Genomic DNA, 288,358 nt, shown 5'->3' with positions numbered 1-288,358 from the left:
GAATCAAGCAGTACAAAATGAAATCTCAACCCAGAGAATTTTTTCATGGGAATGGCTATATATGTGGGCTGTCTCTGAACTCAGAAGGGCTGCTAACATGCATAAACAGAAATACTACATACTCCAGTTTGAAGAATGGAGGAAAAAAACTTCCTTAATTTTTGATTGCCCACTAAATGCATGTCTCTGTGAGGCCCAGAACTCTTGGAATTCTGCTGTGAGAGGCCTGTTCCTCTTTACCAGTCAGTCAATGTCGTATTTGTCAAGTTTCTTTTATCACTTGTCTTGTAGGCAAAATTAGCAAAACTACAGTTTCTCCTCTACAGTTCACCCTCTGCAAAACCATTAAATGTTGCATCTTGAGGCATGAAAAACTAGATTGGCCCTTAAAAGCTAATCTTTTAGGAGTCAAAGGCTAAATAAATAAATAATGATTTTCATAGGGAAACCACCCATACAGAACCAGGGAATATTTGTCTAAATAAACTCTACATAGCACTAAGACGCAATTATTTCTCAGACAGTTGTTGCAACCTTGTGTAGTAGGCACCAAAGTCCAAACACAGCTTGACATCAATTTTTGCATCAGGATGCTCTTATATTTTCTCCAAGTGCTTCTTTTGGGCAAGAAAAGCTTTCCACCTTTTTTCTTCCCTTGCTGCAACTTTGTCTGGCAGAACCTTAGCAGCCCAGAAATTCAGGTTTAGTCCCACCACTTGAACAGTTGTAGAATGACAATAACCACTTATGACCAATTTTTCTTTACCAAGCAAATCACCAAATCAACACCAGCACAGTGAAGTCCACCAATGGAAAATCCAGGTCTGGAACATCACATTGCCTGAAAGCATCATTGATCTACAAGGTAAAGCTGAGTGAATTGGGTTTGTTTAGCCTGGAAAAGAGACAGGGTGACCTAATTTGGGGTTACCTAATTGCAATCTTCCAGTACCCAAAGAGAGCCTACAAGAAAAATGGAAAGGAACTTTTTACAAGAGCGTGTATTGACAGGACAAGGGGAAATGAAGACAATGTAAAAGAGAGTAGGTTTAGATTAGATATTATGAAAAAATTCTTTGCTGTGAGTGTAGTGAGGCATTGGAACAGGTTGTCCAGAGAAGTTGTGGATGCCCCATCTCTGGAGGTGTTCAAGTCCAGGTTGGATGGAGCTCTGAGCAACTTGGTCTAGTGAAAAGTGTCCCCGCCCATGACAGGAAAGGGGGGTATGTGTATGTGAAACTAAGTGATCTTTAAAGTCTCTTTCCACTCAAGCCATTCTACAATTTTATGATCTGTCCACTATAGGCACAATAACACCATCTAACAATTCAACAGATTTCTCAAAATCCAAACAGTAGTTTACAACAATGAGGTAATTCACGTGGTAATTCACGTGGCTTCAGGTGAAAAGGTCTCCAAGGCCTTTCAGAAACTCTGTGTACTTCTTTATCTTTTTTTCCCTTGGCCTCATTGCATCATGCTTTACAACTGCTCATCAGGTATTGGCTAACTGGGATTATTATGACGAGAATATGACATCGCCAGCATTTTAATACATTGCTCCACCATATCTTTCTCAGATATTTTCTGCTCCCAACAGACTGATCCAGCTGTTTTCAGGTGATATTATTCTGGACTTTTTGTTCATTGTGACAACTTTGGGAGACATGCACAACCCCTCCCCTTCATGCATCCCCTTTGTACATGTATGTCTGCATTGAGTGGCTTGTTCCACAGTTCTTCCCAGTCACAGCCCACACACACTGGCCCATATCTGGCTTGGCTTACTCTCTATCAGGCCAGAGATCTCACAATCTCCATTGCACAATTTCTTCCTACAAGCTCTTTTTACACCAGGTTGGTAATCATATACTCCTCAGTCTCTTCTATAGTACTCTACATTTCATTTGAAACACTGTTCTCCCTAAAATGCCTGTGGAATTACTGTCAGGAGTTTTCATGACCTGTGTTCCTTGACTGATGGTAATTTTTTTTTGCTCAAATGCCTTCACTCTTTTACTAGAGCTGGGCAGATGAGCAGATCTGCAGCTAGACTCACCAGGGTAGGAGCCTGCAGTTCTTTGGAGCAGTTCTGACAGTGGCATCTGCCAGACCATACTGACCCCTGCAAACCAGGGCAGGAGACAGGCACACAGGGCTGCTGCTCAAGCATGTTCCCATTCACAGCAGAAGTGCCAGGCTAAGGCAGGAGACAGCTACTTCTCAATAAAGACCTCTCCAGAGGCACTTTCTATAAAGTACAGAGTTGCTCAGTTCAGGGGAGAAATTCCCACCATTTAATTCACAGGGCCTAACATCAAAGTTTCCTCAGGTGCTTGTGTTTCCTGTCATCATTGTATTACAAAAGACCTCCTTCATAAATGAATGTAGCATTATAAAGGGCACAGACAAATGTCAAAATAGAAACACATGAAGAATTAAAAGCCATAGGATGCAAATGGTTCAACATACCCAAAATTCACATTTCTGGCCAAAAAAGCCCTGCCAACTTACTACCAAAATCGCTTTTCAACATGCTTGATTCTTAGCACTGGAAATCAGAATAGAGTGACATGAAAGCAACTAACTAACTTTTTAAAGAACATCTTAAGAAGAACCTCACTGGCACCATGTTTGGTATAATTTCCAGAGGAAACAGCAGGGCCACCAGCACATTTTTATAAGTGATGGCTGTGCCACTGTCTATGGGTGGGACAGGTAATTGTATCAGGTGCAGGAAGTCTAGAAAATATCCCATGATACATGTTTGCATCCAGATCTCCAAGTGGCTGCTGAGAAGCTAGGAATAACTACTCTGAGGAAGAACATGGGAAAGGGTAAGAGCTCAAATTGAACAAGGAAGTATAAAACACGAATTAACTGAGGGTATCTACCATGGCACTGCACTGCTGGGGTCAGGACATCGCAAACTTCAAACTCCATCCTAAACAGGTTATTGCAGACAGCCACAGCTTTGTCTTACTTCCATTCTGTCATGGATTAAGGTACCTGTTTCCAACAGGAGCTCGAGGTTTTGATTTGACACAATTTCTACTGCTCTAGAATCAGTTCCTGTATCACTCTACAAAAGTATCATTGGTAATAGATCCTGTATGCTAAAATATATGACTGGCAGCCCTGATAACCTTCATTTTAGCTTTGGTCTTCTTAAATGCCATCCTCAACCACCTCCATTTACTTGCCAATGCCCAAAATGTGGTAAGGTCAGTGTTTTCTGCATCCACTTGCCAGTACCCTCAATACTCAGTGTCACAGATGGCTGCTTTTCATTTCTGCCATTGGTTCCCAGTCACACACACTTTGTAGTGAGTTCCAAAGTGCTCAGCTTTTCAAAATTACAACTCATCTGTCTTCCCATGATGACCATATGCTAATTGCCTGCGTAGACTTTACAACTGGCAATGTTACCTTCCTTCCTCCCTCCTCCCAGTTTCTCTATATCTCACAGTTTTTCCTCCTTATACAGCAATTATTCTGTGGAGCAAGCATTATAGCAGCTTAATTCTTTAATCTTTTTCCAGGTGCCTAGAAGAAAACTCAGACTTTCAAAAACATTTCGATAATCTTTCAGAAGTTTTGCTGTAGGGATACCACAATATATGTCTGCTCAGACTAGATTTTTTAGAGATCTTTGTGCCTGCTATATGAATTACTTGTCTGTCCCACACTGCATGTTACAAGTGTTATGAATTTAGTAGCATGTAGATGAGTAGCAACACCACTACTAACTGCACCTCCCCTTGGTGTCTGCCGTGAGTTTTTCATTGGCAAATACTAACTAATATTTGCAGCACTTGATTGCATTTTCACATTCTTCCCTTTAACAGTGCAACGACATCACTGATAACGTCCCCAGCGCACGACAGTTTCCAGTCTGCATGCAGCTGCCCTGTGCTGCTGTTACATTCAGGTTTACAGCCATTCCACATTGTTATTGTAGAGTTGGTACAGTACCTTGTATAGACTTTTTTTCTTCCTATTTTTATCTACATATGCTTACAAAACTTTCCAATAGCAATAGCAACTGCTACAATCAATGCAGGTGGCACTGTACTTAGAGCATTTTTCACTACAGTAAAATTACTTCTCTCCAGAACTTCCTTTTCATTTGTTTATCTTTTCCTGCTTTGTGTGTTTGTTCCTGAAAAAAAACTTCGCTTATATTTATTCTTTTTCTCTCTCTGTTTACACAGAGTTTGATGTGAGCTACCTCACTCTCTTGGAACACAAGCTGTCGTGTTCGTCAGGCTTATTCATAGCTCTCTGTGCAGTCCTGTTCATAATTACCTCATTTCTGTCCTCATACCTGAAGCACAGTTTGACTTTTGAGATTTGATGTTCACGCAAATCTTCTGGTTTGCACCAATAGTATCAATAAAGCACTTCCCAGAAATGGCTGACGAGAGCCTTTTGTAGGTGATGCTTTCTGAATTTCCTTAATTTGAAGATGTTTCTGGAGTGCACCTGGAATTTCACACAGGCTCCTTCAAGCTTTCACTCCCTGGTCCTTCTGGAATCCATAGCAGGTACTGTGCATCAGTGGTTCAACAGGATCTGACCCTCTCTTTCTTTTTCCAGCATACTCAGAGCAATGTCAAAGCCTTCTTGGCTCGTATTGTTGGCATTTGGGTTCTTTGCTTGTGTGTATTATAAAGATCCCTAAGTGTCTGGTTTCACGTATTCATAGGAGGCCACTTGTTTCTGACACCAAGTTTGACACTTAACCATGAAGAGATATGAGAGGCTGTCCAGCATTTATTACTTCCTCTGCATGAACTGTCTAGAGTCATCAACCTTTTCCTGAAAGCAATGTTCTCTGTTTCTGGACATTGCCCTACATGCAGTGGACCCAGCTACCCCCGCAGTTCTCCAAACACCAAAGTACTTACCCTAGCACACTTGAGAGGTTAGAGAAATCACTTCAGTGCTGTAACTGGGAAATATTGACATTAGAAATTCAAAACTTCTGCTTTGACAAGTCTCATAGTGTAGTCTCTTACATAACAACACATATAGGAGTACCAAAGATACGGCAGAGCGGAAGAGAGCACAGCAGACAAAATTTAAATGGGTCTTTTTGTAGTAATACAGGATGTGTCTACTCTGCTTTGGATAGCCTGACAGCTTAATGTGTGAAGTCATGCTGTGAAATGCTGTTTTATTTCCTGCATACCTGAACCTGGACCATGTGTGAGGGACAGCTGTGCATGTGTATCCTGAGCTTGGTCTAGAAAGTTCAAAAACATCATCATGGAGCTTCCCTGACAACCACAGCATGTATTCTTATATTCCTGTTCCAATTAATCTAACGGCAGATCTTGTTCATATGCCTTGAGCAGATAAAGTAAAACCATTTGAGTAAAAAATTGCCATAAGCCACAAGAGACTATGTTGCAAGACTTATTGATAGCACCCCCAAAATTTACAAGAGCTGCAAACATACCAGGTCACATATAAGCTCAATGTTACTTTTACCTGTGTTAGTAGAAGAAACAGACAAAAAGGAAGAGACATGCAAATTTCAAAGTCTTTGCTATCTGATAAGGCCTGTCAGAACGAAAACCAGGAGGTACTGCCAGAATTAAATTATTTCCTCAGGACAAATCCTGCATTTGGAATCAAGCAACACAGGCTGAACAGATAAAGCCCATTTGTATAACATAATAATGGACAGGCATATATTTCACTAAAATAGTAAATACATACACTCTCTACAAACACAGGGCAAAACCACAGACATGGCAGACAACACTACATCCTTTCTGCTGAGACTTGAACAGCAAGACACAAAGGAAAAGCTAAAAAGCAACTGACTGATAGATATGCATAAACTTTCTGAAAACCCTATGCCTCTGAAAAAAAATTCAAAAAACAGTCAAAGCTGTCTGCCCTCTCACAAAAAGGGATTACACTTGCCTCAACATGAAACTACCTTCAAAGACTACTCAAGAATTTCTAAAATACCAAGGCATGAAATTAAAAAGAAAACAAAAAAACACAACCAAAACCCAAACGAGAAAAAGGAGGTTTTTTCCAGGTAAATGAGGGCTAGTCAAAACAAACAACTCAAGCACAGTGTGTGTCGCATATGTGATGAGACAAATTTTAAGGGACAACCATCAGTAATATGTAAACAGCCTGAATTCACTAATTACATGGAATTTTCCTATCTTGGTGGATACAAAAGGGCTGCTGCAATAGACATCTCTACAGGAGGGCTTTATGAACAAATGGGGCTGCACATAGGAATTCTGAGTGCTCTCGTTTCACAAAACGCCTGACAAATACAGGAGCCTTCCCAGGTGAGCTGTGTCCCTTCAGGAGGGTGGGGCAGTAACCAGGACCCACGACCCTCCCAAAGGGCTCTCCCAGGCCATCTCCATCACTGAACGAACCAGGTGGGAGGCCTTGCTGCCTGACCAGCTCCACGCTGCACTCTGCTTTGGGACAATCACATATGCTGCAAATTCTGCTGCTGTTTTGCTATACAAGAGGGGTCTTGCTTCCAGTAAGCAATGATGTGAAACAGGCAGGATTCACCCTGCTATTTACACTTCATCTCTCCAGAAGCATCTGAACTCAATAGCCCAGAGTTCCCCTTGCTCTGCAGTGAGAGTTTAAGGAATATATTATTTTCAACTCATGAAATGATATGTCCTCTCCTGTGATAGGTGAAGAAGATCTCGTTTTTAAAGACACAGAGGTGTTGCTTTTCCCAGCAACTTTTTCCTTCCTGTTGGAGGAAATAGTACAGCAGGGGAAAGGAGAAGTATTTACAGATATTTATTTCAGAAACCCCTACAAATTCACAGTGTTCAAGGTCTCTTTTCATAAGCTTACTGCAAACACTCATAACAATTTAGTTCCATCTTCCAGAAGGTTCACAAACATGGATAATACTGAGGTTCTTGTGCAAACATATATCCATTCATGAAAATATGCTAAAAAATTGGCATAACAATTTGCATTGAAAGCATTTGCAGAGGCAATGTTAAAGTTTCTTGTGGCTTGGGAATTCCCAAGGCAGGTATCAAAAAAATGAAGAGGAAAAAAAAAGTAGTAAAAAAATTACAGCTCATTGTAAGCAATCAACAGAGGTAAAACAAATAACAAATATTCAAATAACGTACAAGTACTCTCCAGACTCAGCTATGCTCCCTCTAACCATTCACTGAGTAAGATGAAAAGCTGGTTAAAATAAAAAAAAAAAAGTTTGCATAATACTGGTAAACAGAAAGGATATATCTGCCAAATACATTTTTGCTGCAGTTAGTTCACTTTTCTTCACCAGATTCTTCATTGTTCTGCCTACAAGAACATCTGCTTATTCTTTCATGCTCAGCTCCTCACTGGACTCATTGTTCCAGGTAAATGAAGACAAGGGTGGGCTAACAGGGTGGGATCAGCCAATACAGGATGGGAGCATCATGCAGCCCTCAGCACTTCACACCAGTGTTTGAGTATTCTGTTTCTGACTCTTTGGAAAGTGTCACCTTAACACTATGCTTCCAACAGCAAAAGGACGGACAGGAGAGATCCTTGCTGCCTACCCAAACCTTGGTAGACCTCCTGGCAGACCAGGAACATTTCCCCCTCTGTGCTGGGGAGAACAGCCATGGAGAGAAGAGAGCAGCTGGCTTTGCAAACATCACAGCCCTGCATGGTGTGTCCCTTTCTGCACTGCAGGTCCTCTCCTGCTCCCACAGACCTGGGGGCTGGGCACGATTTCATTCAGGGCGTCTCTGAGCAGGTCACTCACCATCAGCACCACCATACAGGCTGCTGACTGGCACAGACAAGGGAACAGCAAAGCTTGATATGGGAGAGGGAGGAGGAGAGGACAGCTGGAAATGTTTTCACACAGGTCTACCACTGAAGCCACCACACTGTACAACCTCATCCTGCAGGGCTGTAGCAGCTCAGGATCCTGAAGAAAGCATCCTTTGTTGCCAAGATGTGCTTCTCTCTAGTAGGGACAGGGAATTCCTATTTCTTGGGAACAAGGGTAAGCAGCTCTCTAAAACCTGTTGCTTGTGTATGACCTGCTGTCCATTGTAGCTTCTGATAAAAGCACTCACCTCTATCAACCATCCAAAAGTCAGGGCCTAAAACATTTCTAGTTTAACTTGAAATCAGGGATATTTTTCTTTAAAACTTATCAAAAACCCAACTAATAGCTCTGTGTTTCTCTTTACCTTTAGATTAAACCAAAAGCCAGCTACATCTGTTTAACCTCAGGCTTTGCTGGACTGACATGCCTGAGCAGACCTCAACACTGCCAGGGCTGCACATGCTGAGGTAACAGGAGAAGAGCAGAAAGCTGTAGCCTGTTGCTAAGATCAGGCAGCTTCCAAGTCCTAACCATGACCACAACAGACATCCCATTTAAAGGAGGAGCACAAATGAAAGAGGGAGCAGCTGAGTTTATGCTGGATTCTTCACCAGCACTGCTAGAAGCAAGGAGAAGAAAGAGGCTGGAGAAGGGTTGAAGGCAATGGGGACACAGGGAAAACTGGAGAAATTTGGTTTTGTTCTTTTGCTGGCAAAAAACTTACAATATATACATCTACAATGACTTATGCTGCTAATTGCCCATTGAGATAAAATAGGTTTCAAATACTAAGAATCTAAAATGTCAGTGAACAAAATCAATTTGCTCATAATCCTTACAGACAGTTAATGTCCTCTTCCTTAAGAATCTAACATCAATAAAAATAATGGGATTAGGATGGAGTTGTGTGTATTGCAGGAGTGGAAGCAGGACACGTACACAGAGAAAAACATCTGGTTTTCAAAACTTCTGGATTCTGCCTACACAGGCACCAGGGTCAGTCCAAAGGCAGTCAAAACTGATAGCAAAATTAAAGACAGAGTTGTGTTGAAACAGCACCAAGAGGAACTGTTTTAGCAAAAAATATAGGTGCAAGAGGAAAGGGGTTCAGCTCAAGGAGCCCCTCGCCCCATAGAATTGAAGAACAATTGAAGAAAACACACAGTTTGTGTTGGGGTCAACTGAAATTAAATATTCTTCTCCTACTCATCTAAAACTATGTAAATATTTAAGCCAGATGGGACACCATTTCTCTCTTTTTTTAGCTCTACAGCCAGTCAGCCCTGCAGACGTGCATACGTGCACCCCTCCATCCTGAGTTACTAATTATCCAGTGTAAGGCTCTCCTAGATACCTGAAAAAGATGAAATTGGTGCTGTTTGCCTAAGCCTGGCACTTCTCAGAGCTTACCAGCTTTCCCTCTTCCCTTCATCTTCTAACTGTACTTAATTCTAGCAGGTATAAAAACATTTACATCTAGAGGGGGAGCAAAAGTCGAAGTTCATTATACAAACTGAAGCAGCCGCATCTGTCCCCAGCCAGCGCCGCCCATCCAGCTGTAGGGGAAGGAAGGAACCCGGGCGATCCGGAATGGCTCACGGCAGGTTGTGCACAGGCTGCGAACACCTCCAGGGTGCCAGGTGCCCCGGGCCAGCAGCTGCGGCCGCAGCCCTCGGCACACACATGCCCGGCGCCCTGCCAGCGGCTCCCCACGCTCCGCGGGCATCGCCAGCGCCCCTGGATTCACGCTGAGGATGATTCACTACCGAAGCCAAAAGCATCGCACAATTAAACAAGCAAGCTCATTTAGCTCATCATTAAAATGCATGCTTGTGAAAGAGGGCTGGGGCAAGGAGGAGCGCTAACCTGAGCGCTCGGCCAGCACTGCTGAATGGCCTGGCTCCTGCTGCCCTGATTCCTGCAGCCTGCCTCCTTCTCGGCCTTCCTTCGGCTCCCGGCAAGGTGCCCACGCTGCTCCTCAAACTGCGCTGTTGGCAACCTCGCTACACCCGGCACAGAACACACCGCGTCTGGAAAGGGTTAAGGAGGCAGCTGAAATCATCTCTATTAAAATACCAATCATCTCTATGCAGCTTTAGGTCACAGCTACAGTGGGAAAATCACTCGATTTTTACTAGTCTGGGCTTTGTGAGCAGCAAAATTTGCATATGTATTATACCTTTTATCAAATTGTATTCAGTAAGTTTTCAAAAAGGAGTATGTATACTTTCATTGTTTTAAATACTCTTTTAGACAGCCTGAATGTTTCTAACCAGCATTAACTAAACATGCCAACCGCCATATTTTAAAATTCTGTTTTCATGGTCTAGATGTGACCTGCAGAACAGGTCTTTAATACAGTTTGTGATGATGGGTAAGCCTGGGCTGGGGTCATAGCTGCCTTAGACAAAAGATATTTTCAGAAACTCAGGGAATATATGTTCACCCACCTTGAAGCCATTTGTTACTGCAGAGGAGGTCAGTCTCTGCACTTGGGTTTTGCCTCTCCCTTCTAACAATGCTTTAGTTACAAAGGTGGCTCAGCAGGTTCCTCTAATATCATAACTCATTCCTACTACCTACCCAATTTTCAGCGAGCTTTTCATATGCTAAATGACAGCAAATCAGATATAATCATCCTGCTAATGTATTCCCCTCATCTTCTACACAAGAGGCATCATCATAGAACATCGTCCTAGTGAAGAGCAGGAATGCTGGGCTCAGCAGACTCTGCTATCAGATCTTCTTTTCTGCTTTTCTTTCTAAAAGGCATGTTTTGTTTCCCTCCCAGAGCGCTCAGGAACATGGACTTCTGTGGATTTTTTCATGCTTATTTCTAAGGGTACTTTGAGGTCAGGTCAGCAGCACTGCTGGCACAGGAATCATGTCCACACAGTCTCCACACTGCAGCAATAAAGACCTGTGTTTGTCTCCAGGTAGCTGCTGAACCCGTGTCTCTTAGCGAGCACTGAGTCATGCAGGCAAAGGGCTTACCCTGCAACTTCTGCAGTAGTTCCCCAGGTTTCCCTCCCACACCTACACCAGAGATTTTCACCCTTCCTGCCAGGACAGCTCTGCTGCTGCTGGAATAACAGCTGATCTGCCATAGTTCACATCCCAAAACATGACAGCAAACCATTACTGGCAAAGGTGCAGCGTCACAGTCCTCACCACAAGCTAAGCTGTCCCCATTTCTCCAACTAACTCCTCCATGACGTACTGCTTCTTCCAGGGGAGTGGTTCCAGAGGGTTACTATGGCTAAAACCTTCTTCCTGGCTTAGGAGATACAAATCACAGCTGCAAAACATTGTACCTAAGTTCTTTTAACTAAGGAGCTAAGATACAAATCTCTTTTGAGTTAGGTCACTCCATGCTCTCTATGTGCCATCTAAATAATATAGCATCATCTGAATTCTCAGTCTTTGCTTATCCCAGGCAGTTAGCCAAAATAGTTTCCATTAACAATTACAGAAAAAATTATGACAGTCTGTTCTTTTATTGATGCAATAATGTTTCCGTAAAATAATAATTTCAAAGTCTTACTGTTTCTGAACAACGACCTGGGAGATAGTTACTCTGCAGAGCTTCAAGCCTGAGCTAATATTTAGCACTTAAACCTTTTTCTAGTTTTTACTTCCTTTAACACCATTTAAACAGACTTCAACAGTTATGTCTACCTGGCAATTACTGTTTCTCGATGGTTCAGTTTCCCCAAGCAAAATCCCACAGAGTTTTAAGCTCTGCCACCCACCCAGGTCCTCCTTAGTTGCTCATAGCTGTATCTTAAAGGATAAGTGGCTGGGTTTTGTCAGAGTAGAAGCCAGCCTATAAAAACATGCTGCTTTTCAGCCTGCTTTCCTACTTGGGCCTTCAAGGCCCACTTTGCCCTGGCAGTAAGGAGGCACAGTGGTTTCTAGCAGAGCTCCAGCGTCATCACCCCTGAATGGTCAGAAATTACAAGGTGAGCTCCACAGGACCACGAATTTACAGTGTAGTGAATGCCAGCAACACAGGCAGATGCTAGCTTCTTTCAAACTTTGAGGAGTCCAGACACTAAGCAAGGAAGTGAGTTTGCCATTCTACACCATGGAAAAGGGGCAGTGGCCACTTGGGATCCTCCTCTACACTCTCGGCTTTCAAATGGCAAGAAAGATCAAGAAAATCACAAGGGAAGGGAAGCTGGGGTTCTTCCTGCTGAAACCCAGTGACGGATTTTGCTGACCACCACACAGGATTGAGGTGTCACCAAAATGCCCCCCTCCAGTCTGTTCAGGTACATCCAGTGCTGCATACCCCAGAGATCCTGCCACCCAAACCCCTGGTTCAGGATCAGGTACTGCTGCAGGTACCACTGTCAAGATTTTCTCTACTCTCTTTCTAGACTTTTCACTTCAAGTTACTCTTACTCAACTACCCTCTTGTTATAACGGACTTGAAAACCTAATTTTTTTCCTTTATGGGAAAAAACAGCATTTCTAAAAAAAAAAAAAAAAAAAAAGACAGAAGACAGAATTCAAACACTGCTAATTAACAAATCCATTATTAAAAAGAGCAAAAGCTAAACAGAAATTGAAATTCCCAGCTAATCGACATTTCAAAACGGCCTGAATAATATCAAAGACAAAATTGCAGTAATTTCAAACCTTCAAAGGTAGACCATAATGTTATGGAAGTGGTTTTCAATCGCTCCTTCTAAATAAGGTTTATTTGAAATTAACACCTTTTGCAAAGGGCTGAATGAATCAGCACTTCCCGTTGGAAAAAACCTTCCACCCAAAGATTTTCAGCTCGTTCTACAGCTTTCACTGAACTTGACTTTCCTGCCTTTCCTGCACCATGTTTATTTTAGTATTATTACATCATATTTTGTCTCATTCTTGAAGTTCTCTTTTCTGTTTCTTCCCAGCTTGACAGGGTCAATATTTAAATTAGGTTTAGCAAATATAACAGCAAAGGGCTACTAGAAGTAGCAGACAGCAAGGCACAGGGCTCAACACATTCCCCAGTTACATGGGTGTAAATCCCATAAGAAGAGAGGAATGACTACAACTATCCTACTTAAATCATTCACCTTCTGCTGCTAACCAAACGCACAGTTTCATTACTTTCCTAAAAACTCCTCCCTCTGAATTTATTTTATATATGGCTCACAGAAATTGACTAGTTCTCTATATTGCAATAAGAACCAGATGGAATTTCATTTGATATCATATAGTCATTGAACAAATTTAAACATGTGCAGACTGAAGCACTATATTATGCTAGAGGAAGGAGAAGAAAGGAAAAGCAAAGCAGAAAGGGATAAAAGAGGAGAGATTGTAATCTAGAAAAAGAAGCAGCTCTTGTGTATGACAGGCCAGTACCTTCTTCATATAATTATGGATGTTCTTATTCATCTGCTCCCATACAAATGAGCTTCTCTTTCTTTACAGTATCCTGCTAAAGCCTTGAGGTTTGTTCATTCCTTGTGGCAATAAGATCTCCAGCTTAGTTACATGTCATAACTTGGAATCAACACTAGTCAGCTCTGCCAAGTTCTGTTAGGCCAGAAGTATCAGCCATAGGGAATATGCAGGGGAGAAGGATGATCACAGAGACCACTGTCTTCATACTTAGGCAGAAAAGTGAAATTCTATGGCAGGCAGAATATAGTTCTTGCCCCTATAATAATTACACTGCGAGATTTTGGATGTAATATGTAAAACACGCAAGTGGCAATGTGATCTCTATCTTACAGAGGCTGTGATTTCACAAGGTGCTTTCCAGAGTCCCACTAAAACCAGCAGTTCTTCATAACCCACCAGAGGCTCACACTGGGCAGTGCACACCAGCAGCACAGAGGTCTTCAGCCACAACATGTGCTCCTGGTGAAATCCTGCAGCTGGCCATATTGTGGTCAATACACTCCAACACATACTAATAATCTAAAGAAATAAATATGTGTAAAAAATTGCAGGTAACACTAGAAAGTGACAAAACATGATAAGCAGTAACAGACTGATCAATCTAGGATCTATAAGGTAAGTCCTATGAGGAGCAGCTGAGGGAATTTAACCTGGAGAAGAGGAGGCTCAGGGGAGACCTTATTGCCCTCTATAACTGCCTGAAAGGAGTTTGTGGGGGTCAGCCTCTTCTGCCAGACAGCCAGCAACAGGATAAGAGGACAGTCTCAAGCTGCAGCAGGGAAGATTCAGGTTGGACATCAGGAGGCATGGAGGTCATACATATAGATCTGTAATTTGGCAAAAAACAACAGTGTCTGGAAGCTGAAACAAAAATAATGTTCAGATCAAAAAGGGGCAACAAGCTTTAGACAAGAAAAAAAAGTATCCATAGAGCAGCTTAGCTTGGAGTGTGATAGCCCTCCATCACCTGAGCTCCCGTACCAGTCCAATGTCTTCATGACATTGAAGGCACAATTATTCACAGCCAATTCCTTTTGGCCTGCATAATACAGCAACTCATAGCAGGAGGTGCTTGCAGCCCACGATAACTCCATTAATAATCCTAGTGCTAAAAGTTCCAAGCAGCAATTAAACACGGGATCAGGACAAGCACCCCTAGTGGCGTCCTACTACTATTACTACTATATTTGATATTTCAGTAAAAAAGAAACCCAAGATCAAACAAGGAAAAACAACAACAACAACAACAACACAAAAACCAACCAACAAACAAACAAACCCCCAAACAAGCCCTGCAACCAGCATTTTCCAAAAGAACAAAAGAAAAAAAAAAAAAAAAAAAAAAAAAAAAAAAAAAAGAAAAGAAAAAGCAGATGAGTAATAAAACATGGTCAGAATAGCCTTCCAAAAGTCTGATTTGATAAAATCACAATTTCTTGTTAAAATTCAACTAATAGTAGGGAAAGCCTCATTGGAAGAGGTATTTAAAACTTAATTGAGGAAACTTAAGAAATGTCATTTAAAATCCCGCTGTATGACCTTTCTTCCTTCTTATTCCTATACTATTGCCTGCAACATGAGGACAGAATAGCTGAATTCGTTCATGCCTCTGTGTTTGGAAGGAATCCTGCTGTGACTCCAGTTCATCTATTGATTGAAATACCATTCCTGTTCTAAGTCAAAATATGACATGTTTGGCACTGAAACACCTTGACACTGTCTCAAACATAGAAAACAACTTACAATTTAAAACCTAGGGAAAATGATGGCAGGAGAGGAGCTCTCAAAAAGGTTTCAACTGCAGAGCAGGAACTAATTTCAAGGTGTCAGTTTTGGGATTCTTCACAAAACTGATATTATAGGGCTGACTGGCTCAACAGGACAGATGCAGTTGGTGTTTTGCAGGGGGGGCTAGATGGTTTGATTTTGGGGGGGTTTTAGGGGTAAAAAAAACTCTGCTCATTGCAGAGAAAAATAATATAATTGCCTGCATGACTGGGCTTGAAGAAATATTTGATCCAGTAATGGCTAGCTTATCCCCACTTAGAAAGATAGTTCAGATTCTTCCTCCCACAGAAAAGTCATCTGTGCCCATCCTTTTAGGTTCTATATCTGTGAATCAACAAGAGAAACAGTGCCTGGTCAAAAGAGTCCTTTCTTATCTTGCATTTTGTGCCCTAATCAAAGACCTTTTGTTGAAATAATGTTGGGTGAACTGGCAGACTCAGAAAATTCAGACACATCTCTTGTGTATGCCCAGGAATGCAAAGCTGGTTACTGTCCGACCATAACCACAACCACATAAACACAACTTTCCATTTGAGGGTATGCATGTGCGCAGCTCTCCCTTTTACCTTACTGTGCATGTTGGCAAGATGCTGGGGAGATCTAACTGCAGATAAATGCACCAGTCTCACTATTACAAAGGGCCTTGCTGCAATGTAATAGCAAGGATTCCATGGAGGCAGGAACTGAGAAAAACTAGGACTGGGAGGAGAGAAAAAAAAAAAATCCAGATATGCATGAGCAAGGAGAAAATAAAGAGAGAGATGGGTCATCCTCATAAGCATTTATTTTTATGGTGTACACCCCAGACTTACTGAAGAACATGAAATAAGTACAGTTTCTTTCATCTATACTATCCCAGAAAATGGCTCCCATAGTATCTGGATTGCCACAGAGCGGGCAAGAACCTGAGACCTCTGTGCTACACACGTTGTGTCTAATTACACACCAAAATGGAGTGGGTGACAGCAAACACAGCTTTTCTCGAAACCTCCTAGAATATCAAAACATAGACATTTTGTTATTTATGGCTATGTAAGGGGACTTTTTCTCTGTATGTCTGCATGCACGCCTTCCCTTAAATCTCTTACAGACATGTTTATAGAAGGAAGGATAAATATTTTTCCATAGCTTCATGGAAAATTACTATGAGAAACCTTGGAGTAACACAGCTGTGGGGTCCCTCATTACCTCAGCACTAGCAGAGCCTTCTACACACTGAAATTTCATTGTGCTTAGCTGGGCATGGGCCTGCAGTTGTATGCCCAGCCTTTCCAAAACACCTCATCAAAAGGATCAATGGTTTTCAGTCTCATTAGTATTTTAGAGGGACAAAATTGCTTTCTGACCTAGACTGCATACTGTTTCCCAAACCTATATATGATTTTATAACCAGGGAAAAGCAATCAGGGAGATGCCATCTCTCAGGTAACACTCAGAGACTTTGTACATCCTCGCTATTTTCAGAAACTTAACATCCTAGAAGTTCACCTCTCAGTGCTCCATGCTCTGGGTTCAGGCAGATATTTTTGTCTTACACTTTGTCCCCAGCTGTAAAAATAACACCTTCTTCCTCAGAGGTGGCTGCATTTTTGCAACACATTAAAAAGTTGTTTGGTGCTTCTCAGTAAATCCACTAAAGGTGTTAGGGATTCTGTGCAAAGAAGGGGCCTTTATAGAAATAATTTTTTTAAATCCTATAAACAAAGCTGTGCAGTAGAAAAAAAAAAAAACCACACAGAAACTGAAAAGTTTTCACTGTCTCTTATTCCTCAGATGAGGCTGAGCAAGGCTGGCACGAAGCTGACGGGCAAGCAGTAAAATAAGGAAATGAGAAAAAATAAAACAAAATCAGGATCAAAAAAATATTTATTATTAAGGGCTTGCTGCCTACGGAACAGTTGCTAACACAGATAAAAACACCGTTCACACTAAAACACACTTGAGCCACTGTTCCTTCATACTGTCCCTGTCAGTGCACACAACCAAACAGCTGACTGAATAATTAGGAGGATACTGAGGTTTACAGACTAAAAATTTTATAGTGTGAATATTTTCATTCTGTATAAATATTGGTTTAAACGGAAAACCGGAAGCTTGAATATACAAGACAGGATTTTAGGAGTGAATAAGACCTTGATATCTACCTGTAGCCTTCTTTAACATCTTTGTATGTGTTCACTGACACATCAGCCTCACTCTCTGAAGCACTGCAACTCTGACTTCAGTAATGTTCCAGTTCTGAGCTGCCCTATGGACCTGCTGAGTTGGAGATGGATGATAAAAAATTGAAAACAGTTTTGCCCCACAGATTTCAAATTAATTAGAGATCTGAAGAAACTGAACTCCTTTGTGTGCTGTCAACATGCCTGAGGGATGGGATGCCATCCAGAGGGACAAGGACAAGCAGTGGAAATGTCATCAGGTTTAATAAGGCCAAGAGCAAAGTGCTGCACCTGGACTGGGGAAACCTCCCTGTATGAATTAATGCTGGGGAATGAACAGATTGAGAGCAGCCCAGCTGAGAAGGACTTGGTGGTGCCAGTGGAGGAGAGTCTGGACATGAGCTGGAAATCTCACATCCCAGAGAGCCAAACATGTCCTGGGCTGCATCCAAAGCAGCGTGGGCAGCAGGGCCAGGGAGGGAATTCTGCCCCTCTGCTCTGCTGAGACCCCTCCTGGAGCACTGCATCCAGCTCTGGGGGCTCAGCACAGGAGAGACACGGACCTGTTGGAGGGAGTCCAGGAAAGGACCACAAAGATGATCAGAGGCACGGAACAGCTCTCCTTATGAGAACAGGCTGAGAGAGTCAGGGTTGTTCCACCTGCAGAAGACAAGGCTCTGGGGTAACCTCATTGCATCCTTCCAGTACATAAAGGTGGCTTAGAAAAATGATAGGAACTTTTTACCAGGCCTGTTGCAACAGGCCATGGGTTAATGCTCTTAAACCACAAAAGGATAGACTCAGACTAGAATTCTTTTACACTGAGGGTTGTGAAACGGTGAAATGTTGCCCAGAGAGGTGGCACATGCCCCATTCCTGGAAACATTCACAATCAGGCCAGACAGGGCTTTGAGAAACTCAGTCTAATTGAGGTCCCTGTTCATTGCAGGGAGGTTGGACTAGGTGAGCTTTCCAAACCAACCATTCTATGAATCATCCTCCTGCTGGGTCACTACCTAGAATTCCTATGAACTCTACTTAAGTCAGAGGGAAGAAGTTGGTGACACTGTATAAACTGATATATTTTTTCTTTGGGACTTTCAAGACAGTCAATTTCAAAAGCCTCTTAGTGAAAAAGAAGCTTGCAATTACTCCCTTTATTCCTTCCCTTTTAGCTTCTTAATAGTGAGACAGGACAAAATAATAAATTAAAAATATAAATACGTTAAAATCTGTATCATTTTTTATTCAATCATTAAAAGTTTTCCAAAAAAGTAACCATACTTTTTCAAAACACATGCATTCTAGTTTTAAAAAAGATAATTTCTAAAAACATCTTCTTTTCTGACCAAAATTAATGGCAAGGAAAGGACACTGAACTGGCCACTTGCCCTTCTGCTCACCATCCAAATTGTAAAATATTTGTGAAAAAAACATCCTGGCCCTAAATGGCCCAATCCATTAAGTTAACAAGCTTCTTCTGACTTTACTGGAGCTTGGACTAGCTCCTACATGAGAAAAGGAAACAAATTAGGCACACAGATGGTCGGACACATCTCTCCAAGCTCAGCCAAGTCCAGTGATTTGTTTTACCCATCCAAAAGCAACACACTTGATACGTCACCCCAAACGTAGCTGTGCCAGCTGCTGCCTTTCCAGCCTTCCCACCCATAACCTCAGGAGGCCATCCCTGCACCTCCTGTCCATTCCCTGGCACCAAACCCTCCAATACCATAGCCCTCCCTGCTCTCACATACTCCCACAGGAGCTCTGCAAACTTTTTCATCCTCTTCTCAGCCCCATGGAGGGCAACTCCCTCAGCACACTTCCCGCTGCAAAGGCCATGTGCCGGGGGACAGGAAAAGCCTCTGGCTCTGCTCGGAGAGAAGCCATGGCCTTACCTTACATGCCGAGGCCATGGCGGTGCAGGCCCTGGTCTTCCCCCTTGGTTTTTCTGCCTCTGACCCACATCAGAGGTGCACCAGACAGGGCTGAAGCGAGGCCACCAGACCTGGGCACCAAGTGTACACATGTCACCAGCAAAGCAGCCCTTGGCTGCAGCTCTGAGTCACTGCTTCCTCGGCCTCCTCCTCCTCCTCCTGGCCTGCAGCAGCCAGCGACTCTGAACCTGCTGCTGAATTTTCTCAGCTCTTGCTGCTCTAAGCCTGGGTTACAGTGTTTCATGCTGTCCTTCTCTCTTTTCCCTTCCTTCATGCACAAATAGCAGGCAGCATTAAAATGATAAGATTGTCAGAGGAAAAAAAAAAATAAAGAAAAAAATGTTTCCCCTAGAGCCTCCCATTTCAGGCCTGTAATTGAGAAAAGCAAATACATATTATATTACTTTGATTGGTATTGAGTGAAACAAGCTCTCATCTTCTCTTTCATCTAAGTCTTTTCATGAAAGACTGAAGATAAGCTGTTCTCTGCCTGCAGAATAGGTTGGGGCAGGTTTTCCTCTATGCAACTACTCAGTACACACCTTAATAGAAGGTCAAATAATACAGCAAAGAAGAGAAAAAAAAAAAAATGCTGTCACTACTCATCTTTGCAGCAGAGCTGTGCTGAGTGCTGCTGAGTCTTTTTCCTAACAGCCCTGAGAGGGCAAGAGATGGAAATCCTGCCCCTTGCCCTGGCAGAGCCTGGGTTAGGGATGCTCTCTTGTCACAGGCTTTGGGTTGCCTCGAGCACTCTGATGATCTGGAGCTATAGCTACGGTAACTAAGCAAGTGTTTAAGGCCTGCACTCTGCTAACAAGCTCATTGCTGTAATTTATTACCAGCACAGTCCTATTATAGGCATCAATGGCAGAAGCTGTTGCTTGTTTGAGGCCCTGGTGTTCTCTGTGAAGTGACAGGACTGCAGAAAGGGGAAAAAAAAAAAAAAAAAAAAAAAAAAAAAAAAAAAAAAAAAGGAAAAAGAAACAAACCAAACACTGCACATCTTCCCTTTTCTGTGTGTGCTGATATATATTCACATGCCAAACACTCATGAACCAGCATTTAAAACATTTAAAACCCACTTTCTGGTTCCCTTCCTTTCCCCTCTCAGCAGAGCTGGAAAACCAAGTATGCATTTGTGCCTGTCCTGCTCCCAAGTCTGGCAGTCCAGCCCAAACCCATCTCCTCCAGACACAGGAGGCCTGCTATGCAAACCGAGCATTAAACTTTGATATGTTTATGGGGACCTCTCTGACCATTTGGCTGCTCCTTTTATTGCTCTCTGCGTATGCAAAGGCAAGGCCAGCCTCCTCCAGCGAAAACACCAGGAACGTCTGAGCATTGTAGGGCAAAAGGAATTATTTAAACAAACAGCTGAAAATTCAAGGAATGGCTCTCCATTTTGCTGACCTGAGGGATCTGAAGTGGCTTAAAATTACTGATGGGGATTTATTTACTGGCAAAAATAGCCATCTGAACTCAAAATCTTCACCAGCTCTTTTCTTTTAATATTTGAAAGTCTTATTTTACTAACCAAACAAAACTACTCTATTGATTTAGTTGCACTAGTCAAAAAGCACAGATTTTTTTTTTTTCTTTTTTTTTTTTTTTGCCTGACAGGGTATTTTTTTTTCTTCCTCTCTGTGGCTACAAAAATATGGAAAATAAGAAAAAGAAATACAGCAAAAAAAATTATAAAAGTGTTATATAAAAATAAGGGATAATTAGAAGGCTTTAATTTGTGCACAGAGGTAGATTTCTTCCTGGCATTGCAAATGTGCTGCTCAGTCTAAGCTCTGTGGTATTCAGAGAAGGGGAAAGTGCTGAGCATGTCACAGCCCTTGCTGTTTAATTAGGCTGTGGTTGCCACCGCATCTGAGCTTGGTCCAACAGCCACTGTTGACTAAAGGGAGAGCCCTTCCTCCTCGCCAATCCTACCACCTCTGCACAGGCTGCCCAGCTTACCAGCCTCCCAGAGCCAGCTCAGCTCACTAAACCTGGAGGAGGCAGGGGGGAACCACAAAGAAAGAAAGAGAAAAAAACCAAAAAAAAATGTAACTTAGCCCCTAAAAAATAATTTTTTTTTTTTGCTCATCATGTTAACCAAACCAACCGGTACTATTCCCACTGCAAGGAGGAAAGACCACAGCTTCAGGGTGGAGGGAAGAGGAGGGACATCCCTTTCAGTGGTGAAAAGCCACTGGAGTGACACAGCTGTGCCACTACTGAGAAACCCTCTGGCACAATCCCCTGACAAAGTGCCTGAGCCACAGCTGCTCACCCAAGCAGTTGAGATGTATGAACTCATCCTATCCCACCTCCACCTAAACCAGTCTGAAATCTTCAGTGGAAAAGCAGCAAGAAACAGCTGGGACAGCAACTTCTTCTACTCCCCCATGACCTTTCTCGACATACTCTTTTCCTCAAGCACACCAAAGGATCCGTGTCAAGCTTGCAAAATCCATCACTTCAGAGGCATGCTAGACTGCAGGGACGCGCTGTGGTGTACCATTTCTGTGCAACTTACAGGTATTTAAAGAAAGTCTTCAGAGGAAACAGGGAAAAAAATAAACCACAGTTGGCCCTACCACTGTTTGCCAGAGGAAGAGGTTATGGTTGTGTGGTGTACCCGTTGCACAGGGCCAAGCAGCAGCGCAGGAAGAGCAAGTGAAGCTCACAACTCAAGGCAGGCTTGCCAAGGGGAGCCCTGATGTGGGAGATCCAGGGCAATCATTGGCAAGAAGCCCTGAGTCAGAAACACCACCAGCAGCACCTTCTCGAGGCAGAACTTCTCTTGCTTTCCATGGGGTGGGTGAAACATCAGCCTCAGACTTGGATGAAATGAAAAAGCTGCCAGCAACATGTCCATCAGTGAGGAAAAAAAAGATTTTTTTTCCTTAATGTTAAAAAAAAATGAGGTTTGGTCTCAAAGTGAACTTCAGGATCACTGCCAAGCCCCGTGCCTCTGGTACCATTGAACAAACAGCACCTGACACCCCAGTTTGCAGCTGCCATATGCCAGCAGCCCTGGTTGATGCTGGCACACCCCATAACAAGCAAGGGCAGAGGGGATTTTTCACGTGCCATTGGACTTGGTGTAATAAAGCAGACCCTGAAGATACCAGACTACATCTTTTGCTCCACAAGTTGCCCTGGAGTTCATCTTTTCTGCTAATGCATACCCATCTATAGTTTCTTTGATAGATAAAATAAAGAAGTGGTGAAGACCACAGAGAAACAGGAAATGCAAGGTCAGAGACTTCAGTCCTCTTCTCCTGGCCTGTGTGCCCAGCCTGGAGCCTATTTGAAAGGAGAGAAGATATTACTACATCCTTCCTTCCCAGTTAAACCATTGTGCCTTGCATAAGTCAACATTCACTAGGCCAGGGAAAGGGAGCAAGAACGAGATACACTGTCACCCCCCTTGGCTAAGATATGCAGGGAGAAGGGTTGCTGTCCCCTTCCCAAGCAATCCTGCAGCAGGATCCTTCCTGGACCAGAAGTGGCACTCAGAATCTTTCCCCATTGAAATCAGATTAGATGAGAAATTGAGACAAATCCTGAAAGCACTGAACGCTCTCCTAGAGAGGGCATTGCCCTCCTCGCTCCAGTGTGTTCTAAAAGCAGCAGCCACCAAAGCACTGCAGTCACAGCTGTGACACACTGCACACAGAGCTGTCACACACTGCAGTCAGGGCCACCCACCACAGGGCCAGGGCAGCACACATGTGCCAGGCACCCAGCTGCCACCACACTGAGACCAAGGAACATCTGGGCACAAACACATGTGGCAGAACAGAGCTCCACGTGCCTGGGGATCCAAAGAGCTTAGGCATCAGGCAAGCAGAAGTTTCCATAATTACAGCTAATATTTCCCATCCAGAGCTTTTTCTGCCTCTGACCCAGTCTCCCTAGGGCTTTCTCACCAGCAATTTTTCCCCAGGTATTTTTTGCAAATCCAGGAAAGATATTGTGTTATCTCTCAGCAAAACATAACAAATACTAATATCCTAGCAGCTGGCCCTGGGACATAATCTATGGGACTCTGGTTGCTTATGGCCCAGTTTACAGTCAGCTTCCCAGAAACATTTGCATGGTTGGGTAGAGTTGAATACAGCAATTAATCTTCAGTTCCAAGTAATCAGAAACATTTAGTCAGAGGCAAACTTATTGAAGGACAAAAGAGGCTCCAGGACTGTCAGCAAAACAGGATAAATTTCTGAAATATCATGTATTTAATATACTCCATCATGACTTAATTAAATATATAAAACAAGAAAAAAGCATACTCATTATCAGGGAAAAAAAAAAAAAAAAAAAAAAAAAAAAAAAAAAAAACAAAACCTTGTTTAATTGAGCCCAATACTCCAGAGCACAGGAGGACTTTCTTGACTGTTGTTATCTGGTTAGAAAATATTTTCCCAACTATAGCTTATTTCCCATTTCACTGCAGCCATTTGCATTCTAAATAGCATTTCTGGATTTCAGAATGGAAAATGAGTGACAACTGATCAAGATTAAAGTCTAAATCAATTAAAATCTGCCTCTCAGTTTCCCAGGAATATGTGAATTGAGAATTAAATTTCCAAAGACCGGTCCTCTCTGACAGCTAAAAGCAGCCATTTGCCAGGCTGTCTTTGGAACATCAGCAACACCACCACGATCAAACATTTGGGGAGGAAATTGGCTCTTCTATAAAGGGTTTGGCCAGGACACAGAGAGCCTCAGCTTTGCAAACAACTAATCTCCTCCTCTTTATGATACCAGCAAGGTGCAAAACAGATACTGAGAAGTTCACAGCTCCTCGAAGTGTGATGGTTCCAACACCTCCCAGATCTGATGCTAACACTATATGCATCTATTACCAGATTTTCAACTCTGCACTACTAACACAGAAGTCATAAGAGTAAGACAGAGGGGAAACATCACATTTTCTGGAGCTCTTTGGGCAGCAGGCCCTGTCATGCTGTTGCAGAAATACACCATACTGAATAACTTCACCACAGCATGGTGAGAATTGCATTTTCTTGTGGAGTGTATAAGTCAAATGTCTCCTATCAGAGTAGCAATTAGGAAAATTTTATACTGGTTTAAGGGTAGTATTAAGGCTGTGGCTGGCACAATAGAGAAAACATGAGGTTTGGAAGTACAGCTGTTGAAATTATCCCCTAAAAGACACAAAAGGATTTCTATCTGCCACTAAATGTGTAGCTCTCACACAAAGCTACACCAATTTATACCAACAAAGAATATATACCAGTGTCTCCAAATCTGTCCAGATTAGCAAGATACACCATTTTCCAAAAGCAATTAAACGATATTACCATAAAAGTGAGAGAATTCTCTACAGTGCAACCAGCAACTTTCCTAAAAATTACAAGATTGCATGCTTTCCCATTTCTTCCTTTGCAAAGTAAAAATATCACTTGACATTTTTGCTGTGACACAACATCTTCAGATTTTTTTTTTACTGCACCTCCATTCTGTCTCTTTACCGTCTTTTTCTTGGAAAGGATGAGTCTTGTGCTTAGACAAGCCCAAGGATAGATTGCCATTAACTACAGTGAAATTTAGGCCAACCTAGATCACCCACTAGCCTCTTGGCAGTCCTCAGACCTTGTACCAAAGCCACACAAACTAGAGAAAACTGTAGATGTCTGAGGTAAGTATGAAGACAGGTTACATGGACACTGTCTACAGCCACGTGCAAATTTAAGCAATGGTGATACTCAGGTCTCAAAAGCCATATAAAAGCTTTAAGATTTACAGCCATGATAGTTAATGTCCTACACATCACGAGTTATATTCCTTAATTTCACTATGGCCTGGCCTTGTCATTCTGCTGGACTTCCCTGGATGGAGTGGTCACTGGCAATGCTGTTAATCTGAGAGGTGCAACAACCATCTCTTGTTCAGGGGCAGTGCAAAAACAGCATTGACACTACTTTATGAGACAGATAACCAAAACTACAGCAGTCACCACCTAAAACAGAGGCCATAGACAGGGCTGGAACACGAGCAGAGCTGTGCTGAGTGTCTGAGGGTGTCTCTGGAGGGTTTGAGAGCTATTTCTTGGAGCTGCATGTGTGTAAGAGATAAGCAGCAAAAAAATACCACAAGAGTACAGAAAGAAGGCAGCAAGGACACATCAGATACAGCTGGAGAGGCACGTGACTGGGAATACCAAGATGGGACCAACATTTCCACTAAAAGGTGGGCAGGAACTATGAGGAAAGTCACTTTCCCTGAACACAGTGGGATTCACACAGCTGAAGGAAAAAAAATTAAGTAATGCCCCACAAAAAATATCAGACCTAAAGATACTTGACTAAGTCATCAACAAACACAACCCTCAAAAGTCTCAAATGCTAGTTTAAACAAAAAGTGTGACAACTTTTTTTTACTATCTCTCCCCCACCACCACTTGAAATCAGCTTTTTTACTCCAGTAATCATGAGCCTTCTTTGATAAAGAGTAGAGTCCAAGCTGGCTAGGACAGTTGGGTTAGGTTTTGGTTGGCTGGCAGCTGCACAGCTGTCTTTATTCTCCAGACTCCTGAAAAGCACATCCAAAAGTATGTATTTGTCCACCACCACAGACACAGGCCAGCCAGGCACTCACAGGTCTGGGTACCACTGTCTAATTCCACTGCAGACCAAGTCAGAAGAAACCTTCTTCACAGAAAGATACTGTTAATGAGATTGCTTCGTGTAAGTCAGTGCCTGCAAAGAAACAGGAGCCAAGGCACCACAAATAGAACCATCATCCATTCCACTCAAGTCTTTGCATAGGCACTGGGGCAATGATGACAGGCCAGAGAGAGTTGCCAGAATCAGGGCAAAGCAGCTTTTGCCAGAAACTGAGGTTCCCATGAGCAGTAGTGCCTTTCAGCAACACCAGCATAACAACGTGCAAATTCAGGGCAGCTTCCTCCTCACGAGGACACAGAGAAAGCGAGAAGCCACAAGCAGGACCCAGGCTTACTCAGAGCCCCAGATGGCCTCTGCTGTGTCCTTTGCCTATGTCTGCACCCCTGTGAGCTGTTTTAACCCCTTTCCCTTATCCTCTTCACATCCTGTTGCTCTGGTTCCCATTTTACAAAATTAAAAACTTAACTTTACTATTTGGGCCCCTCACCACAGATGAAAACTATAGTCTGACTTCCTTCCAAGATACAATCTCCCCTTTTCTGTCAAGGGGGACACTGCCTGGAGCAGCAAGACAAGTTACCCCTGAGAAGGAGAAACAATTGTCCTGCTGGACTGCAATATCAACAATGAACTTCAGTAACTCCAGGGTTAAAGTTGGTTACAAAGCAAAGCTTAGGTCAGCAGACTCTTAAACATATTTATTAAGCATGTGTTTAAGCTATCAGCTAAAATAGGGACAGAGGTGCCATGGTGTCATTGAAAGAAGCTACTTTTTTTTCCCCTCTCTTTTTGGCCTTTGGAAAAAGCATAGTCATAGCTACATCGCTTATGTTGCACAATAATTGAAATTTTCACAGAGAATTCCAAAGCAAATTGTTAGCAGACTGTACTGCCACAAGCTTGTCAGCATTTCTATTTTCTTTTTTTTTTCTATTTTTTTTTGTTTTTTTGTTTTTTTGGGGTTTTTTGTTTGTTCAATTGTTGTTGTTGTTGTTTAAATTTGTATTCCATCATCATTTTGTTTCATAATTTGTGTGTCAGCAACTCTGGTCATCTTGTGACCCTCTGATTTGAGAAAATCATAAAAAGAAGCTATTTCTAAAGCAAACAGGATTTTCCCCCCTTCACTATTCCAGGAAACAAATTCTTCCCAAAAGCCATCATTAAGGAAACGTCAAAAAGAGTTCAGATTTTTATGAGTGAAGCAAATAAGCTGGTACAGTATTAAAAACAATCTGGAATTCAGCTTATGAAGTTCTAGATCTTTTGGTATAAAAGAATCCACTGACTGATAGTGTTTCCTTCTCATGAAAATGAATTGTGCTCAAAGTATTTCAAACAGCTTTTGAGTAGATTTTCAGTTAAAGGTATGAAAGTAAGTAGTGCTTGACTTTGCTCCTCCACCTGCCATCTGTAATCATCTTAAGAAAAAGACATCTACTTTTGGGTGACAACTTTGGTTCTTGTCCGTTCAAATTGGAAAGAGTCTCCACCCTTTGGGCTGTACTGACTCTTCACATAAGCAAACAAGACATGGTAATTTTGCTCTCTGTGGATCAATGCCCAAGTGAGGTCTCCTAAGGAAAATCTGGAGGCAGAATGAGAGCCAGCAGGGGGAGTATCATAATAGCTCCCCTGTGGGAACATTTCTTGCAGAAGAATCCAGAGACTTCAGTTGGTCTCAGGACCCTATTGTGTTAAGAAATATACATGCCTACAGTAAGCACGCTTACATTGTTTTACTACATTTTCCATGCAGGCAATGGATTTTTTGCAAAGGTCATTGGGTCCACGCCAGTCACCACTGGGAATATAAATTGTGTGCTCTTCACATTGAATTGCAGAGAGGGGGTGGGTTGGAGAAGTGAGAGACAGATTTGCAGCTTTCTTCTTTTTCTTATTTAAAATTATTATGGCTATTTCTCTTTATAACACCAGTATTTCTGGTTCTTCTTTAATGCTTGACATCCAGTAGTCTCCAAATATATTAAAAAGAAAAGTGCTACTGTCCTAGAAAAGATCTAAGCCCAGAAAAGCAAACTGATGTTTGTGCACCCCAGGTCACCAAATGTGTACCAGGAGGAAGAACAACTACTTCAAGAACAAATGTTTGATATGCCTTCAAACATCTGAAAACAGCTTTTGCCCTCCAGCAAAGCCAAGGATGCCCATAGGAAGAAATCCAGGCCTTCAGCACAGAGAATGTGACTTCAGTAGAGCAGCCATTTCATAAGGGAGGGAACAACAGTTTATGCTCATCTGCCACCTCAGTAATAAGCTTTCTTTCCACTGGGTCCACCTATTTTTTCAGTTTCATCTGCCCTCACAGGTTTACAGGCACTAACTCCCATTTGATTTCCCACCCATTGGGGAAGTTAATGGCTTCAGCTCTGAGACCAAGTGACCAACTGGGAGAAACTTGTCTCTGAGAAGCACTGCCGTGAAGGAGCCTGGCCTGCAATGGGATGCAGAATGGCAATTCCACTGCCTATTCAACAAGCTGAAAGCCCAGCTCTTACACATCCATCAAAGTCCATTTTAATTGGGAGCCTAAAGCTATTTTACTCATCAGTAATGAAGGAGCAATTAAGTTCACAGCCAAAAATGAATTAATGAGATATTGCAAACAAGTTAATTAACTCCTTCATGGGTATTCAGATAGAAACCACACAAAAAACCCCAGAGAGTGCGCTAATTACTTCAGGGGTCTGACTAAAATGGAACAAAAAAATAGATAACCACAACATTTGGAGCAAAGGCTAGAAGTCTGTCATTAAGTCATCTTCTCTCACATACAGAAAGCATAGGAAGCTGTGTATGACACTGCACACATGGAAATGCCAACATCCCCATGTACAACTCATCAAGAACAGCGTCAAATTCGGTAACACTGAAACTGAACCTGTTTGCTCCATTTACCTTGGCAAATGCTCTGAGGGGCACCCTCCTTACCCTAAGGAGAAGAGTTTGGCAAAAGAGTTGGTCTGTTTAAATACCCTTTAAGGGAAAGTAGAGGTTTAGCAAGGATGGCTTGAAAAAGACAGCATGAGGTATGTGACGTTGAGCAGTGCCCGGCCAAGGCTGACTTATGTGGCACAGCTTGAGGAAGAACAAGAGGGTCTCTGTATATGTTTAGGAGGTTAAACTGTCACCCTTGACAATTTGCATTAACTGTTCAATATTTCATTGCCACAAGCTCAGGACTCCATAAAACTGTTGGGCCAAATTTGCTCATCCCTGTGTTTTGGTCATTTATGGCCACACAAAGGATGGATAAAATTCTACCAGTACAGGCAGAGAAAAGTTTTACTGAGGCTTTTTTGCCCTGGTACAAACACTATACTTGAAATTTAGAGAAGCAGAAAAACAAGCCCTTTCCACGTGGTGGCAAAACACAGCTGCTTTTAAAATCTCAAAACTTGGGCTATTTTTAAGGAAAAACTGAAAGTTCCCAGGGCTCACAGTGAAGTGTCAGTCTGCAGAATTCAGTAACCAATCCAGGAAACCCATCTAGTTTCAAAGAGGGTATTGTAAACAAAGAGCAAGCCCACAGAACAATATCATTCTTGATCCCCATTTAAGTAGCAGGAACACAGAAAAGCCTCAGAAGTGGAGACATCTGTATTTATGTAGAGTGCTTTCCCTGTCTCTTTGTACTCCATTAAATTGCAAATGGCAAAATGGAATTTCTTTTTTGAGTAGATTAGCCCTTGCATCTTAAACCACCCCAAACACAACAATGGCCCTACTAAAACAGGAGAAGGACACTTTCTGAAATCTGCAGAAGCATTACAATATTTGTTTACAGTTAATATTATGGTATTTCAGCCTGGCCTCAGAGCAGCTCACAGCAGCCACTACTGGCTTTATTGGAGTTTAAGTTAGAGAGGAATGAGACCAGAATTAGGCCATTATACATGACAGCTTGTCTGGAACCTCACCTCAAGTCTTTTTCTTTATTTGGATTCAGTCTGCAGCAACACTTCTCATTCGTACACATGCACACAGACTTTTTATTTTTTCCTGTTAAGGCAAGCTAGGGCTAGAGGCTATCACACAAAGCCAGGTATAACAAACAACAGGACAATGAGTTATTGACAAGATTGGGAGGGGGAAAAAAATGTTTTCTTTTTTCTCTCTACATGTGCCAGGCTACCAAGCCTATAAGAGAATATTTTGCAAGAAACAAAGCTTGGGATTCATCTTGTCAAAATGATGGCTAAGTCTTCTATCTGCCTGTCAGCACAAGTATTATCCATAGATTGACAGAAAGCATTTGCTAACTAACTCAGTTTTAGTACAGCAAAAATATTTATTGCATGCAACGTGCTTTTCTACAGGAAATACGTTAATGCTTATTGTGGTCACTAAACCAATCTGCCTAACATTAAGTAGGTTGTGCTCAGGGACAAAGACATGATTTTTAATGCTGCAAATCACCTTCATTCCCAGATCAAAATTATTCTGCTTGCATGTATTTATTTTCCCTTCTAGTGTATTTTGGCTGATTTCAAAGGGAGGTTCATGAACTCACCAGCACACCCAAAGCTTATATGTGTTTCACATACTGGATTGTGACCCCACTGTTTGCATGTGTGTACTACTGCTATAACTTTGCACTGTCTCAGTGAGTAGTTTGCTGCCGTTTGCACTGGGGAAGATAAGCCAGAGCATAATCTATGGACCCTGTAGGTCTTGAGGCTGTTGAAATGCATGTGTTATCTCTTAGGGAAGAAAAAAAAAACCACCCCAAAAACACAGGGCTCCAAACTGATCTTCAGTTGTATCAAAACAATGAAATAGAGGCAAAATAATTATTGACTCGTCTTTTTACTCTTCTCAACATCCCATTCAGTGCTGCAAGAGAAAAAAAGTGAGCCTTTCTGGCCCAGAAAAACGGTGCATGACTATTTTTTTATTTGTTTATGAAGCTGCAAGTCCAATTAATGGTAGCAGGACATTAGGGGTAGCAGGACCTTTCTTCTTAGAATCAGGACAGAGGAGTAGGAAGTCTTAGCTTTTGCTGAGAGAAATAGTCACATGGTTTACATGCGCACCTCTTGAGGAGGTGCAGTTATAAAAATATAGAATCACAGTCATGCTAAATAAATACAGCTTAGTGGAAAACCTAGTGGAAGTACTAGATTCAAGGACACCTGGACTTTACTCCAGTTTGGTCATTGAGTTTAGCAGGACGAAGTGACTGCCTCTTTGTCTGCTCCCCTCCCCCGCCCCCTAGTAAATAAATTATAGTCATAACTTGTTATAAATAGCATTTGTGCTGCAGAAATATTACACTGACCTGCAAGCCTACTGTCAGGTCTGACTAACATCTGAAGCACACACTGAGCAGGGCAAAGTACTGCTGCTAACAGTCGTAAACTGTTGGGGTTTGAGCTGTACTGATATGGCAGTGCTTTGGTCTCAGTTTTATATTTTACAGCCACACTCTTCTGCTCTTATCAAAATGTGGTATATAACTGCCAACCCTGAGGAGTTCCTGTGCATGAGCTCCTGCCAAGCTCGTGCCACATTCCCCACACAGCATCACCTCCTGAGCTCTTGCCCTGCACGTAGTAGATGGTGTTGATTCTGACAAAGAAAGCACTAAGGATTATTTTTAAAAGGCTGCAAAAACACTTGCTTTCCTGGTATTTCCTTTGGGCTGAACAGCACTCACTTCCACTCCCTGAGAGCAGCAAAGATATTCTTTTGAAATTAGTTCCTCCTACTTCTCTGACTAATAAATACATGTGTTTTCAGATAACTCCGGTTTTCTTATGGAATAATCTAAAACCTACATGGGAAGTATAAAGTGTGCTTATCAGTGGTCAGGGAAAATAGGTCTGCTTTTCTCTTGAAGTGCAGTATTTCAATATTAACACAACATGGACACCCAAAAAGATCTAATCCTAGTCTATTCCAGATAGCAGACTGTCCCAGCATAAGGGCAAAGAAGAAAGAAAAAAAAGACGACTTAAAAAAAATTAGTAACAGATCAAAGCCCAAGGAGACTAGCTCCTTTTTCTTTTCCAAAGTGTTTTCTTTTCTCTCTCCAGACCACATAATTCTGGATTTTTCCCTGCTGTGGGAAAAAAAAAGTTTTAAACAAAGTAGGCATTCCAATGGTTTAACATTAAACATACTCTTAATTTGCATTGCTATACATGCTGATCTTGGGCCATGAGATTAAGGACCTGTACCTAGTATTTCAATTCTTTTTAGGGACAAGCTATTGGAGACGGAGGAAAAAATACATTGGCACCACAGTTATGTCAAAACTTTGTTAACCTGGCTTATTCAACATTTTCTTCTCCTGCCTTGACTAACTCTATCTGCTGTCAAAAGCACCACATTTCAGCACCATCCAAAAGAGATCTGCTCCTTTTCACAGCACAGGACCTTTGGTTCTGACATCTCCTAGGAGTATTTTTCACGTTGCAGCAGAGACCTGCGAATCAACGCTGCCTCTCTGCATTCCCTCAGCTGTCTCTTGCTTATAGCAGCTTAAGCAAGATGAATCTCCCTCTGCCTCCCCTACAGTAATGGTTTATTTACATTGCCAGTCTGACACAATTTAGACTGGATTAAGCCTCTGTGCAACCACATCTCAAACTGACTTACACCCCTGTGGTGCTCCCACTCCCTGGCACACTCCTGACCATACGTAAAGCTGTGCCAAGCACCCTTGCTACCAGAAAATTAATTAGCAAAATGAATTAAATAAATAAATAAGTAGAAAGCAGCTGGCTTTCTTCTGGCTTAGAGAGCTACATCAGCTCCACACACGGTGCTGGGGCAAGAGCAGGGTGGGAAGGAGTGACTGGGGAGGAGCCAGCCCCAGTTAGATCAGCTCCAGCAGAGATGGCTCCCTATCCTGAGGTTATTTTGAAAATGGGGCTACGGCTTTAAGTGCCATTGTCAGGAGTGGCCAGGGGCACAGACACAAACCAGGTGCTTCTAGTTTAATGAATTACAGGCCAGATCATCCATTCAGGCAGAGTCTGCCCGTGCTCTTTGCCCACAGCAAGTACAAGGCAACTTGAGCTATCCTCACCTCCAGGGCTCAGGCTTAACCTTGAGGCCCCCGTGGCACGGGTTTAACCCTTCAGCTCCTCTAGCTTAACCGAGGGCACCTCCCGCTTGCTAAGGGCATGCAGAGACCAGCTGACCCGGGGTCCTGTCACACGGCTGCACAATGCACCTCAGAATTCCTATTTAGAGAACGGCAATTATTCAGTGTTCTCAGAGAGGACTGGCACCCATCCCTTGAAGCCTCCTGAGCAGGGCTGGACAGCACAGACACTGCTCTGCTACAGCAGGAGCAGCTCTGCAAGTGAGGCACGTGCCCACACACAAAGCTGTACTTACTTTTCAAAGCTGAATTCAATATTAAATACAGAAATTTACTTAGGGTTGTCCTCTTAAACACACACACACACACAGACAAATCCTACTTTTGAGCCCTTCCAAGGGATTCTCCATGAAAACTGATAAAAACACAATCTAAATGTTCCCAAACAAACCATTATAAACAGGAGTTGAACTGATTTAACCATTGAAAGCAGCAGTAGGAAAAGTAGCAGAGAAATAACAGGCTTCACTTGTCATTGTAGAACAAGTCTCTCTGCAGTTTATTAAGCTAAAACTGAAATACCCGTTTTTTCCAAAACTATTTTGTGATCTCACTGAAGAAACAGACCGTTGCAGTTCAGTATGGCACTAGAAAAAAAGACATTTAATTTTCACGTGCTCTATCAGATTATCACAATTAATTCACTTCTAGAAAGGAAAGGAAAAAATTCTTCAGATTATACAAGTTGGTACAGTGCACCACCCTGTAATTTTAAAGACTTTTAAGAAATCCATCCATGCTTGAGATCAAGGTGTCAGAGCTGCCGTCTTCAACAGTCCCCTCACTGTGGTTTGCAGCAAGGAAAAAAATAAATCTTAAACAAAACAAAAATAACCCATATAGCAGCTAACAGATGGGGAGAAGAGAAAGAGGAGGAGCAATATGGAAAGAAAAAGAAAAGAAAAAAAAAAAGAAAAACATAACCCAGAGAGCATTACATCAGTTCTCCTCCCAGTTTTATTTAAACCACACGTGCCATCACTCACAGCTCTGTGGTTACTGGAAAATATGACTGTAACTTCCATGGTGTGGGTGTGTGGGTTGTATTGAAAAAAATAAATTAAAAAAAAAAGATCCTTTCTTTGACACAGCTGACTTTGGCTACCAATGGAAGGAAAATGGGTGGCATATTTGTACAGAACCCTTGTGTTTTGGCAGGGAAGATAAATGCCACGAGCCACCTAGCTGCATTTTGTTCTTTAGCAGAGGCATGCACACCATTTCACTTCAGCACAGAGAATACCACAGAAAGAGCACAGCACCAAGCACAGCAGAGAATGTTTCCACTCCTATGCAAACAATAATTGCATTAGATTATCAGTGAAAAAAGCCTTTATGAAATAAATTATTTAGGTCAACATTTGCTTAAGCTTTGACTGCCCATGGAGCAAGGACTGGCAGGGTAAAACATTAATCCTGAAACCAAAATACCACTTGAGCAAAGATGAGTCAGCAAACACCCCTCAGATTGTTATGTCACAGGTAAGTTGCTTAAAATAAACGCCAAAAACTAATGGTGAATTTAAGATTCTAGCAAAGCCTAGGTGGTACCCCTCTTCATGGACTTGATTTTTGAGTGTGCACATACGAGAGGAACAAAGACATAAGATGAAAGACATCTAGATGACTTTCTGTGCTTATCAATAGCTCATGGTGCAACTAATCACCATGTCAGTTGAAGTCTGACTTCAGAGACAAGTATTTTCAGAAGGGCTCAGGCTGACCATACAAAGTCATTAGCCAGATGCTTTGAGAAGGGCTCCAAAATATTCTTGAGACTTTAAAAAAAAAAAAAAAAAAAAAAAAAAAAAGGCAAACAATAAAACCCCACAAACAAACAAACACCTGTGATTTTCTCCTGTTTGTCTTGCAGAGGTTTAGGGCTTACATTTTCAACTTCTCCAGAGTCAGTGTTTTTAATCAAGAGGTGAATTTTTTTCAGGCTTCCATCATTAGAAAAGCATCAGATAGCAAGAAAAAGGCAGCCCTGGGACTCCCCTGAATCCAGCTGCAAGCAAGCACAAACTATCGCTGCTCTTGTAGTTCCCAGGGGCTTTCTATGTCAGGAGTTCAAACCCAGTTCTGACACACGGATGAAGTCATATCCCCTAACAGCAGCATTTCTTGCCTCTACTTGCAACAGGCTGAATCACAGTGGTCCATGGAGAATTCCACACTTGCATTTCCAACACCAGGACTGGATGACACACAGGGGAGAAGGACAGGCAGTAGCTGGCTGCTGCAGAGGTGTGCTAGGGTGGACTTTTCCCAGACGATGCTCTCTTCTGGAGGGCCATGTGAACGTGCTGAGATGTCCACATGCATCTATAGGATGGATGGGGGACCAGGTCTCACTTGGCTTTCTTCCAGGAATGACCCTCCATCTCTGCACCTGTGTTTTGTTCTTTTTTTTTTTTTTTTTTTTTTTTTCTTTTTTTTTTTTTTCTTTTTTTTCTTTTCCAGGCCACAAATTAGGTGATGTAAACACGCAGCAAGAGCTGTAGCCTATGATTATCATTTTTCCTCAGTGAATGGGTAGCAATGATGTCTAATTAAAAGAACAGCTATGAGGAGCAAGGCACAGTGAAGTCACCCCTCAACCTCATTAATGCTCTGCACTCTCAAAAACTAATGAAGAGATCACCCTAAAGTGACCTTGGCAAAAGGTGCCTCAAGACAAGTCAGCATTCGTGGTGGTGGAAGCCAGGTGCAGGTGCTGTCTTCATCTACAACTGCTTGCAAACTGCCCATCTACACCAGCAGCAGTAAAAACATTTAACTACACTTGAATTATGAGTGAAGTTGTCCTGGCAACAAATTTCATACGTGAAAAAATGCTGGTGCAGGAAAGTCTCATGTGGTTTTAATTTTGTATAGATCTAGGATGCCAGTCTCTTTCACACAACTCTACTGCTGCTTCTTTTATTATTATCCAAGGACATCAGACAAAAACAGGCAAGAGACCTATGCATAGGGGGGTTTTAAATGCTTGCAACAACCCCCAAAACTTTGGAAATTACTTACTTACACATTAATGGCAGATCCCACACAGCTTTTTAGCTGTGTATTTTCTGAAATGTTATCATATTTACAGATACAAGGCAAGAAGACCCATTAATTACAACTGAAGACAATCGCAGTGAATTTTAAAACAAATAAAGAAAGATAAAATTCCAAGACACAAGGGGGTTTTTCTATTTGTTTCCTTTTTTTTTTTTTAAGACTTGCCAAAAAAAAAAAAAAAAAAAAAAGGCTTGTTCACTTGAGGCGCTCACCACTGGACACTAAACTATTGATGAGCGTCAAGAGGGCAATTATCTCTAAAATAAAGACTTTTGTATCTCATGGGTCCCACGTTCTAAATTCAGCCTGAGAAGCAGGAGGAAAAAACGGTTCAGACATCAACAGTGAATTGGCCAAAGGTCCCTGTGTTACAGATATACCACTGTTACATTTTACATGGCATTAGGAAGCGTGGCAGTCATTTGACCCACCGAACAGCAAGCACTTTTGATGCAAAGCCTAATTGTCACTTATACTTTGTCACGCCATTTAGTTTCAATGATTTTCTGAACTCTTCAAGGAACTATGCTAATGCTCCAGTTTTACTTGTGTCAGTATCAATGAGGTTCTCATTAAAATCAAACTCCCAAAATTGTTTTGATGCTGCTTTCCTTGACAACATCTGCTCAGTTTCCCCTGTTGTTTCCTTGACTATGGGAAATAAGAGGAAAAAAAATCTTGACCAAAATACCATGACTATATTTTATCTGCAAGAGACATTAAGCAGTGGTGGGAATTGAGGTTTGAAGTGCTCTCTTCAAGAGCACAAGTCTTCAATGAGGATGAAAAAAATGGTATTCCATAGAGTCCTACTCTAAACTAGATTTCCTCCATGTTGATTGCAAGAAAGGGTAACAGTTTACAAATCATGTCCTTATTCACTCTGTTTAAGGGACCCAGAATATTTACCTTTTAATTCTGTTCCCTATTTTCCCCAAGCACTTTTAGGAAATGGAAAACTGACCTCATAAACCACTGCCAAATTGCAATAGAGGTTAACATGGACGGAATGAACTGCTGAGGATGGGAGGAACATCTCATCCAGTCAGTGCAGCACACACACAGCAGTCCCAGGGACAGACACACAGCCCACTGGGATGCATAACAGTTTGGGCATTTCCAGCTAAATCCACTAGCAAACGTGAATCAAGCTTCCAAGAAAGGGTGACTGGAAATAAGGGTTTAGGTATAGTTGGCTTTTCCTGTAATGACATTCACCACCATTTATAGGTTTCTTCAATGTTTTAACACTGCCTCAAGCTGTGCAAATTTAAGAATGGGACCAAATTTCTCTACATCTCCTAAGATAAATCAAAATTCATTATTTTTACAGTACCTGATTAATATAACTAAAAATTAAGTCACTCCAACAGGAAGGCTTGCACAGAATCACTGCAAGTTTTCCTCATTGTAACACCTGTCAACTCCAGCTTGGAGATGGAGACACTAAGAAATTTCATGAATTAGGTGTTCAGTCTTATGTGACAAACATGGAAGTATTTGCTAAATAAAAAAAGACAAACTAAAAACAAACAAACCCCCACACAATTTTAAGCACAGTTCAATCACTCATGGTTTTGGTTTGAAGTCACTTTGTCTAAATGTGAAACAATACCAGCTTTGGAACAGCACCTTATTCTGTATTTGACAGATTTTAAATATGCAACAAAAGGGAGTCTAAAGAGTACTCTTTAATAAGTCAAGCAGAAAGTTTGGCTTAAATGGTAAAATTACCTAAAAATAATTTTCAAGTCAGTAAATAATGTTCTTTGAAAATGAAAGTTTAACTTCCAATGCCTTTTGTTAAAATCTGCACACATAAGTGTTACCTGGCAGATGTTCTGGTTTTCAGTGACCTTCTCCAAGCCAGTATCCAGCCTGATATATCAGCCAGTCTTCTTTTTTTAAAAAGGGCCTGAAGCTGAAGGTACTTCTCTATTCAAGTCCCAGCTTCTGCATTTTTGTTAATACTCTCAGTTCTCATTTAAATATATAGGCAACATTAATATGCTAATCTATTTAAGATTTCCAGATAAACCCTAGAAAATTCCAAAGGTGCAAACAGGCCAACGACACCCCCATGTAAAACTACCAGGCTTTTCAATGCAACTTCCTGATTTCCAAATGGATGAAATTAGCAACTGCAACAGCCAGAAGTCAACCCTAACCCTAAACCTGGTGATAGCACCACACCAAACACTCGTGAGTCACAAGTCATTACTGCTCCTGTGCAGTAATGTCACAGGAGCCTTGCACTGTCTGAGAGATAACAAGGACAGTGTGCAGGGAGAGGGCTACCCATCACATGGGTGGTGGCCAAGAGCAGAAATGCTTGTCCTACCTGGGCTCACTCAGCAGTGCAGAACAGCCTCCAGACTCACAGCAGTGAGTGTTGTGGGAATAACCAGGTAGGAGAAGCATTCCAGGGAGCTGCCCATGTCCCATTATGCTGTTCTGCTGGAGTGTGGATTACACCAGAGGAAGAGTCCCTCCTATTGAACGTGAACAGACTGTTAATGCTGTTAAAACATCAGCATTTTGCTACTTTACATATGTAGAATCCCAGCTGAAATCATTCTGGCCTCAGCTAGCCTTAGGGGTGAACCTTTTTGGAAAAACAGACTGGTATTGAAATACAAAGGGAGGTGAATAAAAAGGGAACGAAGGGAGTCTGCATGTCACTCAGGCACACAAAAAGTTCACACGCTTTACAGACAGTATGACCTATAATTAAGGTCATTCAAGGCTTGGCATCATAAAATCCTAGCAATTAACAACTTTGCTAAATTCTTATTGTTTAAGCAGAAGTGATCCAAACCAGGCATCGCCTTGGGTTGATATTTCTGTTTTCAGGAGAAAACTTTAACTCTGACAGCTTAGTGCTGAAAATGTGATTTAAAAAATTAGTAGTCTCTTTCCTCAGCCTATCATAATCCCTATAGCCTTTTTCTTCAAGTAGTACTAAACATCTACAGATTCTGGAGTCAAGAGAATAAACCTGCCTTTGCCTCTTCTCTGGTAGTTCAATCAACTAAAGAAAACAGGACACACTAACTTCCCAGAAACCAAACTGAACAATCCTGCACAGTCATTAAAAGCATATCCTGAGTTCCTGAGCAAATAATTCAATATTGTGATGCACTTTGCAGAACTGCTGAACACTCCCAGTAACAACTGATGTCCAGGTAAGGGGCTTTGACAGTACCCTAGGCTTACTAAACACTGACAGCACTGCAGTCCACACATTGGATCTGCTCAAGTAATACAAGTCATCCTTCTCTTGGCTTTGCCCACTTTAGTGTCCTTTCCAAGCAGGCTATCATGGCCCCTTGCCACATCTCATCATGGCAGACAGGAGGCTGAGATGCACAATAGCCTTCCTGAGGTAAAGTTCTGTCCTGTATGTGTTGGCATGGCCAGTCCTAGCAAATAGGTAGCACAGATCTAAAACAGCAAAAGCATTGCTGCAGGGGTTCCCTGAGGACAGGGAAAGAGCAGGCAGGCCAGTCACCCAATTCAGAGGTGTACAACACCCACCTGCTCACATCATCTCTACATGAGATTATCAGCCCTGTTACGGAAATGAAGCAAAGAACAATACTTTGCTTTTACCCCTCCAATTCAGTCAACTCTACCTGCCCTGGCAGGATTCACCACCTCCCTGTCACCCAACCCAGCTGCTTGGTTGCAGAGAGGGAAGAAAGGGGAACATGTTCCCCTTCCACCATCACAGGTCACAGATTAGCATCTTTGTTCAAACTGCTGGGAGCAGCTAAAATTTGGCCACCTGCCACCTTTGTGACACCTCTCCTCGAGGGCAGCAAGCCAGGGCAGAGGAGCAGCTCAGACTGCCAGCAGCAGTCCTGGTGGTGCCCTTTCCTCTCTAGGCAGCAACTCTGTACCTGCCTGGGGCAGTGGAAAAACCTTGCCCTGGGCCTGCAGACATGCACTTGAGCAAGGTGATATACCACAGTGGTGACATAAATTGTTTTAGCTGCTCTGAGCAAAAGTGTAAACTTTTGCAATGGCCTCTAGTGACAAGGAGATTATTTGCTATGAAACCAATGGCAGCCAGGAGCAACTACAAAACGTGGCCATCCTACTCCCTAAGAAAGGAAATGTGCCACCACATCTGCATATATATTCCATATATAGAAAGGTTATGGACACAGCTCCTTAGTATATATCGCTCCCTGGCATTTTTTGATTCTTTTTTCTCAGTGCCATCATGCTGATTAGATAATATGTATCATAGGAAAATAAATAATGGACAGAACAACAAGGCCTTTGAAAATGCTGTCAGGATTAATTGCTTCATAATTTTTTATTTTTTTAAATGCATAAGATGCAATTTTGCCTAATTTGGAAACATATCAAGGATGGGTCAGGCATTAAGTCAGCACTTGCTCCCTCTGCAGTGGCTGAGCTTAGCCCAAAGCTCACCTTTGATACCAGGGCTGCTCACTATAGAGCTGGTAGGCAGAAGATGGTAGGGAAGCTGAAGGTTCCAAGTTTCCAGCAGAGTTCCTGGAAAGTCAGGGAACCTCATTAATTTTGAGCAAGTTTTCCACCTCTAAGACCAGGGTGGGGGTGAGGTTTTAATTTAAATTATATTTTGATAGTATTTATTTAATATGTTTTTATATTAACATAATTATGCACATATATACATAATATAAGAGAAATTTTCTTATTGAAGTTACAGAGAGTAATTTCTACATTATTAAGATGCAGTTTCTTCTCTTTGGTGATCCTAGAAGTAATTTTTTTTTTTTTTACTTTTTAAAAATTGAACTCACCTTCCCCCCAAAGCACTGTGGACACTAGCCAGAAGCTGCAACCTCTCTAGCCTACACAAATATGTCTAAAAAGTATTTGTATCTGCTCCTTTATACCTGATTTAAAGTTAATAATAACTCTGCACAAACAGACTGACATAAAGGGCAGTGAAGGTGCATATTTTAGACTCTGGAGATATTTCCCTCCCATTTGCAATGCTGCCTGCAAGATCTCATACTGCTACAACATCCTCTCCTCCAAACTTACTCAACTGCCTTTACTAAGAGCCATACATTTCTGCTCCAGTACAAAGCCGCACCCTTTAACTTAATTGATTTACAAAATAGGGGAGTACTAACTCTCTAACTTGCAACACTTCTTGAGACACTGTCACACTCCTCCATCTCACTGTCCATCTTTGGTTTACTGTGACCATTTCTGACTCACAGAAGTAAACAACTCCTAAATCTATACAGCAATATGTTTATCACCAATTCCATATACACACATCATCCTTTCATCAAGCTCACAAAACCCTCTTCCTTGACAGAAGCCAGTCACCATTCCCAGAGAGCTCTACTCCACTCATCCATCAGCAGGAGTGTGGTATCTACCAGGAATGGATGAACATTCACAGATAAACACAGCAGGAACATGGCCTGGGAGCATCTGCCTTCAAGTCTCACTCACTGCAGGACTTCCCAAATGCTGATGGAGTCAGGGGTTTTAAACACTTGGTGAATCAGCTACAGCTAATTCACAAACCATATAGAATTGTGTCCTTGACTGGATATGTATTGGTGCAGAGGCAAATGCAGCTTATGAAAACTGCTCCTGTACTCTGGAAGGGGGAAAAACAGAAGAAACCCAAGCCCAGCCCCCTGGTTGAAGGTAATGTTCTCACAGGAAGGAAAGCACCTTCTGCAAAGAGGACTATGCACTTGTATGAGCAGTATCATTCTCAGTCAAGACAGGAATGGGAGTTGGCCCAGTAAGCACTGTGCCACCTAAATACTCATACCCACAGCACCGCTGCAGACTGGCACAACTGAAATCCAAATGCACTGTTATGTACACAGCCCATGCCAAAACATCAAGGTGTCCCAGCTCAAGTAAGCTGTAAAAACACCCCCACTTCATTATTTGTCTGAAAACAGCAGCCTGACCATTGAAAGGAAGAAGGCAAGGTCATATGCTCAGAGCTTTCCAGCTGCATCACACGTGCACAGGAGCCCCCCCAGGATGGGAACATGAAGGCAAGATTTGCCTCCACCCCTCTGAGGGCCTGAATGTGCACCCCAGCAGGCAGCCCTGCAGCAGGGAGTAGGGCCTGGGGCAAGGGAAGCTGCAGCATGCAGCTGTGTACAGACAGGTGCTCAGAATACGTGGGGCAGAAATATTCCACAAATGTAGGTTTGCTTTGCAGCTTCCACTGGTGGTGAGACACTGGTGATAGGAAGGATGTATAAGACTGTCTTATGGCCTTCAGGAGGAGACAGAGAAGAAACCCTTGGGGGGAAATTAAAAATATAATCTGTACCCAGATAAAAATCTATTCTACCAACACGTTCAAAACCTTTCATACAAATTGCTTTCCAATGGATAATAATAATAGATAAGGCAGCACAGAAAGGAGTTTTAGGCACATAAAATGCAAATGCCTTGTCTATGAAATAGACATAGGAAGCCCTATCTTCCACTTGTTTGCATATTTTGAGACTTACAGTGGGGGAAAGCTGTATAAATGTACTCTTTTGCATACTTTGGCTGATTTAATTACCATCTTACTACTACATGAAATACACATGTTAGCAAACCACATCTGATTACCAGGGAACATAGACCTTCCTACTGGTTCAATTTTCTAAGGATTTCTTATTGATAACTGACTTGGAAAAGACCTCAGTGAGGTTTCTCATGCCTGGGGAACTGCTTTTGCCAGTATCCCGCACCCCTTCCCTGTATCCCTCTATCCAAACCACCATGTGAATTACTGATTTCAAAAACTACACCCAGGCACTGGCCCAAGCACTAGTGACATAGGTGACACAGGGCCCTTCCTAATCAGGAGTCAGCCTTCCCCAGCAGGACCTGCACATCCAGAGACGCCAGAAGACCTCAAGGCAGAGCCAGGAACTGCAAAACCAGTGGGAAAAACCAGCTCCACTCATGGTCCCTGCCCTGCTCCAATAGGCACTGCAATCTTAATGAGAACTTGGCACCAAAAGTTTACTCTGTTCCAAAACTGTGTCATCTGTTGGTGACATGGTGCTGCCACCTGCACTGGGACCCACTCCCCCTGGAGCAGAGGGCAGGGGCTTGCAAGGGACAGCTCTGTGCTGCACCACCAGCAGCACAAAGGAGACACACTCTATCCAGGAGGGACAGGAGCCCTGCTCCTGCTGAAGGGACAATCTATCCCACACTTTTCTGGGCTGTTTTGTGATCCTGGATACATCTCAGGTAGTGCTGCAGCCAATAGTCTTCCCAATCCAAGCCTAAGTCTTCCCTTCCCCTTCAGTCCCGCAGGAGACCTGTTCCCACTGTGGTCTATTCCCAACATGACTACTGCCATTCCAAAACACTATTTTCCATTTCCAGAAAGCTTCAGGGTGACCAAGACCTCACTTCAACAAAGCCAGTCAAGAGTGCCTTTTTCCTCTCTGTACAATGCCTCTTGGAGCACCAGTCCAGAACAGAGGTGCCAGCATCCCACAGGAAGGCAAGCAAACAACTGGGACTGAGCAAGGAAAAATCTATCAGACACAGACCCTTCCAGGAGCCAGGCAGGAAGACAGAGTGAAAAAGGAGAGGAGAGAAGTGTTTGTCACCTGGCTGTGCCAAGCTCAATAAAAAACAATAAGAGGGGGGGAAAAAAGGTTTGAATTGCCCTGGGACTTAGTAAACAAGCAGTCGAGTCTGGGAGTTAATGCCAACACAACAGCTGGCCTTCAGAAGGCATTTACTAATATAGCAACTTGTAATTAACACAAGGTCATCTCTAAAACTTACTAGGCCAATTTGCTGTTAAATAGCTTCCTCCAGGGGCTGTGTCCCTGTTGGAGTAGGAGCTGCTTCATTGTGTCTGTGAAGACAGACAGCTTGGACAAGAGCCGTGCTTCCCTGGGGACACAGGGTCACCATACGGGGCTCTCTGTGCTCCCCACATCAATTCATGCCCAGGGCCCCCTCTCCCCTCACTGCCCCACAGACCAAAGCAGCCTTCTGTTCCCTTGCAGACCAACGGGCTACAACACCCACAGCATCCAAGCCCACCAGAGGTCTCTGTCAAGGTTGACAGCAATGAGCAAACACTTGTAGAATACAATTGTGCAACAGCCTCTGGGCTGGTTCCACCAGCATGCATTTTCCCAGGCATCACAGCCATATAGAGAATCATGGAATCACAGAACTGTTTAGGTTGGAAAAGACCTTGAAGATCACAGAGTCCAACAGTTAACTCAGCACTTCCAAGTCCACCACTAAACCTTGTCCCTCAGCACCACATCCAAACATATTTTAAATACCTCCAGGGATGGTGACTCAACCGCTTCCATGGGCAGCTTGTTTCAGTCTTCGACAACCTGAAGAATTTTTCCAGAATGTCACATCTAAACCTTCACTGGTTCAACTTGAGATCATTTCCTCTCATCCTATCACTTCGTTCTCAGGAGCAGAGACCAACTCCCACCTCACCACACCTTCCTTTCAGGTAGTTGAAGGGAGCAATAAGATCTCCCCTGAACTTCCTTATCTCCAGGCTAAACAACCCCAGCTTCCTCAGCTGCTCCTTATAAGACCTGTGCTTTAGACCCCATGTGTTCCTGCTCCTGACAACATTAGCAGGTTGTCATAAAGTATTCCTCACACAGTTGAGCACTGCAAGGTGCTTCCCATTGTGAATCAAGAGCTTCCCAAACAATTTCAACTATGAGTCACTTTATCCTGGAAACCTTCCTCTGGGATGAAGTCCATGTAAGTGGAAGTGTCAAGCAGCTGATGGAGAGGAGCATTTCATTTTTTCAGGCAGCAGTTTTTCTGCTTCCTTCAAATACACAAATTTTTTGTACCTAATTTTATGCAGAGGCCTGGCATGGCATGTCTATACTACCACTCCCCACACTTGTCTCTGCTCTTCCTTTGCTTGGGAGAACATGTCTCACTCCTCATATCCTGGCTGCTTGCCTAAACCTTTTCAACTTCACCCCTGGTTTCAACATGCAGACTAGAACGTCCAGTTTGTCACTTATTTTCGTGGATTCAGAAGAACCCTCTTGTGAAAACCAGTCCTTTTTGTGCCCCAAGGACAGAGGCAGCTTGTGCTGCTAAGTGCCTTTTGTCTTTCACTATCCTTCCTCCACAATTGCTTGAAGAGGTGTCCAGCACTCACTGCCTTTGTGAGAAAGCAATTACAAAGGCCACTGCTAGTACCAGGAGGTGGACAGATGCTGAGATCCTTGGTTGTCATTCCCCACGCTGCATCAGTTCCCACAGGTGATTTCTAGATGACTTCTGCTCCTGCTGGAAGGCATGGCAGGATCAGTGCCCGCTGCTCAGCCTGTCCTGACAGCAGGATGGCAAGAGAGAGGAGGCAGGAGGAGAGACAGGGCACCTGGGGAGGTTTCAGCTCACCATTTGGGAGGAACTCCTACCTCCAGACACCTACTTGGACTTTTACAATAGAAGGGAGCACATAAAAACAGCTATAAAGCTAAGCAAATCCAAGACTGGAAATATCAGAGGAGAGGAGATCCAGAGTCCATCCATTAGTGCCATATGCCAGCAGTAATTGGCCTAGTAATCTTCTCAGCCTTGCCTCATCATCTCCCAGTAAACCACATATCAAGGTACAGGTTCATTACTGCTGTACAGGAGTAATGCACAGGAGAACAAATAACAGATGATTTCATATCACTTAAACACCAGCTTCTGTCTTGTTTGACTCCTTTCCCTGTGCTTCACACAGAAGCATTCAAAAAAGGAACAGGGTTAGTAGCTCAAAAGATAAAGTTTTCAAAAGTCTTTTATGCTAAAATAATTACATATAAATCAGGGTAGGCATGAGGAACTAGACTACTCAAGACCAAACCCTGCCTTGTACCTTTTCTCAAGTAAGTCACAAGATTTGCAAAGGCCTTTGACTCCAGGGCAGCAGAGTATTTTCCAGTTTTGCAACATACTGCACTTCAGGGGTAAATAAGCTCCTTTCCAGTTGTCAATTCAACATGTAAAACACCTCACGGAGATTTTGCTAAGCAGCTCTTTATAGGGCAAGAAAATAAATGATTCTTTTTATCCTGTCTGAAAACTTCATATTCTTGAAACTCTTACAAGTCTGGGAAGGTGGAACTCATTCGTAAATAAAGTCCTGGGAAACACACGTGGCCACAGCTTGGCAGGACCCCAGCCCTGAATGAGGCCTTTCATTTCCAACATGTTTGGTAACTTGGGTTAAAGAGCAAATGGTGGGTTTGATAGAATATTTCAAACACAGAGCAACTAGAGTGCTACAGTCACCTTTGCTTAAAAAAAATCGTATAATAATAAATAATAACTGACTTTTCAAGGCATTCCTCACCATATCCTCCTAAAATAAGCAGAGCTGCTACAAAAACACTAGGAGCAGTGGTGTCATTTAGCTGGGCCAAGTGCAAGGTTGAAAACAAGTGCAGAAAAAAGAAGGAGCTTTGCAACAGATTAAGCAGAACAGAATTCACACAAAGCCACAAGTAGAAAGGTTTATTCATTTGCTGATTTCTCTCTGTAAATTACCATATATCATTGCTGCTAGGACAAAACTGATGTGCCTATTCACGAGTTGCACCAAAACCACACTGGTTCGTAGATTTATGACCTTTATAATGACTCCCCCTGTACATTTAAAGATAAATCAGGCTACTCCTGGATGCTTGGCTAGAAGAATTCAGTTGTAGCATTGTTGTCTGTATTTGGAAAAAAATTGTAAGAAATACAGAAGGTAATAAAATACTTTAGGCTGCAAATAAAGCTCCCTGATCTGATGTTGTAAATGTGCTGATGATAAATCCACAGAAGGAACTGCCAGGTCCTGGAGGGTTTGGGGTGTAACACACAGCAAAAACCACTCATCCCCCCAAGAGCCAAATGTCCAATAAAGGATTTGCAGATGGGAACTGGGGTGATTCCATCCTTCATGCTCCCTCTTGGAGCATCATTTGAAGATCAGAACATCACTAATTTGATTGTAGTTCAAAATGAAATCTGAATTTAAAGAGTCTGGAAGTGACTTCCAGACTCCCACACACACTAAGAGCTGCAAGTCAAGTGGCTTGCCCTGCAACCTGGACAGAAAGAAACAGTAATTCCTGAAAATTATAAGCACAAGCTGCAGCATGAAGCTGATAAACATATCAGCATCAAGTTAATGGATGGTCTGGAGATTCTGTTCTTCAGATGATCATGGTGTATGCTCCTCTATATAGAATATTTTTATCCTAGCTTCAACTGTATTTACATATTTTTAAAATATATATTATTATTTAAAGGTATATTCCAAGTCAGCTGTTTGAACCACCATATATCTAAGTAAAGCCTAAACAGGAACTAAAGGGGAAAAAAATTTAACTTTTTCTGGCTAATTTCAAATTATCTCAGGTAATTTTTCCCAGAATGTCAAAGCTAGAGAAGACTATTAATAAATTTAGCACCAATATCCTGTCACAACTGTTTATTCTGGCCAGATAAAACCACATTTAGTGGAAAAAACATTGATTTCCTTTCAGCATCATAGCCTGGAACAGCAAAAGCTTTGTTTATAAAAGCCCAAATAGCTTTTTCTCTCCAACCTGCCCAGTTGGCTTACATATAACAACTCTTGCTGTAGGGGACAGAATGACCATTTACAGTCTGAATTGCAGACCATCCAATTTCTGCAACTGAATTACACCCCAAAATGCTTGATATGTACTGGATAAAGATTATCAAGGCTTCAGCCTTTCCTCCTTCTAACGTGAACTCTCTAGATTACTGACTTTAAAAAAAAAATAAATTACTGTGTTTATGGGAAGATGCTTTCATGAGATACCCCAGATAAACATTTTGTTGTTGCTCAAAAGGCAATCTATATACAAGAGAGCCACTGGAGTTGGGGCAAGACCAGCTGCCAGGCATCTGGCAGGTTTGTCAGCATTGGCACACACGCTGGATATCTGGCAGTTAGCTTTTGCATCTGTTAGTTTCAGCCACAGCCATAGCTACATCAAAAGCCACAAAGGCATGTCCTGGTTATTTTTCATGGTGTCTGCATTGATCTAACACATTCTAGGTTCACTGCCCAGGTTTTTTGTTGTTGTTGCTGTCTTTTGGGTTTGGCTTCCTCCTGCCAAAAAAGAAAATGTGAAAGAAGAGGGCAAGTGCTGGGTGCTAACTGGAAGAAATCCACTGTTAGTAAACCAGGGCTTTGCATACAGATACATATATATAAATATATATGTTTGTGAAGGTACTCTAGACAGTATGACTAGAATGACTGCCTCTCAGAGGCCGTGCTCTACACCATGGTGCCCTTTCCACAGTGCCCACCAAAAAAAATTATTCACATTAAGGAAAAAAAAAAAAAGGAACCATTTCTTTCAACCTAATTCCACATTGTTTAGCTTGTAGCATTTTAACTGATTTTGGGCAACATTACCCTCTATTGGTGTTTAATTAATCTGTAGGCTTAATGCTGTGATGAACACTGCTGGCTAGCCTAGGGCCACTAGTGCTCTTCCCTAAATACCAAAAAGGCAAACACTTCACTAAAAAACAGGAAACCACATTTTAGCAAATCTAAAGTCAGGTTTCAGGAGTATCTTGAGGGCAGTATAAGGCCATCCTGATCCTGAATGCAGTGTCTGACCCTGCCCAGCTGCTCACCCCGTGATGAGACCAGCACAAACAGCCAGGAGGCCACACAGCAGACCAGAATTGGGAAGCTAATCTCAGCAAAGTGTTTGTGCTATATTTGCTAAACTGGTTTAATTCGGATCAGTTTCCCAAGCTGCCTTCCAGGTATGCCTGAGCCAGGTGTGCCTGTGCTTTGGGGCTGTGTTTTGGGTGGGGGCTGCATCTCTGGTGCTGTTGCACTCCCAGAACAGAACCAGCCGAGGTGGTGAGGGGCACACTGAGCCCTGTGGGGTTGCAGAGGTGCCAGGGACTCTGGCCCTGCCAGCACCTCCCCACCAGCACTTAGAGTGAGCTTTGAACAGTGCAGTGCCCCCACTTGTGTCTCAGTCCAACAGGAAGGCAGTGCCAGAACTCAAGTCACGCCGGCTGCACCCTCAGCAGCTGATGGCTGTGTGCTTTCACCAGTGCAAAGCCCAAGTTCTCCTCTTGTCTGGTGTCTGTGCTTGAGCACACACAGACCAAACAGTCCTCATACTGCAAATGGTGTCAGTGTGAGCACACCAGGCAAATCATGTAGGTTGTGAATTACCTGAGGCCAAATTTACCTTCGTGCCAAGCAATGCCAGCTCCTGCACACAGAAGAGACCACTGACATATCTGGAGAGAAGGTGGCCCTTTACCTATTTCAGGTGTTTGAAACACATGCTTTTTTTTAACCTTTCCAATTAAAGGCTGCTTTCAAAAAATACAGACCTTGCTGCTAAGGATACTGCCTGAGCCTGTACTAGTGAGGTTCTGGGGATTTTGATATCGCTACCAATTATATCCTTCCCACTCATGAATTCAGCAACGTTCTACATTTCCCAGAGACAGTTACCTATAGTGGCTGTCTAAGGCAATTTGATTAGCATGACAATGCATTGCTTCTCATCACTATACTGCAAGGAAGTATTTACAGTCAAAATCTATGCAGAGAGAAGTGAAGTTGATTTTCTTTGCTGTTGGATCACTAAAGAACTCATCAGATTTAACACTTGCAAAGAATTTGAAAAACTTATCGAATGAGAAAAACAGAAGTATACTAAACCTGGTAATGTGACAGGATGAACATAGGTAGGGAAAAACAAACAGCCAAACAAGACCTATGCAGGTTTGGGGAGTGCTGTCTGTTTGGTTTTGGTGGTTTTTTGTTTGTTTTGGGGGGGGGGGGGGAGGGGTTGGTGTGGTGTGGGTTTTTTTTATTTGTACTGCACAGTAAGTGAAGAGATCCAGAAGTAGAGCAGATACTCTATACATTTCTCACCTGTCCCATCTTTTTTTAGCATAGTTCATGCAGTGCCCTAGTCAGTGATCTCTGAGCCACTTCACTCCTGGCACCCTTGGCAGGACGTGAGGGAAACTACTTTTCTACCTTTGCCCTTGGCAATCTGAGACTCTTCATCTGTTGATATCTCACCTATTTCTCCCTCTTTATAAGCATCTTCCCAAGAGTTTGGATAATGGTGCTGCTCCCTCCAACAGCCTCGACCCCACTAACAGGCCTGAGCACAGAGGGATGGGGTTTGCCTCATCCTGGTGGTTCTGCCATTCATCTTGCCAGTCCTTTGTAAGCCTAGGAATGGGGTGAAAAAAACCCCAAGCCTTAAGTTATACAACAGATAGCATTCAGGGATGGCTGTTTATACTAGCTAGAGCTCTAGAGCTGCAGGGGAATGAGTCTCAGGCAAGAAAAACAAGGCTTTTAACACTAAGCCACAGTAAGATCACATTCAACAGCTCAGGTTTCAAAACCTGCTCCAGCAAAACTGTGTGCACAGGCACTCGCTGCAGGTGTCCCAGCATTTAACACTTAAAGTGGTGCCACTGCTATCACCTCAAAAACAACCACCACATTCGTCCTGCCCTCAAGCCTGTGGGGGATTTCTCAAGATACATCTCCAAAATCTTGGGCACGCCCTCGGAGTCCACTGAGGGAAGCCCACACAGCACCAGTTTTCAAGAGACTGTGCTTTCAGTGTCACGGGCAGGCATACACAAGCAACGGCAAACAATGAAGGTAGCTGGGACAAAGTTGATTTACATTTTGCCACTTTTCATCTGTCTCTTCAGTGGCCTATAGTTAATCGAACTAACACCCCTTCTCTCTGTGTCACAGGCGCAAGAAAGAAGTAGGCACTGTACATCCTTCCTGCTATTCTCTTGCAAATGGAGCCACAGCAGAATTCAAAAGTAGTGCACAGAGGCCAAGTGAATTATGCATTTGGCTCCTCTCAAAAGCCAAGGAAAACTCAAATGCCAGATTTTCTTAAAAGCGAAGCATCCTGTCAGCAAAATGACACTGACTGTCTGTATTTGGGGCAGTGGGCTTTTTCTTTCAAAAATAGCATCCATTCATCTGTTGTTGTGGGTTTTTTTAATTAGAAAAACTGATAAATACAAAACCAACGAGGGAAAACAAATACAAAAACAACAAAGACACATTTATCTGCTGAAGGGAAGTGGCAAAGAGCAGCTGTCCTTTAATGATCACCAGGCACATGAAATTAATCCACATCTTTATTACAAATTTAAACCAACAAAATAAATTAAAACTCAAATCAGACCAGGAACCCAGGTGGGGAAGAAATAAGCGAAGCTCAGTTTACTCCCAGCCTGGCCAGTCATCTCTACAAAAATAAGTACCTTTGTCTGCTGCCACCACAATTATTCTCTCATCACCCTCGCTGAAGATGAGATAGGAAAGCCACGGCCCCGTCAGAACAACGGCTGCTTTGCACCAGCCCAGGAGATGAATAGCTCCAATTATTCACAGGAGCTACAGATACATGTGGCCTAGAAGTTTAATTTTTAAATTTCCATGAAATGCATGCTTTTAAATATAGCATAAGGAACAATAGTGCATTGACTAGTCCTTCCCTCAAGTCCGTCTTTTCCATTAGTGGGATCCAATCTGGCACTAGCAAAATTCCCACTGAGTCCAGGGAGATTTGCATGAGGGAATATTGCATTGTTCAGCTACTCATCCCCCCCTGCTAGATTCTACATGCTGAGGAGGCACCTAAGTCCAAAGCAAAGGAGTGGCTGCTGGGATTAAAGGGAAGAAGAGGACAGCCTCCTCCTTTCTCCCACTTGTGAAAAAATTCCAAGATTCATGCAAATAGATGGTTTTGGTCTTTGCAAATAAAAATAGTAAGGTCATTTGTTTCTATAAAAAGCCCTTTAGAATGTGCCAGACAAAAGTGTCAGTTTTATAAATCAATGATTTTAATACACTTTAAAAAAACCTGAACAAGAACAACTCAAAACAACCAAACAGTAGATAACTCCTAAAAGTGTTTTGGTTTTTTTTTTTTTTCTTTTTGTTCTCCTAGAACTTTATAATCAATCTCAGAAATTTGTATTTCACTACAAAAACTTTGACTTTTCTTGTAGTACAAATGGCAGTTGTAGCTTCCCTCTCCCCCTTTTTTTTTTTTTTTTTTTTTTTGCATGAGGACACTTCAAGGCAGCCAGGTGCATTTGCATATGTAGAGTGAATGAAGCAATGAGAGGCAGCATTTAGTATCATGTGGATCATAAGCCATTCTGATGATCTCGTCATTTTCCTTGAAATGAAAATATCCACTGCCCTCTACACACACTTTTTGTGGAGCAGTACCCCCAGCTCCTAAGCAGAATCAGAACCTCATGTTCAGCGCAGTAGAAGAACAAAAGAATAAAAACCAACAATTAGAAGCTAATCCATAGTGGTTCTGGAGGGGCTTCGATCTAAATTAAGTCAGAAGATAACACCATTGCTCCATTTTACAAAAGTGAGGCTGAAAAAGAGAGAGATTAAGGGGTTTTATACACTAAAGCATTTCACAGTTTTGCTTTCTTCTCTGCTTCGTTTAGCCTGTTTATTTAGATTTCAGCTCATCAAAACAGGATTATCTCTCATTTGTGTTTATACCCTGTCTAACACAAAGCAGCCATTAATAACTACATCAGAATTGCTTTTCAGGCAGCAAGAGCTACAGGTGATTAATAAGGATGCGACTCCAGGCATGTCTCTGGCAATACCCTGTTTTCTTTTCTGGGTTACAGAGATTAGCACTTCGAGTCATGATTCACTGACATTTATGTAAACAACCTGCACAGGGAGGGAAGAGAAGCGCTACAGGCCTGCTCCTGGAGCTGGGAGGGCTCACAACCTGACAGGAGAGAAAAGAAAGGAATAGCTCAGAGGAAGTCTCTCTTTCCAGGAGAAGAATGTGCACACCAAGCCTTGCTTCTAGACCTCTTCATCAGAGATATTAGAAAAGGAAAGACAAGAAGAGCAGACAGAGAGCTAATACAGAGTTAGTAAGTGTGAATTAGCAAAGAAACAGAGAAGAGTACTGATACTCCATTTTTTTACAACACATATTGTCATCAGCAGGGGCTTTTACCTCCTGTCTTTTACCAGGCTGTTACCCTTATTACACATGACCTACACAAAACACCAGAACGTATACACTTAGTGTCACTTGACCTGCCCTGATGTGTTTGGGGACATTTGCACAGGGTTGACAGATAAGCCCTGAGAGCTGCAGAAGACCCAGCTGTAAACCAGCTCTTCCAGGTTTGTCCTTACCCCACAACAGATAAGAGACATTACACTTACAAAGCTGCCTCCCATCCCCACAGAGTATCCGGGCTTTGGCTGTGCAGCACGGGCCAAGGTCTCAGGCAGTGAGCTCACAGAAAATAAAAAGCCACCTGCCAGGATGGTCCATCCAGCCTTGGCCCTGCCCACGCTGTAAGATCCCCAAGGACAGGAGCCTGTACTGAGCAGGGACACCCTTCTGCCAGCCTGGACCCCGCTCAGGGGCCATACAGCCCACACCACAGCCTCCACTGTCAGCCCCACAACAATCCAAAAGCCTTTGCTTCACTCAAAATGCACAGAAAGGACTCTCAGAATGAGGAGAATTCTTTCTGCAGTGCTCTTGGGGTGCAAAGAAAGCTGTACAAAACAGATATTATTAATCAGATTTAAATGAGTAACTATTCAGGGCACAGAAACATGCATTACACTCTGTTAAGTATCTGGACTTAAAACACTGTAGCATCATCCCTGCTCAAATTCCCAGTCTTTCCACACAGAAAGCTTCAAAAGGAGTAGATATATATATAAGCATTGAAAATATAGACAAAGGGAATATTTTAAAGAATGATATTTCTTATTTACAACCCAGAGTTCATTTACTTTAAAATCAGGACTTGGGGCAGATACTTCAGTATGAGCACAGCCCTGAGGAATGCTGAAATCAGCCATCAATAACTCTTTTCACAAGACAAGCCTCCCAAGGGCAGAGGGATAATACCAAGCTGGGTGGTAGTTTTTAAGCAGCTGGACACAAATTGGGACTTGTCAGTTGTTGTTCCCAGGCACTGCATGTCAAATTGGAATAACCTGTTATGCTCTTGCTAATTTTTTTCCATGAGTGCAGAATGCAGAAGAGGCACCTGTTGACTCCTGAGTAAGTTTCCCCATGATGAACAGTTCTTAATCAATCATCGCTCAACAAGAGATTTCAAAATAATAGTTTCTTCTCATCTTCCCCATGGTGAGAGACATTCAGTGCACACAGCAACCAAGCTGACATCTGAGCTCTGCTGAGGAAGTTTCTTGATCGACTGGATTTGGATTCTTGCTGCCATTCCAGGAAGCAGCACAGGAGCACACTGCACAGGGCACTGACAGTGGAAACATCCATGGCACATCTCAGCTCCCAGCAGTGCTGGGCCTGAGGGGGGGCAGGATTTGAGCCAGGTCTGTGGCAGCTCGTGACCTGCAGCACAGAGGACAGGAAAGAAGATGGAATGGCAGTGGGAAGCTGTGAGGGCCACCAGAGTGGTCTGTGAGGAATGCTGTGCTCCATGTTGTGGGACAGGGCACTGCAGCCAACAGCCCGACTCATCTCTGCTGACTCGGGGATGCCTTTGACTTAAACCTTTCTGCAGCTAAAAGCTCCCAACGACACATGAGGACAAGAAGACAACTGGAGCTCCACAGTCAACCCTTTCCAGGCCTTGGGCCCCAGGTAAATTGAGGATGCTTTGTTCAGTGCAATTTACTCCTTTGAGTGATGGGCTCCCACTCCAGGCTTGGCTTGGTCCAGCTGCTATTTCCCTGCCTAATGCTCTACTTCCACGAGATAAAGGCACAGCAATCTACTCCAGTATTTAAAAATTAATTTACACTCCTTTGAAACCATAGCTGGAGAGACTCTTGGAAGACTCAGAGGAATAGTTTTGCTGCAGGAACGACCCACAGACGGAAACTGCCCAGCAAGATGGAGAACGTGGACAGCCAGACACTGATGGATATGTGCTGATCAATCTCTTAGCACGAGCAAATACTTCTATTATTTGTGTAGGTGCAATCTATGCCCCTTTGACCCTCTAAGTAAAGCTCTGTCAGACAAACACGGAGCTGAAATGAGATTAGGCTAAACAGCCCCTTTGGGTTTAGCAAACAGGAGGAGAACAGCCACTCCCTTTCTTAATCCACCAAAATCCCACATATAAAATATAAGCTCCAATTAACAAAAAGTCAAGGAAGACAAAATATTATTTGAAAGTTTTAAAAGGCCCAATCACTGAATGCAGCTCACAGTTTGAGTACAATTGTTCTGGGTGGTCTGCAAAGCACTGAGCTGGCTGTGCAGAAAAGAGTATTTTAAGAACAAACCAGTGGGGTACCAGAGTGTAGAAAAGATGAATTCATGTTAGAAAAACACTTTGTGAAGTCACACACAGAATACAAATGTTGAAAAAATAAATAATAGCTTCCCTTACCTATTTATTTTTATTTCTTATGCCAAGGCCGTAATTTCTTTTTATGTATTTTGAGGATAAATATTAAGATTAATAGATCATCAACATTACGAAGGCTCAGTCTCTGGGACACAAGGTCATTGGGAAGCTGAGGCCTACAGTCACTGAACACAGTGGTAATAAAAGCAGAAACCTCAACAACTCACTTTCATTTTAGACACAAACAAAATAGTTTTGCATCCCAAATGCGCAAAACAGTTTGATCCCTGCCCTAGAGACCCCAGAAGTTTTAAAGACTTTTGCCAAGACTTTGTGGACTGGGCTTTCTTTCTGCATTAGTGAGTGCATATGTAGACCAAGTTCATAAAGTCGAGTGAAAAACAACCAAAGAAAAAAAAATCTGCCTAGAGAGATTTTTCTACATCCTTGTTGTTGCAGCACAGTCATCACAACTCTAGACAAGGCTTTTTCTCCAAAAAACTACCCCCCATGCCTTTTCCTTTCACTCCCCAGAGCTGTGGCACAGCCCCCAGCAGCAGCAGTGGCTACTCCAGCCTGGAAATGCAGCGCTCACATTCAAGGGCTGTACAAGTGGATACACAGGATACAGAAGGGTGATTTTCCATGGCAGACATGTCCCTTTGGTCTGTAGCTTTCAAAATGCTTTGCAAAGCAGGTGTGCATTGGGCCACCTGAACTGAGGGGAAATAAACACAAAGAAGGACAAGTCTGTGCAAGGTGACCAAAAAAAATAAATATTTAGGAGCCTAGAGTCAGAGTACATGGTATTAAACACTACCATGCTCTTCAGTAGACAGAGAGTATAAATTCTAAGAATTTGATTTTGCCAGAACTGGCATTAGAAATACTGAGGCAGTAAATTCAAATGTGAGCTATCAGTTCCCCCCTCTCACATCAAACCACATCCACTGCTTTTCAAAACAATGACCACTTCCAACAGAGCAGCCTGGGCAATGTCCCTCATGGCTACAGACCAAAGGAAACTCCTGGGGCAATTCTCCTGAGAGATGCACCTGCTATGCCAAACTCCCAATTTACATCCACAAGAGTCCAAAGTCCCCTACATACACTAATTGTCCCTGGAAGCAGTAACAGTTTCACAGGAAGGTAAGGTTGGAAGGGAGAACTGGAGATCCTTAAGTCCCTCCCCTAGCAGATCCCCAGAAAAAAAGGGAAGATTTTTCCTTCAGGTCAGCAGAACAAAGCCCTGTACACACCACAAGTCACCCAGTTCAAAATGAGACACTGGCACAGAGGCTGCAGATGTGATTGAGTCAGAAAACTGGGCTCCCTCTGGAACAGCAAGTTCCCAAGAGCTGCAAGGAAGAGGCAGGCATGATGGTCTCCAGTTAGCTTCTGAGATCTGAATATTCTAATTAAGGACCCCTTTCCCAAAACATATGCCAGCTGAAGAACCTCTTATTAGTACTGGCATCAATAATAACATCTCTACATCCTCCATAACCAAGTAAATAATCATTGACAAACCACTCAGCACTTACAACCACCAAGTGTTGTGTATACAGGAGACACTAAGGACTCAGGAGCCAGGGATGAGTCAATTTGGGTGGATGGAAAGGGAGGGAAAGAGGCAAAACAGTGCAATATCTTCTTGAATCAACCTTGTTTTCAGTACAGCACTTCAGACCCATAGGTGAATATTTTAACATCACATCCATCTAGAAACTGCTGCATAAGAGGCACTACAATGTCACTTCACCCTGATAATGACAAAGGGGTGATTGAATATTAACCATGCCAACCAGCACGGCTTCTCCAAACACAAACACACCTGAATCTAAGCCTACAGCCAGTCACTCATTCCTTTCAATAGAGGTCAGTGAAAAGATAGGGATATAGTCTACCTGGTGTCTAAAAGGAAAACAAACTAAACAAAAACAACCAAATCCTGCTGTTGAAACTGTCCCAGTATAAAGCAATACATGAAGCAGCCTTCTTCTCAAAAGGGCCTTTATAAGTACAGAGTAGATTTCAGCTTCCCACGCTGATGGAAGAAAAAAAAAAAAAGTCAGGACTGAACCACTCAGAATGTGCCAACCTGAATCAGAACAGCAGAACAGAAAATTGATTCCTTGAGGTTTGCACAATGCAGCACCCAGCATTCTAGATGAAGTAATTAGTAGATCAGGAAATGCATCATTTTGGGGCACAGCATATACATAAATTGAACTAGACTAGAAATAAATTACGTTAAGAATGGCAAAGCTGCCACTCTAAACAACATTTAGATAAATGGATATAATGCTACAGAGCAGAGTCAGGTGCCTGGTGATTCCCAAATTATTAATATGCCTTCTCTTCTGTAGGAAAACACGGGATATATATGGCAAGCACACTCTTTTCAGTCATGGAAAGTTTGTTTTGGAACTGCAGAGTCTCTTTCCTACTTCTTCACAAACAATAAAAGTTCACCTTCAGCAGTACCTCAGCATCTGCTGGAAGTTCTGCCAGCAGAACAGTGAGAAGTGTCCAGCACTTGTTTTTATCTGGATGATGACTCCAAGGAGGGCACAGTCACAACTGTCACTTTCATAAACCTGTCATACATCGTGCATATGACTCACCAGCCGCACACACCAGGTGATAAAAGTTCATCAGGCAGCAAAGGGAAAATACTCTCTTAAACCCCCACAGGCCTCCCTGCCGACTTACAACAAACTTTTCAGGAGGCAGAGCTGATGCCATGCACACAAAGTGATAAGAGCTCATCAGGCAGCAAAAGGAAAATGCTCTGTTAAAACCACCCCCCCACACACACACCCAACTTTACATCCAACTTTTGAGGAAGCAGATCTGATATCACAAAACAGCCACAATTAACTGACTTGTGTGAGTCATATCAAACAGCACCATGAGCAGCCAGGTGATTTATCCTCACACAAGAAATTTTACCTCTATGGGTATCATGACTAGCCAAGGTGTTTGCCCATACTGATGCCAAAAGGGTAGCAGGATGCTCATGCTGATATTATTAAAAGCACACACATTCTTTATTTACACTAAATAACTATGCAGCTATATTTAAATATAGAAACTATAAATAAGACACATATGCACACGTAAATCTATACAGCCACACAAACCACACACCAGCCCAGCTAACACACAAGCACCTCTTTCATTTCTACAATCACAAGATCAATAAACAGCTTTGCACAGGGTGTAGCTCATTCACCACCAAAATCTGCTGTTCCTGCACCTAACGCCAGGCTGCATGTTTTCCACAAGGGAATGTGTAAAAAGACCAGAAAGTAAGGTTAATGCTAAGAATAACATGCTGAGGAAGCTGATAATTTTTAAATGGGAGGCCAGACCAATAACCCCATGAACTGTGGCAACTGCACTCAGTTTTTAAGCAATCAGATCTAAGTCTGGCCTGGGAAAGTTCAGTCAGTGCATGAAGACAGACAGCAAATTATTGTCACTGCACTGAGGCATATCTTTCGTCAAATAAAGTGGGGGGAAAAAAGCTTCTGCCTTGGTCCTTCAGATATCAGAAGATAATTTTTAACTGAAGCAGAACATACACAACAGAGATACAAGGCATCCAACTATGCGGCTGTCCAATAGCCACAAACCAGCTAGAAATGGTTAAAGCAATTTTGCTGGAAGGCAGAAGGACTTACAATGCTCTGTGGAGACCACTTTTTTTTGGAAATATGAAGGTCACAGTTTGCTGTATGACAGATTGGAAGTGACCAGTGAAGTTGCTGAACATCCAGCTAAAGACACAATTAAACTATTCCCACACCTTTGCCCCCAGATCAGGGTTGGCAGGACAACAATAATTGACATGAACAGAGCAAATGGGCATGTGGTAATGAAGGAAACTGGCCAGCACAGGACACCTTTAGGTTGTGGGGCTTTCTTTTGACTGATGGAAAACCATTCTGGACCGGCAGGAAGCCATGAGAAGCAGCACCCAGGGGCTGTACTACCCATTGCAGGATGTACTGCAGATGAGAGAGGGGGTGATGCACATCTCTCCACACTGCTCTGGTGCCACCAGTTTGACCCAAGCCCTGCAGAATGGGGTATTTCTTCCCAGGCCCACCAAAAGGACTTACAGCTTCCTGAGTGACCATCAGCACAGCCACAAATGGGGCAACAGCTGCCTAGGGCTGGTGTTTTCCCCACAGGTGTCAGTATCTAAACACAGGCAGTGTCACTGGAATGCTACTAAACACTGGAGTGAGCGAGGAAGATAATTCAGCAAATGAGTTTGCCCGTTCAAGGGAATTGATTACTTTTAATTAAACATTACCCTTTCCCTCCACCTCCTATTCAGAAAGGGAGATTCTCCAAACAGCCCAGTGACACTGGAGAGAAAGAGGAGCTCCAACAAGCATGGAGAAATAATGAGCTCAACCAAGAGAGCAGGATCTAGTGTGAACCATTCCACACAGGCAGTAAGTGCATACATCCTGAGCCAGGATGGGCAGCACAGGCAGCAGTCAGCCACAGGCAAGGAGAGCTGAGTCATAGAGCAGCTTTGCCTTACAAGTTGACACTTTACTCAGCTCTTCCTACTTGTTTCGATTTGGTTAAACAACAATACAAACAAACAAAAACCCACAAGGATCAAATTATTCCAGGATTTCCAGAATCTTCCAGATCCCAAACCACCACAGTTCATTTAGGCCACGCCCATCTATGGGTACATGGCACACTAGAAATTAAATTTATTTAAAAGTCAACAAGTTCTGGGAGAGGGGGTGTGTGCATTTGAAGACAACAGAGACACCAAAAGCTAAACCTGAAAGGTTTGGGCTCTCTCAGGGCAGGGTTTGAGTCCCTGTCAGAGCTCCCACACAAGTGCCAGCAGTGTGCCTGGGGCTTCAACACAGCTCCAAGCTCACCCTTAAAAAGGGCTCACTCTTTGAAAGCCGGTTTTCTCTCATTTCACTGAAGCAATTATATTTATCAGATATCATGATATTTACCAACTAAATTAGGATTACTCTTCCTTTTCTTGGCCCTCTCCAAATACCAGCTGCATACCTCTCATCCTGAGTAAATGCAGAGAGAGTCCTTTACAAGAGGGCTTCAGGCTGAAGGAAAAAACTTCCTTGTAAACTCAAATCCACCACTACAGCACAGCTGGTCACTGTGAATTCTTCCACACCGGAATTCAAATACAAATTCAAAAAGTCAGAAGTACAGCTGACATTACAAAACACTGATGGTGGGTTAAGAGAGCTCCATGAACAAGGGCACCAGCACTCTCCTAAATTCCCCTACTCATCCCAATTAGTACAATGAATGCTTCAGAAAATCAAGACTTCCATTCCTCAAAATTCACAAATTCCCTAGAAAAGAATTTCTAAGAAATCACGTACTTACATATTTTGTTGAGTCATGGCACAACAGCTCCCGGGGCTCATAGACACAATTACAGAGCAGGTTTCAGAACAACCTGACCTTCCTCTCACCCAAGCCTCCCCAGGACAGCTGGGTCTCTGCAAGTCATTTTGAAGCACAAGTATTTCTACTTGGACTTAATCAGGCTCATTAAGAGAACTGAGAACAAATTAATTCAATGAGATTGGGTTCTGTTGGAACATCTTAGTCCCTGAGAATTGTCCATTTCATTAAATGATGGACCATTTGCATCATAAAAGCTAACTATACTAAGAAGCTGTGGAATGTTGAATGCTTAAATTTTTTTTAATGTTGGCTGCAGTATGAGAGGAAGGGGAAGTTGCATACAATAGTATTTACAATTTTTTTTTTTTTTTTTTGCTTTTCTCCCTGCAGCCAAGGCAGTGGCTGCAGTTTCTAACTCACAAGATGCTGTCCTTTGCTTTCATAATGCTGGCACAATTATGACATATTTTCCTATGTTACAGTAATCCCAACTGGCTGATTTTCACCCTCCCTTTTTTCCTTTCCTACAACTCGTTCTGGAGGTACAGAAATTGCATTTCCTGTAATTTCAAGAAAACTTTTCCAAAGCAGTTAGCATTTGCTTTTCCATCTGGATAGCACTATCTGCTTGATCTCCTTGAATTCCACACAGCTTTAAGAATTACTCTTTCCAATAAGCTTTCAGAGCTAAAAGGTGACAACATTCCATGTTACAAAGTGCTTTTGGAAGTGTTCAAAGAGAAGTTGGGTGGGGCTCTGAGCAACCTGGTCTAGTGGAAGCTGTCCCCGCCCCTGGCAGGGAGGTAGAACTACATGATCTTTAAGGACCCTTTCAATCCAAACTAGCCTGTAATTCTATAATTCCATACAATGTTTCTGTGTTCTGAAAGGTTTTGGTAATACGTATTTAAAGAAAGAATTCTGTAAATCTCATCTAAACTACCCATCTCTACAGCTATTAACAGTGAAACCATTTCTTAATGATCACATTTTATTGGTTCCTACCAACATAAGAGCATCAAACTACAAGGGACTGCTCCCTAAATCAGAATTTTAATATCCCCTAATACACCTTTATACCACTGTACAGTCATTATATATACCAATGTCTATGGTACTCCAGTTGCCTCTTTGAGAGCTGGTATTTTCCCGTGATTTGAATGAACCCCTTTCCAAATCTCTCATCATTATTCTTGCAACAATGGGTTGTGCTCACCAGTCAGGCTGCATTTCTGTCATTGCTTTAAGAATAAGGATTTCTTCCACCAAGTCCTACTAACTCCTCAGGTGCTGAACTTCTGGGACATACTTGTTTCAGTCATAAGAAACCAATTCACAGTTGTCCCTGACTGTGTGCTCATATCTACTGTGGCATGGGAAATCAGAGAGAAACTTTTTAATGAGCTGCTGTCACCTTCTTCTGTAGAGCTGGAGATTTCAGGTGAATCGTCCCTTTCACTTTTTCTGATTGTTCATTAGTGAAAGTCAAAGAGCTGTGCTATTGGAGATATTCACTGTGCTTTGTTCAGTCATCATAAAGCATCTGCTGCAAAGGAGACAGCCCTTAAATGGCAGCCTTACATTTTGGCTTGCCTCATATTTGTAGGTGGAGATAGACCCCCTAAAAAGAGACGTTTATTACTTGCTTTGCAATGCTCTTGTCGTGAACAGTTTACTCACAACTTTTGTGCTATGAATTCTAAATTCCATCTTGAATTTTATTTGAAGATGCAGGTTACCATAAGAAATATTTCGAGTAAAGGGGAGAGGTCATGGCTTGGTATTTACATTGACCAAATCTGTGTACCATTTTCCAAGGACTCAGCTTTTCCAAGCTTCTGGGCTTCTCCTTCCTCAACATAATTTCCTTTCAGCACATGCCCAAATGCTGAACAGCAAAACTGAAGAAAAATGTTGAGGTTCAGCTCTAGAAAGCTCAACACAGCTCACTGCACGAGGCTCTGCCTCTCCCTGTGCTGTGGATATGATTCGATAAATCCTGGGATTTCAAGTGCATGTGAAGAAACAGCCCCACAGAACATAACTTAGGCTGTGGTTTCACAGGCATTTCAAGTCAATCTGAAGTTGCCCTGATGGTGGAAACAGAGTTCTGAGCCTCACGTAACTCACACACTCCTGCCCGCCATCCTGCTCTTGTTCCACAGCCATAAGGCGATGGGATGAGTCCAGATCAGAGCACTAATCTAGCAGAAAACAAATTCCTGTCTTTTTAGAGTTAGTGCTCATTTGGATTGGCAAATCACTGCATTCCTCATCTAATCTGACCTTTAGAAAAAGTATTTGTTAACTCTGAATTCATCTCCTAAGATTTATATTGTGCTGTTCAGCACTCTTAACACAGCAGCAGAGCCAGGACTCTGGCTGGAACCCTCCCTGTCTGTGCTGCTCTGTCACTGCTGCCACAGAGCCAAGTGCCAAGGAGCAATTTGCCCTCATCCAGGAGCAGGCACAGGACAGGCACAAACTGACCCAGGGCTCTGCTGCCCAGGAAGGAGATATCTGGGCGTTCCCTTTGGCAGATGCCCACCCTTCCCACCACACTGCTGGGCAGCAGCAAGGCCTCAGCCCAGCTCATGGACACTCCCAGGGCAGGCAGCTGGTGAGGCAAGAGTCCTCTTCCTCCTTCCCCATGCTCCCTCTGCCATGGGAAGAGTAAACCACTGCCCAAAGGCATCAGCAGGAGCACAGACTCTACCAAGAAAATGAAGCCAAATTTTAGATTTTGAGGGTATTTAAGAGGTTCAGAACTGTACCTGTATGCCCCAGCCAGGCAGAGCTCTGAGATCACTGCAGGAGCCAGAGACACCTCCCATTCCCACCAGCAAAGGCAGAATTTTAAAGCAATGAAAAATTAAGGTGAAAAATGTTAATCCACAGAAGACTCCGAATGTTCCCACATACATATGAACACAAGAAAGCCTTAATAATGACAAAAGCCAGTTGTTTGTGCTCCTCTAGAATTGAGGCAGTGGTTTTCACAATGCTGTTCAGCTCCCTCTGCATACAGTACAGGGGATCCTTTCCCAACATTTAGGTGCAGTTGAAGGCTAATCAAGATCTCATAAGTTACCAGGCCTCTTACTGTTATTGAATTTCCTTCCATTTCTTATCTTGAGTAGCTATTACGATTGCAGGTATTCAAGTGAACGTCATTCAGGAAAGATAAGGTAATAATCCATTGATATAGGACCCTCCTATTTAGATTTCAGCATATCCAGCTCCCTGTTTATGTTATTAACCATGGTAGAAAAAAGGGGGTTTGAATTACCCTGTATTTCCTTCTCAGATGGTGTACAGAATAGAAATTACTCGGCAGATGTCATCTATCCCTCTTCAGCAACAGAGGGATACCCAACATTTGTCAGGGTAATTTTCCCTGGTTTCCTCAGGAATGCAAATTTTGCAGGGTTCACCCCAAAATGCCTCCATTAACAAATCCATTACTGCCCTTTGAAAGGAGAGATGAAACAAATCATATGCATTTGACTAAGCTTTGAAACAAAAAAATTCTTTTTAGAGACAAGACCCTCTAGACCTTAAGGGATTAATCTCATTTAAATTTATTTTAGTCAAGGAATTAGACCTATAAACCAAATGCTCTTTAGTACATATGCTGCCAAACTTACACAACCTGCTAAATCTATGCCAGGTGATAACAAGTGTTTCCTTTAACACTGAGAACTTCTCAGAAGATGCTGTGCTTTGCCACACAACCATTACTTGATTGCCAGTAAACCAAACTGTTCAGGGATACAGTCATGTTAATTAAACTCTATGTTGAAATGAGCCTTCCCTTAAATGTTGGTGTGTGTTCAAGTGGCACAAGAAGTGCTCAAGGTTCGTGTGAGTGATTTATAATCACCAGTATAAAAAAGCAGTTCTAACATGGGCACACCAGGAATTTCCCAAAGAACCGGGAGGAAACAATGTTGCTTCAAACAAAGCAAATCTACTCAGGAAGGATAAGCCAACCTAGCAGCTTGCTGGGGAGACACATTGTCCCTCATCCCATCACTCCTGCCTCTCTCCAGGACGTGGGGCTCTTCCTCCTCTTCCCTTGCACCAGCTCTGAAAATCATCAGACTCCTGACTGACCCACTTCAACTCTACTCCAAGACAAAACACCAATTTTTTTTTCTGCCTGGTTAATAAAATGCATCAACACCCGGGCAAATGTGGCAAGCACCAGAGCTGGCTGGGGGCAAGGGGACCTTCTGGTGGCAGTGGACAGAGCAGCAACCCTGGGCTATATGGTGTGAGCAGGATCCCGGAGCAACTTGCGCTGGCTCAGAGAATGGGTCAGAAAGGACCAGGGAGGAACAGAGTGGAGAAACTGCTACATCACCTTGAGTAAGCAACTTTCATCCCAACTCTTCACTTACTTCTTCAGCAGATGAGCACTCAGGTCCCCGGCTGTGGTCATTCAGGATATTCCTGCCCCTCTCTGGACTGATACCAACCAGATGCACAGTTGGCAAAAGGGAGGAGGTAACTGTATTTCAGATGCAATCAAGTGAGAAGCCCTGAATCTTCACCTTAAAACTCTGAGGATCTGAGTTTGAGCTGAAGGGTCAGACAATTAGACTTCAGTTTCCAGAGTTAATGTGCTGCCAAGGTCTGTAGGCTCAGCAGGCAGAGCACCACTGAATTATTGATGACAGAGCACCACTTCAAATAATTCTCATGCTCAAGGTCAGCAAGAAAAGACAGACCACACAATTAAAAATATATAGTGGAAGTTGTTTAGCTTTAATGCTATAGTAGCAAAAGGGAAAAAAAAAAAAAAAAAAAAAAAAAAAAAAAAAAAAAAAAAAAAAAAAAAAAAGCATGTTTTGGTCATAAACATAACTAAAATCTCAGGCCTTCTTTGAAAACAAGGTTGTCAAATGCATCCTTTCTTTGAAAATATCAAGGGTGCACACCTACTGATGGGATGGGGTGGGGGCAGTAAATGGAAGGAGGGCAATAACTTCTTTTTCCAAGTAATGTAGAGTTGCACTGGGCATTTAAATGATGCTCTGGAAAAGGGCTCACCCCCCATCTGTGTATTTAGTCCCTGGTTTGCTGCATTCTGATTCAGCAGTACAGCAGAGAGGAGCCAGTGGCCTGTCAGGTCCACCTGTGGTCACCAGCTCCTCCTGTGGTCACCAGCTGCTCCCGTAGCCCCTGTCCTTGTCCATGAGTGACACAGACGATGCTGCAGCTCCAGGCTCTGCACCTGAAATGAAGGGAACCCTGGGCATACAACAGAATCAGCCCATGCTTGAACCAGGATGCCAGCAGTGAGGAGCAGCACCCCTCTGCTCCACGGCACTCCACTGGGAGTGTGTTTGGTGGTGTTCCCTCCACTGAACAGGAGTCACAGCACACCACATCACCTGACACAAGCTGAGAAAAGCTGAGAAAAGCCAAGCAAATAAAAAACCTGAGAAAAGCCAAGCAAATAAAAAGGCCCCAAGAAGCTGAGAGGATTAGGCAGTAGAACTCAAAACTACTAATTCAATACATTTGCAAATCCCTTAATGATCATACCAAACCATTTGAAATCAATCCCTATTTCGAGACCTATACCATTACATCCGTTTCTACCAATTTAAGACTTTGATACAATTTCTTTCAGAGTGTAAACGAAAACAAGCATGCAAGCCTCAGTCCTAACCAATGACTATGGAAAGTCCCCATTTTCCAGATCTTTAAAGTCATTTTAGGTGTTCCAGCTACTAAAAGATACATCACAACTCTGATGGGCAATAGCAGAAACTTTCTTAACCTTAATAGAGTTTCTTCTTACCACAAAACTCTTGGGGGAAAAAAAAAAACAGTTTATTTTTTACACAGTATTTATCGATTTATTGCAATGTATCAGAAAGTTCTGAATGGCCTGACCAGGTTTACAGGCTTTGCTGAATTTTGAAACGAAAGCAAGAGAACATTTGCTTAAGTCAACAACATAAGTCACCAGTTTAAAGGTTAACACTTGATTGTGCAGCACAAGAAACAGACGCTTTATCTTCCCCGTTCAAGGACTCCCGGGTTTCTGACGAGCGGAACATTAACACTGCAAGGGGCCAGGTTGCAGCACACTTTGGAGATACAAACAGAGCAGGGTGCAGCACAGAGGCCTCAGTGTCACTTGGGCAGAGAGCAGCTCCGGCCCAGCTGTCCCCACACACTGGCATGCCAGCAGCCAGCTGGGAGACACCGCTGGGCCATCACCCATCCTGTCCTGGCAGCAACTTTTTAACACACAGAACGCTGGCATTGACACCAGCACGGTTGTCATTCATGTGGGGCAGCTGCTGCAAAGCTTCCAGAGCTCCTCTTCCAGCCAGGAGACACAAAAGCCAAGCCCAGCACCATTACCAAGATCCCGTTCAACCAACAGAAAACCAGAGGGAAGATGGAAGTGCTGCACTGATGCGAGTACAGCTGCCCCAGAGAAGGGAAATACAGAAATAAATAAGGTCCTTATCTACTGCGGCAAGAAAAAGGCAGGCTCAGGGGAATGGGTGGGTGAGTGAGGGAAGCAAAAAAACTGTACCTAGCAAAGAAAGAAAATCTGAAATTAAGTTAGGCATACACCCCTAATTAATGCAGTTTTAGTGTGAAAATTAATCTCAAAATCCCAAAAGTAAGTTAAGACATCAGCTTAGACACCGGTCAAACCAACAGCCACTCTCTGCTGCTCCAAAACACTGGCATGGGTCTGCTCCTTGCAGCCAAAGCATCTGTACCAGGGATGCCTGGGGAAGGATGCATCAGAGCTCAGTGCCACTGTGTGTGCAGACAGTGGCAAAAAGAAGTTTCATCAGAAATTAGTCTGGGAATCAAAGGGAACAATTCTGAGCCAAAATGTCAGACTGGATCCATTAAAAAAAAAAAAAAAAAAAAAAAAAAAGCGATTGCTGTAGCTGGGCTGTGTTGTCATACATTGCTTATGTTTGTTTTAATTTTAAACCAAAGTGTCAGTCCAAGGTTTGTTACACAAACATATGGCACCGGTATTACATTCTATCTTGTATTTATAGAAAGTGCTGTGGCAGCCTAGGCAGCACAGAGATGCCATAATGTTAACAACATTTATTAGTAGTATGACAAAAGAACAAAAAATAAGCTGGTAGAAATCGTGACTTACAAGTTTAAGGGACTGACTGGAACAGGGTGCCAAACTGTGGAGATATTAGCTAAAATTCTTCCAGTATTAATATTCACACAGTCCCCAGGCTGCCAAGTATTTAGTTATATAAATACAGCCTCGAAAATGTAATTTGTTTAAAACCCAAGCCCTGAAAACTGATTAGCACATTTAATGCTAGCCCGATTAACACAGTTATGCCCTCAGCTGGGTGATGGGAGCATTGAGGCAGAAGTCCGCATTCCTGTGAGTGAAGAGGAACAAAGCTTTTGGGACAAAGGGTAAACCTTAATTATGCCTTTTTATTACCCAAACTGCCATTTCCTCCTTACCCCAAACAAGGCAGGAAGGCTAATGGCACATTCACATAGCCCCATAAGCGATGTGATTGATAAATGCCACTACGAGATTTTTTTCCACTCCAGCTGTTACACTATAAACAGCAGAGGTTTGATTCTCCAACCTCTAAAAAAAAAAAAAAAAAAAAAAAAAAAAAAAAGGAATAAAAGGCGGAAAAAAAAAAAAAAAAAAGAAGAAGAAAAAGAAAAAAGCAAAGCAGGATACAGAACAGCGCTGACATTCCCGAACCTTCTGGAAGAGTTTATTAACTTTGGCCACCGACCAGCGAGGGCTGCAGGAGTGGCCTGGAGTGGCAGTGTAAACTGGTTAATCTGTAGCTAGACATATCTGTGATTGGGGGGTGGTGGTGTGCAGCAAGAAAATACTCCTGCCTGGCAGCCAGGGCTCCAGCACTTGGAAGGGTTACTGGGGTTGTCGGTTTCTTTTTGTTTGTTTTTTTTTTCCAAAAAATTTTATTGGGAGAACTACAAAACATTTACAGTACAAAGTTTACAGTCTCACATAATCTGTAGTGAACTGACTCCCGAAAAATATATTACAACTCAAGTTGACTTATCCTTTAGTTACATTCAAAACATACTTCTGTTAAAGTAGTCCAAAAGAGTACATAGTGCTCAATCTGTACCTATGTACAAACAAAACTAAGCTACTGCTCATTCATCCACCGTCCAGGAAACTTTTGGAAAACTCCCAACTTTCTACATTAGGAAAAAAAAATAATTACAGGTTTTGGAATTCAATAAACAAGATATGTTCCTGTATTATAGAAAGTTTCAGATCCAAAGATGGCCTCTGTTCTTACAAAATAGAGTGGCGAAATTTTGCTGTACTTAAAACCCATCCCTACATTCAAATTATCTCAAGCTTTAGGAAAAATACTTATTTGGTTGAGAGATATTTAAGGCAAGCATGGACCCTCAAGAAGGCACTGTGAGACATAATACTGGGACCCCCAATTATTGCTACATACTTTGAGACTATATCACAGTGTGATTCGTGGAGTTAGGCAACAAAAACACTTTTTGGTTATTTTTAACAAGTCTGAATTAGATTTGCCACTTTGAAGTCTGATTGCTAAGTGAGTCTTTTTTTTTTTTTCTCTCCTTTTTCAACTCGGACGGGCTACAACCATTTACATTCTAAAAAAAAAAAACCCATAGAAATTCCGCAAACTACCTCCACAGCATCGAGACCGATTTCTATAAAGAAACCATGCAATCTTTCAGATTTACGTAAACAAAGAAAGAAATTAATGAAATAAATATTACATACCATCTCTTAAATTAAGAATTTTACTCATTTACAATAAAATAACCAAGTGAAGTTACAAAAAGGCATATATTACTGTGAAAAGAACACACTCCACATTTTGCCGATTAATAATGAAAATCATAATTTAAACATAATAAAAGAATATATATCTATTGCTTTTCATCATACCCGATAAATACAGTATGAACAAATTACCAATGTATACTTTTCACAAGATAATAAATAAGTTAAATAGTTTCATATTGAGTTGTGTGCAGTGACTCATTCATGCAATCAACTCAAACAGCTAAAAAAAAAATTTAAAAAAAAATCAGCAGTTATTCTCCAACAATTACAAACTAACCTCAGTTGAGTGCTTCCAAATAAAGCAACAACAAAAAATTGTTCTAAGCCAAACATCCACTAAGTGGTGGCAATGGAACCAATATTAAACTTTGGAATGAAGGTTTTAGCATTTGTTATAATAATAATATATAGATATATATAAAAAAGAAGGTTGTTATCAAGGCATATTCTTGGCAGGATGTTGGATTTTTCTTTTTTTCTTTTTTCCTAAAAAAAAAAAGCTTATAGGTTTAGTATGTTCTGTGTTTTTATTTGAACTGGATTGAAAGACAAACTAGTTTGTAACTTTTTTTCTGTGTGTCTGCAGGATTGGAGGAGCTGGGCTGGTGAACCGGCGCTCCCCGGATTGTTTGTTGCTTTCTGGTGCTGTCTTTTCTAACGCTGTTTTTTGTTTTTTGTTTTTTTTTTTTAACACAGATGGAATGGCTGCTGCTGGTGCGTATCATAACTTGTCTCCAAAGAGCGACAACAACAACAAAAAAACCCCGAAACAAAAATCCCCTTCTTCCAAGGTCTCTCTATAAAAATAGGTTTGTTCAGTTCGTGTCATTTGCCCTTCTGCAAAATGCTTTTGTTTCTCGTTTTGTTCAGCTCTCGGTGTATAGATAGATAGATATATATATAAAAAAAAAAAAAAAACAAAACCAAAAATAGAGAGGAAGGAGAGGTTTCGCTTTCTTCGCTCGGTAACTTACTTGCAGGGCCGCCGCGGGGCCCCCCGGCCGCCGCCCCGTCCCGCCCTCAGTCGTCGGAGATGGAGAGGCGGCTGAAGATGGGCAGGCGGCGGCCCGAGTCCAGGCTGGGCGACTCGGAGCCGCTGAGGGAGCCGGAGCTGAGGGAGCCGCTCAGGTAACTCTCCCGGTCGGAGAGCGAGTCCGGCGGGCTGGGCGGCGCGTCGAAGACGGGCGACTCGGAGAGGCGGCGGAGGGGCTGGAAGCTGAAGGGCGGCGAGGCGGGGGGCGGCGGGCAGGCCCCGCCGGGCGGCGGCGGCGGCTGCTGCTGGCAGCGGTAATAGGCGGCGGCGGCCGCGGCCGCGGCGGCGGCGGCGGCGAAGTTCTGGGTGTGCAGGGCGAGGGGGGCGATGAGGCTGCCCAGCTCCTGCCCCGAGAAGGCGAACGCGTTGTTGGCGCAGGGCGGCGAGAGCAGCTCCTCGCAGTAGGAGGCGGAGGCGGGCGGCGGCGGCGTGCGCGAACCGCCGGGGCTCTCCAGCAGGGCGGCGTCCAGGCGGCCCCCGGGCGGCGGCGGCGGCGGGGCGGTGCCGTGCGGGTGCGGGGGGTGATGGTGGTGGTGGTGGGCGGAGAAGCCGGAGAAGCTCAGGCTGTGGTGCAGCTTGGGCCGCTCGCCGCCGCCGCCGCGCGGGTGCCCGAAGCCGCCGCCGCCGCCCAGAGGGTGGTCGCGGGGGGCGAAGGCGCGGAGGTCGCCGGTGCTGCCGGCGGGGTGCGGCGCCGCGTGGTGCGGGTGGTGGTGCGGCCCGGCCGCGGCGGCGGGCGGGGGGGCGGCCGTGCCCCCGCCGGGCGCCGGGCGGCGCTCGTCGGCGTTGTGGATGAAGTGGCAGCGCGGGCCGTAGGGGCAGAAGCCGATGGTGTGGAAGGTGCGGCAGAGCTCGGTCTTGTACTTGGGGTGGCGGGTGAGGCTGCGCAGCTCGTGGAAGCCGTGGGCGAACTGGCACTTCTCGCCGTACTTGCAGGCGCCGCTCTCCTCGAAGGGGCGGCACAGCTCCGTCTTGTAGCGCGTGGAGTTGATGGGGGCCCCGCCGCCGCCGCCGGAGCCGCTCCCCTTGCCGGCCGCCTGCTGCTGCTGCTGAAGCTGCTGCATGAGGTGCTGGCTACGCTCGCCGTTCTCGCTGAAGGAGCGGTCCCGGAACTTGTTCTCCTTGTTGAGCAGGGCCGTGGGGCTGCTGCTGCCGCCGCCTCCGCCGGAGCCCGTCTCCTTCAGATTGCCGAACGAGGAGGAGGAGGAGGACGACGAGGAGGAGGAGGATGTGGAAGAAGAGCTGGAGCCGGTAGGGCTGGGGAACTTAGAGCCGCCGGCCAGCGCCGTCAGGTTGCTGGTCGAGTGCCGCCGCAGGAAGCCCGGCGCGAAGCTGGAGCTGGGAGGGGTCACCGGGGTCCCCACGGCTTTCTTGTCCAGCATGCTGCTGAGGTTGGTCAGGGACTTCTCCGTCTGCCGGGGCGGGGAGAGGGGAGGGGGTAGGGGAGACAGCGAGAGAGAGAAAGGGTGTTGCGGGTGACCGCCTGCCCACGGCCACGGCTCCCCACGCAGCACCGCCGCGGGAGTCGAGGTGGGGGTCGCGCCGCCCGACCGCCCCGCGAAGCGGGTCTGCCGGCAGCGCCGGCGGGGCAGGACAGCGCCGGGGAGAAGCCCCCGCGCCAGCTCTGCTGCATCTGCAACTTTTTTTAGAAGTTCCTCCTGGCAGCGCAACACGCGGGCAGGGGCTGCAGGGCGGCCCGGCTCCCCCGCGACTGCAGGACCAGCCCGCCCCGAACGCGGCCGCCGGGAGACCACGGGGCGGCATTCCGGGGCTCCAGCCTTGCGTCAGCCGCTGTCCCCGGCCGGCTGTCACACCGTGACCCGCCCGCAGAGCCCGGGCCTCCCGCCCCGCCGCGCCGCCCCGGAGCGTCGCTCCGCACACGGCGGCAGCGGCGGACCGCGTCCCGCCCGGCTAAACGCGCTCTTCCCTACCTTGCACAAGAAGTCAATGTCGTAGAAGGCAGATAAAAGTGTCGTCGACATTTCTAGATCCTGTAATGGTCGGATATACAGGAAGGACCGAAAGATCCCGCTCTCCTCGGAGGGTTTGGAAAAGCCACGACTAGTTAGGAGAGGGCCGTCTGCTTGAGATCCGAAACGGTCCCGACTCCTTCCCGGCGGGACGGCGGGTGCCGGGCCGAGGCGGCGACGGCGGCTGCACAGCAGCGAGCGAACTGCGGGAACTCGGCGGCTCCCCGCGCCGCTCCCATATAAACGGGCCGCCGACGGCCGCGGGGGCGGTGCCCCGGTCCGCCCCGCCCCGCGCCGCCCGCCGGGCCCGCCCCGCTCGAGCCCGCCAGCCGGGCCGCCCCGAGCCTTCCAGAGGGCGCTGGCAGCGGCGGCGGGGCGGCTTGGTGGCGAGCGTCCGTGCTGCAGCGAGTCCCCGGTCCCGCCGAGGGCGAGACGAAGTGGGGGGAGCGGGGAGCCAGCCCGGGCAGCGCTCACGGCCCCTTCGAAGCGCCCCTTTGGCACCCGAAGCCCCCGCGTTTCCGCTGCCCGCGCACGGCGGCCGTGTCCCCGGCCGGGTGGCGGCTGCCGGCCGAGCGGAAGATGCGCGGGGGCCACGGCAGCGCCGGGGACACTTCTACTCTCCGCCCCGCCGAAAATAAACTTTTGCCACGTAATTACTTGAAACAAAGGTCGGGACCGCGCTGCCCCGCTGCGGCTGGCGGGACGGGGCCGAGCACGGGTTGCGCGCCCCGCCGCTTATTCCCTCTTTTCTGGGACCTCGGGTTTGGCGCTTGTTTTCTAAAGTTTGGGAGAGATTGCGGCTAGGCGCACAGGTGAGATGGCATTATTCTCGCAGTGGCCTGGCTAGTAAACGACCCCCACCTAACCCTGTTCTGCGCCTCCCTCCCGCGCCCCGCACCCCCTCCCACGTTTCTCTTCCACGCTCGGCCCCTTTCCTCTTTATCCCCGCCAAGGTCCTGTGACCCATGGAGTCCCCCCGCCCCGGGTGCCCCCCACCGCCGGACGGCGGGCGAAGGCAGGGGCCGGTCCGTGCGGCGGGGCTCCCTCCCGGGACGGAGCCGGCCGCCGGCCAAGGCGGGCCGGGAGCCGCCGTGCAAAACACCCCCGCCCCCCGCGCCGATAAGGCCGCGCAAACACGACGTGAGAACGGCGGCGGTGGCTCCTCTGCACCCCCTCCCGCGTTTGCTCGGCCCCGGGACAAATGGGAAGGAGAACAGAGACGTGTAAAGTTTTATGGCCGCTAAAGCCAGCAGAGGCGTTTGATCCTCTTTAGCTTCCGAGCCGGGATGGCAGTCCCGCGCACTCCAAGGGAGCAAACCCGACCACGTCAGCAGGAGCGCGGCGCTGTGCAAACACATTTGCGAAGGGAATAGACCTCGGGCTGGGGGCGGGGGTGTCACCACAGCCCCTCACGCCGGGGTTCGCACTCGTCCCGCGCTGCCCAGCGGCTCACGGGCCCCTCTGCTGCCTGTCCCCTGGCCCTGCACACCTCCCACGCCGCTGCGGCACGGAGGCTGCAGGCGGGACCCAGCCCGGACCGCCGCCGCCCGTGAGCCGTCACCCGCGGCCGGACGAGCCCGGAAACAGGGATCGAAATCTCCGGGGACAGACGAGGAGCTGGGCGGCGGAAAGCCCGAACCTCGCTCCCTGCCGCGTCCCGGCAGTCCCCTGGGGCCCGTCCCCCGCTCGGCGAGAGCTACTGGCCTCGGCCGGGCAGGCTCCTGGCCCCGTTCCCGGCCCCGTTCCCGGCCCCTCCCCGAGGCCCGGGCGGCTGGCGGGGACGTGCCGCCCCCCAGCGGCCGCCGGCTCCTCCGCCGTGCCGGGACACGTCCCACGTTCCTGCTCCTTCCCCTCCTCCCAGCTCCCGTCCCGGCGACAGGCGCTGCCCCGCACACGGGGAGCCGCCGGAGCGCGGGGCTGCAGCCGCAGCGCGCATCGCTTCCCATAACCTTCTCCGGGGCCGGTCGGAGTAGCCTCCGCACTGACCCGAGTTCAAACTTTTTCTCCTCCCACACAACTCTGCGATGGAGACATCACCTCGGAGCTGATCCTGCCCGCCAGCCAACCGAGGGAACAGTTTACTGTGACAATCACGCACGGATCAATGTGTCAACGCCATTGGGAGGAATACTTTGATAAAGTGACTTTGATCAAACACACGGCCGATAAGTGCCCTGGCATCAGGTTTTGCTCTCTCCTGCAATCGCTGCTCCGGGTCTAAAGGTTCTTCATTGAGTAGTTACACAGTAACCCGTCATCAGCACCGTGTGGTGAAATGTATGTGCACTGATATAATTCTTATTTGCTCTCTTATAAACTCAAGCGGAATGACAGAGGTTCCAGTTGCATCTTAAAACCACAATAAGGAAGACCGAGTTTTCGAGCTGTTTGGTAACTGATTAACCGAGTTTTCAAGGCTTCACCAAGTTTTACCGTCACCGTGGGTCTATTTCTGTGCTGTCAGCCGTCTGCATTTATCGATTTGCCAGTATCAAATACATATGCATACGCGTTTTAAATTCTACCCAATTAAAAAGAAGCCACTGTTACTAGATAGCCTTACGCTACCCACTGACATAACCAAGGTCTCAGAACTTTAGTGATTTTGATACGTACAAAGTGGTGGGGTTTTTTTTTTTCGCCTTCTACTACAGAAGCTGTTGCCGGTACTAGCTCAGAAATGATAGAAAGATGTGGCAAAACCAGCAGCTGTTAATTAATTGTACAGGTTTTGACTACTTTCTTAAGAGTGGCTTCCAGACACAATCTGGGCTATTTTTTCCCCAGGAGCTCAAACCAAAAGCATACAAATTAATTTTTATCCTAACTCATAGCATGGCTCGTTAAGTTGGATAGCGGGCATTCTGTGAAACATCATTTCAGATTCCAACACTTCTCTTTTGCCTATTGAAGCCTCAAGTTTCACCATAAATTACTTCTTATATAAATAACCCTGGAAACTTAGAGCAAATACTCAACTTTTATTCCTAAGTTCTCTTTGTTGGGGTTTTTTTTAAGTCGGGACTTTGTGCAGCGCTCAGATGTCCACTGGATCCAACTCGGCAGCTTAGCTCTATTTACTGCACTCTACTTAACGAGAGAGCCGCGATCGGCTATGGGGCACCCAGCAGCGCGAGCAGCGCCGGCCTCAGCCTTACCCTGCCCCTGCTGAGCCCGATCCCGGCCCTCCGGGAGCCCGGTCCCGGCCCTCCGGGAGCCCGGTCCTGTCCCGGCCGATGCCGGTCCCGGCCCTCCGGGAGCCCGATCCCGGCCCTCCGGGAGCCCGATCCCAGCCCTTCGGGAGCGGCGGTGCTGTTGCGCCACCTGGCGGCCGCGCGGCGCACGGGCCTGGCCGCTTGTGGCGGGCCCAGCGCTCTCGGCCATTACCGGGGCCTCACCGAGATTTAGGGCTAAACTGCGCTCAGACACCGCCAGGTGAAGAGGCTGAAAACAACCTGGCGTTCATCGGACGTGTTCTTCTTCCAAGAACACCGAAATCACGGCGTACAGGGCCGCACATCCGTCTTGTGGCGGGCACAGCCACAAGTCCAGTCGCAGCCCTTGGCTAGGGGAAGGTAACACAACCTTTCGGCATCAGTATTTATTTTTGATGTCTCATTTTCATATTCCAGTTCACAGGAAAAAAAACATTCAATGCACAACAAGCTTTTTTGTGTTTTAGACACAGCAAGACCCTGGAGCACCCAGCATAGTCGCTACAGGTGTCCTGGCTGGTGAGAGCATCTCCCAAAAGCGAGGGCTGCAGCCCAGAAACACCCCTGGTACCCTTCCTGGCCTCACACTCCCCAGCAGGAGCTCACCTTCCAGGCCTGCTTTCAGAGCAAGGTGCTTAAAGAAAAGATGAAACTGTTTCATTTGCAATGAACAGCTGCTTCGTTTTGAACACAGCAAGTCTTTCTTTTAAAGCCATGTTATGAAAGTAGGTATTTGATTTAAAGGAGAAAAGAGGCATGCAGAAATCTAACTGATGCTGTTTCCATGTGCAAAACAAGGTTACTACCAAAGTGAAAATCCTTGTCTTCCTCCAGAAGAAAATGCAGTAAAATTTAAAATGTACTCTAAAAACTGCCATAAACAAAGAAGTCACAGGAGGGGTTTCTATTACATTTAAATATTATTTTAAAAGAGCATATTAATTTAATAATTAACATGCACATCTTGAAAGGGGAGAAAAAATCCACAACTTTTTCTTGGTATTAATATACCGGAGGTAAAAATGTGGGACAAAACAACAGAACTACAGGTGGCCTGCACCTGGATGAATGGAAAATATTAGGTCTAGCTGCTTTATTTCCTACAGTAGCTGTAATAAACAATGCTCACCTGAATGAAATTAACAAATGCACTTAAAAGGAAAAGTCTCCCACTGCACGTCCCATAAAAAAATCAATGGACAATTAATCAATAAAAAAAAATAGTTCTAGCTTGAATACTGAAGGTACTGCAGGTTTCCTGAAGTCATCACAGCAATCCCTGATTCCTTGAACATTGCTAGAATTCAGTCTCCCTGCCCATCCAGTAATGCGTGCAGATCCCTGAGGATGAAGTTTTGGTAATTTACTTCTCCAGATTTTCATTTTTGCAAGTGTCATCAGGCTTCAGCAGATTTAATATTTTAAGACAGACTGATATTCTCTCCTTCTGAATAACCAATCTTGTGAATTCTGGAGTTCTAGAAAACTCTGGAACCGGAGGTAGAGCTCCAAGAAGGTGTTCAATATGCTGGGCTTGGTCCAGTGCTGTTCTTGATAGATGATTAAGTTCCTCATGATCTGGTAAGGTGAGATGAGTCACTGATATAAAATGTAAAAGGTGCTTACTAAGTTGTCTCACATGAGTCAGCTTCTCTGCCCAAAAATTCACTTCCCCTTTATCAAAGAGGGAATCATCTTCTTCCTTAACAAAAAGAAAACCAACAGTGATTAGAAAATGACTTGTGGTTTGATAACAATAAGGAAATCAAAAAAGATATGAAAAAGGATATATATAGAAATGATGACAACAGAGGCTGTCATACAACAGTTTTTTATATTCAAAAACCAAGGTAAACATTCATATGCCTTTTTTTAAAGGTTTGGGAAAACACAGTAAAGAGGTTCCTACTTCACCAAAGAAATTTTACTTTCAAAGATCAGGCAGTTATGGCACAAGTCTTGGGAAATTGTGGAAGTAAATAGTAGCCCTAATCCTTAACATGTGCTTGCCTTCCCCTGTGAAACAGTATTATATTTCACAAAGACCTCTGAAGCAGTATGGTGATTTGCTATACTTTTGACTGGATTAAATGAAAATTGTGTCAGTCAGTGAAACATCAGAAATGCACACCTTAACTACAGGCTTAAGAAAAGATTCATGAAGTATTTCATAGGTCATATTAATTGCCAACAAACTTCTCAAAGATGTAGCTGCTCCTGCTCCTTCCAGTTTACCTTCCAGCATTATTTTGACCTTTACATTCTTTTCAAGACAAAAAGCACACAGTGTATTATATAGAACATAGTATATTATACAGAACACAGTATTGTACAGTAATAGCTTTTACAGAACTAGTGTGGCAAAGTTCATCTTTACAGGAACAATCCTGAACTCACTGACTGATGTAAGCAAGGCTGTTTCGTGTATTGTGCAAACCCAGTCACATGGATGATGGCATAAAGTCACCAAATATTTAAATGCCATCTCTGGGAAAGCCAGCACTGGTAGAACACTGGCCTTGAATGTCCAGATGTGCCTGGCACCCCCAACAGCAGTTTAAATTCAAGAGAAGCCATCATCTTCAATAATACTGAATGGAATTACATTACAGCCTCAAAATGTTTCAGTCAACAATGCCTTGTGAAATACGTCTTGAATTATTTCAATGTTTGCTTGTTGATCTCTTTAATTTTATGCTGGTATTACCAGGAAACAGACATAAAACTCTCTTCATTCTAAATAATATCCATGTGAATTTTTTAAAAGACTGTAAATCAGTTACCAATTATCAGGTTTCATCAGATGAGACATCTGTTCTATTCGTACCACAAGACCACAGAACTATAGTGCTTTTAACGTGCTATAGCAATTGCTTGTTAAAATTACCAGGGCAGAAGTCTCCCCATCTCTTTGCAGGTCACTGTCTCCCAGAAGCCATTCCAGCAGGACTGGGACACCAGCATGGATCTCCCCCCACTGCTGGAGCAGCTCACACACTATGCCAAAGGCTAAATCCAGGGCCATTGGAGCATTCACTATCCTAAATGCAAACTCTGTTGAGAGAAAATACGTGTAAGAATATAAAGCAAGACCACAAACATTTTCAAATAAAATCAGCACAAAAATGATTTCTTGAAAACAGATGCCGAACTTGCACAAACATGTGCAGAAGGATAAATTATACTGCTAATAAATTAGATGGACGTTTACTTCTGTTCCACTTGGGGCCTTCTCTCAATTCCAGAGTAATACATGAAGCAACTGAAAATGCTGATGCTTAATTTTTTTTTCTCCTGCCCATGTAGTGACATTTATTAATCTGGGTTTAAATATACAGATATGTCTGTTAGAAACATCTCCAGACAGTCCTGTCACTATTACATGGTGACTATTTTTGCCAAACAGCTATGCCTTAGATCTCATGTAACGTTATCACTGGAACTCAAAACCTACAACACATGATACGTTTTTAAAGGGCTGGGATATAAAATGAGTAATTATTTGGTGTATAATCTCTTTATATATAATCAGATATACATACACACACACACACACACACATGTAAGAGAGATCAGGCACGAAGACAGGCTTAGAAAAGATGTTTGAGAGGGAAAGGCAGACACTGTTTATGACCCCATCACAGAGCTATATTTATACAGGTTTTGGCATTATGCCAGAGCTGTACACAAAACTATCATCCACACCACATTTCTTCCCTGAACTTCCTCACTGCTGTCATTTGGGGAGATGCTGATTTAACTCTCTGGGTCCCAGAGCTGCCTTTGATAACAGAGTATATAAAAATGCCACAAGTCTTGTGTGTCCACAGGTAGGAGTTTCTTCCCTTGTAACTTTAATGCAGTCTTTTTTTTTTTTTTTTTTTTTTTTTTTTTTTTTTTTTTTTTTTTTAAGGGGTGAGAGGAGAGGACTGGAAGAGGAGAGCTAGTGGACAAGCCTCTTTAAAATCCCTATTATTGTAAAAGGATTTTAGTAAAATTAATCCATGTCCATAGTCACCAGCAAATTGAAAAATGTTCACTGAATGGTCTAAGTAGTGATACCTAAGGACATGCCATTCTTGAAGGCTGTAATTTAGGAGCAGACAACACAGCAGTCAAGAGTTATTTGGTAAAAATCCACACAGATAGGGAAGGCACACCTTACTTTTAGTGTGTGACTGTATTTTAGCATTTCTCCTGAAAGAAAACAACCATCTACATGGAAGAGGCACAGCAGTGCAGCCGAGATTTCTCCCTCACAACCCACATTCAGAGCTGGTGCAGGGACCCCTGTGCTGTAACCCCTCCCAAGGCCTCAGGCCAGCTGCAGGTTTTCTGGGGTATGTTGGCACAGCAGAGAAATTCATACTAGAACACCAGTATTAGGCAAATACACATGCCAAGGAGTAAGGAAACATCTAAGGGCATAACACACCAATGGAAAAATGAGTACATGCATTTTACAGACCAGGCAATGTACCGAGGACAATGGGGAGAACAAATTAGTATTTGAGATGATGAGGACAAAGGACCATAATAAGGAAGGGAGTGAAGGAGAAAGAACAGATGGTCCCTTCTTTATCTTGGAGTTAGATGAGGGTAAATGGAAATCTCCTTGAACAAGTAACAGGAAGGCAGGCAGTCAATCTCTTCATGACACTAATAATGTTACATATGCAGTTTGTCTCTGCTAGACACTAAAATCAAATGTTCAGATCTATTTTCTTCAGGTCAGGAATTATCACATTATCAGGACACCCCTGAGCTTTTTCCATGAAGGAGCGTTTGAGAAGTGGTCTAGTGCAACATTTCCATCCCTTCCCTTTTTTTTTAGGTATTGGGGTTTTAAGGTATTGTTTTTGTTGACATTCATTTCCAGGAATTTGTTGGTGTTTTTCATTTGGTTTCTTTCTGGTGTAGGGTGCATGTTTGTTTGCTTTTGTTTGTTTTGTTTAAAACAAAAACCCTTGCTTTCCCTGTTGCTGTGCCCCACTTGGTATCAGTCTGATACTCTTAACTAATGGACACAATGGTTGTCTTCTTTGTTTTGGTTTGCTTAGGCTCAGGTAGCCAACTGTTTCATTCAAGTGCCATAGGGACCTCAGAAATACTGGCAACCTCCAGAGAATGAAGTACAGAGATTAAAATGGAGTGTGGTGTTCTCAGCCTGAAACTAACACCCTGGTTATGAATGCTTATAAAATTAATTATTTTAAACTCAGCTCTTTTGAATTCTGATGATATTTTTGAGTTTTATAACGATTCCTGAATGCCTACAGTTGTAAGTAGTTATATAAGGCCTCTTCCTTATTTCACTTCATTTGTAGCTGAATATTTAGCAAATTAGGTGATGCTGGGAGCTAAAAACCAAACATGTGACTTCCCACTGCTGAATCAGCTGTTGCTTTAGAGGGCCAACTGTAGATAGCACTGCCAGTTCTGGGGCCTTTTTAACATTTTGTATCCTCAAGTATAAATACATACGGTAATGCTCTCTTTGTGAATGAGAACACTGAACTGCTGAGAAATGCATCAAGAAATACACTGTGGTATCATGTGACCATGCTGAAAACTACCAAGAGGTAGCAAAACAAGTAATGCTGAGGTTCTGCTGAGACTGAACTTGCTTGCTAGCAGTTTCCCAACAGAGTGACACAGAAGAAAAGGCAGTTTTGTGGTCACAGAGTACAGCAGCCTTGTAGAGAATCCTACAAGTTGCAACAAAGGAAATAGCAGGTCTTTTTGTGTTTTGTTTTGGTTTTTTTTTTTTTTTTTTTCTTCAAACTAAAAAAGAGAAAAAAATACAGGGAAAATATGCAATGGATGTGTAGCACCCAGAAAAAAACATGATCACACTGACCACCTTTCTGTGAACTGTGGATGTCATTTAACTTATCAACAAAACACGTGTGCCAGTTCTGGTGTTGAGACCAGAGAAAAACAAAGCCACATCACTTTGATAACACTAAAACTTAGTGTTTTAAAGCCTGGGTAAGAGCCTGCCTACCTTGCAAGGGCTTTGTGTTAGAGAAGTTAGCACAGCAGCATCTTGGTGTTCACTTCAAGTGTTCACAGAGACTCAACAGCATACCAAGGTCTGGCAGATGAAGAATTTTCACTTCCATCCCACTACTGCTCATTCCACCCCACTACTGCTGATATCAGGAATGGCTCCATGATTTCTGAAATGCTCCCTCAGCTGCTGTTACTTACAGAACACCTGTTAATAACTGATTTTGATACCAGTATACACAAATTTGATGCTAGAACAGTTCAGAATTAGATTTGTGGACTGTCAATACCACAAGGATAAAGTAGAGATATAGCATATATTCAAAAGAAGTACAATAACCCTCCTAAGCTTGGAGTGCTGAAGTAATGCAAATGAGTAACAGCAAACAAAGTTACATAGGTACCCATGATTTAATAGGTAAAAAACATTTTCACAGGGGGAAAATGTTCTATTGCTTTGATGACTCCCAGCTCTAAAAGTAACCACCAAGGATGCTGTAAGCATGCACAGAATCTTTGGAGATACCCATAAAAGATATGTCTTCTCAAAAGAAATGTACAGTCTTCACTGTTTACAAGAAGTGCTCCTTACATCACCCTCTGCCTGCAAAGGCAGGGCTGATTTTCAAGGAGCCACATGTTACACATGATGCTGTGTTCGTGACTCATGCTATCTGTGACTTCAGAGAGTGCTCTGAGTAAGACACAAATTCACCAGGGGCAAAAAGGGCAGGTGGCTCCCCTTTCACCACAGCTCCCCAGGCCCCCTGGTGCTTACCTGGGAGCCAGCTCACTCTGCTGATCACCTGGTAAATGAAGGCTCAGAAGAGCACAAAAGGCATTTGGCAGGCAGCTCTGGCGTGTGGGCTCTTCTGCTTGGCTGGCAAGCTGAGCTGGTTACCCTGCAGTCAGGATTGGTGTAGCTGGGGGCCGGGGAAGGGAAGATCACAGGACAGCAGGAGAAAGGAAAGAAGCCAAAGGGAGAGCGAGACCTCCCCGTTCAGCAAGCTGTTAGCCCAGGTCATCATCCCAAATGTCCCCATCAGAGCCTTGCAAACAAAATGCTGAGATTATTTAAATGACTGAGTGTTAACAGCCTTTCCTAATGTAACTATTTAAAGTAACTGAATAAAAAAAAAAATTCAAATAGCCAGGGCTCCCAGCTGATTACTGCCAGAGGAACTAAACCTGCAAAAACCAAACCTGAAGATGTAGCTAGTTCTATAAACTGAAAATACAGCAGAGCTCCTTCCACAGCAGTTCTACAGACTATCAAATTTGTGTTAAAAAAAGGATTTTTTTAGATTTTAAAATGTGCATATGTTCCAACATGCAAAAACATCACAAGCAAGATAAGCATCTTACTAAATAAGCCACTACAGGGATTGAAATACCGAAAAAAATCTCTATGACTTAAAACAAGTAGTTACAAGCAGAATAGTTAATACTACTCATCAAAATGAAAAATAAAGATAAGAATCAGGTACTACATACTTTTTTCATTTTGAGGAATTGAGTTTTCATAAAGGGAAAGGGGTTAAGTACTCCAGTGTCTTAGTCTTTGTGAATCCGCCCACATAAAAATTAGACCTCCCACATACACATTCATATAGTCCAAAAGCTTTGATCATGCCAGATGTAAATATTTCTTCTAGTAGCCTATTACGTGTCCTCCAACTATACAATTGTTCTCTGTTAAAGCCGTGGTGATATTATGGGGAACTGAAAGGATGCATTAAGAGCATATACAAGGATTTTAAGGACAACCATGTTAAAATATAGGCAAAGGAGAAAAGCAGAACATATTCCTCTCCTAACAAAACATTTTGTAATTTTTACACTGCAAATTGTTAACTGTTCATTCTAGATCAAAGAGCAATGCAATTTTTGTAAACATATACTGTGTTCAGAACAAACAGAAAGAGAAGTGAATCTGCAATGAAGCTTCGTGTAATAGCTCTAAGAGAAAATCTCGTGAAGAACAGTGTACCAACAGTAGTGATGTTTTCAAGGAAAACATATAGGGTAAGTTCTCCAGCTGAAACTACAGAAAATATTTTAGGTAGACCATTACCATATGAACTGGTAAAATATTTTTACTTTCATGCACAAAGGGCTGCCCATCAAGTTATAAATATTAATACATCACTATCAGTATGGTACATCATAACACCCTGGTAAAAAGAGGTCATATTCTTTCTTCAGAGGCAAGCATGGACAATAAAAGCAACAAAGATCACTGAATGATTGCTTAGCAAAACTGGAGATTTATCTCATGTTTTCTGAGACATCACTGTAAAAGATGATGAGTATCAAGCAAGATATCAGGTTCTCATCCAAATGATGGCAGATTCAGCATCACAGTCACTAATACCTGTAATATAAGATCTGCGAATGGAAAATTTCACCTAATCACTAATCACTTCTTTGTTGTATATTGTCCTCCTTTTGGTGTTCAGCAATAATCAAGGTTGTTCTATTCTCAGCATATGAAATATAAGAGAGTGGAGTGAGGCAGTGCTGCAGATAATATTTTTTACTTAAAATGCTATGTTTATGTATGCCTAGACTTCATAAAATTTAAAAAAGCCTTCAAATTTAAAAAAGAAAAGGTTCCACTGGCCCAACTCAAGAGTTAAAAGAGCTGGTAAATAAAGTGAGGCTAAAAAATGCACTTCCTGTGTTGAAATAGATTCTACTTTAAGGTAGGCAGGAATTGTGCAACTCCACAGCAAGACAATGTAGGGCAGAATAAAAGAAAGTAGAGGGGTGCTCACACCCACCCAGTCTCCACAGTAATGTTAGAATGTTATCACCCTACTGGACACTAGGATTAAAGAAGACAACTAAGAAGCAAAACAAAAGAAAAAAAAATCCAAAAAATAAACCAACCAACCAACCAGGAAAAAAAAAAAAAAAGGAAAGAAATGCAGAAATGGTAACTGTTGCATCTGGATGGTTGGCAGATGGCTCTTGCAATTGGACTGTGTCAATTTAAGTTACAAACATCAAACTTTCCACTTTTTAAAATGACCATTTATGTAAAAATCTAATATATAAGCAGATTCCTTTTCACAGCGTTTCATAAAATCAAAGGCAATTAGATCATTTCTATCCTCTCGAGAAATCCCATTCCCTAGATGACGTACAACTGCTTCATATGTTTTCCATTTCCCTGCCTGAGTCTGGTTTATAGCCGTGCTTTTTCAGGATGGCTTTAAAAAGAGGCCCTTCCTGACATCACGCAACACAATGTCAAAACACAACACCATTACAAAACAAACTAATCAAAACTAATTTCTTAATAGTTGCAGTCTCTGAGTCGAGCAGCGGTGATGCTGCTCTCGGCTTTGACTTTGATTATAAACAGATCTGAGTTAGTAACATGCCTGATTAGCATGGAAACTTACAGGTCAGGACTGGACAGAAAACTAAAGTCTCTTCTTGAGCAAAAGAGCACACACATATTCATCATCTTTTCAAGCCTCTTTCTTGGAATGTGAACCAAACAGTATTTTTCAGCTCAGCAACTATGTTATTTTTCTTTTTTAAATATACATATACATAAAATGTTCCCATGTCAGCCATGCTCCTGTACATGAAGGGTTTTACTACAAAACAACCATAGCTCACAGGTCTGTCAGAGGAAATGAGCATTTGGACTTTACCTCTTACATTACCACTTTTGCAGAGCACCTCGTACCCCACTCCAAGCCATGTTCTATTTTAAACAGCAAAAAAGACAGTATCCTCTGCCTAAACCCACAGAACTCATGCTTTTCCTTTTTATAAGGTAAAAATATTCAGCTAATTTTTAAAACACTGCCAATGAAAACATATGGATTTTTTAACTTAAATTATGTATTGGAAAAAAATGAAGGTAAATACAGTTTCAAAACTAGTACCAATGGCTAGAATTAAATTTATTACTGAAGACTCTTGTTACTGGCATGTACCAAGTATATAGAAGTTTTTGCTTAGCACTGATGAAGGTTACTGAATGTGAATCGGGTGTATGTTACAGCTCTGCTGTAGGAACACAGAAGACACATTTACTTCTGTATCATAGATGGAATTTTAGTGTGACATCTGGGGAATGATGGTAAGAGGGTTATTATTTAAAGGATAAAGGAATAAGGAAAAAATGGGTAATGAGTACAAAAAAAATCTTCTCCCTGCAATACCTGTAAATCCATATAATTTGAAAAAAAAAAAAGAAAAAAAAAAAAGAGAAAAAAACTATTTTAAAAGTAATAGAAAGGCAAACTTTCCTTTTATTGTTATGGAGCCACAGCCATGACCATCACAGCCTGCATGAGGAGCCTATCAAGATCTGTAAGCTGCTGTCCTGTTTACTTACTCACAATTAAAATGCTGATAAGAAAAAACACATTTAATAGATTATTCACATGAACACTCTGTTTAACATTTACCACTTCCAGACTCCAGCACTGAGTGCATAAAGTAATTTTTCATGTATTCTTTCTTAATTTTTCAAGCATGACCTTTACATAACAGTGCCAGTGAGTAATTAATAGAGCTAAATGAAGCACTGTCAGTAAATAATCAGTAGCCAGTCTTTGATGCATGAGCTGATTCTAATTCAGTCCATTCACTTTCAGCTTTAATTAGTGGCATTGTATTCTAGAAAGCAAACAGTTCCTTCATCCATGTGATGATCTAACATTGTATAAGTGGGCTGACAACAACTTGTAAGATGTTGACATAATTTTGGGAATACAAAGTAAAAAAATCACAGCGCTTACACATTTTCTATATAATACAATTCTTCAAAAAGAAGTAATATAAAGTTCCCCCTGCAAAAGCCACTGATTTTAACAGGTTCCAGAGTTCCAGACACACCAGTAAATCTTTCTAAGACAATTTTAAGTCTCAATGCAAAAGTTCTCTCCCCTTCTTCTTTAGTTAGGCCAATTCATGTGAATTATTAAGTATATCTTGGTGAATTTTTTGCAAGACACAAGAACAAGCATAAAAATGCTATTTATTTCAACATAAGTACTGATACAACACTAAACTTTCTTGATGCTATAACCCTCATTCTAGATGCAAGCGTGACCCAGCAGATGACAACTGCTAAGGAAACTGCACTTTTGAATTACTGGAATTTAGAGTAGTCTAAAATGAAAATGAAAAATGTTCTGATTTTCAAGGCCTCTTAGGTTACAGTGTGTTTTCATCTTGTTTTACACTTTCTCCTAAATGTTAGTTTACATTGGTATTTCTCATCCTTCTTCCAGCAGTTCTCTCTAAAGAGTGGAACAAGGCAGAGTTACAGACTCCTGCAAACTGGCTATTGGGCACATCTGGGTAGAGAAGACACTTGCTAACTTACTGCAACACATCTGATTCAAGTGTATGTGTGACTTACTGAAGGAAGGTATTTTTGAGCAGAGTAACAAAAACCCAACTCAGAAACCTCCATAACTCAGTCTTTGCATCACTTCTGATACCTTTTATAAAATGCTATGGAGGGGACACTGTTTTTAGGATGGTTTATATTTAATTTTCATCTTTGTTTCATATCACTTGTTAAAAGAGGGTGACTTTCAAAAAGAAGTGGCCATAAAATTGCTCTTACAGAAAGTGCCATAAATCTTTTGTGTAATAATTTATGTCAAAAATGTTCATAATACATCTAAGCTCCTTTACTGGCCAATTTTCTAAATCCATTTCCTCACCACGTAAGAGAATACACTTGAAGAGTAAAACCCCACAGAAACCATTCGCTGTATGAATCCCTGATGAAAAAAAAAAGCCCAGCTACCCTTACATGAAAAGCTTCCAGTACAGTCCAGATTGCCTATTCTTATTCAGATGTCATCTAAGGGATGAAATGTGTGTAAAGAACAGCTCACATTATTTTTATCTTGTTGCTGACATATGGACACACAGATATACAATGCTAGGAAAATACAGCTAAATTTGCAAACGCTCTGTGAGGTGAGAAGCTCCCAGACCACAAAACATTCACACTGCAAATGCTAAGTACAAATAACCAAGAGAATTTTCTTGCTTTTTTTCTGTCAAAAGATCAAAACGCCTTCCAATGCCTACTTGCAAATTGCTTTCGATGCAGTACAGTGGGATCTGTTGTAAGTTTTCTGACATTCCAACAAAAAAAAATCATTCTATTCAGGACTATTGAGCTGCAGTCGTACAGACAGGCAGGTGCTGTTTATCCTATTCAACAACTCAGTGATTACAGGTCACTAAGGAGCAGTGATCTAAGGAGAACTTAGGGGTAGTTCCCCTGCAGATGTGTGACAGGTAAACAGCCCCAAGTCTCAATCCTGGATAGAAAATATTTATCTCCAAAGATTTTTTCAAGAGCATTTTCACTCCATGAGAGAACCACTGGCTCTTTTCAATGGGAAGATGATGCACCAGTGATTTTACTTGAGAGCAAATTGGTTTTTGCCCTTTCTTTCAGAAATACTCTAAAATGAGATTATACACACATATTCCTCACCCTAGTAAGTTTTGATTGACATGAAAGACCTGCTGATCCTAACCACCCTATTGTGACTGAGGCATTTCTAGAATTGGGACACTCTATTTCTTCCCAACATGATGTTCACATAAAAGAAATCCTAAGGAGTGGTTCATACCCTTTTTCCTTCACACAGTTCTTGCCACCTAGGTGACTCCAGGATTTTGCACCTTCAGTGACCCAGGACATTTCCATTTACACGGGCAGGTCTACGCCTCTCTGGAAGTCACCTGACTTACTTGTATCTCTCTGAGTGAAATACCTCAGGCTCTGGCACTTCCCTACAGCTGTAGTCTAAATGTGTTAACAGCTGGCTCAAGATTTGCTAGGAAACTTCTAGCTGTCATCAGGGCATCCTCTAGCAGGCTCCAAGGGACTTACATAGTGTATCTCCATCCCAGATATCAGTGGGGTGGCTCCCTGCAACTTCATCTGCATCTTCAGCAGACATGGCATTCCAGAGGCCTTGGCATGCTCAGGTGGATCAGTGAATTGTAACATGGTTTGTATGAATTACTTCAAGGCCTTGGTCCAAGTAAATTTATGTAAGGAGCAGGAGCTGCTTAGTTTTGCATAAAGTCTAAATATATACACAAACTCTTTGACTGATAAATAGTATTCAATCAGTAACCAGAGTTCTTCAATAGAAAATCCAACATAGATACCAATATATTTGTCCAATACAGATTTTGCATTTGTCTTTTCTATTTCATTCTAAGTTCTTTGAGGAATTGGTTTGTGCCTCTTCAACTGAGAAGGAACTAAGTGCTGAGTGCTCTCCTAGTGTGCTGAATGGAAGTGCTCCCTGCACAAGACAAAAATTAAATACATTTGTGTCTCACCTAGTAATGCAGGCATGAACTGTGCAACAGCAGGGACTTCCCCATCACAGGGAAGAAATCTCTCTTTCTGTTTTGTACACATTTAATACATGGCTTTGAACCTTTCTTATTCAAAATATTCCAAAATATTCTAAATAGGCATGGAAGACAGAATGGCTAAGTAACCTGGGGCTCTCAGTCATTCATCGTGATATGGAGTGCTTCATAGATCATTTATAACGATGTGCACGGAAATAAGGAATGGCACTATCTATTCTGCAGGAAGAGCAGACAGTCATGAAGATTAAAAAAATCTTGACTGGTTTTAGATGTCTGATCTAAGACATTATGACTTGTTTCACTGACAAGTCAGCACCCCATAATGCTTTAATATTCAAAATGCACTTCCCTCTGGCTTCAGTTGTGTGTGCTCTGAACTCCTGCAAATCACTGCCTGCAAGGTATCCAGCTAAGCATCCAGCGTGGTGACCTCCTTTCCAAACTCTGCTTGGAATGACTTGCTTACCTGCACAAAAGAGCTCTCTGGGAGAGGCAGGGAGAGAATGCAAAATCACAAGGGCAAAACTAAATAGCTTTGGCATGTCCCTTCTTGTGATCCTGGTCTTACTCTCCTTATCACATTCAACTTGCAGCTGAGGTAGTAGTGCTGTTCGAGATGACAGTTTCCTACACTGTGTATTCCTGATTCACCACCAGAGCAAATTGCACTGTCAACTGAATTGTAAAAGAACTTATATTAAAAAACCCAGGCAGTGAAGTGATAGTGCAACTTTATCCTTGCTTCTTCATACATGCAGCATTACAAGATTGAACTGAAGTGGAATTTCCTGACATTTGGATACCTAACCTTGCAATCTTCTGAATATTCTTGATTCTACACACCAGCCTAGAAAATAATTTAGTTTGTGTATATGTATAAGTAGTAAGAACTACTTCACCCTGAAATCATTTTATCCCTAGGCTCTTCCTACACCCACTGTATTTGAACTCCACGGTCTGTGCTGACCTTGCTTTAGGGAAGCATGAGGTCACTGACTCCAAACTATCAAATAATCTGTATCTTGGTATATAACCTTAAAGACTATTGCCCACCTCAGTATGATCTTGCCTCATTAAACTGATCTACCCAACACAAGCTGCCTTCACAAAATGCTCACGGCTGCAAGGGACCTCTGGAGATCATCTAGTCCAACCCCCAAGGAGTTTGGTTTAGGGGTTAGAAATCAGTATTGTGAACATCTTTTCTAGAAAGCCCTTCATTAACAGTTTATGTAATCCTATTGCTATTAAGCTTCAGAGAACATGGCAAATGCCTGTTTTCCTGATGTTTCTCAGAGGCGGTGGTGACGGAATATGGTATGTTAGCATGCTCTTGCAAAATGGCAATTGACTGGAATATTTACGTTTGGAGAATTTGAGTTAAAAAAGAAAAATATTCTTTTCAGTTTTTGGTTGTGCTTCTTAATGCACGTTAAGAAGACAGCGAGCTTTCAGTAAGCATGAGAAAATGCAAAAAATGTAAAAAATCTTTCTTTAGCTGTTTATAGTAAAAGTAGGTTAAATACAGCCCCTAAGTGTAACAATCTATAGTGTTGAAGGTCTACTATTACAATATATGGATTCTGGAATTAAGGAAGGTTAGTTTTATTTGAGTAGGAACTTCTAAGTACAGCAAGGAGCAGTCTAAAAGTGTAACTGCGGTCTTCAACACAAACATGAAATCAGCCTCTGTGTGTCTGCCCATGAGGGAAAGTAAAAGGGTAATTAACACAGTACATGAAAAAATGAATGGGTTTTATTAGTTCTGGTAACAAGATATTGTAAGTCTAAGCTTCACTGTGATCAAGCCAAGTGTATAAGTTAATCAAGACCTTCACTGAAGTATTTCTGTTAACACTTTCATCTTACCAGTGGGAATTATTTATAAAACTGTTTTCCACTGGCAGCATGACAAGGTGATCATTAACACAGCACAGACCATGTGAAGGAACAAAATTAAAAACATGCAAAAGTGGCATTACACTGGTACTGTAAGCAGCTGCCATAAATAATTCTGCTCCTCAAGGTGATTTCAATGGTCTTGCTCTAAATCTCATAAATCAAAAGCCCTTTATAAAATGTCTAGTTCTCAAAATTTCTAGGTTTCCCAAGGATGTTTAACTTTGCTTTCTCAAGCATGAGAAATCAATTTGTTCAACCAAGCCAGTTCCGAGTTCTCCTTGTAAGTGCTCATTTGGAACTGATTATAGGGGAAAAAAAGAGACATAGAGTTTTACACATCTCAGGTTTTGAAGTAAGAACCCATTGTGTCCCACAACTGCTTCCCCTCCACCTGCCCTCCACCAACACACCAGGAATTAAAGTAACCAAATCAGTGGGAAGGCTGTGGCAGAGGAAATCAGTAATATAATAAAACCTACTTTCATTCTAAGGTGCTGCTTTGACTCTGCCACAGGTAGGAATTATCTTGGTCATTACAAAATTTGAGTGCTGACTTATGTGGAAACAAGGTGGTGATTTAGGTTAGTTTGCAAAGGTATTTATATCCTCTACCTCACTCCCACCCACAAACAGACAAATCAAATTCTGTGTGCAAAAATCTGTTTGCAGGAATTGATCATCTCATTCTTGGTGAAATACCTCTTGGATCTGACAGGCATTCCAGCTCAGCCTTTACAAAGAACTCCATGTGTGTATGGATGCACCTGCCCAGAGGTCTCCCAAGTCCTTCCCTTCAGAACTTCTAGCATGCAGTACTCAACTGCACTGTGTGCAAAGTTAATGTGCAGGATACCAAAAATATCAGAGATGCTGGTCCATATCCATTTAGACTCCTGCAACTTAAGCAATCTGAGGAGGACTGGGGTGGTCGCAGGCTGTGGATAACCAAAGCCTTTTTGTGCACAGTCCCAGTTAGAACAGCACCCAATTTGTTCCAGCCTTCACCTCTGCCAGGTAACAAAGGATCAAGAAGTTACCACCAACTTCCATATCCCAGTTTCTAATTATGTCTAGCCCCTAGCTGGATGCTCTGAGAAAGTGAGTTCCATTTAAAATGAAAGTATTTTCTTTTAATTTGTACTCAACTCCCCTGAATTCCTCCAGTAGTCTTCTTTCCTTTATTTCCTTTTCTCAATTCCTAACGAATGAACAATTCGTCTTGAAATTACTAGTTCTATTCTGTTCTATTGTTGCTTGGCTACTTTTCAATATAATCTAGCTTTAAAAATTACTTTTTAGTAGTACCTGTCCCCTAGATCAAATTACTCAGGTAGCCATTGCTTTTTCAAAAATAAACTGCTTGGGACATCTTTATCCTTTCAGAGTAACAGTGAAACAGAAGCAACTGTATTAATAACTGCAGCAACTGGTCAGCAAAATAACACAATTTGTGTCCAGATTTCATTTTTAAATAAATGACAGGCTACAGCCTTGTCAGTGCAAGTTTCATTTCAGTACTTTTAACAAATAAAATTGGAGTCAATTTATTCAAATATAACATTTGAACCTTGGTGTAACAAGAGCTGAATACAGTAGCAAAATGCCATAGAGACTACAGGGCAGCTGTTGCACACTTCATGTATCACAGAACTTTAATTACTTCTCTAAATAAATCTGTTAAAATGATATTTCACAAGTCTAGATATTATTTAAGAGCTTAACATTTTTCTTGCTTATTAGCATGCCTACAATTAGCAATGTAGAATGCCTGCTACAAAAAGCAAACAAGAAACCAAACCAGGAAACCCCCACATCTCTTCCTGACCTAGCTGTAAAAACTAGCCAGTGTAGGGTGAACAGTAAAATTTCTTTTCCCCTGGAATTCCCTGACAATCTGTCACACTCATGTGGAGCAGAATACACTTGCTCCAAAGCACTGAGTCTTCTGCATTTCCAGCTTGTTTAAAAAAAGCACAAAATAGCTCTATTCAGAAGAATATGATGAGTCCTTCAGTTTTTGCTTACTTCTGCAAAGGCTGATTGCACACAGTTTACTGGCCTCATTTGCAAAATTACTTTTTCAATGAAGATAACTAAGACTGATGGTTACTTCAGGAGTAAAAATCAAAGCAACGTTTTAAAAACTAAAATACCACAGATCTCTCTCAGAAATAAAGTGAAATGCTTTCAAAGCAGAAGATGATCATCGATGGTGCTATTTTGCTTATTTCAAAAGGGCACACATTTGTTAAGCTAACAGGAACAACACTTTTTCCCTTGAATCAGAAAACCTGGCTTCATAAGCTTAGGAAGAAAAAACTGCAAGAGTGCATGTATTCACTTTGGCTTCAAGTCAACGCTTCTTCATTAATATTTTACTCACACACAGACTCACAAGTTTAGGAGGTAAAGCTGTGGATAACAAACAGCCTTACTCTACACTGCCATCAGAAATGAAAAAAAAGGCAGTCAGCAAATTCATTGATGGGTCCCTGAGCCCAAAAGTAATCACCCAAAAGTTTTCTGAACAAAAATATTTAAGCCATATTTTCAGCCAACTCTTCCTCTGTATCTAAAGAAAATACTTAAACATTCCTCAAGAGTCGCCAGTAAACCAGGAAACAATCTTACTACAAATGCAATTTTAAGACCTAATTACTTTCTAATCAGATCTTTCAAAAGCTTTCATAACAATAGCAGATATTTTAAGGATGCAAAAAGTAGAATGTCACACATAACAGAAATACTATTACAAATACACAAAATAAATCTATTAGCATAAAAAATATGATGCAACCAGGCTACAGGGCAAATCTGCTCCTGAAACAATCCTGAATTTTTTTTAGCAGAAAGACCAGATGAATTCATTTACACTCCTAGACCTCAATTCTTTCATCCTTGCAACTGACCTGTAATTGTTACCTTCTTAGAATTACTACAGAAGATGTAAAAAAGCCCCAAATTACAGCTTCTAGCCACAGTAAGTGTTTCATAATCTCTACCATGTGTCATTTTGCTCTCTGGAAGAAACTTCTTAAATATGAGGTCATCATAGTCATCAAGCAGTCACCAAACAGCACAGGTATTTGCCACTTATTTAGTTTGCCAAGACTTAAATGGTCATTGTTACACAGCTGTCTCTCCACATAAATCCTTCTCCACATAGGTTCATGGGAAGTATTTACCATTAAATAGGAAAGGATAAACGATGCATCCAGAGCCAGGGTCCCTTAAGCAGACTGTTCAACACTGAACATTATAAGGACAATGTTGTCTTTTTTTCTGTTTGAACCCTACTACTTATGATCCTACAATTAGAGACAGCTTAAGGGTGTCTACTATCAGTGATGTTCCCTTCCATGGTTTACACTACTCTCTAGTAACATGTGGCACACACCACCCTGCAGAGTGTTCTGGTCATTCTGGGCAGCACCCGCTGCCTCCTTTGCCAGCGCCCACGTCAGAGCATTCCCAGAATACACACACACAGCTGTGTGACCTTCCCCCTGTCCTCAACAGGCCTTATCTAATGGAACTGAAGAGATGTCATCACCTAACAGTGTCTCAACACAAAGTCCTACACCGTGTTTGAATAGAACACTGCAAACTGCTGCCACTGCTTTACACCTCTTCATGAGGCCCTGAGACGTATTGCTTATAACAGGGTATCACATAGATTCCATACACAAGGTTTTGAAAATAAATTTAAAATTGTAGAAAATCATTCTGCAACAGAAGCAGCTCTGCCTTCCTGTGATTTTTTTCTACTTTTGACTCTATTGCATCTTTTTCATATTCTCTTCTGCCTGGATGGGTCTTGTCTATGTCTATTCTGCCTTCTACTGTTTAAAAGCCATTTGGATAAATGCCTCCCATTTAAATTCTAACATTCAGCTCAAAAGGCTCCTCTTTCATAGCAGGCTTAGAAATTCTGTTTAGTGAGCTGCACATCTAGTTACCAGAATGCAGTTATCAAGAATACTCACAAAGCGGAAGAAATCCTTGAGCTGCTTCCAGAAAAAGATTTCATTAACCTTCTTTCCAATTGTCCCCAGTACAGGGAACATAAACATATTTTGGCTAATATGATTAGCAGTTCTCCATTAGTTACCCAGACAACACTCTGAGAACTTCTGGACTGTGCCCAAGCACCCGTGGCATATCACAAGATCTGTCTGGGAGATTTTTCTGACCAAGAGATGCCAAAATTATAAGCAATTCTCAAGGCAGCTTGAAAATCATGGAAGGCAATAAGTGCATTTTATGCACTTATGATCTTTCCAAACCACTGTTTTTACCTACCCATGGCATTAGCAAGGACCTGAAATTCATCCATTTGAGGGAAGCTGTTAACTTTCCACACCAGAGCAGCTGTATCACAGCAAGTCACGTGTCTAGAATGAAGCGTTCAGTTTTCTGTGTGCAGCTGTAGCCACCCACCCACAGCACTACCTACCAACCACTCCACTGTCAGGCTGGCTAGTGGAAGAGCTCCAGGCTGCAGTGTCAGCAAGCTCTTTCTACAGCCAGGTTCTGACTTCATGCCTTTTGTAACGCCTTCATCAAACCTCTAAAAAGAGGAAAATCAAACGTCAGAACAGAGAAGAAAATGCACAAGTTTGACTTAAGTCAAGCAAAGGAAATCTTATCACAGATCATCTTGCCAGTTAATGCATCTTTAAACCAGTTTGCATGCATGCAATTCCCTAGTTTGTGTTTGGGCAATTACCACTTACTCCTCAAAGCCAGGCAGCTGCCAGAACTGGTTCTAAGACCCACAACTAAAGGAGGTGTCTGGGCCCTCAGAGTCCTATTAGCCTAACCTGAACATCAGGGCAAGTCACCTAGTGCATGAGAAAAGTAGAACCCTACACACTGATCTCTGTCCAGGATCACAGTAACCTGACATTTGTTTAATTCACCACGGTCTTCCCACTTGCCTCACTGGAATGCTACACCAGCATGGAAGTAGAGCAAAAGGTGGTTAACATGTCCCCTGGTTTGGCAAGAAGATGAACACATCAATCACATGAAAAGGAGAGTTCTGAACAGTTTGCTGGCATCTCTGCTTTATATTTCATCAAGAGAGACACAGCAACTTCAAACATGCACATTGCACACAGCAGTAGGGCACAGCTTCTAACCTCCAGTTATTTTCCCACTTCCAATCCTACAGCACAGACTTAGCACTTGGAAGTAAACTGGTCTGGGGAGAGGGTCAAGCATGACTTGACATGCTCATGAACTAAAGCTTTAAGAAATCTATTTAATGCATTTACCAACAATGACAAACAGGAGGAAGAAATGCTCCTTTTGCTATGGACAAAGTTGGCACATCCTTCAATGAACAGTCTGAAAACAGTTTCAAATGCCAACAAGCAAATGAGGCAATGAATATAGTAAAATATCTTTCTTTAATGTTTCCCATGCAATAGGTTGCAATTCTGCAACTAAACACCACCAATGTCAAAGGTATTTTTAAGATTTAAACACTACCAAGGTCCATTTAGCATTTGAGGTTTGCCCAGCATGTACTCATAGCTGTTTCACTAGCAACTGGAGTAGATGAAATCTGAGCCATTTGTCCTGAAATGTTTCATGGACTAGTTGTAAAGGACATTTGGGGTACAAGTTTTGGGATCATGCCAGTCACCCATGATTTGCTGATATCACCTGTGGTGTTCATGATGACTGCCAGACCATTGTTCTGCATTAACATCACACAGACTGTGTTATCTCTTATCTCTCGCTCAAGTGATTTACTAGATCTTCTTAGGGCACATATGTATGAAACCTTTTGCACAGCTTTAGGTTCACCAAGGAAGATTTTTAGAGGACAAGAACAAGAAATATAAATTCAAGCAGGATTTTTTCTCCCCTTGTTTCTTTCAAATGTTAATATAGTGAGTCTGATTGTTCCTTAACTTCCCCTACCTCTGCTAAGGCTTATTTACACCATCAATGTTCCAAAAAAAAAAAAAAAAAAAAACACAACAAACCCACACATAAACCTTTTTCCACACACAATCATGACAGCCACATCTACTCTAGGTTCATGAAGAAGTTTGGCTTGAATTTGCCTTGACTTTTACACTAATGATGTGTGAAAAAGAAAACTGAGGTGCAAGAAACAAGCAGCTTTGCCCTTCTCCATGCTGAGGTGACAGCGTGGCTCACAGAGAGAGGTTCTACCGAGTCAGATGGTTAGGTTTAAAGTCTTTCTAAGTCTAGAAGAGACACCTTGAAAATCTTTTAGTGCTTCAATCTAATTAAATTATTTTTTTTTCTTTCCCCACCCCACCCCAAGCAGCACATTTTAACTTGTCCCTTTACGTGTGTTTATACTTACTGGCCAATAAACAAAGTGAAAGTTGCTGAAATGTTCCTACATGCCTGGAAAAAGTAGGATAAACCTGAAATAATGTGGGCCACTGAAACAGTCAGCACCTAGCAGTGCAGACTTCCATAAGAATCTTAACTCAATCTGCTCTGTAGTGCCATCCCCGTCCTAACAGGATGGTGGAAAGTCAGTTCAGAGGGTGGAGTCAGCTCCTTTAAACCAGCCAGCTAATAAATTCTTTTTCTTCTTGCTGGTGAATCAAAAAAACCAGGACACTTGTCCTTTTTCACTGCTTGTTTTCCCCAAAGATAAAAAGTAGAATCTATCAAGAAGGGAACAACCAGCAAGAGAAGAGAACTTTGCATTGCCTTTTGCTCAGAACTTCTGGCACAGCAGTATCAGCTATTGTTTATTTCTTAAGCATGTGAAATGAAACCAAAGGACCAGAGTTAATATATCTGATTAAATTTTAGCCAGTGGACTAAAACTGACTACATCATGCTCAGAATTACTGAAAAACTTTGGGATGTAACAATAACAACATTAGACTGGTTTTCAAAGATGCTCTCACTGCAGCCAGTGATGGTGGTGCTCAGAGTGGGCCATTTACCTGCCTGGGCTGCACGACCTCTGCTGCAGCCACACAGCTGAGCCCAGGAGCTAACTTGCTCATCCCTCTACAAAACTGCTAGTTCACAACAGAAGTTGCAAAAACTTCCTGAAGTCCTCAATTATATTCCAGAAGAGTATTCAGGCAGCTAAATCATTCAGGCACTTTCAAAAGATTTCTTCAAGTTTGCAAATCTAATTGCTCATCTAAGCTTAATTCAGCTCAATTTTAAAAATCAGCTAAATTGGTGCTAATGCTGATGACACTAAAAATGCTCTTAAACTCATTTAAGGTTAATTTGGTAATTTACCAACATAAAGGTTAAGCTGACTAAAGGTGTTTTTTTTAATATAGAATTTCATAGAAATTGATTGGCTTGGCTATAATGGTAGAAAAATAGTTTACTCAAACTTCTCTAATACTGACAAGTTCATAACTTTACTTCATGCAATTCTTCTCAAGATTAAGAAAAAAGCCATAGAGGAAAATGACACCAATAAATACAGTTTTTGTTCTAGCACAATTACTTGAATTTTTCAGGATATTTAGCAAAGCAATCACCAGTAGGGAAAAAACATTCTTGTTTCCCCAATTTAAATCATCTTTTTGTAAGGAGTAACCCTCTTGTATAAAAAAATGCTACCATGAACAGGTCTAGACTTTACACAGCCATGGGTCACTAATTTAATTAGATTTCAAAGCAGCTATTCTACCTTTACACTGAATACAATACTTCCTGTACCCTCCCTCACACTAAAAGGAATAAAACAATCCCCCGAAGGTTTACACCTCAATGCATGAGGAAACAACAACAAAGTGTACACACAATACTTCGAGTTACAGATGGGGTTTATATTGTTCCAGTTATTAGGAAAACCTTAACTACCTAAGTTGGTATTTTTAGCAAGGAAAACAGAAGCTTTTCTCCCTTCTGGTGAGACAGGATTCTGTTCGACCTGCTTTGCTCAGAAAATAACTGCCATCATCCAATCTCAGTAACTTCCCCTACTAAAAAGGAGCTTTTGCACATACTAAAAACATAAAACAAGTTTCTTTATATGAATAAAATAAATTTTAGACATGAACTTTACTGGTAACAGAAGTCCTTGCCTTCTATAAGAAAATAGTAGGGCTTGTAGGGTTTTGCTTGGGGGTAAATAGTAGGGTAGAGTGAGGATAGGAGCCCTGTGGTGTATCAGCATTTGATCTCTTGACCTTTTCTCCTTCCAAATGAAACTGGGGGCTGCAACTTCCACAGGGCTCTTGTATCACACGTTAGCATACATTTCTGACTCCACAAGCTTACTGCTTTCGCAATTGAGTGATCCAAAGCTGCATGGATTAGTTACCTGAGGAAACTGGGGGTTTTACCCTCACCAAAACCACGAGGGAACAACAAGAAACCAAGTTCATATTCCTCCTCCAGGAGCTCATGTAGCATTTCAAAGAATTGCACGAGATAGGAGCTGTTACAGGAAGCGAAAGCACACTATGATAGACAGATCATTTGCCTCCAGTTTCACCATCTATACATGACATGAAAATACCTCTTATTTGACACTACCATCTGCTACACATTTGTGCTGTTATTCAGCAACATACATGTAAAGGAAAACCATGCTACAACAACTCTATCAACAGTCTATGTATGTAACTTTGTTACTGTTAACAACAGTCCAATTTCACCTTGCTCTGCTGAACAAGATGCTAATTTAGCCTTAGTCTAACTGTAACACACAAGTACAAAACCTTTCCTACTCTTCCACATGAAAACAAGATGCCAGCTGGTATCACACGGGAAGGGCAGGGGCAGTTGCCAGGCCAGAATCACAGATTCTTCTGGATCTCAATATAAATGAAGCACTTATGGCATTGCCTCCCTAAGCTGACCATAAATGCAGTTCTTCTGCAGGCAGCTGTAGGCTGCTCCGACATTACATGCTGTGTAGACAGTGAGAAAAGAGGATTTTGTGAGGAATGGATATGAAGATGCTAGGGCCAAGATTTCTGACAAGTCCAGTGCTTGTATTTTGTGAACAGCATTCCTGCTCTCTGTATGGCAAATTACCAGCAGTAAAAGGTGGAACACACCATAACCTATTCATACAGTGTTTCTGGAAATATAATGGCTACTAGGACACAACACTTTCGATGCACAAATGAAGCTGAAATTGTAATTGTCTCTTTACTCTCTCATGTTAGCTAGTGGTAATTGTAGTGATATAAAAGTGAAACAATTACAGAATGTATGGAAACAGGTTTCTAAACATCCATTCCTCTTTCTGATCTCACAATAAAACTACTGGGCCACAATACTAATTTATCATCAGATAATGGAAATGAAAAGTCAGTTAATTTACAATATCCAGTAATGTGTTATAAAGTAAGAATTTTAAAAGAGAGTTGTTTCACAGCTTCTATGAATTTCACTCTATGGGTTCAGTTATTTTCAAGTCAGTGCTGTAATGAAAAATCAGACTTTCATGGTATGAAAACTTGAAAAAAAATAAGCAGATACTTGAATGTAATTTAAAAATTCCCATGATAGAGAGGTCTGGTGATCCATGGAATGTCTAAACCACAGACCCAAACATATTGCATACTTTCTCATGCATAGAAGATGAAAAGCGGTAAATGAAAGTAAATAAACAGCATACAAAGGTGAGCTTATTTTAATCTGGTTATAAATAAAAACCACAAGGGAAAAATTTCTCCTCTAAAAGCTACATAGCAAATCCCAAAAAGTGAAAAGAGTTTAGCTGGGAAAAAAGATCACAAGAAGGAACAACAATGATGAAAAATGGACATGAAACTGAACTATCTCTTTTCAAATGCAGCATTCCTTTCTAGTCACACAAGACAGACACTCGTTTCATTGCAAGAAGTTTAAATAAAAAACCAGGAAGGCACAGCTAAGTGTAACTAAGGGGCTAACAGAAGTTTAGGGAGTGAGGTCCTTATCCTAATTAGGAACACAGCAAATAAAAAGCAATCATTATGTTATTTTCTCCATTATGGTCACTTCAGCTTTACAAAGAAGTAAGCTATAAGATCAAGTGCTGAGGTGACTTCAGCATTAATTAGGAGACAGAGGACAGAGTTCTCATCTAGTTAAAGGAAAATATCCCTTGGCACCAGGATACAACAGGGAAGAAGAGCAAAGATACAAGACGTCAGAGAGACAACCCAGCACTGTATTATTCCCAAAGGAAGTATCATCTTGAGACATTTGAGGATGTCCCCAAAGGCCAGCGCTGGGGACCTGAGGCACATGCACACAGAGCTCCTTGACACTCAAGGGAGCTGTAGCTGGGACTAGAGAAACCGTCAGAGCTGCGATGCCAGAGCTGGAAATCAGAGCTGTAGGATTTAACAGGAAGATGAAAGCTGTCCATGCCATATCTCTCCTTTTACCTTCTTCTACCCTGTAGCTCTGTGCCTGAACAGTGCCAGCTCAAAACCATACTTGCCACATGAGCAGATTCCTGGCTACTTCTATCTACAATAGCAGCAATCATAATTTTACTGCCTTTTTTTCCCCCCAAACCACAGAGCTGCTTTCTCTCCAGCCTACCAGAAGTTCACATGGAGAGGGCTGACTAATTTGAACTGACTGCAGACAAGTTGGTACAGGCATTACTGAGGATCTACAGGCATAGATCAGGGACCACCAGACAGAAATCAGCTTGGTAGTAAATTCTAATTTATTCACAACACATGGAAGAATGTGTCAGCAAAGACTCTCAAAGTGAAGCACATTAATTAGTTAAGCCTACTCAAGTTTTGTGGCTATTTTAAAATTAACAAGGGTGAGTAAATTAGAACAAGCAGACAAAAAGGCCCACATCCTCAAAAGCACATTGTGGGTTTGCTGTGAATTGTCTTTGTTGATCTGGATCTAAATGGATTTCAAGGTCTAATAATGAATCAATGAGTTGAATACTGCTTCCTAGATTCCTATCTCTCTGTGATTAGCCTCTTACAACAACGTGGGATTCAAGGAGTGTCCTGCATTGCATTGTATTAGACCAGAGCTGGCATTAAAGGACTTTCAAACTGAAATTTTGTGAATGTTGACTCATCACAGCATGAACCATAAAGCTGAGTCCTGCTGTTGTCTTTTTCACATATCCCTGTAACCATATGCAAATTAAACCAAGAACAGTAAAAGCAAAATAAAAAAGCACAGTGGGCATCAAATTTGCTGTAATATTTTATGGCACATATTTGTAGGGGATGGATAAAGCACTTTACAGTTAGCAAGAAATTTGTGATGAGCAGAGAAATAATTTTGCCTCTCAAACATTCAATAATATTTAAAAGTAATGTTAACATACCTGTTCCTTCATTGCTCTTTTTTTCTGACTGTGCCACTTGTATCACTTCAGCAGCAGCATCCCTTACTACCAAGTCTTCATTCTGCAGCAGCAGAATCACACATTTCCACAGACCAAGGGTATCAGACAGTCCTATATTTATTTGTGGAGAAAAATTAGAGTTCTATTTCTTATATGCATTCAAAGAAGTTAGAGAGCTCTGTTTCCACACCTAAACGCAACACATGAAAAGCATTGGCAAACCACTGGGAAAAAAACTGGCAATACAATCAAAGTATTTTCAGCATCTGTAAACCTTATCTAGGTGGCAGACAGCTTGGCTTAAACAGTGGGCAACAGATAAGAGAATGAGCCTCTCTGTCAATTTTAGTCATGAGTGCTCTCAATTTTCTACAATTTCTAAGAGTGCAGAATTCCTGTTTGGCAACATCAAAAATTCTGTGGCTGGAGATTGACCAACATCATCTGATCACAGATTTGCTGTTGCAATCTGCCTGGAGCAGAGGCTGCCAAACCAAGCCTTCCTCAGATACTGCCAGTAGCGCTAGACCCAAATGCCATTCCCTGCCAGAAAGAGCAAACCATTCACCTCTCAGGGATCTACTCATCACCTCCTTCTCCCCACATCCACCTGTCCCCACCACTCACCAGCATGCCCTGCCAGCCTTACACCCACTCTCTGTTGGAAACAAGTTTAATCCATGGGGTGATTGCACGTACACAGCTAAGACTAACCAGAGAGAAGTGCCAAGAGGGAGGTGCTCATCTGGTAATGGCCAAGGCAGGCAGACAGCACCCACAACCCCAGTGGCAATTCACACCTCAAAAGCCTCCCTTGCAATACTTCCCTTGCAAACCCTGGTGGCATTCACTGCTGCCACACCATGCACGACTAGCTCAAGTCACACAGATGTACTCCTAGGTTTGCTGGGGTATTTTTCAGCTGACTTCTCAGGTCTCGTTGAACATCCTGATTAAAGGAATCCACTGCAAGGTCACTCTTAGATGCAGCCACCTGTTAGATATTACTTTCTGGTGACCACAGACAAGACAAGAGTTGTGCTTCATTGTTGGTTTTCTTCTACAATGTTTTCAGCAGGTTTATCACAGATTTGTATTACAAGGCTAGCCAGACAACTGTATTTCACTGCTTGGCCAAAGTAAATTGCTCTAGGCTTTACTCTACAGGCAGAAGAAGCATTCCTGTATTACCTGTAACTTCCCTACAGAGCAAATGGCATGAAGCATAATTATTTCAGAAAGAAGTTGCTTTTTTTTTTTTTTGGATGACACACTCAGTAAAATTATACTGGTACAGCTAGGGCAGAATAATTACTCCCTTATAGATTCAATTGCAAGATTTCCCATCTAGAGAAGTTTCTACTGTATCTCCAGAAGCAACTGAAGTCTACAAAGGGAATTTGCATGAAGACTTTTTCTGTACCCTCAAGCAGCTTGCTGAAGAGATGATGGGGTCACCCTGAACATACAGACTAGACTACATACAAACACCCTCTTTTCTCTTAAGGACATAGTAATGGAAGCTCTTGGGAATGACCACAACTCCATTTCATGCAACCACAGTTTCCTTTAACTTCTGCTTTTTACTCTATGTGGTCAAGCAAGCTGATGCAGAAGAAGGCATAGAAGTCAAAACTGTTTACATCCACACAATCCCCTTAAGGGAATTATTGTGGGTTTATATCACTACAACTAATCACCAGCCCATGCCCTTGATTTGCCAAACTCCTCACTGCGGTACTGACAGTTTCACAGTTTTGAAGATCCCCAAATGGACAATTCTAGGTACTATGAAGGGTCAGGTCTGCATCTTTCTTCCTCTGGCTCAATTTTTAGAGCAAAGAGCTAATTCAGATGGTTTGCCCACTGAGATCTTGGGGGTCTATTTTCTGGGCTGTTTGGGGAGCATTTGTTTTTGTTAGCTTGTCTGTTTTCATTTGTTTTGTTAGAATTTTACAGAGGATACAAACTGCTGCTATTTTTTATTTCAGACTATCACATCTGCCTAACTGGAAAGCATGGAAATCAGCAACTGTTTTGAAAGATCAAAGAGGAAACTGTTGTCTATCATCTAGAGACCACATCCAAATAACAAGAGATGAGAAGCACAGCATTTGGAAGTTTTTCACTCCAGTTCTTCCACTGCCTTAATCTGGCACAAAATCGTAATAATGTCTGTCCTGTGAAGAGCTTTATCTAGATGGTGAAGGTCAAGATTTCCAGAGCTGATACCATGAACATTTAACAGTGCAATGTCTACCTCATATAACAGATTTAGCTCTGGTAAATGTTACCAAAACCTTTTAAAAGGCAAATCTCAAAATAATAGCTAATTTTTCACAAAACCACTATCTATAGATTAAGAAATATGCTGTTGTTTTTGCAGAAGAGATATTTGTACCCGATCCACATGGATGGATTTAAGCTACTTAAACTAAAACATTCATATAACTACACTGGAATGAAGTATCACAGAGTTAAAAGTATCTAAAGCTGTCCGTCCTGTGCAGGATGCGAAATAAGTTCCTCATCATCTTTTACTATCTATTCTTGCATATCTCCTGGTTCTTTAGTCACAAAATCCCCCTATGCTGTATTTACAGAGAGTGGGGGGGGGGGGAAGGCTAAAAGAAAAAGTCCATCTATTCTCCAGAATAAACCAGAGTTTCACTGAGCTTTGCCTCCCAGACAGTGATGTACTGTTGAATAAGGCCATGTAGGTTTGTTTGTTCTCCTTATTTCTTTGTTTTCTAAAGAGATGGTATAATGTTAACTTAAAACAAAAATCCTTACACCTGGGACATATAATGTGATCCTATTATTAATCATTCTTATGTAGAAAGTGTCTCTCATTTCTAGACTGAAGCCCTTCCTTTCAACATCCAGCCAGCACAGATTTGTTACACTCCCAGTGTTAAACTAAACTTTGTCCACCTCACCCATAGAGTACTACAGAAAGATTCAAGTCACAGAACAATCACAAGCCAGTAATTCTGTGCAGCAGTGTATAGTGACCAGGAGACATAACAACATCTCATGTGCCCCTTCTGCAGAGTTATTGCCAGAGGCTGGGCACATGTGCTTTTTCTACTGGAATTTAAATAAATCTATATGTTTAGTAATAAAAACCTATCAATTTTTTTTAAACCCTGTTTGATGCAATTATGTTTTGACTGTGCATACACATACAATACATTTGAAATCATGTATGAATGGATTTCATAAAAAAAGATCTAGAAAATTACTTTCAAGCTACTTACCAAGAATGAGCTTCTTACTGATCAGCAGGAATGATGTTATACTCTTAAGAACTTCAGCAGCTGCTAACAGCATCTCTGTCTCTTGCTCATCTCCACAAAAATAAACTATCAGCTGAACCCACTTTTTCAAGACTTCTTCTGAAATCTGAAAGCACAGAAGACGTGAGATGTGTGCTCTACAAGCTGGTGTTGCCTCTTACCGTCACACTGAACTATGGCCTGCCTAAGTGATACTGCTCATTAATACATGCCTGACTTTTTCAAAGTGGTGAATCCCACATGAACATTTAATAGTTTGGAAATTTTCTATGAGTTAGAGCAGTATTCACAGGCAAGTCTTTCACTCTGTCCCTTCACACCAGACTCACCAATAACCACACAAGCCAAAGTGTATTTTTGTGTCCTTAGTCCTTCTACACATGGAAGCCAAGGACAAATATGCTGATCCTTTGCTGAATTTCAGAGAGTTCCTGTGTGCCCATCTCTTCAGCCTGTCATGGTCCTTCTGAAGGGCTGCACAGCCCCTGGGGTATCAGCCTCTCCTCCCAGCTTTGTGTTGTCAGTGAACTCACTGAGGAGGCACCTGCCCCTCCATCCAAGTCATGGATAAGGAGTTAAACAATACTGGGCCCAGCACTGACCCTTGGGGACACTACTAGTGACAGACCAACCATACCCTGTGACACTGCTTATGATTCTCTGGGATGTGCCACTCAGCCAGTTCTCATCCCACCTCATTAACTGAGGAATAAATGAAACCTCAGTCACACTGCCTCATTCTGCCTGGTACAGGGCCATGTACCTGTACTGCACAAGGGGATACAGCCAGAGTGTGCCCTACAGATTCTGTAACAGCTGAAAACAAAAAATAAAAATCTCCCAAGATGTTACAATGACTCAAATTTCCAGCAGACACGTGGACAGACTATCAAGAAAGACAGAACTTAACTTTAACCTTATGGAAGAGAAAATCCCTTCCACAGATGTAAATACTGAATTCAAGCCCAAAGAAAGAATTTAGATGGAAGACTTATGTACCTGGTCTTTCCCAAAGCCAAAAGCTCTCTCTGTAGGTCTGTCTTAGATCTCCCGTGATTTATGTGCTTATTAGAGAGTTGTTGTAGCATTTCTAGTTAGGATTTTTACAGCATTTTTCATTAATTCCTGTTTGCTATGTTAACCTTAAATACTCACACTATGCCTTTCCTTTAACAAAAAAGATTTAACATCATAATTCATGTTCCTCGATTCTTGTGTGCATATCTGATTTTATATTTTTTTACAACGAGACATGGTTATTAGCATAATATGAATCCATTCTGCTGCTCATTCTATGAAAAATAATAGCTTTGTAAGGAAAATTTAAAACAGATCATTAGAGTTTTGTTCGTTTTAAAATATCCACTAAGTGGGTTTTGTGTCTTTGAAAATATTTTAAAGTATGTCTAGCACTAAAGCTGCTTTTGCACTGCTCTACACATACATATGTGACATCACAGACTGACAATATAAAATGAAAAGAAATCTGAGCTGGCTGGGAACTGCACCCAACCACTGCTTCAGCTTTCTGCCTTCCCATCCCATGTGCTCTCCTGTGGGCTCCTCCAAAAATCAAGAAACCACAACAAAGCTGCACTTCAGTAAACAGGCTGGATTCAGAACAAGCATTAAACACCGCAGGCATTTCCCTTTCCACATTATAGTGACCATTTTGGATGAGCTCAGAAGCTGAAATTACTCCATCAGAAATATTTACCTATGTATTCACCTTGAAATTACTTTGAGAGGGAGGTACTGAGATGACATTCATGGCTATGTCATTTCAGAACATGGCAGTGTAGTCAGAGAGGGAGACATAATATCAAAAATGATGAATGGACACAAGAAAACACAAGCCTGAAGCTTGGATCTAAAAGAAGCCACATTACTGAAATCACTAAAAACTCCAGGATTGCAAAACTGTTAACCAGCTCCATTTCCCTTACTTGCTGATGGTTCTTCAAATGGTGGATAATCAATTTGGAGGCAAATTTGAGAGCGATGGTTTGACCTTCAGGGCTGAGAAAACAAGGCAAAGGACATATCAAAAAGCCAGCTATTTCTGTCATCATTTCATCTCTAGAAGAAAGCCAGCCAGCTCTTAATTATTTCTAATTATCACTAATGGGTATTTTTCAAGCTGAGCACTTGGAGCTTTTACATTAGAGATCTAGATGTTAGCTAAGTTCTCAGCTGATATGCAAATGAAACATGCTTTTACTTTCACTGCTCTCATGTTTATTTTCTATTATATATTTATCATAGAAAAACACACTTGAAAATGGAAACTTAGTCAAATAAAACAGACATTATTTTAAATTGTGACCAAATGCATCTCCTGAAGCTGGTGCTTAGCTGCAGGAGTATATCTTCTACAGCTTCTAGAAATGCTCCTAGTGCAAAATATGCCTGCTGCCAGCTTCCAAACCTCCCTGCTGCCTAGCAGGATCTAAGGATATGGCTCTTGGCACCGTGGCTTCTGAAGCCTATTCCCACCATGGGGAATGGCAACACCTGAGAAGCAAGGCCTGCTATTTCAGTCATTTCCCTGTAACAGCATCAGTCCACGTTATTTTACCACCAGTATCTTACTTCATCCCAGAAATGGCCATTCCCTGTCATCATCATTTGAACTTGAACAATTCAGTGCAAATCAGCAGCAAAAATGCACAGCTATGAAATGCTGCTCTACACTCTATGGCCTCTATATTCCATGTTTGTAACACTGGACTGCAATGTTTACATGGCCTGAAGAACTATCAGAAACAGGATGTTATACTCTTAGAGCCTGGAGACTCTAAACCTGTTTGTCCATTCCAGTATGAATGGTTGGACACAGTTTCTAATTCAGTAGGAACTACAAACTGGCTCTACATGTTCAATGCTTTCTGCTGACTTTACAGTCTGTGTAAGGAGTGCAAACCCTGAGGATTAGGATTAGCCATTTCTGCCAATCCAACAAGTCAAATGAGATCTGTCATTCTTTCTATGAACCATCTGCCCATAAACCAGGATAGGAAGGATGGCAGATTCACAGCCAATGAGTGTATGGTTGGATCATTAATGCTAATTGTTAATTCTACAGTAAAGTGGGTGTTTCCCAATTATCATTCAGGAAGAACTATGCTCATTGCCTATCACAGGACAGGCAGGGTAACTTCTTTCAGGAACTGTACTACTGGACATTTACAGGGTGCTAGTATGACTTGTGGGCCTTTTTAATAATTTAGATAAAGGTCTTACTTCTCTGAAAAATTCTCAAGAACTCACTTTATTCAAATAAGCCACATTTTCTCTTTTCTGAAACACAGATTTTTAAATGAAAGGACAGTCCCAAACCAATATATTAATGTTCAATGTTGAAAGTTTTTAAAGTATAAGTATTTCAACATGCATGACAGACCATACCTGCTGTAGATATCTGCAATGTTTAAACTCCATCTTAAGAACTCATTTGGATTCATTTTTATAGAGCATTCAGTCTTTGGAAGCACATTTGTGAGATCCATATTATAAAGAATTTCCAGCACCTGCAGACACAATTCACAAGCAAAGAATTTACAGACAGTCTCAATAGGAATGTGCACATTTGAGATCAATAAAACACTGACTTAAGCTCCACTCCAAGAACACAAAGATTCTCTCTGGACAGTTCTAAGAAAGGAAAGAGGAAGTTCTTGCTTTTACACAAGAACATCTGTTACGAAATTATTGCACAGCTCCTGTTCAGTGTAAAAAAACCCCAACTACTCACCTACTATTTAAAAAGCATAAAGCATGTTTGAAACATATTTTTGAAAATGACAAATGTAATCTAAAAATTATAAACATAATTTACTGAAACCATACAAAATATCAATTAAAAAAGCACTCTTTTACCTTGCAAAAACACTGGGGATTTGTTTCCTTCAGAGCCATTGTGAGAAGAGTGTCTTCCAAATCAATGAGTAAACAAAATACACCTCCTCTTCCTTCTGAAATCTGCTTGGAATTGCTTTGTTTCAGCCACAGCAGTATTGCTTCCAATGCCAGCAGTCGCACTTCATGGAACTCACAGTGCAGGAGATGAGCTACTGACAGGGAGGGCTTGGCCATTTCCTTTGCAGCAGCTGAACCACAGCTCTGGATGCCAGGACCTGCAGTCACTGACAGCACTGATATTACAAGTTTGGTGATGCTCTGGAGATACTGTATCAGTCCTGGTACTGCAGATGAGTAGGGAACACCAGACACCAATTCTGAATCTGAAATTACTCCGTTCATCTCTTCCCAAAAGTCCAGCAACTGCATTCCTGGAATGACAGCAACACTTAGTAAAGTGAACAAATAGATGATGTTACCATCTGCTTCAGACCATGAAGTTGACAAATATCAGGTATGCAAAAGGTATTGTAAGGTAAATTCAGGCATGAAATGAAAATCAGAGTTCTCCTTCATTTTAAACAGATTCTAAATTTTAAAAAAGCTTTGTTAGATAGCACATGTATTCATATTTAAATCAAAAGAAACACAAACAAAATTTTCTGAGAACTATGATTGTTCAACATGCGAGTTGAAAGCTTCAAAAAACTTAAAAATGCTACAGTACCTAAAGAATGCAGATTGCGTGCATTCTTTACCAATTATATCTGTTTGGTAAGTATTTCTTTAAATCAAAACAATATTGCAAATTGTACAGGCCTAACATTTCTACCACTGCAGAAAGTGATCAACACAAATAAACTATTAAATATATGCGGGAAAAAATGTAGATAGTTAACTCTAAAATCAGAGACCAGACTGAACAAAGTGCTGTCTCTCAGACTACTCTACTGCAACTGAAATCAGGAGAAATTATGACAGAGGCCATTCTGATAACACTGAAAATCTCATGCCTTCATAGTTTTAGTGAGAAAAAATTGCTATTAAGAAGATGCCCCTTGAAGATAAATAGACTTGTTGTGTATGTATCAGTCTAAAGAATTTACTTTGTAAAAAACCCAGGATGCTTTTCCTATCCTTATTCATTCTGAACAGTTAATATAGTAAGAAAACAAAGGAACTGCACTGTAACCCCTCTTATGTATCAGCACAGGAACTGTGACATTTCAGCCATTTACATTGCTGCAACCTCGTCCACATGGCCCAGCACAGTCTGAGAACCTTCTTTAGTGCTTGGCCACCTCCTGGGGCCAACAAAGAGGCCACTGCCATCTGTGATAGCAGAGGGTTTCAGGCTTTAGCAGAGTTGGCAATGTACACACAATATGAAAGAAAAAAAGTCATCAGTGGTCCTATCTCACACCCACATAGACTGAAATACTCATGTGCCTTGAGTTCAACCTTCTTCTCCATCATCAGTAAGAATGAATCATTTTGTAATATTGAAACCATTTTGCCCAGTTCAGTGTCTGCATAGCTTGGTCTGCAAGAAAATGAACATGCTTTACCCCACAAAATTCAAATGCAAGTAGGGGAAAATCACAAAAGAACAGAGAGCAGTGCCACTAGTGCTAGGGGATATTGGAAGTTTAGGGGGTTTTTAAATGTAAAAATGCACTAAAGGTAAATACAAAGACTAAACAAACTTACATTTCTTCAATATCGGCAAGAAGCCAATTAATGGCCATGCAACTCTGCTATTTATAATTGAACATTGAGCACTGCTAAAAGCCTGTCCAAATAGTCCTACTAAATTCCTGAATTTGACATGAGGCTGCAGCACAAATATAGATTCATTTTGCTGCCTATGAAGACATTTCCCTAAGCCTTCTATTTACAGTTAAATATCCTGCCCTTTCATATTCAGATTCTTCCAAAGCCATCTTAATTTGTTTGACATTTACACAGAAAGTTGACACGGTGATACGCTGTCTAGCACATAAGACAGAACCATTTCTGAGTAATTCTGGACATGCTTCAAAGAAATCTAGCATTTGTAAAAAAAATTCAGACATATTGCCCAGCCATTAGCTCTGTCATTCACATTTTCACTAGTTTCTTTTCTGAAGGGACTTGATGCAGTCAAAGGAACTCCAGTATCAGTGCAAAGCTGTCTCACAGCATTATCCTCGACAGGACACAGCTGACTTCCGTCTCATAGCAATGCAAACTTGTATATTGTATTTGCTACATTTCTAAACCCCCTCCAAACACATTGCTTTTACACACTGGTATCACAGCATAAACTGGCATTAATGCCTGTGTCACACGACACGTATCCAACTGCCAGAATTCCTTAATTTCTGAACTGTCTGGTTGCCTTGGAGAGGGATTAGGCCTTCATCTCAGTCATTACATGGCCTGACTCCACAGACAGCAGTTTAACAACAGAAATAATCCCAGGCAACTGAAAGAAAAAGGTTCAAGGTCAAACACCTCAGGTCAAGAAGAGAAACAGCTTCAGTTTGGGAGCACTGCACCCTCTCGGGTTCCTACCTGCTCCCCTCCTCAGCTGCTTTTCAGCAACACACACATCAACCAGCTCAGCTCTTCAAACCAAGCATGTATTTGTAAGTCTACTGCAAGAGAAATGCTTTTATCTCCTGTCCACGTTGCTTTATATTGAGGTAAGCCACGTGCAAGCTGCAATGGGAAACCTGACAGGATGAAAGGGTCCAAGCTCCAGATCAGGGAAAGGCAGAGCAGTATTAAGTGCACACAGAGAGAGACAGAGAAGGAGCAAGAAGGAGAGAAAAAAATTAGGGGAAGAGAGGAAGGGGCATCTTTTTGTCGGTGTCGATGCTGGAGCTTTGCCAGATCCTGCAAGTCAACATAAGAGAGAGTGGTGACCCTCCCATGGATTCCAGGAGCTGGGCCATGCAACGACCTTCCAACTCAGCAAACTTTTGTTGGTATTTTGCAAGGCCAGCACAACTTCTCTTTATGTTTTCATGTTTGAAGGGGAAAACTACTCTCATATAAAAAAACATAGCAGAGCCACTCACTCCTAGAACTACCAGCTTGCAGAGACTGTGATACAAGAGCCTTTGGCAACAGATCCTCTTTTTCTGTACATATCGAATACTTCTGCTTCGGAAGCATTCTGGGTGACTTCTTTTTTTCCCATGCAATTGTGCAAGACTGTGGGCATTGTGGCTCGTCTATTTTACAGAAAATCTCTTTAAAACTGGATGTCTCAATGGCAAGGCCATCAGCAAAATAAGACTGTCTGAATATTTGCTTAGCCTCAGCACACCAGAAAGCAAATCCTTCTGCATTCATCTTGTGCTCCACGTGCTCTCCGCCACTCTTTTCCCCACAAATATGTTCAAAAGGAAAGAATGGCCCTGACTTATTACAATGCAGTGGAAATATTCCTGCTTTCAACTTCATCACTAAGAAATCTTTCCAGGCTTTCATGTAAATGTTTTCTCATCTGCTTAGCTTTAAGTAAACTTTCTCCTTTGGCTTACATCAAAATATCCAACTAAACCAGAAAACCACACTGGTTCTCAAAGTAAATGTCAGCCTCTGTTGTTAAGATACAGTAATGACATACTTTTATTTACAAACAAACATCACTGTACAGTTTGAATGACCAGCTGCTGTGAGAAGAGAGAACAAATTTTGGCTGACCAAAGAAGAGCCCTGGCAAAAAGCAGTCTCTCCAGGATGCTGACAGATGCAAAAGAGCCCCCAAGAAATAAGTGGATTAAATTTTATTTTTTCCCCCTTAAGGATTGCTTCATTTGTGGGACAGGAAGAATTTCAGCCTGCTTCTAGTACAGGAGACATCTTACACAACCACTTGATTCTCTCCAACACCCGACACAAACATCCTCAATCTCTCTCTGTCCCCCACACTGATCTACACATACATCATCTATGTCACGGCATCTAGGTTTGAGGGGCTGGTTTTTTAATCCTACTTGTGATCAACTGATGTTCTGCTATGTATATGAAATAAAATGGTCTTTCACCCTCTGAAAATAACGAGGAAAGGAAGAGGAGAAGAATGGAATTAGGAATGGATGAATCTCCAGTTATAAACCTCCTCAAAATTTAGTGGCTCCAAACCTCTGCCTTGCCTGTCTCTCCTCTGCTCCTCCCTGCAGTGGCAGGCAGGAGCTATTGAGTCTGTTCCCAGAGTAAGCAGATACACAGAGCAAGGACACAAAAATGTCCCTGCTCAGGGAGTAACAAACCATCAGCTGATGGACAGCTCAGCTGGTATTTCATCTCAGGGGCACTACAGTCTGTTCAAAAGTGAGAGAAGTAATCTGACTTCCTTCCATATTTAAATCTAAACTTGCTTCACCTTGCACAGTTGATACATTTCTGTAGGATTTGGTAATTTCACAGTAATTTTTTAGCTACTGCCAAGTAGCTGCCAAGTGGACAACTCTCCTGATCACCAGGTGTACTGTGTGAAAGGCTTCCTTTTCTACATGTGATTAGCATGGCTCTAAGTATTTGCATGCTTCTAGATAAATACTGAGATTAAATCCTGTATGCCGGCCCTTGAGCATCCAAACCATCTTCCATGTTCCTACCAGAGGCTCCAGAAAAAAGAACAAATCAGGGGAAAAGGGTGGGGAGTTACTACTAGCATCAGAAAACTTACTGACACTCTGCAAGGGCAGACAAAAACTGCAAGAGCAGCAATAAAACACTGCTGTCCCTGCAGTATATTGTTATGGGAAGGGGCTCTGAGCATCAAAAATTTGGATATTCATCATTATTCAACAAAACCTGCAAGAAAGCACAATTGTTTATGAATTGAGGTTTAAATCCACTCTCAAACTCCCATCCACAGACATCTGAAGAGATCATTTGAATAGGGAGTAGGCTGAGAGATAATAAGTGCCAAGAAGAGATTTTCCTAGACAAATACTGAAGAAAAGTATTTTCTTTCGTATTTTTCCTTTTTATTAAAAGTGGATTAAGCAAAGTCACTGCTAAATGGAAATAAAACCACAAAGAGAACAGAAAAGTCTGTTTCATTACACAGCCATACTAAGGTGACTGTTGATCATAAAAAGGGCATATTTTAAGCAGGATGTTTTCTTTTAAAGACATCTGCAACTTCTTCAACATCAGAGACTAGGCATCAGAACTCACAATACAATTCAAAACTACAAACATGACTGATTACCAGAATCCACAGATAATTTATTGTTGAGGACACAAGCATCCCATTGCATTTTGTACAGTGTAAGGGAAAGTTTCCAAAGGAGAAAAGAAGGGAAAAAGCACACATTATATCTGGAAACAGCTGGTTTTTCTTACAGGTATTTTTTCTTACAGCTTCTCTCTGGCCCAGCACTGAGTTTTCCAGTATTTTGCATTCATATAAAATCATAAAACCCCATGGAGACAGTGCAAGTCAGCCAGTGGAACATGTTGGAATCTGAAGAGAACTGATTTTAAAGGACAAGCAATCTCTGTCTTCACACGGGGACAGAATTTTAACTGCTAACATTAATAAACATGACCAATTCCACTTTCCCCTAGTGTCACTTATTTCATGGAACACTTTCCCATATTCCCTGCTCAACACAGCACTCAGCAGTATCATGCCTACCCTCTGCAACCTTCCTCTGATCACTGTCTGCCACCATTCTAAAATCACTTTAACTTTCCTCCTCCTCTACCTGTGTCTCAAGTTCTGCCTCCAGTGTTTCTTTGACAGCTGTTGGTGTTGCACATATCCATCTTCTTTCATCAAAAAAAATTTTTTTTCAGCCTCAGCCCATTTGTTTTCTTCTTCTATCTCACACTAACTTTTGGCCAGTCTTTGGACCACCTCAGCACCCCTCACTTATTCTGCCTCTGGCATTTTACTGTCCAGGCAACTCCCAGTCACTCCCTGTGTCTTGGACTTCCAACAATGCCACCCTCAACTTCATTCTCCTGTCTGCATTGAATTAGAACACTGAGTACCTAAAAACATTTCCTTTTTACTTGCCTAATTTAATGTTAGTAGGCACAGAGCATTCAGATGATCCTGTAAATATGTTTTAAATCTTTACCTTCCTAAGTCAGAATAAAATTATTTACCTAGTGCCACAGTCAATACACCAGCAAACTTTATATAGTTTCTGACAACATAAAAAACCCCCTGCCCTCAATTTGTTAAGAGTGAATTTAAGTTTAAGCTAATTAGACCAAATAACCAAAACACGTGTTAACAACCTGCCAATTTTTATTCAAATAATTCTTTAGCCATACTTCTTAAGGATCTAGGTTAAAAAAGTTAAAGTATGGCTAAGATAATCAACCTAGTTATCCCTGACAATTTTTTTCCATTCAAAAAACATCATTTTTAAAGTTAGCCTACAGGAAAAACTTGGCTACCTGTCATTTAGCTCCTTTCCAAAGTAAGAAAAGATAAAGTATGATATAGAAGAAAAGTGGCCATAGCCTTCAAATGCTATTTAAAAGTCCTAGAATTCCCATAATTTGGACAAACATTTAAAACATTCTTATGTAAAGACCAGTTTGTGCTTTCCTTGCAAATCATTGCAAAGCATCCAGAAGTTTCATAATCCACATGATTTCTATCAAAGAATTTTATAACTTCTAATTAAAAAGAACATATATAACCAAGAGAATGGTATTTGCACTGTATGTTATTTAAAACATTATTTTGTATTTGAGGACAAAACCTGCAGACACTTGAAATAGTAGCCCATATTTCTGATCACATACACACACACATGTGCAGTGCACAGTACTTTTTGCAACCATTTCTTTAGATAGGGAGCAGTATTTAAGAATCTTAACCAAGCTACATCTACAGAAGGTTTAAGTATTTGAAAGATAGGAAGAAAATGGAAGTATGTTTCTGCAAAACTGAAGGAAAAAAAATAAGCAAGCGTGGAATACTAGCTGCTCCATTTTGGTATCAAAACAGTCTCTTTATTAACAGGATTAATCATGTAAATACTAAGTAACTGTTCCATGTTTAACAACAATACTGGAGTTAGGTTAATTTCAAGAACTTCTATATATTCTTCCACCACAAATGTAGAAAGGAAAAATGCTTGGTTAGACTACAAGTGGTATCTTTTTCCTAAATCACAGATTCATCGTATTTGATGTCCTTTTTAAATGTTTTCTCTTTCCCACCAAACTTGAATTTTGAAGACATTACACTTGACAACAGGCCAAAACCAGCCAGCAGACTGACAGCATATATACAGGATAAAGCAACAACTTGGCAGGATTATCTTCAGCAAAATTTTCTTTCATCTTTTCCCTCTTCTGTTCTACATCCTGCTTCACTTATGTTGACAGGGCTCTATCAACAAGTGCCATTTTTTGGAACACATCCCTGGCCAAAATGCACTTCTATTAGTCAAGTATATAATAGAGAGTTGCATCCATTTTTCCCTTCATGAAATGACAAAATACTGCAAGAAAACTTTTCCAAGATGTGAGCAAGAAGGAAAATGTGACCACTCTGTCTTGTGACATTCTTCATCTGTTACAGAGAGACAGAGCATCCCAGATCCGAGCTTCCACTGCACTTCAACACTCCTGCATGACCAGCACTGCAGATCACAGTGATACTCTCATCTTGTTTTGCTTCTAACAGCAATTTCCAGAAGATCTGAAAGCAGGAATGTCTATGACAGGTCCTCTCAGAAGTTCACATATTCAGCAAAAGAATCTTATTTAGTGAAACAGTGTATCACACCGGAGTCCTGTATTTCCATCTCTTGCAAAGCCCATCTCTAAGTGCATAGGAAAGCATGTAACCTCAGATGCACACATGGATCTGGAGCTCTGCAGCTCGACAGACCTCTGCTTTTAACTCCTCCTGATCAAAGCTTGTGAATTTGGAAACAATCATATACACAGATAATGCTGGACATCTTCTAATCTGGACTCGGGGTTATTTTTCCCACCCCAATATGCCTACAAATGTTACTTTACTCCTCTGTAATATTTGAAGCAGGGTAGAAGTGCCAGAATATCCTCTGCAAGAGGATGGCATTGTTCTCCTATGAGAATGAAAAGGCCCCAGACATCTGTGATTTCTGATCTATAAAAACAGTTAATGTGGAGAAAATACATCAAAGAGGTAAGCAAGAACAAATTCCCCGGATGCTATTAATAATTATTAATAGTTGCAATAGATATCAGCTCATCAAATAGCTCTGTACCTGGTAAGAACTTTCTTTACTCTCAATAAAGGTAAAAATAGTATTTCTATATTTTAATTTTTTAAGGCTTGCTTCCAACCACAATGGATAACAGAATAAAAATAGTTTTAAGTTTATATAGTCTTAGCATTATGTATTGTCTCAGCATATCTGAAAGCCCTCAGGCACATCAGGAGCTGAGAAAAAAGTTCTAGATTTTGCCTATCACCTCAAGGAAAGAAAACTGTCTTTTCCCAGTGACACGAATCAGGCAACACTTGCATCCAGTCCAGCAAATAGGAATAACTGTGGGGTTTGGGTTGCTTTGTTTTGTTTAAGATAAATAATCATAATTTAACTAGCAGTAAATTTTTAGCTGGACAAGATGCTTTTGGTATCCATTACTCCCTGCCTTCCTTAGCTGACATTTTAAAGCTGATGTTTTTTGAATTTGTGAATTCCCTAAGCGCTATCCTGCACTTTAAGAGACAGATTTTATTAATTGAAAACAACAAATCACTTACAGAAAATAATCATAATGTAGCAAAGACCTAGGCAGAGCTGTACTCTGAAAACCTCTTTGTAACTGTAGCCTCTTTAGACAGGCATAATCAATTAGAAGTGGTCTGATTTTAACCAGTTGCAGGCTCATTACATTGCATTCCCATTTCTGTTGATGAAAATCAGTTTCAGCCTGTGGCCTGGAACTCATATACAGCACTTCCTGGGGCCTCTAAGATAAACACATCAAGAAACAGTTTTATTTGGATTTGTCCCTCACCCTTTATTCATTGAAACAACTTTACAAATCAAGATTAGAACAGAGAAAAATTGGCTCATAACCAGAGATATGCATGTATGAGTAAGATATTTAATCTCAGAAAAGTATAATGCTTCAATTAATAATCATATCTTAAAAACATTTAAATGGGAGACTCAAAACATTCAGTTTTAACTGGAGAGTTTAGTCTTTCTCTTACTGTGTCATGGGACACTCAGTTTTTATTTAATATAAACAAATTACTCCTTCCTTTCAGAAGGGCTTCTTGCCTGTGGTACATAAAAATTGTCCCAAATGTATCTTCAAGTTTTAAAACAGTATTTCCAGTCTAAGTTTTTCCTCTCTGTAGACAGTGCCTGAAATATGTAACTTTAAACCTATGTAGGAATGAAACTTTTAAGCAAAACAATACTAATTAACTACCTCCAAGCAGAGAGAATCTGCAAAAATAATTACTTTCCTTCTGCAGAAATTGTACCTTACAGCACCCAGGTTTGCTACAGTCCACATGAGCTTTGAAAAATGAATTAATTCACTACAGTTGGTAATCCAGCCACAGCATGGTGCAATCCCTCAAACTCAAAGGGCTATTCACAAGTCAGGAGCATTAAAAAAAAAAAAAAAAAAAAAAAAAAAAGGAGGGGAGTTTCCTGGTGTGGAGAGGTCCATAAAAGCCTTTGCACATGTGCATCAATTGTTTAAAACCAGAACAGACAAAAAAACCCCAAGGATAACTGAAATAGGGAAGTGACTGATAAAGGAAATAAAATGCCCACTAAGTAAGCAAAACGAGGAGTCTTCCCCTGGAGTACTAGCTGTTCCTTCCTAAAAGAAAATACAAAAATAGAGCTGAAGGGTGAGTGACAAGAATAATCAGAAGATAAAAAAACTTCAGATGAAGAGAACAGAGAAAAAACAGGATGATTCACACCACCAAGGAGCTGAACAGAGGCAGAGGATCACGATTAAAAAAGTGTAAAAATTAATTGTCCCAAAAGGATCTCTCCTTTAAAAAAGAGTATTCAAAGTAAAAAAGTTTTTGTTTATTTTGTAGTTATGATACACAGCTAGACTCTTTAATGTACTGCAAAAGATTATCACTAAGGTAAATGGCATATGAGGATTTAATAAGCTTTATTTTGTAATAATAACAAAAATAAGTAAATATATATTGTAATATAAGAATTACTGACGGTAGATATACCTTAGCCCCAGAAAAACCAGTAAAGAGCCAAGAAAAAAATTATCCCTACAGACGTGTTGTATTGAAACTGTTTTAGATAAGGTAGCGCATTCACCATATAAAGCATGTGGCCCTTGCCTAACCACTCTGTATGTCTGTCCTTCTGTAGTACAGAGTAGTTCTGCATCAACCTGTCTGAAGTTAATTGCAGACATGTTCATCACCAATTTGTTCTCCTAACAACTATCATCACTATTTGAACTGTACATTCACAAGAAATCACACCAACAGCAATTTTAGAATCATAATGGAACTACATCAACCAAAGGTCTAGGCAAAAAAAGCAAAAGGAATTGGTTTTTAAATTAACAGTGCCCACAACATGACTATCTGAAATAAAGAACGGCTCCAATGACTTAAATGAAGTGCTAAGAATTTTAATGAAATAACAATTCATTAATTGCCTTCATGGACTGACAAGGTAATTTATTACTCACTTGTTCATAAGAAATGAACAAAACAGGCCCACAAGGAAGCTACTAACAACTGACTAAAAGCTGCCTATACACTGGCACACGCCAAAGGGTGTTCCTTCCTCCATACCTTTGTTTTTCTTATTGTTCACAGTTTGTTTTGTACTGTTGCTAACTGTAATCTACAACATTAAAACCACTGATAGTTCTCACTGGTCCTTCAAAAAATTCCCATTGATAAAGAAACAAAATGAAAAAAGAAATTGAAAGAAGCTCTGAGAGCTGTCTTTTTAAAAACTTCTAAACCTTAAAAAACACTTTCTCTGAAACTATTTCAGGCATCTCACAAAGGAACATTTCCGTGGCTTTCTGAAAAGGTTAAAGTAGCAATAGTCCAGGATTTGGATTTTGGATCAAAAAACCATTTTGGAACATGAAGACATCTTTTTTGTTGCTAGCCATTCTAGGACTAGGAATACTGCAAGATCACCACTTCAAGCCTTGACATGGAGCCATCCCTCAGTTTTCCCTTCAACAAAACCTAGGACTAGCTCTCGAGAAGGGAGACTAAAGAGCTGCCTTCTACAAAGCACTAAAGGATTCCAGAAGTCAGTAGGTACCTTGAGCACAAGTAATATACTGTTGTTTATCCAGATTCAACAGAGCTCAGAAATAGATACATTAATGCATTAAATTCAACGTATAGAATAGTAAATTTGACTTACCTTGCTTTTGAAACTTCTCCAGGTGAGTACTCAACATCACAAGGACATCAAGATAGGCAGCTCTGGTCACCAAACAAGGATTTAGCCTAAAAAAAAAAAAAAATCAGGTTTTTGAAGCTTAAATCTTTATAAACTTACACTGAGAAACAGCAGTAAAACAAACTATTTGGTATGTCTATTTTAATTAATGAAGATAAACTACTGGTCAAATTAGACTGCATATATAAAATAATTAGGTCAAGCAATCTAAGCTTCACTTCCTGGTCCATTCTGAGTGACAGTCTCCCCTGCAGAATTGGCAACACCTTCCCCCTCCAGCCATTCCACTAAATGGCAGTTGCTACATTTCATTATTACTGGATGAACCAACTCCTTGTAGTATCTACTACATCTTTGTTTTGTTTACAGACAATGTGTGTAACTAAATGCATCAACAAAAAGAAGTCTTCCGTTCTTACTGTTACAACTCATAAAAGAGAAACTTCCCTTTCAAGGTACCTGCTACACCATTTTAATGACCATGGCTCTCTCACTGTTCTGATGAAGACCAGAGGTGTTCATGTTTTTAAAATTAGGTATTTTTTTTCCAAAAGAGAATATTTTGGATTTTGTGTACATAATGGAAAATTGGTAATAAGGTACTTTCTGCTCAACCTTTTCAATTTGCAAGTGAGAAATATCTATTTTCTCTCCAATTAGAACAATAAAATTAGGTTAACAACTTAATTTTTCCTCTGTATTACTATCACTGAAACACACTTAGCCATTAAATCTTTTTAAAAATGCAACTTTAAATGTGAACAAACAGGAAATCTAGTTCAAAATACAGCAATTATTCTGAAGAGCCCAATGGGACTTGTACTAAAACAAAAACTTTCAGAATCAAGCAGCACAAGCTTAAAGTATGACTAATTCTGTTCAGTATTTAATTTTCTTTTTTATCTGGCACTTTCTTTGTATGCTTATCTTGATGTTTGAAACTCTTTCAAAAATTGTTAATTAAAAATGTTCCAACAAACATTCTGAACTCTAACATCTTTAAAATCCAAGGAAAAAAAAAGCTTTTTCAAGTAAGATATGTGACCATGACATAAAAATGAAGGGTTGGAGGTTCTTACATAGTTTGGCCACTGTATTTGCCCATGAACCTATTAAAAAAGACAACTTTACCCAGAAACATTGTTCTCACCTTCAGTAATAAACTCTGCAAGAAGCCTAAAATACTGATGCTTTCTTTTATGGCCTACAATATCAGGCATCCACATAACACACAGCAGAATATGTGCCACCAGGATCTCTCTTTATTAGAGTTTTTTTCTTGTTTTTGCATAAAAAGAGACCTTTTGGACACTTTCTTACTAGTGAAGTAGTCTAGGTTCCTACCTCTCCAAACTTCTTCATGCCTGCCTCCTACCACTTGCCTTAAAGCACAAGAGCTAAAAGCTGCCTGCTGAGAAGATGCACATCAACAAGTACCAAAGCCTTAAAAAGCCAAAGCAATTTTAACACGGCCTATTTTTGAAGAGTCATATTAGGCAGACTCTACTTTATCCACCCTGGTTAAGCAAAGATCTTTCCTGTGTTTTGGGCATCCAGTTGCTGCCTAAGTTGCTCTTCTCAAATGTGTGAAAACACCACCAAGGAATACTTATAGAGTTGGGAGCCCCAATCCATGAGAAAACAGAGACTGATCACTCAAAGGCTCAGAAGAAAAACAAACCACAAGAGGTATCACAAATGGATGAAAGCAGCCACAAAAGTTTTCAGCCAGTATGAAGAACCTGATGGGTGTACTGCACTTCAGCTCCCCCCAAAAATGTAAGACTCGCTTATCATTCTGTGTCTTCAGCAGGAAGAAAATTTCCAGCGTAGAAACTGTACCCTGGGCAAAACATGGCTGATGCAACTTTTACTGAAGAAGAGGCAACAGCAACACTGGCATGTTTTTTACTCTAGTCCAGCTTTTAAGCACTTACCACTTCATTTTAAGTATGTGCATATGCACGTTTTGATTTTGAAAGGAGACTTTTCCAGCATAAAACATGCCAAACGTTTGTCCTTGGCTGGTTCCATTGCTCTGGTGATGCTAGTGAATTCTCATCCATATGTGCCAGATGGACACAACAGGAAATTCAGTTTTTCAAAACCAAGAAACTTCAGTGTTGTTCAGACTGTAGCAGAAAGCTCAGTCTTGAAGACAATCAAATTGCGATTTACGTAACAGATCTGACAGCCAAAAATCACAATGCTGAACATTTCAAATGATGCACTGCACAGTATTTAACATGACCTGTTCGTGCAGAACTTGAGCAACAGGAGTGGGAATAGTACAAGATGTTTCCTTTTTGGCACCAATACCAATAAAGCGGTGCTCTCATAAACAAGATTTGAGGAAATCTGTCTCCAAACAAGAAAGTCACAGCAGTAGCAAAAGGTGAGAGCTCCAGACATGTGGAACAGCATTCCTTTTTTGCTGTCCAAAACCCAAAAATTATTTCATTTCCCTTCCAACCTGGTTTCCAAAAATGGAAACAAATACAATATATGCTCACCCTAGATGATAAACTGTACATGAAACTGAATGGGGTAGAGCTAGAGATGTTTAGGACTCTCATATCTAAGGGCATACCCACTCAGAAACATAAAATAGCTATCAAAAACTATATTCATACTATTACACATCTATTCTAACAGCAGGTTAGTGATGCCAGGATACAGATCCATACCTGACTAAAGCAATGCTTTGTCTATGCCAGCCAGAAGTTTAGTGTAACAACAGCACGTCTGGAAGTCAAAGAGCTGGCACCAAAGACCGAATAGCCACCTGACATACTGTGTCCAGATGCCTTAAATCATAATTCAGAAGCTCAATTTGTTGCTTTGTGTTTGGATCTAGAGCTTATAGCCAGCCTGCTCCTGGAATGTTACTGCAGTTAGGAGCTTGTCCCACACTTTCTAGTACTCCTTCATAATGCTCTCACTTGGAGCTTGACTGTCTGTCCGGGTGGAAATAAAAATCAGGTCACAGGCAACTGCTGCATTAAGCTTCACTAACAGCTAATACTGCAGAATGTTTCAACACATCTGACTAAAGAGAGGGCAAAGGCTGTCTGCCCTGAGCAACATGTGAAACTCAAGCACTGTCATAGACTGGACTGGCCAGGCAGAGGGAAGGAAGACTCCTGCAACAGGCAGGAACAGACAGGATTACTTCTTTGGATTGCTACTTAGCAAGAACAAGATCCAGAAAAAACATAAATCTAACTTAATCAAGGAGAATGAAATGATGATTGGCAGGAGCAGCTGTGTCCCTACATGATCATCCTATGAGGACAGGCTAAGAGAACTGGGATTGTTCAGCCTCAAAAAGATTGCAGCCTTCCAGTACCTAAAGGGAGCCTGCAAGAGAGAAACTTTCCAAGAGCCTGTAGTGACAACAAGGGGGAATGGATTCCAGCTGAACAAGAGCAGGCTTAGATTATATATTAAGAAGAAATCCTTTGCTGTGAGTGTGGTAAAGCACTCTAATAGGTTGCCCAGAGCAGTTGTGCATGCCTCATCCCTGGAGGCATTCAAGGCCAGCTTGGATGGAGGTCTGAAGAACTTCTAGTGGAAGCTCACAGCAGAGGAGTTGGAACTAGGGGATCTTTCAGGTCCCTTTCAAATCAGGTGATTCTACGTCCACAGAATACACAAGGTCATTGAAAGAACACAAGTCAAAAAAGTTAAAGGGACTGAAGATTTTAAAGAGTTTACACTTCTTTTCTTATTTTGTAATGGCCTAAAGCTCTAGCCTAACAGTATCTTCACTATGATGCAAATAAGAGTCTTTTTTTTCTTACTATTTTAGGTAGCCCTGGCTGAACAGAAGAAAATCTGAAAACACAGGTGCCAGTTGGCATACTATTGACACTTCATAGCAGATTTCTGGATTAGATCCTGAAAATAAAAGTATTCCAAACCTACTCAACTTCTTGTCATTAATGCTGAACGAGGAATTTGGGATAGAATAGACAGACTTCTCTGCAATTGCATTTTCAGTTCTGGCATGTGAATATAAAATTGAAAAAGAGTTCAAGACACTTGCAGGAGGAATTCTTTTGTTAGCTGTTAAGAGTCCAGGACTTTTTTTCAAGGAAAAAGGTTAATGGAGCTAAAGAGTCCGTTAAAATTCACAGGCTCCTGTTCACAAGCCTTTGAAGAGGCCTAGGTCAAGCACTCATAGAATATTATATGACTAGAGTAACAAAGAGCTATTTGTTTTCAAGAAGGAACTGCCTGGTAGGTGAATGAGGAAGCATACCCCTCAGGAGATATTCCCTCTCTGGAGATGTAAATCAGACTGGGCAGGTACAGAAGCTCCATGTGCAACACTGGGGTTTGCTCCAGCTGGCTTTGGCTACCCACATTAGCAGTAGGGCTGCTTTGATTTCTGCTCTGCCTTTACCTCCACTAAGTACCACTGATTGCAGCTTAGGTCTATGCAACTGAAATCAATCCTAGACTCTCACAGCTTGGAGCTCTACAAATATTATCTTTAAAATGTTTGATTCACCTTTTATAGTTAAGTCATGCTGAATTTGAGGTAGTCATTGGTTTGCTTATTTTGGATGGCAGACCTAAAGCAAACCAAACCAGCATTTATTGAAGAAATCAGCAGTATGTGGTCACAGACCTCCTGTGTACTCGGCACCCACAACTTCATTGCTCCAACTGTATCAGGAACACATGGCTTAACTTTTAAAATTAAGTTTCTCCTGTATTACTGTTTAGTTTAAACAACATCAACATTAATGAATTACAAGCAAATTACCTTCTTTTCCAACAGAAACAACAAGGAGCAAATTATATGGAAAGCTCACACATTTGGCCCCAATTCTGTCAGAACACTAGGAAAAAGACAATTTCTTGCTTCTGTAACCACTCAGGTTTGCACATGCCCTTAAACAGAATTTCTACTTATTAAAGGGCACCACTTAAAACCATCCAGATTTCTGTATTTAAGGCAGAATGCCAACATCCCTTTATAGCAAGTACCAAAGAATTTTGATGCACAACTTTTGCAGATTCTCATTATCTTCCCAAACCCCCAGTTTTCAGTGACAGATGAATTAAAAGCTGACAGCTATTTTATCATGAATCATTCCTCTTTTTCCACCTCACTTCCACCACACTCAACAACAACTGCAACATTAATTTATTGCATTTGTTACATAAATAAGACAGATACAAGCTAGTGATTATTAAATCAAAGCAGTTCGTGTTAATGTTTATTGCATTAGCTTTTGGTTATTCTAAAAATTCAATGTTTTCCAAAGAGGTGGTTTATTTTGCTCATATTTCTCCTCCTTAGGAAACAGATGTTGGAAAACTATTAGCAGAACAAGCGCTATTTAATATACAGCAACTTACAGTATTTACTAAAAATTTAACAACATAAAAATCAAAATGTATTTCCTCCCACTCTCAATGAGCACCAAGAAATTTCAACTACAATGTGACATTTAATGTATCTCAAATAAAAATCCATAAATCTCTCTTGTGGATGGTTAATTGGATGGAGATTGAGTAACCTCAGCTCCAAACTTTAAAAACTGATGACAAGATTTTAATAATGAATCAAGCTGATAGAGAACTTTAGTCAAAATCATACAACTTACAAAGTCACCAACAAATCTTTGTATGTTGTCCAAAAACATCACAACACACTCTTAATCATCAGGGTAATGACACCAGAGCTGGCAAGATTACAACTGCAACCCCTTCAAAGGTCAATTCACAGTTACCTTGTGAAGAAGAAGAGATTCATCTTAATAACTTGCATGACTGTTTTAATTTCAATTTTCTAAGTGATCAATTAATTAAATGAACTGCCTACTCCCTTTATGGTCTTCAATGAAAAAGTCACTGTTACTGTAATCCTGTATGTTTCTGGGACCTTTGGAAAGACTGAAAAGGACTAAAGTTCCTGGAAGGAAGACCTGTTCTTATGATTGAACTTATCAATATAATTTTAGAAAAAGTCCCATATTAAAAGAAACACTGTAATTACTAAACACTGCCATATTCTTCTGTGTAAATAACATGTTATTGTCAAAGAAATTTATAACTTAGCTAGCAGAAAATAGATCACCTAGCTGGTGATGAATTTAAACCCCAAATTCTCCTACCTTCTAGCCACCAATTATTACGTTTTTGATTCCAACAGATGCATAGAATTTGTTTCCTGAACATCATATTCAAGTTAATGCACAGGATGCAATTGCACAAATCCTTGTATTTCTGAACTTCATGAACATTGCTGATAAGTCAAAATTTTACAAATATTTGAGGCTGGAATTTCATCTTTAGTTCTACATAAACACAGCAAAGAATTTTGATTAAATCAAACATGTCATAGCTGGTACTTGGGGATGGGGTCTTTGCACTTCCTATTGTGAGTTTCCCACTGTGTCTTTGTCTTCCATAATCTCAGCTTTTGTGGCTGGCACACTGGCAATCAAATTTTGGGTTTACAGTTTATCTTTCCCTCTCTATCAACTCCCAGCATACTCCTTGCTGATGAAGGCAAATCTCCAAAACTATTCCTACTTGTGGTGGCCAGATTCTTCTGATATGGAACCTGCCACTGTGTTAGCTTAAACATCTTCTAAACGCGCCAAAAATTGCATCATCTGTGATGTCTAGAGTCTTGATACAGTCAGCTTTACATAATCCTTGAGGGCTGTCCATGGGGAGCTCTCTCCTTGGAGGGCTGCTGATGAACCAGGCCAAGCTGGCTTTGTACTGACCACATTTTACCTGCAGCGTGATCTGGTAAAGGATCAGTTGTCATCTATGGAGGCGACAAAGCTTATGGAAATCACTCCTACACATACAGCGAGGGGCTGATTAAAAGATTAAATCTTCTCCTGTTGTTCTGGTTATTAGCTTTCAAATTCTGCAGTGTTCTAAAGACTGAGGTTTTTGGGGGTGTGTTTGTTTAGAGGGCAGCATTCATATTTTAATCTATTTTCTCTCAGAGCCCACATCTGTAGCACTGAATCAACATGCATGGCCTTCCTCTTGTCTTCTTAAGGAGACATTAATAATGGATTTAATTAAACTTTGTCCATAGCATTTTGAACCATGTAATACAAAACCAGCACATCAATGAACATCACAGCCAACAGACCTACATTTAATGGAAAGCATTTAAAAAAGTAATAATGAAGCCTGCACTACCAAGTAACCCTTGCTGAGTTCCTGGAAGCACAGGAACACCCGCATAGAAATAGAAATTCAAACATCAGTAAAAGTGCATCTGCTGGCCTACTTGGTGCTGTTGAGATCTTCTCCGAGTAATTACTATGGGCACAGTCTCCTCCCTTGCCCATTTCATAGGGACAGCTCATCCACCATTAGAACAAGCACCGTCTCCAAAGGGAGTTGCTAGTCTGATGACTTAAGTTTTTCTACCACCCTCAACTCCAGAGGGTTCTTATTAGTTTCCCTGGTAGACAAAGAATTTATTTCTTCAAAAAGAAGCTACACAAATTATTTTTTCACTGTGATACAACGAAGAACATCCTGAGTTTCAGCCATTAAGAAAAATTAATTTGTGGTCCAGCTGTCCTTGGTGGATGATATTGAAAGGCTATGTTTTGTTGGTGTTGTTTTTAGCATACCTGATTGATAAAATAATCCTGGCTGTTCTCTTTTTTGTTCTCTTAATGAGAACCTCATGTGATTCCTAAGCAACTTCCTAAAAACTTAAGAGGTCAAACTATTCCCATGTGCAAATTTAATGAATTTTACACAATTAACATCAGAAGGCTTACTTATGAAAAAAAAAAAAAAGCTATGAAAACTCTTATGTTTATTTACTGAAAAGCATTTTCAGATATAAGCAAGGATTTATGTCCAGAATCTGTAACAGTACATTGTTTCTGCCTACTCCAAATGTTGCACTGGGGGAGGGAACACCTTAAATAACCTTATCCAAAACTTAATACTCCTGGAATGTTCCTATTTAAGCTAGGAATATACCTATGAACCAGAGTCAAACACTATTTTATCTTCGGCAAAGTACATCTTAAACTTTAGCCTGAAGTCCAAACATCTCTTCTGATACCCAAAGTGGGTGTTCCAAAACAAGCAATCACCAACAGCCTAAATAAACGGTTTGTAGCTGTGTTAAGGATACTGTTATCAAAACTGGTGAAAGAGTGGACTTGGAGCAGCACAGAAACCTAAATTAGCCTGCTAAAAGCACGTAAGACTTAAATAAATGCCTCCAGGAATACATTTATGAACAATGACGTGCTATGACTGTTCTCAAAAACAAAGACAAACCAGGCTAAACATGGCCCATGGGTTAGAATGTGCAGATTAACAAATTACTGGTGAGTCAGCACCAAGCCTGACAGAGTTCAAGGAGTGTTTGGACAATGCCCTCAGGCACATGGTGTGACTCTCGGGGATGGCCTGTGCAGTGCTAGGAGTCGGATTTGATGATCCTTGTGAATCCCTTCCCAACTCAGCATATTCTGTGATTCTGTGAGCTGTTCACATTGGTACACTTCATTTTCAGCTGGAACATGACAACAAAAATTGCCCTTCACATTTTGTGTGTGCAAGGGTAAACACATGAATTATTGTTTCAGCTGACAGAAAGTTTTCCATATGAAACCTGGTAAATAAACTTCTGTGGATAAAGGATCAATCATTAAAACTATTTTCAACTTTCGAACTTTGCTGTACAACACATACAGACCACTAACAAAGAAAGGTCATTAAACGCACTTCTCAATGTGCGTATTTTAAAGATAGAAATGAAAAAGTCGAAAAGTTAGAAAATAGGAAGATGCCAAGTGCAAACATGGCCCTGGAAGGACAAGAACGTTCATCTTGATGTGGTGAAAGAAGAAGAGGCAAGAGTACTAAAAGAAGAGGACTTCTCTCTCTGTCAAGGACGATAACATTACACTCTCCCCACTTCTTGCTGTTTTCGAAGTACAAAAAGCCACTTCCAATTCCCAAATAAAGACCACACAGAGGCTGTTTGCAAAATTGCAGAGAGCCATGGGCATGTTGCACACCTGTCTAGGTATGCCTGCATGTGTCCCCATCTTGTCTGTAATAGTCTGCTCACTAGAAATTACCACTGTCTCTCCTAAGAAGCATTAAGAAAGGCATATTTAGGTTACAGTCTGAGCCATGAAGTTCTGAAACCACAAAGAGGCCATATTCTTGCCTTCTACACAGATCGCCTAAATGCACCTCACGTGAAGTTCCTCCTAGGAAGGACCCAAGACTATTCTCTACTGCCTATCTGCCTACTGTCACTCACACAGCACTGCCAAAAGCAGAGGGGGAAAAGGGATACAACAAGCATGGAGCGCCATGGCCATCAAAACTTGGCAAGTTACCATACTCTGTAGGGCTATAAAATACCAATGAGATTTTCCTTATTCAAAGCTGGATCATCAGAGAGTCAGCCAGGGGAAAACCAAGCAGCACATATCTCAGCAAACAGTGAACCTCGTTTTGAGCCCATGCCTAAAATAACTTCTGCATGTATTTGCTGTGCGAGCTTGAATCTTGTGCAAGACCTATCTGTATTTTGAACAGTGCCAACCATAAAGCAAGGAGCTGTAAGCGGCAGCACTGCAGAGCATGGTTTATCTGGGTTAGAAAAACACTGCAGGTGGCCCATTCCAGACGAACCAGTGACTCCTTGCAAAACGCAAAGCCAACTGGTTTTATACAAGGTTGTTCCCCACAAGTCAGTTTCAAGAAAGCCACCTTCTTAGAAGTAAACTCTCCCAGTGCAGACAAGCTCTCAGCTAAGAAACGGCACATGGCTAGAGGTTAGCAGAGTATGTTATTTGATTTCTGGCAGAACCTCAAAGCCTCTTCCCCCTCCTGTGGTCTCCAGTAAGTAGGAAGGCAGGAAAAAAAAATCCAACTCAAAGCGCTGAAAAGCTGCATCCTACAGCAAAACCATGCGATGACAGGATTTCTCAAATTTTCCAATACCAATACTTTGTCATGCCAAAAGCTCCAAATTAAACAAGAGAGATTTTTCTGGGACTTCTGTACAACATTACCAAATCCAAGGGCTGCTCTTCTAGCATTCTGTATTTATGATGCAGAAGGCATCTAGAGTTAGTCCTGTAACTCCCTGGTATGCAGTTGAGCTAAAAACTACCTTTTAAAAAGATTTATTCATATGACAGAGCTTTGAACTCTTTCTAAGAATTAGCTTGATAAACTGATCATATTCTAAAGCTTTCATCAGACTAATTTACTTCACTTCATCCTATCACCTAAGTTCTCCAACAAAGCAGATTTTATATATTTTTTTTTAATTTCTGTTCTTCTCAAACACCCTGCATCTCCCACATTTGCAAAAAATGCAGTAAACTAATACTGGTGTGGAGGTGAAGGAAAGCGGTAACATTACTAAACCACTTCAGACTAACAAACAGGTATCTTCCAAAACAAAGTAAAAAACACAAAGCATACTATAAATATACAATTAAACTGAAAAGATACAACCATCACCTTGAGAAGTGGAAGAAAGGCAGGTCTCATTCAAAATATCAAACATGAAAATGCTAATTCTAAACACAAGAAAAAGTTAATGTTTTGAAGATATAAAAAGAAAGCCAAGGAGAAAAAGCAACCATGCTCCATCAGGATGAGAAGTCTGCCATCACAACAGATAGACAATACCAGTTGAAATAGTGAATGCTTTATGAACTTTGATTTTGGGAATGTGACTATTATTTTATTCTCTCAACAAAAATCAGGTTGTATCATGGAGAAGAAAAAAAGAGATTAGTATATTACATGGAATGTACAATAGTGTCTTGAGCTATTTTACAGTAATAAATTCTGATGAAAGGAAATTATATTCTGAAAAGGCAAAGAATATCCTAACGCCAAAACCCAAACAAAAAAAAAAGCCCTTGTGCCGTTCAGGAAACCACTGAAGAATGACAATCTTTCCTCCAAATACACACACAAGAACTAAGCCTCATTTTTAAGACTACATATGCAATTCAAAGTTTTGTAATTCAAGAATCTCAGAGAAGCTTGTTCCACAGTAGAAAGGAAGTACATAGTTGAAAGAACACCAGCAAGAACTTTACAGAACTAGCACAGAAATGTGATTGAAAATTGATGTCTGGAAATAATTCCCCAGATTCACAAACCACTTTCCTGTTATTTTAATCATTTAAGATTAATAGTGAATGCCTCTTATAGCCTCTTTTCTGCCCTGCAGTATCAGTGACATGGTAAATTATCTCCTTATGAAAAAGGCAGAAAAACCAGATGAGGATCCATTAACTTCTCTTTGTGGTGCTCATTCTCTTTGCCTGAACAGAAACAAGGTAAGAAAGTCTGTACATGACTGAGGGTCCAGCCAGCCATCACCCTCTCTGACAGCAGCAGATGCATACCAAGAAGCCCAACAACAGGGCAGGAATGAAGTGCTGATTTCCTAACAGGCTCTCCCAGCATCTAGAAACCCACACAGACACCAAGTTTCCCAACTCAGCTGCCACATAACCTTCTAAAACTCCTTTAAAACAAGGAAAAGCAAGAACAAGACCCTCATACTCCAGAGTTCATCACGGAGCATATGTTCACCTTCACCCAGTCAACTACCAACAGTAAAGCTGCACACTGAATGTGGGACACTAAAACCACCAGAAAATGCCACTTCAGTATATTTCTTTGTTTTCTTGTTTGGTTGATTCTTGGAGGCTTTTCTCTTTTGTTTTTTTGTTTTGTGTTTTGTTGGTTTTTTTTGGTTGGTCGGTTGGTTTGTTGGGGGTTTATTTGTTGGGTTTTTTTTTTTTGTTTTTTTTTTTTTTGAATGACACCATACTGAATACATTTATTTCAAAGGGAAGGGAAGGGAAGGGGAAGGGGAAGGGATTAACTGCATTGTGGAGAACTATGACAAGGAGGCTGCAACAAACTCACAAAATAAAAATGTGTTGCTGACAGGGAGACAATATCACCACTTAATGCTGTGACCTTTTACAGGCAAGTGAAAGAGATAACACCTCTTTTCAGGAAAATAACTTCACTGTGCACAAGAATTTCTTAGAGACGGCCTGAAAAGTTTTAATTTCCAGAGATGATAATAAAATAATAATTTAAAAAATTCACTAAAAACCCAGTCAGTCATCAATCAGTGATTGGCATATTAAAAAGGGCAGTTCTGAAAAAATACTTTGGAAATAGAATTTATTTAAAATCTGCAATGAACAGAGCCCAACCTTTACATATTTGCTGCAAGAGAAAGAGGTCTGAATTACTTAGCATGTGTGTCTTTCTATTGAATTTGGTCTCTAGTGTTTGCGGTTTTACTCTTTATAACAGTATCAGTGAAAATAATGTATTTAAGCAAATTAACATTATCATTTATACACTTAAAAATGCTTATGCTGATTCAAGTGAAAAAGTCCACCAAATCCACCGTGATGTCTCCAGTTGGGGCAGAGAGCAGATGCACAGGAAATGCAATCATAATAACAGTGACACTTGCCAAAACCTCTGTCTCAACCCTCAAGGTTGCTGAAGGATTTCTTGAGCCAATTGTGATGTCTACATACTCAGTAACCTCACTCGGTTTTCCTTCCATGACTCTGTTAAATTGTTGTTTTAAAATTCAGACAGGTTTAAAACCAAGACTATTTTGTATCACAGAGTTCTATAGCCAAATTAAAATTACATTAAAAACTTCATTAGTTGGTTTCTTTTACATCTGCCACCTTGGACAGAATGCTAATTTCCTGTCCCTTTCTATGTGACTCATATTTCATATCCCTCAGTTGCCCTTTCTCCGTGATTAAAAAAATTAATCTTAGCCTATTTAATCAATCCCCAAGTAGAAACTGCTCTAGACTTGTCAGTCTTTATACTGCTTCTGATTCCTACTTTATCTTCTTTGGGGTTTACATAATATTTAAATATACAACACAAATTAATACACACACACACAAGTTTTCTGTGTTTTTCTTCATTCTTTTTATGATATTTGCCCCCTCCCCTATTGGGCATCACCAAGAAAAATAAAAATCTGCTGAGTCAACCACTCTTTCCCCAGGTAAAGTCCAGACTTTGTTCATGAGCACCATTTTCCAATCATTTGCACAAAGTTTTGTCCACCATATCGTCACTCTCACTCTTTGAGAAGACACCTCTGTAATTCCCAAATGTCAACTCTATCTTCATTACCCCAACTCTGTTAACACTGATAGATTTCACCCACTCACTGGACACCCCTCTTTCTCCAAACCTCTAGAGATTTTGGTTTTGATTATCAGAAAATAACTCAGGTTTTATCAGAGATCTGCACTAGCTGCACTGGTGACTTCACGCCACAGTGCAAAACGTGGGATATTCCCAGTTATCTACCTATGCAAGGACCTGTACTCTTTGTTCACAACTGATTCCTTTAGAGTTCTGGGTAGGAATTCTCAAAAGCAATTGCTGAGATAAAGTAGAGAAGGAATTTGGGAAAGAAAGATAGAAAGATGGAAAGAGGAAGAGAGAAAAAAAAAGACTGAAAGAGAGAGAAAGAAGGCAGGGCAGGGCAAGAGCAGGGCAAGAGCAGGGCAAGGGCGGGGTGGGGCAGGGCAGGGGAGTTAGTTATATTATATGTAGGTCACTTTAAGATGAACTTATGAAAACTGTTTTGAAATCTATTTTGGATTGTTTGTGGGCAGCTCAACACTTTTAGTTTAAACAATTGCCATGACATTTTCCTACTAATTTTCTGTAAAGGTCAAAGTCAGAAAAATAGTAACATAAAAACCTCACATATGTGGCATATTTTTCTTAGCCAAGAAGCAACAGTTATCCTCAAATTTCTGTTTCTGTAGGAATGTTCATTCACAGTTATTTTTTTTTCTTTAATGACTGGACTAAAATGTTTTTCCATCCTTGCTTTTAGAAAAAAATCACCTTGATTTAAAATCAGCAAGCCAATAAGGCATCTAACTTTTACATATTTCTAGTCAAATAAATCTGTCCACTTCGCTAAAATAATAATAACTTTAAAAATCAGCCAAGTCTTCCATGCATTAGTAAACTGTGCTTATAAATCAGGTATTTTGTGTTTTATCTTACCTTTTAGCCAGCCACAGCTTGGTTCCCATGCAGGTAATGATGTGACCCAGCCCCTGCTGAAAGTCGGAACTAACAAACTGGTTTGATTCTAGGTACGACTGCAGCAAGTGAAAAACCTAAATTAAAAAAAAAAAATTAAAATTCAAACAAAGAGTTTCTAGCCACTGCTTTTCCTCCAACTAACTGAAAGATGAAACAGTCACCTGCAAAATGAACAACCATTACTCAAGGAAGAACATGTACTCATCTGGCATCGCAGAAGATAGAATCCTTAAATTCTTAAGTTGCCCCATCTTCAAAACTCATTTTTGACACAAAACAACAGAAAGTGCTGGAAGATATTAACCTCCATGAAGTGAACAGAAGGTAGCTGGATGAAGACTGCTCCTCTGGCCTTTTCCAACTTAAGCATCTCTCCACTTCCAACTTTCTTGCTGTGCCATTTGCTCCCCAGAGCCAGCACACTGTGGAGCAGACTGGCAGCTTGGCACACTGGATGGAGCAGGGCTGCTTGCACTGTGTAAGTACAACCAAGGAGACAGGGAGGGGAATTACTGTCTACAACCGCTCTGAAGTGCTGGCAGAAAAGCATCTTTATTCCTGCTCCTGAGAACCTTCATTCCAGGTCCCAGTCAAACACTGTGCCCAGCTGGGTTTCACAGAGCAAGGAGATGCTTACACTTTCCCTTTCTGAGGATTGAACTCCTGCACTGGGGTTCTACATTTTCTCCTCCAGAGTTTCATGTAAAAGCCTAACAGACACATCCAAGCTTTGATGAAGGAAAGAGTTCAAGGTACCAGAACAGAAAGTCAAGACCTGTAGCTTTCTGTTCAGACAGCTGAAACAAAAAATGTACTCAGATAGCCTCGTTGCTATTTAAAAACCGTTTTTTCCAAGTAGCACTGAATACACCAAAAAGTGTTAAGAAAAAAATTTGTTAAAAAAAGTACAGCTATTTAAGCATGAAATGAAAATATTGGGTAGCATAAGAAAGCTGATAACAACTGCACAGTGAAGAGGGGATCTCCAAGCCCAGCCCCTGTAGTGTCCATCCTGCATGTGGTAGAGAAAAGATCTTACTCAGCATAAAGAATTTTGTCTTACAGCCTCAAAATTGGAAATACTGTTCACTTACACAGCTAAGTTACATTTACAGAAACAGCTTCTACACAAATTGAAAAAGTTCACCCCCATTTTTTACTGAAACTGACCATGTCTAGAATTTAGGAACCTTAAGAGGCATTATCAAACCATTTCTGAAAATACATATTGTGAGCATTTTATATAGAAACGCTCTTGACATGTGAGAGCATTAGCATTTCATACTTGCAAAGTGACAATTTAATGACTAATGGATGAAGCTGGGGCCTTCACTTCACTTTGGGAAAAGAAAAACCTTTGTATCCACATTTTTAGATCCCAGATCTTGATTTTCCACATTCCAGCTGTCATTTGCTCCGGGGGTTATATTTTTTTTGTTTGTTTGCTTGTTTTGGAAACACAAGCACTGCCACATAGCATTAACTTGACACAATTTCATCTGGGTTATTTTCTGTGAAATCATTCAAGTGGAAAAACAGCTGCAGTCAGTTCAAATAAGCACAGAAACAGAAGAGATGTCAAGAGACTATCTAATCCATACAAACACTGAGGCAGGGTCTAAACATTCTTTGATAAAACAAATGCCTAACTGTCCTAATCCTGAAAACAGCCAAGAAAGCAGAATGCAACCTCCTCTAGGTCTTCCACCCTCAAAATCCAAGCTCTTGAGGTAAAGTGTTCCTGTCTGCTCTCACCACTGCCCTCATGGCAAACAACTGTTCTCTGGACACTATTCAGTCAGTCCAGATTTTTTCCTAGTGAGGCACTTATTAAGCACAGAGATCCCACTGGGGCCCTTTGACAGGAACAATGAAATAAACTCCTGTCTCCCTTTGTTAGCAGGTGCTCTGTGGGCAAGACACATCCTGGAGAAGTAGCTTGTCTGTTGTTTTTTTTTTTTAATCTTCTGAACATCACTTTGTTTATAGCATCTTTCTAAGATGGCCTTTCCAAGATCTTTTTGCAACTTGATCTTTTTCTACAAAACACTTCGCAGAAGTGCAAGCTTGCAAACACTTCAAAGTGTCACCAGAGATGTCTACTTTGAATCCTCTCCTTTAGTCTGTTATTGCCTGTCCAAGTTTGATTATTGAAATGGTTTACCTACTCATTTTCTTCATGAAAACCAATGCACTAAGCTGCCACTACTAATAGTTTCTCTATGTTTTGTGGCTTGTCTTTATTCTCTCTTAAGTCAGAGGCACAACAGAAAAAAAAGAATGAAAATGGAAAATAATATTTATGCAGAAGCTCTCATTGCTTTTTATATCCTCTGCTAATTGAAAACCGTTCAGTGCCTTAACCTTTCCAATTTTATTCTTCCATGCTTGTGTTCATTTCCAGGAATGACAATGGATTTACCTCTAAGCAATAATATAAAATCTGTTTCACAATTATGAAGGGGCTATCACATTTTTTCCCAGAAGCTTAAATTAATTTAATCTCTTCAGCTCTGAAAATAACTCTCCAAGTGCCTTTCATGTTGAGGCAGAGGAAACCTAAGTAGTTTGATTGTCCAAGGTAAAGGTTTTGAAAGACAAAGAACTGTGTATACTAAGGAGGTCGAATTGGTGGATTTAAATTTCTCCAGGTAGGAAATTCAGTGCTCAAAACACAACCAAAACTCCTCTGGAGTTAATTCTTTGTATGAACCAATCCTTTCAAAACTATTCAGATGGTAAAAATCACAGGACATGAGCCCTACTTAAACAGTAGAATTAGAAGGTGCGACTCACATGAGACTTTGATAAACTCTTGAAAAGTGCTTGCATCCATCAAAGAAAACATCCAACTACAATTCAGCCTGTTCTGACTTTTTCTGATATACACAAAATCCTGATTTTCTTGTTATTTCACTGCAAGCCCTCTGACTTTTATTCAGGTACCCTCACCAAATTTTAGACATCTAGAAGGCTTTTCCCACAAAGAAATTCTTCTCTCAGCATGAGATTTTAGAATGCCTAAGCTAAACTGGAAATTGCAATTAAGATCAGCATGTTTTATACAAAGCCTTACTTTATGTAAGGCTTTGTATAAAACCAGAGGCAACCAAAAAAGCAGTGTGTAAAAGTGAACCTCAGTAGTCCTTCACTTCCATCACATGACACATCAATCTTTGGCCTCCATGATCTAACACTACAAGCCAAGCAATATCTGCATGAAGTGGTAGCAAATTTTATGAGGCTGTTTGATATAGATAATAAAATAGACAGGCTTTCCAGTGCATGGCTCTCCTCAAGTCCAAAATACTACATGATTTAAAATCCTTTGCTGAATTCCTCACACATAAATGCAGTGAGGTCATGGTGTTCCTTGTGTACGTGGCATTGTTTTTTTATTACACAAAGGCAATATATTAATGATTTTTTTTTTCTTTTTTAAAGGTAGTTTTATCAAAAATTTGCACTTTCTGTGGAGGAAGGTTTATGAAGATTTACTGGCTGACAGTGGCTCTTTTTGATAGATATAACACTTCACTGAGACAAGTTATTGACCGTAGTTCTGTTGAATCCTGCATTAAAGACAATGAGTCCATGGATGCCCAGAAACCTTTTCCTCCTCTAAGCAGGCTGCTCAGGAGCCAGGATAATACACCAACAGGACAGCAGAGACTGTCCATCAACCTGGACAAGAGTTGTTGAAACAGTGCAAGCCATGGGAAGTCCAGATACTTGGACACATGACAGGCAGCAGTGTCCACTGACTGATCATCCTGAGACCACTCAGTCCACAAGGTTCTAAGTCAGCATGTCCTACGCTGCTGCAGGTAAAACCACCTGCATGGGAGGACTACTTACTGCAAAATTACACAGAAAAGACCCCAAACTCTCCCAAACTGTGACACTATATCCTAATGAGCAAAACCCAAGGACTCAGCACGTCAACAAAGTCATGTTCTGCTCTTCAGCCATTCCCAACTTCCAGTACTTTCAATGTTTCACCCTGGTTTTTCAGTTGTAGAAGCCTCAAGAAAAGGGGAAAAAGCGGAGAAGGGAATGAAGACAAAAAAAGAACAGCCAACTTGGTTCCCCACTGGTCAATCTGCACACATACCTTTCTGCCCTGTCCACATCCATCCCCCAGCCAACAGCATGCTTTCAGATGCAACACTGTTGCCCTGTCATGACATGAGAAAGTTGAGTGTTTTCTTTGTACCCATGCAGGCCTTAAGACATAACATCCATTATTTTCTGAGTGTTCATCTTGGATGATTAAGTGAAAAAAAAAAAGGCACATTGTTTAAAAAAACCAGACCAATGAATACTTAAATGGTTGGACATCAGCTAAGTCAAAAATGTAAATCACAAAAAGCAGAAAGAGACATTTTTCCTTCACACTAACTTTGATGTGATATGCAGCGTATCATTATCTTTAGCAGCTTTCATATCAGCTTGAAATGCTGGGAAATACACAATTAAAATAATGATGTGATGTAGTGACAGAGGCAAACTTGTATCAAACACAAAATTTACCTAGTGCAAATTTATTTTGGTGCCAAGAGTTCTCTACATACATGCAGACACTGCAAAGCCAGCACAACCTTTCAACAGCCACAAAGTTGAACTAGGATAACACACTTTCTAACAAATTATAATTAACATGCTATGCTATTGCTATAGCATTAGCAATACTTTCATAGGAGGAACTAAGGCTTCCAAAATTCATAATAAACTTTTAATTTCCAACATAAAACAATAATTAGGTGTATGGATACCTGGTGTACATGAGCACATGGTTGCATTTGAAAGAAAGCACATTCTTCAGCATGTTCCTGCACCAAGTACTTTTTTCAAACAATGAGATTTATTTTCCAGAAACAGGAGGTTATCCAGTTGCACACTTCTCAGTGAAGTAGCAACATCAAGCTTTCCTCCCCCCTTAAGATGACCCGAAGCAATAAAAACTTTTTCATGCATGCCCTCAGCTATGTTTGGATGAAATTAAGTATACAGTACAAACAGTCACATTCCTAAGTGCAAAACTGAAACAATGCTCCCAGTGTTCATTGCAGTGCTTACTGGGGGGAAAAAAAACTACAAACCAAAAAACCAAACTGACATCACCCGAAACTTTACATTCTCAACACGTATCCTTTAACTCCCTAAAAAAACACAAAGAATACAGATGTTTCAGCAGCTGAAAGAAAACACTGTGTAAATACTGAGCCTTCAAAAATATGCCACTCACCAAGCTATGAAGGTTGAAGTAACATGGGAAAGCAAAAAAAAAAAAAAAAGGGGGGGGGGCCTGCAAAATGGCAACAGTAAGAAGATTTAGTAAGCTACGTGTGGGTTTTCAGAACAGTCCCATCAAAAGCTTTCACCTGAGTATTAACATGCTAGTAAAAAACCCTCAAACATAATTTTTCTTTTCTTCTCCCATTTAAAGGCAGATAAAACTTTATTCTTCTTCTATGATAAATTCAACTGCCAAGTTATCTCTGTATTCTGAAACTCGGGTCCAATTTTTTTTTTCACTACAACCATGCAGATAAAAACTGGCAAGCTGCTGTGACAGGTGAAGGCATATTTATAAGTATGATAAAAAGTTCAAAGTTACAATAATTTGTTCCAGGGGAAACCAAACAAGTCTTAAAAATCCCTTTTTCCCTTAAAGATGAAAAGTGCCACTGTGATAATTACAATGGGACTAAAACCATCATTCCAAGAGGATATCCATACAAAAATAGATGGGAGAGTTTATAACTACCTGCTTACCACCCTGCTCTGTTAAGAATTGGTATTTGTGGGAAAGAAATCTGTTTTATCACCAGACGGCATGGTATGAACACGGTGCCTGCAGTCCCTGCTGATCTCCCAGACAAAGGCAGCCACACACTGCAGAGTTTAAAATGAGTCCAGAACCACGGGACACAAAGGTGCTGCACCAGCCACTGCTGGTGGCACCCTGGGCTCTGTGTCCCCATGACCCAGACTCCGTCACACTGAGGTTTAGCAACTTTGAGGACAGATCAATTCTATTACAGTAATTAAGGATTTTCTTCACCTGAGGTATATTTAATTATGAGAGAAGTTTTTTATCTGGTGCTTGTGGGTGAGAGCAAGTATTTTGAATTTATTTCCCCACTGAAATGGCAATATACTGAAAAGGAATTTCAAATGCTTAGCAATTCTCTTGTCATCCACAAATGTGTTAGAAAAGCCATCATTCTTTTCACAGTCCTAGATCATTTAGATATACCAAATTATTATACCAATTATACCATCACTCCCTTTGTTCCTACCACTTCCTTTCTTAGAAGTCTTTCATTACATAATAGTAGTTTCACAACTAACAGATCAGATTATTATTTCTGCCAGAGATACATTACATGATTGCACATGGATACTGCTTCCTTAAATTTTTGTATTAACTAATAAACTCAGTCTGAGATTCAACTATTTCCTTCTGCAAATAATTTTATGAAAACTGTATAAAATATTTTTTCTTTCTTTAAAGCAACAGTCGTCTCACAACCCAATTTTTCCAGAATTTTGGCTTTGTTTTGTCAGCACATTTCATTATCTAATTACACTTTTGCTTTACTATTAATGAGAAATTATAGCACTTGAATCCTTCTTCCAAATATATCCGACAAAATTCATGAAGCTGGGTTTATAGATTAATTAAAAGTTGTTTTGATTAAAATGAAGGCAAGCATGTTTTGATTGAATAAAGAAGTAAAAAAAGGCTTGAAAAATCTAAATTAATGAATAAAAAAACAATACCAGTTAACTCTCTATAACTCAGCAAGAATAACACAGCTATTTAATCACCTGAAAATTATGGATGTGCCATAACTAATGAAAGTTAGAAGATGCTGGAAGATAGCAAAATTGCTTTCTTCTCAGTGACAGACATATATCACAAAACATGCATCATTAAAAAAGTGTTCTTCACATTTAAGATAAACCTGGTTTTGCCTAAAACAAGCCCAAAAAATGGGAAACTTCACAGATCAAAATTCTTGCAATACTATTTTTATTAGGTTTTTCTCCAGGTTTTTCTTCCTATTTTAGTCAGGATAAAACTGAATTGCAACCTAAAATTTGCATATGTGACTCAAAATCTTCACTAGGAGTGAACTAAACAATGAGAACTTTGCTGCCAGGAAGCAGTAGATTCATTTTACTTGGAAGACCCAGCCGAATTTTCTCTTAGAAGTACATGGTTTCCCTATTCACACAGAAATGAGGTCTTACTTTGTCATTATTAGGACTTTTTTACCATAAGGATTTACGATACTTTTTAAGCTGTCATTCAACTGACTGTACATGTGCTGGGCATAGAAACCCAACCACAAGGACTGGCTGATGAGCAAAGAGAAAACCCCAGTAGGCAGCCAGGGCTAAGAAAAGGCAAATCTGCCTGATGAGTCCAAGAAAGAAAAGGCAAATCTGGGTCTCACACACATCCTCCTAACCAGTCAGCCTGAGCAGAGATGAAAAGAAAGAGGCTACTGTGGAGCTGGTGGCATTTCCACTCTCTGCAAACATCCCTATTATCATCCCACAGCATGTAGCCAAAACCTAGTCTAGAGAAGCGAACTAACCAGACTGCTGGGAGCAGCTGGGAGTGGTCCTCATCCCGTATTTCTGATCAGAACCAACAGCAGGAAGGATACAATGAAGTCTCTTCTTCCAAATCTACACTCTGCTATCCTAAAAACCCACCCATCACTATCTTAATCCAGCTACCTCAAAGGATATAAAGCTACACACATACACACCTGGCTTTCTTTTCCCTCTTCGTTTTTTTTGAGGGGTGGCAGTGAAACAGTTTGAAACTGTTTTTTTCCCAGGCTACGTCTTTCGTAGCAGCTCTCCTTTGCATGCCCACATGAAGGAAAAAAATGCAAATAAAAGACCAAGGCACACATTCCTGTTTACTGAGTGATATTTACAATTAGAAGGAATACTGTCAGCTACCCACGGATACAAAGAAGCTGACATGGTAAGAGACACAGTATGAACATGTTTATCAAGAATGCTCAGAAGTACACTGCCACTTGACCCCACAGCTCTGCTGGTTTCAGCAGAGGTGATCTTTTGCCTCAGGAATGTCTGCATTAACACACAAGCTGAGAAAATAATTAGAAGTAAGCTAAATCAATTTGATGCGTTTAGTTTCCAAATTCACATTATAAAATAAAGTGAAGTAAAGCTTGCAGCTACAGAAAATTATTTACTTCTCTCAACTAATGATTTTAAACTTACAGAGGAGAAACATACAGATATATATATATAGCTGCCTCTCAAACAAAAGAAAAAGATTCAGTATATTTAAAGTCTGAGGAATAATGTGACACATGAAAAGTCCCAGTGCAGCTAGCTATAACCAGTGTAATAATAAAAAAAAAAAAAGGTGATGTCTTTCAAGGTTGTATTACAGCTTCTGAAAGCTTTTCCCCATTCATACATTGTCAGACAATCTGTGACTGCACATGTCTCTGCATGAGGATCAACTTCCCTTGCTTTTTGTTTACAAGAATTTTGCCACCATTAATGGCCCCATTTGCATCTCAGGAACTCAATATTACCAACTGCACTCTTTTGTTTGAACTCTAAGCCAACATTTCAAAGCCTGCTGAATTTAGGTAAGATTAACTGCTCTTCCACGGCAGGGATTGCTGCACCTCTCTGAGTGCATACTATAGGGCAAATCTCTCTCCCTTAAAGAAAATTCTCACAGTTAGATGCAGGTAACCAGGGGAACACTGGGGGTTACAGCTATACAGATCCATCCAACACTGTCCATGTTGGTGCCCAGACCCCCAGCTCCAATGCCAAATGCTTCTGACACAGAGCAACACAGCTGAATGAAAGTAGAACTCATAAGAATTTTCTTCTGTCAAAATTACCCCTATAAAAGACAACATACAACTGAAACATGCAATAAAAGTGACTTTATGTCTAGACAGCAGAGCTGATGGGTGGGCTTAACCTGCAGATAAATTATACTGAATTCCAAGTGTAAACATTAATAATGAGCTCAGCTTTACAAGGGTAGTACATAAGACAACTGTTAAAAGAAAGATGCATTTAATGCAAACTCTTCATTCTTCTTTTTATTACAGTAACATCTGGAAATTAATTTGTATGAGAGGATCCCACTTAGCTGTAACATGTGAGAAAAAAGACAGTCTCAACAGCCCTCCTGCATTTTCTATCCCACCAGACTACATGGCAGCACTCTTCACCCTAGGTATATGTGGACAAAGCCACTTTCCAAAAGGAAGATCATCTGAGAGGGAAGAGGACTGGCTTCCTGAAACACAACATCTCTTTACTTATTTTCTGTGAATGATGTAGAAATAAAGCTTTTACTTATGTAATCACATATTGTTTCTCAATATGACCCCCCCAGTCCCATATTATAAAAGATTATAGAATAAAGTCTTGGAGGCAAGGAAACAAAGATTAAGTGATTAATTTGAAATATATAACGGATGCATCTCAGAGACAGACAATCCAGATCTGTAAGTTCCAGTTCATAGACAGTAGGCATGTGCATAAGAATTTATGGGGGAGAAAAAAAAAAGCCAAAATTATGCTTTAAGCATATTTTTTTGGAAGCACTTGGCTCTTCAGAAAACACAGAGGGAAGAATACCTACGTGTCAGTAGGTTTCACGTGACACAGATTGTACAACCAAAACTGCACGGAAAATATCAACAGTATTTCCTCAGTTCCGTCAGTTTTGGACCACTGATCTTCCTGAAGTTTTTGAAACTATGAAGCTCATAGAAACACAGAAAGAAAACTCACGATAAAGTTTAAACTACAGCAAATACATGAATCATGCTACTGCTGAAGATCAGCAGATTTTTGCCTTACACATATGGACAAGCTATTTATAAATTTTCACTTCCCATCAGGCTCAGCATGATGTCAGCTTACAATAACAAGTTAATGTTAATGTTTTCCAGTAATTTCCACAGTGCCATTTAACTGCAAGTGCCCCAGCCAAGGTAAACTTAAGGGCAAAGAAAGGGCTAACTGCATAATCAGAGAGCAACATTAATGAATTTTTCATCTCTGCTTTGAACATTTGGAATTCTACCTGCAATGTATTTGCCTTTTGTTCCCAAAGTTTAATCTCCCTAGTCAGCTGATTACACCTCCCCCAAACGGCTCAAGTATTCCTTCTGATTTTAATTAGTGACAATGCTTCATTGCCTTGTGGATTTTTTCCTCAGACAAACAAGCATCCTACGCTATTGCAGTAAGTGCCAAACTCAAGACTATCAAACATTTTCTAAGCTCTAGGAAGACCATGCACTTTGTTTTACAATCAGCAGCACCACAGCAGATGAACACTGCCTTTGTGAATTCACCAGGAACAGAAAATATCCAGAATAAAATGATGATAGCTCCTGGGGGTCTTCTCTTCAGAGGAATTAGAAGCTGGTCAGGAAGATCTGTTCTTTATTGTTATTTTTCTCCCTTCTCTCTTCCACTTGCATGCAGTTGATGTGGCTTTGACATAAGGGAATGTCAACAGCAACAGTTTTTATGTCAGAAAAGATTTTTTGAAAAGTAAGGTCTTCCAACACTTGCCCTAACTCAAGGGCAACACCTTCTCCAACATTCGCACATGCTTGCCTTTGATTTTAGTATCCCAGAGGAGTACAGCTGTCCCATGGTCTCTATGAACAGCTTTTTAAAGCCACTTAACCCTCTACTCAGCTTTGGATATTGAACTGCACAGAAGTTGTTGCCTTCTGAACATGCTGGTGCTAGTGGCAAATGTTACCATGCCCACCACATTTTCGACACCACATCCTGCTGAAGTTTGACAATTTCAAACATCCTACCCAGGTTTCTAACGAAAGCAAGTGCCCCATTCCCTTCAGTCACACCAGTTAGGTTAGCAGAGGCCTGACATTGAAATTGGAATATTTAAATAACATCCAAATATTTAAATCTTATCTGTTTTTGCTGAAATGGCTCCAAGAGGACCACTAGCTGATCTGTGGCAGCTGCAACGCCCAGCAGCCAGAGGACTAGCTGCACGTGGACTGCTGTGCACAGGCTGTTTGCGGGTCATGAGCCTACATAAATCCTGTGGGGCATTAGAGCCTCAAAACCAGCAGTGAGAACAGCAACTAATCACCCATTTCACTAAGCGCCAGATTGGCCCAAGGCAGCTGAAAACCACCCTACATGAGTGATGGAACGGACTATTAGGATACTTCACACCCTTTTTCATTCAAGTAAACACCAAACACAAGTGGTAAGAGTATCTCAATGGGTTCTTCACTGAGTTATCCCTCCGCAATCAGTACCAATCTGGTCGTGCTTGTGTTCACCTCCACCCACCACTCTACAGGATATGTCCTTTTGCTTCCGTATTTTACCAGTGGCTGCAATTGCAAAATCACCCACTAAAATCAACAGTTTCTTTAGTCAACAGATTAAACACTTTATTTTACTACCTTTGCATAAACTAAACCAGATTCCAGGGAGAGCTTGCGGTTTCAAGCCACTGCACAGTGAATTTGGCAGACCAGAAATGAGTGGAAGGCACCGCTAGGCTCCCTGATGTTTCCAGTACTCTGTTCCTAATCTTTGATACAAAGCAGGTAAGAGGTGCCACACACTGAATGGCTCCTCAGCACACAGATCTTGTGTGCATCTCCCTCATCACCATTTTTATAGAGGCACCTGTTCCATACCCTGTCCTCAATCCTGATCACAAAGTACTCACTGGTTATCAACGAATTATGCTGGGGATTGAAAGTTTATGTTGTAGACTCATCCCATAAAGCTCCATATTTTTTGTTTTAAGCAGTAAAATTTACTACAGAGCTAAAGCTACAATAAAGCACATATAACAGTACGAAGTATGACTGCTTCAAATAAACTCGAACTCTATGAATATTTCAATTTGGCAAAGAAAGACAACAAAATGAACTAGCAACAACATGTCAGAAGTTAGGGAATCCACAAAGGTAGCTTAAGAGTCTACTAAAACTCCATGTTTTAACTGCACTTGCTGAAACAAAATAACTTTATTTAAAACCAAGTTTCCTCCTCTCCTCTCCAAACACATTATGCATTTTCTGTGCACTTGATGACTCTTGTTGGCTTTACAACACATTAAAATTACCAACTAGCTGTAAAGGGGGAGCCCACTTATTTATAAATTTATTTATTTGATGTTAAGGAGGATGAGCTCTCTTCTAGTTAAAAACAACAACAGAGTAAAAGCTCTCTGTTGAACAAGTTAAAAGGTAGAAATAAAATACTTACTGGTGACAGTAGAGTTTTCACTACATAAAACAGTGAAGAGATGCCCTACAGACAGCACTGTTTACAATACAGTAGCAACACTGAATATGAATGTTTTGGATTATAAACCATGAAAGAAATGAAAAAAAAAATCCTCAAATTTATCACCTTAGTTTTAGTTACTGAACAACCTGTGAAAATTTCATACTTGTCAACCAAAACAACCCATTTTATTCACAAGAAACCAGGCTAATTAAAGAAAAGGACACAAATCAAGTTTGTCTAATTCAGTTTTGTGACAACACCTCCTGCTCACAGCACCGCAAATGAATGGCATCATCCAGGGACACCTCCAAAGTGCTTTATACTTCTATAATTGCAGCACTGCAAACTGTTCTGAGGATTTCTGTGGTGCATAATCATGGTGCTCTAATTTTATTTAACAAAGTCGTCAGGGTAAAACCCCAGAGATTTTTAATGTCGATAATCCCATTATAAGCCTTGGTCATGACTGAATGCAAAAATATATGACTGACTTCCAGGCTTTTCTTCCTGTTGTCCTATCCAATCTTTATAAATATCACTGATACAAAACTGAATTAAAAGACAACATACAGATGGAACATGAATTTCTCTGAAAAGAAAAGGCTGATGGAAAAACATTAGCAAGACTCAAGTAGTCCAAGAGCTGATGGAAGAAACATCTCCCTTTCTGAGGAAATCTAATAGCCTACTGCACTCTGAAAGTAAAATACCCAAGAAGTTACTGCTGTAATCATTTGAGAGCTGGACATGCCAAGTTTGGGAACATTTGCAACCTGACTTAGGAAATATTTAGGATGAGCTCATTTATCTGGACCATGTGATCACAGAACTTAAAAAATTCAACTTTACAGGAAATTAACTTCTCCAACTGTTCACAAAGTACCACATTACACAAGACTGAAAACAGCTTTAAATGTCAATAGAACTATTAACTCTTGTGTCAAATTGGATTAAATGACAATGCTATATATTCAATGTATCTGTCTGAAAGACTAACTTAAACAATTTTTTCTTCTCTATAAGCACAATAGATCTTTTCAGAAAAATGAAAAATTATGAAATTGAAACAACTCTAAGAGCTACATTACTTTGTAGTTATATTTCCTTCTTTAATACTGTGTCTCTACCACTTTTATCAACACTTCCTGTTTTTTTACAGAAAACAATATTCTCCTTTTATTGCTAAAGGCAGTGTGATGTTTCAAAGATAGCACTTTTTTACTCCCCAGTGATCACTGAGTACCAAGATACTCTATTGTGTATATTTCAAAACTACAACTAAACTTTAACTAAAGTTAAAGATAAAAAGGTCATTTGGCTTTCATAAGCTTTTTTTCACTTCCAACAACTGAAGATCCTGGATGCTGCAATACAATTTTTACATGTTTCCAATTATCGCACAGTAATCCAAGAGAAAAAAACTACGGTCAGAACCATATTCCCTCTTCACGTCCTAATATCTATGAACTTATTTTATTTTGATAAATTTTACAGTAACAGCTTACAATTGATAATTCAGAAATATAATTGACAATTATTGTCTCAAACCAGCAAAATTTTAAAAGAAGTGTTTCTGTTGGTGAAAGCCCTTGATGCATTTCATTTTATCTATGGCCACTTTTCATACTAATATCGCCATGGATGTTTGAAATCCCATGTGCTGAACAAGACTCCCATAAGAAAATGGTACCCTGAGGTGATGACACCAAGTCTATTCCTTTTGAAATGCTTCAGGGTTTTCTGTGGGCTGCAGTTTTATGCTGCAAAGCAGGATATGCTCTGTGTGTGTATGTTTTTTATTAGATGTTACATCAGGAAATAACAAAGTCTAACAAAAATCTGGCAATAGGGTGTATATGTGAAGTCTTTTAGAGTGTTCCTATGTCCATCTCTACATCTTCCTGAGGCTTTTTTTGGAAATGGGTAGTATTTACTAAATGGGAAAACAGAAGAATCACCACAGCACACACATTTTATGCTGATATTGCTTACTTTTCAATTAACATAATAACCTAAAAAGTATTAAGCATGTAGCATGTGATTTAACCTTTCTTCTTTGTCTTGACTTGGTTTGGGTTCAAAAATGACTTCATTCCAAAGAGTGAAGGCTCTACCTAGTTATTTCTTATGGCACAAAATAATTCAAAACGTACAAAAAAAATCAAGCATGCACTCAAGCATGGCCCCACCTATATTTTCTGTGAGAAAAAAATAATTGTGCCCTTTACATTTCCTGTTCCGTTTGCCAGCAGTGTCTGTTTCACCAATGGAACAAGATGGACAGAAACTTGGAAGAATAAATGAAAGATTTTCTGCACATTACCAATGTGAGATGAGCACATAACAGGTGTTTTGTTTGCTATAGAAGTGTTTGGTAGGGACCGAGAGAAGCTGGCTTTTCCTACCTTAATTTTTTTCTGTTTTAAGACTATAAATTTAATATTATAAAGCTAAGCAAATGCATGCATTTGGACTGGTGAAAGGAAGAAAAGGTGCTTAGAGAATTGATCATACTCAAGTAAAACTCAGTATGAAATATAAATACTCAATTTCTTTCATTTATGTCAGATGTTTTAGTGTTGAATTTGTGATTTCTCAAAGTGAAAAGGAAGGTATAATACTGTTTATGCCTTTGTACCAAAAAAGGATGGATCAGATTTTCAAGATTCAAAGATTTCCCAACACAATGTGCCTTCTGTCACAAAGACCTTTCTGCAGCTTTGAAAATACCTGTGTATATTTGAGGGAAAAAATTAATAACTATTGCTTATTTTTCACAACAAAAACTACAACCAGCAGAGGTTACCTGCCAAATAGAGATTGAGACATCCATTGCAGATGTGAAGATGTACTGAATCTGGAGTTTACACTTCCAAATAAAATCAATATACATATATATTTGGTCTGCATTTCTGACAGCATGATAATTACTTCAGTGCAATAAGCAACAAAATACCACAACAGCAGCTATTCTGTAAGAGAAGATGAGGTCCAAAACAGAGATAAAAAGGAGCAAACATCTGAAATAAGAGCTGAGGAGAGGGAGTTGATAGTGAGGGTGCCACAGGAAACAGGATAGAGATAACAGAGGCACAAGCTTGAGAAGGAATTAGGGAGGGCAGAATAGAAGCACCTGCTGCTTATCATTCCTTCAGAAATCTTATTAATTCTTTGGTTGCTTAAAGCTCTGGGGGAGGTTACCACACTCCCAAACATCAAGGAGACTCTGATGATCCAAAGACAACTGGCACCTTTTATGAAGTAGTAGGAGAAAAGGGGGGATCTTGACAGGTGATAAGTTTAGAAGCATCCCTCACCCTCTCAGCATCTCCCCTTGCTCTCTTCTGTAGTTAGACCACACCTAGGCTGTTTCCAGCACCTAAGGAAGACTCTGCCAGATACTACAAGTTCAAGAGCTGCCTGCAGCTCCACTGGAAGACACATTTTTCATCATTCAATTTAGAATACACATTATTATCACTTCTGGCCTTGCACAGGACCATCCCCAAGAGAGAGTGCACACCAAGTGCTTGAGAGCACTGTCCAAAGGCTTCCTGAACTCTGTCAGGCTGCTGCTGTGACCATTCTCCGCAGCGTCTGTTCCAGCACTTGGCCACACTCTGCTGTTTTCCGGATATCCAACCGAAACCTCTCCCAACTCAGCCTGCTGTTTCCTTGATTCCTGGTCACAAGAGTAAAGAGGCCAGTAGCTGCTCCTCCTCCTCCCCTCACAAGAAAGCTGCACACCGCAATGAGGTCTCCCCTCAGTCTCCTCTTCCCCAGCCTGCACAGACCAAGTGCCCTTAGTCATTCCTCACACAGCTTCCCCTCAAGGCCCTTCATCAACCTCATGGACCTCCCCTGGACACTCCCTAACCATTTCATGTCTTTCTTATTTTGTGTCACCCAGAACAGCATGCAATATTCAAGGTGAGGCTGTCCCAGTGCAAAGTAGAGCAGGACAATCCTCTCCCTTGCCCAGCTCGCCATGCTGTGCCTGATGCCCCCCATGACAGGGTTGGTCCTCCTGGCTGCCAGGGCACTGCTGGCTCATATTCCCCTTGCCATCAACCAGAACCCCAATGACCCTTTCCATGGAGCTGTTCTCCAACTTCTCATTTCCCAGTCTATACACACAACCAGGGCTGCCCCATCCCAAATGCAGAATTGGGCACTTGTTATTGTTAAACTTCATAGAGTTGGTGGTTGCCCACCTCTCTAATTTGTTGAGGTCTCTCTGCAGGGCCTCTCTGCCCTCAAGGGAGTTGACAGCTCCTCCCAGTTTAGTGTCTCAGGCTTTTAGTTGAGGATTTTTGCAGAAATGCCCCAGAACTGGTAGCATGGTGTACTAGACAATGCTGTGCACAAACTGTGCTTCAGTAGACCTTCGCTCCTCACACTGCCCCTAACCTAAAAGCAAAGCATACAGACAGACCCTTACCACCAGGCACCACTCCTGCTCCTCCAAATAAACTCTCCACCACTAGGTACAACTATAACACAGCTTCTCCTTGTTAATCACACATCCACATAAACTTTCTGTTCCATGTACTTTCTTTATGTCTGTCAAATCTCTGTACACCTACACCTGGGTATCCATTTATCATTCTTTCTGGCCGATGCACAAACAGCACTGGAGGAACAAAACCAGAGGAACACATGTACAGAGTATATTCAAGCTCAAATTCAGTCCTTTAGAGCCTCAGTATAAAAAAAAACCCCACACTTTAAGTCAAACAGCCATATGAAAAATATTCTTTGAAAATTTTACCACAACAATAACTGCTTCAAAAATGGTGGTATTTTTGTATATTTATATTTAAAGGAAAGAAAAGAAAAGAAAAGGCAGTAAGAAACCCTACTGCAAGAAATGCCTGTGACATACAAACATTTAAAAAATCCAAAACAATTAACGTGCATTAAATTGGTTAAGACAGAAAGCACACTATGTGATTTGATGCATTAACACTCTTGGTATCTATTTTCACGCACTGGAAACATGTCTTATTCTTGTTTTGGTTTGTCTCACTTGCTTAGGTTACTAGGTTTTCCCTCCTTTCTTTCTTTTCATTTTTTTGTTCCACTATTCAAGATTCTTGCATCCTGGTCTTTAACATTGGTAAGTCCTCACTGAGTAGTTATCCACTTAAAAACACTCATACTTCATTTGGTTCTTCCACCCAGCATTTCTTTTGAAAGCCCATTTTCCCAGCCTTCTCTTCCTTTAATGGAGGATATTCTTCTCTTTTGTAAACAGGCTAAGAGAGCTTCCAAAACCCACAGAAGTCACCTTCCCTTATTTTCACTATAGCCTGAACTTTTGAAAACACAGAGAATAATAAAAAGGCCTCACTGTATGTCAGTATTTTTCATACATCCTCAAGCAGTCAGAACTTATCATGGATGGGTACTTTTAAGAGTATATCCAGAAAGTGTACTCAGGGTTGTCCTTCTTTTGGCTCTGAAAGTTTTGAAGACATGATTCTTAGATCAAAAGGAAAGTGAAAAAACCCTATGCGGGTTGGATGGAAAACATGTCTTTGGAGTTGAAAAATGAACTCCATGGAGGACTAAATTAATCCACTGTACCACCTAGGAGGATATTATATCTTTGGTAAGCTTTACAAGTTTCAGCTTTTGCCTTCCCAACTGTAAAAACATCCTCTGCCAGTGACAGAGTGATAGGATTGCTTTCCTGACTAATCATGAGGGATACTTATAGATTCATAATACGAAACAGGTGCAAGAAATATGCACAGAATGGAACACTTAAAAAATCACACTTCACAACAGTTCAGTTGTTGTTCTGGGAGGTCTAAATCAAATTATTCAGCCAGTGCCTAGAATAGTTCAACTCTCTTCAGCAAGACTTCAGTAATGAAAAGTAAAACACTGTGCTGAGTTGTTTCTCACATGTCCATCATTTAAAGACAAAATAATGCATCCACTGTGAAAACTGTACCTATTTAGAGGATTTCTCTTTGTTAACATCTAATCAAAGTTGTTTTATTTAACCACATTCATAGGTAGTGTTTTCAGTCACTGCACAATTATTCACAAGCACAACTAGAGAAGCCAGGTTGTGTGGATGTATGGATGGCTGTAACTGAATACTACGCAGGGTACCTCAAATGGCCACACACACAGGGCACCCAAAACCTCTGCTAGCAGGATTGCAGGAGCTTTTATCCATAAAGTAGTGGAACAAGGTGCACCAGAACAGGAAGGCCAAAACATCTGCAAAGCAACTGCTCACCATAACCAGAGGAACAAGTGTCAAAATCCAGGGTATGGGAGAGAGGGAAGCAGTGGCATCAAGGCATCTCTCTGCCTGTACAGAGGGGCAACTGACATGCTTTACCTGGCACAACCCAGAGTAATCATTATTACAGTTACCTCTCAAATAAAACAGCAGTTGTTTGCACTGACTGATGAATGTTGCTCATTTTGTATTAAACCATGCTACTTTTTTTTTTTCTACTTTTTTTTTAGAAAGATGTGACCCCACAAGGTTTACAACAACAGCATCTTTACCTGTCCTTAGTTGCTGTAGGAAGGAACTCAATAATAATGCAGAAACTGGAAAGACCTAACAGAGTTGTAAGAGCTGTGTACATCTATGTCCTTTTGAAAAGTGGTGACATGTCTTAGGAAGTCAGAGACAGTATTTGGGAGCATTACTAATTACAGTTAAAGCAACTTCAAAGCAGTGTACAACTAGCAGGGCTGCCAAGTTGATCAGTCAGATTACATGTCTTTTTCCCGGTTTGTTTTTTTTAATTAAAAAAAACAGCTGAAAGAAAACCACTGGCAAAATCTCATCAATGACTCTCTTTCAGAGACTGCCTCCTCCCATTCCTGGAACTCAGCTGCATTTCTGTTGCATTCATAGATACAAATCACATTCTCAAATGCTTGCTGTCTCCCTATATCAGTGTACCCTTACGTAACAGTCAATACAAATTTACAACAAAGAAATGAGACAACTGTTCTGTTATTGCCAGCTCCATATAAGTGAATGTTTCCAACTTGACATCAGTATTTCTTTTCTGTTTGTACTAATCTTAAAAGTAAGGCTTATCTTGAACACTAAAGACTGAGGTTAGAAAAGAAACAGCTGAAAGGAAGTTTCACTGGAAAACATTTTATTTTAGCAGGTTTATTTCTTTGATCAGTAGATAATGTAAGCTTTGTTTACTATATTGAGTTTTTATAAGCTAACATTGAATTGCTACACTTCAAACTTTACTGCCAAGACAAATAAAATATAATTCACCACAGACAATGTTTCTAGGCTACTGAATAAAGCCAAGTAAACAATACATTAGTTTCCCATTCATTGTCTCTGAAAGTAGAGATCCTCTGTCTTCAAAACAAAACAAGGAAAAAAATATGGTCATTTGACAACACTGCTGCTAATTCAAACTATGGATTTTTAGGTGAATATAATAAATAGTACACCTCTCTCTCTCACCCAGCAAAAAGGAACAGCATCCAAGAATGACCTTCAAAACGTATTTGACTTGTCTCCTTATATTCTCATACCCTAGTCACTGGAGTCTGTGGGGTTTTATAACCTATTCAGTTCAATAAATGAAGGTCCAGTGACTGTCTGTGAGTTCTCCTTCTGGCATCATTCTGCTCTGCTTTATTTTCAAATTATTTAAACTCTAGTTAGTCCTCTGAGTAAGTATTCAAGTATTAAACTCATAAAACATAAGAGTGATCACAATCTGAAATACCTAAAGCTTGACCTTCCTTTAGAGCCATTTCAGCTAAAATCCTCCTCCTCTCAAAGGAAGGAAAGAGGCATCTGCATTCATAAGGCAGACTCTATTTTCATTACTTTCATCAACAACCTTGTCTTAATACAACTCTGCCAGATAATTAAACTACCTAGCATATTAATGTTTTTATCATGAATTGCTGCTTTTCATTAGTACAACCATGTACTGAATTTTTATCTTCCAAAAAGCCACATCCATACATCTTTGGCTCAAAAGTGCTGGAAGCTAAGACAGCACATGCAGATGTTTCTCCAGCTGCTTTGTCTGCTTTCCTCTTTTTCTTAGGCTTGTGCTATCAGTCCTTGCTGGAGGGAGCACCCTGACTCAGACAAATCTTTACAGGACCCAGTATGACTCTTGTAAGGTTGAGTTCTTGTCCTAATTTTCTTGCTGCTCTAAAGGCGGCTCCAACTATCCTTTAAATCAATTATTTCATCTTTAAATCACTTCTTCCAGCTCTTCATCAAGATTTAAAGAATCAGCATATCCAAAGAGTTGATACAGATAATTTAAATTTCTACCATTGCACAAACCTTGATGCATTCAATAAGCTCCAGGAAAAAGAGTATATGACTTTCATAGTATTCAAGGACAGGCTAGATGGGTCTCTGATCAACCTGGTGTAGAAGAAAGTGTCACTGCCTAGGGCAGGGGGGTTGGAACCTTATCTTTAAGTTCTCTTCCAACCCAAACAATTCCATGATTCTACAAGAGAAGTCGCGTACAGAAAACCCCACCATGCAATCATGCAAGTATTTTAATCATATTAGTATTTTTTAATACAAGGCCTCATTATTCTTTCATTTTAAAGAATTTTCAGAGAGATGGATTTAGTTCTGTAAGATCTTGCTCTTCCCTGAAAAGTAACTGACATGCTCTTGACATAATCAAGTCAGTAGGAAGTTAATTTTTAAAATTAATGTTAAATAATGTAAAGAATTACAAAGCCAAGTCTCTCCTATAAGTCTAACTTCTGTCACATGCAACTGAGTCAATGTGACTCATTCTGTTCTTTAGATTTACGATGCAAGTGTTGCTTGCTTCAAAAACTAAACAAAAAAGGTTCAAAATCTCAAAACAACATTCCTTGCATGAGACTTTGCATTCATATGCCTAACAACTGTTTGAATTAGTGATCACAAAAACAAACAAATAAGGAAAAATCAACCACACACACAGAAACACACACTTTGAATCAGCTGGTTGCTCTAACACCACAGAATTTTGTGTATAAAAATTCAAGTTTGGAGCAAGTTTGAATATTATGCATAACAAATTGTGAAGAGCAAATGACTGCTGATTGCTGACACTCAAAACAACATTAAGAAAGTGAATTTCCATTTTTATCTTCACGAAGTTTTAACTGTGCACCAAAGCATAACAAATTCTCCTTTTCAGCTGCCAGTTATATTTTGTATCTCTTTAAGAACAGATCCCCAGAGAGAAGGAATACAGGTTTTCTCTTGCAATGCAAAACATTGGCATATGCTCAAGGAACAAATCTCAGGATAAATCAGTAGGAGTGACAAAGTAACAGGAATAAGTGGGAAGATGGCACTGAGAAGAGAAGCTACCAGCCAGGCCTCAGATAAGAAGATGGGGGATAGATAGAAATGCTCCTAGGGACCGCAGCAGAGCAGGGAGAGTTTCTGTGACTTTTGAGTTACAGCAGTGACCAAAACCAGACACATCAGGAAGGATCCACCTGCAAGAACATCACAGAGAAGCAGAGGTGGTTTTTTTTTTATTTTATTCTATGTAGTTGTTTGATTGCTTGTACAAGTACCACCAAAAATGCAAACACTCATCATGACCGAAGCAAATTCCAGACAGAAACTGTTCATTAATGCTATGTGCCGCCAGGAACTTCTATCAAAAGCTTTATCTTGGACTGTGCAATCCATCTCCTGGTGGAGGCAGCAAATGGAGGCACACAGTGTCATGCAGTTCCCTTCATATATAAGCAGCAAGTGATGAGGGAGAAGTTACTGAATCATCCTTCCTCCTAATCCATGCTCAAAAAATGCCAAAGAGAATGCAAAAAAGCTCTTCAGACAGAATGACCAAATTAGAGAAGCAAACTTGTTTTTACTGGTTTGTATCCCAATCTCAAGCTAGACACTTGTCAGCATGTAGAAAGTAAGGCAGCACCTTACTTTCAACCTGCAACCTTCAACATTTCAGAACAAGGCACAGACAAGTTAATGAAAACACCATGTCTCTTTTAATAACTTCCATTGACCCGATCCCCTGTGTCCTGAATATGTAACTGTAGGCTTGCCAAAGTGAATGTGAAGATCAAACTGATAAAACACAAGATAATGAGTCAATTGATGTGCAGATTCATTCGTTTGAAAAACAAATAAACCTTAACAGCAATTATGTCTGCTCATGATTAATGGCAGCTGCCCAATGGATTCTTCTTGATATGAAAAGCATGTAAGGGTATATACACTCTCACTGGAGTACAGATTTTTCCAGTGTATAAATGTGAAAAAGATTTCTGGAAACTAATGAGTACAGAACTGTGACTGAAAACTCCAGTCATACTATTGCTATTCCACTGTACTAAAAACAGCTGGATTCTCCATCTAAGAACATCACACAGGGTTCAAAATCCAACATCCATCATGTTAACTGATTCTCTGAAGATAAAAACAAAAGCTGAAGTCTAACATCTGCTTTCCTTGGCAAATCAATCTGAAAGTTTATGCATTTGGGAGTTTTTTAATCCTCATAAATAACCCACAACCAGATGAAATAAGGTGCTGCCTTGTTTTCTGGACAAATCTTTATAGGGTCCCTGTAACTTTTCTTCACTTTGAAACAGTCAGAAGAAGGGGTTAACGAATTAGAGGAATTAAAAGGTCTGTGTGCAGATGCAGTCTGTGATCTTGCTGGCGTCCCAGAGACAAGATACAATAGCTGAGGTGTTTGGGGTAACACAATGGAGGGATACAGGTTCTTTAGGAAGGACAGGCAGGCAAGATGAGAAGATGAAGGTTGACCTCTCTGTGGAAAAACAGCTGGAATGCACAGAGCTTTGCCTGGGGATGGATGATGAGCCAGCTGGGAGGTTACAGCTAAGGACTGAACTGTGGGTGACACTGCAGGGGATGTCTGCTACAAGATTCCAAGCCAGGCAGAACAAGTGGACAAGGGCTTCTACAGACAGCTGGAAACAGCCTTGTGTCACCAAGCCCTGCTCCTCATCGCAGGGCTTCAACCACCCTGGCAGCTGCTGGGTGACCAACACAGCACCATGTAAGCAACCCAGAGGCCTCCGAGAGAGCACTGATGACAACTTCCCAGTAAAAGCAGCAGAGGAAACAAGGAGAGGAGCTCTGCTGGAATTCAATCACAACCAAGGAATGTGGATGTGAAGGTAAAAGGCAGCCTTGCCTAGTTTATTCTGAATTACTCAATTTTTCTGGGAAGATGGAATATATACTGCAGAGATTCCAATCCCAAAGAGGGAAAAGGTCAAAAGAACATTTGATCCTCTGATAAGGAAACCTCACAAACTTCCTAAATATTTGTAAGTTTCTTGGCAAAGCCAAAAGTCAGAAAGATTCACAAACACAAAGGCTTCCCTAGTCAAATTTTGGTACTCTTCCAAAAGTCCCTACATAAAGCTCTGGACGAGCTCTTCCTTTCAGCTGATCAGCTAAAACGCCTAGATCTTTAAAGAAAACAAGTCAGAAATGTTTCATTATTCAAAAAAGCTAGTACAAAATTTCTGCATTTCCTTGTGAATTAGAAACTTTCCTTCCCCCAACCCATGCCAATTTGGATTATGAAGCAAAGCAAAAGCTGTATGGTAAAGAAAACATTAGTCATAGAAAAGATTTTTCAATTGCCTTATTCAAGTCAGTGCCTTTGCTTATGATGCAGAAGAATATCATAAACTCCCCAAGTGTAACAGAACAGCAGCACCCCTCTTAGACAATTCTTGAAAAGAATTATTCTGTAAAACCTGTAAAGCATAACATTATTTTATCCTCATAGACATTCACATTCCTATGCAAACTGGGCCACAGTTAAAACACTGTGGAGAAAAAGACATATTTTCACAGAACACAAAGGTCTGAAGTGAAACAAAACACATCTACATCCACTGTAAAAAATATTTCTTGGCAATCTCAGCATTTTGAAAACCAAGCCATGTCTGGACAAGCACTACATGCTGAACTGGTTTTTAATGATCTTTCTATAAATTAACATTTGGCTTGCAATAGATGAAGTGACTACATAACTCTGAAGCATAACTGAAATATACCTTCACGATTTACTACATCTGCCACCTAACTCTGAATAATTCCAGCCTTCCTTTTCAGAACTTGACAGTATATGAACACTGAAATAAAAAACTCGAGCAATGAACTCAGTAGCTTCTCATGTGACTCAACAAATGAAATTACTGAATTCCATTTTCGTAAGATATTGCTTTGTATTGCTTGAAATGTATACTTTATTGAGTTATGTACAGACTTGTTCTTTTTAGTAGAGATTTTTGTTTTGGTTTTATATCAAGAAGGATGATAAATCCTCCACTGTGTCATGGAAAAGCAGTGCAAACAGTTTTGAACACTGCCAAATCACCACCTCCTCAAGTAAGCCTCCTGAGAAACAGTGCTTTAACCAACAGTCCCCATAACGTAATTTTCTGCACTTCAATAGGCCTTACCAGCAGATTTGCAAGTCCCAATTAACACTGAAAAAGAAAACTGAAATCAGGCATCCAGCAACCCCTAAAAAGTCACAATACTTTCCTCTTTGTACTGCTTACCGGGGTGCAAGCTAACTACAGGGTGAACTACCTGGCACTGGTAATTTGGAGCTACAACAAACACCACCGCCTTGCCTCCATTTTTTGAACATCTTTACCACCCTACAGTATTTCCCTTGAATGTTTTTTCTTATTTTAAACTAGCAACAGATAGCTGCCATACATGTCAGCCACACACTAAATTAAATCAAGCATTAAATAAAAATTTTGAGCATGCTTGATGCATAAGTGATAACAGCAAAGCCCAAGACAAACATGAGAAACCAAACCACTGAACTGTTACAGTACCACTGACTGGTAGTATAATAGAATAATATTTTGAAGAATATCAATCTCTGATGACACTGGTCTCTCCATGCGCAGTACAAATTGTCGTAGTAGCTCCCAGAAGCTGCTCAAAACTGATGAAAAACCAGGTTTAAGCTCTGGGAATATTTTCTACCTCACAAGTGTGGAAAGCTCCCTACAGCTATGCATAAGATCATGTTAGCAATACTGAATTTAAAAACTAGATCATCCTTTGGGCTCTATCACATCCGCCCTTCATTATTATTATTATTTTTGACTATCATTTTTTTCCAGGTAACTCAAAAGGAGGAAATTAACTACTGCCAGTCCACATTCTCTTGATCTGAGTTATAATCATTTTGGATTGAAAAAGCATTTCATTCTCACTGTTGGAACAACTCTCTCTCTCAACACTTCAGGAGCTGTGACACAGCAGGGCTGCACAGCTAATTTGAGGATGGCAATCTCTCCCTTCCCATACAGACATAGCAGCTCACAGGTCCAATCACTTGCATGTATCAGGTACATCGACTGCTTTTCAGAGCAAGAGTCCATCCCACACCTTGCAAAATCCTTCACTGTGACCAACCATCATACAAATGCCTGAAACCCTTTACAGGTAAAGTTGGCATTAGCAGTCCTAGAGAGACTTCACTCATTTCCCAGATTTCCTGAAAGTCTTGATTTTAAAGGGAAATAGTATGCTGGAAGAGATACAATTAAAAAACAAATCAAAACAGCCATACACAGCCCAGCATACAGCTTACAGTGGGAATGTGTACCTAGAAAGCTTGCCAACTAAGACAGACCAACAGAGCTGATCATGTACAATATGGCTTTGTTGGAGGATTGCTTGTGAAAAACAGGCAATAAAAATCAGTAACTTATTACCATGATAGCTTAAAAATAAAACACACTGAACTGACTGCCATAAACCAGGGGAATGATACAGGGAGAATGAAGAAATTTCTGATAAGTCAGATGTTCTCCAGAATGTTTCCAGAAGACAGCAGTATAAAGCTTACCACAACTTGTACAGCACACCGAGAGGAAGCTGTTGCTGTAGCAAGAAAAGCAAATGAAGTAATAAATAATTATGTGGGTAATTAGCAAGTCTGAATGTATATACAATGCTATTGGTGCATGAAGTTCAGCTTTGCCTCAGATTTGCTCAGTCATTTAGGCAAGTCACAAAGATCTCTCTGTAAATACACTCAGATAGGGATATTTGCTCTTAAAGCACTCTAATCTCTGGAGACGAAACATTACATAAAATGTAAATGTTACTACTTACAGCTTACTGCCTTCAAATGACAGCTGAAATGTGCATTCCACATTTATCATCTGACAGAATCAACTCAAAAGCAGCCTTCCATGTATGTTTTGACAACTTGTGAATGTTAAGCACAATTCATGGCATGTTATCTGGCTGTCAAGTATGACCAAAAAAAACCCACCACAAAAGAAAACCAAATCAATGCAAAACAAGCCTCCCCAGCTTACTTGCAGCAGGGTTCCATGGACAGTGTTCTGTCTCATGCTGTGAGTGGCAGAGTCTGGGAGCCCCCTGAGCAGGGCCAGCACTGTGTGTGGAAGTTCATTGGCCATAATGAAGGGAACGAGGGCCCGGCCCGACATCTCCCGGCAGCGGTACACGGGGGACTGTCCACACCTGGAAAAAGGAGAAACACCTGCTATTGTCATCCAGCAATCCATTGGGCTGCCTAAAACAGCACAAAGGAGAATGCAACGAAAACTATAACGTATTTCTCACAAATCCACAAAGCCTTCTCAGTAGCGAAAGACAATTCGTACTACAGCTAAGCCAGAGGATTTGTTTTCATTCAAAAGTTCTGGTGTTTACATAAAGGAAAGAATAAAAAAATAATGTAATTAGGCCATTAAACAGGTAAGTATATAGTCCTGTAGCATCTTTCTGGATGTTTATGTTACTTACTAATCACATTCAAATGTATTATGAGTTTGACTTAAACTGTTAGCTCCATGCTGTAAATCAGATGTTTCCATGAGAACACAACATGGTGTCTACTGAATTTTGAGCCAAATGCCCCACTGTTTTTTAGAACACATTTAAAGGAAAGAAATAAGACATACTGGAAAATAATTTTCCATTATTTATAATTAGTATCTAAAGGAAAAATACTTTTTATTTAAAATTAACTGCTAAGATGCAAGATTCTGTATAAAGTAAATGCCAAATAGAATCTTTCATCTTTTAGTGCTATTAAGGTTTTGATGACTGTCAAAGTGTACGTATTTATGAAAATACATATAGAATGAGCAAACAATAACACGTTAACCAGTCATGTACTACTTCAGTATCATGTATACTGAATTGACATGAGTAAGAGTCCTTAATCAGCTAAGTAGGTTAGGCAAAGTCTTTCGAAGCCAGCAATTCTTCCATGTGTCAATTTTGGTAATGCAGGCACAATTCAGCTACCCAGAAAACTGAGGGAGCTACGACAAGGTTTAGACAATAAAAGGCCAAATGTCTTATGTGATAGAAAATGCAGTATGGATGAAGTTATGCCCTGACCCCTCCAAAACAATTATGATGACTTGAGAGATGGCCTTCCCTACGCCAGTACTCTCCTCCCTTTCCTGAATTGCTTCCTATGTACTTCCACCTACACAATCCCATGTAGATGGATTATCCCTTCCCAAAATTATTTTGACCTCTGCCAAAAAAACACCCCAAAAACCCTGCAGTGTCATGACTACATACTTGAAAATTAAAAGAAATTAAAAAGTATTCTAAATTTTCAAGTATCTGTAGCAAACTTAAATCAACACTACTCAAAGAAGTAGTTTACTTTAGTTCACATGAAAGAAATACAGAGAATAGGTTCCATCTTGAATCAGCAACCAAATTAATATGGTTTTGAACACCAAGAAACTAAACAGTCTTAACTGAAATAGATATATTATGCCTTGGCATGCCTGAAAGACACATATCTCTTTCAGAGGAATCAGAGAGAGAAACTACCCCTGGAACAATAGGGTTTTGAGGCATTTGCACCCTTGCAAATAAGGCTGTCTGTTCTATTATGATTTTTACAAAGACCTGCTTTACATTTCCTTTTTACAGACTGGCCAACCCTCACAACAGGATGCTAAAGCAGAACAGTCACAATTGGAAGCTCTGCCATAGGGAAAAGCTTCAATCCTGTATTGACAAGGTGCAAGAAGAAATTCAATTTGGCTATTCCTAAAAGAACTTCCTTTCTTTTTAAAACAAAAACATTTTATTCTACTTCACAGTAAACCGAAACCTAAGAAGTGATTGTCTGCAACCATTCGTTCAGCTCTGCTGAACCACGTTTTCTTAATTTGTTTATGACCTTTTACAGATCCCAAGGAATCTGACATGTTTTCACAGGAGGAGTGGAAAATGGGTAAAATTCCAGTTTCCTCTAACTTGTGCAAGGGTACTTTCCAACACTACATGCTTTAAGAGGGTTTTTTTTTTTCCTCAAACACAATGCAATGAATTACTACATACTTTTAAATGACCGGTCTTTAACTTTTTTGTCTTTAAGAACATCAAAGACTTAAAACACATGCACCTACATATATGGAGATACAGTATTTTAGATGCCAAATTTTGTTCCACTCCATTATTTTATCAAATTTATTATGAAAATAAAAGTGACTGCTCTATATTTAGAGAGAAGAAAATAGTTTCATGTTACAGGTAAAATTTTCTCAGCTGCCTGAAGTCCTCCTGCAGTGCAACCATAAAGGTGTCCAGTTACGGAGAACTCCCCCAGGATGCCATGGACCCAGCTCTGCAACCTTCTGTGCCTGAGGGAAATGCAATCCCACAGCTCCTACCTCCCCAAAGGGCAACCCAGCCACCAGCCTGCCACTGTCCTACACACCTGCTGTACCTTCATGCACAATTCTCACACTCACAGGGACTCATGTCTTAGTGGGAACCCTGAGAACAGCAGGCCTGTGAGTCCATACTAAGGAACAAAAGCAGCCCAAAAGTTCAGGAACAATGAAGTATCTGCATTATAGGAACACGTATGGGAACACATGGAAGGTATTTCACATCAACAAATAGCTTCGGAAATCTGAGAGGGGTTAAGATTCCAACTGTTTCTTCTCATTTATTTAAAATATTTATTTCTTTTTAAATCTATCACTCAAAGAAAATCAGTTGTTTCCAATCCTCACCCCTCAGCAAGAAACAGCACTGATAACATTTCAAAATTACTTCTTTCATATGCATATGTCAGATGTCATGCCAAGTCCCCACTAGTGACCTATCCCTGAACTTCTGCATACCCTGAAGGCACTTAGGTGTACATCTCTCATGTTTTGAAGGCACTTGGCTTCATTCCTGAATCGTGGAAGAAGTTTGCCAGGAGGATGTCAAAATACACTAGTTTTTCCATCCTCTAGCAGCACCCTAGAACAGAGAGTTTTGATTGTTACTGGATCTCACTCACATTTAACCTCTCACCTATGCAAATAAAACAACTGAGCAACAGAAAAACAATATTCTAACCAAATTTAGCAATTTTTTGCTCATCGTTATAGCAAGCTCCAAACCATACACTCTCACACTGTGTCTACTACCTGTATTGTTAAAAATTTATTTTATCTTGAATTTAGCAACCATTATGGGAAGCAATCTCACAAACTGCAACAAGAATTATTGTTGCACAACTTTTGCAATCATAGTAACTGAGTTTGTATCTGCAGCAAAACCTATCTGCAGCCTAAGAAAGAAGAATTTTAAGGCTATGAAACTACTCAGGTTATTCCTCCTGCAGCAGTTCAGCACACTGCCATCCCTGAGAAGAATTTTGTGTGACAGCAGCTGCCTTGTCAGGACACTGGCAGAAAAGGACCCCAAACACTGCACATCCAGACTCTGAGCCTCACTCGGCAACAGCACCACACAAACCTGCTGCAGGCTCATCCTCTCTGTAGGGAAAAACAAGCAGTGGAGTCATACATCCACTTGGACAGCAAGGATGTGTGCAAATCTGCATTTAAAACTGTTCCATGTCCTTTTAAATCAAAGGTGCCTGGAGGTTACACTACCTTTACATGCAGCTGTGATAGAAGCAGACTTTAAAATCTAGGATTTATCTAAAATGTTGTCAATATTATTAATTAATTAATTACCTAATGTTGTCAAAACATACATTATGCCAATCGAATTTTATTATACTTCAAGGCAGCAACAAGAACGAAACTTGCAAAATCCTCATGTGATATACTTCTATTCAATCCTGAGGGCCATTAACAACTGTAGCATTTCACCTTGAACTCAGTACTGTTTATCTAGGTGCATGAGGAATGTGATGTAAACATGTTTACTTGAAACAGTTCATGATCAAGAACAGAAAACCAATAAATCTGAGAAGGTTTTGCTATGTGTAACCGTAGATTCAATTCAATGCATTTCCACTGCTCCGTTCCAGCTTCAGCACTTAGATCCTGAACCACCCTTCCAACTGATGTGATTTATGACCAACTCTCATAAGGCACAAAGATTCCATACTCCTCTGCACACATCAAAGTATCTAATTTATTACTCCGGCTACAAACAACAGAACACTAGCTGTAAATAATAATATCTTAAGCTTCTTTTGGAAAAAAACAACCAAACCTGCAGGTGTTTCCTATGTGCTTATTTTCCACCCTTTCTTATTTCTCCCCTTCAACAGACTTCGTATTACCCAAATTAACAACACAAGTAAGGATTACCGTTAGATAAAGGTCACTGAAAAAAATGAGTAGAATTAATTTGATGAAAATATGTTCATTACATTAAATAATTCTTACAGTTTTGTTACCAGGATTAACAAGGAGAGTAATGTCTATTTCCAGGTTTTACTGGCTGTTTTCACATGATTTGTGCATTACTAACAATGTCATTGCCTATTAATGAAAGAGTGAATGTTCTGCAGAAGAGGCCTCTGACCTTCTAAGTCAAACAAAGTATCCTACCACCATCACAAAAATCTTGGGAGAAGAGTGCAGCATGAGGCAGGAAAGGCATTACAATTCAAACCAGCTACCTCTGCCTGCAGGTTAAAGCATTCTAAAGGCTTTGTTGGCTGTTAAAAGATAAAAGTGATTGAAAAATATAAATAAACAAAAACCACATAGATGGTACTCTTTAAATCCTCAAGCTAGTTGCACCACAAAATCCTAACAAATGCACTCTAAGAAAAAATTGTGGTTAGTCTTCCATCTGATTCTGTATAAACACAGTAGATAGTATGAGAAGGAGATTTTGTCCTTCCTCCATGATGCAGCTGTACAATCCAAGTTATGCCATCAGTTCCAAAACCAAGAAATTAGAGCAGAAGAAAGCAGGGATGGTGGTCACAGATCAGAGAGAAAAGTATTTAGCAACAGATTCAGCTTCTATTACAACGAGTTTGGCTATTAGATTCAAGAGCATTGTATGCATTCCTCATGATTATATACCAGTTCATTTTTCCCCCTTCAAATTATCTCCTAAAGGAATACCTTTAGCAACTTCAAATGCAGTGTGACAGGTTTCCAAGCTAAGTGAGGTCCAAAAATAGAATTAAAAATAACACCCATGCTTCCACACAATTAAGTAACTTGGACTTCTTATACAGTAGATGAATCAGCAAGACAGTACCTATTTGTTACTTATCAATGACAATTTGCTACACATGTACCTAGACCTTTCTTTGTTCATTTATTGATTTCCTTGGGTTGTATTTTTCTTTTAAGCAAACACAAGCATTTTCCATTTGTTTTTTCATGTTTCTTAACAAATAAAGTATCCAAAGCATTTAATTTTAAAAACTTATTTCTCTGTGGAAACCTGTATTGTAATTGGTCGGAAGATAATTTTTGTTCTTCAATCTATGATTAAAAAAAACAAAAAACAAACAAACAAAAACAAACAAACAAACAAAAAAAAAAAAAAGAAAACAAAAACCAGAAAAGCCTGAGGCTTTATACAGCTTCTCAACATTTACCTGAAGAGTAGTACAATATTACAGGACTACCAAGAGTTTGCTGGAAGTTTTAGACCTACAGTTAACACATAAATGTAGCTCAGAAAATGTTTGAACAAAACCATGAACAGAAACAAGCCAAATTTAATTTCATGTTATTTATGCAGTACTAAACCTCTAATTTCTTATCTATTTCCTTTAAAGTGAAGTTAATGGTTGCCCAAACTTTTAGCCTCTTTATACACTGTGTTAAGTATTTTATTCTTCCAACTTGGGCAATTAAGATAAAACCCTATGTTTTTGTAAGGGCAGTATTTTCCACACAAGCACTTAATGAAGCAGAGTAGCCATAAATACTGCAGAAAGTATGTAGGCAAAGTACACAGGCTTTTATTTGTGAAAGCTGTCCACAAGTTCTGCCAGGAGCTGTTTCTCCATATGTTTCCAAGGGCTTTCTAAGGAAAAATTATAGACACTTCTCTCTTCTTGTCACCAAGGTCCAGGTTAATATAAACATGTGGCAAATTGATACCAAGCTGAACCAACATCAGAAACTTGAATTGTTGTGGTTCAGCAAGCCAAAACACCTAAGATCTGAGTCTATGAAAACTATTACTAATACGGGGAATAAACTTCAGAGAAATAAAAGTACGTTCTTGTCAAATGGAGATTTCCTACAGAACATGTTGACACAATTTAAATGGCATCTGATCTTGAATTCCCATCAAGAAATCTCAAAGAGTTTGTCTAGGTAGGAAGTCACTAGGTTTATTTAACTATCATTGAAGTTACATGAGGGTAAAGCCTCCATTTTGGTTCACAGCAGCACTCTAAGAGAAAAAAATAACTGCTCTTAGCTCAAGATCATGTAAAAGAAAATTCCTTTCACAATCATATTTCTACTTTGTTAATTTGTGAATAGTTACCATGATGTTTCACAACTGAGAATAAGAAAGAAAAACATACTTACTATCCAAACTGCTGGGAAAAGAAACAAAACAAAGACTACTTTCTGTCTTAGCAACTCTATCAATATTTTGAACTCTTAAAGGGAAGTTGAATGGAAAAATTAAGTCTCAGCACCTTGTGATGATTTTCAAAGCTTCAGATGATTGTAAGCAAAACTGCAATACGAGCAATTTAGAAAACATATCATCAAACCTATGAAAACATCCAAAAGATCTGGGGTCTCAAAGACACTTCCATTTCAGCCATCCCACCAAAAGTATCTAGCCCATTGCTAAAAAGCCTTCCCAGTATTTACTTTTCTCCAACTCAGTTCTTTCTAAAGAATATTGGCTTTTTAAAATATCATTATATTTGGTTTCCCAAATCCTCTGGATAGGTAATGCATTATTTCTCTCCATTTTCATGTTCCTTCCTGCAAATACTTTTCCAGAATAAGCTAAATGTGATTTTTTGGATACTTATCTCAACCAGTAGAGTAGTTACTAGGTAATTTTAAGCATATAAATGAATAAAAAAAATTACTTCAACAATCATATATTGACAGTTCAGCACCCCGTCATATTTTTTTACTGGATCATGTTTCAAGTAAGCATACATCAAATTCAATGTACATCAAATTTTAACCCAGGATCCCAGCCACTGGCACTCTTCAGAAGTCTGCAAGACTGGAAAAAAAAGAGTTACTCTAAGTGCTCACAAATGCCTCTCTGCTAGATGTCACCCTTTATGTCCCACAAACCTGACAGCTCCCTGCAGTTTGTACATATTTCCGAAACTGCTTCAGACAATAATCTGCCAATGACTGATGAACACAGCGAAAATTGGAATAAGAAATTAATAACAAATAGCTAAGGGCTGTGTTATTTCCCATCAGCACCACTTGGATATGACACATCTGTCTACAGTTTCAGAGGAAAGACAGGAATACAGTAAAGAATGTACAAGATGAATGAAGAGTTTTAGTAGATCAAAAGGTCTTGAGCAGCCTACTGCCAATCAAGCCCTTTGCATTCTTCTCTAGCATTACAATCTGAACTTAATCAAATTGGAAAAAATTGCAGCCTGTTTACAAATTGTTATTTAAAGTTGCTTAAAGGAAGAAAAAGACTGAAACCCTTCTTATTAATAAATATTTACAGTGACTCGTAAATGTTTTTACAAATCAGTATTAATCACTATGCAATCAGGATTGCACAGAGAATACACTAAGCAGAAATGGGAGACTTCCAAGACAGTCCCAATACATTAGTGATAAGCTCAGCAGGGAAATGGTCTCCTTCCCTCCTTCTCCCCCAGCTATGCAAAATTTCCACTTTAGATATCAAGCAAGAGATTTAATGTAATAAAAATCTAAAACAATGCATGCTTTAGGTGTGTATATCGCTTCTTTTCTCCAAATGTCTAGGCCAGCCCATGTTTTGGGAACTTTGCCTATAATAAAAAAGGATATCTGTCATCTTGCAATGACTGGTCAGTCCCATGAGCTTCCTAAAGAAGGACAGGGCATTCCAGTGAGTCAGCGCCTGCTCTCAGTCTCACAGTGATTCCAAATAATGCAATATTTGCAGAAAGTTATAATGCTAAGCAGTTATACTAAACAAACATTAGGAACTTAAAGAAACCAAAAGAAATTAAAAAACCAGAGACCAAAGACTGAGAAGATGTGCAACTGATAATGGAACCCAGGGAGATGCTTTCATAAACAACCATAATCATAAGCAGCTATTTTAAAACAACAAGGCTGCAAGAAACACATGTAATTCTTTTAATCTAATATGAAAAGACATCCTCACAAAAGCTCTTTCCTTATCAGACCCCTGGTAAGATGCCCAGTCATACAGAAATGACAGCTGAAACCAGGGAAGTATTAATACTAATTCTCCCACTGCAGCCATGTCAAATTAAAATACGAGGAAAAGAGGAGAAAGACAGAGGAAGTACGCTTAGTTAGCACAATCAGCTACCTTGTCTGGCCACTTACCGAGAGATTCTAGCGCTCAGCCTCCAGAAAATCAGATGGCTGCTTTCACATCAGATACAAGATGATGTACTAAAGCCACATATGTAAGTGTACATGTGTGAAACAAAACAAACACCAGCGAATCTGCATTTAAACTTTATATAAACAGCAATTCCAGCTTATAAAATACATATACATAAATTATTTCCACCAAGCTCTTCTCAAACAAATTGAGGACATCTTATTACTAGAACTTCACCAACTCCTGTTTCTTGGGCTGTTTATTAAATCTAAAATTTAGAAATTATCGCAAAGCATCACAGAAAGTTTTGATTTTACATTTAATTTTGTTTCTTTATTATTCCATCTCACCCTAGAACCATTCCCATGAAGTCGATACAGCCTTTGTCACAGACCTACAGTGGAACAGAACCAGTCACCTGACAGACTGGATGTAATTTATCATAATTAAATACAATACAAAACAATCTAACTTACAGGCACATGTCAACAAAAATCACTTTCTCAAATGAGCAAATAACATTACTGACTGGGGAAAATTTAAATTCACACTACCTTCTGCAATATTAATACTACTACATTTGAGTCTTTTCCCTTAAGAAGTGATCTCTCACATTTATGTAATAGTAAGACACAACTGAAACTCAGAGAGAGCCTCAGAATTCATGGTCAGCTGCTCTGCTGGCTAGGAAGCTAAAATAAACCCAGACCAATCTATTTCCAAAACTCACAGATTGTAAGAATTTCCTCTCTCCTTTCCTAAACACTCTGTTAAAAATGGCTACAAGTTTCTTTAATTTTAATTAAAAAATGACAATGCTCCATCCCATAGAAAATTATTCCTCATCTCACATAATTTTGTTTTCCTTGCGTCTTCGTGTGTCCCATTAACTAACAGTCACAGTGATTATCCATGTACAAAAATGACAAGCTCTCAAGTGCAAAACCAAAACCCTATCAGTCCAGAGTAGTGGATGGAGAAGGAAGGGTAGAAGGGGAATGAGGACAGCTGTAAAATGCTTCCCACTGCCACCCACCCTGGTCCCTGACTGGAAACAGGGCATTTGGGAATTTAGCTCCTCCATTTTGCACAAAGACACATTACAGATTACAAAATTCTGCCCACGAAAACAGTGTCTATTTAATAACTCTGTTAATTTCATGGAAAGATGTTCACATTTCTTGCAACATAATGCACCTAGAAGTAACACTGCTTTGAAATCTCCCTATTTGCTGAAGTTATAAAGAGAAAATTTCACAAAGAATTAAGTCAAGGGGAAGTCAAGGCACATATATCCAACAACGTTTTAAAACCTTATATTGTTTGATATTTTAAAGCTAATTTTAAAAAAGACTTTCTAAAATATTAAGAAGTCACACTCTCAAATAGAGCTAGACTTCCACTAGTGAAAAAGTATTCAAGTTAATAAAGCAATACCCATTTTACTCCTTCAGAGCATTCAGCCCAGAACATTTAACACTAAACAAACAATCTGTCAATGCCATGGTACAAGAGGACATAAGGTAACTCAATTCTAGATCATTCTAAAGAGATTACAGGTCTTTGAAAAAGGGAGAGGGAGGCAAAAGGGAGGTTATGTTTTTGTTTCATACTTAAAACATTACCTCCCGATTACCTCCCTTGTTAATCAAAAACATGCTGTACATTCTTTCATCTTAGAAAGTAACCATTAAAACAGACCTATCTAGCTCTTTAAAAAAAATAAAAAGTGAGGTAATAAGTTGTGAATCAAAGTGTTCCCTTCCAAATAAAACATCTGCGGGGGAAAATAGCTTAATAGAACTGCAGATAGGTAATCAAGTGCCCTGGTTCAACAGGGAGTAAAAACTATGTGCAGAGATTGAGATTCGTCCTTGCAGCATTTAATCCTGCTCATATTGTGCAATTCATCTCGGCACGGTCAGAGCAACCACAGCTCAACTCCCACTAGATGGAAAATTCCACTCGAGCTTTAGTAAAAATCTTCAAAAGCCCAACTCAAATTCTTTCTGCTCAACCCAGTTTTGTTCACAGAACTGCTCCTTTGCTTGCAAGCACAATATTCTGTTCATCTTCTCAGTACAACAAGTGAATGTCATGTCCCTGTAGGCCCAGCCCTGGAAGGGATAGTTAAGACAAGTTATGGGTCACATTCACCTTTCCTCTCTCCTCACCATGTGGCTGTATTCTTCCCTGACACTGGTGGACTACCCTAAACAAAAATCTCATGGTAAGGCATGGTATGGCATGGCATGGCAATTACATCTTTTAACTGCATTGGACTACCATGCAATTATACGTATGTGCAGATGCTATAGAACACAACACTGCACTTACCAATTCAAAGAAACAGTTTATATACACAATTTAATGACTTGGTGCACAAGGCCTTTGGCACCAGACCTTCTCTTTGATGCTCTTTAATTGGTTATTTCACAATAGCATTCATTACCACCTTCTGAAGAACAACCAGATGAATAGGAAACCATTTTATTTTTGTTCATTTGCTATTGCATAAAGAAAAATAGAAAGGGAAATAGAAGGGAAAATAGCAACGTACTTGTTTTACCAAGATAGGTCATCCCTGCATTTTCCAGCAAATGCAGTCAGAATGAACAGAAAACAGTCATAGCATTAAAAAAACATGGGTGTAAGAACTGTAGACAGAAATACAGCCAGTATTTCAACACACTGAGCTACATCATAAATACATTTACCTGTGCAAAATCCTTGGTATTGTCCCCTGGTAACCATAAAAACTTCAATACTTTGCTAAGTAACTAGACAAAAAATGCATGTCTGTACATCTATCCACAACTTTTTGTCACAAATACGTAATAAGTTTATGCTAGTTTTACAACTTCATCCACAGCCTTTATACCAAAATCAATGGAAACGAAATGTAGAAAACATCATCTTTATCTGCTGCATTATTCCTCTTCAGGACCACTTCTAAAGGAAAATAGGTCCAACAGTAAAAGTGTCTTAAATATTCCAGGGTCTGAGCTTAAAGATTTTATTTGGGTTCTCCCTCCACCTCTTCTGAATTAATTTAAATAATCTCAAGATAAAAGCGTAGCTAAGTCTGAAACATTATTTTGCTGGTGTATGTATCTTGGAAAAAGTAAGAGAAGCAAAGACAAAACTAAAAAGCTGTAACCAAAAGCTTATCAAAAGTTAATCTATTAACAATAACCAAAACAATGCTGAAACATTACATTAAAAATGCATTCTCCAGTGCATTAATAAAGGCATCAAAACAGAGACAATTACTGATATAACAAATACTTCTAAACATTTCCCCAAAAAGCATTTAAGATTCAGACATGGTAGAAAGCCAAACATATTTAATTGTTAAATACAATGTATTTAAAAACTCCTACTGTAGCGTTTTCCCTTTCAGAAAAAATGGTTATCAGTGTTTATTCTTGAAAATTCATAGAACGTCATAAAAGCCAAGAAATACATAACATCTACTGTGAAAAAAAGCAAACAGAGATGCTATTTGCTAACATAAACAGTAGTTTAAAAAATTAAAAGATCTTAGGATAACAACTATGTCTTGTTTCACTACTAGACGAGCAAGATTAAGCACAGAAGTTGCTCACCCTGCTGCACTGAAGCTTTCACAAACATATCAAGACTTCCTCTCAAATACTGGTGATGTTCATTTCTCCCTCCACACCACAGCCCTAGTTCGCTTATGAGGCTCCTAATCCCAAACAGGACGTGTACAGAGTAGCAAAATACATAGTAGTAAAATATTCAGTAGCTGAATATCTTCTTGTAACTACCATATAAATGGAAGTTACACTGTATAAATATTTGAAAAGTCATCTTAGAAACACGTTAGATAAAGGAGAGCTCCACATCTTTATCTAGCTACCTATATTCACGGTAGGTGTGATATGGAAACATATACATACACACATCTACAAATCTATATAGCAGACATTACATTTATGATTGCAAACAATCATTCTGCAGGACTGAAAAAACCCATCAGAAGCTCGTATAGCAAATCCTGCATTGCTAAAATCTGTCAAACTCATCAGTTTTAATCTACGCTCTCACTGGCAGCAGTGATGCCATACAGATTTGCAGATGAAGATTTAAAAACAAGTCATACTTGTTGCATAAGTTTATCCTCTAATTCCCCAAAACAAGTATTAATAATATAGAAAAGTCCAACCAATGAAAAACAATTTTTCCTTTAAGGATTTAAACTGAAGAGAAGCTTAAAAGGCCATTTTATTAAAAAAATTCCAAAGATTCAAGAAAGAAATCCCATCACACAAGAAACAACTACAAAATCATCGTACCTTAAAATAAAGGGGACAAAAGGTGCTGTGCTGAGCGCTGAGTGAGAGCCATCCATTGGAGATGGATACAGTCTTCCCAGGATTAAAAGCAAAAGAAACAGGCTTGGATGGATTTTCAACTCTTCAGCTTCACTAAATAAAAAGGTGTAAGAAGCATTTGGTGAGAAAAAGCATCCTCCCTTCATGCTAGTCTTGAGCCTCTTCCCCACAAAATAGCCTTCTGCATCTCTAGTTCAAGGAGTTATCCTAGGCTGATCGTTAGATGGGAGTGCAAATCCTGCTGGGATCAAGTATGACAGCCAGTTCTTCTGCAGGGGACCCCTCTAATGAAGACACTCCTGACTGGATGGCCTTCACTTTCCGACATTATTCCAAGCTTCCTTTTATTCCCAAATGTGGTGAGCAGCCTTCATTTTTAAATATTAAAAACCTGTACAGATGATGTTTCTCTATGAACTGGGAAACTGAGAGAGCTGAGTTAGAAAAAGTAGCTTAAAAAAAGAACTTTTTTAAGTTTGAGTGGAAATGTGTGTTTAGTAAATAACACATTTTACTAAAGAAAGAATAGTTTTTGCCATTGACACCAAGGGTCTACTATTCATATAGTAAAAACCACCAGAAAACCAAGTTAAATCAATACTTTTTCATTTACTTAACAATTTATAATAAGATACAAGTCTTAATTCACATAGAAAAAGCATTCAAGATCAACATTTCAGACAGCAGGTTTCAATCTTTTTCAACTGAAAAACTTCCCAAAATTAGCTAGTGATGACACTGTCACCTTTTATAACGTCAGGTAGAGTGGATTGCTGTGCAGAATGTGCACAACCTCTTTTCTTAGAGCAGAGACTGCAGAAAAAACCATGGAATGACTGGTGAAACTCCTGCTTCCAAGCGTCCAACTTAGGCCCATTAAACAGTCAGCTGAACCTCGCTCATAAATCAGCTGCTCAACTTCTACAGTTTATATCATACCATTTTAAGAAAAAACAAAGCCAGCACTGGTTTACTTTGAAAGTTCATGAACCTGGAGGTAACAGCATCATCCCAAATCCTATCATCTGCATTGATGAAACTGTAGCTCTCAGCCACCATTTGTGGAGTCTTTAAAACAAGATCAAGGCCCTTCCTCAGAGTCAGTGTGCCACAGGCTGGAAAGTGTTCAGTGGCGTTATTTGAGGCCTATGACCCTGTATCACTTAAACATGCTGGGAAAGCCTCATTGTTAAATGTGACACACTCAAACACCCGGGTTCTGTTTCCCTGAAAAATGTAAGTTCCTTAACATTTGATCCTAGAAACACAGCAACTCTTAATTAGTCAACAGCAATTCAGTCTTCAGAGACTTAATGCAAAGTGCCAAAGTTAAAAGAAAAAAGCCTTAGCAAAAACATTAGAACTGTATGATTTTAAGAGGCACTGATGTATACAATGGCACTAGGCTGTGTATGTGATACAACTCAGTTTAACCTTTCCACTTCACTTTGTATTTCAAGGTTTTTTCAGACATCGTCTTACCTGCTCAAAGTATTGGTTACAACTTCTAACTGCTTGAGAAGGAAAGGATAAAGGCTTGGAAACCGAGAGAAAAACTCCCTTCCTGTCATTCTGCAGAAACAAATGGAGAAGAGTCATAATTAGCATTCTGCAGTAATTAGTTACACTCAAATATCAGTTTATTTGTTGTATTTCTGATGCTCCAGTGAAGCTGGAGAGGCAAAATAACCATGCACACACAACGAACTCTCAAATAAGACATAACGTTTTCATAAAAAATGGTGATAGAGTGTAGCTTACACAAGGTAAGTGACTGTCTCTGTGTGTGCTCACTAACACTTTGCCAGCTAAACTGATCAGGCTCTCCTGGGAAAAAGGGATCTTAATCACACCAAAAAGAAAAAGATACAACAGTTTAAATCTTAACACTACTTTAACGATATTCTGCTTGAACAAAAGAAGACGACACTTGCTTCAGCATGGCTCATGTCCTAACTAGCTAATAGAATACACTTAATAGACATGTACTAACAAACACTCATAGCTTGCTGATACTAAAAAGCACCTCAGAATAGTAATTCATGGAAGATTTGTAAAATGCAGGGGCAGAAGAGCCTGAGCTCCCATTAGCCCTCTTTCCACAGCGCTGCTTCCAGCACATGGCAGCAGTGACACTGCAGGCCACATTCCTGCTTCTGTAGATAGAACAACCATGTTCAAAACAGAGCAATGTACAAACACCTCATGAATTCATCCCTAGCTAGAACCAGTAAGGCTGCATAGTTAAAGCTGCAACACCAAATCAGTCCAAGCTAAAAAGACGTAAGTAGAAGTCTTCTGTATTTGTTTTACAATCTTTTGATCAGATAAAGGTTGGCTTCATGGTTTATATGAAACCATTCAGCATCATCCAAGCAAAAACCACTTGAATGTTACTGTGAGGAAGCTCTAATTAGACATATATGGTATGCAGATAAAAAAGACTTCCTTTAAAAATAAATAAATGAAAGGCCATCATTTAGAAAAACAAGGCCAACTGCAGAGTTTGCTTGCCACAAGATCAACCAAGATAAATGTTCCATGTTAGCATGACTCCAAAGCAAAGCCTCCAATAAGCAGACAGATCCAGGTTTGGAAAAATAACACGATGAGATGGCAAGACTGAATGTGCGTAAAAATAAGCATACAAAAAAAACCCCCTCACACACGAGTAAGCGAGCACATGGCAAACATCAGCAGAGCTCCTTCCAGCACTCAGCTAACATAACATGCCTTAGCCACAGACCACAGAATAAACACAGCAAAACCAGACTGTTAGGTGGAAACAAATGTTCAAAGAGGGACAGAAACTTTCCCAAGACAAGAAAAATTCTGTGAATATATACAGTATATATATATATATATATATATATAACTCCTAGAACTAAAAGCAAGGAATATGCAGTAGCTGCTATAGCTACAAAAAAAAAAAAAAATTTCAGATTTAAAAATTACATGGAAGCATCAAAACTGTGAATAAATATAAACTGAAGCACTAATGAGGAAAATTTAAAGACATCAATATTGATAAAAACTGGTTATTCAAGCAGAAGACATTTATGCAATTTTTTCTTAATGTCCTCAAAACTACTTCAACTTTTTTGCACATATAGTATGTAGTAAAGATGCAAAGCCAGAGACAGCGCAAAACCTAAGGTCTATCCTATCAAACAGCCCATCCTCCTGAATTTTCCTATGTAAAGCATTAAGAACTCAGTATTTTAAAAGAAAAAGTTCTGTCCAAAAATACTGTGACATCACCTCTTGTGCTACAGAGTGCAACATGCAAAAGCAGAATTGGGGTCAAGTTTCCTATGGAATAGATGTCCACTGCCTAGAGATTTAAGAAAGGACTATATACAAGTAGCACCTCACAAGTACTTTTAACCAGGTCAATTTTCAATGCGTCAAAAATTCAGCAGCCACATTTGAATCAATAATAAATAATGGAACTGAATATCTTTACACAGCCTCAAAACTCTTTGCAATTAGCATGGTTTCATAAATCTTTTTGACAGGAAAAGTAAATTATAACTACTGAAGTGAGTAACTTACATAATCTACATAACCTCCTACTTGCTTTACTGTTCCAGAGCTTATTGATAGCAGCCTAATCAAAACCACTGACAGGCAGAATCGGCACAGAAGATGTCCACAGGCATTCTCAGAAAAAAGAAGACACAACTGTCTGAGCAGACTGTTAAAGGGCCTCCAGTTCAGAGGGGAAACAAGAAACATGACACATTATCAGACATGCTGCAAAATTAAAAAGTGTGCTCAAAACACAGAGCATTAACTTAAGTGTGAATCCATCACTTGGGGATGTTAAGGCAAGGAGATGCACAACTGGGAAGAAGCAGGAAGCAAAACAGCTAGACATTATGGAACAGAAGAATTTAATGGTTTCATTTTTTAATGCTGACCATGCTTCTTGCTCCTGGAAACATGTACACACAACTATTTGTGTACCGTAAACTGGAACAACAAGAAAGTATAATGGCTCTGCTCCTCAAAAATGTTCATGACACCAAGCCACATATTTTATATTCATTTCATCAAAAAACTTACTCCTTTGAAAAAAACGAATACTAGCACTTTGAGATACAAACAGACACATGCTACTGATACAAATAGATTCATGCATGTACATAGACACACAAATCCACTCAAACTGATTGAAGTTCTTTTTTTAAGCTACACAAATTACAGGTTTCACAAGTAATAAGCTACCCATATCTCTGAAAAAAGACAAATCCCTGACATCTCTAAAGGAACATATCAAGTAAATGTGGACTAAAACAACCCAAAAGCCACTGTCAACAGTTCTCATGAAACAAACTTTTTCTCCCTATTCTACAACAGATCGGATTGGTTTAAATTAAAAATACAGATAACAACCTTCCCATTAGTCACCGACATAGTTCAAACACACATTTTTGGCAACAGAGCTACCATAATTAGTCTTAAACCAAACATTCTGCAGATCACAAGATTTTACATCTACTCCCCCTAAAATGTGTTTATTAAAGAAGTAACTGAGAAGAGCCCTAAGATACTACTATTCTACCCCATGGCCAGCTGAAACTATTTTTATATTGCTTCAGAGATCATCTTTAACAGTATGTTCAACCACAGACTCTGTAATAGTATTTTCTTTTTTTCCTGTTTGTAACTCGAAGAAGCACAATTTCACAATCCAGAATTTCAAACAGGATTACTGAGATCCAAACAGTGAACTAGTGGAAGGGTATTTACTAAGAGAGGGAGTAATGAAATAGAAAAGTTATCAATGGGCTGATGATGCTTATGGTAACATCCCCCTCCCCAATGTAAAATGTCATTCAAGCACATAACTAAAACCACGTTTTGATGTAGAAAGGCTGAGGGAGAAATTAACGAAAACATGCATATCCTACTAAACTCACTTGTAAAAAGAAGAACTGCATGCATGCAGAATACTGCAGTACTTGAGAAGATGCAGTATTTACATCCCAGAGAGTTTCCAGTTTAACTATGTCATTGTTTATTCATGCAAGCACTTCTGCACAAAAGCCAGATGGCAGAGTACAACCCATTCACAAAAGGTTTCATTTTGATGGCTAGACACAGCAGTCATGGTTTAGCACTCAGAAGAAAATCTGACAAAGAATGTTTATGTAGAGAGAGACATACATGAGTTTCTCTGCCATCCTCATTCAGTTCTCCCCACCTGAAAAGATGTCCCATTAACAAGAAACAGCAATACAGAGGTATCTTCCGCACCATGTCACACAGAATCAAGTGACACCCACCACCCCTAACAATCCTCTGTGTGCCCCTGAATCAAACTCTTTCTCTTAAATAGATTCTAGAGCAGGCAAAAGAGGAGGAAGAAAAAATCTTTCACTGAATATAGAAGTCACATCAAGCGGCAGGAAGTTACTTTGAAGCACGTGATGATATGAAGGACAGAATTTAACAGCTAGCAATAAGCACTTGGAAAACAACTGAATCACAGCTAAGTTACAAAAAACCAACTAGTGATAGGGGTAAAAAAATTGAAAAAAAAAGAAAACTCAAAGCATTCTAAGTCTATAAAACTTCAAGGGAAAGTCTGGTTTAAGCATGATACACAGTTTACAGTGTTGACAATGCTTCCTCAAAAAAGATGCAAAAATGTTTTACTTTTTTCTCAAATAACCTTACCCAGAAGTCCTTATTTTGCTCTTGAACAGCAGCAGTTCTTCCATCCATTTAGCACCAGTTCTTTGGCTTTATCACTTTTCAGAGCAGAACATGGAGTGACTTAAATTAAGCCAAGAATCATGCGCTTTAAAGTTTTCATGTGCTTTTGGAGTTATCAGTAACACCGAACTTCTAGAACCAATTCATAAATGCTGCTGAAAACTGTGACATGTCCAGTGATTACACTTCATGCTTGTCTCAGGAGCAACTTGATGCTACACAACTCAAGGGTTAACATCTGTGTTCATTTAACTGATGTCTTTCTAACAAAATATTCCACCTTTATCCATAACAAATTGGTGGATATTTAACTGCATTTTAAAAATACATTTAAGAATAAAACCATGGACATTGCAATGTTCTTTTTAAAACAGTGCTGTACATTTATGAGAACACTCCAGGAGATTAAAATTCTGCTGTGACACTGGGGCATACATATCATTTTACTGTGACATGTGTCAGCGATTACCTGCTTCTGTTCTTTCCTTTATTTTTCAGAAGAACAAAGCTTTATAACCTTGCAGGCTGTTTTTAGTAACTGACATGTAAAAGATCATTTGCAGCAATAATGTTCATATTTGAGTATAGCATAGGTGAGATTTAGAGACAATTTTCCAAGGGCAGCAAGGGTTTCTGATGTTCTTTTTGAAACACAAATGCTGCTAACATCTCACGTCAGCTGACAAATGCATGGATGGATATTTGACAGGCAAAAACAACACTACATTTAAAAATAAAAAATAGAACTGGAATGTGAAGAAAATATAGACAAGACAGACTTAGAGCAGGACCAAGAATACAGTTTTGATGAATTTACAGAAATATTTTTAATTGTCTCCTGCAAAATCTACTTGTGTTATACCAATCCTTACACTGGAATCATTAACCACACGTCAGATGATCCTTTATGTTAAAGAGCAGTAATGCAGACACAGAACCCAACCTACTCCTGGTACTGCAAGGACAACTGCTGCTGAAAGACCTTGGAAGTCAGGACAGACTTTGGCAAAACTGTCACTCAAAATGACAGATTTATATAGACAATATACATTTTACGTAATTGCTTCTTCTGACATCACTGAATTATGAAAAAATCCCACAAAGCAACTCAACTAGACTAACCTGACTAGACTAGGTTTTAGTTGCCCATTTTAACATTTGTGTTCTTTCCCTGATCCTTATTACTTATTAAACAGTTAGATGTTGTCTCAAAATATAGGAAGCATATTTCCTCATTAACAAAGATAGATTTCAGAAGCATAAACTCAAAATAAATGGGAAACGGGTTTTTTTCAACTACACAAAAACACCAAGAAAAAATGTATGGCAGATCGATTTATGCTGCCGTTATGGTAAAGACTAAATCTAATTTGAGACATACTTTAAGAACTACATTAATTTTTTGCTCCTTTAATAGGACTAAATTGTATGACAATCATCTGCTTCCCATGACAGGATGAGTAACAGCAATAAAGGTACAGAAAACAGAACGGTTCTAACTACAGGGGAAATAAAACTCAAAGAATTTACTATATTTTACTAATTTTATCTTCTATTTTAGAACACAGCAAAACAGCATAATAATCTACAACTACACAAAGGCAAACACGTAACATTTGAAATTATTCAAGAGTGGTAGTAAGGAGAACAATTCAGAAGACTACAGATGTTGCACCTGAGATGAACTATCCTGAGCATCAGCACAGACTGAAAACCAAATGGCTCAGAAACCAACAGCCCCAAGGGAAAAAATATATGGGTCACAGTGGATGCCAAGCCCAGAGTGAGCCAAGGGCACATCCTCACTGCTCACAGGGCAAACCACACAAGGGACTGTGCTCACGAGAACAAAGCAGCAGCCCATCAGTGAGGCTGCACACAGAATCCTCCACCACATTCTGGGTTACGAAGCTCAGAAGTGATGAGAACACACATGAGAGGCTCCAGCAAAGAGCTGCTCAGATGGGCATGGCCTACAGCACACGGCCTGCAAGAAGCAGCTGGAGGAGCCAGGTTTGTTGTGTTTGACAAAGAGGAAGTCCAGGGTAAATCCAACTGCAGCCTACAACCACTTGAAGGGATCAAAGACTACAGAGCTAATTATCTTCCTGCTGTAGATGCAGAGAGGTACAGAAAGGACCAGTGGTCACAAATCATAGCTTGGCAAGGGGAATGAAGCACTGTTACTCAGAATAGTTATGAAATGTCCTTGAGATTTTTGGAGGCTTTAACTCATCCAAAGACACCACTGACCTGATGTAGTGCTGCTAGCAGTCATACTCTCAATGGGAATCAAAGAAACAGGACAAAGAGATCCCTTCACAGTTTGTATGGTTCCACTTAGCTACTTCCCACTCTGCCACCATGGCTTTAACATTGCCTTCTTAAAAGATAAATGTTTTTCTTGTCTTCTTGCATTTGGTGGCTATCACAAGCTACTGCTAGTACAGTAAATAAAAGATGCTGCTCAGAACAGAATTCTTGGGATTTAACAATTTTTATTAAGTTAGTAACTTAATCTTCAATTCAGCACAAACTATTATTTCTGCCACATTGTACAATAGTATTTAAAATACCAGCTTGACGTAGAAATAAGAAAAATCACTTAAAGCTTTATTGCTGAAGTAGTATATATTTATGAAAGCTCTTGATTATCAGTCCCTCTGGATGACCACCGGAGAACCACCACTACCCTTACTGAGAGACAGACAATAGCAGCAGGCACGTTCCTTTAGAAATAGAGATTATATACAAATTTTAATTTGGCTCAGATAATTTTGTTTTAAAGAAAATACCTAAGAGTTAAATTCCTGAAATCACAAACTGTCTCAGGATTCAATACAAACTGCTTTCAATAAAACATTTTACACACAAAAGAGAATTTCAGTGCTGTCATAGAAGGCAAAATGGCCATGCAATTTTGTGGGAGGCCACAATGAATCCTGGAAAAAAAAACTGTTAAAAAAAACCCCTGGTGTAATGCATTGGCTAATAAGCCCAAGAGCAAGGATACAGAAGATTACTGCATATTTTTTTTTCTAGACCTAACATGATACAGAAGACCTCTTCTGTGACAAAAAGTCACAACTCTTCCCTAACCTCATCAAATCAGTTACAAAAAACAATTCAGATTTCATTTTTACCCTGCATGAAACAGAAAACACTATGAAGGGGGAAGAAGCATCATCAAAAAGATGTGGGGTTTGACCTTTAATACAGATGTGGTGACTCTGTACCTTCAATAAATCTAACACTTGTTTTGCTAGTAATTAGAAAACACTTAAATCCCAGAACAGTAAGCAAAATATTTTAAGTTCACTGACTTGAAAAAAAAACACATTCTCTTATCCTACACAGACCTAAAATAAATACTTTAAAGGAACTAAGAATATGCCACTATATTTTGGTTTTCATTTTCTGTCAGACACAAGTGCTAGATTAAACATTTGTACTAGTTTACATTGTTGTGTTTTTATGAGGTTAATAACTGAACTGCCAATCAAAACCTGTATAAATATGGTAGCTAAATACCTCCTGCCTTAGAGGCACTTTTATTTACAAGAAAGCTAGCCAAGATTTCCAAAGGACTGCATGGTCTGGTTTGCTTTGATCTCTTAAAGCATGAGTTTCTTTATACCTCTTGTTTTGCTATTTATTGCAGTCTTTGTGTGATCAGGTATGGAAAGAGCACCTGCACAGAACAAATACATCAGGAAAAGTATGACTTAAGAGGAATAATTACGCAACACACAGTTCAGTAAAGTAACTTCTGAAGAGCACTTTTGCAAGAGCACTTTTGCTGTGATGCTAAATAGAGAAGTATGCATACAATGGGCTCAGGATAAAAACAGGGGACCAGCACTTAAAACCAACATCACAGATACAACCTGGCACCTATATTAACACATTAATCACCACTTAACTCTGATACACACAGACAAATGTACCTTTAGATATATGCATGTATATTAAACTATATCGAAAGCTGAATTTAAAATAATTATTTTACATATATTAACTTTTAACAAACTTTTTTTAGGACATTGAACTGTACATATGAGCATATGTACATACAAATGTATTTACAGAAACAAATATAACTAAAATTAAGAGATATACATATATATATACATATATATCTATCTCTAAAAAGCCTCCAAGAATTCTGTTCAACAACTGCCTATAACGCTATTATCTTTAGTCTCTTACCACAAATTTAGCATTCTAAATTTCAGTTCCAATAATCCACACTTGCTCTCCGGGAGTATTCTGTGAGGAGCAGCTGCTTTTTACTTAGCATAGTGAAGTTAATGAATAAGGGACATGTATAATATGCACACATCAAAATAGAACAATTATCTCTACTCATAGTAATGAAAACTTTTATCACTAAACCAGAAACTAATCTACTTGTGCAGCTAGTTTACACTGGCTTTTGTTTCATGGAATGCATTTCATTTGCTTGGTAAAAACAAATGTTATCATTAGGTCCTTAATTTATTTATAACAAATGAATGAACTGGGGTTACCTTAGACTAGCATATATATTTTTAGGATGTTTCACTTTGGGTAAACTTTCATTCAGGTCATTTTACCACATTCATCTTTCCATTTTCTGGTGCTGACTTAAGACAGGATGTTATGAACATGCTCCCTATTCAGGAGAGCAAAGATACCCATTTGCACACCAATGATTTAAGTCTGCTTTAGGCCCCAGAAATGTGACTAGGACTTATTATATAGGTTATTGCTTTTCTGACTCTGTATAGACAAGATAAGGTCTTGAAGTAAAAATGGTTCAGTAGATTTTAGGTATTTTATCAAAAAGAGAAAGACACACACTGTGTTCCTAAAACCAGCAGAAATCATACAGACAGAGAGCATCCTCAGCCTTGAGAAGAAAAGTCCCTATTTACTGCTACAGGGAATTTTAGAGTTTTAGTTTAGACCTGCAAAATAAACAGACTAATTAAAGTAATAACACAGAGGGAAACAGATTTGTTTAGGAGCTTGTTTTCAATTTACTTCTGTTTCTGCACAAAGCTTTCATAAATTTTACCTTCAACTTACAAGTTTATAGCACCTTATCATCATTATTCTTGTTATAAAGGCACTTTGGGAGCCTGTTCAAAATAATGTTTAAACAAGCATATTGTTACTGAACTATTAATCAGCAAAAGTCGTAACGGTATCTGAGTCAGCCTGAACTTTTGTATGTTTTCTTGAGACAGTCCTAAGATTAGGTCTTCTAAATATGTCAAAGACAATAAAAAAAAAGAGCCAGAGTAATAAAAACAAAAAAGTTGAACAAAATAAATGTAGCCTATTTTTGGCACACAGAGGGGCACAGGATTTATTTTTTAACAAAAACAACCCCCTCACAAGGCAATGTACTGCAACAAATCCTTAATAACTACTTTGAAAGCATCCACCAGAACAACTGAGGTGGCACGGAGGGAACAGGCTGCAAAAGGTGACACAGAAGGAGCTGGAAGAAAAGCAAAGCACCAGAGGCATTTAAATGGCTCAGTCACCTCATGAAACCTCACTGTCACTGACACAGTATTTCCACTGAAGAGCTGCAACAGGCCAACGCTGCCAGAGAAAACCCACTAGGGAATCACTAACAAGATCCAAGATAAAGCAATCCCAAGGCTTGCACAGCAAGCAGCCCAAGAGCTCAGTGAGCTGGTTTTGTGAATCGAGCCGTACGTGCGTATCCCTGCTGGAGCTGGCACTAGAGGCTCAGCATTCCTGGAGCCACGGCTGTGGTCACCACCCCTCATACAGAGCTGTACCTCAGCTGGCACACGGCAACTCTGCCATTGGTGCATCTCCAAGTCTGCACCAAGCATTTAAGGGCTGAGTCACTGTAAGCATCCCCTCCACGGAACTCTCCTAAGACCCATCCCATTTTACCACACTGATGTGCCACTACAGCCTGACCACGTTAGTATCACCAATGTTTATTCTGGCTTACCCCAAAACAGGACTGGCCAGTCCCATGTCAGCAACACTGACCCATCCCATAAGTCCTACAGAGCTTAGTATATGATCCACTGAAAATGTCTAATAAGCTTGCTGTTGAGATTAACAAAACATCCTTGATGACAGACAGACTTTTCAGGTGCTGAGTTAGAAATACTGGAAGTGTTAACCTGCCAGGAATGGAATAAAGAACAGGAATCATGTCCTTACAATGTAGTCTATGTATTTGAAGCTACAACTCATAAGTAGCTCAGAGAAAAGGAAGATGATACCAGATTAATTTAATTTAGGGATAATATTATGAAAAGAGGCTTGCATGAGAACATTCATTTTCTAGTGTTTTTCTCTAACTTCTCACAGCATTAAATGTGATTCCTTATGCTCTTAAAAACCTTAACATTAAAGAAAAAGCATGTAATTTACAAGAAAAAAAATAGACCAACTTAAGTGTTTTAGAAGCTAATTTGATTTTACTCAGTGACCTTCAAGTGTGCAAGCAACCACTTACTGAGAAGTGCTGAACACTCAACTTGCAATAAAAAGAACAAAAGCAGAGGGCAGTCACCCGTGTTGACTGCCTCACAACCAGCACGCCATCTTCTAGCCTGTTAACATCTACCTAGTTTTCATCTTATTCTGATTAAAAAGATAAGTTTCCCCTTTCCAGAGTTTGAAGTCATTAACATCTATTGACAGCTGTAAATGAAAATAAAGACAAGGTAATATGTAGATGGAAAGAAAAGTTTTCTTTCTTTTCAAATAGATCTAAACTAACATTGAAAACATGGCAGCATCCATACTCAATTTCCAGGCAGCATGAGTATTAACTCCACAGAAAAATCTCTTGACAACTAAGTATTTTCCTGCATATGCATCATCCTTCACTACACTATGAATACATTGGCGCTTCCCTCTTCCCAAAATGCAAACATATACATATATACACACCAGTTATGAAACATAAAAATCATCAGCCTGCAAAGTACCATTTCAGCCTTGCTTAAAATCCTGTTTTCCAATTAGATTTGAGGCTTTTACTTCTTGAAACCTCCTCCATCAAGGTGAGAAGCAGAGGGAATTCTCCCCAGTTCTCACTCTTTCTTTTAATCCCAGGCTATACCTGAGGCCATTGGAAACTCTTCCAAAGGACTCTGCAACATTTATATTCCAAATCAAATAATTTCATTTTCAGATAAACCAGGATGATCCTTTTTTATCACCCTAAAGATTGAACCTTGTCCTAAGTCAAATGGCAAATAGGCTCAAAAGCAAATCCTGATCACGCTTATCCTTTGGGATGGGGGGGAAGCGAGAAATTAAAAAAAAAAAAGCCTGAAATAGCAGGAATTTGATAAGAATCTCATCAAATGTCTGATGACAAGTGTCTTGGTCACTAACAAGCAGTAACAGCTTTAATTACCATTGTACTACAGACCAAAAAGGTACCTGACATACACATATACATATATATATATAAAAAGTACCACTATTATTACTGTACCTCCTTTGGACAGAAGGTAATTCCCCTATGACAAGAAACTTAATTAGATTTCAAAATTAATTTCACTTAACTGTACAAGTAAGTTACCCTGATTTTCATTTTGGTTTTCAGGTCTGCATTAACTATCATAAAATATATATAGCTTCATATCAAGACATCTTAATTTTTTACGTGACACTGGAACCTACAATCAAGTACAGCAAAAAATAGCAACACTATAGCAACACTAAGTTGAAATGATCATGAAAGAAACAGAACTGTGAAGCACACTCTACACTCCAGCTTCTTTTAGAAGTGCATGGAATGAACAAATCTACACTGCAAATTGACTGAAAAAAAGAAGTGGACATTTAATCAAAATAATCATTGGCTTACAGAATTCACTGCTGTCCAAAATCCTATTCAATCAATTCACATTAAACCAAGTACAGTACTCAGGTCTTCAATGGGCTCCTCAGGGTGGTGCCTCAAAGAAAGCTGCAGAGGAACTGTTTTATAAGAGTGTGTAGGGATAGGACAAAGAGTGGCTTTAAATTGACAGAGGACAGGATTAAATCAGATATTAGGAAGAAAATTTTCACTGTGAAACACTGGAACAGGCTGCCCAGAGAATTTATGGATGCCCTGTCCCTCAGCGTGTTCAAGGCCAGGCTGGATAGGGCTTTGAGCACTCTGCTCCAGTGGAAGGTGTCCTTTTCCATGGCAGAAGCATTGGAACAAGCTGTTCTTTCAGCTCTTCCAACTGACGTCATTCTGTGATGACAGAGCAGCCAGAAGGAAGATGTGCCTGGAAGCTGGGACCCTCTCCTGAGTCACTGCCTGGTGCAGGGCAGATCCCAGGGCACAGTTCAAGTGCTGAACAGCAGTGGGGCTGGGGAACAGCTCACAACTGATCCCAACTCAGCCAGGCAGCTAGGATGCAGACACAGCAAGTATGAAGTGACTGACTGCACCAACATAACACCTGTGCTGTGAAGGGCTCAGAGAAGGGGGGTATTTTCTCTAAAGCACACTATGATTATCTGTGCAGAACACATTTTCTGTAGCCAAATATCAATGGGCACAATGCCAAGACCTCTTTCTAACCTTCCTTGGTACTTTGAATTTATGTGGCTAGAGTTTCCTTCCAAGCCTTGTATATTTTAAATTATCGTAGCATTTGAGAAAATTATATTGCCAAATCAAGTATATAAAATCTAAACTCAACCCTCTACAAGTAAGTGCTAACTGGGCCATTTTACAAATGTAAATTCTCTGAAATTCAGAACCTCATTTAGCCAAATGCACACACGTGCACCTATATATGGACACTACCACACGTACTTGCAGCAGCATCAGAAGTTTTGATACAGTAAAGAGAAAAGTCAGAGAAGAAGTCTCACTTCATACTCACTAGAAGAGAAAGCTAAACATGTATAATTGCACAGACCACTGTAAACAGCCTTCACACAACTCCTTTCTCTTCTACTTGCAAGACTGCACATAGTTGTTATTTTTCACATATTAATTTTCCAACCCAAGGATATATTTATTTTCACCCCAGGACACCAACCCATCTTCTTTTTCTTCCATGCTAAAATTAAAAAGATGCATTAATACTTCATGCTCCAGCAAAGCTTCCTTCTGATAGTCTACACAAACCACCCAATTCTACCAGTATCACAGGAACTCTTCTTGAGAAACCAGTCAGAAAGTCCATCCTTTTGTTACTGGTTTATTCTGGGCATCTCTGTAAAAATCTAACTCCCTGCTGACACAAAAGTGATAGATTTAAGCTCCTAATCTAAAATCAGGTAAACTGGAAACCTAGTCAGGGTCCTAATGAGAGAGTTGATCTGGACAGACTCTTCGTTAATGTAAATAGAACACCCTCAAGGCAACAGAACAAGCAGCTTAAACTCAGGTGACTTCCACAAAAGCTCCCATAGATCCAAGTCGCTAAAATGCCAGTGCTTTGGAAGCAGGCAAAAAATTACTTGGTTTTAATATATGAATTCTTTTCCAGGAAAACACTCCTTGAGTTCAAAGCTCCCAAGGAGAAGCGTCCAAGCACAGCTGCACCCAGGCATGAGGCTGCAGGGAGCTGTGCAGCAACGGTGACACCTCGTGGTGCCAAACCACAGAAACACAGACCACAGAAACAGAGACCTCTATCTTCCCAAACACAACCCACCTTATACCCACCTGTGGGGCTCTCCAGCAGAGACAGGAGCTACAAATCAAATCTCTGCCTGTTTTCACACCTCCCCTATCTCACTGGCCTGTCTTCAGAAGCGTCTTCCTAATCCCTGAGTCACGGCTTTGACAAGCACACGTGGAAAACAGCAGAAGTGATTACATGCAACGTTTAATGCACAACTGCTAAATGAACTGATGAAGAAAAGTAAGCCAGCCCAGCTTTAGTATCTTTTGGTCAAAATGACTATACAGAAATTACTGTAAACAAAACTTTCAGAGAAGCAAGTCAACAGGGCCAGTCACATAAAAATTAGCATTGTCATTAATAAATGTAATTCAGCTACATAAAGGATTCCTTTCCTTGGTTCTGGTATTTCCCATCCCCAACAGATGCTCAAATGCATTACTTTCTGCAGCTTCACAAACAAAAATCTCAGATTCCACAGACCATCACACTGCATGCATTTGAGAAGTCAGTTTGCCTCCCCACTGCAGAAGTTAGTGCCATGTTTTTCCCAAAGATACAAGTTTAAAAAAGCAGGGTGTCTTAACTCTTTCAGGAACTGCTCAATATAAAAAATTACGAAAAAAAAGCAACTTTAAATGCTGTTATAAAACCAAAGTAGGAAGGAAAGAAATGAAAAGCCCCTTTTATTGCTCTACTTGGGCTTCAGGAGGGTTACAGGAACAAATTTAGAAGTGGACTTAGGTATGTGACAAAACAAGGATAATTTCATGCAATAGAGCCACTAACATTTAAAATTGTTTTTTGGGGGGATGAGTTATTGTCTAAAGGAAATCTCTCTCCAGTTTCCCATCTGTATTTCTTCTTCATGTTCATACATGTACATTGTTACATGCACAGTAACTCACTGACACTGTCAGCGACACACTGTCACTCAGTGACACCTGAAATAAACTATTTCACAGAGTCAAAATGGCACCTATGTAGCATCTAAAAGATGACAGACAGTATCATCCCAAGACATTTAGGTTTTTGAAATATGCATGAAAATTTTATTAGTTACACAGATCAACAGTAAGGAACCACTATAAAAAGGGTGGAATTTCTGAAGGTAAATGTAACAATTGCCGCCTTTCAGAAACTGCATGCCTTGCCTGTGATGTGAAAATCCATTAGGAATTTCTGAAATGGCTACCATAATATCCATACCGTGACCACTCTATGGCCCCACAGGCTTACCCAGGAATATTTTTTAATGAGTTTATTCTACATCCAGAGTTATTTTCACATCCCTCCTAGAGCAGAAACCTTAGTTACAGAGCACAGGGCATGGATATGCTTCATTTGCTGAAAAAGCTGAAGGAAGAGGCCAAAGAAAACATGGGGGTCCTTGTGCAGTAACTGGAGGGTGCAAAGAAACCAGAATGCACAGGACTGGGGAGTTTTAAGAGCCAGAGGGAAACTGGTCTTAAAGTTAAATAGTAAGGGATTTGAAGCAGAACTAGAGAATCCAAGGGCAGGATCCCTTGTAAGAGAAACGGCTCTGTAAGATGCAATCTTTAGAGCCTGAAGGAAAGATACGAATAGTATTCTAGAGCAGGAAGACTATAGTGGACAATCTCAAATTAGTAGGGGTGAAATTAACTCCATACCTGCTCTAGAAGGAAGTGGACATGTGTAACCACTGTTCCTCTTCTATTTTACCCCTTTCTCTTTGGTCTCAAGAGCAGTAAGTCTGTTTTGTGACCATGAGAGCTCCTGGCCTTTGGAAGAGCCACTGGTAACAAAGCCTCTCTGCAACATTCCACTCTTGTGAAATTGCACAAGTACAAATTAACTCTGTGTTTAACAGCAGGTATTTCTGGCCCTATCACTTACTTCTTGGCAGCAGGGTTTAAGCACAGCTAGATGTTCTTGTAACATCGTGATTCAAATATATCCATAAAGCAAGCAACATTTTTAAACTGCTGTTGGCTAAAGCCATGTTTTGCAAACTTAAAACTGATACAAAGTGAAGCTTACCTATTTTTTTTGGAATTTTCATCTTTCCCTCTTTTAACTCCAAAAATTCTTGTAATCAGAGCGCTAAAAAGAAGGGTAGATGAATTTCGTACCTAAAGGAAAAAAATAAGAGCTGTGTTTTAAAAATCCCTTTGAAATGTATGCTTTTTTAAAATACAGCCATTAATGTAGAGTCAAAAAGAATAACTGCAGAGTGAAAAGCATGCTACAGGTCAGCACATGGAAACTATTAATTCAGAGCATCCTTCCAATGAAGATGGTACTACTGGAAAGTTCAGGTTCTTTGGAGATGTCTATCTTCATTATACAGAGTACCTCCAGAATTTTAGTGATTCAAAGCATTCACTTTTATGCACAGCAGATCATGAAGTGTTCTAGCTGAATATGCCATTTGGGATCTTCAGTTCCAGAGCAAAACAACAGAATGAATGCAAATGCACTTCTTACTAGCTAAGCGCACTGACTCAAAATTTAACAGCCAGAGACACTTTAACCTATAAGGCAATCTTTGTCCCTACTTTTTGTGGATATCAGCATTCCACATTAAAAGAAATTAAACAAAAAAAAAATTTTACTTCTTTGTAGGTCTACATTATTTTTACTGTATCTTAAAATATTACATTCCAGAAATTGTAGTACTGCCATTTATAAACATGACCAAAGTTTCACTGAACAGGACCACCCTATATCCTGTTAAACTAGAGAAGCAAACCTAAGAATTAACTTACTGCCCAGACAGGTGACATAAACCCCAGAATTGACGCTTTTATTCCATCTGCAACATAAGGCATGATGTTTTCACCTAAGCGTGTATCCCTGTACAGGGCCCGGAGGATATTTAAAGCATGAACCTGTGGTGGGAGAAGAAATATATGAAAAGCATAAATTCATTAGTAAACATCTTAAATCTACTTTATGTAATTACAACAGTGAACATGCAAAGCAAAAACTATCTATATGCATATTTACAGCACTTTATTTCCATATTAAACACAAGAAATGCTGCTGCTTAAAAATGCATTAAAATAGTGCTGCAGTAAACACTGTTAAAATAACAGCTACAGTTTAAAATATATTCCTCTAACAGCCATAGTTCAGGCATTGCAAGTGAAGGTCAACATTCTTTTATCCTTAGCTTATCATGGCTGTAAAAATAACTTTTGAAGTCCAGAATCATCTTTTCCAACATTCTTGACACGCTGTAGATACTGTGAGAAAAAATAAACTACAGCTCACAGGAGGGCAATATTAAGCTAAAACTGACAGCCAGGCCTGCTTTACTATGTGGAGCATTTTCTGATATTTCCCTATCCTCTGGAAAGGAAGGTGGTAATACACACAGCTTCATGGACTTTGACAAGGCTACATAAATTTATACCAGCAGAAAATCTGGCAGAGTCATTAGGACATCCTTCTGTGTATTGTGAACAAATTATGGCTTGTACTTACAAACAGAAAGTAAATGGTAACATTTTGAAGATAAAGGTCTTGCTTTTAAAGTAAGGTTTTTTAGTATTCCAAATCTATGTACTTCAGTTTTAGAAGTTACTAAATATTACTAAAATTAGTTTTCAAGTAGTGTTTTACTATGATTCATGCAAAAGTAACTCATTTATTTACGTTAAATGTAAGCAAAGCTTGCTTGTTCATTTACAAACTTGTAAAAAGGAAGTTACTTATCTATCTGTTTAGAAATATGCTCTAGGCAGTAAATTGCTCATATAAGACCTCATTTGCTGTAGTAGAGAAAAACTATGGAATTATGCCCAATCCATTTTTTAGTATGTTTTACAGTAACTTAATAATCTCTGCACATGCAAACCCATTTTAAAACCTAGCTACAGACAGTAGAATATTTTCATATTCTAGAAAGAACAGAATATCCTCATTAAAAACACACACTTTTTTAACTGCTTGAAATAGTGTAAACACACTTTTGACATTTGCCTTTTGATGAGAGGCTGAATTTTACCTGTGGAATTACACTTGAAGATTCATTTAAAGGTGCAGCCAGAGATATCAATTCTTTCATTGTCATTTTCAGCAAATCTGTTTTGCCCTTCTTTGGTTCTGACGCCAACAAAGCCTACAGAAAAGAGAAAAAAAAAATAAAAATCAGGTGCTTCTAGCCATTTTTCTCTACTACCACTTCTGCTCTCATTCCTGTATTTACCATACCACAGCCTAGCTTCTGAACACTCAGAATGAAGAAAATTTTGCAAAAAATGAAGGTTCAGTTTCAACTCAGCTTTGTTTAAAGCCTCTCAATATAACAATCATAGCATTTTGGACAGCAAAAGTATCTGCTGTACTATACATACTTACATTTCTTAGTATGGATTTTTTTTTTAGGTTAGTAACATCCATTTGAGATGACAAAGGCTGGCCATATAATAAATTCTGATTTGCAACACAGACTAAAACAAGCAGCATAATTTTGAAAAAACAGGAGAGATGTGTTCATCTCCAAACAGCATTTCAGCGGATGGGACATCCAGCTGAGATGAAAATACTCTGAATTAGTTCTCCAAAATTCAGAACTGAATTTAGAACAGGCTTTCTCTCTTTAACTGGTAGCTCTTGTTGAATTTTTCCAAGTTAGTACAAATGGTTAATTTTAAATCATTTATTACCAATAAAAGATTATTATCCATTTGTGCTTTGGGGCCTAGAGTCTGTTCAGCATCAGTAAGAACCAAATGAATTACAGAGTTTAGGCAGAAACCCAGGAGTAGTTTCTGTCAGTTTATCAGTATCTTCAATGATAGGAGAAACAAAGAGGGCAGGTAGGGGGAAAAAAAAGGTGTTCATGAAGTATAAAATAGAGGAGAATGACCTGAAGACTAAAATTTCATAATGTTCAAGCTGAAAATCATATTTTCCCACCCACTAACTGGAGCTGCACCTTTGCACTATTAAGTAATAACATTCCTATTTTAAAGAGGTCATGGAATGGTTATAACCTTAAAAATTATATATATTCATTAAAATAGATGTGTTTTAGGTTAACAAGAAAACATCACAGGATGAAAACAGCAAAGAGACCACACTGCATTAATGAAATAACCTTCTTTTACTACTGTTAGGATACACATTACAACTGGCATTTTTATTATCTAAATTCCACATGGCATTGAAGGTTCAATTCATTTAACTGAGTCATGGAGCATATTCAAACTGCCAAAGAACACTATCACCTCGCTTTACTATAAAATTATAATCTGAAAACAGTTTATTTCAGACTGATCCCAATGTTAATTTCAAACTTTCCTGTTAATTGAGTAGACTGTAGTCTTCCAGAGCTGTCAAAAAAGAAGCCTCTGACCTGTTTATCCACAGAGCTGTGGCACAGTCCAAGCTTTCTCCTATGGAGTCAGTAGGCCGACTACACATGTTTTCTGCAGTGGGGTATCACTGGGTCAACCCATTCCTTACAGTAACTAACTTTTTTATGTAAAAAACTGATTTGAATGTGCTTTTTTGGTTTCCACATTGTCAAGATTAAAACTAGATGTAATATCCACCAGACTCAAACTGTGTGGTGTGAATGGGGAAACCAGAAGACATGAAATCACCAAATTCCTTCTGCAGACAACTTGTTCTTAGAAGTGAGAAAGATATTTAACTGCTGAAGCTGAAAAGGAAAAATGTCTCTAAAACCAGTGTCCTACTTCTGCTCTCTGCTGCCTTGCACATACATCTAGCAAAGCCAGGAGCAGGCTGTGACTGACATAAGAGGTCAGACAGAAGCTGGCTGCCTCAACTTTCTCAGGGCAAAGTCAGAGTGGAAAACAAGCAAGATGAATTATTCTGGCAGTGAGAGCTTGCTCTGAGCAGTCCCTCAGATCCTTGGAACGTGCTTGAGACCATACTTCAGAGAGTGGAGAAAGTTACAAATCATATAGTTTCTCTTGGACTCCTGTCTCAGAAAACTGGTTGAAAATCAACATCATGGAGGTTAATTTAGGGGAAAGCAAATATGGCTGCTTTAAGGACCAAAGGAATGAAAATAGGTGAAATGCAATCTAGAAAACCAACTCTGCAGTGACTGACCCCACAAGGATGTAGATGAGCTGCTGCATGCTAATGTGGGGACTCAGCAAGAGGTGACACTTCAAGCAGAGACAAAACACTGCCATCAGTTCTGAACTTGGCAGAAGTCAAAGAGGCTGGGATTAATGGAGCTGAAGGTAACACAGGGAGTGGGAAGAATGTGGGAGCACAGCCCCATGTTCACAGATAGAAGTCTTCAGTAATCTATTCCTTCAATACTTGAGACTGCCAGTCAACACCAGCTAGTGTGACACTATCACTTGTGCTTTATTGCTTTTGAGTGGCCTTCCCAAGTTCTTTGCAGTATTAAATAGGCCATCATTTTACAGTTCTGTGAAGGTCTGTTCATATTTTACCACTCTCCTGCTTTGCACTGAAGTAGCACATAGTTACATGGTTAACAAAGCCTTATCTAATCTGTGAATTAATCTATGAATTTGCCAAAATTATTACAATTGTAATGCAAAGTCTAAATACAGTTTTTAGAAATGCCATTGAAATCTACCACAAACCAGAAACTTCAAGAGTCAATAGAACTGTGGTGCCAAACATGGTTTAACTGCAAATGGCTTCTTGGCTGCACAAAGGCTATCAAAGTCTGTATTTAAAAAAAAAAAAAAAAAAAAAAAAAAAAAAACAAACCAAAACCAAAACCAAAAAAAAAAAAAAAACCCAAAAAAAAAAACACAACTCTTTGGTCAAAAGGGGTTGGAGTGGGAAAAAATAAATATGTAATTTCCTTTTTTAACGTCCTTTCTGGAGAATACATTTGAATCAGAGCCAGTGACATTGGCTGGTACCTGTATGTAGAATGGAATTCCTGCACTCCGTCTGGTCGCACACAGGGTGGAAGAAGGATCACAAGATTTGATTTCTTCTAACACACACCTTAACCAGTTCTCTGGCATCTTGTGCAGATCCTCATTGTTACATCTACATCAAACAGATACATAAGAAACATGAAACAATTGAATATAGGACAAGGACAAAGTCAAAGAAAGCATTTAGCACCCTTAAGAAGTATTTCTTACTGTATGTTAACATCTCCAAACACATATACAGATTTTTATTATGAAATAAAATGATTTTTTTAAAAAATTGTATATTTTTCCAGTGTTGGTACAAATAATATTAACCCTACTTAGTAGGTGCCAGTAATAAAATATATTTAACTGAACAGAAAACAAGGTTCTGTGCTTCCATGCTGCAACAATTCTCTTCTGCCAAAAATTATTACCAAGTTCTGCAGAAAAAAACAAAGACATATGCACATCAGCCACTGCGTAGGAAGCGACACTTCACAAATTCATATCTTTGTTTCCACAAAGTGCCTGATGCGTGACCCTTACACTAATAATCATGTTTGTAACCATACAAACTGAAACTGCAGCCCCTCTAAATAAGGACACATAATGTAAACAACCCTGCAAATCTCAGAGCAATGGAAGGAATGAAAACAAGACATAGTGTTCTTTTCAATACTAAGTCAGTCAAACTTTCTGTAAAACACCTAAATAGCTCTCCTATCATCAAATACTCCTCCTCTGCTGTTATAAAACTCAGCATTGCCTGAAAGCAAAGGACTTCCAAGGACGAGGAAAAACTCAAGTCTGCCTCAATTACTGGTGCTGTTCAGTTCAATGAAATGTACCACATTCAGCATGCAACACCAGCCCATTAATCTTATGTCAGTGTTCCAAAAGGATCATTTTTATTAATAGGACATTGTTATTAAAACCTGTCACACTTGTTTGACACGTGATTCAGGGCAGAAGAAATAATTCATCACTGTGGGCAATACAACTGCAATTATCTCAACCATGCAGGACTTGCCTTACCTAAAAATATAAACTATAATTAAATTCATGATTAAGTAGTGAGACCTTATGGTAAGACTACAATCAAGTTTTCTACCTGGGTGACTCAAAGACTTTAAAAGAAATGGTAAAACCCAGCAAGTACTGATGAAAAAGAAACAAAATCAAATGGAAGGTGTCTATATATTCCCTTCTTCATCCTCCTCTTAGTAAAGCAAGAATTTACATTGGCTAAAAACCTGATCATGAACAATAAATGAGGCTTTAATCTCTAGTGAAACACTCCTTTCCTTCTTTTACAAAAAAAAAACCAGAAAATTAGTAATGCAGAAAACTGAGGTCACAGGAAGTACCAGACAGGTCAGCAAAAGACACAGGACACTACCTACTCTTCAGTAATTCCTGCAGGATTTCCACCACATTTCCTACACTGCTGTGGTATTCTCTCCATTTTTTAAGGACAGCACCTCTTCAAAAGGGCAGCCAGGATGCTAACCACCAGCCCAGAGTTCAAGAAAAACCAGACTTCCCAAGCAATACGTCACCTTGTACCACAGCATAAAAGAATGGCACCTCCTGCCCCAAGCCTATGACAGAAGCAATCAGATTAACCTGGAAACTCATAGTGATTCTCTTGCCTTTAACTGATCTCCTTTTACTGGTAAGTGGCTTGCCCTTTCAGGATGCATTCCTCTGCTCACTTTTGGGTACACAACAAGGATACAACTCTAGAACTGAGACCACACAAAAATTCTCACGGATCTCCTCCATGAGTCTCAGCAGTTAAGACACAACTTTGCAGTTCTCTTCATCCACATCAACATATTCTGCAAAATCTGCTCCTTCAGATCATGGAGGCACCTGGCCTTACCTCCCTAGCTAAGCAGAATTTAAATGTCGCCATTCAATCATGCAGAGAACAGTGCTCATCTCTCTCCAGAATGTTATCTTAGTATTACCATGAACACCCCATGAGAAATACCTACATCTGCTGGGGTGCAGAGGAGCACAAAGTAAAGCATTAAGGAAATATTTAGAAGTTGCTATGTAGCGCACTGAATATTTTATTCTTAAGTAAACTGAGGGATTTTTCTCCTCTCAATATTAGTAGAAAGAAGAGAAGCATACTGAAGTCAAATAAACTTCAGACTCTCTTAAAACCATATTGCTTTGATCCTGCCACAAGTAATTCTACCCTGTTCAGTCACCCACCAATGCACTTTTATTTATTAGAATCTGAAAGAGTTACTGCTGTAGAGTTAGAAACATTAGAGACTATTGACTTTGCAATGGAGATGACTACTCCCTTCCATTTGGCAGCTCTGTCTCCTTGTGGTCTGGCAAAAACAATATTGTCGTAAGAAGCAGGTGGCCCTAAATTTTAAGAATAACGAAGCTTTACAATAAAAAAAATTAAAGCCTCAAGATCAAATGTAATTTTCCAGAAAGAAATAGTAATTATTTCTACCAGATCAAACAAATACTGCTGATAATAAAAATACAACACAGTAAGTTGATAGACAAATTACTTAACATGCAGTACATTAAATGTAATCCACAAGTTTCTGTCTGTTCATCTGTCAGTCAAAACAATTTCATACATGCCCCAAACTCTGTGGTCAGTATCAATGAGTACAAAAGTCTGGCAATCCTAAATTCAAGCTAAACTCCGCTCCTAAGTCATATATCTGTATTTTCGCCTATCTGAAATAAAAGGTATGTTAACAATGGGTCAGCCTTGAATTTGGCCTTCCTGGATGCAAGTGCCTTGTAGCATAAACATCACATGACCAGAAGCATCCAGAATTCATTGTTTCCCATCACTTTAAGCAGTTCCTTAAAAAAAAGTGAAAAAGTGGGGCTCTTTCACCATTTTCTTCTCTCTCAACAGGCCTGCAGTATTATTCTTTTTCAAATAAGTAATGTGGTTCTCATTTTTTATAGACACAATATTGGCCCTGGTACTTCTCAGACCAGAATCTAACCTCAAAAATACATTACTATTCAAGTTATAAGTCTGTTTTTAAGAACAACTCCTCTGAACTGCAAAGTCCTTTCACTTGTATCCTCCTTTTCACAGCATCTGCTCTACATGAAACAAAACTCTCCAGACTATATAGGTGCATTCAGAAGGGTTTGAAGTTTCTCCATCAGTAAAGCTGAGCAGAGAGAACCTTGGGTGGCTTCAAAATTTCAGAAAGACACTATCCCCATCTATCTCACACCAAGCAGGAAAAGAAATGGGAGGGAAAACATGAACAGTGTTAAAAATTAACACATCTCCAATCTGAGCAGCGCCATAACATTGTATCCCATACTTCCTTATGTCATGTATTTCCTAACACTACAAGCATCTCAATATGTAAGAATAGTTTTTCTCCCCCACTTTCTTTCTCTCCCCTTCAGACTCTTTCCTTCACATCTGCAATTACACTTTTGCTGAGAAGTTATTTACGATTTTGGTAAGTTTCACTAGAAAGTCCATTAGTGATATTTCCATTTTACAAGTCTTACTGGCAGACCATAGCAGGCAGGGAAAGCAAAGAGTTACAGTTGCTTCAGAGCAACAAAATGAGATAGAAGCAGAGTTTTCTGTAAAAAATTAGCAGGGGGTCTATTCCCAGTTCCCCAAAAGAAATACTACGCAAGATCAGACACTGACTAGGTACAGGTAAGTAATTTTCACTGACACTGACAGATTAAATGTTTTTAAAATAAAAGTATGATTTTTTTTATCTTTAGCTTTCTTTTAGTAAATTAAAATTTTCCAGAAAATTATTATGGACCTAACTTACTGCATCCCCTAAAATAGTGCTCACCACGTTTAAGTTCCAACTGAATATTCAGAAATGTTCAAAATAAATTATTCCTAAGTAAACACATTGCACTGTATGACATTACTCTTCTCAAACCTTACCCTTGCATTCTCCAGTTTTAGTGAGGCAAAGCACTACCTCCATAGCTATGCAATACCATTTCAGATTTCCAGACATCTACCTGATCTCTCAGCAAAGAGATCAAGGAATAAAAAAAAAAAAAAAAAAAAAAAAAAACAGGCAAAATGTCATTTGGGACAAAAAAACTGTGAGTAATAAGGGCTACAGGAGATTCAAGTTTTCAAGTCTAAAACACATTTCTGACTTCCCTGAATTGCCATGCTATCAGATCAAATGAGCACTTTTAATTTCTCCAGGCCTTTGACAGGAAACACTCTTTTTAAAAACACATTGCTTATTTCATTGATATGAATGTCGCTTGTTATGTAACTGTATGGTTTTCTGAAGGTGCAGCTGCAGGCAACATTAAGCAGGCATGACAAAGGCAGCACTACACTCCCAGAAGGAGTATCAACAGGGAAACAGAAGAATGGTAACTTGCATATTAGAGCAGACTCAGCAATTTATATCCAAATTTCAAGACAGATCAGTTTCATCAGGTTGGTAAGATATCTCTGCAGAGGAAATATTTTTCTTTCACCACTAACTCAAACAGGTCTGAATACTATCATTCTCTCTAGAAAAAAGTCTGCTCTTGGTTCTTATAGACTGGTGTTTAAGGGTTGTACAGCTAAAAGCAAACGCAGATAAAAGACACTGCAGCATAAAGTTTTTAAAAAGTACTTGGCTATAAATAAGTAAAGGACTGTGTTCAACTGGATTCATAAATGCCTAGGAAAAGGATGTGGCACAGTCTTACTGATAGATTTTTCACTGTGTTTTACAGAAAGAAAAATTCAAGTGTCAGGGATGCTTCTGCACATCTTGGGTTCAATCCTGTTCAGCAATGCTAAGCTGGACATTACTATAAGCTGCCCAGGACAAAAGCTTTCTCCTCTGGCATTTGTGGACACAGCAGTAAATTAATACAGATTTTGACACACATGCTCCAAGACTGCCCATGAGCCCCTCAGCTATGGAGAGAGGGAGGCCAGTGGAGATTCACCTGCAGAATGGAGTCCCCCAGCTGCAGCAGCGGACATGGAAAGACTCCATGATAATCAACAGACTCGCAAGGCAGCTGCATTTGCCAAGACTTAATTCGTCCCTTTTGGAGGAGAGTCTCAAAATACTCCTGGTATCCCAGGAGGACCAAATCAAAGAGTCATTTCCTGTTCTGGTATCAGTCTCCTTTCTCCTTTGTTTTAAATACAAATATAAGCCTTGAGACCTGCAGTTCCTGGAAAATATTGTCCTTCGTTGAAACGAATCTATGTCCACAGAGCTGCTCTCCAGTTCTTATAAATCTTTTTTTCCCAAAGGAACACTTGCTCTACTTGAAATATCTTAACTTTAAAAATGCTAGGCAGTATGGATAACCAAAATATTGTAACAGACAACTGCTAATTGAGAAGAGGAAACTTCCTTAATTTTGGAAGGCTTTTCTTTTGGATGATACATACATATCACTTAATGTCGGAATAATTTTCAAGCAAGCAGAGTTCTCTGGGGTTTGGCTCTTCATTTTTCAACCTAACATAAAGCTGCTGTTAAGCAGATTTTGCTCCATTAAATACAACGGCAGAACGCAGGAGAGGCAACAAACACATCAGCAACTTTTCCGAAGTCTAGGTAGATTTGCTTCACTCTATTTGCCTCAGCTTTTAAAAGAAATTTAAGAGCTAAAAATCAAGAAAACAGCAAGTCTGCTATAAATTGACTACACATTTTCTATGTTTTCCACTATTTCCTGCATTTTTACTTTGCCTTTGCTAAAGACAGTCCTGCATATTGACTGAGATCAGACCAGCGGGGCTGTAGCTTTTCAGATTACCTCCTTTCTCCTCTCAAATAGACTCATGGTAGTAAAAGGTCTGTTTGCTGGTTGGGTTTGGTATTTTTGAAACTCTATTACTCTGATGGCCAGACTCGCTCTCTTCACACTAATTGGAGAAAACTTGCATCACCTTAAAACTTCCTGAACCAAGTTTTCATGGTATAGAAGAACATCCCAATATCTAAACAAGTGTAAATAAAACACATGGACAGGCAAAAAGATAAGGAGTTTCTTTTTTTCCTTTTTTGAGTAAACAATCAAGCGTAAAGCAAGGTTGTGTGAGTGCTCAACAAACTCCTTGTGCCAATTTGAAATCCCTCAGATTGCTATCAGCTGAAAGAAAATGCTGTACATTGGAGAGAGACCACCAAGAGAATCATGGCAGGCAATTTAACATCCCCCTGGCACACAGAATGAACACCAGCACGTGTCAAATACCATTACTGCAGCAGTGCTGGCCATGGATGCAGCAGCCTCACCCAGCATCCTCTAGCAGAGACCAAGCCTCAGTTCTGTAGGGACATTTTTCTGAGGGGACACACAGTGAACCTGATCAGCCAGCAGTCTGTACTAAAAGCACCAAAACAGTTTCCAGTTTGAAATAAAGAAGAAACAGACCTGCACCTCCAACTGGCTGACATGGGGCAAAAGGGGAACACTGGTGACTTAACCTGGCATTAGTGTGAAAATACAGGTACTTCAAACTGAAAATCTGATTGGTCTTTCATATTTTAAAAGAAAAACAACAACAAAAATTCCACACCAAACTCTACCTAGTCAGTAGAAATTCTGTCTTATTAAAACATGCATGGGATATAAACACTGTATACCACAAAGAAACATAACCAGCACTTGAAATCAGTAGCTAAGCATGTAATGGAAATTCCAATGATCTTTCCCAGACCCCAGAACAATTCTGTTCATTTAGTTCTTCTAGGAAACTATAAAGTTACAAGTGGAAAGAAAAAAGCCAGAGTGCATATCACTGTCAGGTAGTCTTCCAAATGTCACAATAACCAACTCAGTGACAGGTAAGAGAAGTTTCCAAGAAAATGTCCTGGCTAAAGCAAAAAGTCTGGTATGAATTTCACAACAGACCAGAAAAGGGGAGCAAGATGGAAGAACTCTACATTCCTACTTTCCCCAAGAGTTTTTAAGGGCTGTTCAGGAAACTAGCATGCCAAAAACGAAGAAAAATGCAGCAAGCATTATATGTCTGTATCATTTTTCAATGCCTAAGCACCATCTCTAACCATAAGTATTGTAGTCCAAGTCACAGACATCATATAACTGTCATAATCCTGCCGACACCAAACTTAAATAGAATCCACATGAAAGCAAGGATCTGCGTGCACAGCCACTTTCAGGACTGATGCCAAAATTTGGTAAAACTTATATTCAAAACAGTAAGTTGTCCATCTTCTACCTGGAAAGCATTTCTGTAAGTTGCACGAAGCCAGCATATGCCAATTCAAATGCACCCCTGTGCCTTGATTGCAGCAGATGATGTTTAAAGTAATCACCAATATTTTTAACCTAAAAAGGAAAGAAAAAGTTACTAAGCCATTTGAAATTACATATACATAATTTATTTATATATGCAAAAATATTTTGCAGTTCAAAGAAGCAATCCTCCCCTGGTTGGAAGGGTCACTGGTACAAGCAAAAAGCAACTAGAAGCCCTACAATAAACAACCTCTTACTTATTAATGATAAAAAAATATTACACTCATTGTTTTAGGTTAAGGAGGTAGTTCTACATTCTTTTGAAAAGTCCAGAAATATAAAGGACATAAAATTGGTTATTTGTCTGTGATGGACATACTCAGACTTTTAGAGAAGAAAGTGACAACTCTGATTTTCAGGGAAAACAAATGCAGAATCCTTCCTGTTTGCCTACACTCTTGCCTAAAACCCCAAAGGAAATGTCAACTAAAGCACAACAGCAGAAAAAAATCCCTTAAAAAATATTTAAGATATGAAATTCAAACTCCAAAAACTGTACTGAAGGGAAACAAATCTACATTAGATTAGGTAATACACAGATAAATACAAATTTCTAACATTCCAGAATTCTGCATAATTGCTGTTAACCATTAGAAATAATTTTAAAATGAAGTAGTAATGTGAGCTATTTTTAAAAGCACTGAAATTTTAAATGTGATGACCAAACTTTCATTTATAGTTATTTTCTAGAGCTCTGTTACAAAGCTTTAAAATCTTCTTGGAAGTTTACATATTCCCACAGTCTCATTCCACAAAGCACAGGCTGTCTTATTTGCTGGGCTTTTTCCTTTTAATTCTCATTAACTTTCAAGGTCTAAATCAAACTTCTCACTTAATTTGTTTAAAATGCATAGCACATACTCAATGCCCTTATTTAAAATTTACTTCAGGAGTCTTTCCTAAACTCACAGGCTAGAGGCAGTACTACCATAACTGAGCTCTTGGTCAGAAATTTAGAATATAACAGGTGAATCTTACTAATCCAGCAATCAACAACATACAGGGCCACACTTGCTGCTGAGGGCAAGAATCTGGGTATTCAAGATATAAATTCTCTCCAAGATGTTCCAAAAGATGAATACAGGCCACGGGACAACTAAGTCTTTACTTCTACTGCCTGTTTCTTTTCACTTTGGCACACAGCTCTGGCAAGCTTATCTCCCAAAACTGTCTTAAAACTTCCCAGGTGAGACAAACAGGAGTTTGAGGAAGAGCTAAATGTTCCTCGATACCTGGAACACTAATTATTTGCATGTCATATGACAAAAACAACACAGAATCTTTATGAGATGTGTTTCTATTACATGTGGTTACATGATACTATTGATAATGATTTTCTTAACAAGCAGAGCTCTGAGCCTGCCATCTCTGGACTTTTAAGATCAGATGGAAAACGAAAAGTAGATTATGCATTTGAATAGTGAGATTCCTCCAGCTGTACTCTGCATTTCCAATGTCTATTATTTCTAAAGGCAAGGTCACCATGTAAAATAGGTGATGTTTTGAAGATTGCCACATAAACCCAATCTCCTACTCAAAAGACAAGGAGAGTGCACATCTGCTATTGCCCCGATTTCCTACAAACAACAATTAAGTATCAAGCAGGAGCTGCCTCCCTGCCAACCTCTCCCCCACAGGTACACAGCACAACAGGCAGCATTACTGCTGCAAAGAGTCATTTTTTGTACCCCCAGCACCACACTGCCTGACAGAAAGCAGTTCTGTTGTGCCACCTCCTAATGCACACCAGCACTGTAAGACACTTTCTTTCCATCTGCATGCTCCATTAAAAAAGCAGGTACAATCAATTAGAAGACTGTGAGCACATTCAACCCTCATTGTGATTTTTTGGGTGAATAAGTTATGACAGCATTGATCCAATTCAATACAGTTACTGACCGAGATGTGGAGCACAGTGTAACAGGAGGAAGGTTTGTAACACATACTGGCTAAGAGGTGCTACCAAGTTTTTCTCAACATTTATTTGACCCTAGCTCAAGGCAAGTTGACCAAGGTTTCTCTCAAAGTTTTCGTTCTCTGTATCCTTAAATCTCTTCCAATAGTTACAAAATGAAGAAAAAGAATGGGCAACTTGAAAGAAAAGTTCTACATGAATCAGATAACAAAATCTAATTTGCTTATTTGGCAACACTGAAGAGTGTTTAGTAAGTCTGAAGCCCTGGCTGAGGCACTGGCATTTTTTGTCATTTCTGATTAAACCCCCTTTTTTGTTACGAAAAGTAAAGTTACAAAAGTACAGAGAAAATGACCACATTTTTCTTTGTGTATTTCCTTGCAAGCCTGAGGAAAATCAGGATTTCAAACTAGCTTCTCATCCATTAGCCTTCCTCAAACGAGAATGTAGGCCTTTTGTTAAACAGGAAGACATCTGAAGCATAAACAAGCTGAAGAGACATCTACAGGAAAAGAAGGTATCTTTATAGAATCAAATAAAATCCTGAGCTGGAAGGGACCCACGAGGACCATGGAGGTCCAACTCCTTCCTTAATGAAGTATTATTTCTGAAAGAGTACCTACCAAAGTCTGCTTTCCAAAACCAGAGATGCTACAGTTAGAACAGACTCATTCTAAAACATCAATTCCTCTTTGACTTGGTGCAGATCAAGGAACATAATGGTGGAAATGCATATCTGTTCTCATCTGCCCTCCAGACCCCGGCAACAATACACGCACAGCTGTTACCCAGATGAAAACAGGAGGACTGGAGACAATGCAAGAATAAAGACACCAACACTATTTCCATGGCACCATAACATCAGATAAGAAATAGTATAATGTACTCTAGATTCTACCTTTTGTTTTAAAATGTAAAATTCTAACACCTAAGGAAAAACTAAGTAAGTGTTTTCTGCTGGAAAGAAAAAGAGGTTAAAAAGTAGTTGGTCTTTCATATTTCAGTCTTTCATGCAAACTGGTTTTGTTGAAACATATGGAAATGAAAAGGTCATCAATTAAAACAGAAATTTAATAAACACAAAATATTTCCCAAATAAATGCCTGTGGTAATGTAATTTCTTGTAAACACTGAACTCAACATTCTGCAAGAGATCCAGATGGCATATTAACATTTCTGATCTCTCATATGAAAAAAAATCAGAGGAAAAAGATACAGTCACATTACATGGAAATTATTCATAACAATGGATAGGAGGAATACAAGACTAAGACTAGTCAGCATGTTTGACTTTCAGAGCTCTTGACTCTGAAGGCTAATTAAGGAAGAGCTTTAAAGCAGAAGAATCCCAATATGTAGAGCTCAAAATGACACAAAAGACACTTCGAATATGAAGTCAGTTTAAAAGATTTCTTTTAGCAATTCTATTAGTGACTAATATATCCTGAGAGAGAAAGAATGAGGAGGGTGGCAGGCAGGCACTGGTATCCCCAAACACAGCCCACATCTCATAAATAACACAATACAATTAGGATGAATGATTTTATTAGTTACGTATAATAACTTCTTCAGTTATCTGTTTCTACTGCTGCAGTTATGCTTTCTGAATACCACTGGATCAAAACAGGACAGATAACCAAGCATAACAAAGGAAACCCTTAGGTCATGGCAATTAAAAGGAATTTAAAGCTCACAACTTTTCCCAAATAGAACACAGATTTGGAAAAAATGTTCTGAAAACTGCCTTTGCATCACCACCACTCAAGAAGAAATTGCAGGTTTTATAATAAAAATTATTTCCCTACCTGTTCTACAGTAATCAACCCATCTGAAGGTTCAGATGTAGTCTGGGAAGGCAAAAGTTTACACAGTGTCCCTAAGAGCAGAGATACTTCCTTCATGCTCCTCCAGCAACATACAAGAACCATCTGAGCTGTGACGTCACACACTTGCCTGTCTTTGCCTTAAAAACAAAAACAAAACAACAAATGCAGTAGTGTAACTCAAGGTTCTCAGATGCAGGTGTGCAATTTAAACTTCATGTAGCCTGTCTCACAAAACACAATCAACTATGAAAACATTTCTAAACTTGCCTGCCCAAAGGATAACTCAATCTTGTTGACCCTAACTGGTTTCCCTGCTCAACAGTTGCTTTACTTTCTTGCACTCGAGAAAGGCAGCAGTACAAACATTTAACCAAGGAAGTGCTGTTTCAAATTTCGGTCACAATTTCTGTTTCCTTTCCCGGCGAGCTACTGACACCTGTACAATTCCCAAGGCAGGCGTCCCCATCCATCGCTCCCGGGACGTTTTGCAGGCGCTCTCCCAGAGAGAAGCGGCGTTTGTGACACACCGCCGCCACCTGGTGGCCACTGCGGCACTTGCACGCGTTGACCCCTTCTCATGACAGGGAACATACGGCGCCCCAGAACTACTTCAAACATAGGAAAAAAGCAGCCGGGTAAAGGAAGCCCAAAAGCTTGCACATACTATAAAATTTTAAAGTGTACAGATGTTCTGTAAATTTATTCTGGGCTACACTAGAGATGCCAAAGCTTACGATTTCTTTATTGTTGTAAGGCTTAGTTTCATAGCTGCTATTCACTAAAACAGAAAATAATACTTCACTATTTTACCACTGAAATCTTTCAAACTGAAGTTGCTGCTTATGTAATGTCATCCAACAAGTTGTATTGCATGAACATAGTCTCCACTACCCTCGTATGCATGGAGAGGAAAATCACTGCAACACTTCTCAACAACAAATACATCATAAGCATTGCTTGATAGAAAAGGTTTTCAAGATTACCTGGCCAATGCAGTTAAGGCAACAGAAATATCAAATATCAAAATAACTAACAACTAATTTTCACTTGTGTCTTAAGAGAAATTAACCACAGTCTTCCAGAAGCACAGTGAATTAGTCTTTAAAATCATGTCCATGGATAACTAGCTTCTAACAGGTAAGAACTGAAATATTACACGAGCAAGCAATTTCCAACTGATCATCCACATAAAATGGATGTATTCTCCTCTGTAAGAAATTAATTGATTTAGTCATTAATATAGCCTTGGATTTACCTCTTGTTTCCATGCAAATGTTTTTCACTGGCCTTTGGTCAGCCAGCTTTTCCGATTCTTCTTTGCAGTGTTCTTTCAGAACTTTAGTTTGCATAAAATAATCATTTGTGTCCTGTGGTTGTATCTCATGCAGAATCATCTGCAGACGACCTGCACTTTCTGCACATAAAACAAGAGTGATATTTAAGATGATTTAGACAATATTGTCTTCTATTTCCAGTTCTTTATACTGATGTAATTCATTTTGGGTGTATAAGTACAAAAGAAAGCTATTGGCATTAAAAAGAAAACCCATAACAAGGTTCTATGGTGATTAGAATGATCAAGGAAAAAACCCTGAATTTAGAGTCCCCTGTTTTGAAAGAGATGCAATAACACAGTCTGAAAACATTTGTGGATTTTTTTTTAGTGAAGAAGTCAAGAAAACCTTATCAGAAATTAAGAGTGGCCTAAAATTGTGACATAAAATGAGAAGCTGAAAGGGAAGGGTGAAACAGACCTTCAGGAGCATCAGGTTTGAAAAGAATTCTTTGGGGATTCTGTTTGGTCCTTTACCTGGATCACTGTCCATTGGAATAAGACCCTCTGGTGATGAGCTCTGTACTACTGGTGATACTACAGCAGAGAGGCTGTATGACATCAGAATGAGCCTAGTCACCATTTCCTTCCATTCAGACACCAGTGTCAAGTTACTTAAGGGAAAAAAAATCGAAACCAAAATCACAACAAAAATACATCATAACACTGATTAAAATAATGTTGTATTTAAAGAAATAATCAAAATTACAAACACTTGTGCAACAATATTTATGCAAACTATAAATAAGATAGAGATTGAAAAGCCTTAACGCTGAGTTTAACACATACAAAGGAAGTATCAAATACTGCAGCAGCCAGGAAGAATTTGAAAAGCCACAGGTACTGGATCTCCTTATAAATAATACTGCATGGTTTTCTGTCCTCCTTAGCAGCTCTTCCATTGCACTTAAACATAGAGTTTAACTTCCCATTTACTGTGTTTAGCTTAAAATATGGAGTTACAACTTATTTAGTATATTTTACTTACTTGAAGGGTAATTGCTGCAAAGCCCCAGTTATACAGTGCACTCTCCCATACATGGGGAATGATGCTGCTGCTTGGAGCAGAGCCTTCTTGGCTTGGAGGATTTCTTCTTCAACATTGACCAACAAAAGCTTGATAACTAAAATATTTTAAAGCACAGATTTGCATTGAACATTCATATACTGTATTTTCTAAGAAACGAATCTGCTTTAAGAAACAGGAATAAAACCTGTGTACACAGTGGAATATGCAAGTAATTTCCTTTACTATACTTTTCCCTCTTTTGTCATTGAAGTACATGTTACCATTGATCTTGAGTTACTTAAACTCCAGCAGTATTTCTTATGGTCAATGTAATATTTGTCTCTGAACCAAATGAAAGCTGTGAAAAGCACAACCCACATCCTACACTCAGGAACAATCCCACAGCTCATGATGAAGTCACAAGGAGTTACCTGCCCCATACTGCAAGTCACCCTTACAGCCACATTAATACAATGATGAGCACAGCAGAATATTAAAGATCAAAAGCTCGTGATTATACATTTGAACCTTATGTTTTCCATAACCTTATGTTTAACCTGACCAGTTTTCAAGACTGTATGTGCCTATTTTAATTCTATTTATTGTTTATATCAGTGCCAGAATTGGAACAAATCACATATCCTAGCAAGGAACCATGGATCACCACCAGCAGATACCCCAGAGCAATGAGACATGAGGTTACCCACACATTTCCTTCACTTATGGCAACTACAACCACGTCTCAAAATTGTATTTCACTGCATATGAAAAAAGTATTAACAAGCATCTTTAGAGAAGCCAAAAATGGCACAAAAAAGTATAGAATAGTGAGATTAGTGCAAATGATACAGAATGTTTTATTACAAATAATGAACTTAAGTATTTTAGTTTCAGTCAAGATTACTTAAGGTAGAGGAAGCTTGTAATTAATTCCCCAAATCTGTCATATCTAGAGCCCTGTCATCTTTCATCTAGGGGCACTAAACCAACCAAAAATATCCCATTTGTGAACAAAGCCTCATTAATGTGGATGTGTATTCACAGGACTGCAAATCACACAGCAAAATGGGTCCAAGTGAACAAAGCTCTCCAAGGGGCAGCATAACAAACATGGACCATTGAAACAAACACAGCAACTACAGCTACCTTCCCTCTGGGTAAGAGAGCTCTCTGGGGAAGCAGAGGGTCCTTCCCTGCACTTTATGCACTCAGCTTCACCAGGCTCACAAACAGGACTAGATTAAGTTCTTACTAAAGAACCTGGCTTCTGAGAGCAAAACACAATACACTTAAAATCCTGTTAGAAATAAGCATTTCCTACTTACTAAGCCTCCTACCAAAAGCCTTAGGGAAACACAGCAAACTTCCTATAAATATAAAAAAAAAATTCCCCCCAAATCTTACCTGCCAAAGTGTTCTTCTCCACTGTACTCACTGATGGGTTTTCATCCATCTGGGGGTTATGCTCAAGCCATTTTCCTAAACAAATGTGCTGCAGTCCTTTGTGATATACTAAAAAGTTCAACAAATACGAAGCAGTGACACAATCATATGGCTTGGTACTCGTGCTAAGATCAATTGCTGCTTGGAACAGAAGATCTAGATTTTCAGAATCCTGAAAAAAAAAAAAAAAAAAAAAAAAAACCAAAGCAGTAATATTGCTCATTTAACTGAGCTTCCAGATTGATTTAGTTAAGCTTCTTACCACTCTGGAACCTGAGAATCTGCTTTTCTTTAAGTTTGCTGATACATATTTCTTAAGAAACACTTGTTTTGTGCACTCATCAACTTACACTCAAAACACACACGTGCATGTGTTTAGCAAGGATGCAATTACATACATATTGAGGCTGGAGACAGCCATTTTAAAGCAGTACTCAATCACACTGCTCCCCAGAGGAAAATGGTTTTTTTTCAAATTACTGTGTTTTATCTGCTAATGGACAATTAAGAGAAGCATAGTTTACTTGGTAGCAGTATTTGTTCATCTGTACTACTGAATTTAAAAATAACGTCTCATGAAGTTTTTACAGACAAATCAGTATCAATTCAAAGGGCAAAATTGTGAGAAATCAAAAAAACCAACCAGATAATGAAATCTGAGATCAATCAAAAAAGGAAAGGAAACAGGGAGCTGAATTTCCTGAAAGTACAAGAGTAGCCAAGTCAAAATGCCTCAGTCATTTACACAGTTAAGCCAAGAGTTTCCATTAACTATTCCTCTGACAGTTCATAGTCATACCCAATGAACTTCCCAAACTCCTTCATCCATTAGTGAAACAAGTCTCCTGAGGTAAGGGCAGAAGCTGTGTAAAAACATACAGAAGGTGTCAGTGATGAACACTACTGCAGGCAACTTGGACCAGATTCTAAGGTTCAGGATTCCTGCTCTGTACCTAACACAAGCACCTGGTACACTACACAACATTCATCTTCCACAAAATTACTCCCTCTAAACTCTTCCATTTCATACCTGTAAATTCAATGCAACATCACGTAGTTTCATCAAAAGTCTAAATGCCAAAATTTTTACTTCCTCAAAAGTACTGGCAAAACACTGGATCAAAGTTTGGACATGAGCAGAATCAATCTCCTGATCCAACTGAAAAACTTGTGCCTGGCCTGTTCAAAGAAATAAATGTCTTAATTGTGCTGTAACTCCTTCCAGAATAAGCACTACCTCCACATTCTGCTTTGCTATACTAAAAGAAGCATTAAAATTTTAGCTAGATTATTTTAATATTAGTTCTCTTAATAGGTCTTAAAATACCATATTGTTAGGAATAAAAAAGGCATACCTTATTTAAAAAGTTACTCTTAGTAATACAGAAAAAAAACTTATTGCCAGAAACAGAAGCCCATTTACTCCCTTTAAATTCAGCATTAAAAATAATCTTTATACAATTTTGCTTAAAAATCCTTTTCTCTAAGTAAGTAATATTAGTAAATAATTCCTTTCAAAAAAGATGTTGAAAGCTTTAGTGTGTTTTGGCACTTGGTGTTTTGAGTTATTTTTTCATAGGAATAATCTCTTAAAATATAAATTTCTTTTGGCTTTAATTTGGATATAAATGGGTTGTGAATTCTAATGACTTGACTTAATGTTGTAAAGAAGGCAGAAATTTTAAGATGTAAACAACTGCACCACAATACATCACAGAACACAACAGCTGAATCGCCTTTACAGAAGTAATGTCCAATTTATAAAATCCTCATCTACTTTTATAAACAACTAAGGATAACTTCATATTTTGTTAAAAAGCAGTAACAATACAATACATACTCATAATAGTAACATTAATGTGTTCATTTATCAAGGGATTTTTAAAAATTACTTAACAAAATGGTATTTTTTTTATTCCCTCTCAAAATCAACTTTAATCTTAGACAACTCATTTCTTTAAAGAAAAGTTTTACCATTTAGGATTGAAACATATTTTTATGTTTGCCATATGATCCAGAGATAAGATTTAGCAAGAATATCAACACTCCAAGGCTCCAACAAATACTTCTTGAATTGAGATTGTCATAGAATCATGAAGAAAATTTAAAGTAACACTAGTTTATCAACATGAACTGGACAGTAAAACTGTTTTCTATTTAGTGTAATATCATGAGGATATGCAATATTTTTCAATCAAGAGTTTCTGTGAATTCAGCATCTCAAGTTATCAAGATGTATGTGCAGGAAAAAGGAGTGAAGTTATCAAATACATTGAAACTTGTCCAGAAGTTTTCCTCATAATAAAAATAAAATAAACCTTCCTAAAAAACAGGTTATGCAAGAAAATCCAAATTTATAGAAGATATGCAACTGGTATTAATTATTTGCATTTACTTCAATATTGCTTTTTCCAGCAAAACTTACTATCCTCTCTTGAGGTAAAACAAAAGCAACCCAGGAAATGCCAGAGAAATTAAGGACTGAGAATATAATTTCACTTTGACAGAAACTGACTAGCTGGCATAAAAGACACTTCTTCAGTACCTCCCATTCCTACAGCCCATTAAAGTCTATAAATTACACTTCTCACCTTTTGGAACAGAAAATATTTCTGCTATTGATTCCAAAATACTTAGTGCAGAAAACCTGGTTGGGTGTGACGAACCAGGAAACAGCACCTCAAAAAGTCTGGCACATACAGAGGACATGAAATCCTAGACGGAAAAAATAATTGCAAGAAAATAAATTAAGACCACTTACTTGCTGCCCTATGAACAAAAGCTTAAGTAACTGAATTCAGGACATTCTGCTTTACCCCAAAAGTTATGATCTTACAGACAATTTTGGAAAAACAGGAGGCCAACATTCACAGTTCAGACTGAGTTTCTTGTTTCTTGGAGTACAGTGCAGACTGGACAATCATTTGGGTTTTTAAATACAACAGTTTCCCTTTCCCACCCCCATAAAAAGCCAGCCATTGAATTTTGGATCTTCAATCTTGAAAATTAGCTGACCAAGAAAAGCAGAATTCAAGGAACAGACTGACACAAAGAAACTGATGATGTGAGCCTTTAAACAGGATCAAAAGGACATTTGTATTTACAAAAGAAGTCTTCGTGCTAGAGTGCTTGTCATTCATTCTCTCATTCACTGCATATTTTAGAGACCTAGAAAAAGACTGAAGCTCAACTGATCTCTATTTTAAGTCCAAATAACACGCATCACTTAAAGCCTGTTACTAAATGGCCAACACATGACAGGACATTTACCCAACTTTTTTTTTTTTTTTTTATTGGGTGTTCCCCTCCAGCCACTCCTCACTTACTGCTGTTTCAATACACATCTCTCAGAAAATAACCTTTAACTAGTTTCAAACAAAATTTACCTTAAATACACCCTCCAAATACCAGTGGGCATTCAGTTCATCAACAACAGTATATCTAGTCGAAATTAGCTTGCACAAATGCATCACAGAGGACAAGCTCCACAGCACTGCTTGGCTATACAGGTTTTTTCCTTCTGCACCACACTATTGCCTAACACACACAGACAGCCTAACATACTCAGTGGTGTTCAGGAACAATGAACTCTCAGAAATGCTATCCCAGCATCTCTAGCAGTCTACTCACTTTGTATTGCTGCAAAATCCTCAAAGGAGGCATTTGAGTTGAGTTCTCAACTAACTCTTGCTTGGTTTTATTTTGTTCCAATTTATAAAGCACTTGAGAACTTTCTTGTATCCTGCAAAATAACTTTTAAAACAAAAGAAAACATAGGTGAGACAAGAATTATTGACAGTGAAATAAGGGAAAGGCAGATTTTCAGCTTATTTTCCAAATCACACTGCTTGCAGTTTTTAGGACATTTGCATAGAGCATAACAGAACAGATCCTTGCCTCTCCACTCCAAACCCAAGGTTTTGCTTCCCATCTCTCTTGTGACCAATTTTTTTCCCCTCCCTCTACACCTCCAACCCCTTCTTCCATCTCCCTCCTAAATTCATGCCAAGCCTTCTCCTTCTACCTCATTTTCTGTGGAACTGTGTCAATCTATAAAAAAAAACTCAATGAAGATAATTTCTACAGCCTCAGTGTCTCAGAGTTTGACTCACTTCAAAAGTGCTTCCACCACCTCTTTTACTACCCATAAGTAATATTTCCTATCTTATCACACTCCCATCTAGCATGATTTTTTCCATCTCATGCTCCAGGCAAGAAAGGAAAAAGATGGGATTTCTCTTTTGGTTTTGCCACTGACTCCTTCATTTTTCCCCCTTCTCAAATTAATTATTTTCTACTTCCACACTGCCTTCTTTTGCCATAAACATCTTCCAAGATATTCTTTATACATACAGGGTTCCTCATTTTATCCCCATCCTTCTGCCATGACCTACATGTGACCTTGGCAATTTCCAGCAGACTGAGACTCATTCCCTGCAGACTGCAATGGCACAGCCACATCATTCTACATAATCCTCTGCTTGGTTTTCCAGCTCAGGTTTCTCAGGGTGATGAAATGACTGAATTTGCCTGAGGTGTGACAAGTCGATGTAAGCACAGCCTTAGTCCACAGCACAAGGTTCACTGCTGACTCCAGGGCACCTTGCTTTGCTATTGGCAAAGTGTGCAGGTGCTGGCAGGTCAAGCAACACCCATCATCACCCATGAAGTCACCATGCCTCTGCCACTTCATACTTTGTTTAAGCCATCCTTGCCTGTGATGATTTAACATCCTTCAGTTGGGTAATACATAAAGCATGGTCCTGGTCTTAGAGCTTCTACTCTTTCCAATGAGCAACTTCATAACATACTCATTATTTCTTCTTAAATGGTGTTATAACCTAAGAGGCACATTAGACCCTGCTCATAGTTTGAAATTACCTTTCTCAACAGAGAAACAATCTGTTGCCTTATGGAAGGAGACTGGTTGTTCAAGTTGTACATCATAAAAAATTGAATCAGTTGCATTTCTTCCAGAGACACAATTTCTGTAGTACGATGAGTTTCACAGAGTAGACCTAAAGCATCCATGCAAACCTGAAAGATATTTAAAAGTCCACACAAAAGAGTTACTGACCCCTTTGTTTTAATACAACACTAACACAGTAACCAGGATCAAAGCAGTTACTCTCATTTAAAGGATACATAAACCGTTGTCCCTTTACCTGGCTGTGCTGATGAACTAGGCCCTGTTTTATACACTGAGTGGATACAAGACCACTGCTCATGATATTTGAAAGTTCCAGGTGTCCATGAGCCCTGGCTGTTCTCAAGCATGCCATTAATGCTCCAAGAGCTCCTCTAGTACTGCAAGAACCTAAAGAAAATGAAAACCAGTAATAATTACTGTTTGATTAACACAAGCAATGTACTATTTGCAGTGCTTGTCAGAAACTCCCAATACTTTCAATACATGACCCAGGCCCCTCTAATTTCTGCTCCATAAATTCCAAAAGACAGTGCTTCTGTAGATTAAATTAGGTCTAAATCACCTGGTTCCCAAAAAGCTTCATCTCAAATGTGTCATATGAAAAAAAAAAAGAACTTGTGAGGTCTCACAAGCCATTATTTTAGTCACACTAAATTACTTTAAAACAAGAGAATCATAAATCTTGTATCCACATAATTAGAAGTAAAAACAATTTGTTACTGGACACCTGTGTAAAAAATAAATGAAGACTAGTAGTAGAGAATACAGAAATTTAACAAATCCTGGTAAAGAGAATCAAAAGGAACCACAGAAGGATCCTGCTCATGGCATAAAGAGACACTGATGATTATCATCACTTACTTTCACCTTGAAACACTAATAGCAATAATAACCATCTGGATTTTTTCCTCTCAAATTAACTCTAACAAAAACAACAGACCAGAAATCAGATGCATGAAATAAGAATTTTTTTTTAATCCAATCATGATTACAAATACAAAGTTTATTTTCTTACCCAAATTAGCATCTGCAGAGGCCTGAAGAATTTTTATCATGTAGCTCAGACTGTCCGGGTTACATTTGAGCAATTTTGGTAAATAGTAATCTATTATATAAGTAGTTTGGTCATGGTTCCCTTCACACAGTATTACCAGAAGAGGGGAAACCCAGATGCTGTGCCACTGGTCAATCCAGCCGCCTTCCTGAAAACTCAAAGTAAAATGGCCCTTGTGATTCGTAAACATGGTTTCCAGAAGATCACTAGCATAAGGTGCAAGAGACTGATCACTCATCACACCCAGGATTTGTACTGGAATTGTTCTGTCCAACTGCAGTATATTTTCAGTTCCCACACACTCCACCAGACAGCCAAGAGAAGCATATTTCCCTTTTACATGCCAATCCAAGCTCAGTAAATGCTTTATCAGCCTTGCAAAGAATGGGTCTGATTTTCCATTGGATCCAGCAATGGTGGTTTGGTGTATCTGAAGAAGATTTTTGAAAATCAATTTGCTTTGGTGTCTGATGGCATCCAGAGGGTGGTCCCAGTGTGTATAAATGTACTCCAGCAGTTTCCCAATTACATCAGAGTTCCCATTAAGTTTTCTTTTTAAATCTGGAGAGCCTGAAACAAGGGCAGCCAGTGCTGAATTAGTCCAAATAGCAAAGACTCTAGACAAAGATGTTGCCACACTGGATTCTTTTAACCTTTTAAAAAAGAGCAAACAAAAAAAAGTTCATTATCTTCATTAATCAGTATTTTAAAAAATAAATTTTGTATTTCAGAATAACTATTCACCACATTCATTTACCTTTCATGAAAACAGGTTAGGAGACACAAGCCATTCGTGAAGGCAAAGAAATTAACACAAGTGATCAACTGGATGCTGCCAAGTACATGCTTAGTTACCTGATGTGCTATTAAGTGGTTGCAGCTAAGCCCCCTAACAATGGGGGAAAGAAACCACACAAGCTCCACAAGAAAATAAAAATTACTATCACTTGCTAATATTTGAGTAGCATTATGTACTTGCATGCTTCTTAAAAATTTAAGGAAAACTTATCATTGCCATGTAAAACCATCAAAACTAAGTATCCTATGTGCAAAAATAAAATCACAAAACTGATCTCCAAGGCACAATGAAAGGTTGAACAGAATACATGTTTTAATCTCCAATCCAATAGTGCTGGTGGGCTCTTAGATGCAAGAAGCCAGAAAAAAAATTAAATTTCATCTTCCCTCAAGTATTCCAGTAACTAGCACACTCTGCTTTCCTCTGAACTTTCAAAAGGAGAGGATAAATTTCAGTTTCAGGACATCTTATCTGTCTACATAAGAACTGATACTGACACACCTTACCATAAAGGAATTGCTAAATTTATCCCGTTTGTGTTAGAAAACAAAATTTTAGCATGCAAGAAAAATACTAAAACTTAGAACTGCATATACAACATCATTATATTTTTCAAATGTACAGAGTTTTTATGAATATATTAAAAAGATTGCATGATCTGTGGCAAAACCAAGTATCATTACACTGAAAACATCAGAGATATTCCACCAGGACCACAGAGGTCATGCAAAAATAGAATGAAAAACATAAACCTCTCCTCCCAAACATACACAACACAGATTAACAACCAAACTTACTCTGAACTCAGTGACAACAAGACTGATGCAATATCCAATAACAGTTTCTCTCCATTTTCCCCCATGCTGCCATTTTTCCAATCCAGCATTGCCAGTGCTCCATGGCAAAGGAAGAGCCGGGCCGAGTCCGGGAGTTCTGCCGTGCACAGAACCCCACAGTTCCTCAGGAACCACACTGGCACAGCTGAGCGTTCCACTGTCCCAAGGAGCAAGTCACTGATCTGGAACACCAAAAGCACACCCATTACAGCACCTCAGCACAGCAGAAAACCTGGTTTGTGCTTAGCTTAGAAGATCTGAAGAGAGTTCTTGTAAATAATGTTTGTCAAATTCAAAGTGTTATTAGCTCATATAGCGAGGAAAGAAGAAAGGATTATAATCCAGCTAAGGACTGAGAGAGGCTGGCAAGCCCTGGTATCTGCATCAGCAAAGCCTCCAGACAATGACAACACAGGGTAACAACACCATGATATTGCAGTCTTCAGCCAAGAAATACACTCACCAGTGAAGGCAATTCCTCAGCTGGTTCATACATAGCTCTGGTAAAGAGAATAACAGCCAGTCCTGAGGTAGTCTGAACAGTCTGCAGGAGCGTTGCTACACAGCAGAGATATTTTACATTAGAATGCAGCAAACACTGTGTGTTAGAACTATATAGCAAAATTATAAAAGATGGTCTTGAATTTTGCTAGATTACTTGTAGTTGTATTATCACATATCTGTAGTGTCCACCTGGACATCACACATTAATAATTTCACCCTCTAGTGCCTCTAGTATTAGCAGTAATAGGAAACTGCTAATATCTTTAACAGAAGAAAACACAGGATTGCCCACTAATGCAAGGAGGGCTGTGGCAGACACTACTGACATATGATAAATTCTATTCTACAAAAATGTCTGCATGAGAAGAAAAACTACTAGTGATGGTGTGCCCATAAATAGTTCTGACAGCATATTTCTTAGAGGTGTAGATCTTTCTGGTAGGCAGACATTTGGTGACGCTCAAAAGCATTTCTGTTAGGTTTTGAATTACTAATAACAGCATTAATCTTGGTTTTTGTAGTGGGACAAGTTAAACTGTTGAACCGTACAAGTTGAACCATACGCGCTTCAGCTGCAATCTACAGATTATAGTTCACCAAAAAACTAACTACTGCTCCCACTCCCATTAACCTCAGTAGTTCAATTTCCATGCAAGCTAAACTAAGTTTTTATACATACAGGTTGTTTACTACAGACAACAAGTTAAAAAAATATTAGGGTTTGAATGTTACTAAACTTACCATCCATTAAGAAGTTGGTGGAACTTTTCAGTAAACTACTCATACTTTGCCAAACAAAACATTCACTGTGTTTCCAAAGACTTCCCTGGATATTTTCTTGCAATTTCTGTATAAGCATCATTGAAACTTTAATGGCTATCAGTAAATCATGCATCAGCTGAGTCTGAACAATACGATTTCCATGATTCTTTCTGTGGAAAAAGAGAGACAAGCAAGTACACACAAAAAGCAAATTAAAACCATTCTTCGCCATCCCCAGAAAACCATATTCTGCCAACTTTAGATAGAATTAATGGTAAAAACTGATCTATTGCTTGAGTTGATCAGATATGTAACTACAGGAAAACAAGGGGCAGACTCAAGGGTAGTTTGTTAAATGAAGTTAACAAACAACAATGACAAAGTCTGCTACATTCTCTGCAGGTTCCTGTGACAAACTTTCATTCATGTGATTCTGCCTGAGCAGAGCTGAACTCTTCCATAAACTTTCAAAAAAGGCCAACAGAATGCAGTGCTGCTCTTTTCTAGTTTTTCAAGTGGTTCCTCCATGCATGAAGGATATTTCCATGACATGATTTTCTTCTCACATGAAGACAGAAAAAAGCCTTCAGCACACAAAACACTTCATTAAGTACCCTTCTCCTCTTGGTACAGAAGAAGAGAGACCACAGTGAAGAAGCCTCACTTTATGAAATGCTGGAAAATGTCAAGTATATCAACACTGAATTAAACACCCATGGAACATGAAAGGTTTACTCTACCTGAATTTTACATCTGTTAATTACACTGTGTAGTCACAATTCAGATAGCAAAACCTCAACTCAAAGGCCTCCCTTAGTAGTAGCTCTAATAGTATCAGTGCCTCACTTCTCTTATATTATCATCTCACCACAAAAGTAAAGAAACAAATCAGTTTTCACTTATAATCTGCATCACAGTAAAATTACATTCCCATCTTTCATCAATGTATGGCTACCAAAGTGATATTTCAAACTAAACTGAACTATCTTCCAAGAGTGAAATAAAACCAGAAAAAACAGAGCCTCTATTAAATTCACTTGCCTGTTTTCTTCCTGTACGTCAAGCAGCACCTTCTGCAGAAATTGAAGAACTAGTGAAAATAATTACAGTATAAATTTACTTACAAGAGAAATAGAACAGAAAATTTCCAGCAAAGCAATCACACATACATCTCAATACATCACACATACCCAGCTAGAATGAATAGTTACAAATATACTGGTGACTCTTCCATTCCACCAACAAATTAAACTGGTATTTCAGTATAGACACACACAAGCAATGCTAAAACAAAATCTCTAACTGTTTTGCAACAACCTGGTAGAAAACAAGTTTCCAACCCACTTGGCCCAATCCTGTGAGATATTGACTCTCCCTACCAGAACTGCTCACTGGTACACAGATTTGTATCACGGATGCCCAGTAAATCAAAACTGACCCCTGGAAATTAAAGGTATAAATCAAAGTCTTGTCTTTCACAAAAAAGTACCACGTAAGGATACTAGTTTATTGAAAATTAATCAGGAGAAAATCAGATCTGATAGATCTTCATGCCTACTTCAGGTCACTTCACACACATCCCTCTCCCAATAACCTGCAGTAAAGCATATTTTACCATAAATCTGACTTTACCTTCTTCAAACAGGTTCTTAATACAAGCTCTGCCTAGAGGAAAGAAAACACATTTTAAGTACGTAGTACTAGCCAGCACCATCTATTTTACATAACTGCAAACATTCCTACCAGGTGTGCACCAGTGCTGAGCAAGTTTAACCAGAAGACATTCCATGTCACTGTACCTAAGTTGAAGTCCTCCATACAAGCAGCAAGGTTGTCCAGTACTCTTCTGTACAGATACACATCTGTGGTTTTCAGTTCTTCCCGAAGGCAGCACACAAAGCTTTGCACAGCTAACATCATCAAATGTCCGGGAAGACCGTTCAGTGAACTGCAACATGAAGAAACAGCACAATAAGTTTGGTTTTCCTGAGGTGGTGTAACATTCACTGTACCATAATCCATGTCAACTAAAACTCCCATACACAGACAAAAGTTTCTTCCTGCATGAAAACATCATCTGTTTTAAAATTAACATGCAGATGTTCAGTTGGCAGCTTGAAAACCCATCAGAGGAGTGAACAGCTTCAGAGTGGCTTGCAAACAAATCCAGGATGGAAGCCCTGCATCTCAGCAGGACAGTCAGTGTTTTCAGACTAAGAAAGAAAGGCAGTTCAGCACCAGATCTTAAAAATGCTAAGGCTATAATAACTTCACTAAAGAAATACAGCAGTAATTGTGCAATAAAAAAAATAATTGCAATAAAAATAGGCACAAGAAACCACAGTTTAGACAGGATTCCTCTGAGCTGTCTTCTCATGATAAAGCTGAGATTTTGTGTTTTAAATTTCTATTCTAACATTAGATTTTAAAGTTCAAACTGCTAATTACACACTTTGTTGTCTTTCCAATAATGAAATAGGCCAAAACAATTTGAAGTTATTTATCCAATGATATGTCATTTACAATTAAGATTTTAAACTTAAAAACAGAAACAGTACACATGCACAAAATTAAGTACTGCAAATTTTCAGTAACTAAGTTACTGCAATTTATAGAGAATGACAAAATACTGACTTACAGTTAAGGAAAGCATTTGAAAAAAAAATAAATAAAGGCTAACCACGCAATCTTTTACCTCGCTAATACTTTCTTCAAAGGATTCTTTGCACTCAGTGAAAAATATATCTCTCCCAAAACATCCAAACAAGCTTTAACCATGGGATCACCTGCAGAGTTCTGATCCATCTGCTTCACCAATGGCATAATCTATAATCAAAAGAACACATGATAAAAAAAACTCTGGATATACCATTTTTAACAGTGGTAGATTTCCCTCTCATCCAAACATAAGGTGCAAAACTGTCCCCTCTTTACCATTTCCCCTCGAGTTTCAAGTTCAAATAATGTTCCAAGAACACCTCTAAAAACTAAAAATCCATACAAAACACAAAACTTTGTGTTACTTGCCTTCCATCATTTTCAGTAATTGAGGCCTTTGCTAATTAAGTACAAGAACTACATTTCTACCTGACGCATATGCAGCTGATTTTTCTGTGCTTCCAAGAATGTACAAAACATTAGAAGTTCATTTTCGAGCTGTATTTGCCATTAACAGTGCACAAGACACACTCTCAGTTACTAAAAGCCACGCCAACAACAGTGAAACTGTACCTGTTTAATAGACTGGATCTGCTGGATGCCATTTCTCAGCTGTGCACAGTGCAGAAGCAGAGATGCCAGATTTTGCTCTTCAGCCTTTGAAAACCCTACATTTGGAAGAAAAGGATCTTTTTATAAAGTAATTACAATAATCAGTATAAATAACACATAATTTATACAAAAAAACCCACTGCTTGATTCTTAGGGTATTCTTAGTGTACCCACATACCCTTAAGTCACCTAAAAGAACCTTAACACATTTATCTTCTTTTTCCTATCAAATGTAAAAAAAAAATCAGTTTCACTGGAACACAATAGTAAGGGACCTCTGGGGGTCATCTGCTCCAACCCCACTGCTCAAATAGGGTCACCTGAAGCTGGCTGCCCAGGATCATGGCCAGGAGGCTTTGGAATACCTCCAAGGCTGGAAAATCCCCAACTGCCCTGTTGAAGCTGTGTCAGTCCTCAGTCACTCTCACATAAAAAAGTGTTTCCCCTCACATTAGCAAAGATGCTTAGAGGGAATCTTTAGTGTTTCAGCTTGTGCCCATGCCTTCCTATCCTATCACTACTCCGCAAAGAAATAATACAGGCTCTGCCTCCCTCACATCATCCCTTCAGGTATTTTTTGCACATTGCTAAGATCCCCCTGAGCCTTCTCTTCACCAGACCAAAGGGTCCCAGCTCTCTCAGCCTTTCCTCATAGGAGGGATGCTCCAGGCCCTCCATCATCTCAGCCCTTAGCTGCAGTCCCTCCAACATGTCCATATTACTCTCTTACTGGCGAGCCAAGAACTGGATGCAGCAATCCAGGTGGGACCTCACCAGTGCTCCCTCATAGTAACTTCAGTATGCAAATCTTGTATTACTTTGGTTTGGGTTTTTTACAGTAAATATCACTGTAAATTTCTCTCATGAAACAAACAAACAAAAAAATTCCCACAAAGAAAACACCATTTGAACAGAAGCTTTAAAACAAATTAACTACAGAAAACACAAAGACTAGGAGGCCGAAGTACCCTTCCAACCTCAATTATTCTGTGACTCTTAGAAATTCAGTGTTATCCCATATATTAAGGCTAACACATCAGATGTCACTGAATTACAGGCCTGCAAGTAGGATTACAAGTAGGACCTTCTACTACGTTCACACCACAGAGAAAACAAAGTAAAGAGTTTTCAAACCAAAGCCATGAGGCTCTAAAGGATTTTTTTTTAATTCTACCAAGGTAAGAAATCGTTGTCATTATAAAATAAAAACAAGCCACAGCTGAGCAAACACACCTAAAACTCACAAAGCAAAACCACTAGAAAACAAACAAACAAAAAACCAGATCAATTTCAGTAACTAACCAAAGACACAAGAAATCACACATTTGTTCAGAAAAAAAATCTTACTTACTCTGAAGTTTTTCAAGCTGATGATGATCAAGAAAAAATGCATCCACCTGAATTTCCTTCTTCTTCTTTAAAACCATTTTAGCTGATTAAGAAAAGCCTGCTTAAAAAAAACAAACAAAACAAAAGATCAAAACAGATCATGTGGTCGTAAAACCATAATTACAAACATTTCCTACAATAATGGTCTTTTCACTGTCCTACTGTCTTGAAATAACGTTTGTGGCATTATCTGTGCAATTTTTCTCAAGAAAGTAGCTCTCTGATTTGATCAACTTCAACTATTTCCACCATTTCATCCAAAATTCACCCAAATTTCAGGATGCAAAATGGAAGTAATAGAAAAGGGGAATGCTGTACACATGACATAGTGTCCACTGGAGTTTTCAGTGCACTTGTTACACAGCCTGACGCATGACCCTGGATCACCGTTTGGAAACATCATACAGAAGCAAGGAATTAATGCCACAAAATTTGTCTTGCTCACTATTACTGTTCAAAATTCATTCAACTCATTAATGTCAAATAAGAACTGCACAGCAAACCGAACGGTTTTGCTATTATAGATGTTACAAATAGCCATTACTTTTTCAAACGAGACTGGTGATTTAATACGCGCTGCGGTTTCACTAACTTGAAAGCGGATTGTTATGGAACAGCTGAGGTCGGAAGGGGCCTTTGGGAGCTCATTTGGACCAACCTCCTGCTAAAGCCGAGCCACCTGGAGCCTGCTACCCAGGCCCATGTCTGGTGTGTTTGGAATGTTTCCAAGGATGGAGACTCCACAGCCTCTCTGGACTGCCTGTGCCAGTGGCCGGCCACGTTCACTCCACATCCAGCTCCTGGTGGTCTCAGGGACCCCCCGTGTTTCTGTACCTGTGGCCCCCTGTCCTGCCACCGGTCACCACGGACCAGAGCCCGGCCGCATCTCGTGCGCGCCTCCTCTCCACAGGCTCCTGAGCTCTGGCAAACTCTCCGGATCCCTGTCCCGCCTCAGCCGCGCCACCCATCGCGGCCGCCGCCAGCGCCTCCGGGCGGCCAGGAGCAGCCCAGAGCCGGCCCGCCCGGCCTCAGAGCGGCGGCCGCCGGGCCCCGCTGCCCGCGAGTGCCCCGCGCCCTCCCTCTCCGAAAATCCCCGCGCCCACGGCGGCACCGAGCGCTCGGATGGACCCCGGGCCGGGCCCGCCGCCACGGGCACCCGCCCGGGGCCTCCCCCGCCCCGGCGGCTGCGCGGCCCGGAGCCCCCGCGGGGGGAGGCGGCGGCAAACGGAGCGCCAGAGCAGCGGGCGAGGGAAGCCCCGAGGGCACACTGCCCGCGCCTTACCCGAGCGGACCCTCAGCCCCGGCGCGGCCCTTCCCGGTGCCCGCGGCCCGCCCCACCACGTGCCCGCCGCCGCCAACCGCGGCGCTCCCCGCCCCCGGCCCGCCCCGCCGCCGCCCGGAGAGCCGCCTGCCCCGGCACAGCCGCCTGCCCCGGCACTGCCGCCCGGAGAGCCGCCTGCCCCGGCGCTGCCGCCCGGAGAGCCGCCTGCCCCGGCACAGCCGCCCGGAGAGCCGCCTGCGCCGGCACAGCCGCCTGCCCCGGCACTGCCGCCCGGAGAGCCGCCTGCCCCGGCGCTGCCGCCCGGAGAGCCGCCTGCCCCGGCACAGCCGCCCGGAGAGCCGCCTGCGCCGGCACTGCCGCCTGCCCCGGCACAGCCGCCCGGAGAGCCGCCTGCCCCCGCACTGCCGCCCGGAGAGCCGCCTGCCCCGGCACAGCCGCCTGCCCCGGCGCTGCCGCCGGCCGCCGAGAGGACTCGGCCGAGCTATGGGGTGAACCAACGCGAGTCACCGAATCACAGAAGCGACTCGGTTGGAAAATCCCGCTGAGATCATCGCGTCCAAGCCGTGACCGAACGCCACAAGAGACCCACGGCACCGAGTGCCACGTCCAGCCTTTCCTTAAACACCTCCAGGGATGGCGACTCCACCACCTCCCTGAGCAGCTCATCCCAATGTCCTATCTCCCTTTCTCTGAAGAAATCCTTCCTAATGTCCAACCTAAACTTCCCCGACACAGCTTAAGGCTGTGTCCTCCTGTCCTATCTTTAGTTTCCTGGGAGAAGGGGCTGATACCCACCTGGCTACAGCCTCCTTCCAGGCAATTGTAGAGACTGAAAATACCACGCCTGAGTCTCCGTTTCCTCCTGGGTAAACACCCTTGTCTCCCTCAGTGGCTCCTAATAGGATTTGTGCTCCTGACCCCTTTACCAGTTGCACTGCCCTTCTCTGGACTCACTCCAGAGTCACTGGACTTTGTAAGACATGACTATCTTTTCTTATTCTCAGTTTTGGAAAAAATTGGTGGCAACTTTGATGTATCCCACGATGGCCTTAGCTTGTGTTTCTTGCTGAGTATTTACTCTTCCTCTTCAGTTCCAGAATCTCCTCAGCAGATTTAAATGGATGCTATGTCTTTCAGACCCTAATCTGTCAGGTGCCCTTGCTGCATACAGTGGCTGACTGGCCTTCCTCCAGAGCCACCTACACTTCAGAGCCAGAGGAAGCAAATGCTACTTTGCAGCCAACACAAATCAAGCTGCACTAGTCACAAACCCTTTTTCTAAGGAGGAGGAGGCTTGACTTCACAAAAATCCAATAAACCTAATTTGAAAAGCATGCTCCATTTGTTTTCTCATAACCATATCTCTTGATTCTTTCCAGCAGTCCTTAATTTGCCACCACTTCCACATTTTCTAAAATTGCCAAATTATGAACCAAACCCAGCTATTTTTTTTTTATATAAGCATTTATACATTAGTCAATATTCAAGTATCTGAAGGGAGCCTAAAAGAAAGATGGAGATAGACTATATACAAGAGCATGTAGTGACGGGACAAGGGGAAATGGATCCAAACTACAGAAGTTTAAATTAGACGTTAGGAAGAAATTCTTCCTGTGAGGGTGGAAAGGCATATGGAAGAGGTTCCCCACAGAAGCCAAGGATGCTTTATCCCTGGAAGTTCAAGGAGAGGCTGGATGGGGCTCTGAGCAACCTGGTCTAGTGGAAGGTATCCCTGCCCATGACAGAGGGTGTGGAACAAGATGATCTTTAAGCTTCCTTCCTACCCAAACCATTCTATAATTCTATGATTTTTTTAGCCAGATAAGATTTTTTTTTTAAGTTTTCAACATCTGTGTTCTGTGTCTTCCACATTCCTCCCAGGTCTCTTGTAAATATAATGTATGTAATAAGTACATAATTTGCAAGTGATAGATTATCAAATAGGAACTGCCTTTCCCGAGTTTTTGAGCTGTATCTACCAAAGAGACAACTTTTGCACTCAGTGTGAAAATGGTTATTGAAAAGTGACTAAAAGGGCAGCTCGACATAGCAATCATGCTTTCGTAAAGATATAAGAGCAACAAAGTTTAGGTAAGGAAAAGGTGGAAAATATAACAAAACTCATTCCTTGCCAATTGACTTTCACCTAACAGTGATTTTCTTAACAATCTGAAGCAGCCAGAGGCCATTAGGGTCCGCTCAGGACTTTCGACAAACTTCTGGATCCCTCTTTAGCAGCAAAGGCTCAGAGTGCCTCCTGACTTCCGACATGGTAATGGCCTGTCTTGGTTTGAAAGACAGGTATCTGCTAAGGAGGGGCAGCGCTTCCCTTCGAATTATTATAATTTAGAAAATTAAAGGAGCTTTCAGGCAGAGGTATGAGGATAGGAATAACATTTCTTTACTAATATGTATAACAAAGGCAAACAAACAACGACTACAGCAGTTATAATAACAACAGAACCAGGAACCTCGAGGGGCTTTGTTTTACAAAGCCCAGGACATTCCAATCTCTTGGGACTCTGAGAGCACCAAGCTGGAAGGGTGGAAAATATCCCGGGCTGGTGGATGATCGGAACCTCCGCCGATGTTAGCTGGAACGTCAGGGACGTCCCGGCAGGGCAGGGCAGGGCAGGGCTACAGAGCTACAAAGCAGCAAAAAACCCCCAAAACCCTCAAGGCAGTGCCGAAGGAACGGCGGTGGCGGGGCAGGGCCGGCCCAGCAGGGCAGGGGGAGGCGAGCTCAGCGTTCCGGGGCACACGAGCAGATAGATGGTGGTGGATTTTTTCAGGACCGGCTCCGATTGGGAGGAAGGACCGAACTCCCCCCGCAACAAGCAGCAGCCTGCCCTTGTCCTCTCCCATGCGATGCTGAGAGCGAGAGAGCGAAGCTGCCCCCAGCCCTGTCCTTACCTCCCTCTCCTGACTTTGGGCCACCTCTTTGATTCGGTCAAGCACCCTTAGCACCCAGTACTTAATCTCCTAGTAATTTATGGGGAAGAATTCTTTAGAGCAAAAAAGGAACAAACCTAACCCCCCAATATGGCCAAAGGAATTGAGAAAAGGTTTAGCCACATACAACCATATAAAGAAAGCTATTTGAGTTTTTCACTGTCAGTTCATTGAATTTTACCTGTTTTGCGTTCAACCATTTCTAGGAAACTGACACAGTTATTTGGCACTACCTGTCCCAGTGACCTACTCTAAATACTGGATTATCTCCAGCTCATAGAGACACTGAATGCTCTTAAGTGATTTAATCTTCCAGACAAATCAGACAATTATCCTCATCCTTACTCAGTGCAAGCAAAGTCTCCAGCTCCTTCAAAGCACTTGAATACCTACATATTTTACATTCACTGTGATCCTCTTTCTACAGACTGGCCAGTTGCAGGAAACTTTCCAAAGTTCCAGCTCTGTGTATAGCACTCATTTTCTGTAACACTATTTCCAGTAACTTTTTGCTTTCCAAAAGAGCTTTAGTATCCCCAAATTTTTCCAGTTAGGGGGAAACATCAGTGCCAGGGAGCTGTCAGGTAACACCTGAAGAATCCACATTTCCTAGTGCAATGAAAGCAAAGAGGCCTCTAGAGAAATGAAATGATAATGTGCAACACCCACACATGTCAATTGCTCTGTTCTTTAAGAGCACCAAGTTTCCAGTAACTCAAAATACCTTACTCAGAACTAGCTCACACACCACTGCTCACCAGGCAGGGGTTATGAGGCTTAAGTACTTTTAAAAGGTAAGTCACACTGTTTTCATAATATCTGATCTGCTGGTAAGGAGCAACAGACCTTTGAATTACTGATGCTGTGGCTGTGCTGTGCTCTGCTTTGTGCCACAAATCTTGCCAGAGAACAAAAAACCTCATAGCATTAGAAATTGCTAGGGAAGAGAATAAAAAATAATCAAGAAAGCATCACTTTACTGCTGCATAAATACACCAACACTTCGAACACTGTGTGCAGAATGTGGTAGGACAGCCACAGGTGTGAGGTAGGGTATGAAGGATGGCCATAGGTAGTGAGGGGCATCTCTCTGTGAAACCATAAAAGTGAATTCATAACTTCACTCTGAAAGAGAAAATGGAGTATGACAGAAATTTCTAACAACATTTTTCATTTTTGCTGCAAAAATTTAGGGGCATCAGGTGAAACAAGCAGGCGACATATCCAATACCAAATGAATTATTTAAACCATGGAGATCACCCTCTTAGGACATTTTGAATCTTGAAAATTATGTTTGTTCAAAAGCAACTGGACTGAATCACAAGAGAAAAAAACCACAACAACAACAAAAAAACAAACAAACAAAACCCACCCAAAAAAACCCCAATGAACAAAACACAAAACCCAAAAAACAAACAAAACAAGAAAAATGTCCAATGACAAAAGTTCTGGCTCACAAAGTCCCTGAACTTCTACTGACTGGGACAGTATTCTGTGTAGTGTCACTTCCCTGGGCACTGTCTGAGGACAACAATCAAGTGAGTGTGTACCAGGCTGGCTGACCAGGTACAGCCATTTTCACTGGGATGTCTCAACATATTCCTGCAACTCATCAGAAGAGTTTTTTTTCTGAACACTGGGTTTATGCTCACAAACTTAACAGTTTTGACAAATCAACATCCATCAGTGAAAACTCTCCTCAAAAGAAATAATCTAACCCACACTCAGAAACTTTAATGTTTACACTGTACATTCTAGCCCTCTTGAGCTATGCCTGTGCTAGTAAGTGGAATATTTTTTATTTTATGTTTCTTTCAGATGGAGATGATTATATCATCATTTGAAAACCTTCAGAAATTGATTATCTAGAGCAATATAGAATTTTACCACTCTGTGGCGCCAGATAATTAAAAAGAGGTTGAACATTCAAAGGGAAGCCATGGAGCTTCTCATAAACTGTAGTTTTCCTAAATAAAAAAAGCCTTTATTAGTAACTGAAGCAACTCCAGATTCTTCCATCCAAAGGTACCAAAGCACAAATACTAGAGGTTATTTAGATAAAATGCCACTTTTCTGTCACTGAAAGACAAGTCACAGCCTTGAAACAGCAAGTCAACACTTTAAGTCATCTCATAATAATAATAATAATAAACAGGAAAGATCTTTCTCCCTTTCCTCTCCTCCACTTAAATGATACATTAAAAGTTTTCTGTCAAGAAAGATCAAGATACTTTTAAATTAATATGACCACCACCTGAAAATTATGAATTTATTTATACCACAGTTTTGTAATTGCAACTACTGTAAAAAAATGGGAACCTTTTTCTCTATTCCAAGTCTCAGATATATATGTCATTCTTTAAAGAATCCACACAGAAGCAAACTTACAGAAGACACTGTATTAACTAAGATTTTAGAATCACAAAATGTTTCCTGGCATATATCTACAACTGTAGACACACATACCAATCTGAAATACCTAAACTTAAATGGTTGTAATATTTATGTGAGAAAAGACCAGAAAAAGCTCCTTTTGTCATGAAGGAGTAAGATCCTGGTCCAGCATGTCAGAATAACGTTCTACATACGCAGGAAAGTCTAGTAAACCCAAAATTTTACATTCTAGTTGAAGATTTGATGACAACTTGATCATCCCTGGAATGAAGCTGGTGGCATTTTTTGGATTAGCTTTCACACGCCAGAGTAGATGTTTTGCAATACAATGTTCATAATACTTTTTAACAAATGAGGTTATTGTTTAACAAGACAACCAAGAACTTAGAACTTACTTTCTTGCACCAAGTCAATTACAGAGAGTAAAAAAATCTGCAATGTTTTCAGCCCCTGGGGAGGCTAATATTTAAAATTCACATTAGAGAGAGAAATATTTGATAATGTTTAGACTTTGGTTCACTTCTGCAGGGAGCCAGCTAACAAATGCTCACTCTAAAGTGCAAATATCTGATCTTGCAGTTTGTTTCTACAAAGTACTGTGTATCAGTTTTTTGCGTTTTCTGCACAAATTTTCAGAAAAGTTTGCAGATTTATTACTGCTTGTGTATACCTTCCAGCAGTAAGGAGGAAGAACTCTCTTCCTGAATCTGTGCTTACATGTACAATAGTTTTCAGTGTCTTTGCCTGGAAGATTTATGGCTTTCCCTCTTGCTTTGTATTTACAAAATAAAGTTATATTTTTAATTTTTGTATTTTGTTCTACACACCCCAGTTACTCTACTTGTAATTCTATTTCCCTTACTAACAGAACACAGTTCCAGCCACCTCTCCATACTTCACAGCTAAGGGCCATTGAGAGAAAATCTTGAATATCCCTATTCCTTCTTCCAGAATCTTTTTTTCAAGCCTCTTTCTGTATCAGTATCGAGAGCTCCATGACTGTAGATATTTTTATTACTTTGAGGGCAGTGAAAATGTCAATCTACCAAACAAACTGAAAGAAACCCTCACGGAGCGAGCAGGCTTCGCTCTCCCTCTTGCGGTCCAAGCACGTCATTCCCGCAGCCTCCCCCGGCTGTGTCCCTCTGAATTCCAAGGCTTTCTCCACGCTTGGGAGTATCCGGAGAGTGCGAGGCTGTCGCTGCGCAAGGAAACGGTACGGACAAAGTTGTCATTGAACTCCAAGGCTAAATCATTTTGTATAGCTCTCGTTAGGAACCAGATGATGATTTTGATTCTTCTCGCTAAATCTTGTTATCCAAAGAAAGGGGGTTTTTCAACTTATGTGTTTTTAATGTAGCTTGAACACTCTAGACAGGAGCCCAGTATGGAGTGGAACACAATGCACTCCTTGCTATACGACCAAGTGTGTTTTTAACACTCTTTTAAGCGACCAGTGTTTAAAAAATACATGAAGCACTTAGGAAAGTACCAGCAAATGAAACAGTTTCAGTGAAGTTATTTGGATACTCTAAGGTCACTGTAAGGGAGTGGAAAATTGGAGCCTGGACTGAACTGAATAGGAAAAAATTGTGTGTATAACCAGACGGGGAATATTTGAGCCTCTAAGACCTGGGGGTTTTTTTTTGGTTTTTTTTGGGGGTTTTTTTTTTTTGGGTTTTTTTTTTTTTTTTGTGTGTGTGTGTGTGTGTTTTTGGTTGTTTTGTGGGTTTTGTGTGCGTTTTTTTTTTTTTTTTTTTTTTTTTTTTTTAAGAAAAACTGCACTTTAAATGACTCACAGATGAATGTGAAAAAGCAGTTTACTCTGCACACCTACATTATAAATGACCCCTAGAAGAATGGTGCAGTGAAGTTTGTTTATGCACCAGAAGAGTCTGTGAAACATTTTTGCCTCCATAAATCATAATCCAAACAAAACAGAATCCCTGAGTCCAAATGAACATGTGTATGAGGAAGATTTCTCTACGTGCCAGGCAACACACTAATAACCTCTTCCAAATACTTCCTAATACTTCAGTCGGTCTTCTAGAAGAGACAGAGACGGCTGGTTACCTGAGATGTTCTCTCGACTCTTTTCAGCCGGAGGGGACCAAGAGCCTGCTGCCAGCACGACTCAGCAGCACACGCACCTGCTGCTATATCCCGGCTGCAACTCAAATACGAAGTGTCTTGTTACCGATGGGACAGGGCAGCTCAGGGGGGTCCACTTAGCCCATAATATCCTAGTACTGCCCCGGGACCCGCACGGTTCCAACCCTCCGGTTTGCATTTAACAAATGACCTTTCACAAGACGTGTAATTTAAACTGCAGTAAGCTCCAATGCTGGAGCCGAGGAACTGCAGAACAAGCGGATGCTTCTTCCTGACATGGTCTCCGAAACTAAGAGGAAAAAATTCTTAATTCACAAAGGAACTTGAAGAAGGGCGATGGGAAAGGGGTATGGGCAGGCCGTCTCTTCCTGGGACCCCTCGGCCAGCCTTGCCCTCGAAGCCCTCCATCCTCCAGCGGGTTCCATCGCCTCCGCCCAGGGTCCCCCTCCCCGGGACGCCGCGAGGGCCGGAGCCCACGGGAGAGGCGGCGGCCCCGGGAGCGCATCCCGCGGGCAGGGCCCCGGCACGGCCATCCCGGGAAGGGCCCCCGACTCCGGGCCGCTCCTCCCGCCGGCTGCCGGGGCCGCAGAGCCGCGCAAGCCCCGCCCGGGCTCCCCGCCGGGGGCGGCCCCGCCGCTCAGTGGCCGCCTCGGCCGTCGCTCAGGCGGCCGCGCCGCTCGCCGCGGGGATGGTGGGGCGGGCGCCGAGGGGCGCGGGCAGCGCCCACAGCCCGGACGGCGCCCGGCGCGGCGAGCCTCGGCCGGCCAGGTCTGACCTCCCTTTCCTTGCCCCTTCCCTCCCTTCGCGAGCGGGTCCGCGCCCGGGCCGGCCCCCGGCCCTTCCCGGCGGGGTGTCGCTCCCGGCGGCGGGGGCGCGGCGGGACGGCGGGCGCGGTGCCCCCCGGTGACAGCGGCGGGCGGCGGGTGGCGGAGGGCGATGCTGTGTCAGATCACCGCGGGGTGGCGGGTCACGGCAGGACCCCGGGACGTCCCCAGGCGGTGTCCCCGCGGCTGGGCACTGGCGTGCCTGAGCTCCCGTGAGGTCCCGTAAGGTCCAGGCTCCTCTCGTCCCGTTGGCAGTGCCGCTGCCGCATCCCTGCCGTCCTCCCAAATACAGAAAAGCGAGAAGAACAAACTCCCAAACGTGCAAAATTAGGATTCTTTTGAGATCCCTACACGGCTGGCTTTCAGAATTTCAAGGAATTAAATCGGTACGTTGTGTGGTGTCACATTGCGACTTAAAAATTGCTGTCCTCGGGAAAAGGACATAAAATCATCCCTCGTGCTTTAATCTTTGCTGCACGCGTTTGACAGTGGCGAGCCGAGCAGGCAGCAGTGAGCTGGGAGGGGCAGCCTGGCCCCTGAAATCGGGGGGTTGTGGCGGTCTGCGCCCGGCGCTGGAGTGGGCAAGTGCTGACTGCATCACTTCAGGGAACAACCTCATCAATACCTAGGAGGCAGCAGAAAAAGCGTTGGTCAAACAGAGTTTGAAGGAAGTTTTAAATAGCGCAGGCAACAGTTTGTTTGAGCATAGAATTATGCAAAATGAGTCAAATGGAAAATAAAGTTACCAGTGTTTGGAGGTGAGTAAGGGCCTTGGCCAGCAACAAATCTGAGAATGACTTCCTTGATTCCTACAGAGGTCCACTTTGTGTCTCATCATTTCCCTTCTCCAGTCCAATCTTTATGGCACCAAAAATATTTATAAGTGCTGAGTTTGGGTGAAAAGATGGAAGAAAGGGACTTGAAATTCAAGAGGTATGGCCCAAATGAATTTAGGCCAGTAAACATTTTAGGATGGTAAAGGGAATCCACTGTGCGCTGCACAAACCCACGCCTGTTGAAACAGAAGAACTTTCCAAACTTTCTCCAGCAGAGAAAGGACATCCAGAATGTATGGATAGAATGTGAAGCGTTTAGTTAAACACTGCATTTTGTTAAAAACAGAGGAAAACACTGACAGTGTGATAAGGAATATGTAAATTTTTTTAACACACTTCAAAAAGGTAGAACACTGTTCCCTCCCCTCTGAAATATATTTTGATAATTTCCAAGCAGACAGCAAAGAAAAGGAAATTATATCAATCCCTTTGGGGAGAATGTGACATTCTGACTTCTTGAAGCCTAGAAAGAGGTTTATAAACTTAAAAACTGAAAAAGACAAATTTAATCTTTCCAGACTTGTCAAACTTGTCTCAATTAATTTTTGATGACATAATTAGAACTTAAGGCGTTAATGTGTGCTTTTTTAGTTTACTTTTCAAAAGATTTAACTTTTTAAGACTCAAGGGAAATGGAGGGCTTTGCGGTGGGAACTGGAGCAGGAAGAAGGGGCGGACTCTGTGTAGGTTGGAGTGCTGATTCAGACTACTCTATTAAGCCAAGAGAAGATGAACTCATTTTTATCCTCCCTTCGGGAATCAGACAAGAAACAGGAAGTCATTGATTCTAAAGTAAGATCATTCACTCTGCAATTGTAAACAGTGTGTTATGCGCCTGTAAATATTTCCAGAAGCCACTGGCTTGTTGGAAAATACAAAGTAAATTATTGCGATCTCTAGCAAACAAGCCACAATAAAAAGAGTTATTTTCAATCTTTTGATCCATAATGTTTATGCAGTGGAATATTAATGAGTTTGGACATTGAGAAACTACTTGGCTGGACACACTGTTCACTGCCAGAAATCCATCTACTCAAATGTTTTGTCTGTTGAAAGACAAACATTTTTAACTCCACCCTGTAATATTGTGCCCTACCAAAAAGCAAAATTTCTTTCATTACTTGACCTGTTTGTGTTTTCACAGCCACAAACACTGAAATACCCCGCTGTTAACCAGATGTTGGCCTCGTCCATTTCTGTTTTATATGATTAGTTACAAAGGAAAAACCTTAAAATATCCTAAATAGTCTAATGATATGTTGCCAATCCTCATTACTTAGGAGAGCAGAATCCAGATAAATCTGCAGCTGAAACTACTTCTTCCCTCCAAAATAGGAGAAGCTGCTGCTGGGCAGTGCCACCTTCCCTCCTTGAACAGAGGGATTCTGGACAAGCGGAGATGAGTATGGATTAGGGACAGGACAGCAGTGAGCAGCTTGTTTCCTGACAGCCCAGGGAATTTTCTGCTGAGCTTAAAAGGAGAATGGCAAAAGACATTAGAGGTGTTTCGGTCACCTGGGAGGACAGCAGTTGAAATGCTTGTGTTTAGAATGTGGGTGTTGTGGGATTGGCTTAGGAAACTATTCTAATAATGTACTTAAATCCTAGTGATTCCATGGGGATTCCTGAGTGGGAGATTCCTGGAAAAGGATAGCTGTAACCTCTGGCTTAGCAGCTTGAATTCCAGCCTGCAGGACCAAAGGAAGAAGAGCGAAAAGTGGAGCAGTTACCTTCAGACAAGTGATTGTGGTGAAAAGTTGCAAACCTCAGTTTTTCTTTCCTAGTTTTCCTTCTAAGTTAAGGTAAGGAATGAAAGAAACAAGGAATTTAGGATATGAGAAAGGAAAGAAGGTTTTGAGCCCGAGTTTTTCACTTGTTTAGTTAAAATGAACTTGAGAGTCACATGAGACATGGAAATTTAGAAAAGAAATAGAAAATATTACTGTAGCAAAGAAAAGTGAAGGACTTTTTGGAATCTGGCTCACGACTTTGCTCCGTCTTGTCTTGCTTTTCCTTTTTTTCTTCCTGTTGTCAAAAACAATGGAGAAGATAAATTCATAGGTCTTTTGTCTCCAGCTGAGGAGTTTCAAGTGGGGCTGCCTCTTCTGATGCAGGGAGGAAGGGAAGTGCTTGAAGCTGGTCTTCTGGAGACCTGGGACAGTCATGGGAGGGGGGCTCCCAGTGGTGTCATTTACTCATCCATGCTAATTGTGTCAGGACTTGCAGTGTGGAGATCTGTATTAGCCGTAATCTTCCCTGTATCAGCTTCTTTCTTCACACTGAAAACTGGCTACTTGCCTTTCCTCGTCAGTGTCCCCCTGTTCAGGTGACAAACATGCAATATAACCTTATGGCTTGTAGTTTTTGTTGTCATCTTCCAGCAGCCTTCCTCTGAGTGGTGTTTTTTACATGTTTATTATTTTTGAGATAAATTGGATACTTAGGAGCTATTCAGGCTTTATTTTTAAAGCCAAATCAAAGTGTCCAGAACCCTGCAAAGGCCAGGCCTTTACTTAGCAAGGAAACTTGGACTGAATGGTTACATTCAGCCATCCACTTACTCTGTTAAACTGTCTACAGATATTTGGAATTCAACAGAGCCCAGTTCTTCTGCTTACACACAGATGATTTTCTTGGCATCTCAGTTTCAAACCATGATGAGCCAGCTCTCATCCTGAATAATTTTTTCCCGAAATGCTTGTCCAGAAGGGCACTGAGGCCAATTTCCAGAAGGCACAAGCAGTTAAATGTGGATAAAAGCACAGATTTCAGACTGAAGCATGCGTGAACCAGGATGTCCTGAGATCTGCAACAGCTAATGCAAAAAGATTGTTCTTCACATGGTGGGCCATTAGAGACCATTTGCTCATCCACCTTTACATTTGGAATCAGAAACTCCCCCTTCCATCTCATTAAGGATATTGAATTTTAAAGGCAGGTTGATTAAGCAGAATTTTAAAAGACTTTCAAAAGAGTGGTCTGGCAGACATTAAGCTTATATAAAACCAAATGTGCTAACTCACAGGCAGTTACACCTCTGTAAGGCATCTGCTAAGCCAAAGCTTAGTTCCCTACAAGACTCTCCTGAGTAAGAACGGAGATATGCAGTTACTGAAGATTAAAATGTGAGATGTGTCTTTGCTTATCAAGAAAAAAATAATTGCAGCCACAGGATAATTGAAGAAATTAAAATACAATCAACCTAAATATTTTCAACACAGATTTCAGAATTTGATAGTTATTATAAGGGCCTCAGGAAACTAACATACTTTTACCATGATTTATGAAACTGTACTTGTATAAAATTTGGGGGCATTCTTAAGATTTATATAAAACAGGTTAGTATGCATATTAAAATAAAGTCAGACATTAAATACAGACTGAATTTGACATGGGGATTTTTCCCCTTTCTTTTTCCAGCATAAATATGGCTGAACTTTCAGAGCCAGAAGGTACTGTAAACTGGAAGGAAAGATGTTTAACTTTGGAGTCACAGTTAATGAAATTTCGTCTCCAGGCAAGCAAGATCAGAGAACTGTTAGCAGAGAAGGTAAGTCTCATGGGATGAATTTTAAAGATGTATAAATTATTTTATTTTATTCTGGGGGTCGATCACAAGTCATGGTTTGAGATTACAAGTACTGAGATTTTTTAAGATGGGGGAAAATAGCCTTTTACAACAAAATATATGGAAACCATGTATGTTTTAATGCTATGAAAGAATTTTACACATCAGAATTGCCAGCAAGAAATGTTCATTTTCAAGTAACACTGGCAACTCTCCTGCAAAAAAAAAAAAAATGTATCCAGTAATCACTTTTACAACACTGAAATTAATATGTAACACATTTATTAAGTATTTGAGATATGATTTAAGACACAGAAACCATCATGGAGAAAATCCAGAAGTAGTATTTTCTCCAATATTCTTTAATGAATCATATAATTTACCAGATTTCATCTTCTTATAAGTAGACATATCCAACTATGGCTCATCATCTGAGTCTCTGAATCCAGAAAGTTGAAAAGTATTGTATCATTTAATTTGAAAAATATTTTTTAAATATTTCCTTTATTTTTAAAATAGAGAAACATTTCACTTGGCATATTCAAATATGTGCATCCCAACAGCCAGTTGTAATTGAGCCCATATCTGAAATATAAAACCTCCACCATTTTATTTAGCGGGTAATATTTTGACAGAACAAGGCAATTAAAAGAGTACAAGAGACAAAAGATCTTAGAGATTCGTTGTAACTCTGTCATCATTAAGACTCACTTCAGTGAATTTCTAATTAATTTTTATTTGTTTTAGTAATTCTTCTGTGAGCTAAATTTTCCAACAATTGCTCCCCATAAAGAAAAATAATATTCAAATAACCTGATAGTATGTAAACAAAAAATACTTTTATTTTTTACATGTAAGTTAATGGTTCTCTTTTTGGATTTATCCTTTCTCCCTTTGAAGCCATGGAGACATTTGATCTCCACATTTAGTCCTCTGTTAATCATTCCCACTTTACTATGTTTTGATGGGGGCAAGAACTAAATAGTATTAAAGCAGGAAGAAACAGATATTTTTGCATTTACAAAGAACTCTGGATGATGTACAAAGTTCCAGATATGTTCCAGTACTTTCCTAATAACGCTTAACACTGTTTTCTTCGACAGCTAAATTGAAATTAACAATTGAGTATGTTTCCATGGAGATACCTATCTTAATTCTAGGATCTTACTCAAAGTCCTTTAGATCTCTAGGTTATGTGTCATCTATTATTTTATTGACTGCCCACTAAATTTTTTAAGGACCTGGACGTAAATCTTGCTTGTCAGAAAGCTTCTCTTATCCTGAGTAACAAAATACCACCAAAATACCAAATGTCTCCCTTGAACAGCAGTGAGTCCTCAAGAGATCTCTGCAGATCTCCCCTGATAGCTGCTGGCCACTGTAGGAAGTAACAATAATGTACCATTTATATTGAACCCTTTGTGTAATTCATGGAGGGACATTCCCTCTTACCCCATGGCTTTGTATTTCCCTGAAACACTTGGCAAATTCAAATAATTACAATAACCAGACCCTCCCTGTCTTTAGCCTTGGTGATCCCCTCAAAACTTCATTAGCTTTGTAAGCAAACACCTCTCTTTTTAAGGGCCACTTTAACTCTTTCTTTACCCATAATACTTATTCACATGCACCCTAATTTTGGTGTTACATTTTCTACTAATTTGCTTACTACAGACATCAGGCTTACAGGTCAATAGTTGGTTCAACTATGTTATCCAGTTCTTGACTGAATAAAATTTGGCACTTTATTGCTATTCATTTAATTCATTTAGTCTATTCATGGCCTTATTTGTTATATGGAGGGAGGCACCCAATGTCAAATTGAGATGGAAAAAAAAAAAGGAATAAAGAAATTTAGTATTTTCTGTATTAGACTTGCTTTCATTAAGTAGGCATGAAAATTTACAGCAGTATAAAACAACTTCTAACAAAAAACTTTTTTCATAATACCAAATTCCACTGAAATTGTATTCTTAGAGTTAGTACTCCAAATAGTTCTGCTTTGGCATAACTAAAAATATTGCTATTAGAAAGCAGTGTAGTTGAAAACTCTTAATTTTTTCCTAATCCTGCAATTTTTGTATATCGCAAACTCTCCTTGAGGACGTATTGCAGAATATTATGTCTGGGAAGAATAATGAACTGGCAAAAGCCATCCTTTGAAATTTCATTTAAGAATTAAAAAAAAAAAAAAAAAATTGAAAGAGGAAAACTACCTGTGCCTTTTATTGTAGTTAGCGAGACTCAGAGATGAGCAAGTTATTATCATCAATCTTGGGGAAGAATATCCATCCAAGAGTACAATCCTGACTGCTGTAATAGTCATCAGATCACTGGATGCTTACACAGTCAGAGCTATTAGATCAGAGAAATCTGGTCTGTCTCTTTACCCCATGTGGATTGCTGCATTTTGGGATGGAAAGTGGTTAAACACTGGACATGACTTTCCTGGCAACTTTCTAGCAGCCATTACTACCAAGTTTTATGCAGCTGCTGCTGGTTGTAGTTTTGGCAACCAAAAAGTTAAGGTTCATGAACAGCACTTCACAAAACTACATAAGTTTTAAAAAAGATTTTAGAAATTCAAATGCTTGCTATTTGACTTTTCACTTTGTTCCTTTACAGTTTGCATTTACAGGCTCTTAACTGCTAAGAAAAGTATTAAGAATAACACTCATAAATTAATAGCAATGTGTGCATAATCATATAATTTCAAATAGATCAAATATTTCAAATATAAATTCAAATACATAACAAACCCCAAACAAACAGAGTAAGATGGATAAAACCATAAGTCTTCAGCACTGTGTTCAAAATAAAGTATTCAAAGGCAAATTACTCTCTCATCTGTGAGACATGTGGCTCTGAAAGAAATAAAAAAACTTCTGAATTTATTATATTACTACCCTCTTATTTTAGTTGGCCCTACGTTTCTCAGAAATTTTTGAAAAAGCAAAGTGATTACAGGAGTTACATGGGAGAGACATTTTCTGTTGAAGACCACAGATCCAGCAGTATTCAGTTGGGATAATTTGACATAATACTCTCCAGAGCAGAGCACTATCAGACTTCATGATAGTGCTATATCATGATAATGATAGAAAATGATCCTTCTCCTTACTGTGACACTTTTTTAAAACAAATCATTCACTGACAGACTGGAATTCGGTTGGGACATGTATCAAAGTCTGGTCACAGCTTAATAAAATTTGATCATATTCATCTGCAAATTGAGCAGTTTGGCATAATTCAAAAGCAACCATTTTCAAAGTGAGCAATAAAGTCTTTGGATGTATCTCTGAGTTGGTTTCATTTGCCAGTAACTCAGTAGTTATTTTTTCAAGTTTTAATTTTGGAAATTATACACAGTTCTCAGTATTGGTTAAAGGAAAGATACTCACACTAGTTTGAAATTAAACTGCATGGAATTGTTACTCAAAAATATATTTGGGAAATAGTAAAGTGAGTAATGAAGACCCAACTGGCCAGTAGTTGATGGCCATCCTGATACTAATGACAAAAGAATAATGCAGCTTTGATCAGGCTTTATAGGTGTTTTCTGGATTTGTTACTTGTTATAGAATGAAACACGCTGGCAAAGTTCAGAAATGATTCTCACTCTTACTTTCATTAGCACAGGCCTTTATTTTGTTCTGTTTTGTTTACAATCATCTCTACTCTATGAAATGTGTACTGAAACACTGAACAATAGCAGCAGACATTGTTCCACTTCAAAACAGTAACAAAATCACAGCACTGTGGTGTGACAGACATAAAACCCTGTGGGTATTATACTATGTAATTGTTGTAGAAAACAGTTAAGAATGATACTGTGACAAAAAAAAAGGGAGTCTGTACAGGAATATAAGAGAAATGGATTGGTTGGTGGTAATTCTCCAGCCTTCCTCTTCTGCCTGTGTTTGAGAGGTATCTCTTCAAGACACAATCAGGGAAAGGTGTTTACATCCTATTACCTCTGTGTGTATGACTTGCCAGAACCTGCCATTGGGTTCTTCCCCTTATACTTGTTGTATAACTTAGTCTAGAATCAGATTTAAATAAGGCCTGTCTTGAATTTAGCCATTTCCAACATTTGTGTATGATCTGCGTGAGCCTGTAAATGTATTCAAGTTGGATTAATTGAAGTACTTTTCTTATACTGTAGAAATCAAAGACCTTTACAAAGTTATTTTATTTAATAGTGTCCCTGCAAATAAATGAAGAACGAACATGAAAAGTCTTGAGTATATTATGCTAACAGATGTTCTGTGATTCAGAAAAACAAACTATTTACTGTGTTCTGTAAGTTTAGGAAGTAGTCATCCTTGAAACTCAGTTTAAGTGTTTGAGAAATTTGGATTGTAAATGTGTTGCAGCAGTACAGCTACTAGAGCTTACATTTTTTACTGAACTTGAGGAGAAGAGAGAGAAGTAAAGGAATATACAGTGTTTTCAGAAAATTAAATCTGTTCCCTTTTGTTTATTTGTTTTTAATATATTTTCATTTTGCCAAGGAGAGTCTATATTTATAATTCTAACATGAAAAGAAAGAGAGCCTGTTGGAGTTTTAAGCAGAAGCTGCTGCTGTAAGTGGGAGAGGTCTTTAGAGGAATTTAAGGAATGATGTTAGAAAGTATCCTAGTATGCCAAATTTAGGATGACTGTGAAACTGAACTTTAAGCAGAAGCCTGTATTTTAATGCAGCTTGAGTCTTACGTATGTGAAGAGGTTACAAAAAAACCCTTTGTTGAGTAAAAGATTACATGTTTCTGCTACAAGTTTAGCTTCCAGCTGGCATTTCAAGTCACAGGAAAAGTTGGTGACCTTCATTCTTTTCACAGTAACTGCATTTTTCACCTAGAATACACATGCAAAATAGGATATAAAGTTGATGTTCTTCCTACCACTAGAAAATCATTTTAGTAGGAGGACTACATAGCTGTGTTAAACTCCCACTTGGGCAGACTCCACTAAATTTCATCAGAACCCATAAGGATTGAATATGGCACTAACCCAAAATGCTGCATTATGGGCTGTCCAGTAATACTCAGCCTTCCTATGAACGTCTCCAAGTTTGTTTCCTGCAGTTTAGGGTCGTTATGCTATGCTTTAAGTGGTTTTCAACAAGTAGAAATGATTGTGAGAGAGAATTCTTTTTATGTGTACATTGTTTTAACCTTCCATTTGGGTATTATCTACATACATGCTCAGCTGGCAACGAGTGTGTACATCACAAATGTAACATTATTTCTACTTTCTGAACAGATTATGAAAATTGAATGATAATCAATTTTTAGGCTAAATACTATTTTCAATGGATTCCAAAGCATAACAGATTTTGGACTTGGTCTTAGAAATCAGCGATTAAATCCATGTCCCACTGGATTTTTATTCCTTTCACAGTCCTGTTTATGGTATGTCATTTGTCATTTGAAAATTAGGCAGATGTGCTCTGTTTTGTTATCTCTGGCATGGCAATTTCATATTTTACGTTTTTGGAGGAAAAGTTAGAAACACATTGGACTTAAACAGTGATTGCCAATATAAAAATTGTAAAAAAGCATGATGAGTATTTCCATTTGCAATCACAGGATTATGAAATGTAAAGAGGAGCAGAATACAACTGAACAAAAATTATTCAGATGAAGGTTATGTTTTAGTATTTAGTTGTCCTTGAAAATCTTCTCATCATGGGGAATAATTCAGTTACAATTAGGAAGCTACCAATAGGAGAAAAGCAAGGAGAGTTAAGGAGAATAGAAGTTTATATTAATTGAGTTGTAGGTTTGTTTACACCTTTTTAACACCTACACATTTTTTTTTATCATTTCATTTTTATCCCGCATCTATTATTAAGTTTATGTATGCCTTTTTAAAATGGTGGAGCTTTTTTTGTGTTGTTGTTTTTGTAGATTTTAAAATGACATTCTTTCTAAGGTTGAAAATGGAACACCCCCCCCCCCCCCCCCCCAAAAAAAAAAAAAAAAACCAAAAAGAGAACTCAGGAAGCAATAAATTAGTTGTTCTTGTAGAGGCGTGGCTGGGTCATGGCATGAAGAGCACAGCCTTTGCTGTGAGGCAGAGGATTCATATTTCCTCTCCGGTGGTATTCACTTCTGTTCCAGCCCACCTGAGATGGGGAAGTTGATGGAAGTTGTGGAAACTGTGATAGTGGGTCCTTAGCCAATCTAACACTTGTTTAGCACTTCACTTACAGGAGCTACAATTTTTTTTCTCCACTTTTGATGGTGAAAACTCTTTTTGCTAATTTAATTTTCTTTCCCTGGGAGTGTACTTTCTTGCTTTTAAATACTTGTTGTCTTGTTTTAAAGTGCAACATGCTGCCTTAAATATATTTCTGGAATCTCTTGCTCCTTTACCATGGGTTTCATAAACTGAATAAATTCACTTTCAGTCATGCTTGCCATGAGTGGTACCTTTGTTTCTCAAGCCATCACCTCTCAGGTGGTGGCAAATCCTGTTTCAGGTGCACACTCATGTTGTGGCTCCAGCCAGAAGCCGCAATTCAGTGAGACACAGGTAGCAGAATTTCCACAATTGCGGTGCAGTGATCAGTACAAAACAAAGCAGATGAACGACCTGTTCTTGATATATGTTTGTCTTTTTCACATTAAGCACTATATGAGACTTCTTTTATCTTGCCTTCCAAAGTGCTTTGGTACCTTCTTCCCTCTCACTGAACAATATCTTCACTCTTTTCAAGATTTTGAATGCCATGATAATGTCTGTGCTAAGAATGGCCATCTGCCTAATTTCTGTTTGATTATGTCTCTGCACTTTAACTATAAACACAAGATCTGAGTTGGGAAAGATGACTGCCAGAAAGAGGGAATTTCCTAGTGTTTTACCAAGCTTAGGAAAGTTCTGTGACTGACATTGGGAAAAGCACAGTTACTGAGCCAGCATTACATGCTATTCAATTGTCCTTCACTACACCACTTCCTCAAATCCCACTGCTGAATTTAATATTTTTAAATCTGTATGTTTGCTGGCAGCTGTCCTAGACTACCAATTCTAGAAGAGTTCCCTCTCTGGGGTTTTCTGTTTTATATTTTTAAGTCACTAATTTCCCAAAGAAATTATTAATTTTACTACAATGAACTCAACTGAGATGTTAAAGATTTTTTTTTAAAGTACTTTTCACTCATTTAATTACCACTAGAAAGCCTTTTGAGCTAAATAATTCTTAAAATCATGTTTAAATATTGAAAAGAAGTTGAAAAAAGTAAAATAACTCAGTAGTAAAACTGGTCTCATCAAGGAGAGCAATAGAAATTTTGAATTTTTTTCATTTTGGAAACTGAGCAAATAGAGACTGATAATTTTTGGAGGTTTCATTTTGTTCTAAGGAAAGGCTTTTGTGCTAAGCCCAGTTCATAGGAATGAGCTGAAGTGCTAAAAAGGAGAAGTAAGAGAGGCTTGCAATTAAGAAGTGACTTTTGCCTGCCTAGGAGAGCAGTGCCAGAACTTGCTGTAGTTACACATTAACAGGATTTTTATTCTGCACATGCAGACTGTAGAACTGCTGGTCATCTGCAGAAGTTGGTATGTCTCTATGTGTGGTGTGTGCACAAATAGATGTAACTTTGATATCAAAGAATCCAATTGTTCTTACACTTCATACGTTTGTGTGACAGAGAAAGACAAGAGAAAGACAGAGAAAGACATTTGCAGAGGAATGGTTGACAGTGCTTTGTTCATGAGAAGAATTGTAGCCTTTTACCTGCTAACTGGGATTAAAAATGAAGAAGATGGGAGCAGGAAAACCATGGATGAGCACTGGAAACTGACAGCTTGCAAACTGCTGGGTTGTGAGCCTAAGGTGTGTTGCAGTAGTCAGAACCTAGGTGAGCATTCAAGTGAGATCTGAGGGAAATACAAGGCTTTAGCTTTCTGAATTTAAGCCAGGTGGCTAATTCTTTATCTGAAGTTGCTTTGGTTTTTTTTTCAAGCAGTAAAATTTCATATACAATACATGCTTGGAGTGTTAATAGCCGAAGGAATATTTGAGCCCCATGGAGATGTAGCCTTAAGCCTTAGCCCTTTTGGGGAGATCTGTGACAAAAAGAAATTACTTTCAAAAGCAATTCTTCACTTTGGGGACTAAAAAACTGAGTAATATTTTTGTAGGTTTCATTCTAGGGAAAAGCATTGTGCCAAAATATCCATTTTTCAGTGAAGGCAATTAAATTTTATAAGTACAGGTGGGTCTGAAGTATCACTTCCTAGGTTATATAACAAAATGCATTTCTACTAATAAGTTAAATGAAAAGCTGATCTATTAAAGATAAGTCTCTCCAACTATTGTATTCCCTTTGGGACAAAAAAAAAATCAGCCAATAAAGAACAAAGTATTTCTTCCCCAAGGCCTGTGCTCATTCCGTCTTTACAAATTCTCTTGTTTATTTTTCCTATGCAATGTTAGTATATTTATTTTACATCTCTTTTCTGTAGGTGTTTTGTCTATGTGGCTTATTTTAAAGCTTGTTGTAGCTTAGAAAGAACTACCACTGCCCTTACAGAGAGTACATAATACATAGAAGAGGAATGTCAAGGCAGAAGAAATAATGTTAGAAAATACGCATGGAACATACCTAGTCAGCTTTTAAATAAATCAGTTACAGAACTAGGAGGAATATGACTGTGTTTTCCTAAGCCAAACCACTAGAAGAGAGACCTTTTTGTGAAAAGAGTAAGTCATGCTTCTAGAACGGTTTTACCATTGCTTTTAACTAAAACTGTGGGCAAGGCTTTATATGGTTGAGCACAGCATGTTGTAAAACATGAAAACTGGTTGTCAGCAAAGCCATTAAGAAACAGATTACTTGCTTTTAGGAAGTACTAACTTTTCTTCTGGAAATGCAGAGATTTGTTGAGATATTTGGGTCTAAACATAGGAATATAGAATCAAAGGGGGAAATTTTGGTCAGATGTAGAGTTGTGGAATAGCTAGCAGACATATTCTTCAAACAATTTAAACTTACCAAGTATCAGAGACACACACAGAAAAAAAACCCCAGATCTTTTGTCTTTGTAGCTTCTATTAGAATGCAGCTCTAAAATCTTTTTCACTCAGTGTGAAAAAATTAGTGTCTTCTAGTTGTGTATTCATCACCTGTTTGTATCTACCAGAACCTTTGAAAGACAGTTATAGGTGTGTTTATCCCTCAATAGCTTCTCCTAATTCTTTATTTATAGAAGCAACTATATACCCATGTCTCTGGTTTTGGTAAGTCTTACGTGGTGTGAGGACTTTTAGTTCACTGTATCTAAAAATGGACAGATTTACTGCTTTTTTGGTTGGGTTTTTTTTGGGGGGAACATTATTTTTCAGCCACAGATGGTTTGGGATTTTTTTCTGAGATGATGAAGATTTGGAAAATTGAAGGAAAACAACAGACTCTAAACATATCATTCTCAAATCACTGGAAGTTCTGCATTTCATCAAACAAACTGTTCTGCATTTCATCAGACAAATCGTTAAGAAACATTAGGTCTTAACTCATTTTTCCTTTTTAAAAACTTTGACCTATTATCAACATGTTTTGAAAGGCATACAGAGAAGTGGTGCTTTTCTTTTTGTTCATAATTAGTTGTATTTTTTCCTATATGTATTTCAAAAAGATTTCCAAATAGTCTATGTGATACAGCTGTGTTGTTTATAATATTAAAAACTAGGAGACACGTTATTATGCATTGATTATAATGTAAATTTTAAATATGAATGGGATAAATTATGTTGAATATTGACTTGGATGAAAAATAGGAGTTTGTTCCTATACATAACAAACATTTCTCAGATTTCAAGAAGAAACTAACTACAACAATCTTAATTTTTAAAATAAAATGTTCCCTTTAAAATTATTAAATAGCTTTTTCAAGTAACAGGTTATAATTTTAATGCTGTATGTAATTTCTGTATAATACACACTACAGGAATAATGATCTCTATGCATAGAAATGAAAGTATATCTACACATAGATGCATACAAAAGGTGTATTTTTGAAATTTGTGAGTGATGACTTTTGAGCTTATACCCTTTGCTGATTTCATCTAATATGTGCTTTACTCAAATGAAAATTTCTTTACTTGCACAAAAATATATCAACATTTCTGAATACCACCAAGGAACTTCCATGTGACCCTTGAAAAGGAATCATTTTATGATTTGCCTTTGTATTGTACAAAATTCCCAGTGCCTGTGTGTTGTACTTCAGTGTCCAGACCTCCAAGGCAGTACACCTCTGTTTTTATTGCTGCCATGTTTCTTCAAAGCATTCACTATTTATCCACATGTGGCATTTCTCTGTTCATTGTTTGAACAAAAATAGCTCAATTTGATGAGTGTCAGATGTAGAGTAGTTATTTCCTTACTAAGTTTAAAACCAAATCTGTTTCTAACAATAGAAATTGTTTTCTATAATTCAGTAATTGATGCAGCATGCACTAATCTGTTTTCTGGAAATTGTAAGAGGATTTTTCACTTAAAGACAGAAGGAGAAAGTGCAGGTTAAAGTAGCATCTGTTCTTCTGTATCTGTGTTCTCTCATCAGTATGCATCTATTTTTTGTATACTAAAGACTGTAAAATAAAAATCAGTATAGATTATAACAAGACATCTCTGAATTCTTACTGAATTTGCATCAATCCAGTGTGGATGACAAGAACAATTCCTTGCAAGAGGTCTGATGACCTCTTGGGCGTTACTTCAAGTTACCTTATTTAGGACATGATAGAAAATTAGGCTTAAATATATTTCACGTGCCAAATGCCATCAATAACATGACAACTCTACATGTTTCTCTTGGGAAGCCAACTTTATGCCAGTTGATCTTTTACAGACTGTAGTTCAGTCGAGCAACGTCTCACTTAACAGCTGATACAAAACATTTTGATCCAGTGATGCTGGCAATTTGCTGAGGTATATATAGAAAGAAGTTGGTGGGACAGAGGCCTGGTTCAACAGATCTTTCTCTCTTTCTTTTAAATGACATTCATTATAAAGTCAGAGTTTGTCATCAGCATTCAGGACGCTGCCACAGGGGAGAGTCCTTCTGCATCTGACATTTGCCTCTAAGCATGGATATGGCTGTCATTACCTGCCACATCCATCCTCAGGTTAAGGACTTTTTTTGTGAAGTTTTATTTGAGGATCTTAAGCTATCAATGCATGGTCTGAAATGGCCTTCATAGTCTTTGGGTAAAGTAGATTTAGCCTGGCATTTTCTTTTTGATTAGTTCAAAGCATGACTTGATTTAAGCCATTAACTATTCAGCCAGTCTCGTATTTCCAAATTCTCTCATTAGTGCTGTGATCACTGTTGAGAAACTCGTCACTCACTTAAGGAGAAGGCTTAAGGTTAGGTTTTGTTTGTGAAGAAAAATTCTTACCTTGGAACAGTTCCAATCTTTTGCCCAACAAGTTTGATAGCCTTCAGAGTATTCTAAGGTAGTCATTTCTTCTGTTTTACTTCACAGACTTTGAAACAAGCAAAGCAGTCAGAGAATAGATGTAAATTTTTCAGGCAAAACAATTTGGTGATTATTTATGCAAATGGAAAAACAATTTTTTAGAAGTTTCATTATTGTTCCTGTAGACCTTGCAAAACATACCTATATAAACTCTAAATAATGGGGAAATCAGGACTCAGTAATAATTATATAGTACCAGAATTATTGAAACGCTGGCAAATTCAGTTTTAACAGAAGTGCTCATGTTTGGTAACCATGATATTTTATCATTGCTGAATAATATAGATTGCCTTTTTTTAACAGGAGTCTCCTAAAAGAAACTGAAGACCTTTTAGAAATTTTGCAAATAAAATCACACATTTAGTTGTTGCCAGGAAGCTAATTGACATACCCATATTGTGAGACCACACAAAGCTTCTCAGCACACCTTCTTGAAGTAGTTAACTATTGAAGAGGCAAAAATAAACTTTGTTCTTCCCTTTAGAATCTCTGCATCATATTTCACTTGGTAGTATTCTCTCCGCTTCTTTGGCTCCTGGCTTTACATTCATCTAGCAACAGCTTCATTCAAATCATATTCTTTGTCCCTGTAGTCTGCATGAACACATGTTCCTGGTCCTGTGCAACAGTGTGTATTCCTGGCAAGAGGTGCATAGTGTCAGTGCACGGGATTCTCCAGGACTCAAGGTGTTTTGTAGAAGAGCAGCAGTAACCCTCAGTGATCTTGAGATACTGCTGGAGAGACCAGCTCTTTTCAGGTTTAAGCCAGGTTGGAGCTGTTTGTGCTGCAGTGGCAGCTGGGTGAACTTGGCAAGCAATATTTTCAGGTTTTAATTCCGTTTACTAAATGTGTCACATTTCTGACATTGCCTTACAGATGAAATGACCTTCACCGATGGGGTATAAATAAATTGCCAGATGCTGCCGTGCATTTACGAATTACCTGGGAAAGTTGATGAATGACTTGCTACTCATCAGTGAATTTCACAATATAAATATCTGAAGTTTTCTGTCATAATATTGTAATTCCTGTCATAATAGTTTTCTGTCATAATATTAATAGAGTCAGAACATTATAGAGCATTAGTTCATTATTAGTATCTGCACTTCCACTGTGTTTAGCACAGTGGAATGTTAACTGACCATATATTCAGAAATAACCTCAATTTCTGAATCCCAACTCTCTAAAATATAAATGTCTGAAAAATTATATTAAAGTGAGTCTTGCAAACCAAACTTCTGTTTGAATGTAAAACCAAAAAGACAGATGGAAAGTAACCTTAGAAGTCAAAAAACTACAAATGAAACTCAAAGTTAAAATCTTAACATGAGGTCATTTAAGTATGAAATTAAATTCATGTGACCATAGAGGAACAAAGAAGGCTTATCTCCCTGTCCATCTGGCAAATGAATGACTGGGAAGATCATATCCTTAGAAGTGTTCTTGCAAAACAACTCACTGGGGACCCAACCATAACCATGTGGATTGTGAAATGTTTGTTGCTCTTGTATCAGTGGTGCATTGTGGTATTATTATGATGTAGACTTTGGGGTTTTGTATTGTATGAGAAAGTACTAGGAGGTGAGTCACAGCTTCTTTTTTCTGTTAGTGAAAACTCATTTTCTCCATTTTCAGTCATTGATTGATAGAAAATGATGACTCTGTCCTTGTATGGATGTGGTGCTAAAAATTTCATGTGATTAGCAGCATAATTGGAAAGAGAAAAAAAGAGATGGAGTGAAAAAGAAACTAAAATATGTCAGAAATTGAGTATAAACAGGACAGGATGAAACTGATTATTTTAAGACCATGCAGTAAACTGAAGAAGGAATAAATGGGCACTTATTTGCATCATATGCTTTTCTTAGAACAATTTTCAAGCTGAATACTGAGTATGGCAGTATTAATTATTTGATGTTTCATTCTCTTCAGATGAACTGAGGTCTTATCTAGATATTTCCTATGAACCACTGAGTCCCTAAATCATGGAATACTTTATGAATTTTCAAGTGTTGCTTCAAACCAGGGCTTACTTTATTAAAAAATTGAGCAAAATCAGAGTAGAGGGCTCTTAACAAAATGTAAACTTAAGTATAGCTTTCTGGCCTCTTCTGTTCTGTATTGTTGGGAAAGCCTTCAAAATAAATCCTGTAAATGCTGGGTTTTTCCAAGGCCCTAGGCAAAGACTGAGCCTGTGATTCATTAGGCATCACTATAAAATAAGAGATCAGGGTCTCCCCCTCAGAGGTGACCTGCACTTCACCATGGAAACTGGTCTCTGTCTTCATCCACTGCTGCTGTGGAGCACCTGAGGCCACTGTGTCCCCTCTGCCACATCCAGCCTTCTTGCGTGCAACAGGAGAGAAGTCTGAAGAAGTCAGAAGTTTGATGCTGAATGAATGCTGAAGAAGTCTTTGTGGCATATTTATCCAAAACACTAAATTTGTCAACAGAAGGATTAGCAGCCAAGTTCCCTCACTTCTTGCCTCCTCATGGGAGGACATGAGGAAGGTTTCAGGACTATTGTCAAAGGAATTTCTACTCTTGGTAGCAGGGGAGAAAAAGCAGTGTGTCATATGGCATCCAGAGAACTAATTAGGAAGAAAAGGTGTATATTTTGTTGTTGTTGTCGAAGAGTATTTACAATGTTTTAATAGTCATGATGGCGAATTCTTTTCCCAGTCTGACACATAGTTCATCCTTTTATTTTTATGCTCCTGCCCACCACGTGTCCTTTCCTTTTTCAAAACAGAGCATGAAAATATATTTTTCTGATGAGAGGAAAGGCATGGCCATTTAACTGTATGTTTTTATACATCTACAGATGCAGCAGCTTGAGAAGCAAGTTATAGATGCTGATCGTCAAGCAGAGAGAGCGTTTCAGCAGGTATCACTGGAATAAATATCTCCACTAGCTGTGTGCATGTGGTACTTTAGTGAGGTGAAATTCAAAAAACTGCTTCACTTTTAAGTACTTCTAAAAATGGAGAAGAAGACAGTTTCTTTTAAAGCCTATTGATTTGTCTTAATGAAGAGTTCTAACACCTTTCTTTGCTCACTATTCAGTTCAGGTCAATAAAGTCAAAGCTAACATCACAAATCACAAGTAGATACATGGAATGAGCTGCTTCATTGATGCGTTATGAGTCTTTGATATATGATGCATGTGGAAACAAAAGGGGAGAGGAAACAATGACCTGTTTTAGAAGATCTGTAAGAGAATAAAACGAGGCTACTCAATACAGCCTCTAAATAGAGCTATTCTGTGTGGTTTGTTCATCTTGTAGAAGTTGCATCATTTAAAGAACGAGATCACGGTGAAATGTTTAATCAAAGGTGCCTTTTGATTTCAAATGGCAGACGTAGCTGCTGTAGACATTTTATGAACATATCTCTGGTATTGCTGAAACATTCCTCATATCTTACTGTGAGACAGATAGAAACTGAAAATTATTAGACTAAAAATGCTCATGCACTAATTTGGAGTTAGAAAACATTCCTGACTATGAGCCAAGTATTTTTAAGCAATTTTTTTAGAATGCTACTGATAATTTGCTGGGGTTTTTTTACTGTGCGCAGTGTTTATTTATTAAAACATTGTTTACAGCTCCCTGTAGATAAGTTGCATTCTTTCCATATTGGTGTTTCTAAAAGCTTGTGTGTTACAAAACTAGAAACTTCTCACAGATACTAACAAAATCTGTGTAAGATCTTCCAGTGTTTTGCCAGCCCTGTTCTTCTTAAAGCATAGGGAGATATAATAAACTGGGAAGTTTTTTTCTCAAATAGGCTTCAAAACTTTGCAGGGTTGTCTTGAAACTGAAGTGTGGAGGCAATTTTTAGTTTATTTTGTGATTAAACTACTACCTTTGACTTGGAGTGTTATGTTCCTTGAACTTTTATATTTGACTTTCCAAATAGGTGCAGATCATGGAAGAGAAATTAAAAGCAGCAAATGTTCAAACAAGTGAATCAGAAACCAGGTTGTATAAGAGATGCCAAGATCTGGAGATCCTGATACAAGATAAAAATGATATAATACAAAAATTGGAGCAACAACTTGAAGAACAGGTTAGGAGTAATGGCGTTACAAAAGAGAAACATCAATTCCCTCTTTAATTACAGCAAAGAAAAATAAAAATTTAGATCAATATAGGACAGAAAAGTTTAGCGTTATTTCTGTTGTTTGATTAAAGAGGTTCCCATTGGAAGTATATAATTTGAATAACATTTATTCCTTTTCAAATTACTCTCTGGCTTCCATTGAAAGAACATCTGACATTTAAGAGGGGAAAGATGATATTCCTCTTCACTGTCCCTGCTGAAGGGCTTTCATAGCAGCCTCTGTGAAGATCCTATTCCTCATTTATTAAAAATCACCATGTATTGCCCAGGAGCCTGAATGACTTCAAGCAATCTTAGGATTTGTGTCTGAAGATACTACTCAGGCAGATTATGTTACTCAGTGAAAAATATGCTTATGTCAATTTTTTCCAGAAGCAAATAAGACTGCAAGAAGCAAAAATCATAGAAGAAAAAGCAGCTAAAATAAAAGAATGGGTGACAGTCAAGCTTCATGAGGTATAATTCTTGCTACAATACTTACACAGAAAATAAAATGGTGTGACTGGATATCCCTTAGACCTTTTGGCTGTTAAAGGCCTGTGTGCCATAGTAAAAAAAAAAAAAAAAAAAAAAGTTTCTCAGTTTTATTGATTTTATAGTTATTTGCTGGAAAGAGGAGAATTTAAAACAACAGCACAGAGACACAGAGGGCAGAGTGTCCATGTCACCTAAATTCTGATGTCTGATTTGGTCAGCCAGCATGATCTGGGTCCTCATTCTGGAAAAAGGACCCAGGACCGCTCTCTGGAAGGTCAACTTCTCCACTAGTTGAGAGAGCTTAGCTGGCAAACTGAGCTTTTTCAAGCAGATGCCTAAAGTGTGAATAATCCCCAGAAAGCCGACCAAGCCTGCTGGGGCCTGGCAGAAAAAAGGCCTTGATCATTTTTTATTTCACAATGCCCACACTACTCTTAGTCATGACTAGTTTCAGGGACACCAGTTCTGGTTCCAAGAGACCAGTTGTCTCAGTTGTCTCCCTTTTTTCTCTACTGTGGTAAGATAACCATGTCTTTCCCCTGCCTAAGGCTGCCAGCTTTGGGGTACAGCTGTGCTTTCTCCTCCCTGGGTCTAGAATTTAAAGTTGCCTGTAAAAGTTAAAATCTTACTCTCTTGTAGTTTACTGGAAGTTATACTTCAGTTGCAAAAAAATTAAGTTACTGTTTTTGAAATAATAAACTAGAAGGTTCTTACATAAAATACTTACTTTTTGTCTGTGAGGGCTAAAGTAAATTATTTTTAAATAATTTACTTAGAATGCCATTAAGTTTAGCTAAAATTACCGTGAAAAAGTGTGGACAAAATCAAGTATGACTCAAAGTATTTACTTGTTCTTTATGGAAAATCTCAAGCTAGTTTCACAGATGTGACTATGTGTCACTCAGTGGTAGTGGAATTGCTGGCTCCCTTCTGTGTGACATACTCAGATTCAAATCTGTTTGCCTAATTGGAGCAGGAGTTTGAACCAGCATCTTTTACCTCCCAGTGGTGGGCTGCAGCAATGGGATATTGGGTTTTTATTTCCTGTAGAAAGACTTTTGCTTTGTATAAAGTTTGTTGGCACCTATTTTTTTATTATTTTTGCTGTGGAATGGTAAGGAGGCATTAGGACCATCATTCCCTCTGATTCTTCTGCTCACTCTTGGTTTTGTGAAGTGGCACAGGAGTTTGTAATTCTAGCCTTCTGCTTTTATTAAAGATGCCAATGCAGTTTTCTTTTTCTCTTATTTATTAAGGATTTTTAAAGCAGTCATGGGTTTGCTTGGTTGGGGGAATGATTTTGGCAGAATTGAGCAAATAGTTACTGCAGGGAATTAATTGTTCAGAATAAAGAGATGCCTAGACTGGTATTTAGAGAAGCAGCAGAGAGGAGATTATTATTCGAGCTGGCTCTATCCTTAGATAATCAGAAGTTCAGAGAAAACATAAATGCTGTAATAGCTTTAAGGTTTGTTTCACCAGTGGATGAGATTACATTTATATGCTTTTAGTTAGAGGTGGAAAATCAGAACCTTCGCTTGATCAACCAAAAGCAAACCAAAGAGATGAAAACAGTACAGTCTAAACTGCAAGGTAAATGTACAACTCTTCTGAAAACTTCTCTCTCTATGGCATATTTCTTTCTGTTCCCTATTAACGTGTGCATCAGCATGATTGGAAATATTCTGTGAAATCACAAAGATTTCAGAGAGTATGAACATCAAGGTGTTAGGAAGGAATCATTTGGTTTTATGCTGAAAAGACATACAGATAAGGCACAACTGGTTTTTGTGAGGTGAACAAAACTGCTGTTACTTAAGAGGTTCTGCAAGTAATAAGGTTTTATTTGATGTAGGACAGACCTTTGCTTTCACTTCTTTATAGCATAGGTGGTCTCAAAACTGTTAAAGAATACATGAATGTCAGTCTGCATTTGCTTTTTCTAGCAAATGGTCAGCTGGGAATCAGAACTCCAGTCAGATCTTTTTAGTTACTACCTATGACTACAGTGCTCCAAAATCTTAATTCAGACTCAGTATCACCAGGTTCCTCTCCAAATGGGTAAAGTAAATTTCAAAATCATCAAGTCTAAATAGAAAAAAGAGGGATATCCCCTCCAAAGAGCATTATTTCACATGGATCAAAGTTGAATTTTATTCACCACCATGTTGCCTGTTCACCAACTTTGTGAAGTGTGTCTCAAGGTTCCCATTGTCCTTTCCATACTTGGTTCACCTCACAATTTACTATCATATGAAAATTTGGTAATTTGCTACCTCATTTCTTGATAATGTATCTTACATATACATGTAAATACACAGATATTTAGAAATATGTGTAGAGAAGTGTATGTGTGTACACATATAATATGCATAATATAGGAAGATGCAAAAATTTATAAATTAATACAAAGTATAAAATTTTTAAGATACACTTTTCTCTTAATGAAGAAACTGGATAGTTTTGCTTCTTTGCTATCTTCTGATCAGTAGCAATTCCATACACTTCTAGTCATTCTCTTCTGAGAGATCTATTTAAAGGCTTCTTGAGACCATGTCATTTCCAACACATAGTTACTGATATGCCCCAAAACATTAAGAAATTTATTATGATTTGCACTGTCCATGCTGGTGACAGGCTATAAATTATGAACACGTGGTACTGTTTTAAGCAGATTCACAGGTAGGGTAAGGGCCTTTTGTTCCTAGATCAGCCTTGATCCCTAGATCAGGAATTTTTTTGAACAGGGATGGACAGATTTAATGTTCAAGGCAGTTCATCAATTTCTGCTTTCACTTTCTCTTGAAGTCCTCCTCCAGACCTTCTAAACCTGGTAACTTACTCTTCCATATTTCCTGTGAAATTGTTAAAAGACTTTTTTTCTTTCTATTGTTATATCAATTTTTAAGAACTAGAAACATTGCTCTGGGTTTCTCTTGATATGCAGAGATGTCAGGTAGGATTTTTCTCCTATAATACATCTTTTATTATCTTTTTTTCTAAATTTTAGTTAACTTTAAAAAAGACCTTTGCAACGCAGAGTAAAGAGAAGAGTTGCATAGCTTGTTGTATCTCACTAACACAAGATTTCTGAATTACTGTTCTTCAGAAGCTACTGGTAAGAAATCTGTTACTTCAACACAGAAACCTGGAGAGTGTCAGCGATTAAGCAGTTTGACTTTTGGATGCTTTTCAAATAGAGCAAGAAGTCCTCAACCATCTCCTAAGCTTGAAGAAATAAGCAAGGCTTCATCTAAAGAGTCAGACTACCCAGAAGGCAAAAACATGCCAGGTACCTTGTCACCAGCACTGCCATTTTATTCTGGCACAAGTGGGAAACTAAAATCAACAACTCTTGCCAGTGCATCCAAACCAGCTGTTTTCAGAGTGCATGCCAGTACTGTCTCCCTCTTCACTGCCACTCTTCTATTACTAGGAAAAAATCATCCTGTTGAGCACTACAGTTTCTGTAATGCCACTAATACATTATTTGGCAGCATGCAGAGGCTCCTGGGTGCTTTGGCTGTGAAAAAGATGTGGCTGTGAGCTTTGTTGTTGCTCTGGTCCTTCACTTGAATCCCTTGTACTGTTTATGACCTCAGCATTTTCTCCACAGTTAATCATGGTATCCAAAATGGCAAGCTGAGGTCTTCTGAAAATCAGAAGCTGAAGGAGATCCTATGAATATTTTGTGTATTTATATTACAGAAAGCTCATTATGAAGGTGGCTGTATATTATTACTTCCATTTTTACAGAGGAGAGAATTGAAGTAAGACTGATTTTTTCAAGGGGAAGGATAAGACATAGACCCTTAGGCTTGCCTAGATGGAAACAGATGATTCTGGAGACTTCTTTACTTTAATGTGGGTAAAATTAAAATCTTAGTGTTACTCAGTCCACTTTTAACTTCACACAGGTATTTAACACAGACTTTTCAAACTGTCAGTGTAGAAAAACAATGGTTCTTGCATCTGATTTAATTTGGGAACATGCAGGCCTCACTAACATGTTGTAAGCTAGAGCTTTCTCTTGCAAAACCAGGTAAAAGTGAAGAGCAGAAACAAAGCTATTTTTAACACAGTGTCTTTCCTGAAGTACTTTCCATAAGACTCTCTTGTGTATCTTAAGCATTCACCATTGGGAACACAGTAATAGCTTCCTGAATAAATTTCTGTGTATAAACACTGTAGAAATGCTTAGAATACTTGATTTCTTAATGAAAATCCTTTATGAAAAGTTTTTTTTAAAATTTAATTTTCCTTAGATTTAACAAGCAGCTAAATTTTTATGCCCTCTTAAGTAGTTGGCTTTTTGTTAGTTCTGTTTGTTTGCTTGTTTTCACACATACATGCCTTACTTTAAAATATGGTTCCAGTCTGCTTATCTTTATAGTTATTGCCATTTTTAGTTCAGCTAGAACTTTGAGTAACATTTATTACAGTTTTTTGGCAAATGTAATTTGCCTTCAGTCACATTAAAAAAATATCATCTTTTTTTAAATGTTTCTTTTTTACAACATTAAAAACCACAAATGTTCCCATGCATTTGAAATTATTACCTACTTACTAGTTGCAGGCATGATGACAAAACCATTTATCAGTCAAGTTTGCTAAAGTAATTTTCTCATGTTCATTATATTTCTCCTCTAGAGAAGGATATCCTGGAAACTACCTTTGCTGGTCCTGTGCACGAGACAAATAAAGGTCAGAAGTCATTGCAACAAAGTTCCTCTGGTTCAGAGCAGAACAAAAATGTGAGAACAAGCTGCTCATCCAAAGACATAGACAGTGATATGTCAAAGAACTCATGCACTACTGGGAGTGACTGGAGCTCAGATGAGGATGGAGGAGACAATAAAGGACTGAAATCCAGGTGTGCATCGACACTTTCAAGCCACACATCTGAAGAGAATGCAAGGTACAGTAGAGTGGGAAGTGAAATGTATTTGACAGCATCTGATGACAGTAGTTCTCTCTTTGAAGAAGAGAGTTTTGATGTTAAGAGGACTCAGCAGAAGAAGCTATACTCATGGCAGCAAGGGTCCCAAAGAAAAGGCCTGAGCACTCTGGGTGGAAAGTGCAACTCTGACTTCACACGGAAAAAGAAAGACCAAGATAGTTCTTCAGATGAACTGAATAAGAGATTTCAATCACAGAGACTTGATTATTCATCCTCATCCAGTGAGGCAAATACCCCAAGTCCAATTTTAACCCCTGCTCTGACACTCAAACACCCAAGTCTTGCAACTTCTGCAGGTTCTCAGTGCACAACTCCATCAGACTTTCCCTCAAATTTGCCACATCCAAAGTTACGGACTCCTAATGTCTTTAGTCTAAATTCAGTGTTAGCAAAGAAACACCTAAGCCAGCCCCAGCTGAGTTCTGACAGAATGTTTGGTAGAAACAGAAATGCTATAAGCATGATCCGTCAGTGGAGACCTCAGGAAACAGACATAGATCTGGTGGATGGAGAAGATACTGATATTTTAGAGAAAATGGAGATTGGCTGTGATGAAGGAGTGTTTACCTATGACTGCACTGAAGCACAAAATGCTGAAGTCCAGGAACTCTGTGATACGACAAAAAAGGGTGCTAGCAGCAAACCTCCAACGCCTCCATTACATCGATTTCCTTCCTGGGTAAGTGTGCTTATAGATATTTCTCCTAATGGCAAAACTAACTTATTTTCATGAATGTCTTATATGATTTTTGTTGCCTCTATTTTGATTACTTTTGTTTAATGACAATGACAGACCTTAGTCATAACTACAAACTCAGAACCTAGTTTTATTTTCAGCACAGTATTCCTGACATTGAAAAACATGGTCTCTGTTTTATAGATAAATCTAGGTTTTTTTCACATCACATCTAAGTTATGGATGTCTTTATGAGTGTACCCAAGGATGTAATGCTTGTGAATGCATTTATTTATTGACCTGAACACTAAAACAGCCCAAGAATGCTGGTGTCAATGCTCTTGCTGTAACCACTGTACCACTCACAATCTAGACAATTAAGTCAACAGCAGACAGCTACAAATTATAGAAGTAATCACTCACATTTCCAAGTAAAATTTTAAAGCCATCAGTCAGGATATTAAAATAGATATTAATATGTCTTACACAAAATCCAGAATTAACGCTGCCAATACTCACTGATTCTGCAGCTTCAGTGTCAGAGATTTGTTAATTAATAATTTATTAAATATATTTATTTACTAATTATTATTCAGAGAGGAATAATACATCATGTACCAACTTCTCTCTATATATAGTTTAGTGAACTTTCTGCATTATACATTTTCTTATTGTGGCCTTCTAAGACAAAATGGTTGAAAAGTTGTCTTCTAATGGCATTTCTCTGCTCCTAACACACAATCTTCCATTAAAAACCATTCTTGCTATAGCTTCTTTGGCACCTGATAAAGGTATTTTTGAGAATAAGTTACTTACATTGTGCAAAAAATGTCAAAAAAGACTGTGGCTGTGATGTGTACAGTATAGAAAAGGATGCGTTTTTAGCTGCTATTGACAATGTCATTTTATGAACCACTTTATCATATAGTTGCACTATGTGATAAAAGAACTGGGAGGTTAACAGAACAAAAGTAATTGTTGTGTTTTAATTTTCTCCTATCAAATCCATTCTGCTTGTATAGGAAAGTAGAATTTATGCTGTAGCCAAATCTGGTTTAAGGATGTCTGAAGCTTTCACTGTGGAATCTCTTAATAAAAGTAAGTGGTTTAGTTGTTCATTGTCCCATCAACAAAACTTCTCTTCTTACGGTGATTTGTGAGCAAGGACCTTTAAAATGTTTTTAGAAAGATTTAGTTATCAGCTATTTAAAACCTAGAAGAATATTGGTTATCTTTACATTGTCTTCTGGTACCTTACATCTTGACTTTGTGCTGAATTTGTACATTGTTCACTGCAGTTTACTTTGCATTTCACTACTTTGAAGATTCTGTGCCAGGTACCAATTAAAAAAGGGCTAGTGTATGTGACTGCAGTTTTATTTATGTTTTTAAAAACATTGTAAATTTTAAAAAGCTATAAATTCTCACATCCAGAACAGTTTAGGCGTTAGTTTGCTTTTTATAGCAGTTATACAACACAAAAAATACTAAATTTGAATTTTGTTAATTGGGGGTGAATTAGGAAGGCAATTTATAAAAATATGTTGCTTTTTTAGGTGCTGTTTCACTAACTTCATCCTCCATATCTGGATTATATACTTCCCTGATATATAAGAACATGACCACTCCTGTCTACACCACTTTGAAAGGGGTAACTGTATTACTGTTTTAAGAAAATTTTAAATACCATTAGGCTTCACATCAAGGATCTTGCTATTTCACATTTGATACTACCATGCCAAATATGTTGTAAGTTGATGTATAGAGATGAAAGACCCCCCAGAAATAATAGAAATGTCAAATAGCTGGGGAAAAAAATACTGCCTATAAAATGTTACTGGCCTAGGTCAATTCTTCTTAGGTTCCTTGCTGATTTTTTTCCAAAGTCTTTTTAATTATTAAACAGAACCACATGGTGTTCAATGTCATAACTAAAAGTGTGTGTATGTGTAGAAATGTCTTTGTGTCAGTGCCAAAGCTGTTTCTAGTCACACAGCCAGCAGTCAGTAATCACAGCATTGTTTGTTTTCTGGCAGCCTTCTGTGATTTGGAAAGACCCATGCCTTGAGCTACCTCAGGTTTCTGTTTTAAAGTAAGGGTGTGGTTGAGTGTACAGAGGGCAGAGGGAATTCAGTTTCATGTTAAAATTTGTGTGCCAAAACTCACAACCCAAGCAAGAACAGCTTTGAGTATTATGAAGCCAGCAGAATCCTGCCACAGTACACAGGAAATGACTGATACCCTTTATGCAAGCTATCAAAGGATGCTGTGTTCATTTCTGCAGAAAGCAACTCAAATAAGCAACAGCCCATTCCTAGATGAGTCCTCAGGATCTGAGGAAGAAGACAGCTCTCGGTCCAGCTCAAGGACTTCCGAGTCTGATTCTCGGAGTAGGAGTGGTCCAGGGAGTCCTCGGGCTATGAAAAGAGGTAGGCAAAGGTGTAAGAACAAGTAACTTCTAGGAACTCTGGAAAACTAGGCAGTTTACATGATTTTCTCAGGAATTGATTTCTTCCTTAAACTTGTGGACATCTAAAATCTAGGCTCTCAAAGCCCAGATCTATTACTCTGTCAGGAGAAAGGACTATTAGAGATGGCTTTCTTTATATTGCTATTATTACAGATATCTTTTTAAGGCACTAATCTTGTAGCTGGCTATTGTCATGACTTGTACATTTAAAGCAAGAAGCTCCATTCTATCCATATTCTGTCAAGACAAGGACTTCCTGTGACTTTTAACTGTAGAAAAATTAAAATTACATGGAAAAAAAATCACCATCAGAAACAAAACACTCATATATTCAAGTGTATAAAACAATTACATGGATTCAGAAAGCAGATAGAAAAGTTCACTCAATAAATTATTTGGTTCTGTTGCCTCATGCAATATAAGACTTCTTTCATGTTTACAGTGGTTGTCTTAAGGTCCTGTCCAAAGATTTAGTTAGAACACTAACTGGTATTGCCTTGTGTTTTATGGAACACAAATGTAACAGGTCTAGGTGATTGTGTTTTCCATCTGCAAAATGGAAATAATACGCTTCATAATACTGAAAGATATAGTCCTTCCTCATTAGATGACATTATCAGCGTTACATCTCTGAGTATTTCTTCACACTGTAAACCAAGGGAGACCAAGATCCCAGTGAGTGTTAAGATCCCTCACTATATATTGCTTTACAAATGCTAAATAACATTATTTGGTAGTTTCAATTATACATGCAAAAATCCCAGTTAGCAGGAGTTCTATTCAGTGACCCTAGAGCACATTGACAGACCCACTGATCCCACTCGGTATTTTCCAGTGGCAGCCACAGCTGGAGTCCAGTCCTGTTTCCAGTGATGTAGTTTTGCCACATTAGTGTGAAAAGGACCCATAGATCCTGCTTCCCAGCAGCTCCATCCTGCTGAGCAAAAACCAGTGCCATGGTTGCAGACATATCTCATGTTATGTGCTTACACAACAAGAAAGCTAAATTGGGTAATTTAAAAGCTGGTTTCACTTGCACTTTAAATCTGTGTCTGTAAAACGGAACCATTCCTTTTGTTCGTGCTTTCTTCCCAAAAAATAGTCCTTGCATTGTTTCATGTGTGGAAACCTTTCTTAACCACAAAACACATATGTACATGTCTTTGTTGAGATCACATTCATTAAAAATCCAGGCAAATTTCACCAAAAGCATGATTAGCTCGCTGCAATTTATTGTGAAAGATCCACCATGAGAAGACAAGAACCCATTCTGAAAGTCTTGGTGGCTTACCAAAGCAATAAATGAGAAAAGCCTTTTTGAAGAATGAAATTGGCAAATGAGTTGGGAAAATATTGAAACAAAGGATAAAAGGCCTTTTCATTTCAGTTTTGGAGAGTATGTGGAACACTAGTCCTTACAAAAGAACACATTTACATGCATGAAAATATTTCTATAATGAATGAGGGAGGAGTTTGAATTTTTATTCCTGACTGACTAGAATTGAAAGCAGGGGGCACTTTTTTTCAGGATTAAAGCTAATAAACTCTAACACACACCACCCCACCCCCCACCACCGCCAAATATGAAAATCAAACTTTTAGAAAACCTCGGTATACAAATTCATATTAATTACAAAACACAGTCACCTACAGCTTCAACACCAAGCAGATGTTGAGTATGACTTCCTAGTATGCAAGCAGTTGCCTCAGAAATCCGGATGATATAGTGAGTAAGAGAAGGTGCAGGGGGAAGGTTGCTTAGTTTAATTAAAGATCCTGGGTTTTTTTCCTAGACCCAGAGTATGATTCACAGCACTAACTCTCTCCTTTAAAGAAGCTGTGGCATTGTAAGAGAAGGCAATAATATACAGAAGACTTTTGTTGTTGTTCTTCAGTTTACAAGGGACTTTAACTGTTCAATTATGAATAAAATGAGAATTAGCACCATGGTAATAGTTCAGTGTGCTGATACTCAAAAAAAATCCTTGGTTCCTGGTGGATTTATGTTGATACTTATGTTTGCCTGCAGATTCTATTCAGATATTCTTTCTGCATGACTATTCTGATCTCTGTTGTTTCTCATGTAACAAAAAAAATATGTAAAGAACTCTCTTTATTCTTTTACCGCAGGTGCATCTCTGTCTTCTATGACCTCAGAAAGTGACTATGCTATTCCTCCAGATGCATATTCAGTAGATACAGATTATTCAGAGCCAGAGCAGAAACTTCCTAAGACCTCATCCTCATCTAGTGATAATGGAAAAAATGTGAGTACTGAAGTTCTGTGAAGTGCACCTGAGGTCCTGTGTGTATATTTATGTTCAAAGACTGCAACCAAACCTTTCATTCAGTCTTGCTGACTCACATACTGCCTTATGAGTACAAACAGCAAAATATATCAACTACGTTAGCCAAATAATACTGTAATTAGTGAAGGAAAGTGGAAGATAATTCTAACCTTTCCTATATTATGAAGGAAAAATAGGTCGACAACTTCAGAATAAAATTCAAAGTACTTCAGATTTCCTTTCTTGGAACCAGGTCTGGTATCAGATTGTATATGAAATATGCAAAACAGTTTAAAATAATTATTTGAGTAGTCAGGTAAATAGAAGGGTGTTCCAAGAAGAAGCTGAAGTGATCAGTGGAAATCTATCTGCAGTAGTAAGTTTCTATCCTTTCCTCGTACAGAAGTAGCATCAGAGCAATCCTATGTAGAGTAACATGTGAAGACAGGCCAAAGAAACCAAACCATTATGAGGTACTGGTCAGCCTCCAGGAGCTTTTTAATGGCTTGTCTTAGTAGTTAGTGTCTTAACATACAAGTGGATTGACAACCTGCTGATAACAATTATTTTAAGCCGCCTTCACAGAGCAAAACTGTGACCTCTGTTCTGAAGATTACACAGTAGAGGTTTGCCTGTGAGGAGCTCAGAATTACAGTGCTTTATATCTGGTTTTCATGTTAGGATCTGAAGTTGGGAAGGAATAATACATTTAACTTTTATTCATCTTGTTCCTTGTTTAATATAAACAACGAGAAAGTAAAATCAGAAATCATAGCATTCTTCATTCTTTTGTATAGTTCAGGACACTTACTCTCCCTCCTGTACTATAACAGTAAGTAGGGATATTCATTAGTTATCCCATGTGCATGACATTTTTCTTAATTGATGCTTGTAAAAACATTGTCCTTGGATTAAAAGTCTCATCAAACTCTGTAATTATTATTTAGCATGCTTTTAAGTCATAAATATATCTCTCTGTGTGTATTTATACATATTTCTGAGGGACAGAGATATATATGTGTATCTAACCACTTTTTATCTAACTTCTAAAAAACCAGGAACCTTTGGAAAAATCTGGATATCTGTTAAAAATGGGTGGTAAAATAAAGACCTGGAAACGACGGTGGTTTGTGCTTAAAGGAGGTGAATTGTTGTACTACAAATCTCCAGTAAGTACATGTAACTTGCCTGTTACTTTGTCTCAGATTGTTTACTGATAATCTAGGCTGCTAGAAGGGTAAAAAACGGCACTTTTGGTTTCTCAGATGTTAGAGAGTGATTCAGTACTCAGTTGCTCAAGAGGTGTACAAGGTACACAATGTCTAACTAGAAAGTATTTATCAAGATTAATGTTTAAATTAGTCCTATATTAATTTATTGCTGTTTGTTGGTAGATTTAAAATATTCTTTTCCCATTCTTTCTGTACAGAGCGATGTTATTCGAAAGCCTCAAGGTCAAATTGAGCTAAATGCATCCAGCCACATTGAAAGGGGTGATGGAAAACAAACAATTCAGGTGCCTGCTTTTCTCCTCTGTTGCTGTTTCAGCATTCCCTCCATCCCCAAATCCAGCCCCTTATTCCAGTCCCTGTGAAGTCCAAGTGTGGACTTGGAATTAAATCATCAGTGCCTTTCATTTGAAACCAAAGAGTTTTTTCAGTGAGAGAAAATATAAAAAGGCCTACCTGGAGTCTTGTCTGTATTGCTACAAGGCTAGATCATCACAATATGAGATAGAAATAAAGACAGCAGTCGTGGGGTCAGCCATGGGGGTACAGAGAATTCATTTGTCTGAAAGGAGAACTGAGTTTTCTTAACTTGCCATCCTGGAACTTTCCAGATAAAGATTTAGAAAGAGTCTCTCTGGTCTGTCTGGTCATGGAATGTTTCATTACTAAAAAGTACTTCAGGGAAGATAAACTCCCTGAAATTGTAAAGCTACATTGGGTGGTATATGTTACAAATCCCACACTGTGGGGTCAAATATGTCAAGGTCTTGTAGCTTGAGACTCTTTGTTACTACACAGCTGACCACAGAGAAACGAACATACTACCTGACTGCAGATTCCCCCAACATCTTAGAGGAATGGATCAAAGTACTGCAGAATGTTCTTAAAATACAGGCTGCCAGCCCACTCTTCATACAGTCTGAGATCAAGCCAACCATGAAAGGATTACTTACAAAGGTAGGAAAACACTTCTTCCCCCAGTCTGCTTTATTCCAACATTGGCCTTATTGTGCTTTAGATGAGCATCTCATCTATTGCTCTGATTCTTATGTCCTTAATAGAGTTACATGGTTTTAATTTTACGTCTAGTAATTTGGATAGGAATTTGAACCAAGACATGCATTCCCAATATCACCAAAGTTCAGAGATGGTGAAAATAATCAGTATTTCTCTGTCTGTGATTATTGCTAATGCTCTGTAATTACAGGTAAAACATGGATATTCCAAAAGGGTTTGGTGTACCCTAGTTGGAAAAATTCTGTATTATTTCCGTAATCAAGATGACAAGGTAGGTCCCTTTCTTGTTTCTTCAGAGAATGTAGACTTTAAACAGTAACCTACAGCTTTATTAAGGTACAGCTGGCCTTGGTATTATACACAGATTGTGAACTTGGAAGATTCTATCTAAAAGCCAGCAATCCAGACCACATCCATTGGTCTCTTTCACAGGATGTGATACATAGTATGCATGTTATCCCTCACTGGAGGGGGACATTGGTTTGCCTGGAGATCAGGTGTCCCTTTCTGACAGGCATCAGAAAAGACCCAGCTGTCATGTAGTTCTGGAAGCAGACCCTTTCTTACGTCCCTTGCAGTGGGCAGTGACTGCAAGTTTCAAGAATTTAAATGTTCTTTCTGTCCCTCAGTTGACTTCCAAATCTTGTTTTTTGCTATGTCACTGATGTCCACAGTGCTGCAAAAGCTAGGACACTGCCTAGACATGATTTTCACCTGTCCCTTAGCTCTCAAGGCATTGTATTTTGTCATCAAGAAACATTAGTGGAGGCAGAAACAGGATTTTGAACCGTCCACTGAGGCATTACAAAAAAAATCAATAGAAATTCTGATATTTGTACTTCTGTTTCAAGAAGATAATTACACTGGAGCCAGTAATTCATAGCTTTTGTATAGAGCCAGGTATTCCTTTTGTCATCCTTTCCTATTATGGCCATTTTAAACCTCAGTGAAACCCCATTTCTGGAACTATATGAGTGAGATATATTACTATATCTTATTCATATAATAGTATAGTAGCAGTAACCATGCATCAAAACATTTTACTTAAATTACTCTTTAAAACAATGTAAAACAGGGTTTGGGGATCAACTGGCTAGAGTATTAACCTCAAGCTCATGCTACAAAGACATTAAAATTAACTTACAGTTTCTCCAAGGGAAAAATCTCTATGTTTAACATACCTGAATTTATACATTTTTACCACTGAAGGTTTTGGCATTTTAGCATGCTCTTTACTTAAGAATTTTTCTGGATTCTTGTGAATATTTCCCTCACATCTGGAAGAAGTTTAGCTGCCCTTTTAAAGTAAAATTGAAACTAATTTGCTAACTTGGAACAGAATGAGAATTCAGCTTTTGTAAGCAGAATATGTATGAAAAATTTTCCAAAGCTACTTTATTTCTAATCTTCAACAATATGCTAATTAAAATCATGCTTTCTGTAGCTGTGTCTGTGCAGAAGTAAATTACACAATCTGGTTAATACAATAATGGAGTCCATTTGATTGACCTTCTTTCAAAATGGAATTCAAACTAAAAAAGTCAGGCAATTGTGTTTTAGTTAAACTTGGTGAATAAATCAATCTTGACTACTGACATGTGAAACAACATCTTTTGATTCTCAGAATCTTATCTTATTCAAGAAGTTGAATGCTTCACAAGCACTACAGAAAATACAAATCACCACATCATTTTTTAATCCTTACCAGTGGCACTGTGGGAAAGGAGTTTTGTGTAGAGTAGCCAGTCAGCCTCTCTCAGTCCTGTCACCCAGCTGTGAAGAGATTTCATGCTACATTTATGTTTGTTGAGGCTTCCTGTTGATAAGGGCTATGAAATAATTCTGTGAAAATTTTCTCTTGAATGGCTTTTTTAGGTAAAATATTTCCTGATAAATGATGCTAACTACATAAAACATCTCAACACTGAAGCTCTATGATCTCTCAGAATGGAGAAGGAAACCAACTATCACACAAAAATTTTGTGTGGTCTATCACACAAAAAATTTACCTTTTGAATTTAGAGTATGGACCAATTAGATACGTCAACAATACATTCCTGTCCTCTAAAACAACAAAATCATAAAGTTCTAGGCTTGACACAGGAACTTTTTGCTTGGAACCTGGTTTGGGAACTCTGAAGAATGACATCTCTCACCCTAACATATATTTATTGCATTAACTATACATAGAGGTAGACCTGGAAAAGAATTTTTGAAACTCATTTTTAGACTTTGCCACATATCATTCTCATTTTGCTCTCTGCAACATCTGGCTTACCTCACATTCCTTGGCAGGACTGAAAATGAGGAAATACAAATGGCTATGGATGGTAGTTCGTGCTTTAATTTCTATTTGCATAATAAGAAAGAATTGTTTATAATAATAAATATAATAATATATAATACAAAATCAATGTACACTGAAACAAACATTACCCCTCTCACCAATTCTGATATCTACTTTTAGTTTCCTCTTGGCCAAATCAAGCTTTTTGAGGCAAAGGTTGAAGAAGTTGATAGATCTTGTGATTCTGATGAAGATTATGAAGCCAGTGGTCGCAGTTTATTATCAACCCATTACACTGTTGTTATCCACCCCAAAGACCAAGGACCCACTTATCTTCTTATAGGATCCAAACACGAGAAGGTAAGAAATGGATATTTTTATTGAATTTCAGTAGCACATCCACGAGTATGGTGCTGTGATATGAACATTTCTTGAGGACAAGGACTACAAGTCACCTGGCATGTATTTTGATATAATAAGGAGAATTAACACTGATCAGAGTTTGTAAATCAATGCTAGTGTAGTAATCCTCATTAAAATAGACAAAGATATGCAGACTTGCTTACATAAGTAGATGGTGCAGAATATCTTATATGCTGTAATGAGAATTTTGCTCACATACAGTAACTTGGAGACAGAGCTGTAGCTGAGAGGTTACAGGGTACTGGTATCCATTTTCACTGACAAGACTACCATTGCACAGACTTGCCCTACTGTAGTAAAGAAGCAATGAGAGGTGAGGTTAAACCCATTTTTATTATTGTTTCTTCATTGTTCTCAAATAATCTTAACCTCGTTTTGCTGTCTGGCCTTATCCCCAGGTTAGCAGGATCTGGCAGTAATAAAAAATGAATTATGTAAGCTTTTGGAAGAGGAAAGGAAGAATGCCCTGATAATTGACATGATTTCTGAGGGTAAAAACTTTTGAAGAGAGCCCTGTCCAATCTTCCTTGCTTAATACTTGTAACATAGAGACCATGAATATGTGTTTATTCAATCAAAGGCAAATTCCTTTGGGCTTCAAAAGGACTTCATGGTAGGGGTTTCAAGTTGAGAGCAAAATCCTGATGAAGCAGTTCCTTCCAGTACAGAACAAGTGAGCTGCTATGTTTTTCTGCTTTAGGACACGTGGCTTTATCATCTGACAGTTGCAGCTGGAAGTACCAGTGTAAATGTTGGATCCGAGTTTGAACAACTTCTTTGCAAATTATTAAATGTGGAAGGTGATGCCAGTAAGTTTATTTTCATTTCAACATACTGATCTTCCAATGCTTATTTAGTAAGTTTACTTATGAACTGAATTAATTGCAAAATGTATATATATTTTTTATCTGTTCAGCTTCTCAGATTTGGAGACATCCCACCCTTTGCCATAGCAAAGAAGGAATTACTTCCCCTCTTACAACATTGCCATCAGAAGCCTTGCAAACTGAAGCGATTAAATTATTTAAGGTAAAACATGACAATGCCTTTTTTATTACCTGACTATTTTACCTCTTAGCTAAAGAATGGCTGTTAGTTGGCTTACTAGAGATATTCAACAGATAAGAAAAAAGTAAACAGAGGTTTATTTTTATCTTTAGTGGAGGTAACTAATGGACAGCAGCAAAATGTGCCCATATTACCTCGCTAAAGACTATTAGTTCCAATGTAAAGATGATCTTTAGTTGTGAGGGAGCAGTTTAGGCTTCAGCTTTTGATGTTCCAATTTATTTGATAAGTTATTGATAAAGTGCAAGTTAATAGAAAAATCCATAGCCACAGTGAGTGGTAATAATTTTACCTTGAAGTTCATAGCACCAAAGAATCTAACAACATGGACACATCTCTGCATTCAGGAAACTGTATCTGAAATACTATTGTTTTAATTAGATTCAGGACAAAAATCATAGGCAAGGGTTTTGTTGTAGATACATTTAAATCATCTGGGACATATTTTAAAAATCAGAAGAAAAACTAAATTTTAAGTTTAGGCAAGTCATGTATTATTTAAAACTGAGATAAAAAGCAGGAATTTTACTGCTCTTTTTAATAAAAAGAAAATATTTTCATACGAAGTAGCTATTCTTAAAAGACCAATTATTCAGTAATATAAATAGAGAAAATATTCCAGAGCAAAATTATTAAAAGTATTTCACAATAATCTTTGAGTTAACTTTTAAGATTCTCATAGATCTTTAAAAATACACATATATATGTCCCAGTGTAGTTAAACCACTTTATGATGAGGAGACACTATTGGCTCATAACCACTGAGCCACAGCTAGGTTCTTGAGAAATTCTGTCTGCCTTACAGTTTTCCCAGTTGAAGGCCAGGTAGGTAGTTAATGCCTCTGGGAGGGAGTATGCTGCAATGCCATTAACCTGCTTCCAGGCTGTAAAGTCTGCTTCAGAGACAAAATAAAATTGTGCTGTTCCTTTGTCTGTACATTGTGAACTCAACTACAAGTAGGAAGGCATGGAAGTTGGATAAATGAACTTTCTCCACAAAACGTATGCAAGTCTAAAGAATTAATTCCCTGAAGCATCAGCTATCTGGAGAATTTTGATGTTATGGTTCAGATCTAGGAAGGAATTCAAGACAAGCACTGTATGTTTAGTCATGGCCACTTTTAGGCAAACTTTCCAGCTTGTTTCTCTGGAATGTTTGAAGCACTTCAAAGAAGTACATCCATCTTACTTTCTGCAATCCTGCAGCATGAAAATTTACAAGGAAATGTACTTCTTTGATAAAAGCGAATTTACATCTACTTGGAAATCACTTTTCAGACCTAATTCAAATCACAGACACTTGCTTAAAGTAAATAATTAAGAGATTACTTGTATGACCTTTATTGAAAGTTTGTATAAATCAGCTTAGAAGTCAGGTAGGGAATTTATTTAGAAACAGATCAAGTTATGTTTCAGTTATCGCACTTATGATAAAAATAGATTAGAAATAGATTGGGTTTCCATCCAGTTCTTGCATTTTTGCTTGTATCCCTTGTTGCAAATGCAACAGTAAATGCAATGAGTGATACATGTGCTTTCTTCTAACACAGCAAAACAAATGCTTAACATCTGGCTTTCCTGAGACAGTAATGGGTGCAGGAAAGGTCATACGTAGCCTACAGTAAAAATACCATGGAAAGCAAAGATGTAAATCAATGGCTCTGAGTTCTGAATCTTTTATCTGTGTATATGCTGCCGAGTTGTGCTCACTACTTACAGAAGCAATTTACATTGTCTGGCACTGAGAGCTGTAGACATTGAATTCCCAAGTCCTTTAGAGGGGTGAGCTGTGTTCAGCATGTCCTTCAACTTGCCTACCATCCCAATTGTTCCAACTCCTGTTAGAGTTCACTCCATTAGATACAGAGGGAAAAGCATGCATTGTGGGAGGTGTTTTATCTCAAGTCTCTCTGTATAGATTTTCATCCACTCTGGCCTCTTTTCACCCCATTTTGCAGAACCAGCAGGGTTTTCTAAGTCTACTGGTAAACTTACTAATTGTGATTTCAATTAAAGTACACTTTTGATATACAGAACATCTTAAAGATTTGTTGAAGCTCCCTTGTATGTAAACTCACTTGCTTATTATTTTATATCTAGACCTGCCAGTTGTTTATAAATGCTGCAGTTGACTCTCCTGCCATTGATTACCATGTGTCTTTGGCCCAAAGTGCTTTGCAGATCTGCCTCACACATCCTGAACTTCAAAATGAGATCTGTTGCCAACTTATTAAACAGACCAGACGTCGACATCCACAAAACCAGGCAGGACCAATACAGGTAACCCAGTATTTATTTTAATGGTATTGATTTCGGCAGCAATGAAGGAACTACACAGAGTGTTTAGGGTGGTAAAGAGCCTCTGCTCTCCTGCAGTATCTGCTGAGTTAAGATCCAATTTACTGCTGCTGTGTTTTTCTGAAACAAAGTTGATGCTATCCTCCAACCAAGTATGTGTATCTGGTGGTAGAGTATATCTCTGCCCATGCTGTTTGTAAAGGGTGAACATAAAATGGGCTGTCTTCAAGTCAAGTGTTAAGTAAGAATGTATGAAACCTAATTCTTTTTTACTGCTTCTTTCCTAAGAGAGGTGTTGCTTCAGGAAGCTGGGTGAAAGTATATGCCAAATGACTCAATAGCATGAGTGTGAAGTAAAGCTGTGGTGCCACGTCATAGAATTGCAGATAAGGCTCAGGGCTTCTGATGGATGTCCCCTCTTGTGTGCCTTGCTGTTCTGCATTCACCCTGCACGCTGTGTTATTAAAGCATACTTGAAATTCTTCCCTTTGTCCACTGCCAGCTATTCACTGCTATCCAGATATGAAATGAACTGGAATTCAAAGGAAAGCCAATACTTGGAGCTTGCATAGAATTAACAGAACTATTACCAGAACTGGAATCTTATGCTTATGGTCAGGCAATGCCTACAGAACTAGGAGACGGATCAGAAAATGAGAAACGAAGTTATCATATCAAGGCTTCTGTAATAGACGTTTTTTGTCTTGCCACAGAAAGCAGAACATGACCAGCAGCCATACCTATTACTGGAAACAGCCTGTATCTGGGGGATGGCTGATGTGTGGAGAGACACTGGAACAGGTTGCCCAGAGAAGCCATGGGTGCCACATCCCTGGAGGTCTTCAAGGCCAGGTTGAATTGAGCTTGGAGCAACCTGGTCTAGTGGAAGGTGTCCCTGCTCATGCAGAGGGTTGGAACTAGATGATCTTTAAGGTTCCTTCCATTCTATGATTCAATGTGTGCATTGCTAAAACATTCACAGAACGTTTACAACATGGTACATTCGTGTCAATTAGCACACACTGAAGCTACGTATGGCTGATGGAGTTTAAACTTACTATAACCCTTCGGTACTCTTCGTACCACTGGCAAGGCCTTCCTTCTGATGCAGATAAATAAATTGTTGTTATCCTAACCTCCTGGAATGGTTTTTAAGAGTTAATCCATGTTTCCAGTCTTACACTAAGTTTTTTTAAGTCCTGAATTCCTGCTGTAGTCTCCTACCCTTGCTTCTACTGCAGTGTATACCTTCACAGAGCCAATGCTATCCTCCATCAAAGTACACATATTTGGTGAAAGGGAATATCTGTGCCAGTGCTGTCAAATTTCTGTTTAATTCCAGGCAAATCAGATAAATCAAGATAGAGAAACACTGCTTTTTAAATCTCAGTGTGAAGCATTGATATATTGATTGTGAGAAAAGTAGTTGCAATTTTAGTAAGTGTATATCAGGATACATGAGAGCACTCTATATTAAGTGAAACCAATGGATACATACTGAGCAACAACAATATACCAAAATATTGAATAATTGATTTTTTTCAGTAGTTACCATCAATCTGGTAGAAGAAAAAATATCCTATGTGTTGCTTCATAATATGTGTAAGAGGAGAGCTGAATTAAAACTGCGCAGGCTTCACCTCATTTCACAGCACTTGGCCTTGCAGCCTCAGTATTTCTTTTCCGTTGTATTAACTGCTTTTTATACAAATTCATCTGCTTTCCCATTTCCAGACCCAAAAGAAACTTGGTGTACACATGTAAATAGAGAGTATTGGGCCTTTCAATGAGGTGATATGCTTATTTACTCAGCTTTTTCTCTGTGTTCTGGTTTTTTCATTCCTATTTCAGCAGTCTCAGCTTGGCACAGTAAGCTGCACTGCTGGCCAGCAGCCACAGCAGGAAGTTTTATGTTGTAGGATGTTTAAAACAGTGAATTTATTCCTTTTGTTCAGGGCTTGCAGCTCTTGGCCCTCTGCGTTGGACTCTTTCTGCCCCAGCACCCATTCCTTTGGCTTCTTAAACTTCACTTAAAGAAGAATGCAGATTCCAGGTGTGCCTGAATATTATTACTCAGCTAGTCAACTGGTCTTTCTGAAGTACCTTGTTTTCAGTGTTTACTGTAATATATCAGATCTTTTGACGTATATTTTAAAATTAATTTGAGTAGAATTGGTGCTAAAATATAGTACATGTTACTTCTGTGCATCACTCGATAAAGTTACAAGATTTTTTTTAAAAAAATATTTTGTGGTGCATACTCTAGCTGTACATTGCAAAACCATGAAAACCAAAATGTGGCAGTTACACAACACACCCTGAGCCATGTTCATCTTCGGCACAATTCTGCTGGTCTCAGTAGACCAATTCTCTTTCTAATTCCATATGCAAAAAAAAAAGTGTTGCAAACCTCAGAGAGTGAAATCTGAGTGCTTCTCCCATCTGGCATCTCCAGAAATACTCACTCACTATCAAGTTTACCTTTCAATCAGTCCCCAGGAATTGCCTTATTTCTCTTTTTGCCACAGGACTGAATTTGGGAAGTACGCTATATATTGCCAGCGCTGTGTAGAACGCACTCAGCAGAATGGAGACCGAGAAGCCAGACCTTCCAGAATGGAAATCCTTTCCACTCTCCTGAGAAATCCCTACCACCATTCCCTGCCCTTCAGTATTCCAGTTCATTTCATGAATGGCATATATCAGGTAATGTCACGCAGGCCATGAAATCTGAGCTCTCCCAACCCCCTGCTGTCAGCATATCCATGAAGCAGTACATCAAAAAGAGGACTGTAAGGTAAACATGGCTCGAGTTTCATCCTGTGCCAGCAATGGCAGGCACAAAGTACTTGTGATCTGATTTGATCAATTGAGAGTAAAGGTTTGGGGGAAAATCTTGAAGAGAAAGATAAAAGTAAAAACTTGTAAGAGTGAGAACTGCCAAAACTCTGTTTCTTATTTAACCTGACTACCAGATGAATGAATTAGACTGAAGGGGAAAGGAAAGGCATTAAATTCCACTTCCTTTCATCAGACATCTTGGAAGTTCAGTATCTCAGTGAAGGCCTGGAAGCACAGCTGTAACTCCCATTATCAGTCCTGAAGGATAACCATATTTGTTACAGAACAAACATGGCTCCATTCTTAACTCTTTGGGGACGTCATTAGTCAAAGCCTGTAGGAAACATTCCATGGGCTTCCAAGCATGCTGCTTCACATCCTGGTTTGTGTTTCCAGCTGTGAGAGATGGCTGAGAAGGTTTTTAATAATTCATAGTATTCCTAGATAGAAAGTGACTATTTTTATGAAATCAAAGTTATATCAAATAAATGTTTCATTTCAGGTCACAGAAGAACTCTGCATTTTTTCATCTCTAGGTTTCTTAATTGCTTATTGATTGCCCAGTAAAACAGGAAAAAACCAACATCTTTTAAAACATCCTAAAGGGTTTAAAAACTGAGTTTTGGTGAAGAAAAGGAGTAACTGCTCATTAGTTATTTACTGCCCAAAATGGTATAGTTCCAAGGGCTAAGAAAATTGTAATTAAATACATTAATTACTTCAGTGGGATCACCAAATAACAATTACAGTGGTATTAAAAACTCTTGTATTCATCTCTGAATATTCATCAGATTTTTATTTTAATGCCAGCCACTAAGAAGTTCAAACGAAAGTTCATGATCCATTTTCAAGACTTTTTTTTACCACAACATTTTCAACATGTCAAATACAGGAAAAATCCCTCAATATAGATTTAAGTGAACATCAGCCACTGGCACCTGTAAAAAAGGCATTTGCCATCTCTTGCTAAAATGCTTCAATACCAGTCCCAGCAGACAGAAGTTCATATTTGGGACAGTAAAATTTATAAGGTTCTGTATATTACTGACGTGTGTAATAATGACAAAGCAACATTCATAAACTATTTTGGACCTGCCAGTGTACTGCCACCTGATATGCCTCTAAATGCACATGATGAAAAATGATTAATTGATCTCATTTGCTTCTCCACTGTACTGGAAGGTGCAAGAAATATTAAACTTCATTTTTCAAGTGGTATTTGTCACAAAAAGCTCAGTTACTAGACTGCTGTCCTATAAATTCTGTAACAGAATTCCAAGTGTAGTAAGTGCAAAGAAACCAATTCCACTAAACTGACTTCCCATGTGGAAAACTTTTCCAGGCCCTTTATGGCAATTTCTAATTTCCAATGACAGTAATGGATGGAATGGGTCTTACAGTCCCACTGTTATTCTGGAAGTATTATCTTTCAAAATCTTACATTTAAGGGGGGGAACAGCTATGAGTTTGATAGCAAAATGCATTTTGGCTGCTTTTTTAGGTTGTCGGGTTTGATGCCTCCACCACAGTAGAAGAATTTCTGAACACTCTGAACCAAGATACAGGGATGAGGAAACCAGCTCAGTCAGGATTTGCACTGTTTTCTGATGATCCCTCTGGCAAGGATATAGAGCACTGTCTTCAAGGAAACATCAAGGTAAACAAAAGCCTTTAATGAGCTGTGCTTATAAAAAACCAAAGTATCTTCATTTGACAGAGCTCTCTTCACACAATGTGAAGGAAAACATTTTTCATGCTGAAAACTTTTTTCTTAATGTGAAAGGAAAGATTTTTTTTTCAAAGATCACCTTTTCCATCGCTGAAATTCATTCAGTAAACCATAGTTAAAAGAGTTAAAAGTAAACCATAGTTAAAAAACATAGTTAAAACTTCTCCAAGAGACCCATATTATTCAGAGAAGTAACAACTGTGTTAAAAAACAAAAAGCTGTTACAGCTCTTTAAAACTAAAGAGCAATTAGAGTCAAATGTGGATTTAGAGATTTTAGTCAAGATTTCTGATACAGCTCCAGAAGAGGTCCAAGAAGTCACTGATACTGGGGTGGAGATCCTGGGAAATTAGAGAAAGAAATGATTCCTTCTCTAATACAGAATAGTTTTAGGGCTCAGTTTAAGAAATTTCCAATTTTCGGCTTGCTGTTGTCCTGAATTCTAAATTTTAGCTCCCCCTATTGCTAGAAATAAATTCTTAGCAGTAAAGAATGACAAGACACTATATAATCTGTGCTTTCGTAAAATATTAGATACTTTCCAAGTCTTAGCAGCTAATGAGCTGCTAAGTATTTTTTGTACTTCTACCAAGTAGCTTTTGCACCCTTTGGCCAATGTTCACAGCTGCATTTTGAGTGACAAGGTGTGGTACAACCTGGCCTTAGTGATAAACAAGTGGTGTCACCAAGATCAGAAAAATTACCATATGGAAAGCAAAATTTATAAAAGATGTACTTCTTTTCTAGGTAACTGTAACTTTAGAAACTGCTCATACTACTGCTTCCAGGAAGGCTCTTTGATGAAGGAATGGCGACATGAGGCCCAGCTGGGCTCCTAGGATCTCTGTTCCACCTCCTCCACATGTGCCCACCTACCCGCCTACACAGCTTGTTGTGAACCACTTCTGGTGCATTTTATAACAAACTTCATACCAACTTTGTACCAGTTACTAGAAAGGACCTGAAAAACTTGGGCATGCAGCAGGAGAAGGCAGAGATCAAAGGCATTTGATTAATAATATAACAACTCACTCTGTATTATTACACACTCACTGGCAGCTGCTAAATCAAGTACCTGGCCTATCCATGTTATGGCTTGTTTCCAAAGGTAGTGCATGCGTTGCAGGATAAACAAAACCGAAAAATGTTAATTATTAAACGCTTTGACTAAGAAATGCAAGTAAAGTTATACTTCAGTGAGTTTAAAAATTCAAGCTGTGTATGTTTCTGATAGGTAATAGGTAGGGGACATTAAAATAAGTTGACAGTTTCTTTTCAGAGGTGTTTTCAAATAGGAAGACATGCCAAATCAGTTTTGTATTGCTTTCCTTCTAGATCTGTGACATTATTTCAAAATGGGAGCAAGCCTCCAAAGAACAACACCCTGGGAAATGTGAAGGCACAAGGACTGTGCGCCTTACTTATAAAAACAGGTTTGTTTAGCAAATATAATGTCTTTGCCTTGTCCCAAGATTTGTTTTCCAGTTTCTGCAGTTTCTTCGTCTGAGAAAACACTGTGACTTGAAGCTTGCCACGAAAATAGTAAATGGGTGTAACTGAAGAATCTTTTTTTAAACACAGTTACCTTTTTTAGTTCTTAAGAGGTGAGCAGAGCTGCAAAAAAAACCCCAGTGAAGTCAGAAGACTGACATTAAATATTTACCCATTGGTTCAAATACAAGTGTTGCTCTGCTAATGTGTTTTGACGCTGAAATAAACTTGTCACCTTCAGAGCAGATACTGCTAATCCTCAGGGCTAATGCATTCCCATATCTTCTTTATTTAATAACTTTCTGTCTTTTCTGTAGGCTTTATTTTTCAGTTCAAGTTCATGGGGAGACAGACAGAGAGAAGCTGCTGCTAGTATATCAGACAAATGATCAAATAGTCAATGGACTTTTCCCTGTAAACAAAGAATTAGCAATGGAATTGACAGCCCTTTTAGCTCAGGTAATCTTTATGCATGAATAACTCACACAGCAGTTTTTCAGAAGAAGATCTTAAACAAACTGATCCACGATTGCTTGACACTCAATTGACCTCCACTTTTTCCATGTGAGTGTGCAGGAAACAGACTGGGCTGGAATCTTTGTGTAAGGCAATTCTGGACTGGAGTGGAAATGCTTTACAGTATTTGCTGCTGCTGGCACCAGTATGGCTAAAATGTGCTTTCCCTCTTACACAGCAAGGCATTAAATATCATCTAACCATGTACCATTTATTCATTCACTATGCCTTCCATGACTTCTGCAAGTTAATTCTTCAAAGTAACACCTCTTCAATGCAAGTCTAAGACTCCTTTACTAGACATGGCCTTGAAAAGATGTTTTATTTTTTAAAAATTAAAAGCTCAGATGAAGGGTTCTGAGAAAGTTATTTGATGTTGTTATTTAATAAATGTAAACTGCTTTGTGTCAGCTGGAGATTTTGCAATCTAAGAGCAGAAGTAATATTATATCTGTACAATTTGTGCTCAATATTTAACTTTTTTCTGTGGCAGACAGAAAACAAGAAAGAGAAGATCATTAGTGTGACTTTTTTATCCATGAAAAGTATACATTATTTGACAAATTTGTTTTCTTTTATACTTGATAAAACACATCAAAAGGTTATTCATAATATCCAGTAAGAAAATTACTCTGGAGTAACAAAAAACTTTCTTCATGAATTCCCCTTAGGTAGAGATTGGAGATTTTGAACGGCCTTTCTCAACTCCAGCAGGGCAAGTCACTTCCCAGTCCAAGTCCAACCAAACACTAAAGCAAGTTTTGGAGAGATTCTACCCTAAGAGATACAAGCAGGGTTGTTCAGAGGAACAGTTAAGGTGAGATGGGTTTTTTGATTCATATCCTCTAAAGATGTAAAAATGAAACAAGGAAGTTTTAAATTGCCATTAGGAATAATGTATGGCTGGGCTATATTTGTGTAAACCTGTGCTTGAAACTCATTTTCTCACTAATCTAAAGAACCCATTTCCCCTGCCTGTTTCTAATCTAAATAAAAGACCATCATTAATAACACATTCCATCAAAAGCTGTAGCAGTTACTACATGGTGTTACAAAACCCAGTGATTTTGAAATTCATATTTTTCTTACTCAGCAAATCTAAACTAGGTCTGTCTGTGCACAGACTAAAGAGTTAGTGAAGTAAAGGACATGAGGACATGATCTGTTTGTTATTCTAGTGTGCAATCTCTGGCATCCAGCTAAATTGGCAATGTGTAACTTAGTGGACTTACTAGTAAGGTATCACTTTATTTAAAATTAATGACCTTCAAGGCATTTAAATCAACACCTACTGACATGAAAACGAGAAGAACAGTGTAATAAATTATCCAAAGTCAGTGATACAGCGGTTTTGAAGTCCAATAAGCAACATACACATGTTCTTCAGTACAGAAAAAATTCAGGTTGAGAAAATATAAAGCTATTATTATTATATGCACACAGTAACATTATTACATACTCTGAAGAAAATGGGCCATTCAAATTAACTTCAAAGATTAAATTATAAAAGGTCTCAGATTAGATGAACTCATGGAGCAAAAGTGAATCACCTGTTGAACTGTTTAAGTAGTCCTACACTGCCAGTTGGCAGAGCTGGAGATCTGTGGCATGGGAAGAATCACTCTGTGCCTGCCCTGTTGCCTGTATATTTTTTTGGTAAGGGTGCAGTTTGACTTCATAAACAGTAAGACCAAAGCTGCAAGTGATGGATCTCTCTTTACTACACTATAGCCCTGCCTTTTCTTGGGCTACATCTAATAACCTTAGGCTGCTGGGTAAGTCATCCCTGCAGGTCGGTGTCCTAGAAAGGTATTCTGGGCTGGGGTTTTTTTTGAGAATTAGTTTTTCCATGGTATTGAACCAACTTGCCCAAGGAGCCACAAATTCACAAAAGGAACCAGGAAAAAAGCCCCAGTGTAAACACACTGTGCATCAGGAGCAGCATTTTGGGTAGCAGTGTCCAGACACACTAAAAGGGAGTAGTGCTAAACCATGTCTTTCATGCCTCCTACCAGCCACAGGTAAAGATATGTGCTAAGCTGGATGGATTTGTGGAATGACAACTGACATAGCTGTTGAGTGCTGATAAAGGTACATTGATTCTCCATAGAGACACATTAAATGCTGTCCCAGACTTTCTGCCTTTATGCTGCAACTGCTACATCAATATTTAATCATAATGTTTCAGAAATCAGAAGATGCTTCATAATTTTCGTGTGCATTAAAATATTAAATGACATTTTGGATTTATTTAATACTGTATCAGTGATAGTCCTTGTATTAACTGAAATTATCGTGTTAAGGAATTGATTCTTTTGTTGCTCATTAAGCTTGCTGTGGGCAAGCACTGGAATGCCCTTCAGTAAGTAAATCCCATCGTTCATTTGCACAGACAGCTCTGCCAGCGACTGTCGACGAGATGGATGGCTCTCCGTGGGCACAGCGCCGCGGACTGCGTGCGCATTTACCTCACCGTGGCCAGGAAATGGCCGCTCTTTGGGGCCAAACTGTTTGCAGCAAAAGTGAGACCTTTTCATCAGTATGACTGGGGAAGGGGAGGAGGGGCTTAAATATAAATATAATTTGCAAATATTAGTAGATTTTTTTGAAACTAACTGTGGATATGTGAGCTGATTGACTCTCCTGTCAAATTACTTTTTAAGTCATACGCTAGTGAAATGTAATAGCCATAGTGGTTAGGGTTAGGGGTTAGGGTTAGCTGTAGTAGTAAGTGTATCATAATAGTAACTTTCCAATACACTTACTACTTCTTTTACATTAGTAATCTCTATTTCCATTGCCTTAAATTTTAGTTTGAGACAGCCTTTTGGGTTTAGACTCTTTTTACTAGAACATTATAAAGGTATCATTAACTGGCTCTGGAAGCTGAACCTTGCAGAAGCACAAAATGTGGTTAAGGGTATTTAGGGTATTCCCTTCTGTGCTGGCCTCTCTCAATTTCTCTTAACCACTGGTATCTTAATTCTAGTAACAGCTCTGTTGAACAGATCTGTCACCTCATGCCTTCAATTTTAATAGGTAAACCCAGTGTGTGTGTGTGTGTAAACATAATAATTGCTTGTCAGCACTCTGTTCTTTGTGTATTTAGATATATGAGCTAGTGGACAAGCTGTAAGACACTTGACTATTTTATTAATGAGACTATATATTTTATTAGACTGTGCACCAGAGTAGGTTTCAGGTGAATTGGTTCATCGTTCTGCCACTGGCCACCTACATGGCTTTGGGCAGGTATTACAATTCCTTTAATGAAATTTACACTGAGAAGGAACTGAAGTGAAAACTGTGGATAGAGAGAGATCTATAATAGCTGAGAATTAATAATTATTCACATACTGCCTCATTTTGAAGTAGTAACTAAAGAACATTTCTCTTTGTAGCCTCTAGCAACAGCCTCAGTTGAGAAGTCCTTCATATGGTTTGCTGTCCATGAAGATGGCATAAGCATCCTGGATTATAACTCCATGGTAAGTGAAATTGCCATTTTTAATTTGGTCAAGACAGATTTTAGTACTAATTATATGGAGAGATTCACCACCATACTACCTAAAAGATGGCATTAGCTTTCCATGCTAAGTTATCTAGTCCTTCACTTAAAGCAAAAATTCATTCCTTTTGAAATGCTTTAATGTTATCATCATTACAGTAGCACTAATAATAGAAGTAACTAATGAATTCTTTGCACAGAATTTATTTTTGTTTATCAGATACAGTTTTTACATCATTTAATGAAAAGTCAATGTTTTAATCATTCAGATGTCAGGAAATCCATAGTTATTGTAATGTTATTACAATAACATTAATTTCCTTTTCCTGGAGACTTAATTTTCCAGTATTATTCATAATACATACACTCTGTAAAGAGCAGTTATTTTAAAAGATTGTTATTTTCATTGTATTATTTTTGTTTAATGGTAGGTAATATAACCCAGTGTTATTTAATTATGTCATTTTAGGCTCAGATTTTTCTTTGATTTGCAATACAAGTTTTCACAGAAAACGACTTGTAATCAGTGTAAAAAGCAATGCCTGAGAAGATCCCTGCTTTCATTTATATCCTACAAAGAAAAAGAATGGCATGCTGCTATTAGCAAGTGCTAATACTGAATATCAGAAAATTAAAATCTCAGCTTTATAATTGTGCTGATATGGGCCTTTTCATTACATTTCTTTGCAGTTAAAGAAATAATAAAACAAAGAGCATGAGGAGAATAAACAGCAGCTCTCAGGGAACAAGCAAAATCAGACTGCAGAGAGCTCTACACACACTGCTCTTGGAGCTATGGCATTTCTGTAGGGTTAAGCACTGGCAGGCCTTTCTTGACATTCAAGGAATGCTCAGCTTCCAGGGAACATTGGGATTTTATGTTGCAAGGGGTAGAGATAATATTATTTCAAAACTGGGGCAAAAAGAGGTTTCCAAAGGAAGGATATTAAGTCAGTTATTGTACAAATGTTGCCTGACAATGAATTTTAAATGCAAACATCTGCAGCAAATTAACAGGAGGTGTAACAATAAATTAAATGCTGATCTTAACTCAAAGGCTACTATTGTGGTGTTAAATACTGAACAGTAAGAACTGAGGGATGAAAAGCTGAGGAGCCTTGAAGAGCATTTATGTTTCATCAGAGATGTGAAGAAAAGAGAACAGAGTTTAATTTGCGTGTTTGCAAAACACTGCACTGCACAAAAAGAATACCTGGAGTTAAATTCCTTGAGACGTCTCATACTCTGCCATTTATTTTTTTTAGACACTGCTTCAATTTCAAATGGAATTAGTAAGATTAACTTCTCTTAAAGTCAGTGAAGATTTGGGTAAATGGAATTACCCACTCGAGTTGAAATCTTCTTATATCTTTTATCCAATTAATTTGGAATAGAAACAGAGGTCAAACTTACAAGAGTTACCATCTACAATGAAAATTCCTCATCCTGAAGGTCTAAGTGAAGTTATGCCAAAATTCACAGTTAATTTCAAGATTCATAAGAGGCTACCTCCATTGAAAAACATACATGTAATTATACTTTTAAAAGAAAAATTCATCATAATCATTTTTTCCTGCATTGTCGTGCTTAATAGCTTTGTGTTTTGTTCTGGGGGTTTCCATTTTCAGCGATTGACCGTTACATACACATATAAGAGCCTGATGACTTTTGGAGGCTACCAAGATGATTTTATGCTGGTTGTTAACAATGCTCAGACAAAGGACAAATCAACTGAAAAACACCTTTTTGCCATGACAAAACCCAAGGTTGGTATATCACCTGAAATAGTTTCCCACCATCTGCTTTTGTGCTCTCTTTAGTGGGTAATCCCTAACAGATGTGAAATATGAAACAGCTTTTTTAATCTCAGCCCGCCTAGATGACTGACTTTTGCCAGATGATTTTAGAGAGCAAGTAATTAGTAATGTTAAGGGCTAACTGTGACAGTACTGATGTGTTCCTGTTCTTTTCATGACCCTGCCCATAACATTCCAAATTTTTCATAGAAGGACAAAGGCAGTTGATAAGGACAGAAATTATATGAAGTACCTAAAACCTAGTCTGTTTGCCTAATCAGCACCAGAGATACTTTTTCAAAAAGTACATTTCGGATCTACAGTGAAATTGTAGAACACAACATTGAAAAGATCACTCACTACTTAAAAATCCTAGGTTTCCCTTTTGGTAATAAAAAAAAGAAAAAATCCTGCTTTTTAAATCTAGATTCTCTCCTTCAGTGGTAAGACCCACTATATTAAAAAACAAATAACCAACCAACCAACCAACAAACAAACAAAAACCCCACCAAAAAACCCAACCCAAAAAAACCCCACAACAACCAAAGGTTTTGCTGTTAGTTTGAACAAATCTATGAAATAACACAAAATTCCACATACAAATTTGGTTCAAAACATGATTGTTCATACAAATAAGCATAGCAAAATACACATGTTGAAGTTTCCCTCAGATTGTGCCCTTAGAGAATCACAGGATGATTTGGGTTGGAAAGGACTTTAAAATCACCTAGCTCTGACCCCCCTGCCCTGGGCAGGGACACCTTCCAACAGAGCAGGTTCCTCAGAGCCCCATCCAAGCTGGCCTTGAACACTTCCAGGGATGGGGCATCCACAGCTTCTCTGGGCAACCTGTTCAGTGTCTCAGCAAGGTTTGTATGGGTCACAAAGAGAAAATATGTTAAAAACCTCCCTGAAGTCTTTATCCCCTTCATCTACCCTGCATCTTGAGTTCTTTGAGCACTAGTTGCTTTCTGGCAAAACTTCTCAGTGTTATCTTTTGGACTTCAACATCTCTCTCTAAATTAAAGAAGTCATCTCTGAATCTTTTAAACTGTGGAAGACAAAGTATCTTTGATACGTCCTGATGGGAATAACATTACATTATTTGCAAGGAGCAATAAAAAAAAGCTTTATTAGTTATCTCCTCTCCCCCCATCATTAATTTGTTCAAGCACAAGTACTTATCCAGTTGATGGTGATTGTCACTTGCTAAAAGTTAGCTATTTTTTCAGCAGTCAAAACACATCACTGTATTTTTCAAAGAGTTTTGTATGTTCCTGTTATAGATTCTTGAGATCACTCTACTGATTGCCAGCTACATTAACAACTTTCATCAGCTGAAAGGAGCTGCTCATCACCTCTCTGCTCCAGCATTACTGGCACCTCAAAGTGGACAGAAACTCAAGGAAATGGGGAGCCAGCCACTTCTTGCAATCAACAGACCAACGAAATGTCCCACTTTGTTATGAAAGGATTATGGATCATGGTAATGCATCCCTGTTAGAGGGTTTCTACATGGACTGAAAACCTTCTGATATACAAGATGTAGAGCATAAGCAGCTCCATAAACAAAAGGAAGGTGGGCAGGTTTACATTCATTCAGGAATTAACAGGAGTAGCCCTTTAATTAAAGCTCTGGCCTGAACTGGAAAGATAATGAGTCAGTTTAAGGGTTATGATTTCCTGGGGGTTGCATGTGCCTATAGCTCAGAAAAAATACATCTGTTAAAAATGATGGAGAAAGGTGTCATTGGAAACAATTGTATAGATTTTATAGTTTTACAGATGTATTTATACTCAGGGACCAAACTGTCTTCAGTTTTTTTGTCTCCTTATTTTTCAAAATGAAACCAGTTGTATAACTTTCATTTTGAAAAGGAATTTTTGTTTAGAGAAGCAGTCAAATACAAAATACTTTCCACTTCCAGCACCATCCTTATTTGCAATACAAGTATCATGGGACTAAAAGGAGCACATTGTGTATAATTGTTTCTCCTTTGAAAAAAACCAAATACATAAGCACATCATGTAACTATTACAAATTTAAAGAGTATTCTCATGATACACTCTAGCCTTTGTTATACAGCTGTTTTACTTGGCAAATCTTCAGCCTTGGTCTGGTAAATTTCTAAATAAACCTTCTCTGCTCCAGCTTTTTGAACAAAAATCTGAATTGGATAGGCACTGTATTTAGTACAGTTTTGCTAAACTTTGCTAAGACCCTGTACCTAATTTCTCCTTTAATCCAGAATAATAATATAATACAGATGGCAAGAATGACTCACAATTCAAAACATAAGAACAACACAGAAAACCATTGATTTAAATGGTGTCAGTAAACTTGGAGACC

At 39.7% G+C, this 288,358-nt stretch overlaps 3 protein-coding genes and 1 long non-coding RNA gene across 5 annotated transcripts; 2 read left to right on the top strand and 2 right to left on the bottom strand.

The window, feature by feature from the left end:
• Window positions 1–69,648: 69,648 nt before the first annotated feature.
• Window positions 69,649–72,977, bottom strand: ZFP36L2 (ZFP36 ring finger protein like 2). Its single transcript, XM_066316100.1, has 2 exons — window positions 72,670–72,977; window positions 69,649–72,150 (listed from the first exon to the last, which is right to left on the bottom strand). Exons 1-2 carry the CDS (start codon window positions 72,718–72,720, stop codon window positions 70,729–70,731), a joined length of 1,473 nt encoding a protein of 490 aa, XP_066172197.1. The 5' UTR covers window positions 72,721–72,977; the 3' UTR covers window positions 69,649–70,728.
• Window positions 72,978–76,037: 3,060 nt separating this feature from the next.
• LOC136359458 (uncharacterized) lies at window positions 76,038–79,133 on the top strand. 2 transcript variants are annotated; one of them, XR_010743277.1, is made up of 3 exons: window positions 76,038–76,283; window positions 76,391–76,554; window positions 78,841–79,133. It is a non-coding gene; the product is annotated as an uncharacterized lncRNA (long non-coding RNA). The 2 variants fall into 2 exon arrangements; XR_010743276.1 differs by having other exon boundaries at window positions 76,038–76,554.
• THADA (THADA armadillo repeat containing) lies at window positions 76,565–225,401 on the bottom strand. The gene is made up of 37 exons (XM_066316099.1): window positions 225,308–225,401; window positions 223,918–224,012; window positions 223,382–223,512; window positions 222,486–222,634; window positions 222,319–222,351; window positions 221,724–221,776; window positions 220,666–220,852; window positions 219,884–219,978; window positions 219,382–219,602; window positions 217,747–218,438; window positions 216,967–217,118; window positions 216,683–216,838; window positions 215,432–215,554; window positions 214,393–214,516; window positions 212,832–212,980; window positions 211,763–211,973; window positions 210,338–210,473; window positions 209,827–209,963; window positions 209,272–209,430; window positions 207,996–208,153; window positions 204,196–204,305; window positions 196,980–197,112; window positions 194,099–194,212; window positions 192,855–192,977; window positions 192,127–192,218; window positions 176,231–176,320; window positions 174,710–174,841; window positions 161,954–162,122; window positions 135,206–135,321; window positions 121,073–121,158; window positions 109,719–110,131; window positions 109,248–109,369; window positions 107,786–107,858; window positions 105,801–105,945; window positions 102,520–102,651; window positions 78,811–78,977; window positions 76,565–77,625 (listed from the first exon to the last, which is right to left on the bottom strand). The coding sequence occupies exons 1-37, from the start codon at window positions 225,381–225,383 to the stop codon at window positions 77,287–77,289; spliced, it is 5,793 nt and encodes a 1,930-aa protein (XP_066172196.1). The 5' UTR covers window positions 225,384–225,401; the 3' UTR covers window positions 76,565–77,286.
• Window positions 225,402–234,750: 9,349 nt separating this feature from the next.
• On the top strand, window positions 234,751–287,743 carry PLEKHH2 (pleckstrin homology, MyTH4 and FERM domain containing H2). Its single transcript, XM_066316098.1, has 30 exons — window positions 234,751–234,854; window positions 239,167–239,296; window positions 253,634–253,696; window positions 254,731–254,880; window positions 255,307–255,390; window positions 256,923–257,004; window positions 258,521–258,703; window positions 260,062–261,050; window positions 262,070–262,145; window positions 262,604–262,698; window positions 263,332–263,476; window positions 265,648–265,784; window positions 266,864–266,974; window positions 267,235–267,321; window positions 267,833–267,991; window positions 268,242–268,322; window positions 270,519–270,698; window positions 271,462–271,570; window positions 271,678–271,790; window positions 273,930–274,109; window positions 276,083–276,180; window positions 276,656–276,833; window positions 278,470–278,625; window positions 280,033–280,130; window positions 280,506–280,647; window positions 281,376–281,521; window positions 283,097–283,226; window positions 284,106–284,192; window positions 285,841–285,978; window positions 287,295–287,743. Exons 1-30 carry the CDS (start codon window positions 234,775–234,777, stop codon window positions 287,475–287,477), a joined length of 4,590 nt encoding a protein of 1,529 aa, XP_066172195.1. The 5' UTR covers window positions 234,751–234,774; the 3' UTR covers window positions 287,478–287,743.
• Window positions 287,744–288,358: the final 615 nt, after the last annotated feature.

This window comes from Sylvia atricapilla, chromosome 3, assembly GCF_009819655.1.
Source record: "Sylvia atricapilla isolate bSylAtr1 chromosome 3, bSylAtr1.pri, whole genome shotgun sequence".
NCBI lineage: Eukaryota > Metazoa > Chordata > Aves > Passeriformes > Sylviidae > Sylvia > Sylvia atricapilla.
The sequence above is the reverse complement of the archived record's forward strand: the minus strand, read 5'-3'. Positions and strand labels throughout refer to the sequence as shown.

What these genes read in the sequence shown, in the direction of transcription:
- THADA (XM_066316099.1), bottom strand. Translation starts at nt 225,383, where the DNA reads ATGGTTTTAAAGAAGAAGAAGGAAATTCAGGTGGATGCATTTTTTCTT. An exon ending in CTCTGCAGATGCTAATTTGG is followed by an intron (nt 217,119 to 217,746) that starts GTAAGAAAATAA and finishes CATTTTCTTTAG; the next exon opens with GTTCTTGCAGTACTAGAGGA. An exon ending in GGAGAAGAACACTTTGGCAG is followed by an intron (nt 210,474 to 211,762) that starts GTAAGATTTGGG and finishes AAAATATTTTAG; the next exon opens with TTATCAAGCTTTTGTTGGTC.
- ZFP36L2 (XM_066316100.1), bottom strand. Translation starts at nt 72,720, where the DNA reads ATGTCGACGACACTTTTATCTGCCTTCTACGACATTGACTTCTTGTGC. An exon ending in ACATTGACTTCTTGTGCAAG is followed by an intron (nt 72,151 to 72,669) that starts GTAGGGAAGAGC and finishes CCGCCCCGGCAG; the next exon opens with ACGGAGAAGTCCCTGACCAA.
- PLEKHH2 (XM_066316098.1), top strand. Translation starts at nt 234,775, where the DNA reads ATGGTGGGGCGGGCGCCGAGGGGCGCGGGCAGCGCCCACAGCCCGGAC. An exon ending in AAGCGATTAAATTATTTAAG is followed by an intron (nt 271,791 to 273,929) that starts GTAAAACATGAC and finishes TTTTATATCTAG; the next exon opens with ACCTGCCAGTTGTTTATAAA. An exon ending in TCATGAATGGCATATATCAG is followed by an intron (nt 276,834 to 278,469) that starts GTAATGTCACGC and finishes CTGCTTTTTTAG; the next exon opens with GTTGTCGGGTTTGATGCCTC.